Below are 280988 nucleotides of genomic sequence, written 5' to 3' on the forward strand. Positions count from 1 at the left end.
GTGATTGATTGATCGTCCATTAGAGATCGCCCCAACAGCTGGCTGAGATGGGCTGCGATTTATTTATTAGGCTGGCGTTGTTCAATTGGGTTATATGTTGAAAATGTAGGTTGTTAGGTGTAAGGCAGTGGAGCAACTCAGACGACAATGAATGCTGTGTTGTGTGGGACTTCTTGGGAATCGGATGGATGAATTCATCGAGTGCAGTGAGAAATTCAGTTGTCTTGTGGCATCTCTACTCGTTTTGTTTAAAACAGAACAAGTGCAGCTTCAACAATGATTCATTATTTAGTACACTAACCAGCTATTAATGTAAAAGATGATGTTTCAACAAAAGGATGGCCAACCGTCGAGCTATTGATTTATTGTGTTACCCCTTTGACCCAAATGCTATCAGCATTGACTTTCCTTACTTCCGGTTGCTAACATCCTTAAGTATCTCACCATTAGCTCTCACTTTCAGTTGCCCTGAGGAACACGAAAAGGAACCACTCGCCGCGCTCTAATTGTGCGAATTCCCACAAAAAGTATTTTTCGCTTGAAGCTAAGCAACTGCGGAAATTTTCTTTTATTTTCCATCCACTTTCCTTCGGTTCGGTGTAGTTTTCTTGGACAAAAGGATTTGGGCTCTTGGCTGAACGCATTTTTTCCCAGCTTCCCAGCAAAAGGGTTGCGCACATTCTTCGTTGGACAATGAATGAAAGGGAAAATCTATTTTCCTCGGGCCGCCAAAGAAAAGCTAAGCAAACAAACAAACAAAAACACAACAAAAACTGGTGAAAACCGAAAAAGTAGAAAAGTTCCCCCTTCACGATTTAGTTGCAACTTTCCTCCTGCGGTGCAGCATTGTTCTATCCTGAATTTCTGCCTCGGACTTGGGACTTTGCCCTAGTTTTTTTCCAAGTGGAGCACTGTTAGAGGAGAGGGAACTAAAACAGCGTGAAATCAATTTGCGGCAGCTACTTAAGTGCAACAAGGAAGCATTCGACCCACTCCATTTTCATTCCACACACCACTCGGCGATCGGAAATCGTTTGGCATTAATCGAACACGATTTGCCTATTAGCAATCAACGGCAAAAAACCAAAAAAATTGGTCATAAAAAAACGGATATACCAAAAGCAATGCGACTGCGAAATACCCTTACACCACCTTTTTTAAAGGATCTCGATCCGTAAAAATGTTAATTGGACTCTTACATTTATGGATCAATGGAAACAATAGCAATTGCTTAAAGTAAAGTTGACTACTTTAATGATCAATTATCTTATTCACCTATTAGAAAATATTTCAATAATTACTATAATAAATTATTACTAAGATATATGTTATTAAAAATTGAAATGAAAATACGTGGTATTCAATAAAGTTAAAATTTTATACAGCGCATATTTTATATTTTAATCTTTCCTACACATTTCCAAAACTAATATATCCTTACGTAGGGTGCATAAAAACAAACATAAAAAATGGGAAAAACGTGCGTGTTTGGTCCGTACACTTTAATTACCTCATCAGGGTTGACAGAAATTTGCATGCCACCCCCCGAAGTGCAGTCATCCCCTCACTCCACCCCGCTCAATAGGATGCTCATTCCTCCCCGCCATAATTTTTGCATTTTGCACATTTTGGCATTTCGGAACACATTTCTTTGCCCAAGCCCATAAATTTTAATGGCAAAAAGTGCATTTCCCGATTTAATCAGCGGGGTTTGGCGGGTGCGCGGCTTGATGTTTGTCACTTTAACGAGTGGGCATGCATAATTTCGATTCCCAAATGGCTTCAAGGACATTTGCCTCATAAATTTGCATTCGCCATCGATTCTTGTCCGCTTTTTAAATTGCAATTTGCATTTTGAGGGGCTGATCGATAATTAAAGATGGCTTGATACCAGTGGTGGATCAGAATGTGCCAAGGGGGATATTTGGTCTAATACATTCGAGCACAACTTGCCAAATTCAGAAAAGTAGGGTGCGCGATCTAGTTGTTACCATTGGCTTAATTTTTTAAATTGAGTTGTTTTCTGAAAAGTTTTTTTGTAAATTATGCCCACATCAAGTGCCCAACTATGGCGAATTTTGCCCAGGACTGAAAAAGTTTTGTTCCCTTCTGCGCGACATTCGCTTATCGAGGAAACAATCAATACGCTTTTCACAGTTTTACGGGCCAAAAATTTCCACCCACGATTGTTCTTTATTGCACTAGAAATGCTTTTCAAAAGGAAAAGGGAGAGTTGCGGAAAAACCGCAACTAGTTGCGCTTGCTAGCTGGAAAAACTAAAAGCCAGACAAATGTAGCATCCAGAAAATCGATATTCGGTGGAGTTGGGTCAGCGAAAACGAGGGAGAAAATCTAGAGCGTTCCTTTTGTTAGAGAAGTGAAGCCAATGAATAACAATCGGGAAGTGGAAAGCCAGAGAAATTGGGGAAAACCCAAGGAGGAACTACCAGCTACAGCTACAGATACTTTGGCGACGCGTCATTCCGTCGCATGTTGGCGCCACTTTGTTTTATTTATGAATCCTGGGCAGACAGTCGGGCAGGGTCCACCCTCGTGTCCCCCTATGACCCAAAAGCCGTCAAGATTTTCCCCATTTTCCGACCCCACACACAACTGGTTCCTTCTATTTGCTCAACTGATTTGAGGCACTTGCAGATGCTGGCTCACATTAAAAATATATTAACAACTTATGAAGTCCAAAAAGGGAGCCTTTATTAATTATGAAAGTATTGTGCTTTGAAATCAATTCAATATTCAGTTTGTATTATAAACTAAAATTGTTATACTACACAAATTTCGATTAATTTCGACATTAAGTGGGTAATTTTCTTCCAGTGTTCAAACTGGACTTTTATGGCTGCTTTTAGTTGTATTTTTGCATTTTTATTTGATATTCTCCATTCCCGTTTTCTGCGGATTTGGGTCACCCTGCCTCCACCCACGCACTCCATTCCTCGAAGACATTCACAGTTATGTGCTCTGGTTTTTCCACGGGAAATTGAATTGTTTTCCTTTGACAGAACATTCAGTTCGTCTTTCCAACTTTGTCTTGTAAACAAGTTGTTTGAATGAGGAGTGAAAGCGGTGGAATTGGCGACTGGTTAGGTGACACAATTTTCTCGTTGAAGTATTAATAGGACGAAACTTTTGCGATGAAGGGCCTGAATTTGTTTTATTTTATTAGTCACATTTGACTTTTATCAGGATAAGAAAACTTATTCCTCTGATCCACTTGGTATTCATTTGATTAAGCTACATGAGTACATACGAAATAAACTTCTTACTGCGGTTGGTTTGACAAAAAAAGGACAAGTTTAAGGATAAGCTGAATGATAGTATTAAAGTTTTCACTCGCAAATGTGGCAAAGCTGTTAAACCTACAATACTCTCACGTTTTCAGTCTATCAGATGCCTTACTTTAACCCCATTTTATCCCCCCTTCAAAAACGAGTTCAGCACGTGACAATGGCCAGGAAACTTGACTTCCTCCTCCAGTTTCAGCTATTTTATAAACGGGGTCAACTATTTGGCTCTGCCCTCGTTGACATCCCCTCTTCGTTTTCTATGAACAAACAAAAAAAAAAAGCGGAACTCATGACGAAGTAGCCCCCACTCATTCAGGTGAGCTTCCATTTGGCAGGTGTCTCTCTGCTAATTGCCGTCATTTCGTGTGCAAATTGTGCGCAAGTAATTGATGCCCCCTTGGCCACTCGCCACTTGCCCCCTCCTCATGGTCAAGGCATTCGTGTTCACTGACTGCATTTTCACTTTTTACTCGACTTTTGTATATTGATTTTCAATGAGTTTTGAATTAAACATGCTATGAGTGTAGACCTGACAGCTGGCGCATTTCTAAAGTTAGCAAGGTCACGGGTTTTCCGAAACCTAATCGATTTCTTCAATGGGAAAATTTTAGCATTGAACTGTCTGGTCGTTCCTTAAAGGCCAAAATATTTAAAAGCAATCGTAGAAAACCGTAAACACAATTCAGTCACAATTAAATTGAGAATGTGTTTGACTTGTGACAGAACAAGTAGACAGTAGTCTTCAAGGGAACGGCGTCACAAACGGTTTGATCTCCTTTAAGTTTTCCATCACGAAGTGTTTTCTATTAACTTCAGTTCCTGGTAATCGGTTACCTAAAACCCACTCATTTTCGTACCTCTATGACACTCCCTCGCAATCCACTTTCCTTCCACTCACAACTCAATTTCCTGCGCATCCTGGCACGCTTCAACTGGTAGGAGGCCACATTTCCAAAGGATCTCATTCAAATGCTCGGCATAAGTGTCAAGAGATGTGTTTGAAAACACGCTCTTGTTCTTCTGTGCCGACAACTCAATTAAGGTTAAGATAGAGTCACAAATGGATTATCTTTCCTGGCGATCCATCGGATGCAACATTTGGAAATCTCTAGAGGGCAGGTAGACAAAAAGATCGGCAAAGGCAAGGAGGGGTGAAAAGTGTGCCCCGAAGGCACCGCACTTAGTTACGCAACATTTGCGACGATCCCGAGATAAGGATATCAAAAAGGTCCTTAAAAAACACGTAGGCGTTGGGCAGGCGTTTGACAATTTTTTATTATTTGTAAATTTAAATGCGTTTCCTTTGAACACAGCTGTTGCTTTTGATAGACAGATAGAACCCCGAACCGTCGACAGTTTGTTAATTGTTTCAGCCCAAACCGAGTGCATTTCCTTAATTTCTTCGTGTTTAAATTAAGTTGTTGCCACATTTGTCTAGCGTTGTCCTTTACTTGGCGTTGAAAGTGCCTCATGTGGCAGCTCATTAATCCTGCGGCCGCTTCTTCTTCCACTGCCACTTGTGGCACGTGTGTGTTTGGGGTGTGCCGTGGTGTGCGGGAGTGTCCTTGTACACGAGCTTTTGTGTCTTCCATATTCTTAATTAGTTGCGCACTTGTAAGCAAATCGTTTAGCTAAGCAATTTGCTAACTGCATGGATACTCCTCTAATTTTCGTCTCTAACCATCCTTAAAGTTTTCTTTCCTTTTCAGGCCTCGCCACTCCCAAATTAGATGGCGAAAAAGTTTTGTTTTTCTCTTTATTGGTTTATCGCAAGCTTTGCATAATCAACAGACTTAGCCATCAGTTGGCTGTACACCTCAGACCCTAAAGCCAATAGTTAAATATAAAATATATAGTATTGTTGATATAGTTAATTATTTATAGCATTGTAACTTTTTCGATATTCTCTTCGGTAGTATTTTTGTATTTTTTTAAGGTCTTACATTCGTAGAAAATGATTTTGAAGATTCCTTTGATGAAGCACCCCGTTTCTATTCCGAAATCCAACCTGTCTCAATACAATTCCAAAGGGGGAAAGTCAGAAGTTTGCTGAGCAAAGTTTCCATAGCCACTGGCATTTCTAAGCGGAGAGAACCGAAGAAAACAGCTCCTGGCTTCACTTCCGGTGTCCTTCTTTATCCAGCCGTATTCCTTGTAACCAAAAAGGAAAGCGCAAAAATTAAATTTAAGCTGATAGTGGATTTACCAAGATTCTGGAAGGGAAAACTCTGGCAGGGATTAAGAGCCGGGAAACGAGAACTGAAAATCCAACTGACAGACATGACCCGTCTAATTTGTCGCGTGTCCAGCGAAATACAGCGGAATTTTCACATATATATACTCGCAATTTGCTACTTTTTCTTTCCAGAACAACAGAGTTAACAATTTTTTAATTAAAACTTTTTGGCTTGGCTTAAAATGATGACGCTGCTTGGCAACTTGGTCCGCGACCTTTTCCCTGGCTGAATCGTCGAATAATTTTATTGCCCAAATATTGGTCATAATTAAGGCGATAAAAAACGACAGTGATAATAATTTGCCCGCCTATCCAACCTTCAACACAGTACATTCCCTTTTTTTTCTTAGTACAATTAGATGTTTCTATCTCGTTCTGCCGTCTTTTAATTTGCATTTTAATTTATGGGCGCCTATAACTTTTATCGACGTCGTTGTCTTTGCCTTTTTCGCTAAGGCCAAAAGGTCAAACAGCTGTGTTGGTCGGACTCCTCGGACGTCATTCCCTTGGCTGTCGTCGAAGGCCAATTAGCAGTTATATCGAGTGGAGGATAAGGCAAAAGGTTAAGCCCATCTGACCGGGCACACATGGTTCCAAAAGAAAACCTAGAAAATTTTCAATCGGTGGAAAGGGGAAATCTGTACGCTTATTCTGATTGCGGCATCTTCACATCTTTTAGATAAGTATATAAACCCTGAATTTCATCATCAGTTGGCTGCCCTTTCTAGTTTTAAAATTAAAAATGTAAGTCAGAAAATAAAATAGTTTAATTTAATATAGTACAATTCTGCTGGCATTTGATTACCACTGTGGTTCAACGATGTGACCCTGGAAGTAAATGGCATCGCGGTCATGAATTACGTAGGAAAAGGGATGATCAGCTACGAACTCCATTGGTGGCGGTTTCAAGTTGTCAATCGACTTCTTTCGACGAATTAGCACTCCTGAAAGATATGCAAATTACTAGAGGACGCTTATCTGCGGCTATTAACAAAGTACCTGTTGCCGCAGAAGCCTTTGTTCCTCTTTCATCGACCTTCAGAAAGGCTTTTTGCACTATTTTATCGATTTTAGCACCTGAGTCTAGCACTAGCCCATTCAAGTCAGCTGAGGGCTTAAATACGTCTCGAATGCCTAACTGAGAAAAGTTATAAAAGATAGGTATCATTTATATTTACGAATATACAAACTTTTTCGAAAATCCCCCTTAGTTGTGCGCTAGATTCGATTTTGAACTTGGGCAGCTTAACATTTACGTCATTTTTTTGCAGACGATAGTTTAGAAGCCCAGTTTTCTCTTCCACTTTTCTTAGACCTCCAATTCGGTTGGGCAGAAAGATGCGCATTGAAAGAGTTGAGTTCAAGTAGTTTAGCTCGATAACCTTTGCATCCAAGTCTGCCAGGTATGCGCAGAATAGGGAGGCTGACAAGGTCATCATCTCCACTTGTATGATTTTGTCTTCCGATACATGGAAGTCGGCCAGATGAGTTTGATCGGCCGCAAAGTCATGCTGCCACTGGCCCTTGAAGTAAATCGCATTCACCAGAAAGGCACTGATATCTGGATCCAAGTCGTTAGGTGAAACTATGTGCCGGATGACGCCTCGCGTTCGTTTTGAGATCCAGCTATTGACCATCAAAGACGCTCTGACAGGATCGTCTAAGTAGATCAACTTGGCCTTGGCCTTAAAGCCCTTTTGTACCACCTGATTAAACTCAGGTACAAGGCGATATTTGTGGTTGACATATATCCGGTTTACCATTTGCAGGATATGTACCTTTGGGCGGCTTCTAAGGCCGGCAAAAACCGGACGATAGCTTTCTACCACATGACTTTTGTTCTCTGGTAATTTGAAAACGTTTCTAAATTCTTGGGCCGTTTTTCCGCCTGCTGCCATGTAAACCAGGCCCATCATTAACTCAATGGATACCGGCGAGTAAATGAGGTTTCTTTTTGCATTCTCCGCTGCCAAAGTTCGATAAAAATCCTGCCAAAACAGACTAGCCACTGGGGAGGCCAGCAAAAGGAGATCTGAGGATTACAATACTGAATTGTTGCGGAACAATGTTCGACTTCTTTGACCGCTTACACAAGTATTTCATTCTGAACGAGGCTTCAGACTGAACGGATATTAGCAGAGCGTAAGAACACAGACTTCATGCTAATTTAGTTAAAAACAGCGATTTTTCATGGCCATTAGCATATAAGTTCATTTAAATGAATAGGAAAATGAATACGATAGTATTTTTTCAGTCATCTTAGATTTTCAGTATTAATCTTAGATGAATGTTATCTACTCTTCATTTCTTGATCTAAGATGATTATCAGCATATAGAGTGTGCAACTGTAGTATATTTTTTTGAATCTAACCCACTTTTAACAGCTTCACATGAGCCCCAATACAAACTTCCGAACCCTCACAAACCCGATTCCTCTGTTTCTTCTAATGAACACATGTCAATTAAAGCCGCGGTCTCGTGTCTCATGTCCGTGGAATGAAATATGTTCGCTAGTCTCAGTCTTCAACTCAGTCTGATACTCCTTCTCCAACTTGAACGTCAGACACAGCTCAAATATGCACTGATAAAATAGGAGATAAATAAACAAGATTTTAGTTTTTAATATTAGTCATAAAGGAAGTTGGATTGCAGTCATACCAAAAATATTTCGCGCTTTTCAGAACTTTTAGCTTTAAATAATCCCATGATAACACGAGTTTGAACAAATTTCGTAGGCCTTTGAAGAATAGAGAAAAGAAGTTCTTTTTTACAAAAATTGGTGTCATGTTGAAATGGAATGGATTTCCTTCCGTGTAGACCCAAGTTTGCGTGCTTCGCGGCTGCCTGTGTTACGTTTCTCTCAGTTACGCACATTTTCGCGTATTGGGGGAGTCGAAGGGGTGCTGAATATGTTTGTGGCGAATGGGGGGCCGATAGAGAGGGGCATACAAGCGACAGCTTGGACATGTTTGCCTCAAGCCCCTCAAAAAACGACGAACCAAAATGCAAGTGTCTCGCCTTTCAGTCGCCCCCAACTCTTTCACTAGGTTTTTCTTTGAGCCTGATTTATGTCGTCGAGTGTCGCGGGTGTTGCGTGCCGGCACCCGGCATACAGGAAAAAATCATTTCCAATAAATATGTAAGTATTTGGTTTAAATTTGGTTCACAAAAGGCGCAAGTGCTTCTATACTATAAGATTGTATAGAATTATCTTGTAAAAGTCAAATCAAATATTTATAAATGTATTCATACTAACCTGCATTCATTTATATTGCTATCTGTATATATTTTTAATATATTATGAAAATATTTTATAACTGCTTCTATGCTATAATTGTCTTGTTTAAGTCTAATAAAATATTTATAAATATATATAACTGTAGTATCTGCATCTACTTATAATACAATTTTAATCTTTTTATCTTTCTATCTGTATCTATTTATAATACTATCTGTATCTATTTAAGATCTATTTCAACAATTGTCATAAACATCTTGAGCAGAATTTTAAGAACACATAGAAAAGCAAAGAGTTTCGTTCAGTGCAGTTATCCGAGACTGCGGGCAGTGCAGTTTGAGTTTGAGTTTTTTCTGCTCTGCGGTCAGTTTGCTGTCTTCTTTCGATTGGCACTGAAGCGAAGCATGCGATTTCCGCTTTAATGTAATAATGACAACGCACACACGGAGCTTGAGTGTTCAGGGGGTGGTGGGTGCTGGGGGGATGTTGCGATTGAGTATCGTCATCAAGGAAATGTCATGATAAATCTTACTCGGCTTTCCCGTGGCCGAAACCGTTACAGTAGCGACTGTGAATTCGGTTTCGATTTGGGTTTTCGATTTCATTTTAAATCTGTTTTGATACTCTCTAATTAGCAGCTTGCGATTTGGAAAGTCTCATAATAAAAACATTCATTTTTTAAATGTATCAAAAAGTTGTACAACAGATAACAACTAATTCAAAAAGTAATTTATTTTAGCATTACCTATGCAATTAATGCTTTAATTTCAAATCGCACATACATTTTATTAGAAAGAGTATAAGCAAGCTACAACTACTTGCTTTCATTTTAATAATTTTCATATTTGCAGCTCTCTTATCGTGCGATTTGTTTTGCATGTTCCATTTATCTGATTTGCTGGATATTCGATTACCTGATAACTCGATTGCAGTGGCATTTAGCAGTTGTGGAACCGCTTTTCGCCGCCACTGTCTCCATCCCCCCTCGCCCTTTATACGCGTAATGCACTTATTCTCCGTCCGTTTTTGTGCATATTGCGACGCCCTGAAGTCTGTTTCCTTATCACCCTCTTTTCAAAAGCCATTAAAGTTCTTGGCGGTGACCCGCAGAATCGTAAACCCAGCTTGACTCATTGATGCATCGATGAGACATTTATATTTTCCATTTGCCCCTACACTACTCTTTCCCATTGCAAGTGGCAAGGAAATGGGGGAAATCTGCGTAAAATCATCTCTTGCTATGGGCATTTCAATTTCCCAGCACCTGATAATGTCAATCGAAGGTGCAAGAAACTGATAAGAATTAATCTTGATGGATTGTTTAATTAATTCACCAAAGTTTGAGTGCTGATTGATTGGAGCATTGAACTAGACAATGGTTTCTATTCATGGGGCGTTTTAATCCCTGAGATAACCGATAGCTGGAAACGATAAATGAAAGTAAATAAAGACGTCGCTATATGCACAAATTACACTTAATTTTTATATCTGCAGCAATAAAATATAAATAAGCTGACTTAGCGGAATCACAGCTCGTTCATTTATCGCCAGCAAAGTAAAACTGAAATACAATGCAAATCTAGTAAAAACGTTTAATTTGCGCTCGAGAATTGAAAGATACCTAGTATTCGTACAAAATATAACAAATTTTTATAACAACATTTTGTAGTGGTATATTTTTGAAACTTAGAAGGAAGTTTATACAAATTCTTGAAGTTTACCGCGTTTTAAACCATTATAATATCTCGTTTTCAAACATTTTCTGCTGGTTACATTTTGAATCGATGTTATTTTGCTTAATATGATCGCTCTATATATACCCAAATAAGATCAAAAGCACCCGGTATGTTTAAAATAATGGAATTGCAAGAAATACAAGTAAATTCAGAAAAAACTTTGCAATAAAACGTGCGAAGTTATAAAAACAATGGAAATGGAAAAACAAAGAGAAAGAGAGCAAAAACGAGCGAGGGAGAACGCTCCAGATAATGGAGCTCGGTTCTAAAAAGTCGCTTCTGGGGCCTCTGGTCCGATTCTTTGTTGCGGTCAGTCGGAAAATCGAAGGCGGCGCGACGCGACTTCATATCGAAACCCCAACGAAACGCTATTATGCAGCGAACGAATTTTGAATTATGCAAAGAATACCAATTTATATTAAACTAATAGTCATAGTTACGCTGTGTAATGAGTGGATATAATAAACCTAAGTGTAAGCCCGGATTATAAATGATAAGAGCCGCAGTTCTACATTTGCAATCAAGCACAATATAATTTCAAAATATAATATATTCTGCCATGTATACGGAAAGTAATAAAAAAATTATATATTTTAATTAAGTAAATAAATGCATTGTAGTATAACAAAATAATTAAACAGTACAAAGATTAACTAATAACCAAAGAACTAAATTAAAGCAATAAAAAGTTAGTAGTGAATGAATAAAACTAAGTGATAGCTGTTGTAAGAACTTTTTAGTAGAACTTTTAGATAGATATTAGCGATAAGAATGAGTTCCTACAGGACATTGGTAGATCACGGCCATCCGATTATTATGGGAGGCTGTGAAGTATCGCTGGCCTCGAGTTCGGCAACCAGTTCACCCAAGCCACTACACCGGATGATCAAGTACTGGCGCAATAGTTCCGGAAAAATTCCGGGTCTCCGCAAGAGCGAGAGTTTCGCCGAGTACCGTCGCCATTCATCCAACTCGGCCACAATCTCGGGAGGATCAGGGGGCAGATCGAGCACTTCGAGTGCCAGGCAATTGCAATACCAGCGACTGGAGATGGAAAGCTGCGAGAATATTGATTTGCTGACAGAACCACTAAGGTAAGTGCACTTGCTCGTAAAAACAAGTTTTTGTTCAAATTGATTCATTAATAAAATACGCCTTTTTATGGACTCCGAGATATTACTATGAGGTTAATCTTTCAATGATATTTTTTCTAGGGGTTTTAAAATCAGAGCATCAAGAGGTCAAGAATTTAAAATTGTTTGTGGTTAGAATTTTAAAGGTTTTAGAATGTTTTTAACCATTTATTACCCACGCATCGTAACCAAATCAATTTTATAGCTCTCTCTTCTGAATCACTTGAATGGAGACCAAGATATTTGTTGAATGTCCAAATATATGCATGCATTCCACACCTGTTTACATAGAAACTACCAAAGAAGTGGCATCCATTGTCTTGCGGTTCACTTTGATGTGTAACCCCAAAAATGTGGGGCATGCAACAGTTGGTTATCTGTTTTCTGGTTTTCGAAACGCCCCTCGCAGCTGCGGTTTATCGTGTGGTTATCAGCTGTTCGTTATCAGCCGCCAACAACATTCGCCAGCATGTGGATGATAATGATGAGGGAACAAGTGCAACACGCCGCCGCAATAGCCGACGTCATTTTGTGGATTGTGGACGCAATTCGTGGGAGAACTGCATTGCTGGCCATTACAAAAACAAGAAGCATATGGCCCAGTCGAAAGTTCGTGAAAGCGTTCCAAAGTGCTTCTTTTTCCACAACTCGTTTCATTTGGCGTACAAGACGAAACAGTATTTTGCCAACAACTTTTGAAATACAATTTTGTTTTCGAATTATTTTAATAATTTATTATGGAGTTCACAAACTTATTTTAAATTATTATTTTAGAATAATCATATACTACTTTTAACTCAAGAACCGCTGAATCGATTTAGCGTTCTGCATAAATTTCTTGAAAAATAGTCTTACAAGGAAAGCTTACAGATGTCTTGAGCCAAAAAGGTTGATTGCAAAATAATTATTCTTCAGAGTCTCATGCTCAGCAAAATGGATTGGCCAAATACAAACTTCAAAAGTTCTTTCCTCCCGAAAAATAATTATAAAAGAACATATTCTGGAATAAATTCTCTGCAGACTGAGGGAACGCCGACAGTTTTTGACTCGTGCCTCTGTTTACTCGTGTATTTGTGTCCCACGCCGGTTCCGGTTATTCGGTTTGTTTTGGTTATCTCTCCGTGGTGGGAAATCATTGCCTTCTGCATACTTTTGGGGTACACTGTGCAAATAATTAACTGGCAACTGCATTGCCGGCTTCTTTGAATTGCATTGTTTTCCAAACTGTTTACTTTGGCTAATGCGGGCTGCTCCCCTCCCCCCTGCAGCAACTCTTTATGTTTGCCCAAACTGCGCGCATTTGGAATGTAAATAAATGTAAATAAACAAGAATTTCGCCCCCATGAAAGCAACAAAAGCAGAGAGAGCAGAACAACAATAAACTCGCTCTCCTGCTTTAACAGAAATGCAAAGTGCAAGTACAGTTGGGGTCACACCAATAGCCCTTTAATTTGAAAAATCAAAATTGCTAAAAGGATGCCTATCTGAAGCAGCTGAAACATAAAGTTTTATATTTGTATTTTTGTTTATATACCCTCTAAGATTTATGAAAGATTTAATAAATTTTTTAACACTGTTATTTTACCCGCGTTGCTTTAAAATAGTTAAATAGTTTAAGTATCTGCGTTTAGTCGCACATATAAATATATAAATAAACACTCTATTGGCAGAGCCACACAGCTACTACTATTTTGGCTCCCATGGTGGAGTTTGTGGATCGCGTTCGCCAGTGGAACCTGAAATCTGAGCTTCGTGCGCAACGATGTTGCTCGTCGCTCGCACTCGTATTCGTTTGGGGCCAGACCCGCAGCTTTTCTGCTTTGCGACTCAGTGTCGATTTGTGATTCAACTCGTGTGGGCGTGCAGCGAGTGTCCGACTGTGTGTGTGCGAGTGCGAGGACGACCGGGCGTGTATGTGTGCGTTGTCGCGCGTCTGCGTCGCGAAATCCTGAAATCGGGAATCGGAACAGGAATCGTGATATATTTCGGGTTTCCGGTCTAGCCGCTGCTGCGCCTTCTTCATTAGCTGGTCGAAAAGTAACGGTAGAACGCAAAGGAGTTGCCAATCGACAGCAACAGTTGACGGCAAGAAGAGCAGTGCGAAAGGGAAAACCAAAACAAACAAGAAAATTGTTAAAAAAGAAGAGCAAACAATAACAAACGAATACTCGAATATGTGAAAGTGCTAGGTAATCAATCAAACAAATTATAAATTTAATTAAGGCAATAATGATTTATGGTTTTAAGTCTTAAAACAAGTGAACAAAAAGTAAATCACGCAAACTTTCTTCAACAATTAATGTGCAATTGATACCACCGAATCGGTTTCCTAAACAAAAGCCTAAACAAAAGAAAGAAAACGAAAGCGATAAATAAACAAAGTGTTTGACGAACTTTTAATTGAATCTGTGTGCTTGAGTAACAACAAAATGAAATCGCATTTGTTGCCCTTATCAAAAAAATTAGAAGCGAAAGTGGCAAAGGTGTCAAATGGGCAAGACCAATAGAAATCAAAATAAGTCTGCCAAAAAACGGCTGCATAAATACGCGCACGTAGCTAAAAGTGAAATTTTTTAAACAAAAATCGTTGGCTGAAATTGAAATTTAACGAGCAAAGAATCCAAAAGCAGCAGCGAAGAAAGTGTTGAATGCAAGTGAAACTGTGTGCGTAATATTTTGTGCAATTCAATTACGAAAATGCCATCCAATAACAAGTGCAAGAAATGACGGAATAACATAATCAGCACAGACAAATGTCAAACCCCTGGAAAGACACAACAAATGAGAAATATTTATAAAAAGAAATAACCACAAAAACGCTCCGTTTTTGTCTCATTCTCCTCTACCTCTTTCTTCATCTCGTTTTTGCCGGTTCCCAAGTTTTTTTTTCGTGTCTTCTGTGTTTTTGGAGTTCGATTAAAATGCGTCACGCATGATTATTACGTGTATTTTTGGTTTTTATAACCATTTTATCTTCCTGCGATCAGCTTAAAATTGTGTTTCTTTATTTGTTGTGATTTATGTGCAAGTTGTGTGAGGTGATTCCTGTTATGAGTTACCTCAACTGGTAATGGTAATGTGAATTCCGAATTTTTACCAGGTGGTGAAAACACTTGAAGATCATGAACGTCCACAGCTTTGGATTCGAAAAGGAACGCCCATAAGGATTTTGATCTTTTATCAAAGAACTTTTTTCTCGAAAGCTAACCAAGGAATTTCTACGTTTCTGATAACATTTCTCGTCCTAATGCTTCAATTAATATTTAAATTTATGAGAGATGTTATGTGATGTGAAAGTGGAACAGTTTCCAGCGAACTCCATCGGGAAAAGCGCATTTTTTCTCGTTTCCGACTCACAAAAATGCAAATTAAAATCCACGCATTTTCCAGCTCTTTTTGCGCCCTGTTCGCTTGTCCCGTTAAATGACAATGTTGCATCTTCTTCTCCTGCTCCTTCTTCTACTACTCCTCCCATTCTTTGCTACTGCTTGTTATCAAGCTGGTTGTTGTTGTTGTTGTTGTTTTGCTGTTAATATGCATAGCCAGCGGTCAAAAAGTAAAAAGGAAAAAATAAGTATAGCAAATTCGCAGAGCACGTGAATTTCTTTTTGGCTTTTGAAACGGGTTTGGCCTGAAATGATTTCAGTTTGTGTTGCCGTGTTTTCTGCTGTTGACTTTTCATTTTCGTTAAATTTTTTCTCGATTTTTGTCTCGCTGCTGCTGCAGCTTGCAAAAATATTTATTGGCATGTGTGTGCGAGTTTTGCGACTGCTGTTTTGGTTGTTTGCTGTTTTCACTGCTTTGCCAGCTGCAGTTTTCTGGAATTTCAGTTGCTCTTTCGAGAAAACGGGGTAACACGAGCTGCTCGAGTAGCTCCATCATAAAAATCATATTTTTTATTAACACCAGGTGGCCATACTTAGGCATAGAAAAGTTTCTTAAATTTTGTACTCTGATTTAATTGGAAACGTTATATATATATATAATTTGGAAACTTTACATGTTAATGTTAATATAAAGCAACTGAATTTTTCAATTAGTCTGAATAATATTATAGTCGTAGATCTAAAATAAAATTGAAGATATTCAAGAGTATCCATGTGTCGAAAGGTAAATAGTGTCACTCCCATCTCCTCCATTGCATCTCCCGCTTTTGGCAATCTGCTCCCATTCCGAGTTCACCTGGATACCCTGCTCTTTTTCCTTTGTTTGCTTTTGCCTGTTGCATTTTTGGGGCTCCGAATATTTGTTGCAGTTTGTTCCGAGAGCGAAAAAGGTAAACGACAGCTCATCAAATATTCATGCCATTCGTGAAGAGATTCTCGCCGCCCAAATCGGATGTTTGCCTTTTGACAGATATTTTTTTGCTTTTATTATTTTTTGGGGCGGAGGAGTTGGTTGAAGAGCTGGCCCCCATTCAATCTCTTTGGGATGTAAAGTAAACCTCACTGATGCGGAATGTAAATGAACTCGGGAAGCAAATTGGCCTTGTCGCTCGGTGTGAAGATACGGACAATAACAGAAAGCTGTGAAAAACAATCCCAAGAAAACAGCTGCTTTTTGGCCACATCTCTACTTGCTATCTGCTTCTGCTGCTCCTCCTCCGCCGTCTTCTCCGCTTCTCAGATTCTCGTATTCTCGGACTCTTCACCTCCACCTCCGCTTCTCGGATTCTCCGGCTGTCCATTCATCGTTCTGCGTCTGTCTGGCCCATCAATTGTCTTGTCATCCCTCTCACTTTTCGCCACCCCCCTCTTTTCTCGCCACCACTCGAGAGTTCAAGTTGAAGTGCAGCCAGCACAAAAGCTTGGCTCAGAAAGCGATGGCGACAGGGGGGAAGGGCGCAGGAGGGGGATAAGCCTCGCAGTGTCATTCGCCTGCATTGATTTTGGATTCCCTTTCATGACCAGTGCTCAGAAAGCCAAGGGTATGTTGGGACTTTGGATACAGTGCGCATTGTGGTTCAGCTGATTAATGTTTTCTGTATATCAGCTCTACATGTTTACATGTTTTCAAAGGATTGTAAAAATAAAATTTGTTATTACGCACCACAGTTAGAGATGATTATGTTTAAAAAATGAATATGAAAGTGCATTCTTTAAAGTTAAATCATATTTGTGATAAAACCTAAAAAGGAAGTAGTGGGTACTTCAAAGTCTACTCTCGACTGGCTCAGTTCGCCTTTGTAGGCTGCTGCAAAATTTACCGTTTTGCCAATGCGTTGTGTGTTGGCCCCTTGCTTATCTCAACTGCCGCAGATCCCCCCGCACCTCCTCTTCTTTATTCGTGGAAAAACACACGCGAATTTAATTTATGGGGCGTGTGCCGCCGCTTCTCCTATAACATGGCCCAGTGCCAAATGGCTGGCATCCGAATTGGAAATGGAAAAGTCGGACGGTCGGATGGTCGGCGGGGAGTGTCTGCCTCTACGTTTAGTGCCCACTTTAATTGCCTTTGCCTCGGTTTTTCTATATTTTCCCCCTTTGTTTACGACCTGTTCGCACCTGTGCCAAAAATAATAAAGCACACAGTTTAGTGTCCGAGTTTCTATCGAATACATGATGAAACTTATAATTTTTCAAAATTTGGTTATTGACCCATTACAAGTCAAGGTCGTTGTGAAAAATGATGCTTTGAAGTTTTTTGTTTATTCGGGATTCAAGGGTTAAGGGGTTGTAAATCAAAAATTAATGGCGGGATGGCCATACTATGTTTAGAAGGCTTTTTTTGTAATATATTATAAACTATTTGGGAATTGGTATTGTGTGTCATAGCCGTTGAGTCCCCAAAGTTCTAGTGTAATTATCTTCCTTAAAAGCATTACAACTTGTATCGTACCCCCGAAATGTCAAAAAAATTAAGCCATGTGTAAACGCTGTACCTTCAAACCGTTTTAGTATCTGGAACTCCTAAGCAGCTACATCAGTTTCCCATTAGAGTTCACTTACAAGCACAAATATCTACCATTTTCCGTGTTCCGACATAAAGTAACTCCCCCGTTGAATTTGGAAAGGAGGTTTTGGTGGGTGTAGTCAAGGTTGCGCCCATCCAAAAGCTGATTATTCAGCCAAATTGGCAGCCGATAAGATAAGATACCTATGGCAGCACACAACCGACACAAATCGATACCAAACCAGAAACAAAAACAGAACAGAAGTCGCAATCAACTAGAATTGCTCTCACAGAAGTTGTTGCCCCACAAAAAAAAAAAAAAAAAAAAAAAAAGTAAAATAGAAAACCGGAGCAACTCGGTCTGCCAACAGCTGTTGATGTTTGTTAGCCAGGCTACGAGAAAAACAACACAAGACCCAATATGAAACCAAGCCGGAGAGCATAAGACAAATTTGTTTACAGAATTTGTCAAGGCATAAATATTTAAACACGTGTAGCAAAGTAACGAGCAACCAATTTTTCAGTCCTCAATTCTCCCACTTAACAGGAAAATGTGTAGGAAGCGTACACACGGAAGGAAACCAAACTTTGAACTTGCAAAACTGAAAACTGTGGAGTAGAAAAATGGGAGGAACCGGATGTTGTAGGAGTGTATTCAGCGGCTTAAAATATTCCAAAAATTTGCCCCTTGGAATATCATTCACTTTGGAGATTGATAAGAACCCGCCTATTTATTTCCGATAAGACAATATCAATATACCACTTGGTGACTCAATAGTCGGTTTGATCTAGTGGCCCGCAACTCAAATACTATGTTTATGACGTATCGACACACAGTTATAACCATAAAGTACTAACTGAAATCTGATGGCGAAACGTTGACGCAATTATTTGGGCGGGGTGTTGGGGAAAATTTTAAGTAAATGGGGTTGCTGAAAGTTAAGCATGTCAAGCTCTTGACACACTTATTATTGCGATAAGTTGATAATGAAAATAAAAGTAAGAAAGTAAACTTTGGTTAAAAAAATAATACCTGGAAACTTGTGATTCAAGGATATAATTAAAACACAATTATTTGTTAATGTATAATGCGAAAATCTATACTCGGTAAATAAAAACAGAACGATTCCAATCCTAACAAATAAAATAGAAAAGTTTATGCTGTCGGTTCAAATCAACAAATACGAAAAGATACTTTGATAATATTTACAAAGTTGTAATCGAATTATGCAGTTCAATTGTGCGCATCTACTCGATAGACTTCACATTACTTTGTTCTTTTCAACCACATATCGTCTTCAAAGTATTGCGTAAACAACTGAGACTCTGAAAATTGAAGTCTCGACTTCATTAACCCAATCAAAATAAGCAAGAGAAAAACAAAAATAGGAGTCGAGAAGAAATCCGCACAATTTCATTTGCAACTCGGATCACAACACATCAATAAAAATGCCAAATTGAATGAGCAACAATAAAAAAATTATCATTGTTTGGGTGACACACTTGCCTTCTATTCGTCCGCATTCTCGTCGTTCATCCCATATTTTTATCCATGATAAAGGCCACCCACTGGGTGGTTTTCTCAGAGACTGGAATCAACTATTAGCCCAGCAGCCCACACGATTCGCCAGATTTTGCCCCCTGCGATCCCCAGTTCTGTTGACATTAATTTGTCCACAGCCAACAAGCGCAACAACAAATGAATGAATATAAAATTTTTATAGATTTTTTCTCTTTTTACTTTTGCATGACACCATAAAAGGTTGTCGTCGCCGACTTGGGGGCGGTTGCTGAGCCTGATTTAAATAAATTATTCTATATGCGTTTTGTATAATGCAGCCGACAGTGGCCCAAAGAATTATTTAGCACTCGCGCTTGCAAATTGTTTTCTATGCTACGTAATTCAATTTTACTTTGAGTTGAGTTTATTATGATGTTTTTTAGCCATTATTGTTATTATTATTTTTTTTTTTATCATTCTCACCTGAGTGCCTGTTGCCGTTTTTGCGGAAATGACGAATTTGCAACAACGGAAGTTGCGTGTTGAGGCTGAAAGAGATGGCCGCATAAATTTTGATTGCTCTTAATGCGATTTGAGTCGAAACAAATTATATATATGTACACATATATATGTATATATTTTATTTTACATTGGGTAATTGCATTACAGTGAGAGCGAGGTATCTCAATCTGGACAAGTGATTTGCCAAATGTTGCCGAGAAGATTTAGAGATTTGCCAATTTAGGTCAACGGCAATGATGGCTCATTTGGCCCAAAGTGAAGTAATCATATCAGTTGGGTAATATTTGGATTTTGGTTGGATGCGTGCTGGCTAAATCCAATCAATTAAATGGAGCTAAAGATAAGGTACTTATGTACACAAGCAATTAGGCATTCCTTTGAGTAATTTAACGCAGAGGTTTGATTTTGGGTAGGAAATGATCAAATTTAATTTGCGGATTTTGTATGCTTATTACCACATTTCATTTGCTTGCACATTTATTTTTCTAAAATAAATCCACATGCAATGTAAAAGTATAGTATCAGTATAGTAAAAGCAACGAGCATGAGCTCCTTTAATTTCTCCGAACAGTAAGCCAAGCCATAAGTGGCTTAAAGCAAGTGCATCTCATCTCCTGTCGGTCGTAACTGGCTCACTTTCATCAAATTCTAGCTTGTCTACCTTTGACTAACCCTCTTATCACCACCCCCAACCCGAAAATCTGCCATAATACCATTCACAACACTCGTTATGTACGCACATTACCACATAAGCGAGGTGCCTGTCCTTGGAAAGGAAAATCCGGGAATTGCAGGAGTAACTCCATGGTTTTCCAACGGCCAGATGCCTTGAGTCAATGCCGTAAATCATAAATCATCTCGCCCGTTTTCTGTGGGGGCGGCACTTGGACACGTGCGCCATCGCATTACCTTTTTGGGGGGTTTTTCTTGACGCAGTCATTCAGGAAATTTTCACATTTTCCTCGGCTTGTTTTAGACCTAAGCCAATTGTCAGTGGGGCAGGTTCAAGACGAAGTTTTCTTGCCGCTTTATGAGGGCTTATTGAAGGTTTTCAAACGGTGGTGGGGACATGGAGCCTAAGTGACTGCCCTGGCAAGTGGTTATGCTTCGGGGTTTTTCCCTTCGTGAAAAACATATGCGGGTTGTTTGTTGTCTCCTCTCTGTTTTGCACGCATTTTCACGCGCTTTTCCTCGCTCTGCTGGGCAGAGTTTTCAGTACCCGGCATTACTTTTTAATAATGTGCACTTAAGCCTCACCCAGAATCCACAGTCATTTGCCTTTGAGTGATTTTCTTTGTTTTTGAAGACAAGATTTTTTTTACTGAGTTTTACGACCATAACGTCGGGCAGAATAAACTTATTAAATTTCCATTCTTTTATTGCTGGCCACATAAAATTCGGTTTCACAGCGGTTGTAAAACATGCGTAAGGAAAATTCGGCTCAAGTGACCGCAACCTGAACTTTAATTAATAATCGGGAAAAGATAAAAACCGAGCAAGCGAGAAAGGAAAAAAGAAAGAAGGAAAGAGAAAAACACATGCCGAAAAGTGTTTGGCTATAAATTTAACTTCATTTTTATTTCCCCCCCCTGTGCAGCAGCAAAATGAAAAGAGTGAAGTGAATCCATGTGAAAAACTAAAACCATTTAAAGGGTAAAACCAAAAGCAAACAAAAACACAAAACCAAAAATACTTCAAAACCAAAAATACGAAACCAAAATCAAAACAACGTCAGTCAATCAAATCCATCAATCATGCTGAAGATACACATGCTGGAGCAGGTCGTCAACACGGAAAATGTCTGCGAGAATGCCCAGGAGCTATCACCAAAGCGCAAATTGGCGGGTCAGGGGCAAGTGGGTGGTGGCAGCTCCACCTCCAACGGGGGCACGCCCCCCGTCTCGGCCACCTCGTCGCCCCACCACCAGCCCACGCCCCCCCAGCGCCACATTCACACGGGCGGTGGCAAGAGCGCCAGCCAAGGATCATCTCCAGCTGGGTAGGTACACAATTAAAAGCGGGGCTGTCCCTTTGAAGCATTATAAAAAACTTAATAACCATTCACTAATATCGACTGTAAATAATTTAGAACGGCAACTAAAGGAATATTTTGAACGCCAACGAATTTCGCATTTGATTTAAATTACTTAAAATTGTAAATAGAAAGTAGGAGAATCGGATAAGGAAACTTTATAAGCCTTTCCGAAAAGGAATTCCTTGATTGAATTGAAATTTCTCAGCAACAATGCACAGTTTCCTGGTTTTCGTTTTCGCCTAATTGTGACAGCTGGCTCACAGACAGTACGAGTATTTTTGAAGCTCTTGTGCAATCTGTCGAATGATAGATGCGTTTTTGATGAGTGCGCCCTTTGGCTATTTTCCCCCAAAGCAAGTGCACTCTCTTTTTTTGTATGCCATTTTCCTGTTGTCACATTCCTTTGGTCGGTGCGGTTGACTGACGTTGTCATAATGGGTGCATCGTCCAGCGGCTTTCCAGTTTTCCCTTCTCATTGCCAACTTTTGTTGGCCAGTTAACAAATTTCACCGCAAATGCAGTTATTTTCTTTATGTTTGCCTTGATGAGTTGAGGTTTTTGCGTTGAGGTGTGGCTAAATGGAAAATGGTTAATGCGTTTGCCAGACATGAATTGGGTGTAAATTGGGTGGAGAAATGAAGCTCCTGGAATTTTTAAGTATTCATACATATATATTTATTAAGCAAATGGCAATTCATTCCTAAGTATTTAAATCACATTCGTGAAGTGTAGCACTTCTTGATAGTTGACTAAGACACTTTCCGTCTTATCTGAAACTTAAGTTTTCAATGGCATCAACGTGTCCATTAGCACCACATTTTGGTTCGACAAGTTTGCACACAATAGTATCTGTTTGAGAGCTTTGATTGACAGTATACTATTGAAATTATGGAAAACTTTGTTGCACAAGTTCTCGTTCTAGTACTTTCTATCTCCCACCCACCACTCTTAATTTCATTAACTTTTTGCTTCTTTTTTTTTGACAACCTGTCCATTCACTGCATTTCATTTCACGCTTGCGTTTCACGGTTGTCTTTCTATTGTTGGTCAGCTCTCTTACGAGGTATACAGCGTAGATAGCACCCAGTTTTCCCCCCGTTTTTCTTGCCTTTATCTGAAATTTTCTTGGCCATTCCTTTGCGGCTTGTTATTTTCACATTAGAGTCTGGTAATTGATACCTTGCGGATGGTTATGGCTTTATGGCTGTGAGAGCGACACATCAAGGCAATGGTGGGGAAAATCTTGGCAAACAATGGACTGGGGTCCCTGTCTAGGGGCGTGGCCGGGGGCACAGTTTTGTTAATAATAATTATCCACAAGCTGCATTGTCACATTGTCGGTGGATGGAGTGAAAGATGAAAAAAAAAAACTGAAAGCCGAAACAGAAACAATTTTCATTTTCATTTCTCTCGTCTCCTGAACTTGACAATCAAAGGGGATTTTCATATCTTTTGTTTTCCGCACCCTCCACATCCACCTCCACCCACACAAGACAATTTTCTTTCTATGCTCCTCTTTTTACTTTGGGATTTTCTCTGTTAAAAACATAATATTCAAAACATAAACACTTCCGTTGGCGCCCTGCATTACCCCAACAATCCTTGTTTTTCCCCTTCGGCGGACTTAGCATTTTCTTCCATACAGAGAACAAAATGAAAGTAGTTTGCAAGAAAACTATTGGATTCTTTACCATTTCTTAAAATTGTTTGTTATATTAAAGTACCTACCGGAATGTTATACACAACTGTGTTTAATTATTAGTGCTCTTTGAAATAGATCTTTAGAAATTGAACTAAAAACAGTGGAGAACCTAATGATATTTTTTTCGTGTGCAATGCCTTTGACTTTTGGCTATTTTTGACTTAATTACTTGGGGCTTATGGGCTTGCCTTGGTTTCTTCATTGTCCCTTGCTGCATTATTTATGCCTAACATTAGTCGGTATTTTTCGTAACACCCCTGCCTCTATTGCCTTTCCAACAATTTTTGATTTATCTCGCAGTTGTCTGAGACTCGTGTCTTTTGCCGCTGCTCCCATTATGCCACCATTTCCATTTCCATCCTCATCTGCAACTTCGTGTTCATCTCCATTTCGTTGGGGAGCTACAGCTACAGCTAGTTGACCCCGAAACGCTTATTCTTCTGCCTCCGAAAAGGAGGGCAACGCAGTTAGCCCAGTTAAAAATCAACTTGGCCGCCTGTCTGTCAGTCAAATGCGAAACCAAATTGGAGTTCTGTTTCGGGTTCTGTTCTATTCGGTTTCTTTGGCTTCGAGTTCTCTTCGCCCATTTGAAAAGGCATTTTCTGGCTAATTTATATGCAAAGATTGCGCCAAATAGCTGAACAAAAGCAACAAACATGACAACAACAATTATGTGGCCAGCTGACCAGGCCAAACCATTTATCACTTTCCAATTTTTTCAACATTTATTCGGTTTTATATTTCTGTGGGTATTTTTTCCTTGCCTTCGTTCGTGGTGTTTGTCTTTAATTTGGAAAGATAATTTGGCATGTCAGCAGCTTTAATATCGTAGCACGAGATGTTATCTGTCCCTGTCTAGTTTTACGCCCAGTGTTTTTGATATTTTTGTGGGTGAGTTTTGAGCTAGGAAGTATCTAACAATGGTGTCTAGGAATATTGGGAAGTGCACGAAAAAAAAATGTTGGTAAATAAGACGCAAATATAACTTAAAATATGTGCATATTTATATATTATATTTCTAAAAAAAACTGTTTGGGTCCAAGTGTTTATCTTCCATTCCAACTGACTCTTACAAGAAAGTAGCGTAAATTGGGTCAACGAATTGAAGGACTTGCAGTGACATCCATCATCATAAGACAGGGTAGAGTTGTAGAAAAAAGGACAGCCAACGCGAAGGACTTGCACGTGACTTTTCCGCGACTTCAGTTTACTTCACTTGAGGCCTACCCCGATTTGACTTCGGACTCAACTTCGTTATGCCAGAACACGAGGCCCCCGACATACGTGATTTTCAACCAAAAAGAGACAATTGACTGGAGAAAAAATGAACAAGTATTCTGAATCTTGATAAAAAAGACCAAAAAAACCCCTGAGGAAACTTATAACGGGTAAAAAAAGATACTTGTCATTGGGCCAAGTACGATTCGGCAATGCCAAGTTCACGATTGCCGATTCAATTGTGATTTCATACCATTTCAGTTACGAACTTTGAGCAGGAAACTAGTTTGGTCGGCAGAGATCAATTGGAGCTTTGGACTGTTCGGGCCCATAATCGCTCTAAATTTTTTAATTTATTACCACGCTCTGACAGCTGACACATGAGTGGGAGGAGAGTTCAAAAGATGCTGACAACAATTAAATTAATGTCAAGGCAGCAAACGCCCCAAGGAAAATCGATAAAAAAGAAACAAGAATGGGGCGAAACGAAGGAACAACCTGAGGGAGAAGTGCACCGGAAACAATTGTGTCCATTTTTTTTTTATTTTTTACAAACAACTAGTATTTCTAACCGTTTTAACTTATGTAGCTCGGATACAATTTAGAGAAAGACTATTTCGCTAAAAGTTTTCAGGATGCGCTCTCAGTGCCTATTTATTTCAGTGTAGCAAAGGAAATAGGGACCGGAGCATAGGCCTGTGGTGATTTTCCGTGCCGGTGAACCTGGCTGACTGACTTCGTCTGGGTGTTTGCTTTGATGCCTCCACTAATTGGGCAAAACTTCTGGGCAACGTTCCATTTCGATTCTGCTAAAAGAGGTGAGATGTGTCCTCCTCATTCACAGTACCGTCTGTAGTACCGTCTCCCTCTTTCTTTGCAGCTTGACGCTAATTTATGCCCACAAACCTCAGACAAACTGATGTAACTTTTGTTTTCTATTTACCATTTTTACTCTCATACAAAAGTCACCTTTGTTTGTTATGCAAAAAGAAACGAGTACATAAAATCAAACAGAAATCGCTTCTGTCTTTGTCTGAAACTGTCTTTCTTATGACTTATGCATGAGGTATTTGTGGTTAAATTCGCTGGGTTTGTGGAGCAACAACAAACCCTGTATTTGAAGATTTATCTATGCATCTGTGCCATTTGGCTACCGTGGAACATCATTTTGGGAAATTAAGCAAATGGAAAATGGGCTGGTTAGTGCTGAATACGAATTGGCATCTGACTAAACATTAAATAAATTAAATTCTCCTGGTCATGATAACGTGTAATCCAGAGGAGCTTGAATACTCCAAAATAAGGTCTAGAATTTGCTACTCAAAGCTAGCAACATTTTCATTTTTAATATGAGGTAGATGAAACGGATCTAATTTTGTGATCTGAAACACTTGTTATTTTATCCGTTTATATTTGTAATAATTAATTATTATAGTGTGATTTTAAAACCTATTTAACGCTTTTCCGCTTTCTTTTTCATGAGCTTTGTGCCATATCTCTCCATTTGCAAGAAATTCTTTGCAGTCTAGAAAATCTGCAGCCAAATCCCATTTAAACCGAAAATATTCATGGCCATTAAAAACGTAATCATGTGAATAAATCAAATGGTGTCTCGTAAAAGAGCAAGCATAAAAAATGTGTGAGAAATCAGCCAAATCTGCTGCTCATCCAATTTCTACTAATGAAGTGGAAGAGCTGACAGCGAATAAAAAACTTCTCTGCTCGAGGCAATTTACTGCACTTGGTGAAATTTGTATCTTATAGATGCGCCGCTGCATCTGACGGATGCAAGTCAACGTCATCAGCGTGGCTCCTTCGCAGCTAACCCAATTACCATGCAGCATAAACAAATTTCCTCTCGCTGCGCTATCTCTTTCCCGATTTTATGGAGCTTTTTCCATGGAGCTCGCAGACAAATTGCCAAGTAAAACACTCTGAACAACAAGTGTTGGCAATTCCACAAGACGGGGATCGACTTGGAGGTTTCACGGGCCTGCAACAACATTGAAGAAGCTGAAATCTTTATGAATTATTAATTGGAAATTGTAAACGGAGACACAAGTGGCAAAGGGGGGGGAGTAAAAAGACAAAGTTATAAAAGTTAAAATCACTTGCACAAACTTTTACATTCTGGGGCGTCTTGCGGGCACAGCTAAACATTCTTGTTGATGGATGCAAATATCAAATTGATGTGACATACAATTTTCATAAATGGGTGAAGCGTCCCAAAAAAACAAATAAACGACAGCGAAAACTTTGACGAGCTCCAAAAATTCAAGTGGGAATTGTCATTGAACTGTGGCTTGTTGTTATTTTCGTTGTTGCGCAGAGTGGGTAATGGAAAAGTTGTTGGGTAAAGTTGAGTAAAAACTTTTTTATTATCCTAGATGGCTATCAATTTTCTAAAAAGAGTTATGAAAACAAGGCTAGATTTTAATATTGAAATATTTCATTTTGTACTGACGCGTTTTTTAAATGTTAAAATTTATATTGCAAGTTAGCTTTAACATTCAGTTTTGTTACATTTTATATGTTTTTTAAAGAAGACTAAATTAATAAATATATTATTTTATTTCCCCAATCGAAATGAGGTTGAATGGGGCAACAGCGGAGCAAAGAACATAACTATTCGAAAAGCATACAGTTGGCTTAAAAAGGCACTTGAAACAGAGTAATTTTATTTTCCGGACAAGTTAATTACATTTGGCAACAAAAAGTAAGAAACTTTAGCAATATATTTTTTGCAGATACTTGTAGCGATAGGCAATGTTTACATATCTCAGTCAGTGGGTCAGAAAAAAGCCGCCGCCGACGCCACTTGGAGCGTTTTTGGCATGCTTTTGTAGCCACTTGGCAGCGAACCAAAAACAGTTGGCTCACATTTGATTGAGCCAGCTCCAAGAAACAGATGCTCGAGCTCCGGCTACCGTGGACAAGACACTCGCGGACGGCTATTTAGGAACGCCCAACCGGTTTGCTTTATGCTCCATGTGTGTGGCTAGCAAATGAGCGGCAGTTAAATTGATTAGTGAGCATTAGTTCAGGAATTAAATAAGCGGAATCGGACAAAAGAAAGTCATCGACGGCCAAGTTCATTGTAGAGTTGGCCAAAGAAGAGGGGCGCCAAACGGGGTGGCAGGTGGGCTAGATGAAGGTCATCGCATCACATCACATCATATCACATCACACCGCATCGGATCGCATCGCATCAATGGAAAATTATGCAATTTATTCGATGCCAGAGAAAGAAGATGCTTTTCTGTTGTTTATCAAAGTTGATCAATCGCTGATATGCACACGTAACCGAGCGGTACAATCATAATTTATCAAAGATATCTGAGGTAATAACGCCATTATTAATGATTTGATTGAAAGAAAAGATACTTGAAATTACTTTAGACTAGAGAAGGGCATGCTTAAGTGTAGAATTTTCATTATGACCAGCGTATGAAATTAATAATTCCGGTTTAGGAAAGTAAGTGAAATTCAGCTCTAATTGTGTTGGGTTTTAAATTAAGTGACGAATCGCAAAGATAACTTGCATTTGGCAGTAGATATAAGCTTGGGAATTTATAGATTTTTGTTAAAAATTTCGAAACGCTTATGCATAAAGGATCTTTACTCATCGATTCCATGCAAATCGTTTTGTAACCTGCCAAATTACCAATTCGTGCTCAGCGACAATTTACACCTTTTTTATCGTCTAAAGCAGCTCCCCAAAAAAAGAAGGCAAAAGTATATAGCTATATTTCTTGGCGTGCCACATGCAATCGGCCATTAAAAACAAAACTTTCGTTTTCGAAACTAAGACAAGTAAAATGCGAGAAATCAGCTCAAGCTCAAGATTCTTTTTGTGGGCACAATTAAAAGCACCTGCTCAAAGTGGAGTTAAATTTTTGGGCAGCTCTTGAGTTAATTGGAGAGACTAATTAACACGCAATTAAAATCGAAAAGTAATTCTGAATTCGATTTGGCCGCAATTAAACGAAATATAAATGGGCTTTCAAATTCACTTTCGATTAAGGCTTGATGGGGTACTGTCCCCCCATCCCCCCGTAACTGCCTTTGTACTCAAGTTGTTGGCTAATTACGTGTCTGTTGCTGTCTCTTTCAATTTTCGTCTGGGGCAATTTTTGTATTGCTGCATTCATTTGTCGGCCATAAAAGTCGCCGTCAAACACCAAAAAGTCGCGCGTTTCAAAGCTGCTTTACCATAATTTCAATTTTTATTTTTGCTCTACGTAAAACGACCATTTTGCGCCACCTTCTTCTCGTTGCCAATCTAGAGGCATTCCACTCGAGCTACAGTCGAAATTTTCTAAGTGGAAACCTTCTCTTGTAACTAAATAGGCTAAAACTAGTATTTAAGGTAATAAGTACCTATGAGACAAATACTATCTCAAGTGCTAGGTAAACTGTCAAGCTATTTTACTTACGTTTTTATTACTTGATAACATATACTTCTAATATAATATGAGAAGTTCAATTTCTATAATTATGACTGTACTGCATTTTAGTCTGGTCTGGATTTTCCAAAGTGGGCGTGTCCTCTGATTGTTGAAAGCAACAAGTAAATCGTATGCGCATTACAGATGACGTCAATCTAAATATATATAAGTAAATACATGAAGATATTGAAAATTCAAATTGAACGAGTGCCGAGGGAGCTTTTTAGATTACCAAAGAGGAAGTGTGAAGTTTCGGTATGGGGTTAAATACAAAAAAAAAGGGAGGAGATGGGGAGATAGGGATACTATGGGAGATGGAGCCTCATTTGGGAGATCGGCACATCATTTCGTATGCTATTATTGTATCGCCTGCGGTTGCATTTAAAATTCAAACGAGTCGCAGGAGGCGCCGAAAGCTCATCAGCAATTCAATTGCCCTTGGAATGGGTGGGCGCAACCACGCCCCGTTTTCACATATTTCGTATGCTGCATCTGTGCGATTATCGACCTGAAGTTTACTTTGCCTCGGGGACTGTGGTTCTCTTCTCCTTATTTTTTCCTGCATTTTTGAACGATTCGATCTTTAAACAGATGCCGTAGAACTATCTGTCATGGCATCAAAAACTCCCTTGGGGTCTCCGCCTAATTGGGGCCTGTCGTACCCCCATCAGTGCTCCAACACCACAACACCATTGTGCCGATGAGAGAAATGTGTGCTTAGAGTTGTGCAATGACAACAATGTGGTCACAAAGGCGCTGGAGAAACTCCCACCACTTAGTGGCTTTTTTGGACCTCCATTTTCGTTAACATTTGGAAAAGTAAAGAGACTGTGTCACATATAATTTGTTTGGGAAAAATATAACTATGCTAAAAAGAGTTTTTACTTCTTTACTTGTAAAACTAAAGTAAAGGTTAGTCAGACAAGTTTGCAAAATAAAACCGTATAAAATTGTATAATTCGTATAAAAGGTCACCGAATAAAGTGAGAAGCGCATAGAGAGGCTTTTAGGTGATACATTGCAGCAGTCTGTGACATAAACTTTTTGCCCCAATGTTGCCAAAGTACTAAGCTCCTTGCATTTTCTTTCACAAATGCCGCACCCTTCCCAACTTGGCTACCAAATTTGTTGAGCTTTCTCCCAGCACGGAAGTTATTACATAGATTTTGTAGCATTTTGTGCCCAAAATGTATGGCATCCACATGAGATACATGATATAGACTTTGCCGACGACATATTTATGACTCGCTGGTCGCCCTTTCGCCTCGAATTCTCCCACTTTGCAGTAAACTATTTATAGGAAGAACCAAAATTTGTGGTAAAGAGAGAGGGGGCACAACTCCAAAAGTGCAACTATGAAATATTTTTGGCAGAGCCCATAAAAAAAAGGGAAAAACGGAGATTATTACATGATGGCAAAATATAATTTCCTCACTAGGAAAAAACTTTGCAGTTGTCTGGCGGCGGTTTCGGCGGTTGGGAAAATGCCTCAAGAATTATGAAAAATGTGTTGCAAAAAATAGAGAGCAACGCTATTTGGCCAGCAGGGGGGTATCGCATGAAAATGGCGTGTGGCACGAAATTGCGAGAAAAAAAAAACAAAAAACAAAAAATTGAAAGCAAAAATGTGAAAAAAGGCGAACAAGTGAAGCTGCTGCCTCGGGTTAAATTTGGCAGGCGAGACAACACTGCAAATTGTCTGACCAATGTGCGCGTGGTGTGCGAAATGGGGTTTCTTTTTTGGAGGGTGCAATAAACGGAGAAGTGTCTGAATGCCGGAATCGCTGGGGCGAGCACTTTTGCCAGCCACTGTTTGTGTGCTCCATTCCGCATTGTTTACTGGACGTATGGACGTATCACTCGTGTTTTATTTTACAAATGCATATATTTAATTCACATTTTACTTGCATGCTGCATACCCTTTTCGAATAGAATGATTACTGGCACTTGCAAAGAATTTCGTAGGTTGTAAGTCTTTTAAATGTTTGTATCATTCAAAATTTATTGTATAACTGTTATCGTTAATTAAATAAAAGTCAGCTTGTAAAGTATATACCGTATTTAAGGCATTTATAGTGATTTCTCTCTCCTAAAAAACTTAACTTGTTTAACTACTGGTTTCATTTCATTTCGTGCTGTGCAAAACTTTAGTTGCTTCGACTTGCATTCGGCGAACAAAAGTGTAATTTAAAGCATAATAAAGTATTTTTTTTCATGTATGGAGGAAGGCTTTTAAATGACAGACCAGAACAGAATGAATAGGCCACAATGCGAGTTAAAGCGTTATTTATGCGCATTTTGGTTTTGAATTTGTCAACTGCACACGCATCACACTCGTGCGTGCAAAGGAGATCGGCGACAATTGCAAATTGCATTTTTCAATTGCATTTGCAATGCAATTTGTGCGGCACAAAAAAAAATAACTCTGCAATTCAATCGGATAAAGAACGGCTGAATGAAAACAATGCCGATGCAATTAAAAGGCGTTTTTGCCAAACAAACTCCCCGTGGTGCTTTTAAAAACTTGGTGGCAGGAACGGAGTGTTGCGCTCAAATAGATTGTTATTTTTTTTTTTAATGTATTATATATTCCAAATCTATTCAGCAATTAGATATGTTGTGGTAGATCATTTGGTTATATCAAATATCTGTTTCGTATTGAACTTAATAAACCACGAACGTACCGAAATCGCAGTGACTTATGGCTAATTTGCATTTACATTTGCCCCCGTTTGACAACTTGGCTGGGGGCCCCAGCGGATTTAAGCCACTTCCAAGCCGCAACTACCGATACCGCAACTCTCCCTTCGCCTACAAGCTCTTAATGTGACAGAAGGCCAATTTTTGCCGGCTTATTTATTTCCAAAGTGGGACCGACCGACTGGGCCAGCGGCGAATTTCGCACTGATTAATGGGCCCGTGTTTCACATGAAGTTGAGTGTTGTACAGTGCAGAGCGACCTGATGCAGATTGAAGCCAAAGCTTCGGCTTTGCCTAGTTAATAACTGCCCATAAATATCGCTGGCAGTGCAAGTGTTTGCCAATTAGCGAGCAAATTGCATACGACTGTGAAAGGGGCTCGAAATCTGACGAAAAATCTTGCTGTCCAGACCCGAAATGCGATCCATAAATTAGAGGGTGCATACGAAAACAGACGTCGAATGAAATAAAACCCAATGAAATGACTGGTCCTCGATTTGTGGGCATTTTCAATTGGCTTTTAATAGGGTGATAAGTGGCTGCCTGAATGGAAGTCATAAAGTACCTCAGGGTCTCATGGGGAAGGGAATAAACCTTTATCCTTCACTTAAAGTCACTTAAATGTTTGCATCCCACACTAAACATGCATTAAAATGTAATTTTTTGTTTCTAATTTTAAACGAGTTATTTGCATTCCTAATACTGTTTGGTAATCCTTAATGGGATGACGCTTGGCAAATATTTAAGCGATTTTATATACATTTCTAGTGCATGACGTGGATAATTCATATTTTCAGTCATGCATGTAAATTCTTTGCAGCGAAACAAGTGAAAAATATTTTTCGGCACTTCATCAACAATTAACTAACTGAACCCCACACGAATTGTTTATAAATCCCAACACACAAATTTAAAGCCAATGTATCTGTTAATTATATAAGCAAACTGACAGTCACATAAACAAACTCATGTACAATAAACCCATGGATAAACAAACACCAAAAATATTTGCACAAAATGAAAAATGTCATTTGTGGTTGAGTAAATAAAACACCAAATATTTTCGGGCATGCAAAAGCAAGGAAGAAAATGTTCTGTTTTTTTTTTGCCTTTTTTGTCGGTCGGTTGGATAAATAAATTTAATTATATGCAAAACTACAACACGGCAATCATGAACATTATAAAACTAATAAAAGCAACAGCGTTTCGCTGCCCACAACTTGTTAATAATTTAAGCGATAAATCTTTAAGCCCAGAAACTTTGAACATCGATCCGTTAGCAGTTGAAAGATTCTGCTCCTGGGTTGGGGATTATTCCAGAGCCAGAAATTGAATTATGCCCAGACACACGCAGTCGGGAAGTTGAATGCTGGTCCAATGGGAAATTATGTAGACGAAGTGGACCAGACAAAAAAAAAAATGAGGATAAAAAAACTGCAAAACGGGCTACCGAAGAAATGAGTGAATAAAAAGCTGGCGAAGGCGAGGTTCTGAAGTTTAAGTAATAATTAGTAATTGTTATGCTCTTTTTTCATATCACAAGACTATTAAAGTTTAATAGCAAAGATAGGGGTGTTTGAACAGATAAAACTTAATTTTCCAAAAGTTTCCTAAATGTTTGCAAAATCCTTTTATTAATTAAATAATAAAAAGGCTTTTACACAATTCCCTTGGTTTTGGTATAATTGGATAATTTATGTGGTGTAACAGCGGTCTTTTGGGGATCCAATACAATCCGCATGAACTTCTCCGCCCATTGTAAACAATTTTAATTCGAATTATACAATTGTTTAATCGGAAGCGGGAAAAGGTCATAAACCAACACTGAAATGCCGACGAAGATTACTGTCAAAAGCAAAAATAAAAATGTAATTCGGCTAATTTAAGTTAATATCAAAACTACAACCGAAATGCAGCCAGCCGCAGACGCAAAAGGGAAAAGACCTTAAAAGCGTGTAATTTAATTTAATGCAGTGGCAGCCGAAATAGCAACAACATTTACAGAAAACAACAAGCCCAAAAGCAACAACAAAGCGTGGCGCGTGAATAAATGTGGAAAATGTTGCAACATTTCGACCATTTTGGCTTAAATGCGATATATGCGATGCAATCGCCGCCAAATCGCTCAACCATTCAGCAGGTGGGGAATGTTGTGGGGGGGAGGGGGTACATTTAACTTATATCACCGACAACAAAACAAAAATTTGTTACTGCTAATAAAGTTGTTGGTAACAGCAGCAAAGTGGCTCCAAAAACTGATGCCAAAAATCAACTGAGCAGTGCCGAAAACACAACAATAAAATATTGCTTAACGAAAAACGCAAGAGAAGAAACTCCCGGCGAATAAAAGAAAATTAATAGGCGTCTTTGACTGTTTCGTTGTTTAGTTTTGTTTTGTTTTTATTTTATATTTGCTTTTTGTTGCTGCTTTGGAGCTCTGGGCCAACAATCGGAAGTGCAAAATTAAAACCAAGACGAAGAGCGGCCAAGAAGTGGCCGAAAGGCAGACAAACAAAGGAAGTTGTAGTGCTGGAGCGGAAGTAATCGGAAAAATGGGAGTGATGAGGAGAGGAAGTGGGTTTAGTCTGCCTGAAGTCTGAAGGTTTGAACCCTTAGAAGTTCACTTGGTAATTAGTTGCCATTGCCCCACAGTCTGTTTTCCAAAAGTCAACTATTTCCAACGAATAAGTCTTAAGGTTTCTTGGCTTCAAAATGAATGTTGCAAAAGTACCAACCACTCAGCCAGCTTCTTTTTCTTTTTTTAGAAATTTTCATAAGAAATCTTTTCATCGTAATAACCCAATCAAGAAGTTTCATCGTTCTGTTTTTAAACAATCCAAACTAATTGTGTTTTTCTATTTTTGTTACTTTCAGGTAAGCAAATGATTTCACATTCCCGGAAACTGATTGCTTTGGAACCATCGATGTGTAATAAGTTTGCACCGAAGCCAATAATTTTCCCATGAAGCGAATAATAACTAGCTGTACCGCCTTGTTTTTCCCCCCCAAACCGTTCGTTCCCACAAAACTATGCCAAACTCGGAAAGCGTCAGGCGAAACACTCTCGGAATCACGGCGACAGCTTCCGTAATTCAATAAATATTTTATTGTGTTCAATATTTGGTTGCTGATATGCAATGTTCAGTCGGCGGTGACGTTGAGTTCAAGGGTATGTTCGCTATCGACACACGTTTGAGGTATTACCAATGAAAACTACCCTACAGTATCCCTAACTAAGCTTAGTGAGAATCGCGGAGAAGGGCGATAATTCGCTTGCTAAGTGATTGCCAATGCGGAGTTAAGCATTTGCTTTAAATTTAAGTTTATTGAATTCCCATGAGAGTTTTAAATCTTTTGCGGATAGCGTATTTCGAATTTCACTTAAGTTTTTTCGAATCCATCTCATTTTTGCCCGTTGGCAGTTCGCACTGTCCCGCATTCCTTCACACTTTTCCGAATATTATTTATGTTGTTGACAGGCGGCAAACGATGAAGCTGCGACCAAAACCGAAACATAAAACCGCCCACTGTCAAACAGCAGCAGCAGCAGCAAGCAGATAACGGGATATTGTGCGAGTTGCGAGTTGCAAACTGCAGAGCTGCCACAGGCAGTGTCGGAAAGAGATGGCACGCCCCCATCCATTACCACGCTACCCATCTCCCTCTGGCTGGGATCTGCTCTTCATCGGTTTGAACCTCGAAGTTGCAATATTGCGAGCACTTTATTGATAAATGTGGTAATGTGGCAAAGATGCTGCGTGCCTCAGATATATATTTATGAAAGGAGGCATCGGGGAGGTGGATGCTGAAAGGTGGAAAGAGATGGCCACACGATGATAGAAAGAGGTGGATGTATATGTATGCCACAGAGCAATATCAAGTGGTTCGCACAAGTGTTGTGGGTTTGCCTGTCAGACAGGCGACAACAAATAATACAAGATATATGTATATGGAGGACGATGGAAAACTTTTGCTGCCTTCGCAAACGGAAAAAAAGATTCCCGATAAAACGTGAGAAACTTGTCGCCAGCCAGGCTCTTTGATAAGAAAGTCATGGGACTGGGAACTTCAATTGCAATATGTGTATATTTTACAACGTGCGAGTACGAGCATATTTTATCGCTTCCAGTGAACCCTTACTTCGTCGGTCATGCGTTTATCCCTTCACAAAGGGCGATGCTTCATGGCCTCCTGGGAAGAGATCTTTGAGTCTGGGGCTCTTTGGAGCCTAAGGATTGCCATGGAATATCAGGTTCAGTTCGGGGAGCCTTGCTATTTTAGTAAATATTTCTTATATGATTAAATATGCTTCAAATTTATGTCTTTCAGCGAAGAAGTTCAGTGTCAATTTATTATGGCGAAAAACCTAATGTGCCAGTTATGCGTCAAGCAACATTTTGATTAAGTTTGTTTGTATGAAACCTTCACAATTTTATTTAATTGCTTTAAACAGGTGTAGTTACAATTACAATTAAAAATTGGGCACGATGTTTTCTATTATTTATTACATTTTTAACTAAGTTGAACTAAGTTACTACTATTTATTGCATTTTTAAACTTTCTTAAACAGTGCAACAAAGTTAATACTTTTGATATTATTTTTTCTTTATTGCAAGCCTTGGGGGGATCTTGTAATTTGGTTTAAACATAGGTTATTATTTTATTGAGGGAATTTTGAAACGAGTTGTACCGAAAGCCTGCCCCTTAATCACTTATTTTGTATCCTCTTTTCTTTGCAACCTTTCTCTTTCAGAGAGAGAGTTTTATTAAATGGCCTGTTCCATATGCCCAGGAGGCGATAAATATTGCAATAAAATAAATTGAAGTTTAATTAAAATGGGCAGACCGCTGTCCAAGTTCTTCCCCACCACCTGTCACACTCCCACGCTGAGCAGAATATTTGCCAGGGATAAAGAATGCGTAATAGTCGAAATGAGAAATGACCAGTCAAAGTGGAATGACAAGGCAGAAAGCCGCAGAAGAAAGAGGGCGGAACCACTGGCCTCTGGGGTCAACAAAGAAAAGGAAAACTCGGTGAGGGAAAACTCCACAGAGCCTATATCGTCTTCTTCCTCTTCTTAGCCACAGGTGTGCCCATGACCAAAGAAACAGCTTTTCATGTTGCGGAGGCGGAAAGTAAAACATTTCCATAAATTTGGCACAAATTGAAGTCTATTTTGGGATGCAGGAGCCCACGAGGCTGTGTGTCTCTGACAGAGCAAATATTTGGAATAATTTCATCCACAAAAACATGGCAATCAAATTACGAGTGAAGCACGCACACACTTAAAACTCATTAATATTTAAGCTTAATTCAATCACTGTAGCAGTGCAAAATGCAGGCTATAAGCCGTAGGCGCAGATACGGCAAAAGCAATTTTAATTAATAGTGATCAAGTGGCACTCGGATGACACCTGAAGAGCTGCTCTAAATGGAGCACTCCCATTTCTCAGACACCTTTTGAGGCCACCCATGTGGAAGAGACATAAAAACCAGCCACAAAAGGTGGCTTTAATAATGAGCCAAGGAGCACGGCCATAAAACGCGGCCTGAATGGTATCTGCTATGCAAAAAAATAACAGGAGAAGTAGGATGGCCATAAAGGCTCTTGCCTATCCATTGAAATTAATTAAAATATTTTTGTTTGCCATCAATTATTGCAATTTTCCCGCCGCTAACGAGCCAAAATGTCAGGCAATTAAAATTCAGCTTGTGACGGGGCAAAAATAAAAGTAGGGCGGTGGGCGTGGCTAGCGTGTGTGGTCGCCATGTGGAATCCGCTAAAAAGGACAGTGCATTTTTACACCTGACCCCTGGCATGAGTCGGGCAAATTAAAAACACATTTTGTGACACGTTCCCCAATGTGTGTCTGTGTCTGTGTTCTGTTTCTGTTCTCATTTCGGTTCTGCTTTTATCGGAAAATGGTTTGCACATGTTCAAGGGTGTTAAGGATAACACATCCTGGTCACGGCTCGTTAGGCTTGGGAAGAAATTCATTATCATAAAACTATAATGTTGAATGCATATAAAACTTCCATTTTCAATAAGCACTAACAGAATTCAAGGCTACATTACCCACAAAATTTTCATTTATCATCATTTCGATTTATTTTCAATAACATTTCAAAACGCAACCCTTTCAAAACAGTATATGTTCTTGTTTTTAAAAAGTATATATGAAAAATAACAAGATGTATCTTTTATACATTGGAATACCCATTTTAATCGGAACCAACTTTTCCTTAAGACGCATCTGTCTTTGCAGAACTCGGTGCATTTCCTTCTCCAAAAACTTTTCCATTTCGGCCTTGGGTGAGCTCGTTTCTCTTCTCTCATCTTCTCCGGGAAATATTGCTAATATAATTTTATTATTGGCTTTCCTGGCAGCCGGTTGAAAGTCCAAGAGCTGAATTTCCCCAGCATCATCGGAATACATTCTGAAGAAGCTTTTCCACTTGTGACTTTTGACTGTTGGATGGATGACTTTTTGGGTGATGGGCGGCGGGGGCTTGGGAAATAGCTGGAGTCCCATTCAGACCTATAAATAGCTTAAGCTTCTCAAAACTTTCTGGGGGAAACTTTTTGCTATTTTGCATTTAGCCAGTGCAGAGCAATTAAATTGGAAAGACCAACGCATAGAGAGGGAACACAGCAGGACACGAGCTCACTTAATTGAAAAAATTAGCTCCGGACAACAGGCAAATACAAGTAGGCAAGCAGACGAGACAGAGGTTCCTTGAAATTGGCTTTAAAGGCGTGTGCCAGCAAATTTGCATGAAGTTCGCAGTCACAGGACATTCGTTCAGGACACACAAAACACCCAGGACATCCAGCTTTGAAAGCGTCCGACTTCGCTGAACGATGAGTTGGTTAACGTTGATGAAAGAATGCTACCGCTGTGAGTAACTGCCTGTCTTCTGGTATTCTCTATATGCTTAAAGGATATGTTACTATCTCAATTACACCATTTTTTAATACCAAATTTAGAACTAATTTTATTTTATATTTTAAGATTCAAAGGAGACATATTTTAAATGGTAAAGGACCTTGTAGAGTATCTAAACTGCGTTGAAATGAAAATGACTTAAATTTTCCCTTTTAACCAGCCAGTCTGCGTACTTGTAAGGACTCTCTACGGTCTCCTTCTCCTTAAAGCCCACGCTCCTTTACTCCTTTTCTGGCAGCGTGTTCACAATACATTGTAGGGACAGTGCACTGTTCATGTGCATGAGAGCATTTTCTGTGTGTGCCCACTGTCTGCGATTTGCTCCGGGGCCCGCATGTTGAATTTTTACTCCTCTTTTGGCACAGGCTCAACTTTGCCATCGTTTTGGCTCTTTAACCCCTCAACTCGACCTCATCGCTTTTATTGGATTCTCATTTTTCAATGCTATCTGAACGATGCGATCGAAACCAGTTTGCCTCGACATTCGATGCCCAATATGCAAATTTGGCGAGCAAATTAGTTTATTCGAGAACTGGTGAAATTTGCCGAACGATTGCCTGAATTTCCTGATGCACAACCCAAACATGATGCATTCTAATTATGCAAGAGCTCAGCCTTTTTGAATTGTTAATTCCCCGCCAGCAGTATTCTTCCACTGCGTTTTCTTTGCTCCACTCCTTGGCAAAAAGTTGAAAAGTGTTTGATGCACTGAGCGAAAAGAAATGCTGAATGGGCTTGCTCATAAACTCGAAGCGACTGAAGAGGTTGTAATTTGGTAGGGGGCTGCTTAAATTTCATTAAATGAGGAAATTGTAAGGGTGAATTATAGCGGGGGAGTGGAAAAGGTAGTCGTGTGAACCTGTTCAAGTGCTTCGCTTGTTGTTAACGTAGCTATATCAAATGGATCTTTCTTGTCTGAATCGAAGACATAATACCCTCTCTCTGTATATTATGTAATTTTTTATAACAATCAAATGGTGAAGACACTAACTTTAGCATTCGCTATTTCTTTTAACTACGTGTCATTGGCACCTGCACGAATATACATACATACATATATCCTGTCGTTTCTGTCAGTAATACCCATTTATAACCTCACGTTGGCTCACGAAGCTTCTCGCAGGCAAAGTTGATATAATATAATATCCTTTACCCCGAGGAGCGGACAAAAAGCGCTGACTACTATGCCAACAACAGCAACAGCAACAACAAATACGACAGCGACGATGACGTTTTAATTATGTGTGCCTAGAGGAAAAGCGGAAAAGTGGAAAAGCGGGGGTTGATTTAGGGGAAAAGCCGAGACACTCGCGAGACAGTTTCAGCAGCATTTTGCTTTTGCCATTTGCAATTCGCAGCTCCTGAACTCGGGACGAGGCTCAACTCGGTTTGTTAATTTGCAAAGGGTTTGGGGAAATCGGGCTAAAATAGGGGTAAAATGTAGGGGGTGGCTAGGAGAAGACGATGGGCGTGGGACACGCGGGGAATGAAAAGTGAATTCAAAACGGAAACATTGCAAAAATGCGCCAATGCAGCAAATTCTTAAGTTCGGGGAGATGAGAAACTGCTGTAGAAGGGGTCAGTGGGGAGCACACACATACTTGCACTAATATAACTGAAAATAAAAATGTGGGTTTATATAATTTAAATGTGCTTAAATATAAACGCTTTTTTTTATGCATTTCATGATTTTTTATAACATTTTTTTTTTTCAATTTTTTGATAAAAAATAATCCGTTTTTTTTTTATAGCAGTAAATATAGTTGTCCAAATGTGGAATGCCATATCTCGTCGAATTCGTGACAAAATTCCCTATCCACATGTGCTCAAAATAGGAAAATGTAATTTTTTGCCATTTTTCGCAAATTTTGATGATGGTACGTACCCCTTATCGAAAATGCAAAAATTTGTAAATTTTTTTTTTTCCGAAAATCGAAAAAATTGGGATAGACATAGTTAGTTATGTTTATTAGCAGCACAAAACAGTCTATATTTTAGCTGTGCGGCCATTTTTGGCCAAGTTATGGCCAAAACGCCGACTGAAAATATCAATTTTTTTTACAATAATTTTTTTTACCGATTTTTTTATAAAAAATATTCCGTTTTTTTTTTTTTTTTCGATAGCAGTAAAAATAGTTGTCCAAATGTGGAATGCCATATCTCGTTGAATTCGTAACAAAATTTCCTATCGATCCATGTACATACATTGAAATGCTAATTTTTCGCCATTTTTCGCAAATTTTGATCAAAAATTAAAAAATTTGTAACATTTTTTTTTCCGAAAATCGAAAAAGTAGGGATAGGCATAGTTAGTTATGTTTATTAGCAGCACAATTTTATCTTGTCTTTATTCTAGCTGTGCGGTCATTTGTGGCCAAGTTATGGCGAAAACGCCGCTTGAAAATATCCGATTATTTTACAACAATTTTTTTTTCGTCGGGTTCCAGCAAAATCCGTGGCCTGCAGCTTTAACCTCTCTCTGCTCCATATTTTATTTTTTCTAAACATTTAAGGCAATTTAACAAGCGTAGCAAAAACGCGCAGTTCTACATATGTATGTACAGAACTAACTTACATGAATATCTGCATAGAGCACACTCGCAAGCAAATTAACAGAAGCACGACTAAAAAAAAAATAATAATAAATATTTAAGAAAATAATTTTTTGATTAGTATGAAATATGTATAAAAATCTTTTTTTTTCTAAATCACTTTTTAGAATTATATCGTGGCATATGTATTATGCTGGCCTCAACTGTGGACATCCCATATACAATCAGCAGTAGAAATGTTTCCAAAGGGTGTCGTTGTCGCTCCCGTTTTGTGGCTGTTTCTCTAACCCCCTTCCCTCATCCCCCCCTTGAGTGGCCTTTGGGGCTGGTGAAAGGGGTGTGCAGAGGCGGGAAAGGGGGGTGGTTGGGCGACGGCCTTCCCCAAGCAATTCCCATTCGAGTGAGGCCTCCACAACGTGGGTTAATGTACTTTACTGCAGCGGCGTCTGCTTGACTGACAGCCTCCCTTAACAGCCTCTCCACGTTGCCACCCCAACCCCCCTTTTATAAACCACCAAGCAAACCCCACAGAGTCCAACTGGATGGGAAAAAATATACAGAGCCGTTGAGCATTTCTAACATTTAATTTCGTTCTGCAATTGCGGAAATTTTCATTGAAATGAATTAGCTATTTCGTTTTTTTGTTTGACCTGGGAATTTATTTGCAAAAGGGGGCGAACAACGTTAGTTAGTCATGGGTTAATGTCTGCTATCAATGTCATGGTCAAATGGGGAAAGATTTCTGGATAATTTAAAGAATTTTATGTTTTCCTCCTAAAAATTATTATTTTAATAATATGTTGCCATTAATCACATTTAGCTGTCAATTATTTATATTATTTTTTTAACATATTTTTGACATTCAGAGAGTGCCCATACAATATATTATATCTGCCATACTCATTGTTCTTTCAAACCAAAGTTACCACCACCTTCACAACCATAAAATGCATCTCCTAATTTTATGCACAGAATCACATTTGTAACCCAATTTTATAGTTTATTTTGTCCAATTTTCTATGGTTTGTTTCTGGCAATTGCAACACATTAAAATTCATAAAATTATGTAAATTTTTTATTACAAATTCACATTTCTGGCCAGAAAAAAAAGGTTACAAATCAAACTCTACCAATTGAGCGAACAAATCAAAATGAACAAGACTGAGAGGCACAAAATATTGGACCAGAAATTATAAATTCAAACTAAAAAAGTGTTTTTTTTTATACTCACCCCTAAAGGCCAGAAACTGTGAGTGCTTTTTTGTTTTTTACGGTTGAAAGGGTGAGGTGTGTCCCTTGGATTCCCTATTCCACTTTTTTTCACTTTCTGGGGTGAGAAACGCGTGCGCAGGCGCCTTTGACACCTGAGATGACAATTAGAATAAAATAACACAGAGAGAGCCCAGAGAACCTCACTTTCAAGTGAGCTGCAAATTAAAAAACCATAAAAAAAAACTACAGAAAAAAATTCTTTGGAGAGCGAAAAGAAAAAAATCTGGGTGGAGTGCGTCGTCGACTGGCGACATAATTTGCATAATTCGAAAAAAAAGAAAAGAAATGAGAAAAATAAACTAGCCAAGAAGAAGAAGAAGTAGCGGTAGCAGAAAGTGAAGTTAACGAGGGGAGGAAGCCTAGAAGCGAGCCCAAAGACGCTGATTATCATGATTATGTATGCAAACTCACACTCGGCACAAGAAACCAACTCGGGACAGGTCGAAAGACAATAGAATTATGAGGTGTTGAGCGTTGAGTGACTAGCGGAACGACCATTAAACCTCAGTCGGGGCAACAAACCGGGGAAAAGGGGGAGATATGTACAGGGAAGTCGCGTATCTAAGGCCCTAGAAACAATAGATAGAAAGTTATGGCCAACATTGAAAACTCGAAGATGAAGAGTTGCACTCCAGAAAGAAAAGAAAAAACAGAAAAGGAAAACTAAACGAAAACACGGTTAATAAAGCGTTGCAAATGGGAGCAGATCCGAAAAAGGTTCAGGTAAAATTTGAAGATAGAGAGTAACGCCAGAGGAAGTGAAGCGACGTCTTGTCTTTAAGAAATCGAATTGAATTTTAATGATATGGTTGAGGAGTTACTTATTAGTCTGATCGTGAGCATTAGGTCAGCTGTTGCTTGGGCTCCCAAGGAGGTGTATGAAATGGGTGTTGCCTGTTGAGGCAACAGATGAACAGGTCGAGCAGAAGAGGCTATTAAGTCAACTTTAATTATTGCCTAGAGTAGGGGTTAAATTGGGATAGGACATTAGGGCATAGTTAAAGAAAACGTCATCATGTTTTATTAAGGTATTTCTCTAATATACCAAACATATATGAAAGCAACCTAAGAGTTAAAAAAAAGAAGAAATCTTTAAATGTAAAGTAGTATCAATATTTATAAATATTTTATATAAATATAAATAAATATACATTTGAAGCTGTGATCTAATAAAAAAATATTAGCTGAATTGACAAATCAATTTTAGTTTTACCTAAGCTGTGACAGCAGGATACACTTTTATTTCCTTCTAACTCGCAATCCTTTTGTTGATACCACACCCCTTGGCACCCGATATCCCTGTAATTTTGATATCTGATCTGTCAGTTCAGTGAGCCTGCGCCCAGTTCAGGTGTTAATGACTTATTCTACTGCTCACAAAGAGATGGTCAGACCCATTGTCTTGCGTGTTTGGCGTGTTTTGCATGTGCGACCAAGTTGGGTATGAAATTATAGAAGAGAACTCCCCGAACGGGATCGGAATCGCAACCATAGGCCTATTGTTCGGAGCTGGAAATGGACAGGGGCCAACCCCAAACCGAGAATAAAACATAAAGCCAGCCCGAGAGCCTTTTCTGACATGCACGTATCCGGTACCGGCACCGCTACCGGTATCAAATAATGATAAAGCCAGTGGCTTGATAACTACGGTTCAGGTTCACATCGAGCATGCGACTAAGTTGCAAAAACCATATAGAAGAGCATAGCATTTATTATTACGTTAAAAAGTAAAAAGTAAAGTATTCTTGCTAGCATACAAACCGAATACAACTTTTAAAGTATGATGATACCATATCAGATGTTGCCGATCGAACATGTTCGTTTTCACAAGCCCACTGTGCGGCGCGATCGAACTTGCCTCAAAGCGGGGGTTGAAACTACAACTCCGAAGACCTACAACCAACCACTTTTGCCAACGCACAGAATTCAGTTTGAAAACATTCTTCGTGCGGTTAGGTTGTACATATAATCGGGTTCCGTGTCGATTCAGTGGGTCAAGTTCGCTGGGAAAATTACGAAAGATTTAACTGCGAAGCGAACATAGCGAATGTATCTCGAAGATAACGAACATAGCGAATGTATCTCAAAGATAACGAACATAGACATTGAAAGTCAACAAAGTTTAGTTGATCGTATTTAGTGTTAACACAACTGTGCAATATCCACGGATAAATCCAAACGAATAGTAGACCAAAAACTCGAAACTACCTGCTCTTGGAAAGAAGAAGAGAGCAAATCTTGACCTAAGCAAACAAAAAGAAAAGTGAATTAAACCTAACCAAAGGAAGAGAACACATCTACCTGTTCGAAAATCTCACAACTGATCTCAAACAAAATGAAATATCTAACGAATACACACAAGGAGTCCTACACACTGGTGGCACGCAAACGCTACATGAAAAATCTGCTGTACGTATACATTCTTTACAAGGATATACCAAATTTTCCAAGTTCCTTAAACTGACAATTGGATTTTAGTCCTTTGAGTTGCGTCTTCACACAATTGAACTACATAGTTTCATTCATTTAAAACAATTCAACATTGATCTCGTTTCTAGTAATTTATGTTCGCTTTCATGGGCCAAACAAACCCCATTGATTACGCGTCAATATCTAGGCATAAATGTCATGTAAGCAAATATTGACAAAATTCCCTCTGTCTCCTATTATGTCTCTTTATGTCGCTCTGTGACATATGCAAAAATTATGCAAATTGTTTGATTCGCCATTTGTATGCGGAATGGGCCTTAATTAGCCCCGTCTGCCTGCCAATAATGCACTCGACAGGATTTGGATTGCAATTGGGAGGAAGTTGGGAGTGCGTCCTAAATAAGCATAATGCATTATATATGCAAATATCCCTCACACCACTCGTGTTTTTAATTATTCGCAAACTGCCAAATGTCATTTGTTTTTCGGGGTTTGTTTGCTCGGCGTGAAACACAAACCGCAAAAATCGCGAATGAGTTATGGATTATCGGGATATCTAAGACTCCGCAAAGATTTCGTTTTCCAGCACCCTTAAGGGTAAAGGAAAACCTTTTTGTCAGTTTCTTAGGCTGTTTTGTTAATTAAATTTATGATTAATGAATGATGGTGTTGCTGCTGCTGATGATGATGATGATGATTTTCCCATTTCCTTACCCTAACAGCTGGTGTGAGAGGGGTAACGAAAAAATTGCAGGGAAAAAGGTAATGTGTAAGGTGATATGGCTTAACCCTTTTGTGAGTTGGTTTTTTATTTTCGCACCCTCGTTAGGCGTTCCTTTTGCGTTTTTGCGGATTTATTTTTTGCAAGTCAGCTAAGTCAACAGTGGAACTTCTGTGACTATCAATTGGCTGCGATCGGGCACAAAATCTATAAATAAGAAGAAACCCGTTAAGCCAATCCCACACATGCATATCCGCCTGGCCAAAACTGGGTATTCCCCTCAGGGTCCAAGATCTCGCAGTGGAGTTCAAACAGTGCGCAGACGTGCAATCATAATTTGCCCAACTACAACTTCAACTCCTAATTTTTGTGCCCGCACCCAGACAACTGTTTACCAGGGCCAGCGGGGGAGGGTGAAGGGTGATTCGGGCCTAAACCGCCGGTAGTGAATGGTCAAAAGACATGCAAGCAACAGCAGCCAACATAATTAGAAGTCTGCAGTTGTGGAGGAAGTTGCATTAGCAGGCAATCAAAATAAATCGAGGCGTTTAATTGGACGATGAATGTGGAAAAACGCGCGCAAATCGCGGGCAACAATTATGTATGTACACAACTTACCTCGTGCATCATCTTCCTGCTCCTTTTGATCTTCTAAATAATCAATATAATTTTAATGAAAATACCAAATTTTATTTCATAAAAAATAGTAAATAAGCAGAGATACTTTGAGAGCTCATAAATTTTTCAAGAAACTTGGTTCAATTCGGAAAGTCCGCATAAAACGCGTGCAATTCGCTTTGGAAAACGCTATGACCTTTTCGTTGTTAGAGCTCGCGTTAAATTCTACGTTATTATGCCTGTTAAAAGTGTAATAAATACAAACCCACAAAATGCAAAGCCAGCATAAGTAGGAGTACTAAAAATATATTGCTTCGGCAGAAGTCGCGTGCGCGTCGCTAGCTAGCACTTCCAGCGGTTTTAAACGCGCTACCAGCGTGTTTATCCCCGAGTGCGGTAATTATTACTCGTCGACGTTTAACCCACTAACACAGACTTGCCTCACATTGGCAATTAAGTATTTAATTAAATCAGCCCAATGCGGCCATCCATCAATCGCGTCAAGCTGGATAGCAGTCAATCCAGCAATCCCTCAATGTCGCCTCTTTGTCAGATTTTAGATTTTCGGCTGTGGCGGAAATGTGTTGCGAATTTCCACCGGGGCGATTACAATGGATAATGTTTATTTTTAGTTGGCCGACATGAGGCAATCCCGCTATGACAACCCACATCGTTCAAACCGCTCGGCAATAATTGGAAATTAACGAGACCCCGAGGCGAAGATTTGACACCAAAGATTGCAAGTCGCGACCTTCCCGTTGTCGCCCACATCTAATATTCGGGGAGTTGGGAACGTAGTAGCGAAGGAGGGGAAGTTGTATGCCGACCTATTAGCCAAAGTCATAATGCCATAAAGCCATGACTAAAGCGTGCGAACGCGACACCTGGCCAAAAGGAAAAGCGCGCCAAAAATTTTGGTCAACGATTTTGGGTAAGGTGACAAAATGGGGATGTATGGAAATACTATAAGGAGCTATGTTTCGGCACGAGCAAAATGAAGAAGCGCGTGCCTTGCTCGCATGAATTCCAAGCCAAGGAACTCCGCTGCACTGAAAGAAAACGAAGTTTAAATTAAGAAAACATATAATGAAAAAGCTTCAAGCTGCTTTTGTTAGTTTTTAAAAGTACACAAACATATATGTATGTATAGCTTCTATTTAGCTTAGAAATTTTAGTTTTAAAAATGTACAAGTGGATGAATTATTTTTTCGAGTGCAAGATAAAGGGAAGAAGGCCAAGACACAGAAAGAGCCTTCCGTGGCCTTATAAATAGCCATGCTAACTGACTGACTGACGCGCTTCATTAATATGCAAAGTGGCTCAGCTGGAATCGCACCCCCCCTCCACACCGCCGGCCAGCCCCCTTTTGCTATCTATATGTAGTAACCCACCTGTAAGAGGCATTAAAAGTATAAACGTTTAAACGGTTATTACCAGCATTTTTATGCTGCATTTGCACTGGCCAAAACGGGTGGAAAACATGGCCAACAACAGGTTGTTCTGAGCCCCCTTTTCTGTAGTTCTCCAACGACAGCAATTGCGTGTCAAATTGAACTTGACTGGCGAACTAAGTGGAGGAATCGAGCGAGGCATATTCAAGTGTGGGGAGGAGGAAAGTGTGCTTTGGGGAAAGGTGGCCGGAATAAATGGGTTGTTTGGCGGTGTTCAGTCGCCTTTTTCGAATATTTCCATATATATGTATGCGCTGCATATTCATCAAGACTTTAGCGTAAAGCTCACGAAGTGGGGGAATTATGCAATGACTTTGTTGGTTATAGGGGAAATCAACATGGTTCCTTTTAATTGAAATAATTAGTTGGGCAGTAATGGTATTGAGTAATAAGAATAGCTAACAGTGAGCTTGAAGATGAACTTAACTTTAAGCTGTCTTAATAAAACCATTACCATTATACATAAAACCAGAGGTTACAGCATCAGTTGAACCCTTCACTAAGTCTGTCAAAAGTCATTTCTAAATGTCCCATTTGAAAGTCATCCCAAGTAAAGCATTGACCTCTGCCGTTATGATCGTTTTATTGCCGAGTTTTGCTGGCCTACAAGAAAATTTTAGACCCTTTTTCCTTTACCCTTTTCCCTTCGAAAATTTCAGCAATTTGGGTCTACTTAGTCCCATAATCCCAATTTAATTTTATAGGGATTCTGGGAAAATCTTTTCCACTGACCGCACACACAGCTGTTCCCGGTAATTTTCTAATAAATATTCCTCATCCTTGGCTACACTTTCACTCCAACTTTCTTTTCTGCGATCGAGCAGCCATAAATTTCCTAAAGCTGTCAGCAAATAAGATGAAAAACAAGTTCTGCCAAGAAAATGCCTAGGAAATTGTGTAATTTTTACCCCAAAAAAAAAGTTAAATTAAATGCGATGGACGATTAAAAATATGTAAATCAGGCAAGGAACCAGAATCGACCGATAAAACTTTTTATTTTTTTCTAAGGCGTCGGAGAAAAGTTTTCCGGCAAATTTGTGGCTAATTTATGAGACCAACACAGGTAGCAAGGAATAAGGGAAATGAGCTGAATCCAAAAAGGTTCGGCTGTACCAGGATAAGAAAAGGATATCATCTTTGCAGGACTTCGAGTGTCTGGAACGTGTTGCATTTATGAGGTTGAACGAAAGGGGAAACGGGTTCTTTTTATGTGACTGTGCGATTGCACAACCCTCTTATAAGGATTTTCCCTCTGCAACAGACAAAGGAAAAACTGGGCAGAGGCAAGTTTTCCACCCGGCAGCGGAAATGAGAAAAACTTGTGCGCGAATCCTTTTCGCTTGCATCTCAGCGGCTGTCTTGGAACTAATTTTAATGACAATTCACGAGGCGCGGAAGTCGCGACATTCGGGATAATGTGAAAATGGGCAGAGGGAGGAACGACTGGCCAGGCAAAGAAACGGGGTGTGGCCATCCGTGGAAATGCAGATTTTCCATTTCCCTAAAATCCCCCTTCCGCCACTCATTTCCGTGGCTACTTTCCCAGCGGTTACTTCGCAATGTTTGGCAGCCATTAATCATAAATTCAGAATTGAGAAAACACTGACTAGAATGGAAAATAGAATCCTAACAGCTAACTATACACTGCATTGTAAACAATAAAGTTGTTAGAATTAATCATTCACTTTTCCAGGTGCTTACCCTTTTGCACAAATTAAATGTTAATTTATTGCCTTTTCCACTTGGTTTTTAGTTTAATTTCCAGGGGACATTTTCGGGATAGTATTAATTACAGGGTGCTGCCCTTATTCTCCGCCTGACCGGTACAACGACCCTTGCAGGACCTAACTTTGACTTTTTGGTGCCATGCGAGTATGCGAGTGTGCGAGTATCCTTTGATATGTCGCCTGTCCGCTTATCGGAGCGAGTGCATCGCTCCCAGCCTTTCTCCTTTTCTCCCTTTCTCCCGGCCATTTCCCCGCTTTTCTCCAACTGCGATGCTATCTGTGAGTGCTCTAGTTTCCAGTTTGCCTGACCCATTATTAGCTGTGAAATGCATGAATGTCCCTGTGTGTCCTTTTGTCCTTTGGGACTTGATTTCCTTGACGTTGGACATTTCCTGTAATTTCTCACTGGGAAATATGCCAAACACACACACACACACACACATCGAGTTGAGAGAAAAGTCTTTGGAAAAACGTTTCAAATTAGCGCCTGGGGAATGGCCAAAAAACAATGTTAAAAAGAACTTGACTTGCCACAGAATGACATTTCCCACTGCGCACTGCAAGGTGTTCTTTTCGATTCTCTTCCTGTGTTTTTTTTTCTGGATTTTTTTTCCAGCTCGGTAAAGTGTTTTTCCCACGTAGCATAACCGCCACTCTTTGGGAATATATTAACCCAAAACTTTTGTGAAAATGACTCTATGTACTGCTAGCCATAGTACCCTTTCTTCTTGGATTTTTGAAGCCATCTATCTTTTGGCTGTCAACACTGCATGGCTTTGTTCTTTGCTCTTCTCTGGGTCTCCGTCTCTGTCTCAGTCTCAGTCTCGTCGTGGTAATTGTTTTTCTTTACTCAACCACCCAAAACCCCTGCCCATTTTTCCACATCTTGCGGCTAAACTTTAAACACGCGCAATGCGCTGCGCATGCCAAATGAGTGGAGAATCTGAAAATAGGGGGGTTTCGGTGGGTGGTGCCCATAAATTTGCATTTAATGAACGTTTTCGAAAAGCCCTAGAAGATGCCGCCCCTCCAGAATTAACGCTTTTTGTATGTCTGTAATGGGTTTTAATTATGGGTGGGTGGTTGCATATAATGAGGTAGCTAAATGAAAAGGTTTTTTCAGCGCAGGCGTCACCGCAGTACAGGAAACGTCGGTTTGGTGGGTGTTTTTCTTCCTCTACTGTTTTTTGTCCAGAATGAAAGAAAGAAAACCTATGCAGTTGCATCAGATTTCAGTATAACTGTAGGTTAAAACCCTGTTCGCATCACATCATCACCGGCCCATTGTTGGGCCATTTTTGCAGTTGACTTCTGCAGTCCGCATCCTCGGTTTTTACCCTCCCTCTTTGCAGTCAACGATTTGATTTCATTGCCATTTGTCGAACAATTCATGTGAAAAATTGTCATAAAATTGCTATAAAAATGTTTTCGTACCGTAATTTGAGCGAGCTACTACAAAAATAGTTGTAAAATCTGTGAATGCATGTTGCACAGCTTGTAAAGCTTTAGAAATATGAGGAAAACAAATCATTTGATTTATGAAATGGACGAAAAGCAGTAAAAACCATTGATGGATTGGATTTTATTACCATGGAAAATGGGTTAAGTTCGGTGGGAAATTGGGTGAAGGTTAAGTGCGTTTTATATTTGATATGATACCGTAAAATAATATTTTTCAGCTATAGTTGGCCCAAAAAGAAAGTAAAAACTGTGCGCTTTATTATGTGAGTTCATAGTAAATTTAATGTGTCTCTTTTTTCATTACATTTCTGGCCCCACATAATTTCTGCACTCATATTCAATTACCCCGAAATATCACTTTCACCGCCACTTTGCTCGCAACACCCTTGAAAACTATCCACACGCAGTCACATTTGGAGGAGTCGAGCCCTCCAACTTCAATCAGGCTCATCACAGTCGTGTTTTTGATATCCTTTTCCCATAACTGTCATCATTTCATATGCGAGCTCCATTTGGTTGGCAAAGGGAATGGGTAGGTGTTAATTTACGAGTGACAGCCAACAGCCAGCGAGCTCCTCCTGTTAAAAATAAACAGAGATGCGAGCGAGCGAAGAGATTCTCCTCGGCTATTTCGGAAATTGTGGAGCAGAGGAGCAGCTGCAATAGCAGCGACGTCAAAGGACATTGCACAACATCAGGGTAAACATCCTCCTTTAAGTTTTATGTGTTCATTTCGAGGCGTTCGTCGTGTGTATGTCAACATTAACTTCTCAAAAAAAAAAAAAAATAATAAAGCAAGAGTCAGCAGCTCACAAAAAACATGCGCTAGTGACAATAAACTCGAGAAAAATATGAAGTCACTCGCAGCTGAACAGGAGAAATATGTTCAAGTGGCCACTCATAATTCTGAAAGAGTGCGTGAGAGCTGCTCGAGATGTTCGAAGAGTCAAAGAAAAGGATTCAGGATATGCAGAGAGCTCTTGACATTCAGACGAGCGAGTCTCACAAGAAAGTGGGAAATGTGTTCAGTGAAAGTTGTAATAATGCATACGCTCGATGTTGACTATATTCCTTAATCTCAGTTCCCTAGAAATGCCGAAAAGGAATTGTAAGCAAATTTTCCCAACACACTGTAAAGTGAACTTCATTCATCGTCTAAACGTTCTTTTTACGAAACCATCGATGGTTCTTTGAGAATACCTCCATGAGCTCTCAAAGTCAGGAAGTCTTGAGCACTGTAGTGGCACTTTCGATCGTGTTTTATGGGAATAGCATAAGTTGTCGGGTAGACCAAACCCAATCTTAACCCCTCGCAGTGGCCGAGGTTAACCCCTGTGTGCTACTTGAGTGTTTGCTCAGTGAATCGAACGAAGGAGGTCTCCTGTCTCCGAAGCATGAAGAGATTGCGTGCTTCGCGAATCTGAAGCTCAGCTGTGCCAACTCCAACTGCTGCTCCAGTGATTGACTCTTTGCGTGCCTGGTTATTAACCCGTTTCCTGTTTTTCTTTTCCCATTGCAGACGTCAGCATGCCTTTATGGCCAACACACAGAAGCAGCAACCGGCGGGCGGAGGAAGTGGCTCGGGCAGCGTCACCCACAGTCCGGAACGCCTGCGCGGAGCCGGAGCCACCACAGCCACCCAGGATCTCTTCGAGCTGCTCGAGCGTGTGCAGTGCTCGCGACTCGACGACCAGCGCTGCGTCCTGCCCGCTTACTTCTCTCAGGTGCGTAAAATGAAAAGAAAGTCCCTCGAGCGGAACCCTTAATTGTTTGCATTGGCTTCTTAAGGGGTTTTCGAAAATAACTAAGTTGATCATAGCTTTAGCAACTAAATTGGCAGTGCATAAAATTGGTTGCTTTAAGATCCTTCAGCGATAGACCACTCCTGCAGGTTATCTAGATAGACCACCTCTTGACCTAAGACAATGGGCTGGCAATTGTTCAACGTTGGTCATCGGCCCTTTCGGACTCGCCTTGTCCCCGGGCATATGCTCCACTAATCTAAGTGTGTGTGTGTGTGATGGACTGACCCATAAAAGTCCAACTTGCAGTTGCCCATATATAGTACGTGTATATACCTCATTTTCCCCACCCTATAGTAGTAAAAATTTCATTTTACTGCCGCCAAGCCATAAAAATTGCCAATGGGACAATGCATGGTGTATGGGACGAAGGCAGCGAAATGGTGGGCGAACCTACATTGATCGAAACAAAGAGCCAGCAACAACAATACCTCATATGAGGAGTCCTATACCACCATCCCCCTCAAAGACACACAAAACCAAAAAAAAAAAAAAAACCTTCAACGACTTTACCTTTCCAAAACATCTGTATAATTTGACATAATCTGCGCTTTGTTGTGGTCTTTTTGGGGTTCCGTCTCCTGGTTTAATAGGCAAATTGTTCGGCAGTCATGGGTTAATACTTATGGGTGCGGGTGTGTGCTGCCAGGGATTAAGTGGTTGGTGGGTTTGCTTGGTTAGTTCGTTCGGCTGGTTGGTTTGATGTCAATTTTTACGATTCAGTTGCGGTCTTTGAAGTTTTTGGCAGCTGTCAGGTGTGGCTCGGTCACTTCATAGCAAAATTTATTAGCAGAGTCTTGAGGAATAGCTCAATAATCTGTTGAAGGAGGGAGTCCAAAAACTTTAAAATCGAAAATGTAATTAAATTTTTGATTTAATTTAATTTTATAAATTGCACAAAATTTGGAAATTCATTTAGTAAGACTGCAATCCAGGTATACTTAAAACATTAAATATTTTTATATGAAAATGAAGGATTCTAGTTGGAGTTTTGCAAAAAGTATCCTTTGATTAATAATCTATTAAACCTTTTAATTTTATAATAAATGTAGCATACTTTCATTGGTTTGTTTCGTTTGAATCGCTGCGAAGTTTAGTGGCGCCATTTGCACAAGCGTCGGCTATTTTGTGAACTGCAATTTCAAGTTGCGACTTATAACCGCTGGTGGCGTTATTCAGCGCCATCTATCGCAAGTTATGCAAACCTTTGTGTGATGCAGCGCCTTGAAAATTTCAAAGCTCCTAAAAGTATGCACCAGTATTTGAATGCATTTTTTACAATCCTTAAAAAAGGATATTACAAGAACACTTCAAAATGCTTTACTTAAAGCATATTTCTACAAAAAGAAGTGAACCTTACTTTTATTAAAAAGCAACATAGGGCGACGCCTTAACATATAAATCACATGAATCTAAATAAGCAACACATACTATGTATTTGTTTTATAACTTAATCCGTCTGTCCGTTTCAGAAACCCCATTTAAGCACCTTCACCATAAAGTTCCAATTTCATTCTCCGTCGAGTTTCTAGAGCATAATCCACTTGGCCTTTTTTTTAAGAATTATATCGTTTCCTGTTTGGCCTTTTCTCAATCTTTTGCTTTTTTTTTGCAGCCCACCCGTTTGCTAGGCAAGTCTTTTCAGATTTTAATTTAGTTTTCGCAACAATTTCGGAGGCAAACTTTTCTATATCAAAAGGCAAAACAGCCACGACCCCTCGCCCCCTATCCACAAGTGGTTTTTAGCAGTGCAGCAAAGTGCAATCCGCAACCCGCAGCCCGCATCCCTTATCCCACATCTCCGCCTCGAAAGCCAAGCCTATGCTATATTTTCTCAAGATGCAGCCTTCTCATCCACATTCGAGTGCCTTTTATGCAGGCTCTCCTCCGCTAAAAGTAAAATAAAAGGGGAAAAAAAGCAAAGGGGAGTCTGGCAGAAAGTCTCGTCTAGCATCTTGAGGCAAAACTGGGTTGACTCGCAGACCGTGTTTGAAAATTATGTTTGCTCAAGTTGGTAAAATTGAATTTGGGCTCAGGCCAGTGGCTGTCAAACTGTGGCGTTTGGCCACGTGCCGTGTGGAAAATCATTCCTGAGTGCGAGAGCGAGTGACTATTCCTCCGGAGTTTTCCACACTCTGCATGCCGTTGTGTACGGAATTCCAGTTAAGCTCCTCGCAACCTTTTCTATTTATTTTTCTCCTTTTTTTTTATTCCCTGCGTATCTACGCTCCCTATTGTATAGTTTCTCGCACGTTTTTTCCCTTGCATAGTTTGGGGCTAATAAAGGTTTGCCTGGGAATGTTTAAATTCCGTCCGGCACCCTTAACCCCCCTTTTTTCATACCCTATCCTCAGCGGCTAATTAAGCTGCCCAAATATCAGTTGTTACGGGTTAGTATTTTCCTACACAGGAAATAATTGAGGGATATTTTATGATTATGTTATGAGTTATTTTAAATGGACACAGTGCTAAGATATTTTTACGTAATAACTTGACTTAGTTCTTAGTATATTTCTATCATTTATTGTTTACTGGCAAATGTGCATTTTTAAAAAACAAATTGTTTTCCGGTTGATATGATTAATACATTCTTATTCATTATTCATACTCTGAAAAATATTTAGAAATCCTAGGCATGGAGTTTTCGTAAGTTTTAAGACTTTTTTAGGGAAACGAAATACAAATTTTTGGTACATACATTTTTGCTAGTCTTTTGTAAGCGGCTTTTTCCACCTTTTGCTGCATTCCCATGAAGCCGGAAATCTGGGGCCCTTTGTTTTATGGAGGAGAACCTTCCGACATCTAAGATTCGCTGGAAATTTATGCGCGACTCCCGCTTTTGCCGCTTCTCTCGCTTTTCTCCCCAATTCCCTTCCATTCCCATTATAAAAATATACTTTGGCCATTTCATTTGGGTTGCTTTGGACTTTTTCTTGCATATTTTTCACGGACTGTGGCTTCGGTGTTTGCACCATTCCCCCTCGTCTTTAGCCGCACACACATTAGAAGTCTCTTATGTCTTTGTCTCAGTTTGTGGTGCTCGCCGAGTGCAATTTGTCTGCCCGCCTCTTCTCACTCATCCCTTTCCCTTCTCATTACCCCGCCGATTCCACTCGCCTCCTCCACTTCTCCACTCCCCTACTCACAGTTGAGCAGTCACTGGCGAGCGCTGTGGACTTGACTCCCGGCAAATGCAACGAACGTTGAAGTTGTTAATTGCGATGGTCGTCAGCCGCAACGACAAAGTCTCCATCTCCGTCCGTGCAACCGCCTCTTTCTAATACTCCGTCGCTGTCTCTTTCGCCGGCTGGAGGTGCCTGAAAACCTGGCCGAAAACAGAGGAAAGGCCCGGAGTCCGCAGACCGGAGCAACCTACTCCCACAGTCAGCGCCATGAAAATGAGCTGCATTCACAGTCGGCGAAACGGCGATGGGAAGAGCGGTGCACTGGCCACAACTCACATATACAATAATATTTAATTACTCATAATGTAAACGAAAATAAATGAATAAAATTGTATGTTTATGGAAAAATATGCACATTCGAGTGATTTTAGGACATACGACTTTTACTTTTACTTTAAAACAATTTCTAGAATCAAACGTAGTTTAGAGAAACCTTTATTACCAAACTATTCTTCAAGTGTAGAAACAGACAGAGAGGGCGACACACTCACTCACGTATGGATTCTAAGTCAGAAATGTGCGATGTTTATCACCATCATCTACCTACACGTACACGTATCCGTACCGCGGCCAGTAAATTATCCCAAAAAAAAAAATGCAAGCAATCCGAAAAGATACCCTGAATACGTCTATGTATCTCTATCCCTCCTGCACTGTGGCACTTAAAATTTATAATTATTTTCCGCTTGTTGCATGCGGCCGCTCTATCTTTCCCCGTTTACTACACACGAGTATCTCCTTCTGCCACTCTTCAACTTTGCCATGTGGAAATCTTTCCGTTACTCATTCGTGGCTTTTTAATTTCCTCTTCTATGGTCTTCCCTGCATTGCGAACAATGCAACTTTAAAATGCTTTCCTTCGGCTTGCCTCATTTTTTGGCGAATCTCTGACATTAACCTAGGGCCGTGTCATCCACCCACAGGAACCCCCCTCCGCTCCTCCCATGGATACCCTTGGGTATCCCCACTCCTTACCCCCGTTTTCGCTGTCTCTGATGTTTACCTTGTTGCTGCCTCGCTGACTTCGTTGTTGATTGCCAGCTGACAGCGGCAGCAGCCACAGAAATAAAGTAAAAAAAAATACAAAAAATACAAAAAAAAATATAGTAAAACCGGGCAAACCTCAACTTAAAACTCTTTCACATGGAATTTAAAGCTCTGCGGCAGATTTCAGATGCGGGCTCAGCATAACCAATTAACCATGAGAAGCGCTCTGGAAGCCAGCGAAATCCATCTTTCTGTCTATCCATCTTTCAAAGCTTATATCCATCTACTTGGGCAGATATGTGTTTATTAGGCGACTCATCTATGTGCACTACACAAGTGATTGCAGCTTCTGACAACAAAATGTTCATTTCAATGGACATTGCTACTTTAACCAATAAATATCGTTTAATTGAAGCTTCCATCTATGATTTACTTTTATTTTATAACTTGAAAGTTTTATAATTAGAATTTAACAACTAGTTTTGTGAAGATTCTCACAATATACATATATGCACCTCTCAGAACCTAAACAAAAATAGTTTTTACTTCTCTTTCGCTTCTTTTTGGTCACATTTTGTTTATAAACAGACGTGTTGATTGGCCGCCCCTCCATGGACTTAATGCCATATCAAACTAAATTTAGTATATAGCACGATAGATTTAAAGTCTCGAATGCCAAGGTCAGGCTAGTAGCAATCATAAATTGGATATGTTTATAGAGGGGCTAAGAAAAGGAGGAAACAGCGAATGATTTGGAGCTTTAGTTAATATCAGTTATGGCGTGACTTATGTTTTTGGCACTTATTCTGATAACATTTTGAAATGTTTCTATAACTTGTATTCATTTAGTGAGTTGTTTGTTTATTTTATTTGATATAAGATGAACACAATTTGAAGTATTCTACAATCTTATGTGTGAGTAAATACTTCAAAAATTTGATGATTGCATTCGAATTGCTTAGTAATGATTGTACATGCACTTTTTATTTCTGAGAAATAATTAAGATATTTAACTAATTATTCACTATTTTAAGGGGAAATAAAAAACCTACAAAATAATTTAATAATAAATTTTACAACTTTAAAATATTATTTTTTTTATCTTTATAATTTATTGACTTATTTCAGCTACATGATGAATAATTTATTTATCACAAACAATTAAATAAACACTCCATTCAAAGTTGGCGCCCTCTCAGCTCCCACGCATGCTCTTTCTCTTTTCTCCCCCTTGGCGTCGTTCTCTTTCTGCGGTCATATAGCGTACTCGCTCTGACACACACAGCTCCAACTGAACGCCAGGCTTGGTATTTTTTAGTGCATTTCGTGAGCTGGCAACGTTGCACAGTGGGCACAAATACAGGCTTTTTAATGAATATGATATATTTAAATTGTGATAAAGTTTTTCAATATTAAATAGAACTAATTATTTATATCATTAACATATATATAAAAATTAAGATTAATAGTGAAAGTAAATTTCTTAGTACAAGAATATTTCATATGATATAAAATTGTAGGTAAAATATATAAAAGCGTTGTACACAGAACCATTGATACAATACACTGAATTTATTACTTACAAAAGTTATATTAATTACACACGCAAAATGGCTTTTCTTGGTTATTAATTGTCATGTCTGCCCCACTGTGCGTTGGCAGAGCAGCGCGACAGAGGCATCGGCAGAGGCAGCAAACAACATTGGATATTTTTCAGTTGCCGTTTCTCATTTGCCGCAAGCAGACGTTTGTTTGAGTTTGAGCCGGTTTGAATTCAAAAATCTCGCTCTCCTGTTCGCGTTCGTGTTTTTGTTCGTTACGAATTCAAAACAAAAACAACTACCGAGGGGCAAACGCATTTTGAGTTATTTTTAAAAGAAGAAGCGGCAGAATCTGCTCTTTTTTCTCGGTTTCTCCATGCTGAAACCGAAATAAAACCCAACAACAACCGAAAACCGATGTTGTGAGTGCAATAAACCAAACTGCATCGGTGTAAATATGCGTGTTTCGGTGTGTGTTAGTGCGGTGCATCTACGAAAATAAATCACGCATCAAAAATCTTACAATCTTATATCTATATATATATATACACTCTCATCTATATGCATGAGCCGATCCAAGTGAAATTATTTGCCTAGAAATTGGTTGGCCGAAAATTTGAAAGCCCCAATATTTGCATATAAGCCGCAGTTTGACAGTCACCCAGCAAGAGCGCAAAAAAACCCGTCAAACGGGTTAAAAACCTCGTAAAAAAGAGATATTTATGGAAAAAAAATTGTTACTGTTTGGTGCGAGCAAAACAGCCGAAAGCAAAAGGTTAACAAAAATTATAGCAATTACCAGAGAATATATTTTTAAGCCCGAAACCGCCCACTAAGGAAAACCCTTTCAGAGCTACGGACATTGCTAAGTCGAGTTTGTGAAGTAACGAAGCAGCAACTGCAATTTCAGCATCAGCAGCATCTGGGAAAATAGTAATTTGATCTAAGCACGCCCACAATAGAAGCAGAAACCCTTCAAGAAGTTAACTGAAAAAGCCACAGCATCAACAGCGCCAGAAGAACAAAGTAATAAAAAAAAGCTAGAGGAGATAGGAGATATAATACCCACAGCAGTAACTTTTAGAACTTAAATAATAAGCACTTTGGCGAATAGAAGTAACCAAGTTGAAGAAACGGAAACTGCAACTTCAAAGGATTATATCTATACTGTGGCCTAGAAGATCCGGAGCAGAAGCTTAAGATTGACCCGGAACCAATGCAGTGGTAGGACGAACTTTCTGAAGCAGCAGCAGCAAACGCAGCAACAGCAGCCGCAGCAGTACTTACTGCAGCAGCAGCAGCAGCAACAACGAGCAGCAACAAACAACAGTGGCATTTTACAGCGAAGGTGCCGAAAGACGTTGGGTGCGTCAGGCAGTCATGGGGGTATTGAGATGGCGCGACTCCCCCGGATCGCGTATATCGGGCTCAATTGGCAATAGCAGCAGCAGCAACAGCAACAGCAACAACAATCACCATCACGGCAACAGCAGCAGCAGCGGACACAACAACAACGCTCATCAGCAGCAACACAACAACAACCACATCAACAATAATATGAACAACAACAACAATCGCGAGGTATGTGTGGGCATATACAATATCTCTTAACCCGATCCCATTTCCAATTCCAATTCCGATACTGTTTTGACAACAACAACAAGAACAGGGCATTACGTTTGGGATACATTTCCATTAATTAAATGCAATTTGGGCGTTTGTAATTGATGTTGTTCGCTGTCCGTTGTTGTTTTTCTCTTTGGGCATTGTTTGCGGTTAGTCACAAACACGTTGTTGCACATTTTGAGAGCAATCGCACTGTGTGGGTGTCAAAGTGCAGCTAAAATGCGAGTTTTGAGAGCAATTGGAAGTCAACAAAAACTCATTATTGTACTTCAAATCGTTTTTTATATTTGTGATTAAATAGCAAGATTATATCAATCGTTTGCCCTTCTGCACACAAGCGTGTAATTGTTAATTGATTTTGTACACACAACATTTAAGGGACATACTTGCCTACTTTGAGTTTGCTTATATCTTATATCTAAAGTTTGAATCGATTGTACACACTTTACATTTGCGATAATAAATTTCAACGTAATACTACAGAACCTTTATAAAAGGGAATTACTTGAATTATTTATATAGTTTTTATCTTAAGCTATCGATTAGGGGAACAATTTTAAACTCCATGTAAGGGGTTCACTGCCTTATATTTTGTACACAGTTTGTGAGCCATTGCCAGACTCAACTTGCACTTTAAATCCCCCCTTTTTAATGCCCCAGATAATGGCTTTTGAAACTGCTCCATGAAACCATTGTGGGGTCTGTTCCCGGATCGTTCTCGATGGCTTATCAACCGCCACCGAATATGGCCCGCTTTAATACCAAAAAAATGAATGAAAAACGGTCGTTTTATTGTAATTTCCATTAAAATGTTACTCAGCGTCTGTTCACACATGACTTGGTCTCAGTGCGAGTGTGTTGTTGTGTGCTTTTAAGTTGCTTAATTTAAATAAAGTCAGAGTCAACAACTCCATGAACGCCTCACTGATAACACAACATGTGTGTTGAATGATGCTTTGTAATTTTTATGTCGCAAGACAGTGCCCACAATTTGTTGGCGTTACTACCTAGAAAGTCAAGAATCTTCGGAGGCAATTTGTTGGTCGATTGGAAAATCAACTAGAAAACGAAGAGAAGCAGAGAAGGAGAGACATACAAAAGACAGCCAGAGTTGACACATTTCGTATAAATCACTCAACGGCCGTCGCCGCAGCGAAAGCGGAATCAAGTTTTTGGTACGAGGTCTAGGGACTCATCATTATGATGACGATGATTGGGTTGTTGATTGTGATTGAGATTGAGATTGAGATTGTGATTGCATTCATCATCATTATGCCCATTAGCCGCATTCTCCGCTCGAAGCTTTTACCTACGCACTTTTACTTCTACACCAAGCTACTCTTCCCCTACTCTGTGTATCAGCAAATGTATCTCTAAGATACTTTTGACTTGCACAACTTTCGCCAACACACACACACAGATAGATCGCACGCTCCAATTGAGGTTTTTAGCCTCGTTCTCCATTCGAATTCCCCAATTCCCAAAATTGTTATCGCCACCTTGTACATTTCTTTGTGTCTTGCAATTTTATCCGCATTTAATTCACTTTATTTGTGGCTCTTCGTTTTGGAATTTCGATACACTAAACAAAATGCAGTTTAGTTGTTACCGTATCTAAGATTTTCAATTGTTACTGTAATTACAAATGCATGACCCAAGTTAATCAGTATTCAGCATTTAAATTCTTACTCGAGAACTGAATATTTCAGAGATAGATAGCGACAGCTTTGCTTTCTGTGCGCATATATTTGAGCAAATATAATCTTTAGGCCCCATTCAGTCTGCTGATGATACAGATGATGATGTTGAATACAAAACGCCACAAACTTTCGCTGCTTGCTTAGCAGATACATTCGGTATCTCCCTCATTCGATTTCGTAAGCATTCCACATGTGCTATCCCTTTGTGTATCTGCCAGATACTTTCGATGCCTACGTATCAGCTGGGGAAATTTCTCGCTGCGTTTGATGTCAAGGTTTCCCCCGGCTAATTCTGAATAAAGGGTACACCACTTGAAATGTTTAGAGACCTGCGTTTTTCTCCCACTCGTAATCTCCTGCTGTGTGTGCACTTCAAGATACTCTCGTACAGAGATACTGCACAGGAGAAGGGGGTTGGACAATTCTGAAACCGAGAACGAGTTGAAGAAACCGCCTCAAGGTCTCTCGGAAACGCTTTCGCTTTTTGTCGCCACTCGAAGACTGCCTGCCCTTAAATGGCCAGCATGTAACTAACGATCGGTGCTGAGGTGCAGGCGACTCCTATACCTCGAAAATCCCCCTCTACCCCCGATATGTACTATATACCTAGTGCATATATATAATGCATATGGATTGCAGTTGGGCTGGAGGCGCGTGTCTTGCATAATGGCCCACGATTAATGGGTAAAAAAAGGAGCATGCACGAGAGGGGAACAGAACTGCTAATGAAAAGACTCCTTTTCTGTCTGCTCGGTTATTTATTTTTTTTGTACTTCTCCGTTGTGATTCATGGCCCGTGGTTCTGCGTCATTTAGTCAATCGTTCAGTTAGTCAATTGCTAAAGCCACCGCGCACTTCCTTCTGGGAACGACCAGCACCGGATATCCATTTTGCATTTACCATTTAGCAAAAAAAAATAAATGAGGCAAAATATGAAAAAATTATGTCTGCTCTTTGACAACAATGATGATGTTGGCAGGAGAACGATGATGATGATTATGCCATGCCTGAGACTGCAACTGCGACTGCGACTGATTAAAAGCAGACAACAATGCCCACACAAGAGGGCGAAAAGCAGGAAGAAGGCGGTAAAATCGAGTAGGGGAACTCCAGACAGAGGATAACCCACACGCTACTGCAAATGCCCTACAATGTAGGAGCAAGAGAGACACCGATAAGAGCAGGTAGTGCCCGAGATCCTATATACCAGATAAGACTCGGCTGCCGATGGATCAATGGTAAACTGAATGGTAAACAAACCCACGAGGAGCAGAGAAAGTAGCCATCGATAGGGCCTTCCAGGAAATGTTTTCGGGCTAGGTTAGGTATCAGTTGAGGATCTTGTTATGGCAAGACAACTATACAGAAATAGATTGCTTGCTGTTTACTGTCGGGTATAATTGGGAAATCGGTGTTCAATGTGTGATAAATAGAGAATAGATTAGGTAACTTATATGCGATTAGGAAAATGTAATTCAAAGTAAAGCAAGTGAAGTTATAACTATTGAGTGTCATTTATTAATAAACTATTGTCGCCTATAGATAAAGACCCTTACCTATTACTATAATTTGGCATAACATTTTGCCTTAAAGCGTTACCAGTTCCATTTGTATATGAAGCTCCCCATTTCTATCGCCCGTGTTCTGCAATGCCCCCCACTTTTAACCCATTCGCAGTGGCAGCAATTGTTGGCACCGCATATACAATGGCTTATATGGAGGCCCGTATGTACATATGCATATATCTAAGTAATGGCAACAAATGTGATGACAATGCGGCATTAAAAAGCATGAAAAACCTAGCCAGCAATTGTTGTTTTGGTTTCTGTTGCTGTTGCTGTTGCTGTTATTGTGTAATGTTAAAAGTTATGTTGACGACATTGACTTGCCAGCATTGTTTTTGTTGTACCTGCTGCTGATGGCAGCGGTAAAAGCAATCACAAGAAAAAAAAATTGTAAATAAAAATGAAAATATGTATGAAATTGCGTTGAGGGGGAGACAATGAAGTCAATTCTGTGCATTTGCGGTTACTGAAATGGAAGCTTGGGCCAAACATTGACACTAGCTTATGAGCTACCTTAACACAGTTTTCAGTGGGCTATCTTAGCCACACATTTCCACAGTGTATATCTCTATCTGCTGTTGTGTTGTAAGATAAGATATCATTTTGGAGGTCTTCGTCTGCCTTTATTTGCCAGAAATAAAGAAGAAACACATTCTTATCATACGGCTTTATTTAGATATACCAATTTAAACCAAAGATAAGGTCGCACATTATTTGTGTATCTTTTCTTTAATGATTAAACAGTTTTCGTGTTTGGACGCGAAAAATACTTTTCGGCAGCTGCTTGGTTTGTTTTTCTTTTTCGAGTGCCATCAGAGACACACTTGCACCTTCTAAAAAAGAATCTTGACAAATTGAAAGCTGACAAAGTTGCGACAGTCGATGTCAACTGTTGACAAATAAAGTGGTTATATGACGAAATCGGTTCTGAACGATATATATTTACTATGCCAACCGCACACCTTTAAACAGCTCGAAATTATGAAATTTTTCACCCAAAAGTTTCACTCAAAAGAATCTGTCAGTCTTTGTGCCGCTATAGCTTTTGTTTGCCCACCCCAAAGCAAAAGTAAAAGTTGTTTCACTTTTCATTATGGACGGTCATAAATAAGCCCAGATATTCGTATTAAATATTCTGTTAATACTTTTATTATGTCGCCCAGATTTTCACTTTGTTTTCTATATGCAAACTATTTCGATATATGAATCTATATATATATGTATACACACGCAGTGATTTTAATCGCTTTCGCTTTATTTGTTTCACAGACTAAACAAAACAAATCGTTTCTATAGAAGCGGCTCAGCTCAAACGAAAAACGATTTTTTTAATGGCATATTTGTGAAAATTGCTTGGCGCTCATTTCAATTTGAAATTAATGAAAAATAGTTGCCATTGTTGCGATTTTATTGCAATTAACTTTGGCAACAACCATTGTATGTTCGTTTTGGCCTCCGATCGGCGAACTTGGCGCCTTTTTTCTCGCCGTTTCTTGTCCGCGACGCACTGAAGTTGCCAAATGTTATTGACCCAAATTGAAAACGTATAAAAACAAGAATAATACACGAGGCAGCCATTCGAAATAGAACCAAGCAAACAGAAAAACCGAATTAAAAAGTACACACAGTGGAGCTTGGCACAGTGGACCAGGCAGGCAGGCATGCTAGATGACTCGATTTATGACCACATGGTACTCCGTGAACTGGAGGCCATTTATTTTGCCTGACATTTTGACACGACTCTGCCAGTGAGTGAAAAACGCAAGTAGAACTCAAATTATATGAGGGAAATCATTTTTGTGGCCAACGGCTGCGGTTTTTGTGGCTGAAAAATTGCCTTGAAAACTATATAAATTAAAATTGGGCTAAAACAGAAGTAGAAACTTATTTGTCTCCTAAAATATAATGACTTCTATAGAGTGAACATTGTTTAATAATAGATTCTTTTGAAGAAGCCCCTTTTCGCACATGCAAATTACAGCATTGCATGCAGAAAATATTATCTTATCAGCGTCTATCGATTACCTAATTTGCCAGCCATTGAGGGACATTTGATTGGGTAAGGATACAATTATCTCCTACAGTAAATACGAACTTTTCTAACTACATACGAGTTCCTGTGTTTGTATATCTCTTGTTTGGATTCGTTTATTTTATTTTACTTTTATTTATACGCATTCCTTGTGTCTCCGTTTATGGTATTTGCATATCTGTTATCTGACTCTAAGTTTTGTTTAAACATTGGCAAATTTAGCACATGCCGCAGCACTCCCCTTCCCCTCTTTTGGCCTAAATTGCAGCAGCTGAGCCAACAGACGCCAGTAGGCTCGGATTTTCCAAAAGTGCGGGCTAAAACGAAACGAAACGAAACGAAATTCCGCGGCCCGAAGTGGAAACCTTGTCGCGTCTGTGTTTGTTGACAAACTAATTGCAACATTTTGCATTTGGAGTTCGCTTTTAATTAGCTGCAGATACAGATGCGAACACCATCTGAGCTCGAGACCGAGACCGAGACTTGAGACATGAGATCGCAACTTGACTTTTACTATCAATTAACATAATTGGCGGCGCCTGCTCCGTTCGCCGTCTCCCGATTTTATTTGCACAATGTAATTTGTCATGATTAGATACATTTGGCTAACTGCAACTGTTTCGTTAATTGGCGGCAGAGTCTAAAAAGCAATTTGGGTCACACACACCACACACCACACACACACACGTAGATCAGACGACCGAGGAATTTCAATTTTTAAAGCAACGGCGTTTTGGCCGAAGAGAACTCTGCGATGAAATCTATTAGCCAACTGGCGGTCTTTGAACTCTCCACACGTTCTCCATTTCCCTGCATCTCTCTATGAGCCGGAGATTTATGTATATCATAATCACAGCAGGCACAGCTTCGGAGTAGAACCTCCAAGGCATTGCACGCTCAAGTTTGCCATTTTGTTGATACCTCTCTTTAAGTGAAGGGTATTTGCACTTGCAAATATGCACTTCAAGATGTTTCAGTTTCTTGTCATTAATACGGTAAACCAATGAAGAAATTATATCCTTATGAGAGAGGATATCCGCATGAGAGCAGCAAAAAGGGTATCCCATCTTCGTGGTTCCTACGTTGCGTCCGCTTTGTGGGCCATATTGCGCATACGCCATGTGCGCCGGGCCTAGATGGCAAAGCCGAGATATGCGGGCCCATGCTGCATTTGATGCCTGCCGTGGAGCCAAAGCGAGATGCTTATCCCCAACTGGCCGAGATGAGATGAAGGCTGGAGAATCATTTTGCGCCGTTGTCTTCTTGCCACGCTTTGTTGTCTTTGTTTTGCCGGGCAAGAGAAGTGAAAAGTTGCCATAACCAGCAGCGTTTGTTTTGCCCCTCTCTCCTTTTTTTGTTCGTTTTCGATGCGTTGGTGACCCAGAAAAACTTTCATACCAGCTGCTAACTGACGGCTCTGGTGGTTCTGATGGTTGTTCTGGTGGTGCCAGTGCGGCCAGCGGTGCCAGCGGTGCCAGTGGTGCTGTAAAGTACCCGAATGCGACCGCAGTGGATCGGGAACAGCTGCAAGTGTTTTGCTCCAGGTCGCTTCATTTTACTGCCACTCCCCCAAACTTCGAATTCTGAGGCCCTCTCGAGTCGTCGTCTGTCGTCGCAGTTGAAGTGCAAGTGGGAATAGGAATTGGTTCAGCATATGGTCATGACGTTTGCTGTACATGGGCCAACTGATTTATATGCTGTATACATGGGGTAATTCCCAGTTTCAAATATCTATCTCTTGTTTATTCTGATCTATACAAAGTAAACTAATTAACTTTCAACTCTTTTTCTTACACAATTTGTATAAAATGTATCTATATATATATGTACATGCCATCAACACTTTAAGCATGCCAAGCAATTATATTTTTTTTACATTACCTCACCATTTAAAAAGTAGATGTGTGTTTAATGAAAAACTTGTGCCATTAAAAATTTACATGCCAGCTAAGTACAGGTTTCTTTGCCTTTTTTTTTTATTTTTTTGATTCGTTTTTGCCGTGGTAAACGAGTTTTATTTACAAACAATTTTTAGCCGTAGTTGATTTCACAGTTCTCGTGTTAAACGAACAAGTTTATTTGGCTTTACTTCGGTATTTGCCGTTCAAACGAGCTGTTGACGGAGTCCGCTTATGTAATCATAATTCACCCAGTGGCTGTCAAACTGTAGACAGCTGAGCTTGACTCGAACAATACAGCAACAAATGTGTGTAATTACTGCCAATATATGGCATATATACACAATTGTAGTTTAAGCATTGATTTGCCTTGCCATTAGTCAGGATATAATTATAGAAATATGCACAAGCAATCGTGAATCTAGAAGTTTTTAATCTTTGTTTATAAATGTAAGCTGTGTCATTGCAGGCTTTACAAACTGAAAAGCGTTTTAAAACGCTTGAACATAATCTAAAATTCTTTTCGCTCGGAGAATTTTAAAGGCACTTTCTTTGGCCGACTTTTATCACTTTCAAATTCCTTAATTGGTTCTCAGCTAGATTTCTTCTGATACGTTTTTTTCAGATTCGCTTCGGGAAATTTATCTCACTCTGCGTTGGCAATTATTTCAATTTGCCTGTCCACTCGCGCTGACTGACTCGAATGCTTTCTATGACAATTTGCAATTGCTGGAATTGCAATGCCAATTGGCTCGGATATTTTCTGAATCAATCATTCAAGTCACTGCCACTCTATTATACTTTTTGCAACAATTTCACTTTGCCTCGCAAAACTTTCATTTTAATTAGGAGCGGAGCGGAGCGAAACAAAATCAAAATCAATTTCAGATAACTAGCCGAGAGATTGGATTGGAAAACCAACCGCAGAGATTCAATTTTCAGAGGTCAATTAGCACAACTCTTGATGGACATGTGGCTGGGGCAAAAAAAGAAAACCGGTTTCGGATCAATTTTACAATCTTTATTCACTTACCATTTGAAAGGCAAAAAAATAAATATTTTTCTGCTGCTTTACTTTGCATTGTTTGTTGCTCAACGAAAAGTCAAACGTGGCTAATTACCAGGCATTGCTGGCGTCATTGTTGGTGGCAAATTCGTGTGCAAGGTGTGTCTGAGCAGCAGTTTTGCGGACTCGTCACAATAATACAATAACACTCGCAAAGTCACCCGATCGCGATTGAAACCACCCACCCGAATGGCCTTTGGCTGCACTAAGGTTTTAAATTGCGCAAATCACTGGAAAAAATTGGATTGTCAAATGAAATACCGTCAATGTAGCGACAGTTTATCCTTCCATCATAATTTTTTAGGAAGATCAAAGTATCCAATGATTAAATTGTATTTATTGGCAAGTTATTTATTAAAATATATTTTTTTTTCTAGTGCAACACTAAAATAGCTTAGAAAATGGACTGTAAATTGAAACCTTAGTTATCCTTCATGCTCGGTCTGGCAGTCTAGACATTGTGTTTTACCTAATCGAAACGGACAGAGTCGTGAGTTGAGTCACTTGGAAAACTATCAAAAAATGTAGGAAATTCAAAGAGCAAGAGCCGCTTCTTGAGTCATTCACCCAAGAACCAATAAATTGCCCAGCAATGTCCCATAAATTCGAAGTCAATACTATAGATACAAACTAACCATTCACATTCCTGGTTCTCAGTATTGTATTTGACTAATTTCAATAAATCTTTTGTGATTTCTGCTGCTATTTCTATTCACACACTCTCTTTGGTCTATTTTAATCAGAGCCACACAAGTTCAAATGTCAATGGCAAGTAAATTGAGTAAAATAACACAAAATCAACGTTTTGCTAATGGACAGCCAATTTTGCGTTCGCACACGCCGTCGCACAGATGCACAGATACATAGATACGAATGTATCTTTAATTGCCGCAAATTGCCTTTGAGCTGACTTTGCTATGGATTTTCCCTCTTGCCTCTTCGCAATTTTTCCTCTTTTCTTCTTTTTTGCGCTGCAGTCAAGTCAATTTACATCCTGCGGAGGAGGACTCGTGTGGGCGCTGTGGGCGTGGCAGCAGCGCGTAGGTGGCACTAATTCAGTTTCCTGTCCCTGGCGCCTGCCACTTAATGACAGGCGTCTCTCGTCTCGTTGCCTCCCTCCAGAATGTTTAGCCGTCCGCAGCCTTCCACGAATTGGGCACCACCGAGGTTTTTATTCTCCTACCTGAATTTTCCCGGGGGTTTCAAGCCCGAGAGCGAGCCATGTGCTGATGTCACGTTCGGGATCGCGATCCAAGCCCTATGGTCACCACCTTTCGTAAATCCTCATTACTGCATGCCACACGCTTCGGTTTCTTCTCACTCTTACTCGGTACGGTTTTGGTTTTACTTTATTTTTAGTTAATTGTTTATGCTTGACTCTTTTTGTTTGGCTCGTAAAAAGAATATTTTCTGAAATGTTTATGGGGGACATCTGAAAACCAGCGCCAGGTACGACAATTCCAATTTATTTACGATCATTTGTTTGTATACATACATGTGTGTATATATTTTTAAGAATGTGAGGCTGGTCACGTCGAAATGGCGTTGCAAACAGTTTTGCAAATTAATGAGGCAGCTATGTACAGATGGCGAAAATGTTACTATTTGAAAAGACATTTATAAAATGACTAAAACAATATAAAGTAGTATAATAAACAAACTTTACACTTTTGCCCTACACTTAATTTTTTTGACGAAGCCTTGCTCTATTTAATAAATACATATGAAACATTCTGCTGGTCTTATCATTTATTTACGTTCAGTGTTATTTTATGGCTGCTGATTTGGAACTCCGTTTGAATGCATTTAACCCACAATATAATCAATGCAATGCTCCAGAAAATTTTCCACGTCACCGCTCGTAAATAAATATTAGAATTTCAGACATTAGATAAGCGAAAAGCTGGGCGCAAATTGCTTTTGTTCGTCTATTTGCATATGATAAAAGTATTGATTTTTGTTGCCGACAAAGTGGAGACACACCTCCCGAAATCAGATTATTTTGCGGGTAATAACGTAACTAGTGTCACTTCATTTGACAATATTATTAGCCGCAGCGCAGCCAAATAAAAACAGAAAAAGAACAAGGCCCGAAAGCGTAAAACAAATGATATGTTTTTGTTTGCTCGACGCTTTAACACTTAACGACTTCAGACGGCAACAAGAACCAAAGGTCAAATGGGCTGTAAACATAAAGCAAATGAGGCAGTTGTAAAAACGAGGAAAGTGTAATGCTGGTTGGAGGAGCTCTCCTCTTCCTCTGCAGATTGCGCAATTCCGAATCCCGAACCACAGCAGCCAACCAAAAAAAAAAAGAAAGAAGGAAAACCAATCCGTAAATGGCCAAACTCAGAAACTCAGGAGCTCGCCAGGTGAAAGCCCTCGCTTCCTTGGCCATTCTGTCAGCTGTCAGATGACATTTATTATAAAACATTTAAATGTCAAACGATGTCGATCGTTTGGTGGCCAATTGTTTTCCCTGTCGCTGCCTATAAATTTCCAACAGCTGCCGATGCTGATGATGATGATGATGATGATGATTTGTGGCGGGGGAAATGCGGAGCTCCTGCGGCCAACTCAAACGAGCCGTCAAATGGTCAGTCTTCTGTTTTTGGTCTTTTTATATTTACTTTGCCCTGTCTTTGTCTCCTTCCATTTGTTGAGCCAAATCAACAGATCGCCGCCTGAGTTAAGCTGAGCTGGCATGATGTCATATCGGATAGACAAAGGCCGGATCGGTTGCCAAGTCGGTTCTGTTCGGGGTTGTGCCCTAACGGAAATGTTAAGAGGAGCTCTTTAAATTAGTTGTTTATAAAAAGGGGAAATGGTGGTATGTATACCTTTTAAATGATAAATATGGGATTGTTTGCGGTTGATTTATGAGCAGATATCCAGGTGGAAAATGTTTTTAAGGCCTGCGTAATCTTCGGATTAAATATATATGTTTTTTATTAAGGACGTGCTTTTTATCCAGACTTAAGAGCATCCAAAGCCGCAGTTAACTTTTAACTCGCATAATGTGTAGTCATTTCTGAATGTCTCTTGCTGGTTTTTCTGTCTTAACATGGCTAATTCTGGTTGTTGTCGCTGCTATTTTTGCATTTGGGCGTTTCGACATGAGCTTATTGTAATTTCCAGCCGGCGCCTGTCCCCAAAAGAGGGGTTACCAAATGGGTTACCAAACGGAGAATGATATGGGCACTGCCCACCATCGTACCTCCAACTCAACCCTTTTGCTGTTTCGCTGTTTTGCTGTTTTCGGTTTTTGCCGGTGCTCTATGATGATTTAATATGTAGGCAACTCGCTTATGACATGGAAACAAGCCACAATCCACAAGCCGCAAAATGAGGCGAAACAAGAACTGTGTGAATGGCATGAATGGGTGGGGATGTTGGTTGCTGGTTGGTGGATAGATGTTGGCTATAACCAGGGGGGCCTATATGCTATATGCTATATGCTGACTGTATAGTTGTATAGTGGTAAATGGGCGGCAGCAGCAAAAAAAGGTGCGCCTTTGGCAGCTCCAGGGAAAACGAGGCACTGGCGAATATTTTTCGTTGCCTGACTTGTTTTTTTGGCCAAAGTTCAGAGCACTAATGGGATGGCGGGGGGAGGGGCAAGGAGTCGAGCGGGAGGCTGACTCCTCCGGTTTGGTTGACTCATGGAAGTCACGTATGTGTATGCCCAGCAAAAAAGCTGTGCTCGCATTTGGGACGCGGCATTCGGCGCTCTCAGCCTGGCACGCCATGTTTATTAATATTTAAATGCAACGAGCCATTCGCCATGCGAACAATTTCAGGCTTGAATGCGGCAGAAGGCAGACAGGGGCGTCTGCAGGGGGCTCCGAGAAGGGGTCTCCAGGGATCTCCAGAGGGGAGCGAGGTGCCGTTTTGCGTAATCCTTTGCCAATGCTCCAAATGCCGAGAATGCCGAGAATGGAGAACAGAACGGTGAGGTGGGGGCCCTGGGTGCCTCTACACATGTTACATTTCCAATGAAGCATGTTGTCCAAACACGAACATTGCCCTATCTACATGCAGCTACCACTACCACACTACCACACCCACTTTATCGCACATTTGGCAGCGTTTGCAAATGATCATCATCATTTGTTGAGGGGATTTCCAATGGTTTACTTGTACACGAGCTTGGGTTAGGTCATGGGTTGGCTTAGGTCATCCTTTGCTGGCCAATGGATGTGATACTTATCCCAAGCCAAGAAGTAGGAATGGAATTTTCAATAGAAACGAACCTTAGTTTTGCACAGTGCAAGGAGTTACCGTGATACGCCGTTTTCCCATCATTACCGCAGTTTATTATCCTTGGTTTTGTGAGCTTGACCACCTCATTAGCTGCACTTCCTGAACGAAGTTTCGCTGTGGCTTGTAAATGTTGCTCCTTTGCCAACGGCCAAGTGAAGCCGTTTAGCTGACCAGATCCGTTTCTAAAACTCACTTTGTATCCATATCTCCTTCCACTCGTGAGTCCTACACGCATCCCACATCCGCTTGCAATTCGTTATGCTGTGTTTTCCGGTACGTTCCCGTATTTTCTCTGCGTTTTTTTCGGTTTTTATTTTTTTGTTCGGTTTCTGGTGAGGCAAAGCCACTCGAGTTCGTCTGCAGTATCTCATACCCTGGACAGCTGGCTGCTTATTATGTTGGCTTCTCCCCCCGCTTTTGTGCAGTGTTCTCGGCTGCACCTGCTCCTCTTCACGACGCAATTGTTTCCCATGAAGTGTACTCTGCGTTTTTCTCCTTCTGCGTACGCCTTCTCACATTTAGGTCCTTGTTTTTTCTTTGCCCGCACAAGGATGTTTATCCTTTTGGACTAGTTACCCACCGAGTTTGCCTCATTTGCATTACAAATCAGTAGCAGTTGAGCAGCAAGTGAAAAATCCTTGCGGCGACCCAGTTTTCCTATCTACGAGTATCTAAGTATCTCCTTTTAACAGTGCCTGCCAGCAGTTTGCGCATCAAAGATTCATTTCGCATAAATCGCTGACCGTTTTTAGCCTCGATTTTTTGACTCCATTCCCACGCTGTAATAAAAACCAACCACTGGCAGTGCAGTTTTATTCAGGGAGTGAAAGAAAAAAATATTTTTTTTTCAGAATTTAGTAAGGGGCGTTTTCAGCTGCCCTTTTCAAATGTTTTTTGCTCACATTCAAAAAACCTAACCCAAAATTTTACCCTCTTCTTTCTTTGCAGGTTAGTACCGAAAAAAAGACGCACAAGATGAATGGGCTCGCGGAAAAAAAGAAGGAGGAGATGGTTTAAAAACAGCGGTCTTCGCAATTTTAATGCTCATGAATTATGAGCTCAATCCGATTAGTAAGAGAATGATAAAGCAATAGAGCGTGTGGTTTGGGTTTTTTAATATCTCGGCATATTTTTAATTCGCCAAATGTAATTGGCGAGGCATTTATGGTATTTTGTGGCACGTTCCCTTTCCCTGCGAGGGATTTATAGTTGGCAGCTTAGCCGCTCTGGTCAGGCTTAGGCAGGTTTCACTGTACACAGCGAGAAACTTAAGTAACACAAAATTTATTCCTATTAAAACATTGATTAATTGACATCATTTATTTGCTCGTCGCTATTTCCAACTTCTTTACAAACAAAAACAGAGCAACAAGGCATTATTAAAAGACACAATTGTTTTTTCCAATGTGTACAACGAAATCTCTTAAGCGGCTTAGGCCATCAGCTCACTCTTAGGAAGCAAAGGCAGCGAATAATCGCTCACCTGGCGGCTTTGGGCTGAGACAGGTGTAGTGCTCAATTAGCCATAAGTCCCAGAGTCTCTCTCTTTCCCCTCTTCCCCGCCGCTCTTTTCTCTGAAACCCAAACTTTTGGTTACTTTCACTAGCGGCAAAAACTGTGGGAGAACTTTTCCGAGACAGAATCGATTTCTGCCTCAGCTGACAAGTTTTCGACTTTATTTCCCCAGATGAATGCCGATGGTAAATGCCAAGAAAATGGTATGACAGGAATGGCCATAACCCTTGGGCATCCGCATCCGCATTGACATCCGCAGCGTGTGGGAAAAACTCACAAACTCACAGACTAACCAACTCACAACTCAAACTCACAAATGGAGCTCAACTCTCGTGACAAGTTTTAATTACATGCGACATCCGTTGACATTTCCATTGATCGGGCCAAAACGGAAATTACTTTTGGGCCATCCATCTAGCGTTTGGGCCATTTTGAGAATGTTTGCCCACACATTAGGGCATTTGTTTGCTCTCCGCGGCTCAAATGCTCATACTCATCCGTCTCAGTTTCAGTTTCATTTTCATGCTCAGCGTTTAGAGCTCGCAATTAAGCAATCAAGCAAATGTTGATTAATTAGTCAGCGAGTTAATGGAGCTGGGGGAAATCGCTTGATTTACATGTCAAGCGATTAAGATTTAATATCAATGTAAATCCATAGGCCAAGACTTACAAGGTCAATTTGATTGCTGAGGCAAAGATATAAGAAACTATCTGTGGCTTATTTCCTGACTTACTTTGAAATATAGTTTTAAATTTGATATATGACTTATTAAGCTGGTAGATCTCTGAGTTTTACAACATTTTGAGACAAAAGCAAGCGAGTTTCGCCAAATCGCCCGACACTATGGGTAATGTCTTCATCTCACGCAGCTTTCGTTAGATATCATCATCAAGGTATCATCACAATGATTTCTTTATGAGACAAGTTTAATGAACTCCCCTGGCAAAATGTTTCATTAGCTTACAGTTGGGGCTTCAAGGGGTTAAAGGGGATGTGATGTGATTGCTCGAGAAAAACTCGCACATTTGATGTGGAGCTTGGGTAATTAAGCGGTGTGGCAACCCTGTCCGCCGCCATGGGTTCCCATAATTTATGGGCCTGGCAAATAATTATAATAGTAACACAATGTCTGAGAGGGGTGTCTCCCTCCTCACCCCTTACCACTCTTCACTACACAATTCTCTGGCATTGTACAAAAGAGCCTTAAATTTTATTGCATTAGACGCAACTTTGTTACTCTTTGATTATGGGAAAATGCTGGAAAAGCCTCTGCGGCGGCTACTGCAGTAATTTCGTTGTTTTTCCCTCTCGACTCGACTTGGCCGGGCTAACGGTAAGCCCCGGCTAACTGCAACGGCCACTTTTTGTTGTTACTCTTGCTGTGTCTCTGCCTGCATTTGCAATTATGCAAGTTGGGTTCTAGAGGCTGCAATTGAGATTGAGACGACGACTGCCACCAGACAAGACAACAAATCTAGTCGAGAGGAGGAAATGCAAGGGAATAGAGCGGCACTGTGAAAAATAACGTAAAGTAGAACTTCAAGTAGCCTAGAATCGCGAATAATATTTTCGGAAATGAATAACTTTGAATACTAAGTATATTTAATTAGCAATCATTTGCATAACTACACATATTAAACATTTCAGTTTTATTTCAAAATAAACAATATAAATGTGCCAACTTTTCTAGCTGTGCATAAGGAAATCCAGTCTTTGGCCACTTGCCACTTGTTTGCATAAGACTGGAATTCTGCGTTGCGTTGCGTCATTAATAAAAATGTCTGGCAATGGCTTAAAATTTATGGCAAGCTCTTGGCCTGGCCAGCACTTTAGCCGAGAGAGCGGGACGGCATGATGCCGGTTGACAGTAAGCGGGTTTCCACTGTCCCCAGCCTGCAGCACTGAACTAAAACTGTAGTTGCTCTACGCTTGTGCTTGTCAAACTGTAATGAATTTTAAATCTCCTCAAGTGAAGATTTACGATTACTCGCACGCAATTTGTTTGCTCCACTTTTGGGATACCAACTGTCCTGGAAATTGTGACACGTGGCTGTGTCACGCCTTCTCCTCCACCTTTTTGCCCACATAGTCCTGGCTTATTTCAGTTGACTTTAGCCCGTCATTGTCATAAAATAATAAATGCCGCTTATAAACACACATTGTCATCTTCAGGGGATGGGTAAATAAATAATAGTTGGGTGGGTAGCTGGGGAACATAGCCAATCATTAATTCGATTGCGGCACAACTCTGTCTTTAGGGTTGCCCCACCATGCGACTGGCTAAAATGTCAATAAAACTATTGTTGTCCGTGTCGGGGAGTGACCCAGAAAATGAGTTTGTTGACGTCATGCCGAGAGCCAATGAATGCCCATTCGTGCACTGCGAAAAATTGTATCTAAATTCTTTATCAGAATAACCTAAAAGTGGAATAAGAATCCCATGAATAAGAATAAGAAATCCCATGAATAGTTGCTTGTGCTCACATAGGCAATGAAGAAAACCATCAGGTTACACACCTTTTTCGCACTGTGTAAAGGAAACGCGGTGAGCTCAATCATCCCTGTCAGCTGGACAGGAAGAGAAGCCACGGGTACCGGGAGGAAGTTGAAAGGAAGCCAAGACGGAAGGATGCATTATGCTCGCCTTTCGGCTTTTGCTGTGGTTTCGCTTCATTCTCGGATTCGCTGGAACTTCCGGTCCAAATGGATTTATTTCTCTTTTTCTACTTCCTCCGCTTCGCTACATTGGCTTTGGTTTATTTTTTATTAATTATTGCCTTTTTGCCTGTTTTGGTGGCCTAAATTTAGGTGTCAGCTGCTGCTGGCGGCGGCTGCTGCCAATTTGAAATTTTATACTTTGCGGTCAAACTTCTGTATCTGCGTCTTTCTTCCTTTCACTTGGCACGCGTTGGCACAAAGCAGGTGCAAAGTCAGGTAAATAATGCGAAAGAAAGAGAAAAAAGCCGTTTTAATGGGTTTTCCATTACACGCTGAGGTCATCGCTGCACTCACTGTAATCAAATTATTTCCAGCAGGAAAAATCCCCCCCAATACCCCTCTATGAACTTGGCTAATTGTGATGACCTAAGCGCTGTGAGCCATTAATGGGTTAATAATGTGCCAAAGCAAATAAAAACCTTCTTAGCCTAATTAAGTGTCGTTTCTAGCTGTTGATAATTGTAATTGCACCCCCAAAAAAGTTTAGCATTCCAGCTACCTCCGAATTTGGCCATTATCGAAATGCTTCTGGCCAAAAGCGGGACAATCATCGAAATTGTGGTTAAGCAAATTAGGGTCAAGTTGGCGAAGAGAGTGGGATTAATTGGGGTTTTGGGTGCCCGGTAAAGGGGAGGCCAGCCTTTTGTTTAACCCAAAAAATTAAAACACTTCCAAGATGGAGTATTGGTTTTTATTCCGTTTAATAATAACTTTAAAAATAGTAGTTTGGTAACTATAACAATTGAACGCAAATTCATTGAAGGAATCATCTATGTTTATATTCAAATTCCATCTTGTTGTGTACTTGACAGACTTTTGTAGAACTCGAATTGCACTCATTATACATCTGCTTAAAGCTCTTCGCCTTGGCTTACTTTCTGTGCACTTTTGATCATTTGATACCCTGACGGGCAGAATTTTTCGCAGAACTCGCTTGGGACCTTCTAGAGTTGCAGTGAGTGAGTGTTTGGACTTAAACAAAGCCTCTAATTCGAGCCAAAGTTAGATCCCAAGCCTAGGCTTCGATAGTTGGCTATCGGCTTACCTTATAAATGGAGGGGGAACTGGCTTAAAACAAATGCCGAGCTTTGTTTAGCCAGTTTTTAAAGTCAAACCAGTTAGCTGGTTTGGCCAGCTCAACTTTCAGTTTTTGTGCCCCTCAAAAAAAAAACAAAAACAAAACAACAACTTTGGAGGAAAAATGACAAGCGGAAAACATTGTTTACATTGATTGCGCCGCAGAGGAAGAAGGCGAAAAGTTAAAATTACTGTGCAAGAATTATGAGAATTAGCAGCAAATTATTTATGAATGGGGCGTGTTTAAATAAAGTGACTTGAGATCGAAGAACATTAGCATGCCAACAAGAAAAAAAGGAAGAACAAAAGAGAACAAGATCAGGGAACAGAGGTAAATTGGCTGACAGGTAACTGGGAGTGATATAAGACTTTGTTTCCCACCTTGATCCATCGATTCCGTCTGGTTTTTATTGCTCCATCCGAGGAGATCTGTTGGCGATTAACTTCTATGTGTGATGTGTAAATTATGTGCTGGCATTGTGTTCTTAACTGCTTTTGTGCCGTTTGACTGTCTAACTGTTGTTTTGTTGTTTTCAACAGGCCAAGCAACGACCTTAGGCTTAATTTATGCCAAAAAACACGTAGAAAACCCTCGCAACAGCCTTGTAATAGTTCCGTTCCTACTACTCCTCCAATAGAAACTCTTTTTTTCGTGAATAAATTCGCACATGCAGTCAACTATAATCTCAATTAAAGTGCTCAATTCTGTGCTGAATTTTAAGACTGATTAGGTACACTTAAGCCAGGTCTGAGTCGCCGTCAAGAGTTTTTCACCATTTTGTTCAAAGACACAACTAGTTTGGTTTCATACTTTCTTAGCGTGTGTATCCATCCATCTCTCTCTGCTGCCAGCTGTCAATCTATGGCTATCTCTTTTGCTACTGGCATGCCGGAAAAGCATTGTTATTGCCAACTTTCGCTGGCAAGAAAAGTTAAAAATCTGACTGCATGGGTGTGTGAAAAGCGTTTGTTCAGTGTGCCCATGTAAATGTTATGTGTGTTTGTTATTTGTTATTTCAACCAACAATGCCATGGAAATTAGCTGACACAGAAATTGAAAAAATACAAAAAAAAAAAAAGAAAACGCAGACAGCTGATAAAGCTCACTCGAGCATTGCAGATTCAGATACAAAGATACTCAGATACCCAGATACTCATATACTTAGATATATTCATAGCCAAGGCTTTTCATAAGCGGATCAGTCATTTGACATATTCGTGCGGCTTAAAAACAAGTTTTTCTTTATCATTTTTCGCACACCGAGATCGCTGGCTTTGGCCATTAGCCTTATTGGACATTTGCAATTCACTTAGCGCTGCATACGAGTACCCTCCTCATTTCTCGGGTCACGCGAGCCAAAAATCCATGTCAGAGTTCACAACAGTTACAGCAGAATAAAGTCTGCCACATGAACTCGGGGCACGCCACTGAAAGATACAAAAAAAAAACAAGCCAACACATAAGAAATTAATGGCCATCAAGTGCGAAAAAGTTCATTTCTCTTCGCTTTTTTCTGTGCTTGTTTTTTTATATTTTTTGTTTGTTTTATGACGCCTTGTAAACTGTCACAGAAGATGGTAAAAGGGTGAGGTGTGTGGCAGATTGGTGGGCGGCCTAGTCACCAGGTTTACCCCAGAGGCAACCGACAGCCAGAGATGACAAATGGGATTGTCGCATTGCCGTAGGTTTTACTTTATTTGGTTCAATGAACCGATGACTGGAGTAAGATAAATGCGGAGGTGTGCTTAGAAATGATTTAAAAAGGTGTGAATATTAAACTCCTCTTGCGTGCCAAGTAATGTAATTAGAACATTTTACGTTTTTAAGGGCGGTTTATTAATAATTATAGAAGATTTAAAAACGGTTTAGCAGGGTTTGTAAGTAAAGTCGAGTATGATATAGGAAATATTTAATGGAAGTCCAAAGTACCTATCATATTGATAAGGCAGCATTTGAAGAGCTTTGAAGTTGAATGAGATATCATGGTCCTCTTCAGTTTCGAAAATATCCCCAACAAATCCACAACCTTGTTCTTTTGTTTACACAACTCTCAAGAGCATTTCCCCCACTAAAAATCACCATTTGCCAGCAGACACCCGCACTTCTTGTCCACACGCCTCAGATTGATTTGCTGCCAAAAATTATAATCATCTGACGGATCAGCCCACTTGGCCTCATTCGCCATATAAACAAAAGCTAGATATTCATGTATTTCGATGCCTCTGTATGTAAATTACGCGGCGCAGAGAAACCTTGACTCTGGTTCAATTAATAATTAAATCTCATTTGTTTTTCCGTCACTTTTTTATGGCTTTTGTTAATTGAATTTCAGGCGTAAGAGACGGAGACTCGTTGTTTTCTGGTTCTTTTTTGCCGGCCAAAGAAACAAAGAAACCAAATCAATTCAAATTCGGCCAAGACGGGACAGAAACAAATAACCCAAAGACTTAGCCAAGGTTTTAGACAGCGTCGCGTGCGTGTCAAACTTGAGAAAAACTTAAAAATAAATAATAATAAAGTAATAATAACAATAAACAGCATTCGCCAGAGAGATAGATGCCAACAAACAAACAGTTGATATGCCCTGAAGATAATTCCGAGATTTTGTTCCGGTTTTTTGTCTGCCTGATGATGATGTTGCTCCGCGGCTGTGGCTGCCGTTGCTGGGAAAGAAAGTTTCTAAATGAAATTGCTCGCAATGTTGGTGTGTTAAAAAATAAAGAGGAAAAGATAAATTCATTAGGCAGAGACCGAAATCCCGTTGCCCCCGGGCAATGAGCTGGGAAAGGGCTCTAAAAGTGGTTAACACGCCCACAAACGAGCGTTCGTCTCAACCGCCCCCCACACTTGTTTTTATTATCTGTATTTCTGTATTTTCTGTTTTTCTCGCTGTGTGAATTTCTTCATAAATATTTCGTAAAAAGAAAGTTTCACAGTGGCTGACAAACTGTAACGCACCCAAAAAAAAAAAAAAAAAAAAAAAACAGAAAAAGAGTAAATAAATAAACAAAGCATAAACAAAAACCTGACGCCGAATGAATCACCAAAGTGATTGTGGCTGTGTGTTGAAAGTGTTAAATGCATTGCATATGTACTATACATGGGGATTTGGATGTGGATTTGGTTTGGGTTTTGCTTTTGCTTTCGGATTTGGCCAACTCTTTGGCTTCACTCGAATCTGCTGACCAATGGTCACTGCTCGTTGTTTTTCTTTTGTTACCGATCATTGCTCAACTCTGAGTTTGAGGCCTGGCTTTTATTTTCGTTTTGCATTTCACTTTGCGGCCAATTTAGCCGCTTGCATGACTCCCCATTGTTGTTGTTTTCTAGCCGCCGTTGGCCATTTCGGAATTTTTTTTAATTGGCGCCCAACATGCAATTGGCCAATGATTCTCCAACTTGGAATTGCACTCTGCAGGATGTCAATGATTGATTACAAAAGTGGAGTGTCTCGTCTCCGTCGCACTTCTCACACATTTATATCTCATTTTTTATGAATTTCGTCTGCATTGCGTGCCCAACTTTTGTTATGCCAATGGTTTTGTTATTTATCTGGCTTATTAAGTTTATGGACTGCTAATTTATTGATTTATATGCCAGACTGCAGTTGGAGTTTTGTTTTCGACTTGTGAGCTATGCCAGACACGTTGTTAAACAAAAAAGTAAGGTGATTGAATTGGCAATGAGCATAAAGAAATCAAGGGAGTTCAGTTAAATCTGGCAGTTGCATAAAATATGTATTCTTGAATCCGTAAATTGGTGAAATTGAATAAATATGATGAAATGATTCGTGTAGTTGAGACTCGGTTGCAATCATTTTTTAATTCAAAAAAAAGGTTTATGTTGGAATACTATTTATCTAGGTTTTCATCTGCAACTGCACTCTGAAAATGGCTGATGCAGCAATGGAAAACACAGATGATTCAGGCTTTTGCATTACTCCTTAGTCAGCCATTAAGTCGCGTTGACTCTTTCAGGGTAAACAATCAACGGAGTCGAGTACTGAGAATAGTTTTATGGGCCTTTCGCTGATTTCCATCTGGCGTCTGCTATTTAAATTTCATCAAAAAAAAAAAGAGAAAGAAATCCCCGACGATTCAAGTCTCGTGTGCGATCATAAATAAGTCAACGAATGTTTGCAGACGGGCGGCAAATGGGATTGGACTCATAAGCAAGTGGATGGCAAGGGGGTCGAAGGGGTTGGTGAATGCACTTGTGGGCACTCACTTGGCGTCAAAAGATTTGCTATAAATAAGCAACAGCAGCTGAGGAAGCAATTTGCGGCAATTGCCACTTACTGCAAGCAGTTACAGTTTGAGAGCCAGGCTGCGAGTTCCGAATAATGAATAATGAACCACGAATGCAGTGCAGCACATGCAAATGAATGAAGATTAACGATGAGCGAGTGTTAAATCGGGCTGGCGACATACGTTGACCCAGTTTTTGGGCAGTATTTCCCTCCCAAAATATAAAACGAAATAAAAACCAAAGATACATATGCATATGTAGATCCAGATATGCCAAGTAAAAAGTGAATGTTGCCGATGCCAAAAAAACGCCAACGCATTGGCTTCGATGGTCAGGCAACTTTTTTCGAGTAAAATACAAGCAGCGAAATGTCAGACCCCCCCAGCTGAAGCCACTGTCATAAATCATTTAGAAACCCGCTGACAAATACACCAAAAGTATGTAACTCGAGAGTGGCTCAACCTAGATAACTTCACAGTAAATATATATCTAGTTAACCAAATTAAAAACTAGTCAGCTGTATATTTATATTCAGTTGGAATAACTATTAAAACTTCTGATGAGCCCTGTTAAATTGACAGCCCTTCCTTTACGTATTCCGAATGAAAAGCCTTTCCACTTGTTTTCCACAGAGCTCCAAGCCTTTTCCACTTTATTTTCCCTGTCATGTTCCAACTGCAGCTGACATTTTGAACCACAACCAATCGAAATTGACTTACAAATTCAATATGCACGTTCAATTTGTTAGCCTCGTCGTCGTCGTTGGTCGCATGTTTTGGCCAAGTAAACAATGCGTTATGCTCCAGTTTGGCTTGTTTAATCAATATTTGATATGAGGCAGGGCATTGAGTTTACCTACGGCTTGGATAACACACATTTTCCCACTAATTATGGGCAGGAAACGCTCATATCGTGTTCGCTCTTTGGAGCTTTGACAACTGTCTGAAAACATGCAGAAAACTTCCTAGGAAGCCAAAATGGGAGTACAACTTTGGGGCCTGGTAATTTATAGCATTGGAGCAGATTCTAGGAAGGGTTCGCCAAGAACATCATCAGGTTGAACATATTCTTTCATGTTTCACGCTTGACTGCCAAAATTCTCGTGAGACAAAAGAACCTCTCTTCGTTCACTTCACAAGTCTCCACGGGGAGGAGTTGGTAACTCAAGTTGAAAGGCAACGAGTCTCGATCACACGAGCAATTATTTTATGAGAAAAGCTAGCCAAGCGGAGGAAAATAATAAAAAAAAGGGGGAAGACTTTTTGTGAAGAGTGGCTTGGCCAACTACTTGGGATATGGGCTGGCGGCAAAACTTTTGTCAGCTGTTTGTAATTTAAATGTGCAAAGTTACACAAAGTCTTGGGCATTCGAGTGGAAACGGAGCAGCTTCAATGCGCATGCGCGAAAGGGTTAAATGGGGAGATGAAGGTTGGGCAAGCTCACGAAAGTCAAAGAAAGGTTTGAGAGGCACTGCACAGTTGAGGGCAAGTGAGTAGTGAACAAGAGAAAATATATATCATTAAATTGACCTAAGTTATTAGGCATAATTTAATTGGAGACAGCAGAGAAGTTTAGAGAAGTACTAATATCTTCACAGGGACTTGGAGTTGAATAGCGATGTTGTCTTCTGGCTTGTGAACCCCGCCCAAAAATCACTTGATGACACCCACTATTATGTTCAGTACGGATGTGCCTTAGCTTGTGTGAATCGCAGAATATCTTATTACACCAACCCCTTACGACTTCTCCCCATCTTTTTTGCTGCTCATAAAGCCGTGACATGGAGTCATGCTCCTCATACCTTATACCTCTACCTTTCGAGTTACCTCAGATCGAGGGAAATTGCTTCCCGTGGGCGTGTGGGAATGGAATGGAGTGGAGTTGCTTTGGCTTTAGCTTTGGCTTTGGCTTCAACTTCTCGGCCCTCTTGATTCTGCCTTGGAATTGTCGCAGCTAATTTTATGCTGCATGGGTACTGGCAGCTAAAGGGGAATATTCGAAGCGGGTGTTGGGTTCACTGCGCACAAATTGGGTCACACACACCGTGACTTCACATGCAACTCGAATCCGAATCCCAACTGCGAACTGCGACTCCCAACTGCGAGCTGCAATTAAAAATCTATTTTTAAGCGAGCGTCGAAACCGCAAATAATGTATGTTATTTTATATTAATTAGTGGATCTTAAAAATCAATCAGGTAGCTTGCATAATTTACGGCAATCGTGAATCCATTTTTGGCTGCCTTTCGCTTTCTGCTACAAAATTTTTACGTTTTTGCTTTGTTCCGCTAATGAAAATGTCGCCAAATCGCAGCAACAACACTCAATGATTGCCTTATTTAGGCCGTGTTTGGTGTTCAATAATCGTTGAACAAAACACGAATATCAATGAACCAGTTACCAATGCGATTTTGGCCAAACAAAAACGCCCCCAAACCGTTTGTGTGAGCTCACTTTATACACTTCTTACAAACTCGCGACATGATCTCATTCCGATTGCAGCCCGTAAAACTTCTACGAATGTTTTGATATTATTTTATGATATGTGAAGTCTTTTCATATCCATTTCAACACTTATTTGGTTCTGCTCACCGCAGAGCGATAAGAACGACTATGAGTCTATGTTAATTAAGTTTGTGAAAGCGTTTCAAACATAACAATCGTGCTCAGCTCGAATCACTAATACGTGTGGAGAATCCCAAGTTGAAAGATCGCCTTTCAATGGCTTCCAAAGTGCGTCGCAGCTGGAGCTGAACCCATTAGGCCTTTTTGTCTTTATAGTATAGCGGTATTGTTCAAGTTCTGCTATAAGAAAATAATAGCATCTGATCTTTGTTGCTACTCGTTTAAGAACTACTAGCTGGTAATTCTTTATGATCTTAATACCGTAAACTGTCCAACCTCAAAGTCTCAAATCCTCAAACCGCCATGCACAGTTTGACACTCACTCTTGACTTGTGACATTTGTGATTTATGCGATTTTGATTTAAGCACTTCAATCTCGAGTTTGGCTTGTGTTTTTTGCATCGCCCCCTTTGGAGACTGGAATAAATCATGTGGCGAGTGGGTTGCACTGGGGGGATTGGGATTTGTAGTCGTATATACATATATCTCCTGCTCTCCCGACATTTGTCTCACGTGCGTAGACAGCACACATATATCAATCACTTGGGGAACTCGTATGTGTCACACTTTCTGAGCTGCGCAATGTGAACCGCATAAGATATTCACAAAGGCTAAAACAGAAATAATATTACAATATTAGCAGTTTGGAAAGCACTGCCGCGATTGACAGACATCCCCTTCCCAACTCGCTGTGTTTTTTAAGCCTTTTTTAGGGGCCTGCTTCCTGTGCTTTTGTTAAATTTTGTTTTCATTTATTCGCTTTTTGGGGTGTGAGAAGTACGAGAGGTAGGAGAAATACGAGGGCGTTGAATGCAAAATGCACATTTTTAATGACGCCCGCCTGCACTTGAGCAGCAACAATAAAAACAACAAGGAAGCCTTGTTGACTCTGCGCAACGTCGCAGGATTTTGTTGCACATATGGAGGTGTCCAAAGGAGGCAGGAGGAACCGCTGCCCTTCGCCTTATGCAAATCGCTTGTTCAATGCAGGAGATGACTTTGCCAGGGTCTGCCCTTTCCACTCGTCGCAAGTGTCCCTCTTCACATGCCACTACCCCATTAACCTCGAAACGATGACACTCGACAGTGAGAGAAAATGTTTAACCGAATGTTGTTGTCTGTAGATGGAAACTCCAGAGCCGAGCACTAAGTTGAATTAATACTTTTGGGTAATAGCTATCTTGTTGGCCTTTAAAGATGAAGTCCAGATATAACATCATTTGACACAACTTTAATTCTCTGTGCAATTCGTGTTCCTCTTCAGGTTGCCATATGGCTGTAGTTCCTCCTCCCCAGCTTCCCCCACTTTGGTTCCATTTCTGTTCGCTGTTCGGTGTTCAGTGTTCAGTGGTGTTCTATATGTTCTTTTCTGCTCTGAGCTCGTAACACTTTTCCACATCTTGTGGCTCGTGTACTCGTACTGGCTGTATGTAGTATGTAATCCGCTTAAGTTCCTCGGAATCGGCACATAAACATCATCATCGGCGTTATGATTGTCATTATTGTTCGGCGGGAAGCGGAATGATCATTTGTCAGAAGCGAGTTTCTTGTTCTGCACAAGTTCTACATTCGTCATGCTTTCCACTTTATTACATTTAACTTTGGCATTTTCCGGTTTCGGTTTGTGTAGTTGTCTGCTTGTGCTTAATACTTCTCTGGCAGCCTCCGCACAAATGGTTTCCTAATTAGATCTCATAAAACAAGCCAAACTGAAACCAAAACCAATTCCCAAAGTGGAAATCTTCACAAATTAACTAAAGGGAAAACTCGAAGCGATAGGGAGAGACTGCCATATTCCTTATTAGATGAGTCACTTGTCCGCTGACTTCTTTTGTTTACCCAACCACAGACAGCTTATCCAACTAACTATCTATTTTCGGGGTGGGGTTTCCCCTCAGCCGTTTACCAGTTTTCCCATTTCCCATTGCCCATTTAGGCAAACATTAAAAGGCCAACCGCCCTTGGCAAATGAAGCCAACTAAGCGTGTGACGTGACCGACTCTATAAGCAATATCTGCAATCGTCCCATAGCTCCAGTTTCCATTTAATTCCGAATGAACGTCTAGGGTTACAACAAAATTTATTAATTTTCCTCAATTGCCACATTCGTTTTGTTTGCCTGCAAAGAGGGAGTTACAGTAGGAAACTGCATTTGCATATTTCGTTTTAGACCATAGTTTGGTTCACACGATACAGATACCAACAGATACAGATAAAGATACATATACAAATGCAGATACATATGAATAGTAGAGCGATGGATGTCAAAATGCATTGGATATGCACCCAAATGACTGACAATGCAATTCATTAGCGGTGCAGTCAACTGGCTGGAAACTCAACTTGAATGGCACACAACGCGAATTTGAATAATCGAATCGGTTAACCTTCAATCGATTGCAGAAGTGAGTGGCGGTGACCGCACAGTGCTTGCCAAACTGTATTGCTTTTTTTAGATGCATCCACATTTCCACATCTGCCATCCTTTCTCGGCTCATTATTTCCATCTATCAAGTGGGTGCCTGCCATTTTCCAACTTCCTTTGGCTCATTATTTCCAGCCATCAGCTGCAGTTGCAATTGGCAGCCGGCAGACTATTAAATCAAGGCACGAACTATCGATGAACCCTTGTCCGCTCCCTTTAACCCCTTGGGTACGTGCCACATTTGGCTGCAGGCCAGCGCCTGGCAAGTGCAACAAAAGAATCCCAGAAACGGAAAAACTGTTTGCAAATAAAAGAAAACTTTTTAATATGCTTGCTTGTTTAGGAGGCATCGGGTTCAGAGGCAAGGTGGTTGGGGTCGACCAGACAAAAGCTTCGAGTGGCGCCAGGAATTGTAAAGGCAATGGGAGCAGGAGCCCCGTTTATGTCAAATGAAAATGTTGGCTTAATGTTATCAAAAATTCAAAGCCATTGGTAGCGGAGGTAGGTTTTCCTCTCTGCAAATCCATCACGTAATCCACGACCACGCCCCTTCCACCCACTGCCACATTTGTTTGGTGCCTTTGCAAATAGTTTGTGCCAACAAAATAGCAAAGCCATCGACAGTCTCCGCACCACTCCGGCGAACCAACTGCACCACCCTGCACCACCCTGCACCACTCTGCCATTATCCAATCCATCCACATGGCTCGAGGCCGGCCCATTTGCATATGAAGCTGGGGCGCGGACTGCGGGTTTCGGGCTACGGGCGGGTTTCACTGACGATAATTGCATGAAATTATAATGCAGCAGTGCTGCAGAGCCTCTAATTCCGCCCGTCGGCGTGTGGGAGGCTCCACTGTGGCACCCACTCACTCACACATAATCAGGCCCCAGTTGTGTGCAGGGTGCTAGAGCCAGTGGTAGTGCCACACATGGATCTCTGACACACTATCCCGCTGAACAATCAAGCCAGCTTCGTACTCGCAGAGAATGGCTAGGGAAAATTATATTTATTTCCGCCAAGGATTAGGCGGCATTGTCTGCAATGCTTGGATTTATGGTGGCACAAGATTGGGATTTTTGAAAGGTAGTTTCTTGGGACCGTCTTTGGCATCCAATTACACTACACTACAAATAACATAGTTATACTTTCCAAAAAATCATTTAACGAATTAAACTAATTTAGAATCGATTTCCTCTCTACTTGCAGAACCACCATCGCGGCAGTAATGCGAGTGAGGAGCGCGTGCCACAGCCACACTCGCCCCACGACAGCCACGCCCATCCGCACAACGGTGGGCTGCAGCACTCGGGATCGCGGGCAACACTGCGCCACTCGATGAACCACTCGAGCAGCTCCACAGTCTCGGGCTCCGCCTGCAGCTCCACGCCCGCCTCCCCGCAACTGAGCGGTGTGGTCAGCGCCTCCGGATGCCAGCTGCTGTCCAACGGACACCACTACCAATCTCAGTCGTCGGTGAGCTCCAACTCATCGATCGTCTCGGCCATTCCCGCCTCGCAGAGATTGCTGGAGGAGGCGCTGGCCAAACAGGCACCGTACCCCATGATCTTGCTGCCCCTGCACGGTGGCTACTGGATGGATGGCACCGAACATGAGTGCGGCTACGATGCGAGGGGAAATCCAGTGCTACCACAGACCACCTGGATGGCAAAATTCGAGACGGACGATACGGCCAAGTGCTACAGGAGATTCTATGCCGCCAGGGAGCACTCGAATTTAATTGGGTTGGATGAGCAGTTGGGACCGATTTTGCTTTCCATTAAAACGGAGAATGTAGCCAACCAGGAGCACATGCGTATCCTGATGCGATTGAGAACTGGTACGATGCACGAACTTCTGCCAGTTTCATGCCTATTGCCACAGCCAAGCCCGGCAAAAATGGCGCATACACTGAACGAAAATATCACGGTCGAGCATTTCATGCCGATTCTGTGCCCCAAGGCCTCGCAACTCATCAGCGTATACGACGAGCATGTACTCGTTTCGCACTTCAAGTTCGGAGTGCTCTACCAAAGATATGGACAGACCACCGAGGAGGAGCTCTTCGGTAACCAGCAGACATCACCAGCTTTCGACGAGTTCTTGGATGTCCTGGGCCAAAGGATACGCCTAAAGGATCACAAGGGCTACAGGGGTGGACTTGACATACAGAATGGTCACACGGGCGACACAGCTGTCTATGAGGTCTTTAAGGAGCGTGAGATCATGTTCCATGTGTCCACGCTATTGCCACACACAGAGGGCGATCCACAGCAGCTCCAGAGGAAGCGACACATTGGCAACGACATTGTGGCCATCGTTTTCCAGGAGACCAACACTCCCTTCTCACCGGACATGATCGCCAGTCACTTTCTGCACGCCTTCATTGTGGTCCAGCCCATTGAGCCGAACACTCCACATACCCGCTACAAGGTCAGTGTGACCGCCAGGGATGATGTGCCCTTCTTCGGTCCCACTCTGCCGAATCCCGCTGTGTTCCGCAAGGGGCAGGAGTTCAAGGAGTTCATATTGACCAAGCTGATCAATGCCGAGAACGCGTGCTACAAAGCTGAGAAGTTTGCAAAGCTGGAACAGCGCACCAGAACCTCTCTGCTCCAGAATTTGTGCGATGAACTGCGGGAGAAGACTCGCGACTTTCTGGGTACCGATCTGTCCCAGACGTCGGCAGGAAGTCCCACACCCGAGACCCCGAAGGCAGAAAGTGGTAGTGGCAATGCCGGCTCCCGATTCATCGATACGGTGAAGAAGGCTTTAATCATGAGGGTGCGGTCGCAGAGCGTGGACACCGGCAATGGTCATGGACCTGGACAAACGGACAAATTCAGCGTGAACACCAAGCTGGGCACATTGAATTCCAAGAAGGAGGCACATCCCGAAATGCAGACACCCAACCTGAATGTAAGTTATTACCAACATTTAACAATTGAAAAATGAAGGCTAATTTCTTGCTCTTTCCACAGACCTGCAGTCGCACGGCCTCCAAGTCCTCATCCAAGTCCAAGTCCTCGAACGAGTCGACTTCCTCGTCCCCGGACATTACCTCTCGCCAGGCGAACAACAACAATACCAACTCCAACGGCGGTCTCCTGCCCCAAAACGGATCCGGCGGAGGCGTGGTAGCAGCGGCTGTGAGTGCCGCCCAAAACGGAGTGGTAGCCGTGGCTACCATGTCGGAAACGAGCGATGATTCCAGCCTGAATAGCGTAGATCTCGATCCGATGATGGCGCACTTGGACGGCGGAACCACCTACATTGACAGTGATACTGGGCTAGAAAGCATGAGTTCGGCAGAGGCCACCACCAAGGCGTGCTCCCTGTGCTTGGATGGAGTCCAGTCCACCATAATGGGCAGTTCCCCCAGCAACGAGACGATCGTGAAGATCGAGAACTTGCGCCAGGAGGTCACACGATTGAAGTGCGACAAGCTGGATCTACTCAGACAGAATGTGGTAGGTGTTCAAATGAAAACTAAACTGAATGACTGAATAAATACTAATTATATATTTTATTTTTTCAGACCTGTCAGCGCGACATCAAGCGACTTCGGGAGCGGGAACTTTCCCTTCAAGGCGACCTATCGGCGGCAGGCAGGGAGATCCTGCGACTGCGGGATCTCCTCAAGGAATACATGCCCGATACGGCCTCAGCACCACTCTCCATATCGCCCATCTAAGCGTTAAACGCAAATCCTTGATAACCGAATGGATGAGGCAGGAAGGCAGGAAAAGGAGTAACCACTGTGCCGTGTATAACACTTTGGAGAAAGGGATCGCAGAGTCGTTTGGAGAGTTAAATAGCAGACAGTTGGCGTAGCCCTCTAAACCCCAAACCCAAAGCCCCAAGAAAAACCCCAAACAAAAATAAAAACAAAAACTGTATTATATTTAGTTAACGTAGCTGTAGATGTAGATCCCCGCAGATCGGACAGGTAGCAGCAGGCATGCCCATGGACAAGTTATTATATATAAACTACATACAAACAGTTACAAACTAAACAAAAACAATGCGATAAAACAGCAAATGAAAACAGAACACAAAACTCAAAAAAGTACACCAAATATATAATATAAGTCTTTAAGCATATTTAACGCAAGAATAACACAAACCCTAACCGTAAATCATAAACCCCAAAAACCAATTCCAGAACCCATCCCAACTTAAACCTAAGTAGAAAGCGATCAATCACAAAGCATCACACACAGATCGATATCGATATATTATAATAATAATAATCACAAATGAAAGAAAACAAAAACCAATGTAGCAAAGTTTTGAGGTTTACAAAACCGTTACTCGTTCGTTAATCGCACTCGTAAACTGTTACTGTTGCCGTGACTGCTACTGTGACTCTCGCTTCACATTTCATCCCACATAATGGAAGAAAACTAAATTATGATCGATATATGATTTTACATTTAAACACTTTACAAAAATCACTCCGCGAAATAAACAAGAAAGAGAGTTAACTCTTAACCTTAAGTTTAAGTTGCTTTAAATACTTTTACCTAAACTGTATGTTAATTAATTATGACTTAAGTTTAACCAAACGCAGAAATCACAACATCAATGAATTGATGACTCACGAAAAGAATTTGCATGCCGCATTCAATGTATATATGTGTAGGAGCGATGTATAATTCTCGATCCATATACGGATCTATCGAAATTATGAAAATTATGACTATTTTATGTTCTAATCGATTACTGAAATACCAATAACCGACAAATGAAAGCCACGCAATTTAAAACCAAGCAAGTAGTATTTGGGAAATGAATTCCAAAAGCAAAAGTTACACGCAAGCATGAATTTTGTCTTTGAAATCTATTCGATAAGTACCGCGAATAATTGTTTTTGTTGAGATGCATTATCATTTTTATTGTGTAAAGTATAAAAAACCAACAAATATATGCAAAATATATGGAATATATAAAAAAAGTATTGTGTTTTAAGTGGATTTCGAATGGGAAATCGGGTTCCTTGCTTGCATTCAATCTTATCAATGGTTTGGAAATAATGAGTACTAACTCTATTCTCTAGATAATATCTGTAACTGTATGGAAATGGAAAGCTTTTCCATACATTTATCTAACTTTTACCTTTCTTACGCTTTAATATTTGCAATTTTGGTACCTATGACTCGCAAAAACGAATATGCCAGTCATTGTCATGGCGCTGAAGCACTTTTTTAATCACTTGCACATTTTCTGGGGACGTGCGTGTCTTATGGGGGCGGTCAGCACTTATTGGTCGACCGGCTACATTTTGTTAGCTGATCCATTAGCAGCAAACCCCTCATAACGATCGCGATTCGGCCAATTAAGCGACCATTGTAAAGATTGTTAAACGATGTACTATATTATTTCACAGCCGAGCGAGTCACCGATTTAGCTATAAAAGCACGAGTCCCATCACCACAGACAAGTTCAGTTCAGACACACCGACCCAACCCAACAGCATGCAGTCTACTCCAATCGTTCTGGTGGCCATCGTCCTTCTCGGCGTCGCCATGGTGCGAGCCTTTGACGAGAAGGAAGCAATGGCCAAGCTGATGGAGGCAGCCGAGAGCTGCCTTGCGGAGGTGGGTGCCAGCGACGCCGATCTGCAGGACTTGATCAAGAAGCAGCCGGCCAGCACATATGCCGGCAAGTGCCTGCGCGCCTGCGTGATGAAGAACTTCGGGCTGCTGGGCGCCAACGGCAAACTGGACACGGAGGCGGCTCACGAGAAGGCCAAGCAGTACACGGGCAACGATCCGGCCAAGCTAAAGGTTGCCCTGGAGATCGGTGACACCTGCAGCGCCATCACCGTGCCCGACGATCACTGCGAGGCCGCCGAAGCCTACGGCGCGTGCTTCAAGAGCGAGGCCAAGAAACACGGACTTATGTAAACGCTTCCACAGCTCCACCACATGGACACGCCGACAATGTTCCCTGGAATTTGTTAAAATTTGTATCTATAAGTTTTGAATTATCAAAGTCGAGTAAAATAAATGCATTAAAAAAGGAATTGGGAAGTGTCTGAATTTTATGTTTAAATTTCTGAGTGCATCAATTTTTTGAAACCTTTTTAATGGCTTTAAGTGTTACTGGTCTTATTAGATAACCAAAGTAAATGAGAGATCAGTAATAGTTTATAGATTTTGTAAAAGTTAAATTCAAAACTAAAGAATCTAAGAAAACCGTTACTTTTTATCTCATACATCCCGATTATACAATGTATCTACATATCGTTTCGAACTGGTTTGAAAAATAACAGTTTTTTGCTGCCTGGCCACACTACTGTACGCTCGCTTAACAGAGCCTCTGTTATTGAAGCCAACGGGTTTGAGTCGCTGCTATCTCATCACATTCCCAAACCAAGGTTTGTTTCTCCGATGGCTGCATTTTGCCACACTCGCAAGTATTTTTTAGTGAATCGAGGTGCTGCAAAATTGTTATTGCTGCTCCAACATTTCGCGTCCCCCAAAAGTCGGTGGATCTCGTTCGCGTGTGGAGCTCAGCGCTCCGTTAGCGGCAATTCGAAAAGATAAACTCCACGCCAAAAACGGTACGTTCAAATCGCCGCTGCAAACGCACAAACACCTCAAACGCCAAACGCACGTAAATTGCGAGTAATCAAGCAGATAATAAAAAATGTGTAAACAGCTGTGTGTTGCCCGTTAAAATATATTGTTTATATTCTTAATCGGGATGCCAGAAGCCGGAGGCTGCTAAAAATATTTACCGTGGGTGTTTGTGTTTTTTTTCGCACAAGACCCCCCGTCATTTTTGCCAAAAGGGGCGTGAGAATTTCTGCGTGCGTGTATTGGTGTTTTGTGTATAACATGGATATTCAAGAATTTCGCACATGAATCCTTTTTACAACAATTATAGTGTTTCCTTTAATGCACTCTTGAGTTTTCAAATAGTGAGGTGGAAATAAGTGAAGAAAAAGTGAACCGAGCAAGGATAACGTATTAGTCATCGCTGGCAGCGACGTCGACTGCGCAGTCGGCAGCGCATCCTGGCTGCTCGTGTGTATGTGCGTGCGTGTGTGTGTCTCTCTATTTTTGAATTTCCGCCGGTTTCCGCACAACAACAACAACTACGAAGGCAACAGAGCGAAGAATAAAACAACAACTTGTTTGTTTGATCCCTGAAAGAGAGCAAGGAAAAGAGCAGGATGGAGCGAAAGTTTACGCGCGGCTTAAACAAGCTCGGCTCAGCGGTGCAAATGCGAGAGAATGTCTCTCAGCTGGTGCGCGAGAGCGCGATTTTGGTAAGCTCACAAATTCCCTTATTACACCTGCTTATTGCCATCTCGCTCACTCGCCCTAGACTATTTTTGACTTTCAGAACTGCAGTTGTTGTTTTTCGTACATCTGCATGCTAGTGTGGGTGTGTCTCCAGCAATGCATGTCACCTTTTGTTTTGTTTACCTTCCTATTTACATACATATATGTATATGTATGTACACATATACGCAAGCATTATAAATAAAAGAAATTATATAGAATTTGTCGGAATGCAAATGACTTTCTGTGTTGGCTGTGTGCGACAGAATTTCCCATATAGAAACGAACATTTTCCTACATTGCAACACATTCATAAACATACAGCTGTGGTCAAAATGGTAATATCATTTTAGACAAAATATATTGTTTATCGATATTTATTATGAAATTAAACAAATTTACATTTCAAAGTGTTTTATAATATTTGTTGGCTTGCAAAGTATTTTGTAGGTTATTTCGTAATTAATAAAATATCGAAACTATTGCTTTTGTGTTTTAACTATCTTTTTTTGATAAGATAGTTTAAACAATTTATTTTAAATGGGTTCATTTGCATGTAGTACATATATTATTCCAATCAACCTATCAGACTTGGTCATGTTTTCATTTCGTTTGGCACATGTCCAAATGCTTTGAGTTTTAATAATGTTTTCTTTTCACTTAGCACACATCATCGAGATCATAATGTTTTATAAGGCAAAGCATTTCCATCCATCCACCCATCAGATGTTGCATAAGAAAAGTCAACATTGGAAATGTGCTAAGGAAAGGGAAAACTTGTTCTTTATCTCATCGTAGTTCTATGCATAGTTGTTGGAGAAGAGAGACTCAAAAGACTCGATTTCTGTTCCCGAAGATTGTGGAAGAGAGGCCCCAAGAGCGAAGAATCCGTCAAGGTCGTGAGATTTGTAAAATTCCGCCGCAGCTTCTACTTTTGTTTGTTTATATTCATGCTGAACGATAATGATGTTCGCCGCACAGTGGTAATTCGCTAAGGAAGCTGTGCTGAAAATTGTAGTTTGTAAAGGATCTGTTAAGGAAATGTTATATGATATATTAGTATGGTAATTATTGCAATAATATTAAACAGAAACTGTTTAGCATTGTTAGGTTAACAGCACAATTTATCGAGGTTCCTCTGTACTTACGGACATAACTAAGACCAGCTTGAGCATTGGGTGTGACTTCACTTTGTGGGGACTCCACCCACGTGTTGCGCCTCAACAGCTATGTGTTCCTTCCCACTCCACCTGATGATAGTACCACTAATTGAATTATTACTGTCCCAAACGAAAATCATATTAGGGCGCCATTAGCCGCGCTTCCAATGTCAATTAGATGGTGGGTTTGTGTGTGGTTCTCATTCTCCTCCGCGGGACTCCTAATTCAATTAGTGCGTAGAGTGAGAGTCGAAGCCAAAATGATAAGCAATTGCCGACTTGCAGCTGCAATCAACCGGATTGCCGACAGGCAATCAAACCATAATAAGCAACTGTCGACAGATAGATGGCTCCACGCCAATAAAAAGAAAAGTGCTTCGGCGGTTGAGTGGGTTGCAATGAGTGGTACTCCCCATTTTCCACCTGTCATGGGCTTTTGCACATCCCAAACGGCAGACTTAATAGAAAAATGTCTCCCCCTTCAAACGTATTAATTAAATATTTCGTTGTCTAGTTAAGCTAATGTTGTATTTTCTAGTTCACCGGGTCAAAATAATGGAGTTCCATTCCCAAAAACATCATTCCATTACTTAACCATAAGTTACATTGAGTTTGGGTTAATTTTTATGGCTCGCTTTCGGTTCACTTATGGAATTTTGTTTATGTGTTTCCGCCTTGTTTGTTTAAATACTTGTTAACTTATTGCTGCGCACATGTGCCGCATTTTGTTATCCGATATCAGGGCAAATATGAAATGTGTGGTTTCGGTTAAATAAGTTGTGGGGGGTTTCAGATAATTGAAAAGGCCTGGATAAGCTGGAATGTCTTGACATCAGCGAATTGCGACTTTGGAATGTACTTGGTATATCAATTAAAGAAACGGTCGAACAACTGCCTTTTTTAATATCATTAGGAAGATTTTAAAAAAACTGAACAGCCTTGATATTTTATTTGTACATCCGGTTTATGAAAACAACTGAAATGCTTGCGTTCTCTAGCACAATTTTCGCACAATATGATCCTACAAAAAATCCCGGATGATTTATGAGAATGAATTAGCCTTTTTTATGTTCCATTTCGGGAATATCAAGGCACCATTTACCTTTTTCATGACCTCATCTCCAAACTGCGTTAAGCACCACTATAAAAAAACTAACAATAAACTGAAGAGGTTCCTTATAAGTCAAAGAAAACGAACTCAAATCAAAACATGCTCAAAAGAATTACCAGTAGTTGAGATGTAGGAGAATCTACCGTTCAAGTCCATTATTAAGCTGATTAATAAATCTAAATGTAATTAATGTGCCTATTTAGTCTAATACCATATGGTAGTTTAATGGCTTAAACCTTCTGGGAACTTCCACTTTTAAAAGTTTTTTTTTATTGCTTTTGAAAGCTGCACGTTTAAAGTGTCCAAAAAGGGTAAGAGGAAAATTTGAAGTCGGAAGTGGAGTGGGTAAAATGGTCATGGCTCAAGTGCTCGTACTTTCCTACTGACATTACCCATTACGTTTTTCGAAGGTGGGGTATGCACAGTACCTAACTTGTTAAATATACATACGTTATGTTCTAAAACAAAAAAGACTGAAACACTATGCATAAAATGCATATTTTAATTATATATTTCTCAACTATGCCTTATTATTCAATTTAAGTGTGCTTTGCTTAACTGTTTAAATACTTAGACCTTGTGCATTGCTTTTGTGATAAATAGTTTAAAACATATTCATTATATATTTTCAATTCCAGGTCATGGCATATTCGTATCCAATATATGTATATCATATATTTTGTTGTGCTTTTATTGTTAGTAGCTTGCTCTTTTTGCGCATCTCCGCTTTATTGTTTATTTTATGTACGAGTATTCCGTGATTCTATTCTGAGTGTCGGTCACCGTGTTTTTTTTTCCCAGCCCCCGCCGGAAATATCGTTTCGCAACTTTTATTTTTTGTATCTTTTTGTTTGAGCTTTTCCCCGAGTTGACGTGAGTTGTCTGCGATTTAATGACCGCCACTCTGCTCCGATTCAGTTTTGTTTGGCGGGCGTGCTCGCCGTATCATGGTCATCTAACCATTCCCCCATCCGATCAACCTTTGGCTATTAATAACAGAGCTTGTAATACTGACCCAAACATTTCCCCCCTTCTTTTTCTGTATCATTTTAGATGAACTGCACTGGCCGCTATCAGCGTAGCCTCTCCATTGCGGTAAAAATATACTACACTGAAAATATAGCTAGTTAATGGGAAGCCTTTCTATACTTTCTATAATGCTAGTATATAATAAACTTTGAATAGGTCATATATATCGTATACTATAGTGTATCTAGTGTATTATTGATTATAAAAGTTCATAAGTGCTTAAATAAGATTGGATAGTACATATTTCTCTGAGCATTGTTAATATCTGGAGCAATGTCAGTTCATTTATATGCGTGACTTAGCCCCGCCATCAACAACAATAACAATAATCAGTGACCTCAATGTGTCCTTATTCGTTTTCCTACAGATTTTCCGAGCCTGGTGGCGACAAACTTTTATCGATTTCTCCAACTGACCTTGACTCTCTTCTCCCGAGTTTCCACCCCACCACCCATTGCATCTGCTCGACTTTTCACACTCTCATTATTTCTGATGACGCTCCTTTTTCGGGCCGGCTGCGTGATTAATTTGAATATGTCACGGTTCTTTTAATTTGATTTTGCTTAAGAGATAAACTTTCTTTTATGGATATTTTCTCCAACCGGCCAAACTAGGAAGATGCTGCCGCGAAGCAATTAAAACAGCAATGAACGACGACGATGATGCTAACTTTTTATGTTTATCGGTGCGGCAGTCGTGTAAATATTGACATTGAAATCGTGCCTCCCCACCAGAACCGAACCTGAACCTGTAGCTCTACCTGTACCTGTAGCTAGTATCTGAAACCGAATACCGAACACGAACTAGTATCTCAAAAATAAAGTATCGCCATCAAACAGGTCTCGAGTGGGAATGAGTCGCATTTTCCAGTTTTCCAATCGCATCGGCAGGTGCAATCAAGCAAGGCGTCGAATGCATTCTACAGATTGACTCATTGACAAACCCCATTAAATTTCGAACTGCTAGGACGTGCAATAAACAAAGATTTGCGTACAATGGAGTTTGGAAGACTCATCATCACTAAAAGCTATCGAAAGTACCGTTAGAACTATCGGTGCAGTGCCAGCTCTGACATTCAAAAAACGTATCTAATAGGTAGCTTCCTCTCAATGAGTTGGCAATTTGTTGCAGAATAAAGCTTCAATTTGCGTTGCTTAAATTGAGTTGTTTAAATTTCTTGCTCAATGGACCGAAAAAAAAGCAAAAACCATACAAATAAATAAATATATTTTAGGTGAGCTGCGCTTAATCATTTTTTAAATTTATTTTTGTCTGTTTTATTGTTCACTGCAGATTTATGAAGAATTTCCAAGCTTTTATTTACGGCTGACCAAAATAAACAATTGTTTATTTGTCGAGAGCTCAGGCTAGATTTCAAACAAATTGGTGGCATTTTAATGTGCCAGATTTTTATGCACTGATAAATTGCAAACGAACACGAGTATAAACTGCGAAAACAAAGTTGCAGAAAACAGTGAATGAAGTACAAATGTGAAAGAACCCAGAAAGGTGCCAAATGAAGTGAAGTGCTGATCATGAATCGCTTGTAAATTCGTAGGAGAAACTCTGCTCGGTGGAAGTGAAAGGTGTAAAGTATTGTCGAGATTTTCGTTGGTCGCGCGGTGTAAGCTTATCAAAATACGAAAAAAAGGGAACTTCGAATGCTGTCACATGGGTTTTGAAGGGTCTTTTGTCTCTGCTCATGCGGTTTCTCTTTCTACAACGAAAGTTTAAGAGGTTTTCCAAATACTACTTATACTTATACTTACCTGTTAGGAGGTAATAATGATTATAAGTTGAAGTTTGTTGACCACTCGCTGGTCCGCAATCTAGTTTTATCAGAGATGTAAATATTTTACCAATAAACATTTGGTATTTTATAAAGTTTTTTCCTTCCAGACTGGTCTATTTAACTACGTGCTATCATAAAATAAACAACTTTCCTGTTAAGTTAATCGCTTTAGTAAACGTTTTAGATAACAATCCTAACAAGTGTTTTTCTGGAGATGCTGCGATACGCTTTTGTAGAATGCATTATGTTGCCCAACTGCGAATTAAAAGCCATTGCTAACATTTTTCTACCCACCATATGGAGTTCGATGAAATCATTGAGTAATTGACAAATATATTTAACCACGCCCACCCACACATACATACATAGCTACTTCTACCCACACTGAAGTTCAAACATCTAGTCGTGATAAACGTTCCACTCTAGACAACTTTTGTGTTTATTTGCGACAATTATTGTTGACAATTGTTTTCGTTTCTGTTGGAGTTGGTGCTGTTGCACTTTGCTCTATTGCATAATGAACACAATTGGCGGGGAGCTCCGTTTGGTCCTCCCACTTCGCATTCAACTCTTCGCCTTTTGATTCAACTTTGCTGTCGAGTTTTACTTGTTTGCAGCAAATTCATTTGCACATCGGACCAACCCTTACTATTCCTACATGGGCTCTTCCATGTTTACGGAGAAACTAAATTTGCATAAGTAGAAAATGGCAAGGTCTGCGAAGAAGAAACAAATATGCATGCGAATCGTCTGTTAATGTTCAATTAGGTATTCATTTTATTCATATTTACAAGTGGCCATGACAAGGGTCTTAAAAATATTTTTACTTAGAAATTAGGAAGTAGTGCTTAGATAATAACATTTCCTGACCAAAGCATTACAAAACTATTTAAATTTTAACTTAGCTTGTTCTATTGGCGCTCAGTGTATTGTAGTTTTCCCTCAGACAATATGCATATAATAGATTTCCCTGTGCGCGTTCTGATGCCATTGATTCTGCCAGCAATTCCATAGCCACGGCAAATATTTTGTGCAAATGTCATTCACTTTTGGCCAGAACTACCAAATAAGTAGGAGAATGGGTAAAAGGCTGAAAGGCTGGAAGGGGTGTGAGTAAGCAGTTAGCACTTGCTACAGCTGACACACTTACTAACTGCAAAATAAAACAAGGCAAAAACACACTAACTCACTTCCGTTTCGCAATCACAATGTGCGAGCTTTGTGTTTAAAGTTTAAAGTTCTAAGCAAATATCCATCCAGTCGGAGTTTTGCGTCAGTCAGTACCACTGTATCTCATTCCCATTCTGTAAATGTGCTAAACTGGGTAAAAGGGCTACTGGCATAGACAGAGATACTCATTTGACATGTCAGTAACCTTTATTTCAATCCGCATGTGTCATTTGTTCTCTGTTGTTTGCAACTTTTGTAAGCGGAGGCTTTTGTTTTTCCGCAAAATGAAAGTTGCTATTGGGCATCGCTTCTAATGCCCTCAAAAAGACAGCACGATCTGCTGTTTCTGCGGACTTCAGTTTACCGAAAGTGAGTACTGGCCGTCAGTGTTTTGTCATCTTGCGGCGGATTTTCTCTTTGGGGTAAGAATTAAAATGTGTGGCAACAAGATAATCACTCTTTTAATAAACTTCAAACAGGCGGATTGTTTTGCATATCAAAACAGAAAATGAACACATACATTTTCATTTGATTTAAACTCATATTCGCGTGCCTGAATTTATAGCGCAGCTAGTGGATCTTAAGGTTTATTAATTAAGCAGATTGCTTTTTGATTTGATACTTAAAATCGAATTAAAGCATTTGGCGAATTAAAAATGCGAAACAAATCAGCTTAATTTTATTGGGCTCTTTAAAAAGATACATATCTCACAAAAGATACATATCTCACAAAAGATACATATCTCACAAAAGATAGATATTTGTCACATGTAAAGATATACTTGGATAAATATGAAGATACTTCTTAAGCCCAGAGGCTTAAACTAAGACATTGCCAAATCATATTGCAGCAACCTTTTTGAAACCTTTATAAATTAGATACTTCTTTAGTACACTCCCACCAACTGCGTTCTTTGAAAACTGGTTTTCCAGCTTAACTGCTCGATTGGGATTTAAATGGCAAGCCGAAGATTATGAAATGGGTGTGTCGTGTGGCACTTCAACTTTTGGCCAATTGCGAGTCTGTCGACCCCAAAGAGATTTGTTTGGATCTCTCCACAATTGAGCAATTAATGAGAGACACTTGAATTTTACGATGACCATTCGCCGCCGTGTAATTAACACATATTTCACACTCTCCCATTGCACTCACAATGGAAAACCGACGCGACCATAAATGTAATTAGTTTGCCAGATTCTCGCTGCCGTATTTTTTTTTTTTTTTTTTTTTTTTGTAACCGGCCTCTTGGCGTCGCCGACACATTGTACAATTGTAATTGAAAGTGCTAAGTACTTTTTAGAAAGTTGCCCCGGCCACAGATGGCAGAATCCATCAGATCTGCTCGCCGACACCCAATTTTCCACTGAAAACTGAAAACTGAAACTGCACTGAAACTGTCAACTTTCCAAGGCATCTGTAAATGCGAAGATATCGGGGCTACGACGGCTACTGATGTCGGCAATTAATGCGTCTGCCGCAATATTCTTGCAGCAAATGTTTGTCGTTCGATTGTTTGCTCACTTACTGGCTTACTCCAAAAATGTGTGTGCGCTTTTCTTGGCTTTTCATTACTTTTCTTTTACTTTCTTTCGGCTCCGTTCGATGGCTAATTATTCGCTGCACAACGAGAGCTGACCAAGAACTGGATATTGGATGAGTTTCCTATGTAATTATTAAGCTGCCTCTTTTTCCCCACTTTTAAATACTTTTTTCTGCGTGGGAACTTTTTGTGTCTTTGGTCTTTGTCTCTTGCCTTGGATTTTCCACTGTTTGTTATTTTTTTTTCAACTTTTGCTGCACTTGCTTTTCCTGCTTTTAGGGCAATTATTTTCCTTTGCTGCCGCAGTCTTCATTTAGTTCCCCCCCATATTGTCATCAAGGTTGCTTCTGGTTATTCTCGTACTTCTGCTCGAGTTGGCCAACACGAGCTGCCGACCAGTTAGCTTTTGACCTTGACAGGTTAAAACCATTATGGGTCTCAACACTCTCCATTAGAAAAACAAGTGTTTTTTTATGTAGAGTAAGTGCTTTTATTTAGATTTTTATAAAGTTCACAGTAAGTGTTGGATTCGCAATTACAGATTTTGCACAGTTCAAGTGGCTCAGAAAATGTTTCAATTCGGAAAAACAAATGAGTTTTTATCGTCTTCTACCTAAGCTAAAATTGTAAAAGAAATGAAAGTGTTGGCGGAACTTTTATCCATACCGATCAATGGCTTATTTAAATGGGTCTGCAACGGCGTAAGAAATCATGACTTATATAACTCTGATCAGCGGGCGATTAGTGCATAAATATCTTATAGTTATGCTATAGTTGTGTCGCTCTTATGATTTAAATGCCGCTTATGCAGCCGACATTTCTCTGCCACATTTCCCTCATTGTGCGGACAACAAAAAGTCATCTAATGAATGCCGCTGCCAAAGTATTTACTTTGAATTGAACGGAGCTAATGATAAGCTTCCTCATTTGTCCGCACATGTAAATTTGCCTACGAATCGCGGACTTGGAACTGGGTGAAATTCGTTGCCCATTTTTGAATAGAATATCTTGCTTGGAAAGTTCAACTTTTGCCCAGGCGGGCCATAAATTATTTAGTTGTATAACTAAATGCGAGAAATTTGTTGACTTTGGTTTTTTGTGTTGCTCACTTGTGTTTTCAGTTTTCATTTATTTCTTTTAGGCAACGCGTTTGAGTGGCATGTCTGGAATGGTTGAGGAAAAGCGCTGACTTGTCGCCACCTTTATGGGTGGGCCAGTTACAGATTTGCACTTGGCTTGGACTTGGGTTTTTAATATTACTTAAACATGCTGTTCGGTTCGTTGAACTCAGCGACAGTGAAACCCACCGAAGATGGCCAAAACATATAACTCACTGGGCTGAAACCAGTTTTAGAGTTGCAAATCCGATGACTGGACAAACCTCTCCTTTAGTCAAACAACTGATAATGACCACTTTGCCTTATAATAATTTATACATACAATAATATATATACATATATATATATATATGCTTTTTAGTTGCATTTTATCAGTAGAATTCTTCTGCTTCCCTTTCGCGGATCATGTTTGCTGGGGGAGCAGGAAATCCCTGCATGGGCATAAATTTATGGAATTTGTATGCCGCATTCCTCTATCGCAGAACGGATGCCAGCTGCCTTATTCCCATTGACCATACACTGCAAATAAACAAATCATAACATTTGTATACTCTTTGCTCCACATACACATGTTTACATATTAATAGTATTAATGCCCAGAAATGCCGCAAGAAACTGGTAGCAAAACGTAAAATACTTGGCGATCCATTTTGGCAATGTAAATAAAACAAATTTGAAAATCAGAAATCTAACCCAAAGCTCCGCCAATCCAAACTTCCTGCACTCACCCTATCTTTTCCAAACTTCCTGCACTCACACTATCTTTGGCAAAGCTTTTAAAAATTTGAACAATTTTCGAAAAACCCCTTGAATTGTTTTTTACGTTAGATATCCACTTACCCAGCCCCCAAATACATTATTCGTGCGGGTCAAAAGTTCGACAGACGCAGACACAACAAATCATATGCAATAAGTTAAGCTAAATTTAGTCACAATAATTCCGTGGCCAGAAAATGCAAATCAGGAAGGGAAAAGTCTACAAGTATAGACATAGACCACTTGAACGGTTTCCACTTCAAAGTGAATTCGGAATGAGCCGATCCAACTTTTCGTGACCCTTTCCCGCATTTCTCTATATATACCAGATATAAATGAAGGCATCTGCCGCCTTGTTGCAATTTCAATTGATAAGCGAGGAAAATGAAGGGACACCAACTCGAGTGACATTCAAGACATGCCAGGGCCAATTGCCATGCTTAAATCAATGAAAGTCAAGCCTTGTTTAGAAGGGGGCATTGTATGAAGACTGCCACTGCCACTGCCACTTGCCACTTGCCACTTGAGGCCTGGTCAATGTTTCACTGAAATATGCATAAATCGTCACGTTTTGCCTCAAACCGCTGGCTTTAAATTGAAACTGGCTGCTGGCAGAGATAATCATCAGTGATGCCGGAACCTAAAAGCCAAATAAGTACCTATAAATTTGAAACTAACAAGTTGCGAGAAATGGCTAAATGAATTATTGGCTGTAGGGAAATCTTAAATCTTTAGTTGCTGAAATATTATTTATCTATGATTTTCAGGTTCACAGTACTTAGTTATTAGTACTTACGAATGATACTTTTCAAAACGAAATAAGTTAGCTAAAACTGCCTTTAATGTTTGATTTCAAGCGCCTAATGGCTTCAGATCATGATTGCCGAGCACTGGCATGTGGTCGTTGGTGGATCTTTGAGGTCTTCACGCCTTGCTGGAGACCTGGACCAGTTGTGCCTCATGGAATCTTTTACCGCGAATTTGCGTGTCTACAGGGCAATGCATTTTGAAGACTTGCGCTTGGCGCACACCCCTAAAAAGTAAAAATCGAAAAATTAGCCACCGAAAATGTTTGCCCAACTTTCTCGCGGCCAATCGATTTGGTAATTGCCCATTTGCCAGCCGATCGCTGATGAGTTTGCCTTTTTTTACGCAATGCCCATGCACTTGTCGCATTGCCGTAGGTGTACTTTTTACCTGTAGCTCTTTTCTTTTTTTTTGTTATTAGTTGAGCTTGTCGCCGGTTTGTGGTTTTAATTACGCAAGCGGCGACGTCTGCCAATTTGCATGCGGTGCGTGCCAAGAGGCGAAATGGAAAACGGAGGAGCCCCAGGAAAAGGCCCGAACCTGAGCTCACAATGGAAAATGCTTTCCCCCAATGCTCCAGCCCAAAAGTGGCCAAGTGGGCGAGTGCAATGACATTGCAGTCGAAAAGGGGGTGGAGTGGCCATATACTTTTGTGGGCGTGGCTGAGCATGAAGTACATGGCGATTGGAATCCGGGCCAAAGCCAAGGTTTGCCAATGGAACTGGCTGACAGCTGATATAGATGGATTGCCTGCCAATATCTTATGGATTTCTATTGGGTATAACCTTTAAAACTAAAAAACTCGACCTTTAAATGTCTGACTTTGCAAACTGCAGTGCTTTCAATTTAAGCTACCTGCAACTTAAAAAGGTTTCATAATGACTTTTTGCTTTTAAATTACTAAACTGTTGTTTGGAAGCATTTGTACTAATAACCCCACCCAAACAGCTCTCCCTTATAAACGATCCCAACCTAAGACAATCCTTTTTCCAATGTCGCAGTTAAACGTTGTTCTAAATGAACTTTTCCCATGGCCTGAGTTGACCCGTGTCTTCCTGAAATAAACCAAGCCCAAGAATAAAACACACAACAAGCCCACACACACCTCGAGTTTCGAGAAGACAATAAAATGACAGCATATCCGAAAGCAAGATAGCCCGAAATGGATATGCGAAAACGGAAGTGGCACTTTAACCCACTATGGACATGTCATGTATATAGTATATGTGGGGTGGGGTCACAGGTTGGGTCACACACCTTGTGGCACAGATATTATTGTATCCTCATCATCGTCTTGCGAAATCCAAGACGCAAAAACCACAACAGGCCTGCGAGAAATGCAAAATGCTAGAATCTTGCAATGTTTAGAGTTAAAGCGAAATGAATTTGTTTATGCCGAGTGGCAGACATGGAAAATATCATTACACTAGGGGTAGCAGTAGTGGCATCCGCTCTGTAATGCGGCCAAGGTCTTTACTGTGTGGGGTAGTGAAGCTAAGAGCCAACCTCGCACATCACCAAGTGGCCATAAATTTATGACGTGCGTTGTATCTATAAATCTCTCGAAATCCGTCTGCATTCCGGCATTGGGAATGGATAACATTTGGGCATTACTTTTTTTTCTTGAGGGGAGTGCTATTAATAGGAACGCTCTGCTTTTACAAGTGGCCCGCATAAATTAGCATACAAACATTTGGAAAATAAAAACATATACTTCTTATTTCAGACCAAGCCACTCGTGGTGGAGCCGATCGACTTTGAAGCCTTTATAGCCAAAAATAAAACTGTTATCCAAAATGATCCGCAGCGGGAGCTACTCATCTATCCCGTGGATGATGTCTCGGTGAGTGAAGCAATCTACTTTATAGTTGATTAGCTTTACACATATTTATGTATTTATTTATTTATGTATAATATAATGTCATCTTATACTTTGTGCCCCAATAGGAGATCATCATGCCCCGCAAACAGCGCACCAATGCCAAATCAGTGGCGGACAGATTCGATCCTCCCAATGAGGCGATTGTTTGTCCCCTCCATGGTCCTGCCATGATAACGAACGGGAATGGACACAGTCAAGTGAGTCGCCAGGGTAGCATACAGTCGAATGGCAGCCACCACAATGGGAATGGCAATGGCAATGGCAATGGGCACACAAGCAGCAGCAGTAGCAGCAGTTTGAACAACTCCAATGGACATGGGCAACTCTCCAGGAAGAGTTCACAGTGCTCGAATGGCTCGTCCAGTCACAAGGACTCCTCATATGAGTCAGCCCTGTCGTCGATTACACTTCGCTCGAATCTGGCCCAGCCGGAGGAGTTGGATGAGTTTGCGGATGATGGCCAGGGCGAGGACTTGTTCGATGGCCAACCTCACGGATCCAGGGCAGAGTGCACCAGATTCACAAGGCAGGCTCTGTACACGTACAGGGCAAAGAATCACTTGATTCACTATAAATACAATGCCTACGGTGGCAACTGTCACGATCTGCCCAGGTATATATTCCAACTGATAGTTCTGTAGCAAAAACACAATTAATTGGATCATTCTATCTTAGCATATCACCTGCCGAGGAACTGGTGGAAGAGGTCTATGAAATCGATGCGGATCAGGATCGCATTGACGAGCAGATGACTCGCTCCCAGGCGGACACCATAACCAAGCAGGGATATCTCCTAAAGGGACCCGATTCGGCCTCAGATCGGATGTTTGCCAATATTGGCAATAAGTCGTTTAAGCGACGCTACTGCTATCTGCGACAGGAGATAGATGGCACATATATCTTAGAACTGCACAAGGACGAGAAGCAGGGCGAAGCCAAAGCCACAATCGTGATGGACTTTTGCACAGATGTGGTTCAGGTGGGTGGCTACATTCAGAGTTAATTTATAGAGCCACAAATAATCATATTTAATACATTTTAGAATCCGAAACGCGGTCGCTTTTGCTTTGAGCTCCGCATGACGACGGGCCATAAGTCCTTCACGCTGGCTGCCGAAAACGAACAGGACTTTAAGGACTGGCTCAGCAAAATTTCATCGGTTTTGGCCCAGAATCGCGCACAAGAGGAGAAGCGAAATGCTTCACTGGAACGGCAGCCATCTATAGGCTCGAATCCAAGTCCCCAGCTGCAGCCACCCGCAATGGAGCCGCCCACCTTTGGCACTTTGAAGGGCTTGGATCAATCACTGCATCCGCAATTGATGAAGTATGGACGGGAAACGGATCACTCGATTGCTCTGGCGAGAAGGGAACAGCGCCGCCGGCTATTTGCCTGCTATCAATCGCCAGTCAAGGGCAGCGGTAGCGATAATGTGGAGCAGTATCGCGAGCACTTTGGCACACGCTTACTGCTCAACTGCCACAACCTGCGCTTCCGGCTGCAGTGCATCCCACAGGACGAGGGCTCTGCGAGCGGAGTCGAACAGCAGGTGGAACCCTATATCACTAGCCTGGCCTTGTTCGATGCCAAGGCAAACCGAAAGCTGAGCGAGAACTTTTACTTCAACGTTAATGAGCAGTGGGCTGCACAGCTATTGCCAAATATGCCAGTACCTTCGTCGGTTGCTGGTTGTGGCGTTCCGCGAAAGTCAGCGGAGGGCGATGAAAGGAGTTCCGCTTGCCAGGCACCTCATTCCCTATTCGATGGAGTTTCTGCCGAGCTTTTGCGATCGAATCGACAGCAATTCCAGCAACTGCGACAATGTCTGCTTTCCGTGACAGCTCCACATGCAGATATATATCTGGTTAGTAATTAATAACTATAATCTAATTAGCATATTGGTTAAAGGTCATCTCTTACAGGTGGTGCGAATAGAGAAAATACTGCAATCAGGCATAGCCCAGGTTGCCGAACCGTATCTCAAAGCTGGCAAGGATCCAAAGCTGGGCCAAAAGGTCTATAAAGCGGCGAAGAGCTATGCTCAACATATTGGACATTACCGGCAGCCTTTTGCCTGGGCAGCCAGACCGCTCTTCAAGCAATACAGCCACGAATTGGATGTAGATCCGAAGAGAGAGTTCGAGTTCAGTCCCATTTATCGCCAGGAGATACCCAAACTGAAGGATGAGGAACTACTCAAGCTATTGGTCGATTATCGCAAGCCTGAAAAACTGAGCAAACTAACTATTATTCCTGGCAGCCTTAAGATGCAGATGCAGTTCCTGGACCAAACCACACCTTGCGGCTTGAGCAAATCCCTGGCGCCCTTGTCCACATTTAGTCCATCTTCCAAGCAACCACCCACTGTGGAAGTGGCTGAATTTCAAAGCCAAAGTGAACGGGATGCCCACCCCTATACGAGTTTCTGTAACCACCTGTATGTGTATCCACTGAGTCTGCAATTCGACAGCCAGAAACTGTTCTCGAGAGCCAGGAATATCACGGTGGTGGTGGAGCTACGTGATGGCGACGGGGAGTACAGCAAACCCTTAAAGGTACAGCTTATAAAATTCACCAAAACAATGAGTATATAAATGAATTTTGATTGCAGTGCATATATGGCCGTCCTGGCCAGGATCTTTTAGTGTCGCAGATTGCCTGCCCGGTGCTGCATCACAATGTAACGCCCACCTGGTACGAGGAAATCAAGCTACGTCTTCCGCTGGGTCTGTTTCCGGAACACCACCTTCTGTTTTCCTTTTACCACGTGTCCTGTAACCTCAGCAAGAAAAGGGATGCGCATGCGGCGTTTGAAACACCTATTGGTTACGCCTGGTTGCCATTGCTCCAGAAGAATCGGATATGTCTGGAGGAACAGCAACTTCCGGTGGCTGCCACTCTGCCAGTCGGCTATCTTTCCATACAACCCTTGGGTTGGGGCAAAGGGGTAAGTTGTGTGTACGTTGTGTGCTGCGCAAAGTCGTTCATCAACTCATGAAATGTTTGTATTGTCTCTTACCCAATATTCGTCGTACCCATACACTCATTCCCTGGCTTGCCAACTAACCTGTGCTCTTTTTCTGTGTTCTCTTTCTCCGCACTGATCTGCATGCTAACTGCACCACCAAACACCAACCACCAACCACCAACCACCCACTATCCACCCCACCCATGGCTGCCTACAAACCCTTCCAATTTCTCAGCAGAACTGTGGTCCGGATATTCAGTGGATCGACAATCAGAGGAATTTATATACGGTGGGATTGCGTCTGGATTCCACGGTTCTGACTGCCGACCAGCACTTGCACAACTTCTTTGGACACTGTGAACGATTGCTGGAGGGGGGCAAAACTGGAGCGGTGCCAGCGGAAACGGAAACCTGCAAGATCTTGAAAGCGGCCCACGCCATTGATATGAAATCCTTGATTAACTACTTGCCCACGGTCCTCAATGAGCTGTTCACTCTGCTAGTTCACACGCAGTCCGAAGAAATCGGTTTGAATGTCATCCGCTTGATAACAAACATCATCCATTTGATCAGTGATCAGGCGAAGAGATCTGATCTATTGGGTGCCTATGTGAAATACGTATTTCACGCACCCTACTACAGCCAACAAACGGCTAGGCAAAGGACTGTGCATGGAGAACTCTGCAGGCATTTGCCCTATCTCCTTAATCCTAGCAATCCCGATTTCCTCATAGTCAACAAATTCATGAGATACTCGTCGATATTCTTCGATCTGATTATCAAAAGTATGGCTCAGCACTTGCTGGCCACCGGTAGGATTCGAATGCTGCGCAACGAGCGATTTCCCAAGGAATATGGGGATCGTGTGGAACAATTGATAAAGGCACTTATGCCCTACATAACCACTCGATTTGAGGACTTAAGTGAGGAAACTCATTTGCTGAATCGATCTTTGGCCAAGTTCGTGCGCCAGTGTCTGAGTTACATGGACAGAGGATTTGTATTCCGTTTGATTCGTTGTTATATGGCAGAATTTTCACCTGGTAATCCGCGGATACTTCACGAATACAAGTTCAACTTTCTGCAGGAGATCTGCCAGCATGAGCACTATGTGCCACTCAATCTGCCATTCGTTTTGAATCCAAAGAACAGACCACCTGAGATGATGCAGCACTTCACTCTCTCCGAACAATTCTGTAGACAACATTTTCTATCCGGACTCCTGCTTCAGGAATTGAAGAGCAGCCTAAATGAAGTGGGCCATGTGAGGCGACACGCGTTGGGCATTTTCAAAGATCTCTTGGCCAAACACGAGTTGGATAACCGATATCAGCAGAAGGGTCAGCTCTCAAGGATTGCCCTGCTCTATGTTCCGTGGTTGGGCGTGGTGATGGACAACATCCATCGGATTGATGATTTATCGGAGTCTGGAGCTTGTACGCCCAACGGACACGTTTATGCGGACTCCGCTTCCTATACCAAGCGCTTGAGTTGTTCCAGTAGCTATGTGTTCAGCAAGGACTCCTCCACATTTGGCTCTCTGACGTCCACGCCGCGTTCAAAGAATCGCCTGACTATGCACTGCGATCAAGCGAGTCCATACCGCACCTCGGTGCACATGAAGGAGCACAACTATCTGGCCGCTATCGCTGGACAACCCATTAGCAACGGGATCTCTAATCTCTCACTGAACTCGAATACGGACTCGGGGGTAAGTTGTTGTCTAGTTAAGTCCAGTCAAGCTTTGCTAACATGCATCCTATTTTCAGCACTCTCAGGACACCACCACAATTGGAGCGTATACGAATGGAGACACAGATGTGGCCCTACGAAATGGACACAATCGCTCAGTGAGCGTTACCCACGCACAGATTCTCTCCCGTTGCGATAAGTTTAGTTCTGTGGAAAGCAAGGACCTTCTTCTGGGCTTCCTTTTCATCATCAAACACCTGTCACAAGAACAGATGGTTGCTTGGTGGCAAAACTGCAATGAATCCGAGACACTACAGTTTCTCTCCATTCTGGATCTCTGCCTGCTGCAGTTCCGATATGTGGGCAAGAAAAGTGTAGTGATATCTACAGAAACCCGTCAGGGTCGTTTGGCCAAGGCCAACACTCTTCCAGCTAGAACGCAACCACCCACAGGCTTGGAAAACGGCAGTCAGGAACAGCAGCCATCCAGTGGAACTTTGAATCAAACCCGGGAACATCTACTAGAGGATATCGATACTCTGGCTAGAAGTCAGTTGGCGCTTTATGAATCGAATTTGGCCACCGAAGTGGGCATGATTATTTTGGACTGCTTGGGCCTGTATGTCCTGCAGTTTAGACAGCTCTTGGCCGATAGCTTAGTCCTGCCCAAGGTGGCCAGAGTTTACCTCAGATTCCTGCAGTTGGGTCAATCAGAAAGGCTCTCCAAACACGTCTTTGCAGCACTGAGAGCTTTTATAAACAACTATGCAATGGCTCTTTTCAAAGGAAATGCCATGTTGTGTGGTCAGATGGTTTATGAGCTTCTCAAGGCCTGCGATAGTCGCCTAGTGGAGATTCGCCACGAATCTTGTGCTGTTTTATATCTTCTCATGCGCAGTAACTTTGAATTCAGTGGCCGAAAAGCCCTAACCCGCGTACACCTGCAAGTTATTATATCAGTATCCCAGATGATTGGAAACGTAATTGGACTGAACAATGCTAGATTCCAAGAAAGTTTGTCAATCATCAATAGCTATGCGAATAGCGATAAGGCGATGAAGGGCACCGGTTTTCCCATGGAGGTCAAGGACTTAACGCGTCGAGTGCGCACTGTACTTATGGCCACCGCCCAAATGCAGGCCCATCATATGGATCCTGAAAGATTGCTGGAACTACAGTATTCCCTAGCCAATTCGTATGCCTCCACGCCAGAGCTTCGCCACACTTGGCTGGTGACCATGGCCAGAAATCACGAGCAGAATGGAAATCTGTCGGAGGCTGCATGCTGCCATCTCCACATTGCTGCACTGATGTGCGAATATCTTCGACTAAGAGGAGGTTGCACTCTCAGTTGGTCATCCACTGCATTCGGCAAGATATCTACGAATATACCCCTAGATGAGCAAGGTCTCAAACTGGATGCTGGTGCCCAGGATTCCCAGTACACAGAACAAATGCTTTTGGAGCAGCTCAAGCTCTGTGCCGATTTCTTGGACCGCGCTGAAAGATTTGAGTGCCTTGGAGAGCTCTACAAACTCATCCTGCCCATGTACGAAAGGGATCGTAGTTACCAGGAACTGGCACACTGCTATGAACACCTCACACAGGCCTACAACAAAATAGGCGAGGTGAATCGGTCAGGAAAGAGAATGCTGGGCCGCTTTTACAGGGTGGTATTCTATGGATTGGTGAGTAATCTATAAATGTATTACCCTTTTAAATAAAACTAAGCTTAATTGTATTCTTAGATGTACTTTGAAGAAGATCATGCCATTGAGTATGTGTACAAGGAGCCCAAGCTAACATCGCTCAGCGAAATCTCTGAGCGACTGGCCAAACAGTACAAGGAGAAGTTTGGAGCCGATGTAGTCAAGATGATCATGGACTCGTCACCGGTAAGTAAAGGGTATATATTTGTGATTGGTTTGGAAAAACTAATATATTTGAAAGGCAAGCAACGAATCCATATAACGCATTTGTAAATCATTTGAAGAGATATTCGTTATAGAGCAGATCCAAATCACTGTCGCCGCGCATCAAACTCATGCGCTACAATGGAGTACAGGGCATTATATTAATGTATAAACTATTAGACTTGCTAGAGGTTTACCCGCTTGACCTCGGATTGACGCATCATGGAGGCGTTTGTGCTTCTTGGCATCATTCGCTGCGAGTTGCCATTGGTTTGCTTTTGATTAGTTATGGCAATCCTACTGGCCGTAGAATTTTTACCCGGCTTGCAACTGAAAAATAACGAATAGAAAAATAAATTTTGAAGGCATGGTCAAATCCGGTTTTCCTGCCTCCAAGGTACTTTGGCGTGGATTGAAGATCACAAAGTATAACTCACATATGATTTGACTGCGGTTTTTGTACGTTTGTAACAGCTTTTCCTTGTTTTGTGACGCGACCTGTTGCAACTCCTTGCATACTGCCAGATGGCTGGTAAACACATCCTGATTTTGCCTGAGTCAATCTATTCTGCTTGCCGGCAACCCCGGTTGGACACGAATCCATTGGGAGCTTTCGGGGAGCAGCCGATCCAGCTTGTTGGTGGCCACCAACTGCAATAGTCCGACAATGTGAAGCCGTGGGCGACCCCTTGGCCGGCTGCATCATTGAACGGACTGCTCTGTTACCGTAGCCACTCTGTTGACCACTAGATCCTGCCCCGCGAGCCGAGCACTTGGCCTTGGCCGTCTTGTACACCCGTGGAAAGGTGGCCGGCACACTAGTGGTTGCCACGGTCTTGGGCGGCGTGGTTGGTGGTAAGTCCAACTGGAAGTCATCCACCATCATGGGCTCAATATGTTGTTGATTCTCACTCATTTCGTTGACCACCTGCGATCCGTCAGAGTCCTCGTATCTGAAATTAAATAAAAATTATGATTTATAAGAAACCCCCTACATACGCTGAATATTAGACCCACCTGTAAAGCTTTCCCCTCACATATTCATTCGAAATCGATTGGTGTTGACCTCCATTCGCGGCCAGCTCACTGCCGTTGGAATGAGAGTCGTCATCTCCGCTATAAGCCTTGGCTTCCACATTCGGTGCCATCTCGTTCTTGGACATGCAAACGGTGACACTGGAGGACTGTGCCGTGGGTGGAGGCACCACTGTGCAAGCTCGATTAACGTGGATCTGATCTCGGCTCACGATCAAGCCCAGCCGGTGGCACAGCTCTTTGAAGGCGTTGTGAGAAACCAAGTCTTGGTAGAGTGTTGATTCCGAGAAGGTGAAAAATTTCTCAAATGCCTTTATGCAATCGATTTGGTTCTCGATTTCCAGCTCCGTATAGCTGCGATTGGAGCACAGCGTGCACCTGGGACACACGGATGCATCGCCACCGTACTCATACTTCTCGTTCAAAAGGTCGTTGACCCGGATGAGAAACTGGGCGACTAGGACGGTCTCAGGTCTGTTGGCCAGCTTCTCCTGATCGCCCACAGCCAGCAGGAGGCACTGCCGACCGTGGTTTACTGGAGTAGTGCGATCCAAAGACTGCAGCTTGTCGTGCTGTTTGGTGTTGAAAGTCATACTAAGACCATGTCCTCCTGGTAACACACCCACCGCGATCTCATCCAGAGGCATTTGCTCATCGCCCAGTTGACTAAGTAGCTCAAAGATCTGGCGCTTGGGAAAAAACCCATTTTCCACACGATTCACAGCATCCCCAACGACCTCGGTGCGCTGCAATGTTGTAGTTGAGGTCGACTCGGTTTTGGTCACTGGGCTTGGAGGCTCGGATTTCTGGCGAAAAGATGGCACGAATTCCACTGCATTTGGATTTAGAGAGTATTCCCTCCTGCATGGGATTGGTATCTGCATCTGCGGCATCTGGACCAATCCCAGACCCATCGCACGAGCCGGGAACTCAAAGAGCTGCTCCATAGGGGCAACAGCCAATGTACTGGGGATTAGTTACCGTATGTCCGACAATCTGATGAACTTGTGGTTAGCGCCAAAAGAAGGAACGCGAACTGTATACAAAATTTGGATACTTTTGCGGCTCTAGTGTACGGACTGTGGTAGTTGTATAAAAATAACAAACAATTTACTAGTACCTAGTAAAGTTGTTGAGCTGTTTGAACCAAATCGGTTGAAGGTGGGAAGTGGATAGGTATTCTGAAACAAACTCCATTTTGATATTTGCTGGAGTGACGACTTGATCTCGAAGTTACTTGTGCAGGTCCACCATTGATTGCATTCCAAAGAAATAAAGGTCTAATGTAAATCAACCGAATGATAGTTATAGTAATTATTCTTAACAGACTATTTCTTAGGACAAACAATGTGCTATAATTTAATTTTACTTCGTGTTTTTCAGGTTAAAGTAGACGAACTAGATGCCAAGCTTGCGTACATACAGGTCACCCATGTGATTCCTTTCTTCTCCAAAGACGAACTCGACCAAAGGCTAAATGAATTCGAGCAGAATCACGATGTGGACACATTCATGTACGAGACTCCGTTCACCAAATCGGGAGCAGCCCGTGGCAGCGTAGAAGAGCAATGGAAACGCAAGACGGTTATAAAAAGTAAGAAAACTTGCACCTCATTTTAGTTGCTCTATATTAAAATATTCTATTGTTACAGCTCAATACTCCTTCCCATATGTTCTCAAACGTATACCGGTCAAGTCCCGTGAAATCATAGAACTGAGCCCCATCGAGGTGGCCATCGATGAAATGCAATCCAAGGTTTCAGAGCTGGAGGAGATCATTCTCCCACCAGCCGATGTGAAGAAGTTGCAGCTGCGTCTGCAGGGAAGTGTGGCGGTGACTGTGAATGCTGGTCCTTTGGCCTACGCTCATGCCTTTCTCGACGCCAAGGTGGTTAACAACTTCTCAATGGATCGCGTCGGAGATCTTAAGGATGTTTTTCGGTATGCATTTATAGTAACTGGCCTTTTTAGCTTCATATAAATCATATGTTACGTTCACCTCCTTGCAGCGACTTCATTGTGGTGTGCCAGAAGGCCCTGTTCCTCAACGAGCGGATCATCAGCGCCGACCAGAAGGAGTACCATCATGTGCTGAAGGAGAACTACGAGAAGCTGTGCCAGGCGCTCAGTGAGTTGCTGGACGACGAGTCCTTCCAGCCGCTCGGCGACGATGCCGACAGCATAAACCAGCGCAATAGCATGGCTTTGTTCAATGCGATCAGTGGCGCCTCCCATAACTCAAGTACTGCTTAAGTCCAACAAAAATCATAATAAGATATCAAATATCAAAATTCTGAAACTCAGTCAGTTACCCACACGCACGGCTAACCAGAAACCAAACCAAACCGAATGTTGAAGTATTCAAATAACACGAGCTCGATACGTGGGCGTAGAGATTGTAATGCGTTAGCGTAACCACACGTAACCATGTAGTCGTAACATAGACTCTTTTGGTGTTCCTTTGTTTGAAGTTGTCGTTGATTTTCAAATTGTCTTGCGGCAGGTAAAGCTCGATTTTGGGCTTAATGGTTTGCGCCTCGGCTGAGGGAATCCGCATGTGACTAACACCACAAAAAAACATAATAACAATCCAAAATTTGGTGGCTTTTAATCCGAACCGAAACTAACCGTAAGCGCTTTCTGACAAAATTCGGCTAATCTAACTAAATGTTCCGTGATCCTATCCCTAGCTTTTCCATTTTGTATTAACGAATTTGTAATTCTCCCTTTTTTAGGACCGTATTTTGTTGATCAAAGTACCAGCAACAGCACCCAACACCACAGTTCCCACATAAACACACAGAACTCCACACACCATTCATAACCGAAAACCGAATAATATATTATGTGTGCTAAACGACCAGTTCCATAAGTTCCAGTTAACCGATATTACATGTTAATTTGACTATACTTAAGCGACTATTTTTTAAATTCCCAATTTATTGTTGTTAGATTTTTATGTTGGACGATTCGATACTTACAATTACATCAAATATTTGTATATTTTAGCATAGCATGCATGATATCACGTGCAGCCCGAATATAGTTTTAAACTTGTATATTATTATTATTATTTGAATTCGAGTCTTTGATTTGATTTTATTACGCCATCGGCTAATGATGCACTTAACGCAACCTGTACCAGTTACTTTATTAGATGAAATCTGCTAACTTTGTGTCTTCTTCAAAACTCGAAATGGCTAAGGAATCGTTTGATAATTGAATTATTCCTAAACGTAAATGAAATTAATGTTAGTGTTAGTTAAACTAGTGAAATAAGTTCCCGCAAGCAACAGAACTTACCAAAGTATTCAGATAATGGAAAAACCTATTTAACAGATCTACGGATATATATTTACATACATGCATTTTCTAGTGAAATCGTATAATGAACTAATTACAAATATACGCATTACATGTTAAATCGAAAGTCTTTCATTTATGGGTTCAATTTGTATTTATTAACAATTTTTTTTAAAATTATTTAACAATTTTGTTTATGATGCGCGGATCGACACAGAAATGTTATTACAAATTTTGCTTATAGAACTTTTGCTGCGAACTAAACCGAACAAACGAATGTTACGCGTTTTGGAAGCCATCAATATTGGATTGAACAGTCAATGCATTTGAATCAAACAATCAATCAATCAATCAATCAACCAATCAATGTTCCGTTTAAGGCTACATAAATATGTAAATTTTAATCATCTCCCTCAGGCTTAGGCTATCTAGAATTACAAGCGAACATTGGGATTCCGGGAGCGGACGAAGTTCAGCAGCTCGTCGGAGTCCTCGCACACGAATGGCTTGATGTGATGGCAGGCCACGTCGTGCCACTTGATGCCATCGTTGTAGAAGTTGTTCAGAATGGACAGGCAGCTCTCGTCGTTGCCCTGCGCTGCCTCCCGGTTATCGGGCTGCGGCTGTTGGTAACCGCCCGTTGCCGACCAATCGCCGGTGTTCCGCTGCGAAGTGGGTCCAATCTTGGCGCCCGATCCCGACCAGAACCAACCGTTCTCATTCGGTGGCTGCAGATCGGGCCTGTCGCAGCCGGCAAAGTTACACTTCCTGCCCGATGTCCAGATGTAACGCACATTGCCCCGGGCAATCCGCTGCTTCACAAAGTCATTCTCTTGCGGCGTCTCCAGGGAAACGGCATCCATGCAGTGCCTGCGACAGATGTTCCTCGCATCCAGCCAATCCACCTCCAAGCTGCGGGTGGGTGCATGCTCCCAGCTGAAGAAGTACGAGTGGGACACGCCCCTGGCATCCCGGTAGCTGGCATGGCGCACCCGGTTGGCGCAACTCCTCGGATCGGGAAGAGCCAGGCGACGTTGAGCCAGCGCCACGGTGGCACCAAAGACCAGCAGCATCAGTGCGCGCAGCACAGACATATTTGGATAGCTAAAGAAAGTGCGAAATATGACATTAGTTATATTCCATTTCCACATTCCGTATTTAGAGTTATAGAAGTATGCTCTTTAAGGTGCATCATATACAAAAATGTTATCTTAATTTCAATTTACCACCACATTGCTGTCTTTAAAACTACTCAGACGAATCTAGAGTAGCCTAGCGCCCAAAGTTCAGCCCAAAACTGATTTAGAATTTGAGTCTGACTAGGCTGGGATCTGATTTGCCCCACCCGTTTCATTTCCGCTTGGATGAGTCGATGGGTTTTATGCGAAATCAGTGATTGGAAATGCTTTGCATTGATTTTGATCAATTTTGACTGTATTTTGTATATGGAATTTGTCGCTTACAATTGTCATTTTGCACAATTTGTTTCCATTTCGTCTAATTAAGTAGTTTTCCATTTCGGCCAGGGGCCTTCAACCTGGTTTCTATTTCGTAACGTGAGAACAAGTGAATTTTATTTTACCCAGCCACAGTATATGCAAATGAGCTTATTGTTTAATAACCATACATACATAAAAACTATGAAAATTGTATGCAAATTTTTTATTGGTTTATTGATGTGCAAGTGGTAGTGATTATGAGCCACTTGGCAACTACTCGAAATTACATCTTATATAAACTCGCCTGCTTTTAGATCCGTATTTAAATAAGCTGGCTAAGCTGAAATGGCTAGAACGCGTGCTAAACGTTGTCTGCTCTTCACAAAAACCTTAATTAGAGAAAACTAATCCAAATTGACTGATAATTAGTTGAAATAAATTGGAATTGCTTGAAAGCGCTCAAATAAAGAGCTCAAAATTGGAAATGCGCTTAGTTTTATGTACTGAACGGTTAACGCTGTAAATAATCCTTAGATTTATTTCTATATAAAAACACTTTTGTTTAACCAAACAAACAGTAATGACATTTTCAAAAAGTGAACTTATTTGGAAGTGGAGTAACCTTAAACCAAACTACCGAAGCGTAACTGACCTAGCCCAAAAAACTGACCTATCCAAAGTCAAGAAACTGTCCATACAGTCAGGAACGTAGCTACATGGTCATTAGTCAGTGACATTCCAGTACTCCAGCATTTCTGGCTCAACTGAAGCCCAGAGTTTGTCCCATGCATACCAAACCAATAAATACTCGCAGTTAATGGAGAAAGTTGCCCGAGTTCGAGGCTTGAGGCTCGAGGCCCATCCATGGTCATGCATTACACATATGCCTGTATTGCTGGGTCTTTTTCGGTGCCTGGTCAAAAATTCGAAAACTCTTCCGCCTGATAAGACTGCTGTTTTGGCCTTTTGTCTTGGCCACGCGCAATTGCATGTTTCTTTCCGCCTTTTCACGGCTTGTAAAATTTTGTAATTTAAATTTCCGTTGCCTCATTTGCTCTTCCTATTTGAAGCACTGCCGATGGGTTTGGCTTATTCGGTATATGACAGGTTGTTTCTGCGGCTAATTGCCGTGGGTAAGGGCATTGGCAGCTGCTGAAATATTTCCGAACCGATTGTCTTCACCTCTCTTTTTTTTTTTTTTTGGGCACTTGCTCCCAAGTAGCTCTTATTTTGCCTCACTTTTGTTTGGCTTTTAATTTGTTCGACCTGGCTTTTGTATTTTGAGACGTGTTTTCTTTTCTTATGCAATACTCGCTTTATTGAACTTTTCAATGAAGGCACTTGTAAACCAAAATTGTGGGAGAAAGGCAAGTATTTTTTGTTGTTTTTTTTTCTCTATGCGGCCTAATGACTAATGATGATTTTAGGCTCTTCAAATGGTTATTTATTTATATAATTCAGCTGTGCGGCGTGCAAAAAGCAACCTTCAAAACGTGCTCAATAACCAAATAAATATTACAAAATACAAATCTTTGAAAGATGTTTTCCTAAGCACATCTGTGCAACATTCAGCATCCGAATTGTTAGATAATTAATTCCAAAACACTTGTGCTGACTTCGTGGTTGCATCTTCCAAACATTTTAGTTGTTTCTTGAGGTTTTTTTTTTGCCAAAACCCCAACCACCTGCTGTAGTCACCACCCCCCAAACATGGCAATTAATCTTCGGCTTATACATTACATTTTACAACAGTCTCTGCGTGGCTGGAAGCAACTGGTTTCTTACTGGGTTTTTCTCTTCAGATGGCAAGCAAATTTTATTTATGTATCACGCGCCTTAAGCATTTTCTTAGGCGGAGTATGAATTCGTAAAAAATGTCATTAGTTTATAATACCGAAACAGGTGTCTATGTTACAAGTTGCACAGGTATGTATGTATACATATAGTAAACTGTTGAAAAACTATTTAAAAGTTATGTGCAAGTAAATGTGATTGCAGGATTTCCTATAAACTCCAAATAATTGAAAAATCTTTATGTAAGTTTACATAAGCTATTTATTTGTTTTGAAATTTTTAATGAAAAAGTATATAATCGTTTTCTTTGCCATCTGAAAACCCCTTCAACTTAATTTAAACTGCCACGATCTGACTCTGCCATTTCCTGTTAATTAGAAATCAATCGACAAGAAGACGTTTCTCCAGAGAAAACTTCGAGAAACTTGCACTTGCAGCTTGTTTGTAGAACGAAGCCAAAGACGAAGACAAGACGAGTTTCAGCTTTTTAAGCACCACCTTGTCGCGATGCGATGACAGTAATTATAAAGAAGACGGATTTTCCACCTGCAAAACCCACTTGATGGCTTGTTGCAACAACATCCCACCTTTGTGTATCTAGATAACTCGCCGCTTTTGATGGCGTCGAGGTCTCTTTTTTTTTAGTGCTAATTAGAATGTTTGCGTCGTCTGCTGTTGCGCCACCTGTGCCCCACCATAGGTCAACCACTTTGACCTCTTTTTCACGGAGTTACCGCAGCAAAAGGGAGCAGGATGCTGCCGTTATGAAAGTTGCAGGCGGATGCGACCACTTAATTGCCCGGTCTCGGGTCTGGTCTTGGCCAGATCTGGCTGCTCTCGTCTTGGCCCGAAGAAGCAGCAGCCGCTGGCCAACAGTAAACAATATGCAGAAAAACTGGACAGACTGTAGAAGAAAGTCTGTCAACTGCGGCCAGTTTCGGACCACCAGACCAACAGACAGTCAGACAGGCTGAAGGAGCGTTACTTTTACTGGTCAAGAGGCGACAGCACCTGCAGCTTACTGGTTTTCGCGAATGATGAGCAAAACACTAAAATTCCACAGACAGTGCACTGTGCCATGCAGTGCTCAAAACAATAACAATGAAGCGAAATGATAGTGAAAATGTTCATGTTTCTTCTTTCAGTTTTTGGTCATCACATAAAATCGTATTTATATGTGCAAGCCATATCCATAGATACTGACAGCGCGTCAGCTTAAATTGGGTGCAGGGTATGGCGGTGATTGGTGAGAGGTTCAAGTGGAATCTTCTCAATTGTCAGCGACCATCTTCACTTTCATCTTCGGAGCAGGCGCTAATGAGTAGCTCAAACTTTGGCCATGGTCAGGTAAATAAACAAGCAAGTGAAGGCACTGAAAGCCACTAAAATGGGAGAAAGACTCTTACAGAATCCAAGACCTAGTAAAACTTGTACTTCCTCAACTTTATTTTGGATGTATACTTTGCTTGTGCAAACAAAATAGTTTAATAGAATGGTATTAAAAGGTAATGTAAAGCATTCCCCTGGTCTTCAAAAATATGTTTCTCGAATGGCAGACTTTTAACAATTTCTGATTTGAATTGTGGATATCCAAGCCCAAATGACGGCAATAATAACACATCATTTATTTCTACAGTCCTTTTATTAAGTACGCAAATTGAGACCCATTGAAAGCAGCAAAAATGGTCATTCCTTTTGAAGGCCCGTAAAATTTGCATGCGAAAAACCGGAAAAGAGGCGGGAAAGAAACGCCCACTGCCGAAAAACTTTCCTTTGAGCAGAATCCATTCCACAGATTGACACAGAGGAGCACAGGGAGATCTTTTGCAAAGACTTTCCCGCATTCCGCGCAGATGAATTATTTCATTTGTCAATCGGAGACGATGGAATCGTGACTGCAGATTTCTACTGTGGAATTTTCGGAGATTGCAGACCAAAAGCGGACAGCTGTGACTACTCCTCCGCAATTGCGATGGGAAAATGCACGGCATTGAAATTGTTAAATCGTTGACCTGTCAAAGTCGACTTTAAATAGCTATACAAGTGAGGTCATCTCCAGTTGCAGCTGTAAAAATGTCAAAGCGCCTCTTATCAAGTCTCAGTTATTGCTAGCCATAAAATATTATTGGCATGTTGGATGTTGGCTTTAAACTTTACGACCCCCATACTCACTGCAGTGGCAGCAGTAGCTCACAGCTGGCGCAGCCTGACATTTTGGCAATTACTGCCCGAATTTTTGCATGCTGCTGGAAAATTAGATTTTCCACTCATTTGCACTGCCGACATATTGCGTAATCTTCTGCTTCACTGCATGGCCCTGGTAGTGGGTGGTTGTCAGATGAACACAGCCCGTAATGGGGCCAAAAATGAAGAAAAACAACTCACTCATTGTTGGCTTAACTAACAGCCGTTTTCACACTATTTGCAATGTTCTTTAAGCTGACAGAATTTGTTGCGGTAGGTCGGCACAGAACTTAGTCAAATTTTGATTTATCATCGTCAGTTCTAATTGATGTGTTCTTCCATTCACTTTCAAACTCATTTCTCATTATCTAACAAGCAGTAATTATATATTTATTAAAAACTATGATTAAAAACCAAAAAATGTACGCTACATTAATCCCAAACTCAATGTAAAGTTTAGAGTAAGCTTCTTGCATTTCTAATTTTCCTCTGTAATCTAAATCTCCATTTGTCCTGCAAACTAACAGCTAATATCGAAAACACAAGTCTTTCAAATAAGATAACACTTCTCTGACGTCACTTGTGCTTAAAGGATATGTCCTGCGATGAGTGATAATCACCTTTTGATTGAAACGAACGACACAAAACTCGATAGGCGAAGAGCACAGAAATCCAAGTTGAAAATGTTTTTGTGGGAACAACCGCACGCAACGATTCGCTTTTACCAACTGAACGCTGTGACGATCTTGCCAGGGTTTATAGCTTGGCCCCAAAAAGCCAAACAAACCAAAAAGTGCAAAAACGGTCAGCGGTGGTTCGATGCTCGAACGTGCTTCAAACCGGGCTGGAGGCTTGGCTTAAACGAGTGATCGAGTGATCGAGTGCTCCGTGGGGGCAAAAAAACATACATATACCAACAAAATTGGCCTAAACAGACAAACAGTATTTTCAAGCTGGAGACGAGCTTGGAATGCATTCGATGGCTAATTGAGTTAGTGGCAGCTACTGCTGCCATAAATGTGTCAGTGTGCTACTGGTTTTTGGGTCTATAACTTGGAGTGTCGAGTGCATCTGGTTGCTTCGAACATGTTGCAGCACAGCAAGTTCGCTGCTTGAGTCTTTTGTTTTTCATAGTTTGCAAATTTAATAAGTGCGAAAAAGGCGAATCGCATTGATGACCGTTACAAGCTTTGTTTACCGAGATGATTATGCATATATGTTTGATTTTATTTTAATTATCTGCCTTTAAGCCGAATTGCCCTCGGGTAACATTTTTGTAAGCATTTTGTTTTTTTTTTTACATTTATGTAACAATTGTATATTTTTTTACGCTTCGATACAAAGCAAAACGGTGTCAATAAAATCAATAGAGCTTAAATTGCTTCCGGCACAATTTGCTCATCATTAGCCAAAAGGTGTTGAAGAAGCGAGCATAAAGGGCAGCGCAAAGATAACAAAAAATGGAAAAAATGGAAAAATAAATACAAGCTAAAATATGTTTAAATTGTTAAAAACTAATTTCAGCTGCCTTTGTGGGCCTACTCGATTTGATTAATGGCGTTTCTTGATTTCCCTAATGAGAGCATACGAAAACAATTCATTAATTTTCATTCTGCTCGGCCCAAAAATATTGCTTAATAACGTTGGTATTTATCGCAGTAAGCAATGCTGCTCCAATGCTGCAGCTGCTCAAGTTCACCCCTACAAGGCGAATCAGCTTCTGATTTGTTTCAAGTGTCCTCTCACGCACCTCGAGCTCATCTTCGAAATGCACTTCGAGCATACTTTTACATTAAACATGAAAATGTACCCGATGTGAGGTCGCTCGGTAAATTAAATTTAATTGCATTTTCAGCGGTTGCGAAGTGCGGTGGAGTGCCAGCCAACAACTTCAAATCGATTCGGAATCGCTTCAAATTTGTTAAGACTCGCTTGCATCTTTTTTGTATACTCTAAAAGGCGATTTAGTGGACAACGGATTAATTGAATTCATTATAGAAATCATTAATTTGAAGCCAGTAAATAAAGTTGAAATATAGATACCATAAAATTAAGAGGAAATGCCAGCTTGCCCATCGCCTTTAAGAATATCAAAATGTCAACTTTAACACATCTTTAGACATTCAAGGAATGATTCTGTCACTGTCACAATAACTAAAACTGGCTATGGGAAGTTAAAATGTTATTTTAATATAGCACTACAAATTAGCTCATTTATTCACAAATACTTCTTTAATGAATAAGAATAGATTATATCATAAAGTGTGAGACGAACTTATAAACTTTATAGACTGACAATATGAAATATCCCGATAAGAGTATTGTGAGGCTCATAACTTCGCACTTAGCCTGCAGTTCTTGTTATTGGCTGTGACTTTGAACGCATTTGCCTAAGTGATTTATGCATCCGAACAGCCGATCTCGAAATGAGTCGAAGCAGCAGATGTGTGAAATCATTAAGTGTGAACAGCTCCAAACTTTGATCGTCATAATGATGGAGCCCCGAACTTGAACTTGAAGACCGCTGACTTGCAAAAGGCCGCCACACACAAAAACATCAAAACAAAACAAATCTGTTTCCAAAATATATACCAGTATACAATCAAAAAGGCATATCCATGGCTGCGGCTGCAATTAGATCTGCACTCCACTCCAAATGGGTTACCCCGAGGCGAGCAACAATTAAAAAATGGGTCTTGGCTGTGGAGCAACAATCAAAATTGAAACTCCGCTTACCATGAAGTTAAGTACGAGAGACCTTAGGCGTCATGGATGGATATATCGTACCTCTATACCTATATATAATATTTTATGGCCCTCGGCTGATGATCACGACTATTGTGGGCTTGAGGTGCTCCAATGCTCCATTGCCTGCAATTCCACTTTCCTTTGCCAAATATTGTAACAAAATTGGCAAAATCCCACGCAGCCTCAGTGCCACATACTCATAATTGGGTCGCTTAATCTATCATTTGACATCTCTGATCCCCGCCGCCCTCAGACAACTTTTTAATTACAATTGGGCTCATTGTTTGAGCAGCGATTTCTGGCTTACATTTTGCGGTTACGCAACTTTCGGATTGCGTGGCGATTGCCAGAGGAAAGTCATCATTAGATTGACATAAAAACTCTTTATCTCGCTGATTGCGAGTTGGTAAACCTTAAAACGTTAGGCCTTACAAAATAGGCTTATTTATTTAAAAGTTATATGTACTTTTTTTCGCCGACAAGTGCATGTTTTTGCGCAATTAACAATAAAGGTAAAAGGAAGCTGATTAGTTGGTAGGTAAGTACTGGCACCTTTTTTTCTACAAATATTTACTGAAACTTACTAATGAAGTTTATACAATTTTAGGTGGTTTGTTAGAGAGAGACATAGTCAGATTTTAAACCTTTTTCCCAATGAGTAAGGGTATGAAAACATATGGTGTAGATACTTTAATAAAGAGATATTAATTCTTTTAATTAATTCATTCATTGAAATGTTCTGGACAGTAACTAAATTTTATCATGGACAGGTGGAGCAGTCTAAACAATTATATGCCATTTAAAAAGAAGAGCGGGCACAAAGCGTGAACAATGATAAATTACAATAACACAACATAATTAACTTTGAGCCGGGGCGATGATGCTAATTAACTTCTTCTTCTCCCTTGGCGAACTTAGATGTCTATAGGTTACCACGTTTGCATACAAGAAGTATATATATATAACATATATTCAAGCATATATCTGAGGTTGCCATAACCCAGTGACTGACTTCCACTGTTTACCGCATCACGTGGCGTCGGCACCTTGGGTTCTGTAACTCACCGCATCTTCATAGCCAAAAACCAACATCCAACATCTATTTCGTCACTTTTTGGTGGCGAAAATGTCAGAGGTTTCTGCGCAGCTCGTGGATTTGGTCAGCTGGCGATTATCCAAACCATTTTCCGCCATTCAACAATTATTTTATTTTATTTATGGCGGTTTATAAGTATATTTTTTATTCGCTTTTTTTTTGTCAATTGAGAAAAACCTTCAGCGTATTTGGCCGTGAAACAAATTGGCATCAAACCGCTTGGTATCTTAAATTGCTCAAATAATTGTTTGCTTCAGTTCGGTTTTGGCCAAGGAAAACATTTACCCCACTTTGTTTGTTATACTTAATTTTTTTTCACTATTTATTTGGGCTTTGTTTTCTTTAAATTGAATAAATAATTACATTTTATTAAACGGTTTAAAGCGGAAAGGAGAAAAAAATACATATTGGTAAGGGTTACACTTTAAAACATTATCGGATTTGCAATTCACTTAAGACCTTCTTCTTTCTTTTCACTACACTCGATTTGAGTATCTCACTTGCAAATTCTTACTTTCGTATATCATTTTGTGTCATATAGTTAGCGATACATTGCGTTGCACGTGTGAAAAATAAACAAAAAAGTTGAAATGCATTTCATTTAATGCTGGCGCCATTGTCACAGAAAAGCTAAAAACAAAAACGCAGAATTTCGGGGGAGTCTCTGTTATTGTTTCGACTGGCTTGTGGGGATGTGTTGTTGTCAGCCAAATTGTGCGACAAAAATTCTGAGCCAGCCACATGATTTGTTGCATTGCAGCACGACGTTGGAGTCGAGTGCTCCAAACTGGGAGCTCATTAGACTGGGGGAGGGGGATCCATTACGCAATCTCGTTTGCATTGTCGACTCCACTGGCAGCAGCTGAAGATGATGGCAGCACTGGGGCCAAGTAGTGTTGGTTTGGATTTACTTGCTTGGATTTGTTTTTGCGGCGTTTCGTTAATGTGGACTTTTGTCTTTCGCTTTAGCTGCATTCTAACATCAAAACAAGAGAGAACGCTATAGTCGAGTTCCCCGACTATCTGATACCCGTTACTCAGCTAGTGTAAGTGCGAAGAACAGTTTTTGGCGGTTTGTGGGCGTTAGAGTGGGCGTGGCCAAAAGTTTTTTGGCGAATAGATAGAAATTTACAAGACTAATACAAAAATGAAAAAATATCAAAACATTTTTCTAAAGTGTGGGCGTAGCAGCTTTGGGCGGTTTGTGGGCGTTAGAGTGGGCGTGGCAAAAAGTTTTTTGGCAAATCGATAGAAATTTACAAGACCAATACAAAAATGAAAAAATTTCAAAACATTTTTCTAAAGTGTGGGCGTAGCAGCTTTGGGCGGTTTGTGGGCGTTAGAGTGGGCGTGGCAAAAAGTTTTTTTGCAAATCGATAGAAATTTACAAGACCAATACAAAAATGAAAAAATATCAAAACATTTTTCAAAAATGTGGGCGTGGCAGTTTTGGGCGGTTTGTGGGCGTTAGAGTGGGCGTGGCAACATGAATCGACAAACTTGCGCTGCGTCTATGTCCCTGGAGTCTGTATACTTAATCTCAACTTTCTAGCTTTTGTAGTTCCTGAGATCTCGACGTTCATACGGACAGACGGACAGACGGACAGACGGACAGACGGACGGACAGACGGACATGGCCAAATCGACTCGGCTATTGATCCTGATCAAGAATATATATACTTTATATGGTCGGAAACGCTTCCTTCTGCCTGTTACATACTTTTCAACGAATCTAGTATACCCTTTTACTCTACGAGTAACGGGTATAATTATGCTAAACTTGGTTTTTAAAACAGCGTTTCGAAACGCAATTATCACTTGGTCACTTGACTTTGGTTCTATATAGATTCTTTGACCTTTCTTCTCAGAATATACATGTTTAAGCCCAGCAAATGCGTGTTTTAATGGCTCTAACCACAAAGCTTATTTGCGTGGTAATTAATTGAACGAATGTAGATAAGGTTAGATAACAACTGATGAAATTCAAATGAGACCTATTGCCATAGCTGCCAAGCATACAACAGCAATTACCATATCTGCGCAATTTAATCTGCGATAAGCAGTGCACTCCATTGAAATGAATTCAACTCAATTTGACCAGGAATCCAACTCAATTTGCCGAGGAAGCCGCATTTATTCGGATTCGAGCAATGATCCGCTACGGAGTGGACACTTTTCGCGGCTTTCGAGGACGATTGCGCTACTGGCTCAGTGCCAGGGATTGCTATGACTCCATCTCGCTGATGGTGACCATTGCCTTTGCTCTGGGCATCACGCCGTTTCTGGTGAGGCGCAATGCGCGGGGCGAGACATCCTTGGAGCAGTCCTGGTATGGTTTCCTGAATGCCATTCTGCGCTGGCTGCTGCTCGCCTACTGCTACAGCTACATCAACCTGAGCAACGAGAGCCTCATTGGCTACTTCATGCGCAACCACGTGTCCCAGATTAGCACACGTGTCCACGACGTTGGCGGCATTATAGCAGCGGTATTTACCTTCATATTGCCACTGCTGCTGCGTAAACACTTCCTCAAATCGGTCAAGAATATGGTGCAGGCCGATGAGCAACTGGACCGGCTACGAAGTCCCGTCAACTTCAACACGGTTGTGGGCCAAGTGGTGCTGGTCATTTCGGCGGTCGTGCTCCTGGACACCGTGCTGCTGACCACCGGCTTGGTTTGCCTGGCCAAAATGGAGGTGTACGCTTCGTGGCAGCTCACCTTCATTTTTGTGTACGAGCTCATGGCCATTTCCATCACCATCTGCATGTTCTGCCTGATGACCAGGACGGTGCAGCGCAGAATCAACTGCCTGCACAAGGTGAGCAATAGGTTTAGTATTTACCATGTGTCATATTTAATTAAAACATCTCGGCTCAACGCAGTCTTGCGAGTAAACTCAGTTCCTCCTCTGTAGCCATCCAATCATCATATATCACCTGTCAATCGCAGTAATCCCTGTACACCAGAAGCAAGTTGAGTGGAGAAATCGGATCTGCTTATGGCTGGAGCAATGGCCAGGAACGATTCCCCATCGATATCCTGCACCTTCCCTTCATTTCCATATCCACCCAGTCAACGAGTGTGGCCAGATATGCGATTACTCTCGAGTGTCTCCTTGATAATGAAGACAATGAATTGCCCGTCACGAAGCAAACTCGCATGGATGCTCGTCCACTTGACGGCGAATATCCTTAAAGTCTAGCGACTGAGTTCAGCTCAAGTGGTTTCCGTTTTCAAGGACACGCTGGTGCTGATTCGGTATATGGTGCACATAAACAATTACTTGCCAACTTTCTATCCTAACATACTTGCACCCGAAATCGGTTTGATTTTCTTTCCATGTACCCCCCCAAGGATAGAAACATTACTCACTTATTCCCCTATTTTGTCTTTTTTATTAACATAATTTATATCCATTTTATTTGTTTGTGTGCATAAAATCATCACTGGCAGCTCGAAAGAGAGTGAGAAAACGATAACACTTGTTGCTATTGCCTGCCACTTGTTGTTGCTGCGAGTCCTAGACAACATAATAATGAGCTTTCGCCAGCCAGCCGGCATTTCGTTTTTATATCCCCTCTTCACTCACTTCGGGGGGGTCCTTCTATTATCCTTTGGCCCACTTCGTTTGCATCCGTCGCGTGGCAATCGCCATTTTTCCTATTCACCAGTCAGTTCAGCCAGTTCGCGTTGACACTTTCACCCGAACGGTTGTGCGATTCGCCGTGCTCTGTTCTCACTTCCGTTTCCGGTGTGCATTAGCTTCGATTTCGCCACCATGTCCGCCCTGCGTCGGGTGCGCAAATACTTTATATCCTCGCAGGTCTACGAGGCACTGCGTCCGCTGTTCTTCCTAACCTTTCTCTACGGACTGACGCCGTTTCATGTGGTCAGGCGCAAGATGGGCGAGTCCTACTTGAAGATGTCCTGTTTCGGCGTCTTCAACATCTTCATTTACATCTGCCTCTGCGGCTTCTGCTACATCTCATCCCTGAGGCAGGGTGAATCCATTGTGGGCTACTTCTTCCGCACCGAAATCTCCACAATCGGCGATCGTCTGCAGATCTTCAATGGCTTGATAGCTGGTGCTGTGATTTACACCTCGGCAATTCTTAAACGCTGCAAACTTCTGGGCACCTTGACTATTTTGCACAGCTTGGATACGAACTTCTCGAACATTGGCATACGCGTGAAATACTCGAGAATTTTCCGATACTCGTTGCTGGTGCTGATCTTCAAGCTGCTGATCCTGGGTGTTTATTTCGTGGGTGTTTTCCGGCTGCTCGTCTCCTTGGACGTCACACCTTCGTTCTGCGTTTGCATGACATTTTTTCTGCAACATTCGGTTGTCTCCATAGCGATTTGTTTGTTCTGCGTGATTGCCTTCAGTTTCGAGCGGCGCCTCAGTATCATCAATCAGGTGAGTGGGGGTAATGGTTATCAGGACGACCAGCAAGTACAGGTAAATATTTACCTGCAGCTGGTGGAGATGCGTGACGGGAAAGGGGATTCCAGTGGGAGATTCACTGTAATTGCTTTTATTACTCAACCACAAAGCAAGTGTGAAAATTAATTTATGTAAAGCCTTGGTTACACACACACCAAACTAGATTATTTGCCATGATTCCACTAGACGTGTTTAGTAATTACGTTTGCTTTTTGGCTGTAGATGGTCAGCAAAGAGCACAGCCTAGACTATTTAACCAACAAGGTCTGCCAGGTAATGGATTAAGATACTCTATTGGGCAGCTGACCTAGTGAGTTAGATAAGATCGATTAAAATGCGATGCCTACTTTGGGGCATTCGAATAAATTGCTGCCTTTCATTTACATAATCAATTTATTATTTAATAATAAATACACATCATCAGTTTAACTTGAAAGTGTGACAAAAAGAAAGACGCGCTTTCTCATTTCTATTCCCACTTTGCTGTTCCGAATACGAAAGTATTAAATTTCAAGGCTTCTGGGAACTGTGCTTATCATAAATTTGCAACCATATTTCGCAAACCAACTGAAAATGGCAATGACCCCTTATAAAGTAATATCCGATGTCTTTATGGCCATAATTCCAACGTAACTAAGCAAATCTCATCTACGGCAGGACACGAAATACAAAAGCTCTTCTATTCCGCCGAACAATTGACATAAATTCATTCACGCTCTACATGGAAACCATGGAATTAATTTGGCTTAAGAGGGTCTCTGGTCACTCATTGATCTAGATAAATAGGGATATAGACACGGAAAACTTCCCTTAACGTGGGCAAATCGTTGGTTTGCCCTGGGGAAATGATTCCCCAGCGAGTTGCGCCATTAATTAAAATGCAACAGCTAGAGCTAATAGGTTAATGGTCGAAACATAAGCGGACAGCAGCTTGTCTAGACCCGCGTTACACATTAAAATGGGAAAGTTATTTACTTGTCCAAGCCCACCCACCAACGACTTCTGCTAAAATGCAAATCATTTGGGGTCCCTGGCGTCAGTCGCCGGTTGAAGCTCAAGCGAAGCGGTCATGGACATTGAAAGGGCCAAGGAGCCGGTGGATCCGACGGATACTCCGGACATTGAAATGGCTTCTGGACTATGCCAGTCGTGGCATCGTAGATTTCGGCGTTTCTTTACCGCCAAACAGCTGTACGAGTGCCTGCGTCCAGTGTTCCATGTGACCTACATTCACGGCCTCACCTCCTTCTACATCAGCTGCGATAGCAAAACCGGCAAGAGGACCATCAAGAAGACCATCTTTGGCTACATCAATGGCATCATGCACATTGCCATGTTTGTCTTTGCCTACAGTTTAACGATCTGCAACAATTGCGAGTCGGTGGCCAGCTACTTCTTTCGATCCCGCATCACCTATTTCGGGGATATGATGCAGATAGTGAGTGGTTGCATTGGCGTCACTGTCATCTACCTGACCGCCTTTGTGCCCAACCATCGACTGGAGCGCTGCCTGCAGAAGTTCCACACCATGGACCTGCAACTGCAGACGGTGGGCGTGAAGATCATGTACAGCAAGGTGCTGCGTTTTAGCTACATGCTCCTCATCTCCATGTTCCTGGTGAACGTCCTTTTTACCGGCGGCACCTTCTCGGTGCTTTACTCATCCCAGGTGGCGCCCACCTTGGCGCTGCACTTCACCTTCCTCATCCAGCACACGGTCATCGCCATTGCCATTGCGCTCTTCAGCTGCTTCACGTATCTGGTGGAGATGCGTCTGGTGATGGTCAACAAGGTAAGGAACACTTGACCAGGGGCGAGACTTAGAGATTAGTGGAAAGGTTGTTTGAACACCTTGTATGGTTTTCCACAGAATGACAAATTACTCTGCCTAGAAAAAAACAAGTTTTGCATATTTATTATTTAACTTATGTGGGTTGCCAAACAAAGTATTTCGACAGGCCTTTTAAATATTAGTTAAATATATTTCTAATCAAAACAATTACAATCAATTGCCTATCGCTTAGCATCTATTTAACTAGTTAGCTGCTTTAATTGGGCATTTCCCATGAGGACACTAAAATGGTAACGATCTAATATTTTTCCATTTAACACAGCAGTGTTTTTAATTTCATTCAGCTGATTCAATTAAATTAATTAGCACACACAAACACAAACAACGACCATGAACCACTGAACGCCAACCGGAGGACATGAACCACCTCTTTATAATTTCATAACGCTGGAAAAACGCAGAAAGTGCCATTAAATGAGAACTTTGTCGGTGGCTGATGGACGGGTTTACATTACCTGACCTGTCAACGGCGAAAAGTAGACAATATTAAACTGCCATGACGTTCATTGCGTTCAAGGTGTGGATCATAAATACTTTAAAGGCCAATCACAATCGTGGCTATAAAAGCAACTTGCACTGGACTCTAAAAAAATACTTTCATTTTCGGCCACAATGCTATGCATTGAGTAGATAGTACTTGTATTTTGAAAAATTCGTCTAAGAAATGTCAAATACCTTTTGCGAACTATTCAAACCTCGGGATGCTTTCGGAGCCGAGCAAACCTTACTCTTCTACACCTATCTACTAGGCTTGACCCCATTTCGCTTGAGGGGTCAAGCTGGCGGTAGGCAGTTTCAGCTAAGTAAACTCGGCTATCTGAATGCCCTTCTTCAGCTGAGCTTCTTCAGCTACTGCTTTCTGGCCGCTCTCATCGAACAGCAGAGCATTGTGGGCTACTTCTTCAAGTCGGAGATATCGCAAATCGGAGACTCACTGCAAAAGTTTATAGGAATGACTGGAATGTCAATACTCTTTCTCTGCAGCAGCATTCGCGTTAGATTGCTGATTCGCATCTGGGATCGCATATCCTGTGTGGATGATCGGTTTCTTAACGTCGGAGTATGCTTCAATTATCCCGCCATTATGCGTTTGAGACATCTGCAGATCTTGCTCATCAATGGCGTGCAATTGAGCTACTTGATTAGCTCCAACTGGATGCTGTTGGGAAATGATGTGAGGCCCATTTACACGGCAATTGTCGCCTTCTATGTGCCCCAAATATTTCTACTCAGCATTGTTATGCTGTTTCATGCCACTTTGCATCGCCTCTGGCAGCATTTCACTGTACTGAATCAGGTGGGTCGAGCTGAAGTGCAAGTAATTCTTAAAAAACAGAAACTACCTAATTGTTGAAAGCCCAATTCCCCACCTTAGCTCACTAAGCAACTAGCTCTTTGGATAATTAGATGTATATCCCACTAATTTACATATATATTGTTGTATGAGCCTAACAATTCATTAGCGTTGTGAGATTGATATCCCATTTTGCGTATTCGACGGACCCAATGGCTTTGCAGAGCAGCCATACATCATGTGGCTCCTTGGACGATTGGTCAGGAAATCGGGTAACCGACCACACGACGTATACACCTGCTATCGCCTGACCATATTCATGGCCCTCTGCCTTGGGATTGTGCCCTACAACGTGACCATATCTTCAGAAGGCAGAGGAGTACTAACATCCTCCTACTTGGGCTACATCAACATCCTCATACGAATGGCCATCTATATGGGCAACTCATTCTACGGCGCCGTCCATCGGGATGCCTTGATGTCCAACTTTTTCCTTACGGGCATATCCAATGTGATCGATGGACTGCAGAAGATCAACGGAATGCTGGGCATCTCTGCCATATTGCTTCTATCGCTGCTGCATCGCAGGGAATTGCTGCAACTGCTGGCCATTTTCGATGCACTCGAGACGGAGGCGTTTCCACGGGTGGGCGTGGCAATGCATCAGGTGGCGGCTAAGAAGAAAATGAATCGATTGGTGGCATTGCTGGTGGGCAGTATGGCGGCTTATATAACGTGCAGTTTTCTGATGATCGGCCTGAGAGACGCGACCACATTTTCCATCTCATCGGTGATTAGTTACTTTTCACCACATTGTATCGTGTGCGCGGTTTCTTTTCTGGTCGGAAATGTAATGATCAAGTTACGCATTTACCTGGGTGCTCTTAACGAGGTTAAGTTTGGTTTAAGATTGGGCATATTTAATACTTCAACTGATATTTCCTACGTAATTCTACTTGCAGGTGTTGAAAAACCTAGCCCATCAATGGGACACCCGTACTCTGAAGGCAGTGACTCAGAAACAGCGCTCTCTGCAGTGTCTGGATTCATTCTCCATGTACACCATTGTAACCAAGGATCCTGCCGAGATCATACAGGAGTCCATGGAGATACATCATCTGATTTGCGAGGCCGCCGCCACGGCCAACAAATATTTCACCTACCAACTGCTGACCATTATTTCCATAGCATTTCTGATCATCGTTTTCGATGCGTACTATGTACTGGAAACGCTGCTGGGCAAATCGAAGCGTGAAAGCAAATTCAAAACTGTGGAATTCGTCACGTTTTTCTCCTGCCAAATGATCCTGTATCTGATTGCCATCATTTCGATTGTCGAAGGAAGCAATCGGGCTATTAAAAAGAGCGAGAAAACGGGTGGAATAGTGCACTCACTACTCAATAAAACCAAAAGTGCTGAGGTCAAGGAGAAACTGCAGCAATTCTCCATGCAGCTGATGCATCTGAAAATTAACTTCACCGCAGCTGGACTGTTCAACATCGACCGCACTTTGTACTTCACAGTTAGTTGCTAGACTCTATATATATTTCTGTAATTTTCCTAATGAAACATTCATGTACAACAGATCAGCGGCGCCCTGACCACTTATCTCATCATCTTGCTGCAGTTCACATCCAATTCCCCCAACAATGGCTATGGAAATGGCAGCTCCTGCTGCGAGACCTTCAATAATATGACGAATCATACGCTTTAGATGTGCTATCGATGTCACTACAATATGGGGAATTGGAATATACGAGTAGAATGGAAATCGAGTCGAGTCGAGTCGATGGAGCCATGGTGAAATGGTATTGAATACGTCCAGCAGAATGTGTATTTTTTGTAAATGTTATTGTTGTTGCTAAAAAAGTGTTTTCTGTCAATATGAAGCAGCGATTGGAAATAAATTTTTAATCGGTTATACAGTTTGTCTTTTAAATTGGTAATTAGAAACTTTGATGCAGCATTCAAATAAGCACTCAAATTGGATTGATTTTATTTGAAACTTTTAGGTAATAGAGACTGTGAGTTTGAACATATTTTTCTTGTATAAGTTCAACTGCATACGCAAATAGCTGCTGGTAAGTTAAGCATATAACCAAGTATTGCTGTCCATCAACTAATTAGTAGCAAGTACCTTCCAAAATGTCAGGCCTATTAGTCACTTTGCGTGGTCGTTGGATGGGCGTCGTAAATTGTTTGCCAATTGTAATGAATAGCCATTGGCGCAGAACATTGTCATTCCTTTGGCAAAAAATGGACATGTCACGAATTCCTTTGAACTCGTTGAACCTGCGTGTAAATGACCTTGACCACCCGCACCCCTCCAACCGCGTTTAATGTTAAATTAATATTTGCTACTATTGATATTGGTCTATTAGGAGTGCGAAGGTGTGTGTGTGAGCGCTTTAACGATTTTGATATATGATACATCGGTGCTGTCTCCAGTTGACACAATGGTAATCATCATCATCAGCCGGCGAAGACTTCCGTTGTCAGTTGGCGCAAAATACGCGAGTCGAGCAGACGTTACACCTTCGGTGGAATTATAATAAACAATATTCAATGGCCTTTAAGTTGTGGGAGCGCTTTTCGCAGGCGGACAATGTGTTCCAGGCACTGCGACCGCTAACATTCATATCGCTTTTGGGCCTGGCTCCATTTCGATTGAACTTGAATCCCCGGAAGGAGGTGCAAACATCCAAGTTCTCCTTTTTCGCCGCCATTGTGCACTTCCTGTTCTTCGTCCTGTGCTTCGGGATCTCCGTGAAGGAGGGCGACTCCATAATAGGCTACTTCTTTCAGACCAACATCACCAGATTCAGCGATGGTACGCTTCGCCTCACTGGTATCCTGGCCATGTCCACGATCTTTGGCTTTGCCATGTTCAAGCGCCAGCGTTTGGTCAGCATCATACAGAACATCATTGTGGTGGACGAGATATTCGTGAGGCTGGGCATGAAGTTGAACTACCGCAGGATACTGCTGTCCAGCTCCCTCATATCCTTGGGCATGCTGCTCTTCAATGTGATTTACTTGTGTGTGAGCTACAGCCTGCTGGTCAGCGCCACCATATCGCCCTCGTTTGTGACTTTCACAACCTTCGCCCTGCCGCACATCAATATCAGCCTGATGGTCTTCAAGTTTCTCTGCACCACGGACTTGGCCAGGGGACGGATTGGCATGTTGAACGAAGTGAGTGTCCTGGGACTTTATTGCTCCTGCAGTGGGGTTATATGTGCAGAAAATGCGGCGGAATTAAATCAGAAGCTATCTTTAAACGAAATGCATACTTTGAACTGAAGAAGGCTTGTTTTTATAGCATACTTTTTGCATAATAGAGTGGTCATAAAGCAACCAGTTGAATGTTTGGAACTTTGTGCAGAATAACTTTAATTGTTCATGATAACCATTTTCTACTTAATATGGCTTCCTTGACAGATCCTGCAGGACATTTTGGATGCGCACATAGAGCAGCTGAGCGCCTTGGAACTCTCACCCATGCACTCGGTCGTCAATCACAGGCGCTACTCACATCGCCTGCGAAACCTGATCAGCACGCCGATGAAGCGGTACAGTGTTACCTCCGTCATTCGCCTCAATCCGGAGTATGCCATCAAACAGGTGTCCAACATTCACAACTTGCTCTGCGACATTTGCCAGACCATCGAGGAGTACTTCACATATCCGCTGCTTGGCATCATTGCCATATCCTTCCTATTCATTCTCTTCGATGACTTTTACATTCTGGAGGCCATTCTGAATCCCAAGCGATTGGATGTCTTTGAGGCCGACGAGTTCTTTGCCTTCTTCCTGATGCAGCTCATCTGGTATATAGTGATCATAGTGCTGATCGTGGAGGGCAGCAGTCGTACTATTTTGCACAGCAGCTATACGGCCGCCATAGTTCACAAGATCCTCAATATCACCGATGATCCAGAGCTCAGGGATCGCCTCTTTCGGCTGTCCTTGCAACTGTCGCATCGGAAGGTCCTTTTCACAGCCGCAGGACTCTTTCGTCTGGATCGCACGCTGATTTTTACGGTGGATTATCTTGTTAAATAGTTGATTATTTTATGAATGCATGCTTTTACAGATTACTGGTGCGGCCACTTGCTACCTCATCATCCTCATTCAGTTTCGATTCACACATCACATGGAAGACACCAGCTCCAATGCAACAAATCAATCACATTCCATACATCTTTGCGATTGATTAAAATAATTTATATTCATCTTTCTTTACTGAGTTCAAAAAAGTATCAACAACTCACAAAAATGTTTAAAATCTTACAAAACAGTCTCACGTTCTATGCTTCTATGGTGCGTACCTTATACGACTTCGCTGTTTTATTACTTTTACTATTACTAATTTAAAAAAATTTTTGTCCTTACCGCTATTTTGACTCATATCTTAATTCAATTTTAAACCAAAGTGAAAACCAAAATGAAAATTAATTAAACCAAATGAAAATTAAATAAAAGTTTTTAGCTTGCAGTAAAATGAGTTATTATGCGTTTTTTTTTAAGTAATAGAAAATATTCAAGCAAAAAAAGGAAATTCAATTGTTTTCAAACTGTGTACGTATGGTAAGCCTATTCACTACAGCAAGCTGGTTGCTACACCACTGACCACGCTGCTGACTGACATAAGCTGCTTGAATTTGACTAATGAATTCAAATGGAAAACGTTGCCCGAGACCCATTTCGAAGTTAAGGGATGGCTTGACCCACTTCCGCTTGCTCCAATTCCCAACATTGCAACATAATCTGCAGCGGTAACTGACTTCTGGCCCCAACTGATAGCTAATCCCAGTTAGCACGCCATGTGAAAGGAGGCAAAAAAACACTAATCCAATAAGGAAACCAGCCTGAATACGCACTGAAGCAACGACATTTGATTGTTTTATTGCCTCAGCCTGCCAGCCATTGTTGATTTCTATGCCATTTGCTGGGGAGTTCTGCCCCTATGATAGCGAACTAGAGAGCAGTTGAAACTTGCTCTAATCGCTTGTCGATTTTCGCAGTTTACAAGGGTGTGGTGTTAGTCGTGAATGTGCCGTGTTCACCTATGTTAGTGCTAATCATCACGATTAGCCGCATTGATAAGGCTTCGACAATTTGTTATCAATTCGGATTTCTACTTTACGATTTGTTTACTTTTCCAAACGCCAAGCGTTTCGTATGCGAAAATCAGTACATGAATTTTTATGGAAGTCCAAGTGCATTGGATTTTCCTTCGCAGATTGTGATTTTGTGAAATGTGACCTAGTTATATTTGCTATTCTACTGAGCACTAGAAAATATGTTGACCCCTCAAGGTTCAAAACATTTCAATTTCATTGCAATTTTATACTTAAATAAACAATATATATGTATAGATACATACATATGTATATGAGAAATTAATTTGTAAGCTTTAAGATATTTATTTCATTTAAATCTTTATTTTTCACAATAAATGCCCTTCACATAAGCAAAGCTGTAAATTTTCTTAAGAAACTCAATAAGATGTCATTAAAATTCAAAGAAAATTGTTTAATGTTGTCAGTATGCCAAAATTTAAATAAAGTTGGTGACACTGTTCTTCCTTCACTTTGATGCATTTTACAGTTGTAGAGTCGCACTCGGGTTTCAGATTATATATTGTTTAATTCAAAATTCAATGGCACAACTATGAAAAGCCCAAAGCGCAAATTAACCCAAACACCCACCCGCACACACACACACCCATACACACTCGCAAACACACACACAAATAATCATACACACAGTTGCTGAGATACGCAGAGCTCTTCTCAAGCCCAATTCCAATTCCATTTTCATTTCCATTTCCATGTGCCGCACTTGACTGACATTCATCGGCCGCCGAGACCGCTCCGCTTCCCTCCGCTCCTCTCCGCGCCGCACTGCTCCGTTCTGCTCGCGGTCCGTTCGGCGAGAGTCCGCCGCACAGTCGCATCGAAGCCGCCGGGCGAAGCGGTACCAGTTTACGGCATTTCCTTGGCACTCGCGTCCACTTTTCCGGCTATCCTATCTGTGCAAAGAAATCCTCCACGTGCTCAAGCGTTCTGTCCACATCCTTATCGAATTTCAATTTCCTCGCCAGGAAAACCAAAGAAAAACATAAACGAAAAAAAAATTGAAGAGCCTGTGATTTGTTTCTATTTAGCAAATAAAAGTCAAGTGAGTGCGCCTCTAAAAGAAAAACAAAGAAAACTCCTTTCGTAATATCACGCAATTTGTTCGCACTTTATGCCTGGTTAACGTTAACACATTCAGTTTTGGCTTGATTTGGCTTAATCGCCGGCAGACTTATTAAGATTACAGGCCATTAAATGAAATCAACGCGACAAGAGTGAAAAATTGTCGCCAGACAGAAGTCCAAATATACGTGTATAAGTATGTACAGTGACAACCTATGTATATTATACATTCTTTTTGTGTTTATACTGGCTTTGTGTATCGCTTTCCTTTGAGGAAATAAGAGTGCCGGAATGCAAAACAAAGGGCTTTCAGCTTGGGCAGCGCGGCGACCTGTTGATTGTGAGATTATTGGTCTAAAATTAGTCTGGGTATCAACAGTTTCCAGTGGAAACAGCTGCTCAGGAAAATATTAAGCATACGCCCCGTTGACGATTTATGACTGGTAGCTTTTTCTTTTAAATCAAAGCAGAAGTGGGAGTTGGTAAATTATGATGTTAAATACACAAGAATATAAATTTATGATATTTAGTGTAAATTTGGATTTAAAAACAATTACCCATACATGAGCAAATTATATATTTTATGTTTTAAATACATTGCAAAACAGCCGCAGGTGATCTCATTTATATCCCAAAAAGAACTGTGGTGTTAAAAAAACATTGCGTATGCGACCTGTTGCCCATTTAAAGTTCAAGTTAATTAAATATCTTGATGCTATCTAATTGCAGTTGCGTGTGCTTTTATAAAACAATAAATATCTGTAAAACAAATGTAAATACACTTAATGAAAACGGACTGTTAAAAATTTAAAGAGCTTAGCAAATTCGTGTTTTCACACTGGAAACGCAACTGTTTAAGACCCTATTACAATATTTATTTAAATTTTCGTATTGTTTGCTATTCATTAAACCTTTAAGCCAAAGAAACTTCCCATTCATTTTCTAGCTAATTGAATAATCAATGCACAGATTGGCGAATCATCAATAAAAACAGCTGTTCGTTGGCAAATTAATCGTGGGACCCGTTTAAGAATAGTTCAAGTTAAGGGAAACTAGTCCCTAATAGCATTTTCATTTAGGTTTTGTTTAAGCACTTAACTCATGCTGGCCAATTAAAATCAAATCAATTAATCTATTTACAATGAATTAATTAAGACTCCCAAAGGGCTCAAATAACTTTAGTGAACAATAAGTTCTTGGATAGCGGTAAATAAATTTAGACCAAACTTAAAGTTTAATTTAAAGAAAGAAAATAACTCTCTGCAGTTCAAGGACCTTTGAAAATACTAAGACGACACTTTGTTTGCAAAACCAAATCTCTATTTTTAGGTTTTGGCATAGTTTAAAAGCGTTGTGAGTATTTCCGTACTCGAAGGCTGCGAAAACTCAATTACATGCCGATAGCTCATTATTAAAAAACTCGACAATTACATGACTGTTGACTCTAGTTTCAGTTTGCAAACTGCGTAAAATCTGTGAGTTGCGGTTTATCTCAATGGCAGACTTTGTGGTCGAATGGGGCTGGAATATGTCAGGAAAAACTGAGAAGGTGTCGACTTGGCTCACAGTATCGGGTTTACTGTGTCTTAACTTAGAACTTGGAATTTCCGTTTCATATCAAGTGCACTTGCACTAATGAAATGTACGAAAAAGCTGCAGTTCCCTTTCGATGTGACTTCACTTCTGATTTCAGAGTTCAGTGTACTCGGTGCATTTGCATAGAATATGAATAAAGCGTTCGGGGCATTCATAAAAATGTTAATATAAAAGATCAAGATCCAGAGAGAAAGATACGAGAACGCCCAATTTAATAATGAATCAAATAACGCGGTCAGCAAAAATTAAAGCTTAATTAAACGCAATTATTCGGTGTTGAGGTTTCGAGCTTCAAGAGCGAATATCAAAGCACTGTAAGAAACGAAACATAAAATAAATGCAGTTTTTGTATACTTCTAAATAAAAATATTCTTGCCAAAAACTTGTGGATTTCCAATTAAAATCTATCTTCGTTGCGTGCGGGATTGATCTTGATCTAATTGAATGATGTGAAAAATGCGGGATGAACTCTACATGATGCACCTGTCCAATGTCCATTTCAATTAAAACCCACTTCTGTATAATTGTGAAGACAATAAAAAGGCGCCGACAAATGCTCGACAGCTATTCATCATTCAAAAGACATAATCATATCAATTTACCAGACACCAGAACACAACTGACACGCTCCCAAATAATCATATATATATGGGTATATATATAGATTGCTACTCGTATTCATGTGCAATAACGCAAAGTGTCAAAGACCCAACCATAGCTCACTGCGGGGTCAATTGATAGACTCAATTATGACGATATATCACAGAGATGCGAACCTGTGCCATATGAATGTACAATATGTACATGCTCGTATGCAATATTTATGCTGAAGTGATGGGAACTCTGTTCAGATTGGTCAAATACGGGTAATTGCCAGGGGATGGGTTCCCGATAAGCGATAAGTGCAGTGCAGTTCAATTTCCTCAATTGTCTGTGGCTCGGCTTCCTCATGGGTCCGTTTACCTAGGAGTTCAGCATCCGCTTATCGGAGTACAGTGAATGCCTGCTATAGGCATCCTATCATATAATATCATCCATATTCATGCACGTTAGTTGTGAAATGATACTGATAATTACACGTAATTCTTACAGCGTAGCTTCAAACTATCATAGCTAATTAAAACACATCATCGTAGAGTGTCGGTGGATGCTTTGTAATTATCACCACTGATAGGGGATTCGACTATAGTTGTGTACGGGTATATACATATGTACTAACCGGACTTAGTGTTAGTCTACATGAGTGTAAACAGCAATTGAGAGTCACGCTTTGCTTAAATTGATTCAATTATATTGATAAAAATAGACGCTATGGGAATTCGTCACTCAATAAAGTGCTGCGCTTTTTGCATTTTATTTGTATTCAATTCTTTGTTGGGCATTTCTTTGTTCGCCATACTTGTATGTACCAATATTAATAAGGGACTTGATGCATCTGTTAATAAGAAATTTAATTTTACATGTTTATTGTTTAAACTTTTACTAGCGCTGCCCGAAAGTAGGCAACACCAATTTAAGAACATGTAACTAAATAAACCTCATTTTGTTCATGAGTATAAGTTTCAATATACATTAAAAGTAATGTTATAAACATACTTATATATAGGCTTTTAAATATAATTAAATAACACAAAATAAATCTTATTTTACGCTATACAAAAATCAGTATAAAGTTATATTATAATTTATTTTTCTAAAAATGTTTTAAATGATTTTATTATTGAAAACCCATCAGAATATTCTTAGTCTGCACTACATTTATGAGTGCGCCCATTCGATATATTTTTACTTGTTTGCCAACGTCTATTAGCCTGTCAATTTATCCATTTCCATTGGTGTCTCAATGACTTGCATATCATTACAGGCCCCATTAGGTATCCACACTGCCGCCCAGCGTGAGCCATGCCAACAACACAGAACAGCGCCATGTGGGGCCAAAAAAGTAATCGCAAATTAATTATCGGCATTTTCGGCTTCTGCCTGGGACTATTTGGCATATTGTGCGGCATGTTCTGGTTGGATCTCTTCGATTGGATCATGCAAAAGGTAATCCCACTCCATATTGACAAGGACTCAGTTCAGTTCAGTTAAGTTCCGTTCAGTTCAGTGCAATTCAATTCATTTGACTTGAGTGTTAGCCCGGCCAGCTGCATTTGATTAGTGGCTAAAGCCAATTGAGAGGCAAAGGAAAACAGCCGCCTCTCAATTGCTGCGAGTCAGAGATCGAGGAAAACTCGTTGAGATTTTCAATTAATACCAATTGCGGCTTCTGCTCCACGGCAGGAAATGGCACTGGCCCCGGACACACGTGTCTACGACAACTGGAAGAGTCCGCCCATGGATCTCAGCTTGGACATTTACCTGTACAACTGGACGAATCCGGAGGAGTTTGGCAATCTCTCCACCAAGCCCATTCTGGAGCAGGTGGGTCCCTATCGCTTCACCGAGCGACCCGATAAGGTGGACATCCACTGGCATCCGGAAAACGCATCTGTGAGCTATCGCAGGCGCAGCTTGTTCTACTTCGATGCGGCGGGCAGTAACGGCAGTCTGGACGATGAGATAACCACCCTCAATGCTGTGGCCCTGGTGAGTATCCAACGTATACATACCCTGTACTTTCATAATCCTATAATCAGTCTGCAGCCGCCACTGCCAAACATTGGCCCGCAGTCAAGCGCTCCTTTGTCGACGTAGGTCTAAAGATGTACGGTGCCGAAATGTCCGTTCAAAAGTCGATCGACGAACTGCTTTTTACCGGATATAATGACGCCATGATCGACGTGGCCATAGCCATGCCCATTTTCGGTGATGAGGTGAAGGTGCCATTCGACAAGTTCGGTTGGTTCTACACGCGCAATGGAAGCGCCGATCTCACTGGAGTTTTCAATGTCTTCACGGGCGCCGATCAGCTGGCCAAACTGGGTCAGATGCACTCGTGGAATTACCAGGAAAACACTGGCTTCTTTGACTCCTATTGCGGGATGACGAATGGCTCCGCCGGGGAGTTCCAGCCACAGCATCTGAAACCCGGCGATAGTGTCGGTCTATTTACACCCGATATGTGCCGAACGATTCCGCTGGATTATGTGGAAACCATGGATGTTGAAGGACTGGAGGGTTACAAGTTCTCAGGCGGACCTCGTTCCGTAGATAATGGTGAGTCTTGATAGGACTAGTGCAATTCGCGAGTGCCTATTATATGATAGATGTATATTTCAGGCACCCAGTATCCTGAGAACCTTTGTTATTGCGGTGGAGAGTGTGTTCCCTCGGGAGTGATGAACATCAGTTCCTGTCGCTTTGGATCGCCTGTGTTCATGTCCTATCCGCACTTCTTCAACGGCGATCCCTACTTCGTTGATCAGGTGGAGGGCTTGAGGCCCAACCAGCAGGATCACGAGTTCTATATGGTTGTCCAGCCCAGCACTGGTATTCCCCTGGAGGTGGCTGCCAGATTTCAAGTCAATATGCTCGTGGAGCCCATCCAAGGCATCAGTTTGTACACTGACATACCCAGGATCTTTTTCCCACTCATCTGGTTTGAGCAGAAAGTAAGAATCACTCCAGAGATGGCGGACCAACTGAAGGTGCTGCCCATCGTCATGTTGTCCGGACAAATCTTCGCCGGAATTTGCTTGCTGGTGGGCATAACTCTACTCTGCTGGACTCCGGTGCAGAGTCTATTGGCCACGTGTCGGCATCGTAGATACGATCTGAGCACCAAAACCAAAACGAATGGCCAGTACAAGAGTCGCTCCCAGTTCTCCAGTGCTGAGGAACTCAAGTCCAAGGCCTCCACTCTGGTCTGCGAGAAGAGTGCCAAAGGATCTCCGGACAGTTCGCCGCTGCTCGAAAAAGGCCGAAAGCCAACGATCATCAAATCGCAGACGGGTGAAAGTGTGGCCACTGCATCCACAGGGATCAGCGACAATAAGCAGGATTGAAACAGCAGGACCATCACACATCAATGCCATCTAGATAGTTAAGCCGTCCTAGTGCTTTAGTCGTAGTTCATAGTTTAGTGACACTGTAACACTGTAAAACACCCAACTGAAAATTGCTAGCATTCCCGTGCCTATGCCAAAGATTAGATAGCCTCCGAAGTCGATCCTTTTGGCGGTCTTCGCTTAGCTAACGAATACTCTTTTTACATTCCTTAGTTATTAGATATGTTTTGTATTAAAAGGAATTCAATGACCAATGGCTTTCGTGTCAAATAAAATCTCCAACTAAAAAGAAATGGGTATTTTAGTGGATTAAGTGGGTAAGACCTCTCCAAATTTTCTTTTCTTCTTTACTGTTTTCATTTCATTAAAGTTCCAAAAATCTTTTGCTCTTTACCATGTTCATTTAATGGAAGTTCCCAGCGTTTATTTTGATTTTAACAATTTTTTCATCTTTATTAGTTGAATAACAATTATACAAAATATATAGTACACATGGCATCAACTTTAATGCCTAACTCATGAGCTTGAATCGTGACCACTTTAATTATTGTGTATAAATTTCTTAACCTTACATTTTAAGGGCAAAGATACTATTACTTAACGTACGACAATATTTGCAATATCACAAATGACCCAACTTAAGTGACTAAAATACAAATCGAAAGGGAAGAGTGAGGATTGTGGTGTGGATTGTGCGGATTTTGGAGTTTCCCTTGTACTATTACTTCTTCATCTTATACCCCTCAGTATAGCCATAGCTGTCAGCAACTGAAAATAAGTTAAAGTTATTAGACCACAAAACTTGGTTCGGATGGTGTAGAATGTCTTACGTTCGTAGTCCTTGGAGTAGCACTCAAAGAATTCGCCCAGGAGTTTGCCGGGTGGCAGTTCCCATGTGGCAGATCCGCCGTATTTCGGAGGCAAGGCACTCGCCTCAATGTGCGAGATCAGCGACTTGTAGTCCTTGCCATGGAAGAAGATCTACAAAATATCAATTAATTATAAATAAATTGCATAATTTCATATTTTTCTTGTTTGAACTCACCCTCTTGCGCAGCTTTTCGCGAATGAACGGCTTGAATATGGCAAAGAGCATATTGAATATGTATGAATTATTCACGATGTGAACGGCTTTCAAACGCATGCAGATGCATTCTTGAATGTAATCCAGCAACATGGCCGCAAACGACGGGGTGAATTGTGTAATGTGGCTAAGTGGCAGCCCTGCAAAATGATTAATATTAATTAATTAATTGTACAATTGGTATTTAATGTCTAGAATTAATTACCCTCCATATCGATGATCACAACTGCGCCGCAAATTTGTGAGTAGGGCTCCACCATGGAACCCAGTACGGTCAATTGAATGCCGCGGAACAGATCCACCAAAGGCACTTGCGATGGCTTCCATTTTTCTAAGGTTAATAATTTATTTAGAGACATTTTAAAGTTGTTTAAGCAGACAAACTTACTGCCAGCTTCCAGCACCAAAAGACGACGGCCGTGTTGATCTCTTTGGGGCAGCAAATTCAGAATATTTGCCTCAAAAACGTTTCTCAACTTGCTGGGGATTATGTTCTCGCAAGCGATGCCGTACTTCAGTTTCATGTGATAAAAGTTCTTCAGCTGTAAGTATAATAAGAGATAATATTAAAATAAATAAACAAATTTTAAGCAGACAACAAGTTGCTTACCCTTTTCAAGGCACTGTCTGGATAGTAATGTGTGGGACGCAGGAACATCATCATATACTCATCATCCAGCGGCAGGTTCAGGTACTTTTCATCTATTAATATGTAAGTTACCTATTAACATTTAGCACAGAGTATTAATAGTGATAAACCCACTTTGAATTAGTTCCCTGAGGTCCTTGATGGCCTGCTCCTTGACGCCGGGCACTTCACGCAGCTCGTCCTGTGCCTTCTTGAGTGCCCATTCCGGAGCTGCCTCCTTCTCCATGCGGATCTGTGCCGATCCCAGATCGATGTAGGGCAACTGCTGCTCATCGTAGCTAATGCACTCTGCCTTGCCCATGGTGTGGATGTGGTCTGAGATCGGAGATCTATGATCTGAATGCCGTGATCTGCCGCTGGTTGTTCACCGGTTCAGGCTGCGAACGAGAATGAAGTTGTTTTGGTCTCGGCTCAAACATTTTGAGTGGTTTGGCAACCATTTCCTCAACGCGATTGGCACAACTGGGTTACTTCCGCAGCTGGGCCAAAACGCCAAAGCAAAAACAAATGCAAAAGCAAAAGCGGCAACAGTTCAATGCCTCGCTCCAATGAAAACTGTTTTTAGATATATATACATATACACCTCGATGTTTATGTATGACTCAAAGCTGAACTTCATAGGCAAAAGTCGCCGAAAAACGCCACAACGGAAGAAGAGTCCGCCGGACAAACGGGTACATATATCTATAGATATAGAAACAGATACGACTGATAGACTGATAGACAATAGCGCCCAAAACTGGTCGCAAAACGTGCGTCGAACGGCTAAATTCGTTGTATACCCTCACCGCAAAGGTTATAGAAATTCGGTCAGGGCGTTTGCTGCACTTCTTGGGTCATTTATCATGATTTCTCAAAGCCTGACATATATTCATAATTTAATTTAATAATTTTAACAAAGCCTGACATATCCTAATAATTTAATTTAATGAAGGGAAAATTTTAGTAAGAGCTCTAATTATGCACAATTATGTTAGGCCTTTGAACCACCAGCAAATAGGAGTTTTAGTACGTAAATTTACGTTTTTTTTAATAAGTCATTAACAGCTTCATAAAGCTAACATATTTTAGTTAATGTTTGTTTCTTAGAACAAATTAAAATATGACTATTTTTTTGTGGGATTTTCTCAGCTCCTCTTATTAGTTAATTATTTTTTAGAACAAATAAAAACATTACTACTTTCTGGGATTTTCCTAGCGTCTTGTAGTAGTTAATATATTTTTTAGAACAAATAAAAACATGACTATTTTTTCCTGGATTTTCTTAGCATCTTGTAGTATTTAATGCATATTTTAAAAAATATAAAAACATGATTACTTTTTCTTGGATTTTCTTAGCGTCTACAGTATTTGAACACTCGCATAAAGCGCTATATGCCTGATACATATCAAGAAGTACGTGTCTCGACTGCTTGGCTCGCAGACGACTTGGCAACACCTTGGCTAGCAAAAAGCAAAATTGGTCAAAATCGGCTCGATGACGTAGCACTTGTGGTCTATGTGCCCTGTCATGAAGGACTTGACAATGGCACAGAAAAGTCGGACTCGAAGTTGAGAAGTAAAAGAACTTGGTCGGTGGCGTGAGCCGCAGAGTAGTGCAAATCGGTGTTGGCCATTGAATCTGATTTACTGCTGCTCTTATGATTCAAAGCAATTAGTACGTTTTTTGATATTGACTTTTTTGTTCGGTCAACGCGAATGAAGGTAAAAGTCAAGGTCAAGAGCAGCGATTGTTTGATATTATTATTAGTTAGTAGATTGAAGTCGAAAACTTGAAATATTCGGAGTCCACATAGGCATTTGTCATTTGGTTTTTTGATTTTCTTGGCTTCCAGAAATTTCGTCAATGAATCTTGGGTAATTTATGCTTTTATTTATTTTGTGCCTGTGTGTTTGACTTGGTCTTTGCCGTGGAGTTCAACAGCCCATAAAGTTATGCGCATACTAATTTGTTGGTCAATCTTGTTTTCTCATGTTGTAAAATCCAATTAAAGTGGGAAAACGAGTGACAAAAGTTTGGGTGTGACATGCAAAAAATAAAAAATAAATTGCGCCAAATAATCGTAATCTTGGTTTTTGACATTTCCTTGGCACAGGTTTCGTGAGTAAAATAATTCACAATTAACCGCACGCAAAATGTCAAGTAAATTGCGCAAACTACAGAAAAAAGGGCTAATATCATGTAGTTATGTCTCGAAAAATAACACATTCGTAGGTGCAATTTACTCAAGTTTCAACTCAATTTAGGATAATTTGTTTATCACAGCAAAACTAAATAGCAAAGTTCTATTTAGTCTTTGCCACATTAACTGACAAATAGCGAATTGGTGTTAATTGCGAGGAAATGAACTCTGATCGGTGACTTAATACCATTCTGTTTGCGCCTTTTGCATTTAGGAAAAAATGTTAATTTAGTCACCTATTTTGGGTAGAGTCAGTGTTCAGAAAAAAGTCAAAATCATAGTGACTCAGCTTTAATCGTTCTCTTTGTTTTAAGATATGTAGGTTGAGTAGGGAGCAATCAAGTTAAACGAAGTTCATTCTTTGAAGTGATCTTGAGCTTCAGGGACACGTTTTCAAAACGAATGTATGTTTTTCCACTGATAATTATTGAGAATATCCCGAATAAAAGCAACACAACACTTAATCGAAATAAAAAAAATTCGATCTCTATAAAAAACGAGTTTTTATGGACCTTGAAGTTAAGTTCTACCACAAGTCATCGAACGCATCCTTGAAACTTATTCCCTGTTTTTATGCCTTTTGAACTAGTTTAACTCGTTTTAATTAGTACTCCTTAAAGGGGAAGTTGAAACAGAAAACCTTTGTTTTAAATGGAACTTTTTGCTTTTGGTTTAACTATAAAGCTTTACACAATGTAGTTCTCAAACTCTACAACTTTACATATTACTACTTAATCTATAAATAGCTTTTAGACTTCAACCAAGGGAAATTTTGTACTTCTCATTTTAATTAAAATCGGGAAACACAATACCTCAACCAAACCCGTTTTCAGCTAGTTTAATTGTGAACCCTGTTTATTTTTTATGACCCACAACAGTGTACTGCGTACTGCAAACCCAACCTCCCGGATGCACTTTTGGCAGAATCTGATGTTTCCATGGAAGGAAAACTTCCAACAGTCGATCAACGTCTGATGCAAACAAATAATTACCGGCGTGCAACGTGCGATACCCATTTAATAGCTGGCATTATGTGCCCCAACTTCACCTGCCTCAACAATTGTGCTCCACTGGGTATTATTTCACTTTATCTGCTTGAACTTATGTGGCCTTTCACTGGCCCAGCCCCAACCGAATCGAACTGAGGCGTTTCACTTACTGTCACTGGCAAGCGGAAATTGTGGCCCCAAGTAACGATGTGCAATTGGGTATAAATCCAGTAGTAGTCGGTCGTTTAAATAAGCTATAAGCTGATAACTGGTATCGCAGCCCATAAGAAAAGAGAACAAAGGAACATTCAAATTCAGTTTGAACGTCTAATCGGGTTATGTACACTCATATAAGCGAGCTATTATTGTATACAGATTAGCAAACAATTGAAGTAATCCCGAAAACTCAGGGCTGTCTAATCAATACCAACTTAACTGCCGGGCATTCAAGTATTAGAAAAAAGAAACAAAACAATGCTGCCTTTATAATAATAAGAAGAAAAACAAAATGCACTCAATACTCCAAGCCAACATGATATGCATAAATAAACAAGTCATATGAAAAATGATCAATTCCCTCAACTAGCCGGCTATTAGATGCAATTTGCATTTTTCTTTATGCATTTTAACATTGTGCAGCGCCGCAGATGACGAAGCATTTGCTACGCTGAAGTCACTGAAAAATAGAAAAAGAAAATCCGAAGTTTAAAATACACTTGGGGTAATTATCTTACAACTTTGTTTTCATGACAATAGTATATCGTTTTTTGCAAGTAAGATTTGCGATAAGACGTAAACATGCCAAAAGAAATATAAAACATGGTTTATTATATATCACAAAGCCAATCTTTTCGATATACTGCTCAATTAAATTGTATCCACAAACAACTATACTTAATAAAGTGAAAAGTATACGTACACTGGCTAAACTGCACGATTAATCAATCAAACTCTTAGCTTTAATGTACAGTTTATTAAAACCGAATCACCTGTGCTATAAACTAGATGATCGAGCTAATAAATTGATTACAAACCACTTTGCTATCGGCTTAGACTCGCCCCTGACTTCTAAATGGGTCAATCCAGTTTGTGAATACGGTATATATAGTACAATGTCAGCTCTGATCAAAAGTCAAATGTACGAGTATTTCTCGTGCCTTGCATATCAATCTATTTGGGCTAAGTGGAGGACTTCGTTTTTTATTGTAACGAGATAAGCATGTGTGATTTCATAGCAATTAGCCGGCTATAAGCCAATCAATGAAAGCGATCAAAACATTAAATGCAAATCGGGCTCAAATTAGCTGAAGGCGAGGGAATATCCAGAATTACCTGTTTAGGGTAGTAACTGACTTTTGAACTTTCAACAACCCTAACGATAGATAGTTAGAAGAACTAAATATGTAAGAATGTTATTTAATGAAAATTAAATGCTTGTGCATGCTGGTATTTCAACTTTAATATATTTGTATCATAAGTACAGGCATTTTTATTCAATTACTAAAGGAAACTATAAACTTTGTGTATACTAGACTCAGGCTATAAGTTCTTGCACAATGCATTTCCTAGCTCTTTTTCGGAGAACATGAACTGGGCCACCAGTAAGCAAATGACTTTAGTAGTCAGCACCTGCACTTTTTGGCTCACCCACTGAACCGACTAGCCAAAAGATAAATAAACACGCGACTCGAATGATTCTCGAGGAGCAGGAATAGCCGGTTTCGATTTCTTTCACAATGCCAAAATCAACAGACTTGATCGTGCGAGCGCGGCCATAAAAATTCGCCTTCGGTTTCAAGCGGTTCGCAGCCAATAGAGAAGTATTCGGAGATATGTAAATTTTCAGTTTCAATAACCGCTCATTGTATATATTTTCGCAAGTCTCTGGTGTATCCTTCACTTGACAAAATGTTAACAATTTGGGTAAATCTCAGGCCCACACACCAGACGATCGGCCCAAAGATGTTTAACTGGTTTTGAGTTCACTTATTTTTTCGGCGACTGAGAACCACAAGGTCGTTATATGTGGTTAATGGTATATTTGGTTATATGTGGTTATAGAATTAAGCGGAGTTTGTAATGGTTAAATAGAAGGTCCAAATAAGTTGACCAAATGGCTATGTTAATGGGTGCAAATCATTTTAAACTCAGCCAATGTTTTAGTGTCAATAGAGCGAATGTTTTCATTGCCCACTGAATCGGCTGATTGGGGTCTGAAATATTTATAAACTGCGACCAACGATCCCGTGAATCAACAGAAATTAAAGCCAGTTGGAGTGGGACGGAAGATCGTCGCTATGCTGGGTGCGAAAGGGACAGGAGTACAATGCGCCAATTTGCATTTCAATTGTGTTACATTTGCATGCATTATGAAGGTGACAGTAGAACCACGCTAAAAGGAACAGGTTTGCACAAGTTGCAGTTAGACCTGTATCTTTTTTTTACAAACTACTTTTAAAAAGTACTTTAAAATTTAGTCCTAGTTTTAGTACCAAATATCTGCATAAAAAGAGTCAGCTTTCTCTCTTTCAAATGATTTAAGTGAAACAAACACGTGAATATTGCTTTGTAATATCATTTTCAACGGCTTAATTTAGCAATTACAAATTCAACTACAGCACTGTGCATACCGTTACAAATAATGCCAAATGGTTCATTAAGTTGTGCCCCCACATGAACTATGCACAATTAAAATAGTTTTAAATTGCCACAGCTCTAACGCCGCTGCAACAAAATGCTGAACAAAAAACGCCAAAGTAACAATTTAGCACCATTATTGTGCGCCATTCAAAACAACATCACTTGCCACAGCGTAGCAGCTGTTAAATAATTTGGAAGCACACATTTTCACACAATACACAACTACTACTCATCTGCCTTAGGCAATTGCCACTTTACTAAGCCGCCACACAGATATTATCGGCTACCGACAGATCGGCGATTGGAGTGCCAAAGTGGTGAGCTAGCGGAGATTATGAATGGTAATACCCTGGGATTCAGATGACCATCGCAACGGGAGGGCGGGCATCGAGTTCGGTTTGGTGGCGCACGCGCTGACGAAATGCAGCCGAGTGGTAATTGTTTTTATGGCCAAATGCAAGAGAGCCATAAGTTGCTGGTGGGGCAGGCTGGTGGCCAGGTAAACCAGGTGCGGTTGGTTTGGGGGCAGAAAGTGTGTCAACGGAGCTGCGCATGCGCACATTGCCCAAAGGCAAAAGTAAACTACAAAATCCACGAACTCAATGCCCAAAATGCGCTTTCTATGGAGCATAATGTGGTTAACGCAACTTACCGACTTACCGCAAAAATACACACAAAATTACACGCCTCGAACGGCACGGAGATATTCAATTTTTTGTTTTGTTTTTCGTTTCTTTTTGTTTTTTTTTTTTTGCAAAGGTAAATTCGGAGATTTCACGTTTCACTGTTGGCAAACTTTGGCAATTGGCCAAAAAAAGGCAGCGGAAGAGGAGGAGGCGGTGGAGTTAGTGGGGGTTGATTTCGATTTTCCTAAGCGCACAGGACGCGAAATTTCAGCTGCGATTTTTGGCGGCACAAAAGCGTTAAATGCGACGACGTCCAAATGACAACGCGGTCGAAACAACTCTGAGATTGAAAAACGCTCTCGAGCTCTTGTTATTAATTAACTGGCCAACTCAAGCTTGACAATAAAACGGCTACGGCGAATGCTGAACAAAATGTGAGAGTCGAATGAAAGCTGTCTCTTTTTTGGGGGGCATTTTCCAGCACTGCGAAAGCTTTTTCAAGACTCCCCACAAGATTTTCATACGGAAAGCTTTTCAAATATGTAACCGCCACTTGATATAGGAAACTATACAATATAAAATAGAAAACATTCCGCAGGACTTATAAAAATGTAAATTTACAAAAAAAAAATTATTTTCTTTCATCTAATCTTCTATCTGTAATTTTTAAATTCAAAAATCACTTTTAAAGAATATAATATATTAGAGAATGTTTTGTTGATGTCCGTATTAAATAAAATTCATATACCTTTATTTATTCATCTAAAATCTATGAGCTATCTTAATCGTTCCAAATCGTGTTCCTGTGTCACATTTTTTGTAATTTTGACCAAAAATAAGTTTGTTGTATTTCTATTTCTATTTAAAAGCAGTCATGCCGGAACTAGAAATAACACAAAATATTATTCAGAAATATAAAAGCATTGAGCTCTAATATAAGTATTAAGAAAAGTCAACTTGATTCGGAGTGCACTTTTGGTAAAATTGATGTAGAAACCTTTTATTTAAAACCTTTTGTCGTAAACTCTATTAATCCCTTTCGACTTTTTCTAACACTGGCTGACAGCTTGCAGCCCAACTCGTTCAACCAAGGAACCGAACCTCGAAACTTTTTTAAGCTCCTACTTGTTGACTTTGAAGTAGTAAACAAGTTTTTATCAGCCAATATCAGATCGTGTCAATCTATCAATTAGCCAAGGTGGAACCCCTGGGGGCGAGCATTAACCACGCTTGAATAACTGCAATTATTTTTACCTCTTTGAGTGCTTCACACAATTTGCTGATGGCAGCACTCGTAGCTGATATACTCAACTTTCTTTGGCCAGTTTCAGGGCCACCGGGTGAAGTTCATAGCATTTGTTCTTGGCCAATTCTTGTGCTTCATTTTGGCCATGCTTGCAGTTTTCTTTTTTAGCCAAACAACAGTTTCGTTATCATCGCTACCTCTTGGGGCTGATTTTTCGCAGGTTGAGTTATCTAAATTATGGCCGTATGTGGGGAAAAAAACGGTTTGCCATAAAGATAATGACCACGTATTGAGAGCCAAATAGCTTGTTGATTAATTACTTAACTTTGTTATATAAACAAGGCAAGCTATGAAGATATGAACGCAGGAACATTCAAAAAAACGTAAAAGCTACTTCCGACTTTGTAAATTGAAACCCGCTGAAGTTTATTCTATTAAATGATGGACACTTAAAAATTAAGTATACGCAGCAAATTACGTATACGCAATGTGTAAGCATGTGTAAGTTTTGAGAAGCAATTATAATATTTAACAACATGTAGGTCCACCTAAAAACGTTTTTTAATTATTTTAAATTATATATTTAAAGCAGATAGACTCGCATTAAACTATTCTAGTACTATACTATACTAGTACTTTTTTATCATAGGTGAAAGTTCCAGCAAGCTTGTCTGCCGTCCAGCCAAAATATTTTTAAATGCTCGTAAATCACCATACCTCAGAATAGTTATATTATGTTAACTAAAAATGTTTTATCCATTTTGAAAAAGCACTTGGGGATTATTCATCTGTGGTTTTCCCTCGTAAATATTTTCTCAATGCCAGTATTTCATCACAGATGACACACATTTGTTGGTTTTGGCTGCACTTTGTCGTTATGGCACTTCCGACGTCAGTTTGTATTACTGGAGGATCAAAGTCGAACTGGGGAATCAGCTCGACATACGCCTGATTGGTAAACTTCGTCCGGTTCAGTGCATGAGTTCTGGTAAGACATCGATCAGTCGTATGCTCTTTTAATTTATTGCACTTTGAGCAGGTTGTTTTGTAATTATTAAAGGTATCTGGTTACAGTTGCTCACCAGCCAAACTAGCCGACTTTCTTCAGATGTTTAAAGTTCAACCTGAACCTTCTTACCCTCATTATTTAAACATGTGTCCATAATAGGTATACATTATCTGGAACTTATCGCCTAAGGTATTAAGCATTCTCCGCTGGGGACTTTCAGTTATCAACGGATGGCTCATGCATTGGCATTCAAAAGTTATCGCGATTAGCAATCCCCTATCACTGAATCTCAAAGATAAAGGTCTTGGATTATGAACTTGCTATTTAAACGAGTTACGATCGGCATGCCTAATCTTTCTAGGGTTCGATATAACCCCATAAATCTTTAATTTTAAATTCAAACTTATGCCTTGTTATTTAAGACTCATGACTGAAAAATTAGGGCTTAATAAAAGGAAATTTACGGTTCACTAAATCTGTTTAATTTTAAATTAAGTTATGGGTTATATTCCAAAGTATATACATATATTAATTTATATTTTATACTCTTTACATAAAAAAGTACAAAGTCACTGTGAGAATTTAGCTACAAGCAATTTCCTAACAGCTGTGCGACTCGAGATAAGTTTGTTGATCGAATCTTTTGAATGTTTTTCGTGGGCAAATAAAAGTGTCAATCGAACCTGCACACTACAAACAAGTATCTCAATCTTTTCAACGCATTTAAATGCTCATCAACAAAAGCAAAACAGAAGCTCAATAAACCAGCTGATGCAGCACCAATGGCAGTATCAATAACACCCTGAAAGAATGAACTAAGGAGCTCGGCAACTTAGTAACAAATAAGTGAAAACAATAACAAAAAAACGTCGAACACATGGGCAAAATCAAAAACAAAGAAACAACAGCAAAATAGTAGCTGGTTGACGACTACAATGAGCTTCGACAACAAATCGTATCAAAAGTGAAGACTTTGCCCTATGACTACACCTTATGGGAAGTTGTCGAATACAGTGCTCTTTCTTATAGATACACTGTTTTAGTGAAAACATGAACTAGTGACAGCGAAGCGGTTTTATAATTTTTACAATTTTTGTTTTCATTTGATTGATATTAATATTTTCCGATAAAAATAATCACATATGGTAAACTTGCTTTTAATTTCAATACGTAGTTGCTATCGAGCGTTCACTGTACTTGAATGTGTAAGAACACGTATAAGTCGATATTGCCAAAGGCGTTTTTGTGTGTTAGGAACATGAATTTCAAAATAAAGAGCCGATCACGTACCAATAATAACAATATGAAATGCAGCAACAAAAGCGGCTAACAATGATAACGGGTCGCTATTCACGATCCTCCAACCGATTCAATGCCCCGAAGGTGTGAAACGGCGAAGATCCAACGCCCAACCCCCACCACCCACCTACCACCCACCGCCCACCACCCAGCGTGGATTTGGCAATAAAAACCGTGAAATAGGTAAAAGAAACCGAAAGAGATAGACTATCGACGCTGGCAGCGCTGCCGCTGATAAGGATTATGAGCTGTGATTAGAATGGTTGGCACTTCTTTTTCCAGTAGAACATGAAACATTCGATAATAGCCCTGGAAGTAGAATACTTTCTGGGAGCTGTTATCACTCAAGAATTCCGCGTTGGACTTTAGTCGCAAGTAGTTCGCATACCCTGTAAAAAGAGTACACTTAAGGGTTAATGTGGTTATTGTCTCGACGTCTTAATATTATATCTAACAATATTTTAAACATTTATTGCCTAGCTTAGTACTAAATACTTAACTTTAAAAGGGCAGAAAACATTGTATTCACTGTATTCTAAGCTGACTTTACTTTCCAGCTGGTGTACTAGTCATAGGGTACAGGGTAAGCATTATTATCCGCATTATCTTAATGCCTTACGGGTATTATGAGAGGTACTATAAAACAGAGCGCTGTTTCCGCTGTCAATAGGCTGGTTCAACCGTTTTTTTTTTTCGTTGCTAATTGATATTTATGATTTTTTTGTACAAATTTGTCTTTTTTATTACGTGCCCCAGACGCTGAGCATGCTGAGTGTGCGAAGTGGAGTGTAGCAAGGGTAAGTTCGAGGTAAAGGTAATTTGAACTGAGGTTCATGACGCCGGGCGCGTGTAAACATCACGATCAATGACGAAACTACCAAAAAAATACTTGGAACGCAGTCGAAAGTCGGATTTCAGGCCTAGACGTCCGGGGGTTCAATGGAGATGCCGTAGGGTTAAAGGCGTAAGGTGATTGACAGCCGGAATGGTGACCTTTTTTTTTTCTGATTACTGTTGTTGTTACTGCACTGTATTTCGCTGAGCGCCATTAGTCTAATAGATAAGGAATGAAAATGGAAGTCGCGTCAAGACGACTGCGATCGCCTCTGCCACGGCGTACTTTATCATCGACGTCGACGTCGAAGTCGAAGCTGTCGTTCGGCTGATATATAATATAGAAGTTAACTCACAAGGGTTTCCAAAGGCGAACCGAATTTCAGTTGACTCGAATCGCACGAGTCGCGAGGAAGCAAAACTAAAGAACGCTGACCAAAAACCCTCAATACGTGAATATCGTTTGACTTCGCCTTAGGTAAATACAAATAGGAAATACAAAATACAACAAAACGAGTACCAACATTACTAACCTGAATGTTCGGGCAAGATTGTTCAAACAAATCGATCCGAAAGAGCTGGTGCCAAATTAGCCCCCAAATTGAGTTGCAATTTTCGCTGGCAATCAGAGTGATCAGAGAAACTAACACACAACACACGCATTTCTCGAATCCAAACACGCAGGCCCCGACACATAAAAACAAAACACCCAACCGACATAATGGCTGCCACCGATATCGCCGAGGAGGCCTTCCACTTGCGTCTGGGCTATCTAAAGCCGGAGACCCTGGAAATCGCCCGGGTGGAACTCCGGGAAACCGAGGAGGTCAAAGCGGAGGCCATCCTCAAGCTCCGGGAGCTGCTCAAGGCCACGCCCGAGCTGAACTACAAGGACGACGACGCCTTCCTCACAGTCTTCCTGCGCGCCTGCCACTTCTACCCCGAAGGAGCCCTCGAAAAGGTGCGTATCATGAATGCATTTTGTGATCCACGGATAGTGCTAAACTTAGTCGGGAATGCAGTCAGTTCAGCTTCAGATTATTGTACCTGAAATTCACACTTTAACTTCTTAACTTCACCATCCATGTAAATTAATGATTAAGTTAACATTTTCCTATGCTTCTAACTATTTTTATAGACAATCATTGATTTTTAATCATTTTGATGCCTAAGACATAATGCAATACACGCTAGGTTTATTAAAGACTTAGGCAAACTTTCAGTTCTATAGTTCTTGATATCAATTATAAATAGGAACTGACATTCAAAGTCGTTAATAATTCTTAAAAAAACAGAGACCTTAAAAAGGAAAGAATTTAGAGAATATCCAAAATTGTAAAGCTGTACCCAATTAACATTTAAAACAATCGCTTTACACCTCATTTTAACATGCATCTGAACATTTAATCAAATCGCAGGCATATACTATGTATATTATGAATTGAACGCCTTAGAAACACAATTCAATGGCTTTTGCTTATCAACGCCGGCAGCACAAGTGTCTCCGTATTTGTTTCAACACTGGAGGGATTATCAAATGTATAGAGCTATTCGAACAGGTCTTATCGCCAGCAAACATCACTCATCCAGAGCTATTGAAATGGGGTCTATAACCGAAGTTCAAACAAGTGCACTAGATAGTAGGGGAATAGAATATATGCATACGAGCTCAAAGAAATTCCATTCGGGTCCAACTACAAGATCCAGATTGCAACAGCTAATAAGTAAAAAAGAACCTAAATATCTAACATCATAGTTAAGCGGTTGCATAAAACCTGTTCCAGAAAGTGGCCAGCTCATTTATGGTCTAGTTAAAATAATATATGGGATATTGTAAAAGAAGCAACATGCGATCTGAAATAAAACCCAACAACAAGATCGTTTTCCGTAACCGTCTGCTGATAACTTTTTGCTTTTGAACTCGCTGACCGGCAAAGAAATCCCTGATAAGCGATTTCGATCCGATCGGATCCTCTTTATGCATGTAGAGTGTTCAATGACTTGTATAGTAGGAGAATGACTGAATCAGGCCATAAAAATCGAATGTTCGCCATTTTAAATTTATCATCATAGAAAGCCGCATAACTTATATGGACTTTTTATAGTTACGGCCAATGGTCAAAACCTTATCAGTTATGGGTTCTAATCTAGCCATGTCACACTTGCCAATAGATGTAGCTATGGTACTACTTCCGTGAGAAGTAAGCGTCATCGGTTCAAAGATTTATAGAGGCAATTGCTCTGCTTATAATAGTTACTCTGGAAAATCTCAATATCAAAGTTTTTCCTTAGCTTATAAAGTGTACCCTATAAAATCTCAATATCAAAGTTTTTCTTAGCTTATAAAGTGTACCCTATAAAATACCAATATCAAAGTTTTCCAGTAGCATCCCAAGCACAATTAAGTTGACTAATTTGAACATAAATTTCAGATGAAGACCACAGCCACCTTCCGCAAGGAGTACGCCTCCCTGGTCCGAGGACTCCTGGTGGAGCAAGTGAAGGAGAAATTCGTGAAGGGCAGTGTGATCAACGTGCTGAAGAACTGCGACCAGAAGGGTCGCCGTGTGCTGATCGTGAACTGTGGCAAACTCTGGGATCCCAGCGACATTACCAGCGATGAGATGTTCCGCATGCTCTACATGGTGCATCTGGCCGCCCAGCTGGAGGAGGAGACTCAGGTGAGGGGCGTGGTGTGCATCATGGACTTCGAGGGACTGTCGATGAAGCAGGTGAAGGCCCTGTCGCCGAGCTTCTCCAAGCGACTGCTCACATTCATCCAGGAGGCGATGCCCCTGCGCATGAAGGAGGTGCACTTCGTGAAGCAGCCCTTCATCTTCAACATGGTCTGGTCGCTCTTCAAGCCCTTCGTCAAACAGAAGCTGAACAGCAGGGTAAGTAAAAAAGAAGACTACCTTTAATGGGGGAGCACTTTGTCCTTCTGCCCGCAAAAGTAGGCTACATTTTCTCTTCACTGGAAAGTTGCTTATGCATCTTACGTGTGGTTCTTAATATCAGATCACAGCCTTTTCAAAGAAGATAAGCAAGGGAAATTAACAACTCATACAAACTACTTATAATATAATATATAATATATTCTTATAATATGCTTACTCATCGTATATTATCTCTACTCCTTCGACAGATGCACTTCCACGGCAGCGACATGAAGTCCTTGCAGAAGTTCCTCGACCCCTCCGTCCTGCCCGCCAACTACAAGGGTACTCTGCCCGCGATCGACTACGGCGGCGTCGAGTGGTTCCCCGCCCTGGAGAAGCAGGCCCAGTATGTGGCCGAGTGGAGCCAGTTGGGCCCCGCCCAGTGGTGATTGCCCCATTTCGATACACCCCACTGACATTCGCATCCTACTGACATTAGCTTAACTTTATGCTTGTAAATACTTTCAACATGTGTTTGCTTAGTTCGTAACATTTTGGCAATAAAAACTAGTTACATAATACCATAAACCACGGAAAAAATGTCTAAAATCTTATGGCTGGGTGTTGAGAACCATAAATTCGAGTTGACCTCATGGGATGATAAACGTTAAATGGAATTTTGTTAGTTGTAAAATGGTTAGGTTCTAGAAAGCTTAACAACTAAAGCTCTAGAAATATAAAAGCTAGAAATTTTAAATTAACACAAAATTGTAGGCAGCCTACAAAATTTTCTACTGCCACCTATCAGATAACAAACTGAATGCCTCTTATCGTCGTTAAATTTAGACTGGACACTCCCCCCACTATAGTGAAAATAAAAGTCAATTTATTTAAGAATTGGCTAGTTCATGTGAGTGTTTTGGGTTTATTCAACGCGTCTTTGGACTTTCAACTACTTCCATTTTCATACTCCATCATGATCAACATATGCGAACAAAGCATACAAAACGTTTTGCATATCAAACGGAAATTTACAGTTCGGTGAGTGGGTTAATTCGAATATCATTCAAGTATTTTGTGTACTCTTTCTACAATCATGGCAAAAAATGTGTCCATCAGCATCACAACTACATCAAATATTACACAATTTAATTTCTATATATATATATAAGTGATAAAATGATGAGTTAAATCCAATTTTAAACTTTACATATGTAACACCGATTAGAATCCACACATCTACATATTGCATGACGACTGAAACTCCTCGCTTAAAGAGAGGATGCTAACATTGTTATCCTTTTTTTTGTTTTCGTTGGAGTCTCTAAATGTGATGGGTCGTGCCTGTCCGCTTACAATACCATATTGGAAGGATCCTCCATGTAGTCGCGGAAGTGCTGCAGCCACCTGGCAGCAACAGCACCATCCACAACACGATGATCAGCGCTCAGGGTGACGGTCAGCACGTTCACCTCCTTGAAACTGCAACACAAAGATAGAATTAGCGTTGCTTTTACTTCTTCTCATTTGGAACTTACCCCTTGAGACTGTCCGGGTCCGCAACCAATTGTTTCGTTGTGGTGCCAATGGCAAGGATGCACGATTGAGGAGGGTTGATGACAGCGGCAAACTGGTTCACACCTGTGAAAAGATAAAATATCTATTAGCAGGTTCGTCCCAGATTTGAGATATATATATCTCTTACCGAACATGCCCAGATTGGACACCGAGATGGTGCCGCCCTGGAATTCGTGGGGCTGCAGTTTGTTGTCGCGTGCCTTGGCTGCCAGCGCCTTGACATCCTTAGAGATCTCGAGGACTCCCTTGCGATCGGCATTGAAGACAATCGGGGTAATCAGACCCTTATCTGTGGAGACGGCCACCGAGACATCGACGTCGTCGTACTGCCGGATAACTGTGTCCATCCAGGCGGAGTTCGCTTCGGGAACTTTAAGACTGGCGATGGCCACCGCCTTGATGATGAAGTCGTTCACAGAGACGCGGGCACCCTGCTTCTCGTACTTCTTGTTTACCTTCGCGCGGAACTTCAGGAGCTGCAATCATTTAATTAAAATATGATTATATCGATTTTGAAGGGAATTTTTTTCGTGATTACTAACCTTATCGACTTGGCACTGCACGGTGACGTAGTAGTGAGGCAGTTGGGTCTTGGACTCCAGCAGGCGTTTGGCAATCACTGCGCGCATGTTGGTCACCGGGATGTCCTCGTAGCGGGCTCCAGCTGCCTTAGGGGCCTTAGCAGGTGCAGCAGCAGCTGGCTTGGCTGCCGCTTTCTGGCCTGCAAGATCACCAGATTTAATTGAGCCATGGACTCCACTGCCCTTGCCTGCACACAAAAGCCGCGTATTAGTAATGTAACAATTGGACAAAGGGCGCTATGTGGAAGGTGGTATGTTTGGATAATGTAATTGGGTGTGATTGTCATCTGTAACGAATGATTATGATGATGGTTTTTAGTCAGGTGACGCATGCAGAGCGAAATGGGACAGGATGTGTGTAAGAGTGGCATTAGTTGGGATTAAACAACCTTGTAGACGCAGCTGTTGTGCCTCGGCTAGTCGCTTGGCCATGGGACTGGCATACACACGGCCTGTACCTGCTGCAGCTGGAGCAGCGGCGGGAGCTGGTGGGGGTGCAGCGGCAGCTGGAGCTGGAGCTGCGGCGGGCGGTGGTGGTGGTGGGGCTGCTGCTGCGGGCGCTGGAGCTGCTGCCGGAGCAGCTGGTGGTGCGCCGGCCGCGTCGTCCTTGAAGTTTGCGAATGCAGCTACGCTGCCTTGGTCTGGCACGATAATGCACAGCAGCTGGCCAACGGGAACGTCCTTGGTGCCGCCCTGGATGAGAATCTTGGCCAGATAGCCCTCCTCGGGTGTCTCGAAGCCCATGGTTGCCTTGTCCGTCTCAATCTCGCACAGCAGGTCACCTAAAATCGAGGGTACCATAAAATTCATCCTGGGACTCGGGTATTTAGGTATTGAGCATACGCACCTTCGTTGAGCTTGTCGCCCTCCTTCTTCTCCCAGCTGACAATCGATCCGCGCTCCATGGTGGGTGAAAGAGCAGGCAGTGGCACCCTAATGTGTTCCGGAAGGTTGGAATAGGCACGGGCGAAGTTGTAGCTCCATGCCACCGGAGACTGGCTAGTGGTAAGTTTCGACCTGGAAAGAAAACTGGTTTAGTTTCAAGTTTAATTTTAAAAGTAGGTTGCACTGGCAATGCATAAGTATGCATTCATTGTGAAGCATCATTAAAGCGAATATCGCTCTTGGAAACTACATTTACTTCTTATTCTGATGACCTGTTGTATGACCTGTTATATTTAATGAAAGCATTTAGCATGGGTTAATTTATGGCCGCTCGATCAGCTGTTAGTTTGTTGTTGTTTACCTACCCACACTCGGGTACTATCTACACATTTAAGCGTTCAATCGACCACTTGTCAGATGTAAACAATAGCCTCCGAAAAGAGTGACCCATTAAATCATTAAACGGAATTTTCCAGCTTATCAGCCAGCCGAAACACTATCACGCATCATGCGATATAGGAAAGCGTGTATTCGACCTTGGCCATAAACCAAATCAGCAGTGGAGCACGCACCACACACGCAAATCGCATGAGTATGCGTGTGTGCTTGTGTTTTTTTGGGGAATACGCAATGGATGCTAAATAGTTGGACACGGGACTGTCAATCATCGACGGCCCCACCAGTTTGCCCCACAAAATCCCGCTGCAGTGGTACGCATTTTGCAATATTACACAACCATTTCTAACCTCAACGAAAGCGGGAAGATATGTCGGAAGATTGGGGGATTTTTACCTGATGCTCTGGAGATTCCGGGAGTTGATCAGCTGGGAGCTGAGGGCGCGCACCACCACATTTCCTGCAGATCGGCGGACATAGGTGGCGTTATTCGATCGCAGGAGCACGGAGCGAAGGGCTCCGAGTTCGTTTCGTGTTGTTGCAAGGGAGCGCAGCATATTCGTCCTTTATCGTTGATCAGCCCGGTTAATTCTAATCCCAATCCTGATGTGGCAACGCGCGTGGGTGTAATGGATCTAATGGCGGCGCGTCTTTCGGAATTTTGACGAACGAATCGAGTAGAAAAACGGCAAAGTCGAGTATTCACAAAATTATGCCGATAACCTTACGGAGGTCAGTGTGAACGCAGATGGAACGCCAAAAAATGCCCAATCGGTATTCAAAATACCGAAACATACTTTTGGAGCCTAATGGATTTATTTTTAAAAATGTGTTTACCAAAATTATTGACAGAGGTATCAAAACGTTTTGAATGGATATTCCCTTCTGATATTTTTCCACATGAACAACCAATTTAGTAATTTGAAGTTTCCTTGTACTTTTTTGCTGAAGTCGTATTCCATTTCCAATTCATATTTTTTGTCTTCAATGGATTATATTAATAAGTAACGGTTTTAAAAAGTGGTTTTAATTTTCCAATTGGATAGTTGGATTCTATGGAAAAAATGGGTATGACTGATGGTTGCGTTGCGTTTGGTCACACTTTTTTTCGTGAGAGACAGCTTTTCGATAGTTTTTATGCACCTTGCACACTAGGCCAAATCTCCGAAAAAGCTTCCAAATAAGAGAATATTAATATACAAAATATTCTTCCATGTAGCATATAATTCATAAATGGTTTTGTTGAAATACAATAAATTAAGAAATTAATTATGTAGAACTGTCATCATTCTCACCGATTATATGCGCAAAGTTAAATGTCATTATAGATGATGGACGGTTTGTTATTATTTATTTCGGAGCACAAACAATCTATTTTTATACGAAAGCCCCACAACCTGTTTGGAAATTTGAGGAGGTTGTATTCAAAAGAATATAAAACTGGACGGATAAATAAATCCCACAATATATTGTATGGTGTATTTCCTTAATTAAATTAAATAACAATTTTTTGTTCCCTTTCCAATTAAAGTAAAGTAAAACATACATACATATTGCCAGAAGCCAAATTTTTATTTGTAATAAACAGCTTATTACGTACGCTTTTTTTAAAATAACCGGACGAAAAATAATACTTATATATTTTACTAATCTTTAATTTAGGTAATCGGTAAACACTTGTATTGGTCGCTTTCGTATGCAAATCGCCTCATATTGAGTGTACTTCAACATGTGCCGGGTTACGGGCCACACCAGAGCACCTGATGAAGTACAATAGACATGGGAGACAGTTGATACACATGGGGTTTCTTTGGAGGACTCGCCTGCGAGCTTTTGGCTTATTTATATATCGTGGAGTTGGAGATATATGTCTGGCACCACGCGCGCTACTTCAGGTACCTGACTGTATATAAAAAACCAGCCCCGGTCACTGATTAGCGCGCAAGGTAGGAGACTCTGTTCAGTCGGGGGAACATCATCGCATATAACGAGTAGGAGCTGTGGCTGGAGTTGAAGATGTAGATATAAAGCCAGGCCAAGCCCAGTCAGGTTTCTTTTTCACCATTTGCAGTTCTGAGACAGATGTTTAGCCGCCGCCTGGCAACAAAACTGCATCAACGAATGGCGACCCCCTTCTGGGGAGGGGGGTCATGGGAGGCGACCTTGTGCCTGGTATTAGGTCTCCGCTTTGGGGTTAACGATCTCTGCGAGCTTTGTAGTTGTACGCGTTGATGATGATGACGCCATGCGAATTTTATGCAATAACAATGCCAAAATTAGTCATATGAGAGCAGAAAACTGGAACCAGGGGCGTATCTATAGTTATCTTTAAGGGGTTTTCCAATCTGTAGTCTTGTTCCACTCTTCAAAGTTCTGAAATTTGTGTGTTAATTTTGTTCGATTGTCAAGCGTTTTACCAACTCATTCAGGGGGTAGAATTGGCACCCCGTTGCGCCTCTGGAGTGCTAATGACCACATAGGACGTGACGTCATCCGTCGGCGAATTATTACATTTCATTCAGCAAATTCTCTTTTTCTTGCGCTTCGTCCGGCAGACCCTTGATATTCTATATTTGAAACGCTGTAAAGAGACAAGCAAAGGAAATGAAATCCAAAGAAGACGCAATAAAAGTGAGCATAAAAATGAAAAAAAAAAAAAAAAAAAAAAAAAGAACCGGCGTTTTAAGCTCTCTCTCTCTCTCTCGTTCTCTTTCTCTGTTACTAACCGCAGCTACGTGCGTGATCGCTCACACACACACTCTCGCACATAGGCACACAATTCAGCTGAGACACACACGTGCCTTCCATACATTCGCGAATTCTCTCAAAGCTGTGTGGGTATTTAAATTTTTGCAAAAGTATTTTTTAACTACCTTTGCGCGACTGGCTTCTTTTTTTTTTACAACACGCCTCATAAACCTGCGATCGCGAACAGCTTTGGACTGTGAATAATGGCGAATTTCTGCGCTACAGACGGTTTTATATATGTACATATATTTTCGTATATATGTGCAGTACATAAATGAGCAGCCATTGCTTGGGTGGGGCATTCCTAACCTCAAAAAACCGACTGTCTTCGCTTGTGTATGTGTGTGTATGTCTGTGTGGGTGTCTCCTCGCTCCTCTCTATTTTTTTGCAGCAGCAAAAATGCAGCACATGCTTTTTCCTAGCCGAGCCATCGTTTTTTGTTGTTGCCCTTAACCCTGAGCAATGAAAAAAGAAAAGAAATGGAAGTTTCTACTCAAAATTCGATCATACACCAACACACTTGCACAATGAGCTTTGTCTGGGTAAAAAAAAATCTAAAATTAATATTTGAGCGACAAAAAGTTCCCCAAAAAAGCTACGTCTGTATGGGTCGGTTATATGGAAATATGTAGAATCATGTGGTCACCGTTTGCGTCATTTTTTTCTCGTAGTGTAGCGAAAAAAAAGCTGCCTTGTGATATCAAAATGCTAAAAATAAACCTCGCTCTTCTTTCTACCCATCTCTTTTCTGCGTTCTTTCACGTTCTTTAATTCCTGGTGGTAGAAAAACCCAGAAGCTCCAGAAACCACGTTGATGTATCGCTTTCTCTGTCGCTCGAATTTCACAATATGTTTCAGTTCCGTTTTGCGATTTTTCGTCTTTTTTTTTGCGACTGAAAACTTCCGTTGCATTTTTCCTTGGCTTTGCCTCTCACACACGCACGCACCACACACACACACACGCACACCAACACGCGCGTTAACTATTTTTCTTTGAATATTTATTTTTCTCTAGTGGCTCGCTCTCTTTTCTCCCACGTTGTTGTCTCCTATTTGGTGCGAAACGAACGACTGTGCCAAAGCCCAGAAACTGTCTGGCCTTTTATTTTATATGGCCGGGCCGGGCCGATTCGATTCCGATTTTCCTGCCCACAGAGATAGAGATAAACCGAAAATCGGCAAAAGGCCAGAGTGGCGAATGCCAGGAAAGCTGCGAAGTGAGCGAACCGCGTTTGCCGGTTGTTGGCGATCAAATGCTCAATGTCTGCGGCAAATCAAGAGCCAAATGCGCGAATTTTATTCGCAGACGTCGGCGTCGGACGTCGCCGTCGGCAGTGGCAGCGACAGCGGCAGCAGTTTTTGTTGCCGTTTCTCTCGCACAGTGGCGCCGCCGCCGAAAAGGGGGCACTAAAAGGGGGCGACACTCCGCCGAGACGCTGCTGCTGCTGCTTCCTGCTTCCTCTTCCTCACCCACATGCACATGCACTCACACAGCCACGCGCAGGGGAAGTGCATTGGAGGCTACAGTGGGCACGTGGTACATTGTATTTATACCTAAAATGGTACTGCAATATACAAATTGTTATTAAAATTGTTAAAAATTGTGGTATGCGAAATGCTTTATATGTATATTCTTTAATAAATTCTATTTGCGAGTTTTAATAGGACTTTTAAATGTTTATAGGATTTTCGATTGCAGAAGCCAACTAATATCGAATATACACTGTATATACATTCCCCAGCTTTCATTCGAGTTCCTTTGTTATAAAACTGCACCACCATAAAACATACTGCAACAGAAAGCTGGGTACAGTGGGCTGGCAATTAAAAAAGTTATAAAATAATTTAAGGTGATCATAACCGAAATGATCAGATTTACTAGAAATTGACTTAATGGTCATTGTCCCGTTCGAAGAGTTCTTGGAAATCTAAATATTACTTTACCTCATGCTTTTATACTAATATGTTATCAACAACGACTAAGTAGGAATATTCATAGGTCTGACAAACTATTGTTTTGGTCACTCGTTGGATCCTAATCTTTCTCTTCTAGGAATTACATTACAGTTAGATTAGCTGGAAACAAAATTAGCTGTAGCAAAATTGTCTATAAATATGTACATGGATTGCGAAAAAGTTATTGATCTAATTTAAAGTCAGTATCACTTTTACGTTGTCTTCTTAATCTTTCTCTAATATGTACATCAACTTACTAAATAAATAACTGACCAATAATGCTTAAAAAGTTTAGTTTGTTTTCATAAGTTTATTTAAAATCAACATACATATAAATATGTATGTAGTCTTGAAATTTATTTCTGTGGAGTCCGGATTACAGTAAGCATGTTTTTTAAAGAAATGATTAATTGATTTGGTTTTGTGTAGCTGTGAACATAACTGCCCACTGTACTCCCCATCTCACTCTCTGGCTGCTGCTCTCTGCTCGACGCTCTGCAGCGCTGTTCCCGGTGCATGTGTATGCTTTTTGGGTGCACCCCACCAACCCCGCGCCCAAAACCAACCCGTCTGGTCTGCACACCTCTCGCCCCTCTCACCTGTCTTTCCCGGCAAAGCGACAATGTCAATGCGCTCGTCTCCTTTGTGTGTGTGTACATTTTGCGCTGCTACACACACACACACACACACACAGTCCACTCCTTGACTCACCTCTCTTCCTTTCCTCTTCCTCTCCCACCTTTGGTCTTCGGTTTCTCCATGATTCATCTAAATCTCAAGGCAAGTCTTTGATCGTAAACCGAGTATATTTTTCTTATCTTTTTTAGCTTTTTTTTCGTTTTGAGAATTTCACTATGTAACTTAAGAGTCTAATTACTACAATTCTTTGCTACCAACAAGTACAGACACATACACGTACATATGTTTACAATAGGCTGGCCTTAAGATCTACCAACAAATATTAAAAAGTTGAGATAAAACCTCCCTAAAAAACCGTTCTCCAATTGTTGTAAGCCTTGATACAAAAAGTATTTTACATTAAGGCATATATCGACTGAGATAAATGCAAATAATTATGATTTTAACAAGGTAATCAAGCCAAGATTGACGAGGAACGGAGATGTGGTTCTTCAGGAGTCCACCCAAAAATAAAATCGTTGAAATCAGGAATTCGGAGCCAAGGATTCGTCATCGTCGTCGGCGTCCGCAAAGCATGCCCGGGCATGCTTCCAACCACGTGGTTATGGAGATGAGCTCGGCTGGATATTGATAAAGGGCTGCCATCTCAAGCAGGAGTCGTCGATCTTGGGGAAGGTTCCTCTTCGCTTCACCCTCTCCTCGTACTCATCCAGCACATCCTGTAAGAAGAAGCATAGATCAGTTTTGGGTATTCCTTGGTGTTCACTTTAATGACTTACCTGCTTTTTGAGCACTATATGCTTGCCCTTCCAGTACTTCATCATGCCCAGAGCTTGAAGAGTGCTCACAATGTCGTATGAGTATATCGCAGTTTCCTAAACAGGCATTATATTACATTTTGTATTTATAAAAATGTTTATTAATGAAACTCACCTGCGAAACATCTTTGATGGCGATCGTGTTTCCCGATCGATTGCACAGGTAGTCCAGGAGCACATCCTTCCAGTATGAGCGGTACGAGATCAGGCCCAGATCGGATAGAGGTTTCTCAGGCGAGCCGATTTTTCCCTCCACGCGGGTCAGCAGATAGCCTGTAAGTAAGCCGGAAAGGATGCGGATGCGGGTTAAAAATAGACCCCAAGAAGTATGCTACAGATAGAGGCGAAACGGAGTTCCTAGAGTTCCGGCGTATTATTTATGGTGACCAACTTTGGGCCCGCCCTCTGCCTCGCAAGTGTGTGTGTGTGCGTTGGTGTGTGGGTGCTTAAGTGTGTTCGTGTTGTGTCTAGACAGGATTCCGTAAAGTATTCAAGGGGATCCGCGGGCAGGGGATCCACATTTAAGCAACGTTCTGGCGTACGTTCAACCCAACGACAGTGTCACCCCCGAAGGACCCACCCCAAGAAATTACACTCTGCTGCCGTCTGGCAGCAACAATTCCCGTCTCTAGATAACAACAACAACAACACGGTGGAGAGTGGAGTGACGGCGGGGAGAAGCAGCAGCAGCAACAGCAACAATAAGTGCAAGCTAAGTAAATTGAAGAGGACGAGAGAGCGAGGACACAACATAAAATCCACTGAGGCAGGCTCGGGAAAAAAACAGTTAGCAGAAGAAGAGGAGGCAAATAGGAGCAGAGCGAGAGAGGAGCACAGCACTACGCATGGGCGTAGTTAGCGTCAATTAATAATTCGCCTAAAGGCAGGCAATAGTTTGATCCGAAAGGTATATACAAAACTAAATTATTTTGTATTTGTTGCAGTCAAGGCTATTTTCATTTTCAGGATAACTGATATTTTTGGAAATGTTCCCCCTTGCTGCACCCATGGCGCCAGCTGTGAAGCAACGGGAGAGAAAAATGGAAGAGCAGGACTCACTCAATGGTAGACGGCAGACACAGCTGAGAAGGCAGACGGAGAAGGCAGACGGAAAAGGCGGGAATGATGGCAAAAGCATGGGGCAGGGGGAAGAATTCTGCTGACTGACTGGACGAGCGCAGGGTTGAACGCACACAAGCAAAAGTAAACGCAGCGCTTTTTGCACGACCGAGCACAGTGGAACCAAAGTATCAAAATAAGATGGATTTAGACTGTTTTGCAACTCTACTTATAAACGGAAGGACCTCTAGATAGCCACATGATGCGTTTCATTTTAATTGCACGACTTGCATATATAAAATATTAGGCTTAACATAAAAAAGTTTGGATTAAGTACCTCGGCGTAAAGTACGTATAACTTTAGTCCATAAAATAAAAAGACATTAAGTTGATCGTTTAAAAAGTATTCTTTTGGTCTCGGACCACTGTGCGCAGTATTTTATGCAGTTCTAGGGGCAGCCCCCTCGTCCTGCTCCTGATGCGACTTTTGGCCAGAAGAGGGCGTTTTCGGGTGGCACTTTGATTTCTTTGTGCCGCACTTCGTCTCGCTTCTTGCCCCCCTGCCCCTACTCCTTGCCATGATAAATCCTGGCGCAGCGAGAGGGGAAAGCGGTGTTGGTGCGAACGAAAGGGGGAGTGTGGGTGAGAACGTCGAGACGACTTTATCGATCCATTCTGAATCGCACAGTCGAGCTCTTGCTCTCGCTCTTGCTCGCACTTGCACACTCGCCGCTGACGCAGCAACATTGTTGTTGCATAGCCACAGGCGCTGCGAACGAGCAGTAATGAGTTAAAGAATGAAAATTTACGCTAAATGTGCAAAAGGGGACGGCGACTTCAACTTTAACTCAAATTAGCAAGGCTCTAATTATTATTTCTATGCGTTTTTCTTGTTTTTTTATGCATCTAACAGAGTGTGGAAAGCAGTGAGTAATGAGCAGCGAGAGAGCGAAACAAAGAGAGAGAGTAACCGTTACTCGCTCTTTTGTGCTCGCCAAAGAGGACGACGCCCTTTCATTGTGACCTGTCCTGACCTTTGTTGTCTGCCGCCAACAGTTGTTGTTTTTGTTACTCTTCTGGTGTTGTTGTGTCTGCTAAAATTCATTACAGTCAAGCTTCTAAAAACAGACAGACAATATCGAATAGAACTCATTTTAGAACTTCCTGTTTCTCAAAAAGTTTGGATTTTATAATACTTTTAGGCAACTAATCAGCTTAAAATGGATTTTTAGGTTCTTCACACATTTTTAAACTTCCAACGCCAAGATTAAAGAGCAATTCTCCAAGTTAATATGTGTACTAAATGTGTACTATTATCATAGAAGTTTCCCTTAAAGAATGCACACTGTAATGGTTTTTTGTGGGTATGTCGCTTATGCGGGACTCCCAAAAGATAAAAGCAAACTTTAAGCCGCACGTTTCGTATATTTTTTGGCAACTTGGGTGAATTTTGTTTGTGGGTTTTTAGAAAGTTTCGTTAATTAATGCAGTAGGTGGCAACCCTTGTTCGGCCCCTGTAAACTTGGCCCCCTCATTTGCATTTTGCGTGCTGCATTTTGTACACCTGGATATACCGAAATGGTGTACGGCCGTACCGCTCTAACACACATGGCTAGATCTGTTCGATTTTCGGGGTACTGGTGGGTTAAGTTAACCCCTGTCTGTCTGCAAGTATTCCTGCCACCTGCCATGTGCAAAATAACCAATTCCAGTTAATAATGACGAAAATGATTTGCACGCCGTCCCGAGCGGCTCATACATACAACAAAATAATTTTAATGTGAGGAAATAAATTTTTAAAAAATAATATATGTAATTGTGGGAGTAAAAAAAGTTTTCGTGCCGACTTGTCTTCTTGGTCATGGTATCCAAATTTTAATGGAATCTTTAAAAAATAGTTTGAATCAAAAACTATTTAAAATATCAAGTAAGATTAGTTTAGTTCAAAGAGCTTTTCATAATAGTTTAATAGCTACGGCTATGAAAAAGAAAAATTGTAGATATATATTTTGCAAGTGGTTAAGTTTCTAAAGATAGTGATGGATCAAGATAGATTTTAGTCTGAAGCTTTCACCACTTAAAAATGGACGAGATCACCTATTACCCTAATAAACTATCATTTTATTTCACAATAACTATAACTAGCTACCAAAGTAAGCCCCACAGTATAAACAATAAAACAATCAAGACGAGCTCTGAAACAAAGCTCTTATTTAAAAGTAGAATTATACCAGATTTTCTTGAGATAGATTAGATTAATCAATTATTTTCCGTGCACCTCACTCGCTCTCTCCACATAACTTCCGCTCCCACCTCTCTCTCTGTCACACTGGTTGACCATTACTCTTTTTGCCGGCCGGCACTTGGCTTTGTGTCTGTGGGCCTTCGCGTGTGTCTGTGTAAGGTCAATGTCGTTTCGCTCGCTCTTTCGTTCGTTCATTACCGCCCAACCCCCCTGACCACCTCAGCAACCTTCCACGCCCGTGGCATTGCATGTATTGACTTTACATAGACACAAATGCCGCCGCCTCTGCCGGCTTCGCTGTCGGCGTCGACGCCATTGCGAATGTAAATGTATGACTCAAGACTCTCTTTGTCTTTCCCCCCTTCCACACCCTTCCGCTCTTTGATGGCTGGGTAATTCTTTTTCTCATAATTTTTTACTTAGCTACCTTTTTTTTGGGGGGCTGTGTGTGTTTTTATTGTCTAGTCTGTGGGCTTGGATTAATTTTAAACAATTTTCGTTGCAGCCGCTAAAAATTACTTATGCGATATGCAGTGCACCTGAGTGTGTGTGTGTGTGTGTGTCTACGTTTAATTGATGCAGAAATTGCATGTTCTGCACCTGGAGAAGAAGCAGAAGTGGAGGTAAAGGTGGGGGAAAACTGCAATTGGAAAGCTGAGCCAAAGTCTCCTTCATGTTTGGCTTTTCTCATGCAATGATGATTACATTTCACACACACCTGCACACCACACACACATACACACTTATGACTCAGCGGAGGAAGAAGGAGAAGGGGAACAAAGATTCAATAAAGCCAGCTAATTTTAGTGGCCAATATACTTTTCCACTAACAAGCCTCATTTAAGCCCAATTTCATTGGCATCCCAACCACTCCGTCCATCGTAATTGATATCATATGATTTTCAGGGTCACTTTGGTCTTCCAGTGAAAGAATTGCGCAGAAGAGACTACATAAGAATTCGTCGTTTGAGGTTAATTATACTGTTAATGTTTATAATACCCAAATATCACGGTGGTTTCTGAACAATATTACAACATATTTAAGAAAAATTGATTTAAGTTTTGGCCTTTCTTGTGAAAAACTTCTTGGAAATTGAAATGGAAATGGACTAAGACTAAATCAACAAGAAATTATTCAAGTTATAATAAATAAATACTAGAAACCAATAAGAACAATTATTTCTTAGCTTAAGTCTGAAGTCATAATACCACAAGATAAAGTTAGTTGTTCGTTAAGTAAGATAAATTCAATGCATTTGATTGTCTACTTGATGTAAATTTAAATGCCTTTAGGAAAGTTGGAAAAGCTAAGCGGCAGATGTTTCTAACCATTTCAAATAGATATCTAAGTAGTTCTACTATCTGATTAGTGCAACAAGTGGCATTACCTTGAAAGAAAATGCGTACTCAACTGTACCAAACTGTATAAACCATTTTTAAGATTCGAAAAAACTTACTGAAATCGATGAGCAATCTCCCATAGCCTTTTCGCTGATATGGCGGCAATGTTAAGATACAGGACACATTGTAAAACGAGTTCTTCTCCTGCAGGAAAGGAATATGCTGCAAGTATAAAAAGAATTACTAATTAACAAATCAGAAATACAAATAAACCAATTATTTATGTGCGGTAATTTAAGGATTTCACTAATCCAGTTAAAAGTAAGCAAAGGTTAGCGCACATATTATTAAAATTGAATCAATTACCAAGATTCAAGAACAATGGCAGACGCCAATGGAGTGGGGAAAATGATGCTGGGGTTTGGGAAAAATCGACGAAAAGCGGGATGGGAAAAGCTTCAGAGTTGGGGGATCAGACAGACATTTTCCAGACAAAAGATGAGGGGAAATGGGGGGACCCTTGCAAGTGGCAGAGATGATGGCAACATTTATCAGTCGCTTTTGGCTTTTTTCGGCAGTTCAATGACCAGCAAAATTAAATGAATCGATAGACAGCCAGCATCAGAGACAGTCAGACAGAGATGGCTGCAGCCGCGGGAAAGAGATGGCCAAATTGGCGAGAGAACTGTGCGTAAATACATAAACATACGCACATACATAAACATATATATATATATACATATGTAGCTGCTGCAGGAGCAGCAGGAGGACCACGAGTCTGGGGATCCGGATATATACGCAAGACAGACTGACTCGTACATATGGATGGATATAGCCATGCCCACCCAGCCTCCCCCCTTCTCACGGTCATTGCCAAAAAAACAATCCCATGGAGGCACACACAGTGCCAAAATTATTGAGATATTACAACATTTAAGTGCTTAAACAATATATATAAGCTTAATCCGAAGATTTTACAGGGAAAGTTTAGTTCTCTTCGGGAATAGAGATTTCACATAAGAAGTTACAATATTATTAATGAATATGATTTGGGTGATTGGGTGAATTACCCAATAACTTCTTAAGTTAAGAACATTGTAAAAACACCTAAAAGTCATTAAAATTTCCACAGTTTTATTGCTGTGTGCTGGATCTGGAATATGGCAACAATTCGGAAATTCGTTTATGTACACTGCGGGTTTTTCATTTTGATTTTCCCTTTGTAGTACGCCTGCTTTTTGTTTTCTGAGGTCTGTCTATTTTTTTTTCGTTTTTGCTCGTTTTTCCTTTGTCTGCCCTGATGTCTGGGAACGCAACCACATAGCAGAGGAGTCCCTGTTTTCCCAATCCGATCCACACCCCCCTCTCCGCCAACACCCCGAGATCCTTCACCCCGGATTTTCCTGGCCCAGCCCGGGCAATCGCAGCTTTGTGGAGCAGGCGCAGACGCAGAATCGGAATCGCAATCAGAAATTCCCGGACCCGGCCCAGAGGTGCACGACCTCAATCGTGTACCCAGCATCCGAGCATCGGAGCAACGGAGCAGCGGAGCAGCGTGCACTGCCTGCCAATCCAACTCCCTACTCCAGGCCGCGGTGTCTGGCTGCTGTCTGGACCCCGTTTCGGAGTCAGAGAGTTGGAGGTTAACTGCGGGACAAAGGATTGCCGAAAATTATCACTGCCAAACGGAAAGGGGTTGGATGCCACTCGAGTTTATACGCAGCCTAATTTGCAAATGCAATGTCATGATTTTAGGATAAAGTTTTAATTCTACAAGCAATTTCTACTAAGTTTGTCACAGATACGATTTTAAAATATAAATTTATAAATTGTCACCGATTCAAACGAATATCCCAAGGCAGTTATTGATAATTCTGAACATTTCTTAGATAGTATTAAAAATGTTTCAATATCTGCGCTTAATTACATTCCTTAAACATTTTCATGGATGTTTATTTCGTCGCCTGGCAGTCAAGAAATTATGAATGTCCTAGCACGAGCGTAGTAAATATATGTAAACTTGTAGTATGTGTAGAAACTGCCAAATTCTGGCTGCCTCGGGATGCTGCGCCACAACTGCGAGGGTTCACAAAAGGATTTCCAAAGAGGGGCATCATCGGGAGCAGGAGCAGGAGAAGGAGCAGGAGAATCGGGAGCAGAGCAAGAGGAGCTGCTGCAGCATTCAGCCAACGACATGCGCAATTTGTAACACAAACCCAGTCTCTGCCAGCGCCCAAAAACTTTCTGCATTCTGCAGTAAAACTGCAAACCGAAGGTGGGATCCCCAAAGCCCGTGAATGTAACGCCGGACCCGTATATTCCGTACTCCGTACTCCGTATATTCTGGGGGAGGTCAAGAAACCGTCGCTGCTTTTTAAAGCGAGGGGAAATGACTCTCTCGCTTAGCGCTTCATGCTTCTCTCTGTTTCTGTCTGTTGCTTATTTACCCGAAAACGTTGACAAAAAAAATTAAATGGAAAAATCATCTGGTTTTCGGTGGGCATGGTCAAGGCAGAGCCACTGTGTCTCTGCATCTGAATACAGCCATACAACCATATAGTCTGGCTGTCGGTACATACGAGTATGTACCGTACATGGGCTGTGGCTGCTGGTTCAGAGTCTGGGCTTCTCTACCGGCTTCTACATTCCTCGCATCTCTATTCCGTCTCCAGACAAAATGGAATCATAAAACTGTAAAATGTTATTATTCAATTTTATGCTGGGGAATAACCATAAAAGTTCGGGAAAATTCTGGCGCACGATTGAGGCGTGACTATTCAAATTATAAGCAATTAGGAATCGAAATCATTGGAGCAGTTTTAACTTTTCCGTTTATGGTTTCCATTTGCTTAAGTATAAAGCGAAGCAGTAATGTTTGTATCTAATTTCCTTAAGTCATGTATAAAGCTCCTTATTAAAAATTCTACTCATATTGCTTAAACATGTAACTCAACTTAAAATGATACTCAATTTTAAATTAATAATTCAGTTACTAGTCTTAAACGCTTTTGGGCGTTGCATATGCATGCATATGAAAGTATTAATACATTTTAAACAGGGAAGGGAAACTGGAATATCAAAGTGGACATTTATATATTTAAACTGCTGTTGTACAACGTTAGTTGTTTGTATTAGCATAATCGAATGCGTACAATTATCAAATTAAATATGAATTATAAGTAAATACTTCACTTACCTTGCTGAAATAACCCACAATATGGCATCCATCCACATCCGCCAGCGTCATGATGTAGAAAAGGAAGGGCTCCACATCATAGTAGAGGGTTTTGTGATCCAGGAAGAACTTTGCCAGCAGGCACAGATGTTGACAGTATTGCTTATAACGCTTCCCGTCCACCTGCCACACCTGTAGTTTGCCCTTGCGGTATATCTCATCGCCCGGCGGATGCCGCCAGACGCATTTCTCGGCATGTCGCTTAATGCCCGTCTCTGATTTTTGGTAGCGCAGGCAGAACTCGCAGATATACATTTTGGGCAGGCGGGCAGCATCGTCCGGATAGGGGGATTGATACCAGACCTTCATCTTGTACTTGCCCATGCTGATATATCTGCCATACGAAACAGTTGCAATTGGATTGCCTTGAGTTTGTTATATTACCAAACACTTACTTTATTCCCTTTCCCACGGGCAGGTCCTTGAGTTCGTCTTCTATCCTTTCGGAGGCTTGAGCTTGCGCTTCTCGGAACAATTGCAAATCATAGTCAGGCACCAGGCCCGACAGATTTGGTTCCCGGTCCTCATCCGTAACGTCTTTCTCCAACTTAACCTGAAGGGTGATAGAGTAATAAAGTTATTGCCAATTATCTAAGTTCATATAAGTTGTATACTTACCTTCGAGTCTAAAAAATTATTATTCGCCGGCTTGAAGTTGGCCCTTGACTCGCGAATCTTGGCCAGAAACTCGCGCTGCTCGGGCGAGAGAGTCTTGAGATTGGTGTTTTGGTTACCCGGCGCTGTCACAATGTTGACGGGCATCTTCAGTCGCTGTTCGTTCCTCATTTTTCTCTCATTGGCCCGCTCTTTGCATTCCGAGGCGGACATGTTGTGATAGATGGGACAGGCCTCGGGCAAAAAGTGCTTGTCCAAATTGCCACTTAGGTGGCCGGATGAATCGCAGCCCTCGATGGGGCACTTCTTTTCAGTCTGGGTAATAGGTGACACGGGTCGGGATTTAATGGAGCTCAGGACTCCACTGCTGATTCCCATAGGTTCCCTTTTCACCTTACTTTTGGTGGCGTTCAGATTCGAGGGCGCTGGCTTTTTGGCGGCACTTTTCGAGATCATAATTTTGTCATCTTCTAGGTCGCCATCGGATTCCGAATCGGTGTCCTGTTTGGGCTGCTGCTTTGTCCTTCGCATGCTAAGTGATCGCGTGAGTTTCCTCATGGGATTGGCCTTGTCTTTACGCTCTTCTTCGCTGTCGGAGTTTTGCATTTTTGCTGGACCGCTCCTCTTACCTGTTGCAATAGAAAGTTAAAATTAAATTGATTTACTCTGATTCTTGATTAAGCCTGCCTACCTTTAGCTCCCCCTTTTACTGGCTGCGAGCTGTAGGAGTTGCTGGAATCAGTTCCCTCAGATTCGCTTCCAGAGCTTGATTCATCGCCTGAGTTGGAACCACTTTCGGAGCCCGAACTGCCGTCACTGCTGATCACCGGTCCTCCACCGTTTTTCTTCGCCGGCGGCAGTTTTCCTCGAATTTGTTTGGGCCTAACCGTGCTGGCCATTTTGAGGGGAACCTTGCGGCCGTTCTTGACGATCTTCATTGAGTCATCCGTACTGTTGGACGAGGAGGAGAGCGAGGGTCGTTTGCCCTCGCCGTTCTCCAGTGATCGGTTGGTGTTGTTGTTTGCTGATCGCTGGGGAGGATTGCTGGATTTGTTAGCTGGATTGCTGGGCTTGTTGACGGGCGCGGGTGGTTTCCTTCTGGCTGCAGAGGAGGCTGCTGCCGCTGTTACTGTGGAACTGCCCATGGCACGAGAGTTCTTCTTGGCCGGCGGCGCCGAATCCTCATCATCGTCATCGTCGCTGGAGAGTTTACTTTTGGGAGGATTGTTTACTTTTCTGGCGGCTGGCGCTACAATCGGCTTGGATTTCTCTTCCGCCGCCGAAGAAGCAGGCTTTTTTCTCTGTGCATTTCCGGTATTCGTTTGTTGTTGCGTTTGCGTCTGGGATTTGGCGGAGGAATTCGTGGATGGCTTCTCCTCCGGCGTCGCACTGCTGGAATCCGTGTCCGAGCTGCTGCCCGTCTCCGAACTGGTGGATCCGCTGGTGGAGGAGCTGCCCGACTCCGAGCTGCTGCTGCCGGACTCCAAGGCCATTTTTGTATCGCAGAACGTTTTCTAATATTTGTACACAAAAATGCCTGTTTTCTTGTATTGTTTTGATTAGAGTGACCAGAGGAAAGCAGTGGGAACAGGACGGAACTATCGGTTGAAAAGGGGCTAGAGATGCGCAATTAGTGCAGACAGGTATCGCATTCTAACGATAGTTTAGCTAGCAAAAAGCTTAGTTCATAGTCCAATTTTATTATAATATTATATATATTTATTAGTAATACATCTACCGCTTAACATATTAATCATTTGTTTTTTATTGAAATTGGGGAAAATACAAAATGTTTTTAGAAGGAGGAAAAAACAATTTTGATTTTAGTTTTCTAAATTTTATTGCCATGTTTGATAAGAATTTTTAAAATTCAATTTGCCGTCCCAGTTTGTTTAAATAAATTTAAACATTTTTTTCTTTATTTCTAGTTTTAATGACATTTGATGTTTTAATTAATGAAGCACTGCAAATGCTTGTTGTAATAAATTAAATAATCTTAAAGGGGAAGCCATTCTAATTTACGACGTGAGGTATCCAAAAATAATAACCCAAAGTCTGATAACAGCAATCTTCGACGCATATTACTCATTTCAACAAATTTATTTACGGCGCCATAGCGATGAATATCTACGACAATTTATACGAATTTTTTTGATTGCTTCAATTCTTTGTTATTTGTTCAATATAACGATATTGCTTTAATTAATTGGTTCTGAATCAGCTTTCAAATACTTTTTTTTTAATTAAGCATTGTTCAAATTTTCAATGGTCCAATAACTGCCTTTAAAATGATATAAGTAATGACGAACTCTTAATATTTATGTCGTTATGGGATTATTTATTTATACATGTGTAAATTTGGCACTTTATAATTAGACATTACTGTCTGATTGGCAAATGAAATGCATAAGGTCAGTGGTGCAGGATAGAACAATCATTACGTTTTCGTGTCCAAAAATGTAAGCGCAGTGCTGGGTGGGATTGTTATACTTGGGTTCATTTTTGCGCCACCTGAAGTAGGTGGCTCGTTTGCCGGAGGCCAGGGATATAAACTCGCCCTGTTTGGCCAGATCGTTGACTCCCAGCCAGTAGTTCGCCTTGTTCAATTGGCCCGCTATGGCATTGTACTCCTGCTCATTTTGGAAGGCTGCGAGATGGCCGCCCAGGTCAATGCACATCTGCTCGGCGGTCCTCCAGTTGACCATTAAATTGTGTTCGATGTAGAAATACCTCGATCCTATCTGTTGGTACCTCTGCAGCACGAGTTTTCTTTCGATCTCGGAGAGAGTCTTCTGAATGGCTGTCAACTGGCTTGCCGTGCTCTTCTGTCCATCTTTCAACTGACTACTTAGCGCTGACTGGTTGCCTTCTATGCTCTTCAGTCTTTGCTCAAGTTCCTGGGGGATTGCCTTCGTAAGATTGCTCACAAGGAGTGCGTTTTGGGTTTCTATTTGGATTTGTGTCGCCGTCAACTGGTCTCCTATCTGATCCAGTTTCGCCACAGTTTCATTTAGTCTCACTTCGCAGGTTCCCCGATCCTTTTGCTCCTGCGAAAGGTGATCGATGACCGGCTGCAGTGCGGACACACAGTATGCACTGCACTGGTTCGCAGGATCGGTTAACAGACACACGTAGCCCCTGCCATTCTGGGCTTCGATCAAGGATCCGTAAGGATACAGCAAAGCAAATGCGCACAAAATAATTTTCGTAGACCCAAGCATTGTGGACATCCACTGAGGTGCGAATTTGATAATGAACTGATACGAAAATGATTGTCGGACTTTTTAAAGAACGTGGAATAGGCTTGATAAGCATATTTGATCTTCTTATTAATATTGTCACAAGAAATTTGATGTGGTATAATAAGTTATCATTATTTGTAAAGCTTTGTCAATATAAGTAGTATAATAAACTAGTAAATTAGATATGAATGTTCACCACTCCTAACTTAATGACGTATTCCATTTCCGAAATGAACGCTACAGTCGAGTAGCTCGACTATCAGATACCTGTTACTAAGAGAGTGTGGGGTCTCCACAGATTCTGGATATTAGAGTAATTTGAAGAAAATTAATACTATTTTCAAAAGAGGTCGTGACAGTTCTGGGCATTGAAATCTGGGCGTGGAAATCTTTTGAAACATTCTTGTATTGCTTAACGGACAGACGGACGGACAAGGCCTGATAGTCTAGTGATCCTGTTACAAACTTCTCCCATAGTCAAGTATACCCTTCCATACTAGTAACGTTTATAACGATTAAAAAATAATCAGCACTCTTCTATTAATATCTTATATATGGCTAATTTACCCGGTCTTCTGTACTGGAGTTCCATTTAAATTATCTTATAATTCCAGACTTTATCTATGCCCTATTTTGTATATTTTTAGATACTCGGCAGCTAGCAAAGTTAGAAGACAGCCATAGAAATCTACAATGATTCATTCACTTCAGAAGTGTGCTTCCCGGAAATGAAAAACTTTTTTATCTTGATCCACCCTACTTTACTGTCAGCAATTCAATTTGTTATTTGTGTGATACTTCTTGAATTACTAACGTGGTTTTTAATAACAAAATATATAAATTGATAATGTAATTGTTGCTTTTAACTATATTATTATTTATTCGTTCCAATAGAATCTATTCAACATCCATGTAATTAATTATGCGATGATAGATTAAGAAACCTATTTAATCTCTAATTTACTGTAAGATCTAATCCATACAATCCATAAATTAACAAATTAAATAGTAAAAAAAATTTTTTAATTTTTTTAAAAGTTGAATGGAATAGTTGGAACAGTTCAAGTGCAAGCTATGGCATTTAATGCTGTCTTAGGGGAGGTCACACTAAAGCCGCTTCAACGTCTGGCAACGCTGCTCAACGCCAAAACAAAACAAATAATTTTTTTGCACTTTCGAAAAACATTCATTCATTTCGCAATGTACAACGTGGAATGCATTCCCATCAAGGACATAAAGCCGGGTCTGAAGAACATCAATGTTATCTTCATTGTCCTGGAAGTGGGCGTGGCCACCGTTACAAAGGAAAACCGCGAAGTGCGGAACTTTAAGGTGGGTGCACTGTTGCAATAGTCGCATAAAAACAATGAATAACTATTAATAATAATAAACATTTTCAAGGTGGGCGATCCCACGGCCTGCATCAATGTCTCCATTTGGGACGAGCCAGGCAAACTGATAGCACCGGGCGATATAGTGAGACTGACTAAGGGCTACGCCTCCATCTGGAGGCACTGCTTGACCCTTTACTCCGGAAAGAACGGCGAGGTGTTCAAGATCGGCGAGTACTGCATGGTCTTCAACGAGAGCGTGAACATGAGCGAGCCGAAACGGGCGGAACAGCAGGCGGTGACCAATCCTGCTGCTCCTCCGGCGGGACTGCCGGCCGGTGGTGGTGCGCCTGGCTTGCCCGCCAAGGGTGGTGCCACTGGCATTCCACAGCCAGCGGTGGCTGCAGCAGCAGGTGCTCCCGCCACTCAAAGCGCCGTGACCACTGCTCCTGCAACAGCCGCAGCAAGCGCACCCCAAACGACAACGAAACCGGGCACCCGTGGCGGTCGTGGAGGTGGAGGACGAGGTGGACTTAAAGGGGAGCGGCGATGAAGGGTCTTGAGGCGTGGAATAGGACCAGCAACTAAGCGAACAAGAACCAAGCACTAACTGTATTGCATAGCTTAATAAGACATGTTTACACATCCCAAAAGATCAACGTTGTTCGGACTTGGATTTGGTATGTTTTATAGACTTTGGGCGTTATTATTTACGTTATAAGTCTGCATTTATGAGCATCAGATTTACCATTTATTTATACCATATGTATTTCAAATTCAATTGTATTTTTTAATAGTAAACTTCTAAAATTTCAAATTTAATTGTATTTTTTAATAGTAAACTTCTAAAACTTAATTTTATGATGTTCTATTCGAGCTATTTAAGTGTTTGGATTAATATTTCAAAGACAAATAATTAAATTAATTTGAAATACCGATTCCATGCAGCATTACTTCCTACCGATAATGAAATTTAATTTTGCAAAAAACATTTAATAAAGCTTTTGAAAGGCAGAAACTATAGAAGCTTAAAGAAAAGCACCCAAATGTTAAGTTTAAAAAATGTTGTATTTATATTTTATTTGGCAAAATCAAAGACACAAAAAAGGTTTCGAGAGCAATAGTCCAGCAAGTCTACAAGTATTGCATTGACTCTAAACCAACAGGACGAATCCTTCCGCTTTAGGTGTAATTGTGATGTGTGTTGAGTGTGTGAGTGTGCGTGGAATTTAGCTTAGGCTTAATATCCTCTGGCGTTGGGCTTAGGCCTTCTTCTTCTTCTCGTAGTAGGCCTGGACGGCTTTCAGGAGATAACCAACTTCCTCGACGGTCTTGATCTGGTAGTTGGCATAGGTCTTCAGCGTGGGCAGCTCGGACACACGGAAGGTCTTGCCGATACCGTGCAGCACCTTGATGGCATCCTCATCGGTGGTATCGTCGCCCACGTAGACGATCTTCAGGTTCTTGGCCCAGTCGGCGTCGAACTGCTTCTCCAGGATCATCTTGGCACCCTCTCCTGTAAAGGTTAAACAAAGTTCGTTAGAAGCCATTCATTTACCATCTCAATCTCTTATGGAAGTCTAAACCAATCTTAAGCTAATCTTATTTTTGCATAAATGCAAGCTGTGACCACTTGAATGTTTCGTTTCCTGTGGAAGCCATGTGGAGTGTATACAAACGGCTATGCACTGCTGGAACTCATCCAAAATCGCTCAATAAACAAGCGAGAACAATATTTTCAAATGTCTAATGTCTGAAATTCTTCTCGGCACACATCTTAGATCATATAAATCGCATGCAGCAGCTAAGAAACAGAACCGAATTCTTCCCCAACTTGTGTGAATTATTTTTAGGTGTCTACGTGGGCGGATCTTCTCTATTTTTCGTTTCGTAATTTTGGTTTGGCCAAGTAAGTGAGTGTTATTTGAATAGATGAAATTCTATCGAATCATTTGGCTGCCCCCTTGGTGTGCAGTAAAAATCGGAACGTTTGTGTACATCAATTTAGAGCATTTGAACTGAATATTAATCTACCTCATTTAATTATTTTAATTACTCGGCTTTCATTTTCCGTTGCTAGCGTTTAACGCCACATTTTTGTTTAATTGGTGACGCAGTCTATTCACCGATTTTCCACCTCCTTCTACCTCCGATCTGCTGCAGTTTTCTCTTATTTTTCAGACGGCACCAACAATTCTTCTTCTCTTTTGTATGCGCCCCTCGAAAATTGAATATATTTTTCGAATTTCTGTCGGCTTTTACTTTTTGCAATCATTTTCATTCTGGCCCCTATAAATTTATTGCCTTTGGAGGCGTACACCATCATAATTAATTTTTGATTTTCACGCATTTCATACACGAATATATCTGCATAAATATGTTTCATGTATTTTGTAGCCACGGCTCATTGGCCTGAGCGACATTTTGCTTGGGAATGGGTTTCTGGTCTTCTAGAGGACAGAGGTGACAAGTGGCGTCCATAAATCTCCTCAAGGGGGTACGAATTTGTTATAAGTATTTTTTCGGGAATTTCGGAAATATTTATCGTTTTTTGCTCGGATTAAAGTAGATCAATAATTCGTATTATGTTTAAATGTCGAATATTTTTTGGATATTCTGATTGGCGGACAAAGAACTTTGGAAACATTAATACTTAGGTTTTTAATTTAACAAGCTTAAGTTATTTCAACCATATTTTACAGGTTCTTAAAAAGAGTTTCTCTTTTCTTTTTAGTATTTTTGAAAAATTAAATTATTAAATGGAACCCAATCAGCTTTCATTGCTGTTTAGAAATACTGTAATTTCTTAAGTAATGGCATTTTGAATTAAAGCCATATGTGCCATATATACATATGTCTTACTTAAATAAAACTATGAGTATTTAAAAGCACGCATCGTTAGTGAAAAACGTCATCAAATTAAATTGGTTTCGCCTGACTTTGGCTTCATTCATCTTTAGAAAAGCTAAAATTACAAACACCCCCATACGGAATCGAAAAGTGTGTGTTTTCAATTGGAACAGAAAAACTTTCCGCAAATATTGTGACTAGCGGCAAAAACAAGTGATGAAAAATTCGTGAAACGAAAGCGAAATCTTGTGTCTATGAGAAATTACACAGATATGTTAATTTATCATAAGGAATCGGGCGAGTGACCATATGAATATATAGAAGACGACAAGTATATATAGTTTTAGGCGCGCTTTTGACATCAGTTGGCTGCGGGATGTTTTGTCTACCGCCGCCTTCTGTATATATGTATATTTTTCTCAGACATTTTAAATTTGTCTGATTTTTGTGAGTGAACTTTCGAGCGCTGTGTGTGTTAAATTTTTCGTAGAAAATATATTTTTTTGTGAAAGACGCCCACGTTGGCATCCCATCGGGGTATAGAGAAAATAGAGAAATTTTAGCAATAATTAAATCATCGAAGCGTCGAGTCAAAAATCGAATTCTTCGAGCAGGTGCCGAAGTGCGGAAAGCTGAAAGGAATGCCATGGGGACAGCTTGCAAATGGATGGCAACAGTTGGCAAATTGTTTAACAATGACGGGTGTATTAATAGCTCTCTTTGGAGCATCTTGTGGACGCCACTAACCTTTGTCCCAGTTGACGCGGGGCTTGCCCTCCAGGGCGTAGGGCGTCTCGATCAGCTGGAATCCATGGGCCTGGATCAAGCCCTTGGCCTCGGCGATCAGCTTGGCCTTCAACTTGTCGGTGACGCCCTTGTAGTGATAGGTCACGGAGATCTTCTTGTCCTCCACCCAGGCACCGGAGCACACGACCTGAAATAGATGATGGTGGTTCAATAAATGAAAGTTTCATCTCTTAACTCACTAATTGGCATCTCATTCAACTTAACTACAATGTAACTCTTGTATGAATGTGTCAACTAACATCTACATCAGATTGTATCTTTTAAATATCACAAATAACTCAAAAATAATTCAAGATAGAACCCTAGTTGAATACTGGATACATTTCTATACCTAATCAATATCTATCTATGCACTCAAAGTATTTAACTTACCTTCTCCTTGAGCTCAGAAACCAGCTTGTTGTGCTTCTCCAGCAACTCCTCGGGCATTTCGATCTTGAACTTCTTGCCGGAAGGATACTCGACCTCCAGGCCATGGTTGCCGGCATAGGTGACATTGGGGAACTTCAGGTGGTTCTTGATCTCGCTCAGTTCGCGACCGGAGAAGACGACCATGAAGATTTTCTCGTTGGCTGCCAGTTTCTTGATGTTGATCTCCGTATCCTTGGGCATGACGGACAGCTCCTCGGTGAGTGGGGCCAGGGTGCCATCGTAGTCCAGCAACAGGACCACCTGATCGGTTTCAGGGTTAATGAATCTGTCGAAGGAACGAAGCACTTTAGATCCTTGAAGCTACAGCGCGGCTGATCCTGCGAAACTCACCCCTCGAGGGCCTTCACGTAGTCCTCCTCCTTCTTCAGCAGTGGTGCCTTTTTCTGTTCAGCCATTTTGTGATTTGTATCTTTGTTTCAGATTCTTTTGTATCTCACGGATATTGCGCGTCGTGCTGGACGTTCCTCGACCGATTTAATACTAATGACCAGCTATCCCCAGCAGCCATATATCGCCTGCGATCTATAAGTATCCGCGATCCCATCTCTTCTCTTGCTGCTTTTCGCCTCTCTCTCCAAACGGATGGTGGCAACTCTGGCCCCGAACGTTGGCCAAGTAATTCCCACAATATTTATGAGGCATATGCGCATAAAAAAGCACATTCTATAATGGATCTTCGACTGTATGTGAGGCCTCTATATACTATACTTGTATAATGAAAGACTACACACACGGGCGTCTATCTATATATACAGCAAATTTCGATTTGTGGTGATGAAGGGGGGTGGCTATATAGTGTATACAGATATATATTTTGATGATGTCTTTCATGCACCTTTGTTTGAGGTTGTTTGTCTCTTGGAAGTGTTTCTTTTTTTATGACAACATGACACACTTTGGGGTATCTAAGTTTATCGGAGTTTCTTGGGATTATTTCAACAAGTTCGAACATTCTTATTAGAATTTCGGAATTTTTCCGCAGCGGAAGAGTCATTTCCCTGGATCAATGTTCAGTTCGCAAAACATTTCTATTCAATGATTTATTTATTTTCTTTTGATCTTCAAACGCAGAGTGACTGTTGGGCTTGCTTTGAGATTAATGAACAATTTTGTATCGGATTATCGTGAATACAACAAATACATATTTTCAATCGGCGTTTTCGCCATAACTTGGCCTAAAATGACCGCACAGCTGAAACAAAGACTGTTTTGTGCTGCTAATAAACATAGCTAACTATGTCTATCTATACTTTTTTAATTTTCAAGAAAAAAAAATTTTACAAATTTTTGCATTTTTTATACCATCATCAAAATTTGCGCAAAATGGCAAAAAATTAGCATTTCAATGTATGTACATGGATCGATAGGGAATTTTGTTACGAATTCAACGAGGTATGGCATTCCACATTTGGACAACTATTTTTACCAATATCGAAAAAAAACGGATAATTTTTTATCAAAAAATCTAAAAAAAAAAAATGTAAAAAATCTGATATTTTCATAGGCGTTTTCGCCATAACTTGGCCAAAAATGGACGCAGAGCTAACATAAAGACTGTTTTGTGCTGCTAATAAACATAGCTAACTATGTCTATCTATACTTTTTCAGTTTTAGAAAAAAAAAAATTTTTTAAATTTTTTAATTTTCGATAAGGGGTACCATCATCAAAATTTGCGAAAAATGGCAAAAAATTAGCATTTCAATGTATGTACATGGATCGATAGGAAATTTTGTTACGAATTCAATGAGATATGGCATTCCACTTTTGGACAACTACTTTTACTGCTATCGAAAAAAACGCATTTTTTTTATTAAAACATCGAGAAAAAAAGTGTAAAAAATCGGATATTTTCAATCGGCGTTTTCGCCATATTTCTAGTTTTTTCAGTTATTCTTGTGAAAAACCCATGTTATTAACATAAGTTGATAAAATTTTTTGTTTGATTAAAAAATTAATTTGTTTTATGTTACAACATATTATAAACATGGCAATCATAAAATAAATAAACAAGTTTTTCCAACTTTCTGTTAGTGCGTCTTCCGGGTAGAACGACGTAAAATCGTCGGTCCTTTGAAAGTCGCTAAAACCGGATTCTACTGTATTTACTTGCCGCTGTTTGAAGGTTGGTAAGAGTTTAATTTCAATTTCAAACAAAATCATGAGTAGATTAAAAACAGGCATTTTATTCTAATTCCACTAACTAGTCACATACATAAATTGCATATCAAATTTAAATATTGCTTATGCAGAAACGGAATTTCAATTTGTAATATATGTAAAAAATCAACAAATTACATTAAGAACTTTTGAGCATTTCTAAATTCGATTACATCTAGGAAACATACACATTGGCTATCCATTTGAGAAGATCGGTCATCACAGCCTGCTTGGGCAATCGGAAATCCGCATAAGTTTGAATCTGCGCATCTGCCGAAATTCTAAAAGAGCGACCCAAGCCTCTGAGCACCTAAAAATATTTGAGAAACATATATAAAGTTAAGGATTTAAAAATAAAAGGCATATTTCAACTCACTCTCATGGCATCTTCGTCGGTGGTGTCATCGCCAGCGAAGATCACACTGACTTCCTGCGGCCAATTATCGCCGAACTTCTGCTTTAGAATATACAGGGCAGCCTCTCCCTTGTTCCAATTTACTGGTGGCTTCGCCTCGATGGCTTCATGTGCCTGATTCGCACGGAAGCCAAACTTCTTGCAGATCTCCGAGGCCAGCTGCTTTTGCTGATCCTTCAGCTCTACGGGCGTATCTCGGTAGTGATAGGTAAGCGATACCTTCTTATCCTCAACCCAGGCGCCATTCTTCTCCACCTTTTCCTTGAGCTCCTCAACCATAGCGATGTAGTTCTTCTGTATCTCTGTGGGCAGCTCGTAGTCGTGTCTGGAGCCATCGGGATACTCGATTTCCAGTCCGTGATTGCCAGCATAGGTGATGCCATCGATGTTCACTTGTTTTTGCACATCTTTGAGGCCGCGACCCGAGATCACTGCGAGAAAAACTTTCGGATGCTTGGCTATCTTGTGCAGTATGGCCTCCAGTTCCACGGGCATTTTGGTCTTCGCCGGATTATCCGCAATGGGAGCTAGGGTGCCATCGTAATCCAGGAGTACGGCAACTGGCGTTTCAGCACTTAGATACCTGAAAACGATTGTGTAGAATTAAGTGAATTAGCACTGTTGATAATATGATCTTTTTAAGAGTGCTTTGATCTAAGTTTAGTAACTTTGAAGGGGAATTAAGCACCTTGATGATATGAAAATTTAAAGGGAGTTTTGATTTTAACTTAGTAACTTTGAAAGGGAATTAAGCACCTTGATAATATGAAAATTTAAAGACAGTTTTGATTTAAGTTTGTAACTTTGAAGGGGAATTAAGCACCTTGATAATATGAAAATTTTAAGAGCATTTTGATTTTAACTTAGTAACTTTGAAAGGGAATTAAGCACCTTGATAATATGAAAATTTAAAGGGAGTTTTGATTTTAACTTAGTAACTTTTAAATGGAATTAAGCACCTTGATAATATGAAAATTTAAAGAGCGTTTTGATTTTAACTTAGTAACTTTGAAAGGGAATTAAGCACCTTGATAATATGAAAATTAAAAGACAGTTTTGATTTAAGTTTTGGTAACTTTGAAGGGGAATTAAGCACCTTGATAATATGAAAATTTAAAGGGAGTTTTGATTTTAACTTAGTAACTTTTAAATGGAATTAAGCACCTTGATAATATGAAAATTTAAAGACAGTTTTGATTTAAGTTTAGTAACTTTGAAGGGGAATTAAGCACCTTGATAATATGAAAATTTAAAGAGAGTTTTGATTTAAGTTTAGTAACTTTGAAGGGGAATTAAGCGCCTTGATAATATGAAAATTTTAAAAGCATTTTGATTTTAACTTAGTAACTTTGAAAGGGAATTAAGCACCTAGATAATATGAAAATTTAAAGAGTGTTTTGATTTTAGCTTAGTAACTTTAAAAGGGAATTAAGCAGTGTTGTGATGAAATTAAGCGAATTTCTTATCAGTAATCTGCTCGTTACATGACATGCACAAGGTCACACTTCCGTTGTTAATTATCACATAATTCGCACTCACCCAGGTAAATTATGCGCAAAATCCTCCAGATTGCCGATTGCAGGTGCCACTTGTTTCTCAGGCATGATCTCAGTTTTCTGAAAACTCCTTGTTGCGTTTAGAAGGAATGCGAATAGCAATACGATGGATTTCACTGAAATAGTTGTATGAGGAGATTAGTTCCGCGTTTGAATTTTTCTTATCAGCGTGTTGATGTCTCAGTGCTTCGTTTTGAACTGAGAGATTTTCTGGCTGAGACTCGTTTTTATAACCGCTTTGATAGTTCTCATCACAGTTCTCGCTGGAGATAAGAAACCCAAATCGATGGGAATTCTCCGCCACAGATTTTTCCTCTCAGCGTGCAATTATCACCCAAGTACAATCAGCGCTGAAGATCAAGTCACCTTAAGGCAGCCGGATACTTGGAACTTCTCGAGTGGCTATTGACACCTATGTCTGATGGATCTGCGAGGCGCTTTGACTTGCTGCTTCTCGGGCAGCTGCAGTTTTATAACGATCCGTCCGTTGGTGATTTCCTCAAACATTGTCACCGGGTTTTTGTGCTATAGAACAAAGGCTGTGCGCCACCCACCGCCCTCCAATTTACCGATTCTCCGATTCAGTGCATCATGCGTTGCCTTCGTGTACGGTGCGTGCATTGCCTCCTTCTCCCCGGGTCGTAAAGTTCACATTCGAGGGCAATAAAACAGCAGCCGAAATTCATAAATTCCACCCACTAACCATCTCCACCCAATTCCCCCCCATCGTTAATTAGCAGTGAGCATGCAAATCTGGTTATGTACTCGCGTTTGTCCTTGCCAAATCCCTTTGACGTGCCGATAAGCGTGTCCCTGCAGGAGGTGACCTAAGGACGATTTCCTGGTAGTGGGGAAATATCCCCATTCACCATACCCACTGTTATCCCTCGCCACGATGTCAACGCGATTTGGGGGCACAAATATTTGTTACATGCAGTGGCATTGATTAGGCGACAACAGTGACTCTAAAAATAGGCACAGCATGGACGCGACACGCGAAATCTGTGGAAATGGGAGTGGGAAAATGGGGGGAAAATCTCGCAGTCTCTATGGGGTTAACAAGTATAGGCCTCAGGCAGTAAGCTTCAGGGTATTTAAGGACTTGCCACCGCTTTGTTAGGTAGATTTGTACAAATTCCAAAATTTTTAAATGATATTTGTCAAATCTGCAGAGTCAGGTAGCTTTGATAATTTCTGGGTTAGTGTAACTTTCAGGGGGTTAAAGTCAAAGTGAATCACGCTGTCTGGGAACCGCAGCATGCTCCAAAAGCATGCTCAGACAAACACCGATACCGGCCAAACCCAAAGCCCAAAACAAACAGACCTGACCAGGCCAAACTGTTTACTCTCGATATTAGCACAGCGAAAACTCAATATAACGAACCGAAAATAAATTTTAAAATGTATAAAAATATTTAAGTGTAAATAGGGAACCTTCTTTTATAACTTATATATGAGCTAAACAGGCAAATGTTTGTTTTAAATATTTTAGCTTTAAAAAAGTATCTACTATGTTTATAAGTTGGTAGCTTGTAAAAGTGCATTTCTTGTTATAGATAGTTATCTGTTTTATATTCGGATAGCTAGACAGACCAAATTCAAGTGGGTTTGGCAGCAGACAGCCCTCTCATAATAAACATAAACAAATTCGATGGAGTTGAAGCCCCTCAATGGAGAGCCATCGGCAGCTGTCGATTAAATCTGGTTGCTAATTTCGATTTAATTGGGAGACCACAAATTTTCACTTGGTAAACAAGTGTGTGGGAAACCTCCTGTCTTATTTCCTCTTGAAAAGTGGATAAGAAACATATTTTTACATTTTCGTTTAGTTTTCCCACTCACTTTTTCACTTTTCCAAAGAAACGCTTTTCTTGATCAGTCACAAGCTTAATTTGGCTTATTTTTCAACTGAAAACTGTCAATTGGCTTTGATTGCCAGTTTTTGGTAAATATTTTGCAAGCGATAGAATTAATTTTGTTTTCTTCGTTTCAAAATGTTGTTTTGTTTGGCTAGAAAAGCTTTCGCAGAAGCTCTACGATCAAGTTTGCTGAATCAACTCATAAGGTGGCTAATATTGACGGGGTGGGGAAGATATATGGGCCTACAGAAATAGATTTTTGAAAAAAGTTGCGAAAGGGGAAAGGAAATTGAATTAGCTGAAAGTAGGCACAGTGTGCTTCTGCTTAACGAAAAGTAGTTAAAAATAAACTGAAATGTAAAATGTAATTTTTCCAAGATATTTATAAGTTTTATTTAATTCCAGATTTCGTTACTTTAAAACTCCTTTTCTTGAGTATAAAAACTTTGCAGTCGAAAATCTTCAAGATTCGTTACCAACAAAAAAATCATACATTATAATATTGTTTTCTCTACATTTCAAAAGTTGTTTATTGTAAATAACTAGCAACTTTATTTAAAATTGTAATTAGATGATTTTAACTGGAGACAGCTGATCGGAAAATATTCCGTCTGCTTTCCACGCGGTTTCACAGTAAATACGCTTTTGGTAAACACGAATTAACATAATCAAGATAAACTATACCTTCACCTTTAAAGCTATTTACCTGCCTAAGTTAGTTGTAGATAGAAATTGGTAGGGGTATGATAAGCAACAACACCTTTTCGTCCTTAACCCGTAAACAACGAGAATGCAAAGTGACAGGTAGGCTCGACGTGCGGATGGGGTTAAGGTTGAAAGGTCGCGGGGCAAAGAGTTTTAGGGTGGACACATAAATCAGCCTAAAATGGGTGTTGGGGGTCAAAGGGCGTGGGCATTGGAGCCCGGGGCAGTCGAGCGTATGGCGCTTACGTTGGTCAAAATTAATGTTCAGCTCGGCTGGCTAAACTCAACCTGTTGCCTCTGTCAGAAGCAATTAGTGGACGTGCCACGCGGCGTTTCGATGTCAACAGGTTGCCACATGCCCCATGCACACCGATAAGAAGGTGGGGATTTGGGGATGCCCGGGGGAGGGGGGGTGGTGTAATGATGGGGGTTCCTCCGCTTGGCAAGGCGTGTAAACATTTTCAGCACCGCTTGTGTGTGGGCGTTGTGTTTGGCGTAGCATTAGGGCATGGTCTATTGCCAATTACATGGAAAGTGTTTGCATACTTGTCTGCTTTTTTTGTGTTTCTGTTTGTTTGGTTCCTCGTTCATAATGTTAAGTGAAGGTCAGCTGGCCAGAAAACAAAATTCAATTGGGAGTGGGAGTGTGGCAACAGGAATAGGCCTCCTTGTGGGAGGCCACATATATTCGTTATTTTCATTTAGATTTTGGACTGCTTGCATATATAAAGTGATTTATGTTTTTTAATGTGATTTACTGCTAATAAAATTGTTGACTAACTTTTCAATAGCCTTGGGTTTGAAATTCTTTTACTGGAGTTACCAGAAGTAGTAAGGCAAAATGCACTGCTGAGACTTCGAGGACTTTCGAAGGATATTTGCAGTCTTTGAAACAATGCACACAACATATGTCATAATTATACAGCTTGTTTTAATGAAAAAAGTATTTTTAATTCCATTTGTTAGTTTTCCAAGGAGGAATGTCGTTCCAGCTTTGAGCTTTGAAGGTTGGTTGATGGATTATTATTAAATTGAGAGTAAACTGCAAAGCGCAATGTAAAATGCGGACTGACACTGACATCTGAAATCTAATAAACCGCTGGTAAGTAAGCATTTGTGATGCGTTTGATAAAAATACATTATTGCCAACGAAAAGTCAGGTGAAATTATTTTAAAAATACAATTTACAGCTTATGAAACCATCCGGTTGGCAAATAATTGCGTCTTTGACACTTCCGGCTTTGAATTGGCTCTTTGAAATCTCCGGCTCCAGTGGCAAATGCTGCCAAAAGCAAGAGCAAAGAAAATTGAACTCACTTTTGAGTGCTTATTTCTGAGTTAATTATTAAAATGTACCATTACCCATAAGTTTTTTTATTGACTTGCAATTTGTTTGCGCTAGCAACATGGCTGCTGGCAACATATGTGTCTGGCATCACACAGCAAGTTGTGGCAACATTTGTGTGTTTGGCGCGCGCCACAAGATTCATTCATTCACGGAAAAGCAAAAGCTTCGGTCGAGGATTGTGCCGCACATGGGGATACCGGTCTGGAAACGCGCGGCGGTGGGTGGACGTGGATATTGGATGTAGTGGACCTCCTTTGCGAACTCTTTTGCATTTTACATTGGTCCACACATCGCCAGCACTTTGACGACACTGCCGCGAAGGTGGCAAGGCGGCGGAAAAGTGGAAAAGTGGGTGGTGGTGTTGTTTTTTTGATTGCCTTACAATGGCAACGCATCGGTCGGCACTGCGTCGCAATAAAGCCACTTCGATGGCATCGGCATCGTTGGATATATAAAAGCATAATTGCTGCGAGCCAGCGGCTTAATCGCAATCAGGAAGCTGAAGTGTCAACAACTCGCCAAAATAACAAATCGAATAACATGAAACAATATTTTTCAAGTATGCTACAAATGCCAAAATAAAATATTACGACTGTATAAAAATGATAACAATAAACGCAAATAAATAATATAATAAAGTAATTATATAATAAAGTAGACTTAAAAATAAATGGACTTGTAACAAATTATCCAAAGTTGTTTTTAAATATTTAAACTATTAAAAAATCCTCAAAAAGTACAAAGGATAAACCAGCTAACATTCGTCAAATATACATGTTTACAACGTAAAGATTTCGAATTTTTTTTGAGTAATTAATAATAAATTTTACAAATTATTTAAATCAGTGTGTATACTTAATGTTCCTAACATAAAAGAATAAATATATTTAAAAATTATTATAAGCAAATTTAAAGCGGTGCGTGTCGTGAAATACATTTGAATACAACATGAAAATCTAGCACAACAAAACAATACAGTTTTGAGGAAAACAAAAACTTGTTTCGCCCAACGGTGCGTATACTTAATAGCTTTTACAACTAAATAAAAATACCAAATTTATGGCAATCAAAACGATGAAAACTTTGTTTCAAAAATGTTCCATACGGAGCATTTTAAAAATACACAATAAATTAAATCAAAAGTAAAAATGTTTGGTTTATTTCTAGTTCATGTTGAATTTATAAACATAAATGTGTGGCGCAGAGGCGTAGAAAAGTTTGTTTTTGTGGGGACTATTTAAAAAACTTTTGTGTTAATTTGAATAAGAAACTAGAATTAAATTAAATTTTAAACATATTATGGTTTATTTGAAAGACACTTTGGTTCCGCCCATGCTCGATTATATTTTTGCTGCTCCAGTCGACCTTGACTTGATATAAACTCGGAATAAACGATAACTTTTCACCTGATGGCTTTCTGCACGTATATTTCTCGATTCTCTTGATTTGTAAATCATTTTAATTGGATTTGCTTGCTGCTACTTCCGCCAAAAAAAAATCAGAGTCTTGTGCAAAACTGTTTGACTTTGAAATGGTTTTTCGAAATAAAACAAATTGCGGTGCGCCTCTCCATCTTGCACATGTCTGTTTTTGATTTGCTTGTTTGATATGTTTTAAATTTGGCGGCAAGGTCGCCAGCGTGTCTGTGCAAAAGTGAAATGCAAATGCTGTTCTATTCGAACGTCCACCATGCGTTATCTGAAATCTCATTTGGGCGTCGGGTCAGGAAGAGCTGTTTACGGCGCAGCAAGATTTATTATATCAACAAAACATAATCAGTGGTCTTAGCACCTAGCCCCGCCAACTGCCACACCAGCCACACCTACTACACCTTCCACACCTGCCACACCTCCCATCCTCACAAAGTGAATAGTTAATAGCGCCCGATATCTGCCCCTTACTTTGTGGTAATGTGTGGGGGAAGGGGCATAGAGCCACAAACAAAAGCGTTTTATTGCCAGAAGACCGCAGACTCGAGCGACTCGAGAGACAGTAGCAAACGATGACAAACGCCATGGCCGCAAAATAATATAATCGGGGAATTATTGCTCAGTGGAACGAGCTATCAGATACCCTGCGTATATCATAATATGTTTACAGGAGTTTTGGGTGGCTTTTTTTTTTGGAAGACAATTTTTTTCCCGTTGAGTTTAGTTGAATTTGGAAATGATTGTTTTACAACATTTTTAAAGCTATTGGTCTTTTTATATAGTTGGTGAGAAGATACCTTACATTATTTGGAAAATATTTGGTATACCTTAATAAAATCGTACTTTACCTTCAAAGAGTAGGCTACTCAACCTAATATAATCTAGTCCAACTTGAACTTAGTTGTGGCAACCCATTCCCAGTACCAATAGCGCCATCTACATCTAGGGTATCGCTTGTAATTCATCGTTCCGAACAACTGGCACAATGAGTGGGTACGACAAGTGCATGGGAATTTTATGAGGATGGGATGGGGATCATAAAGACCAGAAAGCTGGAATCAAGTTGCTGGATGGGAGATGGGGAATGGGAGATGGGTTATATGGGATGGGTTATAACATGTTATGGGGCGCCCTGAGTTATTGATATTTTGCATCTCAGCCTACGACAAGTGGCAAATGTGGCAAGGAATGTCTGAGACTGAGGCGACTTTTTCAATTTGTGGGCTCGTCGTGCGTCCTCATAAATTCCATTGATATTTATGAGGAAACCCAATTTATATTGGAATGGAAATAAGCAGATAAAAGCCAGTCATATTTGATATTAATTCTGTGCAGTGGGTATAAATATAATATAATATAATATAAATATATATAATATAATATATATATAAATATAAGAGGTTACTTTAATGGACCAGCTTGAAGATACATTTACCACCACTTTTAGAAATAGCAATTATTTTGTTAAAATTTAGCTTGGCTTGCTCATTAAATTGCGATTAAAGTTTTAGCTCTTTCGAAACTCGTACCGACTTTACCAGCATCTCATATATCAAACGGCCTTAAAGAGTTTAGTATTTGTCCTTCATCCCATTTCCCTGTTATCCTTTTACCCTTTTTTAGCTTGTTGGTTTGCCCCTTTTTCTTGGTAAAAACGAACCGTGTCTATGTTTATTTAAGTGGTGCTTAGTGCTTAGTCAACAAAAAATCAGGCGTGTGCGCCTAACTAAAATAACATTTATGACGCTTGACTTGTATTTATGAGGCTGATTTGCCAATGTCTGTGACTATGGCTGCCTAAGAAAAGAGAGAAATGAATTTCTTTTCGTAGATTTATTTTTATACACATTTAAGCTCCACTCAAGGTGAATACTTATGTGGGGAAGTTGACCGCCAACTTCGAAAATTTTACGCATTTTCAATTTCAGGGCCGCGCAGCCAAACAAACTGAGTGAGAGAAAAACCAATGGCAACATTCGCTGTTATTGCACAGTGAAAGAAAATTGCTCAGCAAAGTAACAACAAGTTGGAATTGATTGAGATATTTTTTGGGAGTTGAGTAATTCTAGTTAAACAATTTGTAATTATCAGTTCACACATTTCTACTGTTCTTTGTATTCAAATAATTATCATTCACTAAATAACCCAACATAGTCTCTTAAAAATACATTTCATACCAAAAGTTTATCTGTTTGAATTATTATTATTAATTTTCCATCTTTTACTTTTAATAAATTTTCTTCCTGTGCACATTTTGTTAATGTTAACTGGCTGCTCGATACCGAAATGAAATGACAAGCAAAAAACACGGAAAAAGTGGTTTGGGCAGGGGCATCGAGACGACGTGGAGTGGAGTGGGCAACTCCAGTCATCATCAACAATGGGTAGGATGGCAAGTGGCGCACTTCCCATGACCTTAGCCTTAGCTGAAAGTGGACTGGTGGTGGGCACTATGACAACCCACTCGACACCACCGCCCAACCACCTTATTTCCTGAACAACCACTTGTTGGCTGGGCAGCTTGATTTGTTTTCTGTGGAACTCCAAGCGGCATAATCATCCTCATCAACCAAATCAACATGAACTTTCGGTTGATGACAACTACAACTGCCTAACACGTGCCCCCAAATAATGGGGTACAAGGGCGGTCAAGGGGGGGAGGGTGTTGAAAATCGGGTGGAAAACTATAGAGTCTGGCTGTGGAATTACGTATGGGTTTTAGGTGCGCAATAGCGAGCGGCATGTGTTGGTAAACATAACAACCAGGTCAACAGCCCCAGCCCCAACTCATCTCGTCTCTCTGCCGGTGGGGTTTTCATTTTCAATGCCTTTGCCAAGGTCCGGTCGACGTCCTGGCAATTCAGACCTGCGAGTCCTGTCATTACCTGACATATGGGGCACTCGTCGATGGGTTTTGGTGCGGCTTTTCTGGGCGATCAAAGATAAGCTTCCACATATATTGTCCCTTTGTTGCGTGAAAATAACTACGCAAGTGTCAGATTCATTTTGGCAGCTAAGAAATATGTCACATTATCCAACAGATTTATCTGTTGTTGCTTTATTAATTAAGCCGAGTTTTTGTATTTATTGGTTTATTTTTATATTTTAATTGCTTTCCTTAAATAATCTATAATCTAGAAGATATGCTAAAATCGCATTAAAGGGTCAGTATATTTTCAGTTATTTTATTTCATATAGAAAATGAACTACGGTCTTTATCCAGACTATTTTCACAGATTTCATTTAAGCTCTTATGATGAATTTTAAGATTTAAATACAGATTTTTAACAAGCTTTTTTCACAGATTAATTTGAAACCTTAAAATCTAAATACTATTTTCTTAGATTAAATTTAACCTTTTAATATGTAATTTTAAGATCTTAATGCAGTTTTTGTCCAGGCTATTTTCACAGATTCAACTTAAACCTCTTATCATGTAATTTTATGATTTAAATATAGTTTCAAAAATAGTCCCAACTTCACACAGCGACCGTACACTTAATTATCCGACTAATAAAAAGCACTTGTTGCTTGTGCGACTGCCAACACTTCTTTATTTATTTTGATCAGAGCGCAGCTTTTGAAAACATTGCTTTGGAAACCAATCGTTTCCGTTTGATTTGATTTATTGGGCACCGCTGATGTAACAAAGCGAATACCCTTAAGCACTTCTTGTGAAAATTCCTGGAAACTCATTAGTGTTCGCTTGGGCAGCTTACACCTTACACCTTACATCTTGCTCCATTCCACAATTCATCTCCTGTTCAAGGACCTCGCCAGCGTCCCTTACAGTTTCGCAAGATTTCCTGCGCAATAAAAAGTGAATAGAAAATGTGGCATAATAATACAAATTCTTGCTTGCCATCGCATACTTTCGGGCGTGTGAAAACCAAAACATGACGGCGAGACAGCCTTTTGTGTGAACTTCACCGGAAATGTATAATTAAATACGAATTAGCAGGGAGCCAAAAAAGTTTCGTTCTGCTGCGAATTAAAACCGTCTGGCTACAGACAAAACTTTTCGTCTTTCTTTCATCGGCTTATGTCTGCACCCAAAAACCACTTGATGCTGGGTATTACGTATACGCCATGATGGTTGTTGGTGATGCGGCATCTGGCTGAAGGAAACGGTAGACTCAGCTCGAGCCAGGAAAACAGGAAAGCGGGAAAACGCTTCATTAGGCGCGCACCGTAGAGTGTTTGAGTTTTAAATCCAACTAATTAAAATCTATGCAGCACATCTTGCAGCATTGGAAGTGGGTTGGTTTTCCGATGAGGTGAGGTAAGCTGGACTTAGTTCACAGCCAACATCCTGGCTGTGCCGTCGAGCACATTTGTTTCACTTTGCCCAAGAATGTGCTACAATTCAATGGCTCGATGGGGAAATCCTAACACTTGTGCCTTTGCTCTTTAAACGAAAATTAGTTTGAATTTCAGAATGTAATTAAGCTGGCAAATGAAGTCAATAGAAGACATTCATTGAAGCTTGAAGTTCTCAGAACTCATTTCATTCCGAACTTTGCGTTTGAAGTAAATTGATTAATTATAATATTCAGTATTTTTGCAAATTACTTCTATCCCTAAACAGGCTATGCTTCATTATATAAGATAGCTAATCAAACACTCATACGAATGCCATTCGTTTTTAATCAGCAACTATTTATCTGCAGCAATTCATTAACGCGCGATGAAATATTTCACTAAATAACACATATGCTCACACGTGGCATCGAACTGAGTCAGAAACTTTTCTACGTATGTGGCCACAATAGAAGGACACATTGATATCCGGAATTGAAGGATAGAAGGATACAAAATGAACAAGAGATAATTGATATTTGATTGTCGTCACTTGTTGCGCGCGTCCTTCGGCAAATGTTTTTTATTTTGCTAGTTGTGCCATATTTCGATATCCTTTGACATCCTGCGCTAATCGGCTGACGGGGCGTGTCCTTATCATTCGTAATAATGACCATGACAATGCCCAAGGACATCGCCTTCTCCTGCTTCTTTCCATTTCGTCTGCGTCTGCAACTGCGACTGCTGCTGGAGGACAACGCAGAAAGTGTCCAATAAATGTTTCATAGTTGTCGGTAGTCTGACATTGTTGACCTTATCAAAAGCACAAATGCCCCAACACCGCAACACCCACAACACCCACATATGTATATATGTATGTGTAAGTCCATGGGTGGCCGTAAAAAACACACAAGTCGAGCATCTTTTGTTGAGTGTTCCTGCTGGGTTTCGGGAATGCAACACTTTGCCAAACCTTTGGATACAACTAGTAGCTATAATAGTTTTGGCACAGAACAGACTAAAAATTTATTGAGTTTGCCCCCATTTTTTTTAGTGTGCTTAAATTTAACCGCAAAGTGCATTCGAAGTGAGCCAAAAATAAAGCAAAACATTTTCGTATAAAATTAGAATGTGCGTTCAATGCGAACAAAAGTAGTTCATAACCCCCTATCAGAAAGAAGCTTAATGTGTTTTTATTCTCATTTGAGCTTTATTTATTATGCTGTTATTTTTAAAATATTTTCTAATTTAATTTCCAAGTGTGAGTAGGGGTGTCCGTCTCTGGTTTTATGCGACAAAGCTTTGCAATTTGGCTGGAAATCGCTGGTCGAAATTAGATAACGACGTGGTAAAGTTCCTTTCCTAAGTGTCTGGATATTTTGATGCGGGTAAAAGAGAACTTGGAGCTAGCCACAACAGCATCAGGAATCCGGGGGCAACAAAGGTCGTGTCACTCATTCCCAGCAGACATATTGTCTCGGAAATACGAGACCTTAACATCCAAAAACAGGAGATGCATATACCCTAGGATATGTAAAAAGGATATTAGTTTTTCCTGTTACTTTGTGTAATTTGAATTTCTTAAAATAAGCACAAATACTCACCATTAAACAGGCACAAAGTTCTGAAAGATATTGTTATATTTAAAAATGTTTTTACAGATTTTAGAAATTGTCTAGTTCTTGAAAATCCTTTAGCCCAAATCAATTTATGAGTATACGTAATTATTAGCACAAGAATTATTAGTGTAAGTAATTAGATGGGTATGTGTAAGTCTAATTAGAGACCACGTTTCCCAGTTACTAAAGATTTATATTACATTTTCAGACAATTGCTCCTGGTATCTGCCATGAATGCCACCTCGCCAAAGTCATCGCTGGTCAAGTTGGGTCTGCATACCAATAAACAAAAGACTCTGAAGGTTATGGTCCTGGGCCAAAGTGGTGTGGGAAAAACGGGTGAGTTGTCCGCCCGAAGCCCAGAAAATGGGAATCCAAACTAAAGGGACTTCACCCATTTCTCCCACTTAGCCATGGTGGTGCGTTTTATTACCCGTCGCTTCATTGGCGAGTATGATCCCAACCTGGAGAAGATTTACACCTGCCAAACCACGCTGGACAAGGAGCAGATTCAGTTTGACATTCTGGACGCCACCGGTCAGCTGCAAGTGGGTTTTTTTTAATTGAATGTACAATTTTGGAAGACTTTAAGGACCTGTTGTTGTAGGAACTAGATGGAGTCAGTCTGGAGTCCAATATCCGCTGGGCCGACGCATTTATCCTCATGTACTCCATCACAGACAAGTGTTCCTTCGATGAGTGCAGTCGCCTGAAGTTCCTCATCAACTACAACAAACGCAGACGCAAACTGGGCTCGTCCAGCAAAGTGAGTGAATCCCTTTGTTTTCAACCACCTAAACCACCTAATACATCTTATATACATTTATATCATTTACTTTGCAGGAATACACACTGGATATTCCTGTCATTTTGGTGGGCAACAAGACGGATCAGCCGGGCGACCGAATGGTCAGCTTGGAGGAGGGTCAGCGGCGATTCAGGGAGTTATCCTGCGCCTGTTTCCACGAGATTTCCGTCAGGGAGAGCGTGGATCAAGTAAGAAGAAAAGTACACTAAAATAAAATAAATTTAACTTGAAACTGGCCACAGTACAGCGTTACTTAGTTACAAGTTCCACAAAGACAAGGTTGCTTTATTCATGCACTAAAATGTATAATTTGTTCTTTAAGCTAAGGCTAAAATGAACTATCCTTTAACCTAAAACTAAAATTAACTTCTGTCTGAGTTAAAGCTAAAATTAAAATAACTTTTGTCTGATAAATTTGAGTTCCCCTTTCCATCACATGGCACCTCATAAACTCATAAACAATTTGCTTATTCACTTATCCCAACCAGGTGCAGAATGTTTTTCGCGACGTCTTTCGCTTTTGGCGAGTCTTCAGCAAATTTCCCAAGCTCAAGCGCTCCACCAGCGACGTGGCCAACACGGATGGCATCCTCACACCCGATTCGGGCTCCTGTTCCTTCTACGATGCCTCCTCGCTGGGCGTGGGTCGACATTCCTTTCTGGTCATCGGTAGCGCCTGCTTGGAGGAGAGCAATGGCGATCACACGGAGTCCACGGATGAGATTGCCAGCAGCAGTTTGAGCAGCTCGCGCAGCGACATCGATGCCCCCTTCCGGAGTAGAGCTTCCACGGATGGAACCCTATTGTCCCGACCACGGAGATGGCGCTATCCACCGCCGGGCTGTCTACTGCCGCACACGAATCGCGTGGAGCGACGGATGAGCATTTCCACCAGGGGCAGCAACGCCAGTTACTAGATGGGTCCGAGCTTAGTTAGCCAAATTATGTAGCGACAAGTATGAGTATATAGCTAGGTGTTATCGTCATGGAAAATAATAAAGCTTTTCCTGGTATCAAATTTCCCTTTTTTAATTGCTAGTTTGGATTCTAATTGGTAGCATCATACTCGTATATTTTGTCAAATCCAATTAACTAACTTAACACAGAAAAAAACAGGAAGCTAGTCATCGTCGATTTTAAGCAGATACTCCTCGGCGCGCAAGGCCAGTTCTCGGATATTCCTCAGGCATCCAGCGGCGGCCAGCTGCAGCTCCTTGTTGGTGGACCCAATGCACTCCAGCAGGAAGGGCACCACTCCACTCTGAAGTGAGATAAAAGTGAGATAAGTGACTTTGTATGATTAGTAAGAGAAGAGAAACGCACCTGGTGCATGGTAATGCAGTTCTGCGGATCCATCGATAGCTTCTCCAGCGCCATGGCCGTGCTGCGGTGCACCAAGGGATTGTCGCTGGTCATGTAGGTGACAATCGGAGTCACTGTGCGCAATCGTCCCAGCTCCTCCGTATTATTGCCAAAGCAGGCACAGGCGGCCACGGCAGCGGCCAAATTCATGCGAAGTAGATCATCGGTGGTCTGGACGAGATCGGCCAGCTTGTAGATGACCTTCAGGTCGGTTAGAATGGCTAGATTGGTTTGATCCTGCGCAATCGTTGCAATGGCAGCACAGACGGCGGACAAAACCATGATGTCCTTGGACTTCAGCAGACCCACCACCAGTTCCATGGCGCCAACCAAGCTCCTGACCAGTTCAGCGGAATCGTTGGCATTCCGCACACAGGGACATATGGCATAGGCGGCATGGGCCTGAACTCTGGTGGTGGGGTTCTTTAGTAGCGACCATATCAGCCTGACCGCGTCCAGATCCTCCAGGATCCTCATGCTCTCCGGATCCTCGGCGCACTCCTTCAAGCCCTTGGCCAGATTTTCGAGGAGCGGGGCGTGGGAGCTGTTGAGCAGGGAAACCATTGCTGGTAATCCGCCAGCTTGACGCAAGTGCTCCCTATTGCTCTGGAACCTCACGCACTCGGACAAAGCGCCAGTCACATTGGTCAGCACCTCGTCACACTCATCATTCAGCAGGGCCACCAGGTGATTGACCGTCCGCAGTTGGTCCAGAACCTTGACATTCGCATCGGTGACGGCACACATCCAAATCGCACCAGTGGCGCCTCGGAGTAAAGGCTTGTTGTCCCTAATGTTCTTGTCCTTGATGATGGTCACCAGGGGCTCCAGGCCGCCAGCTTCTCTCACCAGCTCCCTGGTGTTGCCATCGAAGGCGCACTTGTAGATCGCTGTGCTGCCCTCCATCTTGAGCTCGGTATTTTCGGAACTCAGATGGCTCACAATGTCGGGAATCATGCCCTCGGTGGTGATGGCCAGTTGGAACTTGGGCTCCGACGAGCACTTGCGAACGGTGCCCATGATGGGAATGACCACATCGATGTGGCAGGACTTAAGCAGCTGTGCCATCAAAGGAACGATGCCACTCTTGCGCATCTGCTCCATGTTGTGCTTGGAATCGGCCAAGCTGAAGAGGGCTCGGGCTCCAGCGCGTGTCATGTCCAGCGATTCCAGATCATCTGCACTCAGTTGGTCACGAGGCGTCTTTAAAATGCTATAAAGTATTCAAAGTGTTTTCAAGGATTAAAATCAACAACGTGCATTGCAAACCCACCTCAACTTGATGTCAATGAGATCCACCAGCTTGGGGATTCCGCCGCAGGTGCGCACATACTTCCTGGCCAGGCGCACCTTGCACACATTGGCCAGCGTTTCGGCGGCCATGGTCTTCAGGTCCTTCATGGACGAGTTCAGGATGTCCACAATCAGCGGTATGCCATCCAAGTCGACGATGGTCTTTCGAATGTCAATGTTCAGTGTGATATCGGAGAGAACGGTGAGGGCGCCCAAACAGCACTTGGTGTCGCTGCACTCCAGGATGTTCACCAGGACATCGAGGCCGCCGATGTCCGAGATGGCGAACTGATTGATCTGGGTGCTCAGATCGTAGTCCTTCAGGCAGCACAACGATACTATAGTGGCTGTCTGATTGCCCGCCTTGATGTACTTCACCAGTTTCTGGATATTATAATAGTCAGCCGGAATTTCAGCAGCTCGCGCCACTTCCTTCCAGCGCTCCTCCTCGTCCGTGGACGACTCCACCTCCGTGGTGTCCGAGTCCTCGGCGGCTGCCTGGCGCTTATCCTTGGAGAATCTATTGGGACAGGAGCCGCACTGCTCCTTGGGCTTTCGACTCCGATTGTGGGACGTTCCGCTGCTGGTGGCCATCATCCTGACACGGATTTCAATCGTATGCGTATGCCGGAAATATCTGTCGGTATGCCAGCTTTCTTCGGTTTTGTATCGGAATTTATGGTGTTTTTGTGTGGGAGAACTTTATTGGGCCAGTCAATCGATTTAATACGACGTGTTGCTAGGGTAACCGAGATGATTTTGAAACGAGGCTTTGCCGTCATAAGTTCAAACTTAAATGAATCTTTTTATTTAAAAGGAAAAACAGCTTTTTAAGACTTCAAATCTTTTAAATTCTTTTAATTCGCTTGGCTGTGTTGGAATTCGCTTAGCGGTTAACATTAACCGTTTAGCGCATACATTGACTTGCCTTAGCAAAGACAACAACCGCGCATGGTGCGTGAAATTTACCCGTTATGAAAACTATCGATGGCAGTCAATCGAGTGCAGTTCCATCAACAGCTTGTGTTGTTTGTTTTTTATTTTCAATTAAAATCCGCGATCAACCGCAGCAGCAGCTGCACCGTTTGTTTACCAGCCATCGTAGCCATCAGCCAACTGAATTTCGCCACCGGAGATGGGGAATGCGAGTGGCAAGCGGGATACGGACAATCTCTACAATTCGGAGGAGCTCCGCATGCTGGAGTCCGCATACAAAAACGCTTCTGGCGGAGCACTCGAGAAGTTGACCCAAGACCGATTGGTGGTAAGTCCAGTGTATCCAGTTGCTGGCTGTGCCACGTGTGCAAGTGTGAAAATCAATGGCCAACTGCATTCCGCCAATGCGGAAGGGTCGAAGGGTCAGGGTCGCAAGTTCAAGGACGCGCGGAGTGAACTTTCCGCGGCGAAAGAAGAGAAATCGCATCGCTACTTTCGGAGTGCATGACATATCCACCTGCTGCGATTGCTATCCTCTACGAGGAAGGGTATATCCTTTAGTGCATTGATTCGATTTTGTCCCTAACTTCGTTTATAGGGATTAAACATGAAAGGAAACATTGGTACTGGGCTGCGTAAAACAAAACTTACTTATATAAGTACGTAAGTTTCAACTTAATTCCGGTTTTGTTACATAAAAGTTGAATACTTTTGGACTCCATTTTAACGCAGCTTTATGCGCTTTGCAGAGCTAAGCTAGACTTTTTTCGAGTTATACAGAAAGCTGATATAATTAAATATTTAAAAAAATAGAAATATTTTTTAGCCTGGTTTCCAAGTAGAGTGTCAAGTAATATGATCCATCTACTTAACTATTTCAATGAAGATTAAATGACTAGCTTTTCAAAATGGAAACAATCTGATCACACACATTTTGTGTTGTAATTTTTCCGATGCGGGTTCAAGGCCCCAGATTTGTGTTTTATTTATTTATTATAATAGATAGATTTGTGTTTTATTTTTATCGCAGCGCAGCACAGATGACGGAAATGCAAGCACTCAAAAAATGTTTGTTTGTAACCAGATGATTTCCTATGTTATTAACATCTATTAATAGCTCCTGTTTGATTATCACCATCAGTGCATACCCTAGGGTATGCCGAAGTGCGATATCTTTACCTCGTGCGTTATCAGTTTCGAATTGATAATTCCTGGGACAGTGCGAACGTGTCCATAATTTGTCTAATTTGTTTGCTGCCGCATTTCGTTGTTTGTCTTTTGCTTTGTTGCATTTGCTTGCTAACGAATTAGTCGTGATTTCAATGACTGGGTTCGTCAATTAGGGCCGCGTCCAATTGAATTAAAAATAAACCATATGCTTAACCCGTTTGCAGCATAGCATGTGAAAATAGGTGACTTTTGGTATGAGGAAATCATGAGACTTGCATTCATTTGAACTAATTTAAACTCTCTGATTGGGGAAACTTTAACTACGTGTTAGCTTTACTTATTTGTACACTACTCGAAAGAAGACTTTGTTTTGAATCGAGCACATAATTATGATTCTCAATGGGTTAATCTGTGTCAGCGCTTCCCAGACCTTCGCTCCCTGCAAGAATTTGCTGACAGCAGCGGGAAAATTATGTTTACGTATCCGGTGCGCACTTTGTGTATGTACATACAATATATTTGTTGTTTGGTTTTGTTTTGTTTTGAAAACAGGAAACTTGGTCGCAAACCATCGAACGATCGCTGGCCGAAAGTACGGCTCAGTATCTATTTACGCCCACGAAGCCAGGTCAGCAATGTGTCAACATTCAGCTGAAGAAATTCGGGGAGCCCTACTACATCATGGAACGCGGCACTATTGATCAGAAAATGCAAATGCTCTTGGGCTCGATGGAGAGAAGTGGGAATGACACCTTCAACAGCAAGCAATTGGAGCAGGTGAGTCTATAAATAATTGTACACACATCAAACAATATCGCGGAAATAATATTTATGACTTCTGTCAGCCGAGCCACATTAATATTCCTACCATGTTTGTTATTGAATTGGGTTTAGCATCAAATTTGTGTTTATCCTAAAAGAGCTTCTACACATTCCTGAAAACTTAGCTGTCATATGAACAATTTGTTAATTTAATTTGCATTTCTATTGCTCGCAAACTAATGCATTTAATTATCCCCCAGTATATCTACTCGGTGATCAAGAGCTACGTGCACTTGGAGAGCACAGCGAAGAACTCTGGCATCAAGGAGTGGCATGAGCTGGGCTTCAACACCACGGAGAGATCCGCCGCCACCTTTGCCAAGGGTCTGATGAGAAATCTGGGCAAGGAGCTGGAGCACACCATGCCGAATGATGCCCTGGAACGCTGGCTGCACGTCACTCCGCAGTTTCTGCAGATTTGGCGCGAGGTCTTCAGCCAGCTGTATTGTCGCCATGGTGGCAGCAAACGCAACATAATCAAGGAAATGGAAATTCCAATCCTGCCAGCATTGTGTGGTAGGACTAGCAGTAATTCTTAAAGGAAAATCCATTAAAATTGGTTCCTTCTTTTCCAGATGCTCCGCAAAATAGTCATTATCGCCCAATCATCGAACTACCTCACGTGTTGTACATTAATGCTCAGTTGCCCCGCGAACATCGGCACAAATGGCGCTTTCTGTTCTCATCGAAAATCAACGGAGAAAGCTTCTCGACGATGCTGGGAAAAGTCCTGGACAAAGGACCCACGTTGTTCTTTATTGAGGACGAGGATCAGTACATATTTGGCGGCTACGCGTCCGAATCCTGGTCAGTGAAACCACAATTTGGCGGCGATGACAGCTCATTGCTGTACACCTTAAGCCCTGCCATGCGGTGCTTTTCGGCCACAACTTATAACAATCACTATCAGTATTTGAATTTGAATCAGCAGACCATGCCGAATGGCCTGGTGAGTAATGTTTATGGATAATTGATTGATTGCTCCGCTAAATGTTTATATTTTGTATACAGGGCATGGGCGGTCAGTTTGATTTTTGGGGCCTTTGGATTGACTGCAGTTTCGGCGATGGACAGAGCGTTGAAAGCTGCACTACATATCGAGACTACGTGCAATTGAGGTGAGTGTGAATTTAAGCTTAGTCATCTTTTTATACGAGAGGGAGGAATGTGGGCTGGGACTTTATGTTAGTTGGACCCATAAGTGTCTCACCCTACAGACCTCTGCCCTCTGCATTTCAACCTAACATTATTTTAAAACATTATTTATCTCACCAAAGTAAACGAAAGCAATTCAAAATACGAAACATGGAAGTTTGGGCCGTGGGAGATTTACCAGTTAAAGATGAAGACGAAGAAGGCGAGGGTCAGGTATGTGAAATGTAACTCTATATGTTAGAATAAATATTTAATCATAATATCTTTAACCTTCAGAAACGTTCGGTGCTGGATGGCAATTTGGAAGATCGAGCAATGTTGGAAATCGCGGGCAAGAAAATGCATTCGGATGGCTTGCGTGAGCCCAGCATGGATGATTGATATTATATGAAACTTTTTGAGGAAATAGCTTGGTTATATCTTAGAGAATTTGTGAGACCATGCCTATTTTGGGTGTGCAGCTAATAATTCAATTCAGTTTCCTTAGCTTTTTGCAATCCCTATCGAACACACAGAAAAAGTCCTGCGAACAAAGGAGTATTTGTTCAATCCATTCCTATAAACGTTTTTGTTTAGCTATTAATGTTTATATATACAATGTATAATGGATATAGTTTATGTAATACTGAGAGTATTGTTGTTGCGTTTTAGATCTTAAAGTGTGAAAATGAAATCATTTAAATGATGTAACAGAGAAGCAAACATAATAAGCAATGTTAGTTCGTCGAATTTTTCCCATTTTTATCCTACGTAAATAAAATGCAAAATAATTGCTGAATTTATATCCAAGTCTTTAAAGTTAAGTGAAGGTAAAGCTGTTAATTGCTTTGATTTAATGCACATTTAAAGTTGTACAATGCAAGTTTAAATGCAATGCCCCAAAATGCTTTCAAGTCAGTTAACGATTTATACCAAGATATTTTATTTATTCCATTGTGTGAAACATTTTTGAGAAAGTGATGAAGAAAACTTCAGTCATTACTATAATTTCATTATTTTGGAATTTTAGGTGGGTTTTTAGCTAAGTTGTCTTATGGTTTGCATAACATTTAATTATAATATTTTTCCTTTCAATCACTAGTTTTAGATATCGACGGCATAGCCCGAAAGTGTGATCCCAGGTGCAATCTCCTCCTCTACATAGGATCCTGCCTCCTCGAAGGACCTGGCATTGCTGTCCTCGAAGCTGCGACCCACGCTGGCTGGAGATTGTCTCAAAGTTGGAGCCCTCTGCTGCTGGCCAAAGTTCCTGGACACACCATAGTTGCCCGATGATGAGTTATAGCCCTCGTCGTCCTGGTAGCGGCGACCCGTCGATCGTAGCTTGGGCGCCTGGAACGTGTGCTGCTCACCACTGTCCGATCCCCGCCGATTGTTGAAGTCATAGGTGTTGGACTCGGATCCTCGCGGATAGTTCGTCTTGCGCAGCATGGCCTTGAAGTTGAATGGTGGATCCTCAGAGTTCTGCAAATTGAATTTGTGAAGAATTTCCATAAGAAATTGACATGCACTTACATCTCCCTCGTTGCGAGCCATGTTCTGAAGCTCCCTGACTGGATCCGATGGTGGATACGACGATCTTTGCTGATAGTTGCGTTGCTGCTGGCTCGGATTATTGCGATAATAGTTGGACGAGGGCATTGGTGGCGGCGGCGGTGGCGCCGCATAGCCCTTCAGGGAGTTGCGCCTGGAACCAGATCGTTGGACGCCCCAGTTCTGGTTGTTATAGTTGCTGTTGTAGCTGTTGTAGGCATTGTTATAGGCATTCATGTTCATCTGCATTTGATTTCTGCAAAAAAAACCCCAGGGTAAACACAAGTTCTAGCTTTGAGTACCTTTGCAAACCTCCTCAGCTGTTGGGGATCTCGGAAGTAGCCCTGATTGTAGATATTGTCGCTCTCGCCCATGCGATCCCAGTTGGTCTGGCAAGCCTGCTCCTTCTTATAGGCATTGTAGGTCAGGGCACACGAGGTCATCGAGGGATTGCGCTGCAGTGGGCTGTCCCACGGCTCGTCGTCCTCCATGTGCTGGGTTAGTAGCTGATTGGGGAAGGTTTGGCGGGAAATCGAGTTGGCCGGGTCCACCATGTACTGGGTGTCGTAGAAGGGTATCTGGTCCAGGCGGAATGGCATCTTCTTGATGGGCACTGGCAGTGGTCCCAGCTGCGAGGAGTTCACCTCGCGCATGTTGATCCTCTCGAAGGGCACAGCCCGAGTGCATTTATTCAAGCCAGCCACCATTCGCTGGTTGTAGATGTGCACCTGAGTTGTGTTAATCAAAAAACCACCATTAAATATGTATATCTAAGAAGGAAAGAAATTTGAACCCACCTGCTGTGAGAGATTGACAAAGTCCTGGAAGCGAGCCGCGCGGTAGTGGAGCAGCACCTGGAAGATGGACTTCTCGCGCCACTTCTTGGCAAACGGGCGGATGAAGTCGGCGGTGTTCTCGTTCAGTTGGCCGGACTTCTCGTTGACCAGCGGTGGGAGGCGGACGCGGTCGCGGAATCCCCTGAAGGCTGTGGGAAAATGGAAACGATGCAAAGCCGTTAGAGTAACCCATTTGAAAAGCGGTCGCGCCGGTGGACGAGAGGGGGGGTGGTGGAGGGTGCATGAGAGGGAAGTCACCTTAATTTAATTAAATTTTCATTTCTTTTCTACGCAGCACTTATAATTCATCTCTTCTATCGCAAAGGCCGTCGATGTTAAGTGTTATGTCTCAGACAGCTATAAGCCGATTGGTTGCTTGCATCACATGCAGAAGGCGGTGGCATCGCCGCCCAGCGGGGTGGCATCCACACACGGGACACCACTAAGCGGCTTAAGTGGTTTTTGCCGAGACCCTAGACTAGATGATTGCTGCTTGTTTGCGTTTTTCTACACTTTATTTGGTATTGGTTGTTATACGTATTATTGCTTGTAGTATCGATCGATATAGTGATATAGTGTGTATAAATGGTATATAGTTTGGGGGGCCTATTCCTCGCCGGAGGCCTGCTCGATTTTGGCTATTCGCACCGCTGCCAGAGCCTCATCCATTCTGGCCTCGAGGAACAGCTCCTCCGCCTCCGAGGGCGTCTCGCTTATGTCGATGTGCTCCTCGTCGTACTCTCTTAGCCTATCCACCTGCGTTTTTTTACCTTTTTGTATTTTGGACGCGGCCACATCATGATGCTCCTGCCCCTTTTTGCCCACTAGTAGATAATTCAATATTAGATTATATACCTTATATATGTATTTTATGTACTATATCTTACATTTGAACACTTTGCCGCCCTTCACTCGTTTTCGTGCCAGCAAAGCTCGCATCATGGACTGCACTTTGATGACCTTCTTCACCTGCAGCTCATATAATCTGAAAGCAGTTGCTTGTACTACCTTTTTTTTAAAGTGTATGAACTGGTTGCTCACCTGGCCAAGAACTCATCGTTATAGTAGCGCAAAAACACCTTGGTCTTGCCCAACACCCAGCCTTCCATCTTGAGGCGCAGGAATAACAGACGACAGTTATCCTTGGTCATTTCCACGGGCTCATCGAAGTCAAAGGCAAGGAATTGGTAACTAAATAAAAGTATATAATAAATATATATAAATAAATGTGGAAAATTGCAATCGCATTAACTACCCACCGCCTAAGGAACTCCTCGAATGGCAGCCGTGAGCTGAATCCCTTCTGGCGAGCAATGACCGTGTCCAGGACACCCAAGGCCTTCATCTGCTGCTGGACGACATCCGAGTGGAAGGACCTGGGCCTGTACTCCAGATCAGCGCGAATGCAGCGGACGAAGTGCACGCCGAGATTGGCATTCTGGCTGAGCATTTTGAGCAGGGTCAGGCAGGTGAAGCGGAAGTTGGCCGCCAGGGTGCGCAGATTGTTCACCTGGGAGATGCATCCGGCACTTAGGGTATTCAACGCCTAGAAGGTAATACAATTATATAACTTAGTTGAACTTAAAACAAACCTTTATACTTACATATGACCTGCGTTCAGTTTCATCCTTATGCTGCACTGCCTCGAATGGCATTGTGAGATTGCCAGCCTTGGTCAGCTGGTTGGTGAACATGAGCATGATGCTCTCATCCAGCGAGGAGCGGAAGGTCTCGATCATTTCCGGCGGCACAAAGTCGCGGTTGATGTCGGTGAAGGCGCGCGTATCATAGATGATGCGTCCCGTGTAATGGGCCACGGATATCTCAGTGGCAGTGTGCTTCTTCACAAACTGGCTGTGCTTCTCCGAAACGCGATCTGTGAATGGGAATGGGAATGTGGTCGAATCACATATGCAAAGTGGTGTCAGAATGTTGTTGGCTGTATACCCATAATTAAATCCTGATCTTGGCAGGAGCGTGAGGCATCGTCAATGATGTAGAACAAGCCATCCGGTTTGGTTAGCAGATTATCCAGCGCTGTCTTGTTGTCGTAGAAATTCAAGTTGATGGTGTCGATGTCTTCAGCCTCCATTTCCAGCATTTCGCTGATGAAAATGCGCTGATTGTAGTGATATTGCATTTGCTCGTTTAGAGTGTTGATCATTAGCTGCTCGAGACCGTTTCGATTGAAGCACTCGAAGCCAAACATGTCGTGGATAATGATGGCATTTGTGTCGCCGCTTAAAGAATTATTCCAAATGCATTGTTAAGCTTTTGAATTAGTAACTTAGTAGAAGTATAACTTACAACACAGCCCGTGGGAAGGACATGTTCATGTTGATCCTGTTGATGATGAAGTCCACCAATCGGGAGTAGAGTGTGCTGGCCACCGCATCGCGTGCATCCCTGGCCTCCTCAGTGGTGTACTGTCGCCTCTCGGCGATGCCGCCCTTGACCATGATGAAGTTGGTCAGCGACCACATGAACTTCTTCTCATCCACACGGAGGAGCTCTGAGATTCGGGACACAATGTCCGTGTTCTCCACCTCGGCAAACTTTCCGTTCTGCCGGAAACGGATGTTGCCAATGTTCAAAATGGCCGACAGCACCTTGCGAATGGTCTCCAGTTGTTTGTGATTGAAGTCAATGTCCTGCAGTATGGTCTCGAACTCCCTGTACTTCTCCACATTGCCCTCGGGATCATCGCGTCGATACTTGAGTTTCGATGGCGGAACTTCTGGCGGCACTCGCAAATAGCGATAATTGCGATCAGCCTTCAGATTGTAATCCTTGAGCTGATTCTGCTGATTGATAAAGTCGTAGAAGTAGTAGAAGATATGAAAGTTGTGCTGGCTTCCATCCGTCGTGGCCACTCGCAGTTTCTCCAGCATGTACATATTGAAAACGGCACCACTCATTTTGCCGGTTTTGCCAAAGGTCAAGCAGTATTGCAGAACACATCTGGTGGAGTCGTTGTTCACCGGAGTTCCTGCATTCACCAACATCAGGATGGCCTTGATGGAGCTCTCCACGCGTCCGGTGGCACCGCGATTTCCATCGCCCAGGTAGCACAGGTGCTTGATCAGCAAACGGGCATTCGTGGACTTGCCCGAGTAACTCTCCCCGGAGAGCACAATGTGCTGCGGCTCCTTGTGGTGCAGCATGTCCTGGTAGGCGATGTCGGCCACCGAGAAGATATGCGGCTGGTTCTCGGAACGCGACTTGAAGCGATACTTGGCATGGAACTACAGAGAAGATATATACAATATATTATAACTTAGGTTTCAGCTTTTTTCAACTTACCTCTGGCGGGAATTCCTGCTTGATTTCATTGGAGTTCAAGGATAAGAGAATATCGCCAATGAAACTATAGGATTCGCCCATCAAAATGCGATGACGCAGCGACTCGATTATGTTCTCATCCACGGGATTTTCCAAGGCAGCCAAATCCTCCGGATACATCCTCTCCGGCTTCTCATCGAACCTCTTCACATAGCCGCGATCCACAAACAATTCCGGCTCCTTGTACAACGTCTTTACGTCCCTGGAGAGTTCCAACATTTCCGCGATGTCCGAACGCATCTCGTCCTCGTTTTCAATGAGCTCGGTGAGGAATGGATGCTCCACCATCTCCACCATCATGGGACGATTCTCGGCATTCTTCTCCAGACTCTCGGATATGAAATCATTAATCTGCTGCGACCAATTGGTGGGTCGCATTAATGTCGGCGGTGGATTGCGTATAATCTGGAACATGGCCCTTGTGGGATGCATGTCAGCGAACGGTGGCTTTCCATCGGCCAACTCGATGGTGGTGATGCCCAGGGCCCAGACATCGGCGCGAACGGTGATGTCCGGTTCGCGTGATTCCATGGCGGACACCACCTCGGGTGCCATCCAGCAGGGTGATCCAATGCAGGTGCCCCTCTTGCCCAGCGTGGAATCCACCTGGCGGGACAAGCCAAAATCGCACAGTTTGACGCGTCCATTTTTGGTCAACAGGATGTTGTCTCCCCGAATGTCCCGGTGCAGGACATGATTACGGTTCAGCTCGATGGCCGCACGGCACGTCTCCCGGATGATGTAGGCTATGTGCTCCTCGCGCATTCGACGATCCAGTTTCAGAAGCTTGTTAACCATGTCCACTGCTGTTCCTCCCGCGCAATACTGATATATATTCAAAGGATATATATATTTAAAGAAAAAAGTTTTATAAAATATAGCACCGATTTTGGGGGTGCATATGGACCCACCTCCATGACGAACCAGATCTCATCGGGTCCGTTTGGCTTGGACAGCTTGTAGACGCCATAGAACTCGGGCAGATTGGGATGATCGCAGTAGTCCCGCAGAGTGCGGTACTCCTCCTCAATGGATACCTGGTGCTCCTCATCGTAGTGCTGAATCTTCAGCGCGACAATACGATCATTGTCGAGCTCCTTGGCCCGAAAAACTTTCGCATTAACGCCTTGAGCTATCTCCTCGTAGATCTCGAATTTATCCGTGGGATCCGGCAATTGCGGGTACGGCAAATACATCCTGACTTAGCTGCTTATTCTGAATATTCGAAGAACATTTGGGTTAAACTTGTGTAATGGGTTCTACCTGTTCTTGTTTGATTTTCCTTCATGTAAATCGCATTATGCTAGAGTTTATTGTTGCATTTTGCATAACACTTGGAAAAGGGCATTCTAGGGGTTTCATTTGAATCTTTTGGTTGTCATAACAATTTGTTCTTTTTCAAATAGTTGAAAACTTAGCTACTTCGCTTTTACGTATAGCAAGGATATTTGGGAAAGGTTTATACTAGCTGCTTGCTTGTAAGGACGAACTACTTCAAGGAACTTTAATAAAAATGAAATATAAAATTAAAATATGCAAAGTTTTTATAAACAATCTAAATCACTTGTATGAAAATGGAACAGTACAATTAGTCCTTGGTGATTAATCCTTCTGAGGTAAATCTTTTGAAACTGCAACTTTGTTTTAGTAAATCCACTTCACAGGGCTTGCAGCACTTAGTCCTTCAGGACACACACCTTCGCTGCTGCAATTAGGCACACTTATCCTGCAGTTGAGTTTCTTTTTTGTGATTTCAAGGAAGTACTTCTGTGTGGAATTTTGAACCGACCGCACGCATGCAGCACGTACCGCTGCCGTAAGCCAACTAAATGATGGGCCAATGCAATCGGAGGCTTTTCACTGGCAAGGAAGGAAGCCATTCAATGGGCAGTAGTGCCTGGGTGCACACCTTGGACAACTATTTAGCTGGCTAATTCAATTAGCGGCGGCGACATTCACGTGCAAGTGCAACAAAGCACACAGTTGGGTACAAAAATGCCAGGTGAAAGGGGGGTAACTGGCGAAAATGCGAGTGAAAGTCAGCTGATTGACAGACTAATTATGCATCTTATTTCGTTTGTATTTACAAAATATATTTATACGTATTTCCAAATGTCTGTAGATTGCTAAACTAGGCATTGCATTTACACACGTTGTTTATTGATGGTCTGCCCTATTGCGTACGTTATGTTTCTTTTTTTTTTTGCTGTAATACTGATTTCTTTGTGTGTTAAGTTCTGTTAGAATGAAGAAAAGTCTTTTCTTAAGCATGTGGCTGAGGCTCCTTCGCTTCATCGATGCGTTGTCCTGCGTCCTTCGTCCTGCGTCCGTTTCCATTGTCCTCAATTGCATATGCTAATCCACTCCTCCACGTGGCACTCCTCGCACTCCACATTACAGCACCATTGAAATTTACAGCGACACCGCTCCGCCCTCCGCTGGATGACCTGGCTATGGCCACGCCCACAGCAGAGGGAGGTGCATCCGTCGCTGGTCGTGGTGTTCCGGTTGCACTTTCGTCCCACTGTGCCTGTGCAGAAATGATCTAAGATTAGTGAACTCTTCCTTTTCTCAAACATATGTTTTTCGCAAAAATAAATAATAGACATATGTTTTTCACAAAAATAAATAATAGACATATGTTTTTCACAAAAATAAATAATATTAAGTTATACATTCAATGAAAATAAATATGAAAATGAGTATACATTTATTATGTACTAATAAAACATCAAAATAATAAATTCAAGTTCTTATGTATTAATAAAACATCAAAATAATAAGTTCAAGTTCTTATGTATTAATAAAACATCAAAATAATAAGTTCAAGTTCTTAGTGGAGTAGGATTCGATCAATCAATGCATTAATTGATTAAGCGATTTCATTGAATGCAATCCATTGACACATGGCAGTATATCCCTCCCACCGCATGACAAGCAATTAAAAGCCCATAAATAAACTATTAAACTAAAGCACAAACAAAGTATCATAATTGTTTGGCCGGCGATAATTGCCAACGTTAATTGCCACCATTTGAATAGACACGACACCGGACACGGGCACATGAATCAAAACTCTGCTCCCCAGTTTACCAGCAGTTGGAGCTGGAGCTTTACTTGGAGCTGGAGCTGAAGCTGGAGCTACCGGGCTAAGCCGGCGATTAATTATAAATTTGCGTCGTAATTAACACTTTTAAACTGCTGGCAGTTGGCGGGGCAGCAGCGACGCTTGATAATTTGCAAATGTGTCAACAGCCGAATGGCCAACGAAAATTGCAAGTGGCAGTTAGACGTCGATTTCGATATGAACGTGCCGCAGCTTCAACCGATCCCCCAAGCCAGAGTACAATCAAGGGGGGTACCTCAAAAACATTTTTAAACCAATTATTATCAAACTTGTATTGTGTTTACTATAGGTATTTAGCTTTAGTATCAAACTTGTAACGTGTTTACTATGGGTTTTTAGCTTTAGTATCAAACTTGTAATGTGTTTACTATGGGTATTTAGCTTTAGCTTACAATAACTGCCTGTTAAGTATTAGCAAGTTATAAAACATCTTTTTTTCAAGAAAATAAAATAGCAACCCCCCTTAAATATGTAGTCCCCGCCACTGCTTTCTACCATCCAAGCTGAGTGGAGCTGAGCCGATCCAATCCAATCCGATCCAATCCGATCCGATCCAAAGTGAGCTAAGCTAAACTGAGCTGCTGTGCGCATGCGTCGCTGTCGCATTTTTTTTTCGTGAATTATGTGGCAGGTTTGGTAGCCCGTTTAAATGCAACAAAAACCAAAAATACAAAAAAAAGAAAACATTTTTGCTGCATTTGCGGTTGCTGCCGTTGTTCATTTGCATTTGTGATTTATTTATTAGAGGCCAATCAAATTTATCGCTCGGTTCGTATCGGTAAATCATTTTTAATTAGTTGCAACGAATTTCTTAACGACAAAATAGTAAATTAACTTGTTAAGTATTGCTTGAACTGTATTTAAGCTGTTAATGATTGCAAAATAAAAATGTCATAGTACATACATGGACTATGGACTTACCCTGTATATCAGCACCCAGATCCCGCTCACAAAAGTTGGGCGAGCGCTGATAGTAGAACAGCGATGTCTCCAGTTTGCGGGCCATTCGTGCGGCATTCTTATCGGTGTTTGGTTGCCGCGTGCCCCGCTCCACACCGAGCTCATCATGCCGCCGCGTCTCCGGGTCACCAGCTCCTCCATCGTCGTGGCCACCGGATGCATCTGCGCCGTCCAGATCGGTGGACGTGGAGCCGGAGTTGCTGCCTCCGTTTGATTTCTTATTGCGCGCCCGTTTCAAAACGACCACGGGCTCGCCGTTGCCCAGATTCGATTGATCCACGAGAATGGCCTTGCGGAACTGATGCTTCAGCACCTTGCCCACAATGTGAAAGTCGGGTGCGGATTTCCAGCAGGTCTTCAGCTGGCAGCTGCCGGACATGCCATGGCACTTGCACCGGAACTCCATGTTGTTGGACACGGCCTAGAAATGTTATCAGCAAATGTTTTCTTGTTACTAAGCCCATTTTATAAAGTTCAAATAGGTAATAGGAGGGAAAATAATAAATCTACTTGGTTTGCAAGGAAGAGCTGAACTCACTATCCGGCCGGCGTGATTGTTGTGCAGATTGATCTTCGACTGAATGTCGCCGGCCTTCTCGCGGCAGTCGAGGAACAGCTTGGAGTACTCGACACCAAAGTCCATGTTGTGGGAGCAGCCGCCCCACTTCCAGCGGCTGGCGATCTTGGAGCGCTCATACTTCTTCTCCTCCTCGGGCGTTAGTATCTGGTTGGTCTCCAAGTACTGCAGAAACTGCTTCTTCTCCTTGTCCAGCGACTGGCGCAGGTTCTTGTTCAGCGTCTTCCGATTGATGGTGGGGTCGCAGCCGCAGGACATCAAACGACCTTGGCTGCAGGCGCGGGCCACGCTGTGTGCCACCCCGGCAGCGGAGATGGCAAAGGCGAACGCACTCTCCCGGTAGCCTAAAACGGCAAGCAGAAGTGCAATGAGGAGTTGGGATCTTTGGAATGGTAGCAATAAGACTGCGAGCAGGTCCTGCCCCTGGGAATCATTGGCCACTCTTGCAATTTATGCGGTGTTATTTTTAACGCTGCATTCGACGCAGTCGCCGCCCTGGGAATTCAGCGGCATTTCAGCTTTGACAACAGCCCAAAGCAAGCGGACTGTGTGGCAAGATCACTTTTAATGATGCAGTCCACACCCACCCAAGGCTGGCATGCACTGGGCAAAAAATACTTAAGTGTAAGAGCTCAGAAAATTGCCCAAAACTAGCACTAACGTTGAAAAATAATGATTTAAGTTTACACATTTATATAAAGGTTGATGTTACAAATATTGTGATTCTTATTCATATATTCATAATAAAGCTAAAAGGTTATATAAGTATTATCATAAATATTCGATCAGGAAGAGCCTTGAAAAATGTTCAAGTGCATTTTTTGAAATGCCTTATGCAGCGCTGACAGCTGTCAAATGGCTGTCAAAAAAGCTGACGTTAATCACGGTCGACATGGCCGTGAGTGGCCCAAAGTTGGCAGCATTTGTCAATCGATTGACATGCAAATGGCCAGCGCCACTTTGCATAATGCCAAATTGAGCCAAAGCGAGATAGAGACAGAGATCTCCAAATTGGCGACAGTACGAGTACATATGTCAGCGTGACAGGCTTGCATCATTCTGGGGTCGCGGTGCCGATCCCGGTGCCGATCCCCTCCAGCTCCTGTCAAGCAATCAGTCAGCCAGTCATCCAGTCATCCAGTCAAGCTGGCCAGTCCGTCACTCAGGATGCGCACGAATGCAAATGTCAATGTTGTGACAAGTTGTCGTACAGATCGCGGGGCTCCACCAGCCCCATCGATCGATTGGAGTGCAAGTGCAATGGAAAATTGTGTGTGTAGCGCGCATTTGATTGACGATTAAGACGCCATCAATCAAGGCATCAGCGAACAGTAGCCCCAGCAGCAGTCCCACTTGGTATGCTCCACTCCCGCTTTTCACTGATCACTGATGATCGCCCCCTTCGCCGTTCACCGATCACCGATCACCGATTGCCAATGGCTGATCAATGATCGCTGATCAGCGATCGCGGACTTGATTTATGCACGCTTTGTTTGTCTGCTTGTCCCCTCTCGGGCCATTTGCAAATCCAAATCACATCATTGGCAACAGTTACATTTGACAATGCCTTGGGGTCTCTCGATCTGCCGATCTACCGATCTACCGATCTCGCGATCTCTCACCGCCTTGCGCATAAATTGGCCACAAACCCAGGATTGGCGACCTGTCTCGATCTCCGCCAGAGTCTGCAGCTCCCGATCCCGTTCCCTGTTCCCTGTGTGTCGCAATCCCAAGTAATTGTTTGCGACATACGTCGCTCGCTTGTTGTCACAAGTCCAGAGAAACCCAAGAGGACCCAGAGGTCCTCACACAGAGGTCGATCTTAAGTCACACACTAAGAAATATATTTTAGAAAAATATCAATCTATTATTCCTGCATTTTGTATGTTTCATGCGAGGTTTGTAGAAAGTACAAAACTAATGTAAAAAGTAAAGAAAGGAAGAAGCGAAGTACACACTTAGCAGCAAATTATTATTTTAAAAAGTGTTTCTTTGTCTTTGTGGCTTTCGTTTCAAGTGTAGGTAATCCTTTTACTACTTTTGTGGTGCAGCCCCTCCACTGCTCCACTTGATTGACAATAATGCATGGTAGCAGCAGCAGCAGCAGCAATCGAAGCAGCCAAAGCAGCAACCCAATCCAAGATCAGCGATCTGCAACGACGACGTTGCGACGATCAACGATCGACGATCGACGAGCTCCATAAGTTATAGTAGATGTATGCAAAATAGTTGACCTGTCCGTGCGCCGTTTCGATTGTCAGTCATTGTGCGACTCGGCGACCGGGCGACTTGATTTGTTTCGTTTCACTTGGTCGCCCCATCGTTGAGGTTCCATGTCCACCATCCGCTGTCCATGCTCCGCTGTCCACCGTCCAACGTCCACCTTCCACCGTCCCCCGTTCAGTGTCCACTGTTCACTGTCCATCGAATGAATCCCTGACTTTGTGGCTGCCTTTCTGCCCTTATAAGTCGTCTTCGCTGGCCGCGATCGTTGCACGCGTTGCTGTTGGCCTGTCAATATTGACTCTCGTTATGTGCAGTTCCTTCCTTATTTAATGGACGCACGAACGGACCAAGTTGACAAACGGACGGACAGCCATACGGACGGACGGACGGACGGACGGACGGACGGACGGACAGGCAGACGGACGATCCTCAGACATGTCAGTGACATAAGCTTGGGTTTACCATATTGGCTGAAGGCTAGTCGAGAGTTACTTGGAAGTGCTGCTGCTGCTGCTGCTGGTGTGGCATGCATTTGGAGATTTATGGTTCGGCATTGTCTTTTCGGCAATGTTGTTAACTTTAACCCGCCGGTTTGGTATTTGCCTCAATCGGCTGTCATGCCCCCGAATGCAAATAGCATGCACATTTTGTGTAATGGAGTGATTTGGTCACAGATACATTAATTTTCTAAGGCACCGATACTATTTCCATTTCTAAAAAACATCAAATTTATTTTCGGTTTTTGATTCTGATTAAAATTGTAATTATTCAAAGCGTTAGCTGTTGCTGTTTCGCGGAATTCAGGCAGATTAGGAAGCGGTAACGATGCTGATAATCACGTCAGTGGAATGACAATGACAATGTTGGGGACTCTGTCCGAGCACATCCACATCCCATATCCCATATCCCATGTCCAGTTCCACATCGCATATTCCATATCCCGCAGTCCACAGCCCACAGCCCATATCCCCATGTCCATTCCCAGGACTGTCCTGTCCTGTCTTCTGCCCTCCAAAAAGCATTCGTTTGTCTGGGCTGTTTGTTGTCAGTGGATGCGGCAGCATCCGTCAACGGAGATAACAATTTTTTAAATTGAAATTGAATGAAGTGGTTTGCTTACAATATAATTTATACGATGAATGCAAATAAATTACGCCGTACGAAAGACGAAAACGAGATGAGGCCCCTGGCCTTTCCCTTTTACCTCTTTTAACTCTTGAGCTCTTGAGATCTTGAGCTTTTCAGCTTCTGTTGTCGTTGTTGTCGCCTGTCGCATTGAAATTTGTGAGAAATCTCCCGAACATCTCCGGCTATATATCGTTTGCATCTGGATTGCAGTGCCGCCATTTTAGCCATTTTGGCCATATCCATTGTGTTTTCCTTGAATCCTCCAAGGCTCCAAGTCCCCTTTCCTTCTTTTTGGCATTTTTACAGCAATCGTATGATGCATAATTTAACTAATGAAGCATTCTGCTCGATGCAGTGGGCTCATTCCCATAGGACGGCTCAAGTGTTTGGCCAAATTAGTGGGCAATTGAGTCCGGATTTATTTCCCCGAATTGCGTTTACATTTTAATGAGTTGCCTGCTTTTATTTTAAGGATTTAAAATGGTTGCATATCTATATAATTGAAATGATTTCTTTTACGCACCATAAGCACAAGTCTTTTGGTATTTAGAAAGGCCTAGTGGTTAAGTCACACCATGACTCATAACAGTAGTCAGGGGGATAATAGGAGAACACGAGATCGGCGCCTGTGATCAGAGTTACCGCTACTTGTTGGCCCGGCCAACAAAAGGGGCTTAGAATGCGGCGCCCCTTTGTTGCATTTAGATGTATCCGTCATAAGGCACACGTCGCGTGGGTAACACAATGCCCCGCGGACAGATTAAGATATCAAAGTCAAAGTTCGCATAGCCGCCGTTTTCGCGATGCGAGATGCACCGGTCTGTGACAAAACGGTGGGTCCCGGTCCTCAAAACCAGGTCCACTCGACACTCTAACTCGGCCGCATAGAAATTCGATCTAGTCCGGTTGGGAGTAGTGCACAGAAAAAAATAACTGGCAATTTAAAGTAAGTATTTATAAAATTAAACTATGAATTTTGGTTTACTTCAAAGATTACATTTCAATAGATACTATTTGGAAACTACACTTTCGCTTATGAAAATGATCGGTTCTTTGCATGCTTTTCTTAAAATTGAAATTATTATTAAGTTTCTGGGTAAACATTTTCCGAGTGTAGAGCATTAGAAGCTGGGATTTTGTTGCTGCTGTGGCTTTTGCGCCATGTCGTGTCTAATAATGCGACAGTTAATAGCTTCGGACATTGTCTGCTTGACCAAACGTCTCCGCCATGGGCAATTTTAATTAGACTCTTTTTCCTAGCGGTTTGCGTGTGGGCCGTTCATGTTTTCCCCCCTCGTTCCTCTCCCTGTCCAGCCCAGTAAAATGCATAGCCCTGTATTTTCCGAACCGCAAAACTCGTTGACAATCTGAACAGTTGGCGGACTTTAGTTGGAAGACTCGGTCCGGTCATAAAGCGATTTTGTTTGCGTGAAAGCTGAGCCACGCTTACTGCACATTTTAGTGTCAGCTTAATGGCTTTGGGCCACGGCTACCTTGGCGGCAACCTGAACCTGGGAAACTCTCGGCCAACTCACCTTTCTTCAGCAAACTGGAGGCATGCGGATTGCGGCTCTTTGTGCTCAGCGACGAACAGTTCCAGCGATGCCATTGAAACTGTTGGGTGAATGCAGTCAAAATAGGGGAATTTAAATGGTAAGGAGTTCATTTAGATATAGGTAAAATGTGCTATCAAACTATATCTCATTAAAACAACTTTCACTATGGTGTCTTAAGCACCATAGCACTCTTTTCTTCTGTACAAATCTACATATTTTTTGTAAAAGTTTGATGACTCTTTTCTTCTGTACAAATCTACATATTTTTTGTAAAAGTTTGATGACTCTTTTCTTCTGTACAAATCTACATATTTTTTGTAAAAGTTTGATGATCACTTATGGGTAATTTCCCACCTGAATCTGGCATTCCCGTATGGCCATGTCGAGTCCTTCGAGAGCTGCCGCCGTCACATCACTGGCCTTGTAGCAGAGCTCCACTTGATCCTTGGTCAATCCAGGCACTGAACGGCAGGTGGCACGGCCATCCGGCAAGCCATAGAGCCTGCAACAAAATAGGGTATAGTATTAGGAAAGGGTATTAATTAAATGCTCACATAGACGATGGGAAAAATGTTGATTAGCACACCGCTTGACTTTGCACTCAGAACTTTAAATCCAATTAAATTTTGATTATGGCTACCAACCGCAGTTGGCAATAAATGCCCCGAAAAAGTGAACCCAACAATTCGAAAACCGTAATTAACCTTGAGTGGCTGGGCACAAACCGCAGAAGAGACCACAAAAAACACAAGACTAAACTAATTAAATTTCGTTTTGTTTTCGTTTCTCTAGATGTGAAATTAAATTTGCCTGCTTTTTTTTTTTCAGCTGAGATTTAATCGAGTTATTCACAGCGTAGGGGGTTCGAGGCAGTAGCTAAATATAATTTTTGTTACCAAGTTTGTCGTAAATCTTGTTGTCAAATTCTTGGGCGATGAATCACTTGGCTTCGCAGCAGCTGAAAAAGATAATGGTTAACTAGATCTAGCGATTCTTAACCCCAAAGAGCTGACTTAGCTTCAGTACTTAGAAAGAGTATTAATTTCCAGAAAGCTTAGCTACACTGCGATAAATATTTTGTTGGGGTGGAAAACTGAAACTGTGTAAGCTCAGGTCATTTACTGGTGATTCTAATGTGCTAAACGTTGAAAGCCCATTATTTCCCATGTACATGAAGCGGGTTAACCATTTCGCTCCCGACTGAACCCATTTCAGATCGGGCCGTAGCGTTCAAGGTCAGCCAAGTTGAGTTAAGCCAAGTCGAGGTGTTCAGATCTTGGGCCAGAGATACAGATACGAGTTTTTTTTTTTTTTCCAATTTTTTTCCAGCGGTAGTAAGCGGTGAGTGAGTGCCAGTTGACGTTGAACAACTTCATCTGAGTTTAGCTATAGGTCTAACTTCAGCTGATGTTGGGGTAAAGTTGTTGCCACATCGCGACTTGCATCGCTGTTGAATCGCGTCGAAATCGCGTTGATCTACGACACGCAGCGAGGAATACCGGGCGTATACGTGATGTGCGTCTGGCGTCTGCAGCTTAAAATCGTTGGTAAATATATTTATTTTCTTAATGCCCAGCTCAGACTCTGCTGCTTCTTGCTCGCGGGGTTAATTGTGGCACGTCGCGTGTAGGAAAAACGAACAAAAATGCCTCAAATGTATAAACGTGCCATTTTCACACACGTCTCTCTCTGTTGCAAAGAGCCAAGATTTCGAGATCCTCATCGCCGCATTGCGCCTCATTTGTATGCCACTCGCGTTCCGGCGTAACTGCAGTCGTTGATTTGGCCAACAGATCACCAGATGGCCAGATCCGCACAGCAGGTTCAAATAATTTACGAAATTTGTCATTTTAAATGGTGAATTTTGCATATGAAATTAGTGCAACAGCGACCATTTGGCTCTAGAGCTTTATGGTTGCATTTTTAAAATTCTGTTACACTTTAAAAGTCCACTAGAATTATCGTCTAACTGATGAGCATTCCAATTTCGCATATCTTAATTGCAAACAAACAAAATTAGAATCTAATAAAAGAAGCATCCCAACACAGTTATGTGTGTTTCCCCAACAAGTCGTATCATTATTTGCCAATCGAAGCAACAAAGCTGCGATTTAAAAGAGTAAAAGATATATCGAGCTTGGGAAACGAGGATTAAAGAACCTGAACGACTTATTGGGCAAAATGCATTTTAATTGGCTGACGTTTCTGCGATACGAATGCGAATACGCAATGCAAGCCAGACATCTCGCCAGATAAAGAATTTAAACTGATGCACATTTTGTTAACAGCTTTATAAAGCATATGGCTTTTAGTTACCATTGCCGATGCCATTTGCCGACTTCAATAAAACTGATAAGCGAACGCGAAGAGAGAATGAGCAGTACACTTGGAAAACTGGATGTTAAACTGAACTGAGTTTCTATACAATAAACTGTATTATTGTGGATATTTTAGCAAAATAGATATGCTCCTAATGAAAATACTTATCTATGCCATTAAGTAATCTAAGTCAGTTAAGATAAGCTATATTATATTAAATTAAATTTAAACTAAATGAAAAATAATTGCTGTGCACTGAACGTGGCTGAATCGCCAGTTTCAGGAGTCTGAGTCATGCTTTCCAAGCCAGTTCAGTTCCCAGACTGCTCGTTTGCGTATTTCACGCGATGCGATAGCAATGCAATTGATTCGCTTATAAAATTTATCGATCGTTGTTGCCTCGAAAAGGAGCGAAGACGTTTGCTTATCAGCCACGAAGAGTGTTGGGGCCAAGATAAAAGCCGGCAACTGGCAAGCTCTAAATTTAATTTCGATTTTCATAACCGCTACAGTCCTTTCTCACGCTCCACGATTCTCGCAGTTCTATTGAAATGCCATAAAAAGATTGAGGCTTTAATAGGCGCCGCCACAGCCAGACTTTTTCCCCCGTTTTTTGCTATATATATATGTATATATATAAATTGTTGTATATTTTTGCCTGGTCTGTCAAACGGTAGCCCATGCATAAATCAAGGATTTCAGCCGCTTTCGGCTTATGCCTTCAACGAACTATATATACAATCTTTGTTATTCGGCTAGCCTAAGTTTGGTTTGCCAGTTAGGCAAAACAATGTTTCCCTCACAGAGATACGAGTAGATGAATACAGACGGATAGCCGGAGATTGAAGCATTTCAGACGGGGCAGATAACTTTGGTGGAGACATTCCTGAACAGTTTGTTGCGACTGAAGGAAGGAGGGGGGGCTTGAATTCGGGCGACCACAGCCACAGCTAGGAATGTCTTTGATCCAATCCGTTCGTACAGGGTGATCCGGCATGAAAGTATTTCATTTCCATATACCACGAATGATTTGGGCTATTAAATGCGATTATCGCATATTTTTGATGCTTTGCTCAGGCTAGATGGCTCAGCAGGAAAGCACAAGGTTCCTTGGGACTTTAAACGTTACTTAACTTCACTTGTGCTTAACTATAAATATATTTTAAATACATTTTGTATTATGTTTGCCTAAATATTGCTTGGTGAATAGTTTCAAGATTATCTCCATTACTCTTGAGTAAACTAAAACTAACGCAGTGTAATCATGCACAACATTGATTTGCCCATAATAATATTATGCTGGCTGGCGGAAGCGACTGGCAAATTGGCAGATTTTGGCTCATAAATAAATGCACTTGAGCTCGGAGCTGCTGATGCGAGAAGAAAACACCTGAAGAGCCCTTGAACGTGTGAAATCCGCTGCAGTGCCGCCTCACCTGTGCGCAGGTGTGCAGTGGGTGTGTGTGTGTGTGTTGTGTGTGCACCCAATTAAGCTGCAAACTGCAACACTGGCGACCCGGAGGCGTGGCACTTCGCCAATTCATTTGCATTTCAAACGGGCCAAATTGTGGCTCACCACTGCGCTGGATGTGGGTGTGTGTGTGTGTGCGCCTCATTATGCGTTGCAATTATGACGTTGCAACTACAAGGATGACGAAGCCAGCGCCGAGAAGAGCAGCAGCATCGCCAGCGAATTGCAGGCTGCACTTCAGTTGCAACATCGCTGCACTGCCGCACTGCTGCAGTCTCAACGAGCCGAGCAAAAAGTATGTTGACAACCCCAAGGAACAAGAAAAGCTGGCAGTTCATTTGCGACTCGAAGATGGTAATACCCTTGCAAATCAATTTTACAGCAGCTTTTGGCAACAAGTTTAATAAAAAAAGAGAAATTAATAAAAAAGAATTTAATAAAAAAAAATTAAAACCCTTTCTTAATAACCATTAACAATTTGTATTAATTTCCCTAATTTTAAAGCCGATAAAATAAAAGGGAGTAACTGAATTATTTTGTTTTTAATATTTGTATTTGTTCTTAGTTAAATGCCAAGTGTATTTTAACATTCATTCTCTAATTTATTTTTTTAATTTGTGGAACCAAGACCACCCCATCTAAAGTACCCTTTGGAAGGGTATGACAACAACGAGAGTAACGAGATTAACAAGCTGCAACTACTAGGCGAGGCAACCAGTCAGGCAAGGCGCAGTAATGCAACCAACAACCAACATCCAGTATCCAGCATCCATCCATCCCAGCTCCCTGATCCCTGCTCCCTGCCTCCCTGCTCCCTGCTCCATGCATCCAGATCCATGTACCCTGTGCCCGGCTCCGCCTCACTGCGCACATGGAAAACCGAGAGCCTGGCCAGAAGACTCGGATTGACAAGCGACCCAGGCGCATTAAAAAGCTTGAGTGCCGGGGACCACCCTGCAATTGGAATAGGCTCAATTGTGTGTAGGCCCCCGTCGTTCAGCAACATTGCGAACATTGGAGGGGATTCCGATTTCGATTTCGATTCCGACAGCCAGCAATCCCAGCTCCCAGCTCCAATCATCCACTGGCGATGCGGCTGGCGACCATGGGCTCCCGTTGGCAATTTCATTTGAGGCAAGCAGAGCGGCCTTCTAAAATGGCGGACGTTGTTTGGAATGGTCTAACATGCAAGTTGCCATTTTTGTGGCATGGCCGCCAAATAGGTTTGTTTGTAAAAAATGGATTAGCTTAATCAATGCAGCCATTGTGTGGCTGCTGATCTTCAACATAATTATTAAATTTTGAGCTATGAAAAAGGATATATTACTTTGTAATTTTGCAAATATTAATTTCCGTTGTGATAATCAAACTTTTTATTATAGCAAATTATAAACTTAGTTGTAATAAACTAACTTTTGAATATTGCAAATTATAATCTTAGTTGTAATAATTAAACTTTTGAATATGCGAAAATATAATCTTAGTTGTGATAAACAAACTTAGTAATTTTGATAATACCAAATAATAAACCTAAAGTGATTAAAAACGGTGGTCTCACATCATAACGAAGACATATAGTTTTATTACATTTGGGTGATATTTTAGTGATGGATCACCTTTTTTGTGCGGCTGAACAACTCCTTATCTCACCATTCAAATAGTGCCCATTACATTTTCAATGCTCTTCCAACCCAAAACAATAATCCAAGCATGAAGGTGAACCCAGTCCGATTTCCACAACCGCGAACAATCTTGAGTTAATAGGGCACAATTAGGTTGGCTTAATTTCGCTGGCCTATCACTAGATCGATATTAATTATGCCAACACCTTCGGCGGACAGCTGTTTCTCGGGCTCACTGTGGCGATTGATTAATCTGTTGTCGCTGTGGCCGCTTGTCGTTTAATTAATTAACCCGCCAACAGGCCAACAAGCATCAACTAACACGGCGTAATGAGCCCGACTGGGGAGTTAATATGTCGACAGGCTTTTTTACACCAGTAAGCACCGAGTTTTGCTCTACAAGCGCGCGAATGGTGATGGATTCGTTTTTAGGTCTTAGGATACTCTATGCTCTAGATGGAGTTACTCACCAGCGTGTGCAGCAGGCCAAGATAATCACAACAATTAAATGCAAATTGCAATGGCGCGATGTGGCTGTTGTGGCCGTTGTGGCAACTAGGCTGTTGTTGCTGCCGCTTCCTGCTTCTTGCTGCTGCTTCTGCTGCTGCGGCAGTTGCTGCTGCCTGTGGCCTTTTGATGTGGCTCGCCACGCAGTCATCGCTCGGCTTTGATTTGCATAAATTTTCATACAATTGGGGCCAAATGTTTAATTGCACAGCATTTTCGTTAATCAATTTATCACTTGGCACTGTGGTTCTGGTCGTTGCAGCAGCGGCTTTTGAACTCGTTTGCTGGGGCCAAGGAGCAGGAAACATTTTGTAGAGCTCATTTGAACTGAAATAAACTGTTTTTCTTTGGTCTTTCACATTTTTCGTTTAACTTTTGCTTATTTGCCGCTGCACACCAATTTTTTTGTTATATTTTCACATTTTTTTGTTCGCTTTAGAAGTGCTGAATTTTGTGTTTCTAAAATATAATATTAAGTAGACAAATAAAAGTATTTTATAAAAGTTAAAATAGGAACAATAAGGGTAAATATCTAAGATGGAATTGCACAGATAGTAGGTTTTCGAAATTTTCAAAGAAATTGCACATTTGAATATTTTTTGTCCATGCGAAAACGTTTTTTGTTTTTTAAAAGCTTTTTTCTTGAATACTTTTTTAATACTTTATTATTGCTGCAGCTTCACTATTAAAAATTATTTCTATATTAGAGCACTTCAAACTTTCAGTTTGTTAAAATCGTTCCTTGTGACTTTTTCACCCGGTTTCATTCAGATGCATTTAATTTTTCACTTGACCAGAGGCCAAAGACCGACCATTCTGCGATCTACTCGGACTTTCAACTTTGAGCTCAACTCCGTGGCTACTGGCTGACCAGCGAAAATGGTTTTCTCGTAATGTTTGTCGTTACGATCGTTATTTTTTATTTTTTCCCATTTACAATCGTTTTTTGTGCCTCGCACCAGGAGGAGACTGGGCTTGTCCGATTGGTCTGCAATATAAGTTTTGGATTCTTGTAGTTTTGCATAAGGTATTTTTTATTTTTTTTGGTTTTGCTTCTGTTTCTGGGTGGTTTGCGTACTTGGATTTGATTCGCTTTGCGGTTTTAGGAAGGTTTTAACTTATTCTGTGGTAATTGAGTTCACAATGGCGATTATTATTTAGTTAATTTTTTAATGCAATGTTTGGTAAACATTTGTCATGAAAGTAAAATGTTTTTGCAATAACGTGCTTTTAGCTTAGAGAAGTAATTTAATTTCCAGCAAGGAATTTAAAATGATTAAATCAAATATTATTAAATAAAATATTATTAAATAAAATATTATTAAATGAAATATTATTAAATTAAAAATTATTAAATAAAATATTATTAAATAAAATATTATTAAATGAAATATTATTATGAAATATTTTTAAATAAAATAGACAACTTAAATTGCTTTACTGGTTTGTTTTTCATATTGTCGCGATATTTGATCTTCTTTATTGCTTTAAAGTTTAGAAGATTATTTTAAGTTTTATGTGAAAACATAATTTTATTTATAATTTATATGCTTTGTTCTTACTTTATCAATTTTTATAATATTACATGAAGAATTTCGATTTGATTACTAATTTATTGTTGAAATGCAGGACAGATATTTGTCAAAAAGAGCACATCAAATCTTGTTTCAACTATAATTATTTATTGCAAATTTGATTGCGGACATTTATTTTCAATTGATTTGAATGCGGTTTTTAGATTAGGCATTTTTCTATTTTAACTTCATCTAATTGGTGTTTGCTTTGGGATTATTTTATTTATTGCACGGAAGACGCAGGACACGAACGTCCTGCCAGCCAAGCGAGTCGCGCGACTATGAGACGAGAGCCGAGCTCGCCAGCCTCTAAATGCAAATTAAAATTGAAATATTTGAAACGGAGGCTGGCTTCGTTGTTATCGCCATTGCCATCGACATCGTCGTTCGTACTCGTTGTCCTCGCATCGTGTTCGTTCATCAGGCTCGTTGTCCTGTGCGTGTTATCCTGGGAATTACGGTGTGGGACTGGGACTTTCGCTGGGCGGTGGATGTGGATGTGAATGTGGAATGTGCGCGTGCCTTTCCGTTGGAGGGTGAATCCTGGCGATTCCTGGCTCAGCGACTGGCTGGCGAAAGTACAAATACATCAAAGGATGCAAGCAACAACAAACACCATCGAACATACAGGACACATTGAGGCAGGGCTGCTCATTCTGGTTGCATTTATCGCATGCGATAATGCGAGAGAATGTCTTTGTTATTCCCGATTTGAGGTTCAATCATTGTCGAATTTAAATAGAGTTTAAATAGTTATGGCAATCAAAGGGAAACCATTAAATTGTTTAGGATTTAACTAGTACAAATTCCGGCAAATCGACGAGTTCTGGGAACATTTAACGCATTTAATACTTAACCCCTGACGGCCACTTGACACCTGACTGCCTGTCTGGCCTTTAAAGACTGATTAAGCAGCATCCTTGTGTTTTTGTTGCTGTGCCACAAGGACACACGACCGAGTGCCACTTCTGCTGAACATCAAAGGGTTAACAACAAAAGTGAAACTGGTGCAGTGTCCTCCTCTCCACACCCATGTCATTGTTGTCCTGTCAAGGACTCCAATTATTGCAATTTCATTCCTTTGTTGTTGTTGCCGGCCTTTGAAATATGCTAATTTACATACTACTCGAGGCGGCGAAAAACAAAGGGCGCGGCAATTGATTCGCGTCTGCTTCCTTAGTTAGTTCAAGGGGTTAAGTGTGGGGCTTTTTTTTTGTATGTGTGTGTGTGTGGGGACAGCAGGACAAGGACAGCAGGATGGAGCAATGCAAAATATGGGTCGTTTAGGCGGGCGGCTTTTCTTTTATTTTCATTTGGACCGTGTGTGCATGTGAACTTAACCCTCTTTGACTTTTCACTCGCTACTTGTTACACTTCAAAGGGAATTTCTCGGCGTGCTGAATGAACACTTGTTGCCAGCTGTTCCTGAATGCAATATGTTCCGCCTCAGCCTATTTAAAGGAAAACAAAGTGGAAATTAATGCAACTAAGTTTAATTATGTCAATTGCGGAAAAACGTCACAAATAAGGCAATTTTTTGATTGAGAGCCATCAATTAGTTGACTATCTTTTGTAATAAATATATAGAGACATGTGAGTATATAGGTATATAAATATTTGTTCTACATACTGCCCTGTACTAGTCTAAACTTAAGTATTTAGTAACTCTGGCGTGAAAATTCCTATACTTTTAGCTGGCCACAATGTTAATGTTTAAGCTCATTAAAAATTATCCGTTAACAGCTTCGAGCACTGCATCTCTTATTCAGCTGACCCCTCCATCCATTCCCAATCCATTTTGCAGCCACTCAAACCGCAAAGAAACCACAAATAAAAAGCGAAAAAAAAAGCGGAGACAAACAACCGCAGCGGGCATTTGACCATCACCACCTACCGCATACAATTGCCATGAATCACCATCACCTGGCGGTGGCTTCAACTGCCTTTTGGAGCGGGCCCAGTCGCTTCTGCTGCTGCCGGAGGAGAGGAACATCCATCAATGTGCCGTTGACATTTGCTTGGGCCGCTGACAAGAATTGTCACAATAAACAATACAACCACGACGACAACAAGAACAATGTTGCCAATGAGGAGGACACGTGACGTGATCAGGAGCAGGGGCAGAAGCAGGAGTTGCACTCGGAATTGGAATCGGAATCAGCCTGATGATGATTAGTTCGGTAAGTGGCAGCTTCTTTTTGTGGATGAGGGCGCATAAATTACCAAAAGGATTAACCAACCAGACGGAGACAGCTGAGGACCGGAGGGTAGTATCATTGTTTTTCCCGCTGTTCAGTGAACCGTAAGGGATTCCACAGGAACAGGAACCAGGAACACCCGAAGCTGAGGGGGTTAACGCTCAGACGTGGAAGGGTTTTGTGTAAGCATGATGTTAAAATTACAATCAGATCAATTTCACAGATATTATGTTAACATGAGTATTTGGGCCAGGGCAAGTGTTGATGGGATTCCCCTGCCGGCGAGGGGTGGCTTTCTGATTGAATTTTCAAATCTGGAATAGAGAAATATGTCTAATGAGTGTACATGGTCATTACATGGAAAGTGGGCATGATTGCGCCCTGAAGTTGGTGTGTTTTTGAATAAAGGTTATATTTTGCTACCTAAAAAATAGATTCCAAATTAGTTGCTACCCAAAAGAACAGATTCAAAATTAGTTAAAAGTTAACTTTTGCTACCTAAAAGAAGAGATTCTAAATAAGTTAAAACGTATCATTTAATAAAGTGATTATAAGTTAATGTTACATTGGTTTTAGTAACGGCTAGCAATTGACTAGTTATTATTCGCGTATTTACGCGCTTCCAAGTATTTTTATTTAGTTAAATATTATTTTGTTTATTTTGTGGGTCCTACCAAATCAAAAACCATATTTAGATAATTATTTTCGAATGCCTCTAATAAGACCAATCCCCCGGAAAAACACCCGCGATATTTTCCATTGATTGGATAGGTGTGCCCTCGCCAAAGGTCCAAACAATTTGCGCTCATTAAAAAGGAAAAATCCATGAAAAATTCATGATAATGACGTAGCCCAGGGTTACCGAAAAACAAGCCACCATAATTTAGTTAATTTTCTGGTTTTGCTTTATTTGCTTTTTGCTTTACCTGCCCGCCATTGAGGTCGATTTTTAGTTTTAATTAACTGGAAACGATGGCGCGTTCATAAATCCTGACAAAAATCTGACAAAATGACGCAAATTTTCGCGTTCAAAAAAAAAAAAAAATATCTCTTCGACGGAGTAAGAAATAAAAATGAAAATAAAAATTAAGCGAAAATTAATCGAAGTAATTTCGAGAGCAGCTTCTGCGGCAACTGCAACTGCACAACCCCAGTCCGCAAAATCGGGCGACATTGCGAACATATCTGGTGGAATTCTTGGGGCCAAAGTGGCACAAGGTAAAAAGGGTTTGGGGCTGGGGATGAGGATGGGGATGTGGATGGGGGCTCTTTGGGGTCTGCTCTTTCGTATGGGAAAAATTCCGCTGGCCTCCAATCAGTGCACACAGTTTGCATTGCCCTGACATGAAAAAGAAATCAGTGCAGGGCTTGCTCTTCCTTCTTTCCCCTCTCTTTTTTTTTTTTGTACACCCGTCTCTTTTTATTTTTGTATTTTTTATTCACAATTTTCGGTTGCAGATGTGTGGGAAAATTTTTCAATTTTAATTGCACGTTGCGCGTTGTCGTCCCAAAAATTGAAACAGTCGATATACGCGGGCCCACCTACATGCTCGTGTACCGCCCGGCGGTAAAGGTTACGGGATCAAGGGGGTTGTGTGGGTTAAGCGGTGCTTCAGGGGGAGGGGGCGCGGTGGAAGGGGAAGGACTCACAAAGTTCGTGCAGCTCGCGTCTGCATACCGGGAGCGCCTTTCTATGAAAATTCCTGGCAGCATCTCGTCGCAGCCGCGACTGGCATGCCAGCAATGTTTTGGCTCTCAACTATGCAAGCGGAGCTTCCGAAGTCTGTCCCCCCTTTCCCCGGGGGGAAATACACCACCCCCCCCTCCCTTGCCACCCATGCTGGGGGTTCCGCCCCAGTCTTGGTGCGCGGTCATGTCAAGTTTAGCAACCACGATCCTGGGGAGTTGGCGGAAAGGCGTAGCTTTGCGCAAATTACAATTAAAAATTGTTTCAAGTGGTTTACAAACCACAGCACGCACACAACTCCGCAACGAGCTGGTGTAAAACAGTGCTCAGATGGCCAGGGATGGATGTCAAGTAATACGGGTAATGTATCCTATCTATATATTCTAGTATTAAGGGTTTTAATCTACACATTAAATATTTCTTTAAGTAATGTCTGTCTTTCTATGAAGTACCATTTTTATTGTTATATTTTTCATTTATTTAGATAATTTACTTCACTTTACTTTCTTACTTTTAAATCTTTCATTATTTAAGATACTTTTTCTTAAGTATCATATCTCAGTCGACGTTTCATTGCAGCCCCCTGGAAAGAAAGGTGGTTAGCCGGACTTGAACTGTCCAGCGCCCATTCACATTTTCGTCGACGTTGTGGTCATCATCATCATCAAAATGAAAGTTCAAGTGCATAGCACTCCACTCGTCGGGTGCAGCGGCCATCTTGGCTTTTAGTGACTGCCAGCCAACCAGAAGAAGTGGCGGGCGAACGGAATGGAGATGGACGATGGATGATATGGAGGCACCTATGGGCAGATGAGGGATCGGAATGGACAGCCGGCCGAAGACTCCATTGTTGCTGGGCTTTATGACGTTGATGTGGCGCTGAACGTCGACTGCATTCGTCATCCAACAAGTTGCAGCAACAGTTGGCCGAAAACCCGATGAGGGTAAAAAAAAAAAGAGCCGGAGGTCGTGGAATTTGCAGTTGCATTCCCATTGGAGGCTGGAGGGGAAAAAAAACATAACATTTGGCCATAGCTGCCGCTTACTTTGATTTGCTGCTGTCATGTGGCCGTCTTGCGCTATATGTGCACTGCACTGGCATCCTGGCAACTTCATTTTGTTTGCCGTCTGGCGAACGGAGTGCATCCAATCCACATCCAACCCCCTGGCTTCCACTGCGCATGTCCGCAATTCCCCGACAAAATGAACGCCCTGTGTGGGTGGAGCCAAAGCGGAATGAACTACGGCCGGAGCTTTGGGAGCTTTCCACTTTGGGGATTCACCGTGGGTAGCTTTAAGCTTGCGGCACAGGATGCCACACAGCGTTGCCAGATGGTAGTGTAAATGAATTTGAAATCCAAGGATTTATTGGGTTCATTTTACCCATTGGATGTGAGCTCTATTTGGAATGTCAACTAAGTGTCGCTGGCAATATTTACTGATTTTGTTTGAAAAACTGAGTGTAAGCTGTAGATTCTGATTCGCTTTACTTATGCTTAAAAAAATAAACTATATAAAATGAATATATAGTTCGATTTAAGGTATCTGCTGGTCGTATGGCCTTTAAGCATTCCTTCAATTCTTATTTCTTCATTTTTCAGCATCGAGCACGCGCACGGCTTATGAAAATTATGAAAGATTTACATTAATAATTCTTACAAAAGCCACACATAAATAGCCGACTGGGCAATCTGCAGCGATCTTCCACCCCCCCAACTGCATTCCCCTGCTCCACGCGGATGAGAGGCAAAAAAAAAAAGAAAAGTAAAACACAATAACCATTTTTATTAAGCGACAATCAGCGCGCGCTGCGCGAAGTCCAGCTCAGTGAATCCCCGACTCCAGCTTGAAGTCCAGATCCCCAGGCTCCTCATCCTCCAGTTCCATCTTTAAACACCCAGCCCCAGGGTCCAGTGTGCACTGTAAGAAATAAGATGAGTTCATCAATATTACCTTTTAAAGAATACTCAAATACTTTTGTCGATCTAAGTCTTAAAATAAGTAATAGATGCCTATGTATTTCTTAGGATCTTACTCTGGTCTTCTCTTTAAGTTTGCCTTATTAAAAAGGTTCATGATGTATTGGTTTTATTTAAATTTGCAACTATAGCAACTGGATTTCTTTCAGTGCACTGAGTAAGTTGTTGCAGTCGGGGTCCGGCTTGAGGTCCACTTCCAGATCGGGACTCTGGACTGAGGACTGCCCGCTGCGCATGCGTGCGGGGCTCTTGCATGCAAATGGAATCACTTTATTAAACAGCTTACATAATTCATGTGCTGCACATTTAATTTAAGGTCATCAGGCCCGGGCAATGGGCATCATGGGGTCCGCACATCCCGCACATCCCGGGCATAATGAAAAAGACTGTGTAATAATTTTTAAATGTTTGTAAAAATAGGTGTAGACAAGTTGAAATTTATTATGGCGACGTCGAGGGAAACGTGGCCACGAGTGCAGCGGAATGGGGAAAGATGGCCAAGAGAAGTGGACGGAAGTATTTTGGGTTAGTTGTTATTGGCAACGGCGGTGTAATTCATTTTATTATAGGTTTTAAGCACAGTTTGCATAACGGGTGAGCGGAAATGGAAGAGGAACTATTTTTAAATTCATTTATTGGGACTTAAAGAATTATAGTATAAAGATACTAAATTTGACAGAAATTTGTTAGGGATATTTGTATTAGCTTACAGCTTACAGTTCTTATTAAAGCTTTTAATCAGAATTATTCATAAAAAATAGGTCGTTAAATTGGATTTTTAAGATTTAGAGAACTGCCTATAAAAGCAACAAATTGTTCAGAATAAACCACTCCCCAGTTTTATAATCTTTGACGAATGTTGTTTCGTTAAAAAACGACATGCCAAAATTAAAAACAAAATATGTTTTTTGCCAAGGCATAACTTTTGAATTGCATCCATGTAAATCAAGTGAGGGAGACAGGAACTGGAATGAAAACGAAAGAAAGAAAGAAAGACGGGCAGAGACCCACCTGGCTTGACTACCCACCATGGCTGCATTAAAAATCAACTTAATTTCACTGCCCATGGGGTCAGTTTTATGGAAACACAAAGACCAAGATCAACACAAGCACGGCAACTGGCAACCAGCAACCGGCAACTGGTAACCAACAGCAACATTCAACAACCAACATGCAGCAGCGGCAACAATAACCGAGAGCAACGATGAAAAAATGATGAAGACCTCCAAAGTGGCAAAACACGAAATGGCAACAAAAATCATAGGCGCTTGGCGTTTGCGCAGAACTTCGCACTTGATCGGCCGATGGGATGTGGATGTGGATGGTACGGAACTCCGTGGAGAGACCCAAAAACATACGCAATTATGTGTTTTTTATTAACTCTGAGCTGTGGGGCCTTCGGGAGGAGAACTCACTCCGTCTGCAGTTCAGTTGAGTCCATCGCCATTAGGGGGGTCCACTCGTACGGTCCACACACGCACTCTCTATATAATTTTAACACATGCTGCGTTTCGGGCTTTTCGCTTCTCAGCCCGCGTCTTTCCTCCATCTGCTCTCCTCATTTTTTCCTTTTTTTTTTGGCACTGCAACATTTCCCTGTTGGCTTCAAGGCTTAATAACTTTATTTAGCTTAGATGGAGATGAAGATGGCGATCGTGAGCCGTGTGTGGCTTAAGCCCAAGAGTTGTGGCACGAACGGATCGGGATCTGGCTTTCGGTCTGGTATTAATTAGCGCGGTAGTCCTTTGTGGAGTTTGGGCACAGAAAACGGCCACAACAATAGCCCAACACAAAGGTTGGCCAGAAGGTTCAACTTTGGTGTTGCATTATTTAGACATCAGGATGTTGATTGATGATTCTTCTGCCATTGGCGTTGTATTGCCCGGGTGTTAATGCCTCACTAATAGCATTACGAATTGTAAAAACACTTAAATTGATTGCATTTTTATGGATGCAAACTCATAAGCTACCAGGGAAGTTTTTAAAAATATTTATTGCAAATTAGATATAGTATCCCATTTTCAGAAGAATCTTCATGTCTCTTCATATCCGATGATAATTTTAATAAAAATAAAAATTAATTTAGGCTGATCTTCCAATTAGAGTTATAATCAATTAACTCATATATATTCTTAGTCCAAACTTTCTTTTATATTCTTAGTTAGATACTTGGGTTATTGATCTCGTTTTGCATATTTATACTGATGATTTAATATCTTTTCCCCAGTATAAGCCAGTTAAACTTAAAACGCCTTACATCATTTTTCACATTACAAGTCAAATTAGCTGGGCGCAAAACCACACAAAATCCTGCGCCACATGGAACAATTAAACAATTCATTTATCTTAATTTGTCTGCAATTTCGTTGGATCACCTTGGGTCCCGGTTCCAGCCATCCAGCTATCCAGCTGCCTTCTGCTGCCATGAGGATGGGAAAAAAAAAGAAAAAAATTTGAAATTAATTGCTGCCAGCGACTTTCGCTTGGAAACGTTTTCGTTTCGTTTTGGTTCCGCCGCCTGCCATTTCTGCTGTGTCATAATCTTCACACCCGAAAAAGGATTCGCATTCACGATCGCAGACAGATCGTTCGGGGTGATGATCTTTTTCCGCATCTCCGCCTCCGGCTCCTTTTTCTCTCCCGATTGGAGGTTGTAATCTTTAAATAATTTAAGCCAATTCGCCGTAAACCGTTAAGGGTACGGAGCAGTTTGGGCCACAGGGCGTTGCCCATCCATCTGCGATCCTACCGATCCGATCTGTGTTAATATTTGCTCACGATCATCGGCTTTTAAGGATCTGCGGCGGCAACGAAAGGAATTGGTGGGGATGGGAGGTATGGGAGGGAAGGGGTAAAACCCTAATTACCACATTAAGGTGTCAAAATGATGAGCATCATCTGCTTTGTCTGGCGTTTCTTTGCCGGCAACAATGTGGCAAATTTAATGAATATGTCAAGTAGTCAGCGCTCCATAGTGTCCAGTGATAAATCTGCCTTAACGTCTTAGAACGCTGGGAACCCAGTCGCAATTGACAGCAGTCCAGAGACTGCAATGGAGGACCATGGATCTTATGTGCTGATCTGTGGAGAATCTCTGGGCTTTCTTATGGAGCGTGTCTGATCACCAGATGGCCATATTTTGCCTTTGTGCCTGGGAACTGGCCGCAGGAAGCCCCCTGTAACTTTGGGGCAGAGTTTTGAGTTGGTAAATGTTGTAAGTTTTCTGTGGAGGCTAAGAAGTTATAGTTTTAGATAATAACATTTAAAAAGAAATCATAATTTCAGTGGTTGCTAGTTTTCAAAAGCTTTTGAATACTCCATGATAGTCCTTAAATTTTCATTTAAGTCCGACTTATACTTTCCCATTTTCCCACTTCAGAATGGCCACTTTCGAAGTGAACTTCAGGAGTTGACCAACCCAAACCGAAGAAGGTTTTTTGTGGAGGATCGACCCTTTTTTGCGTTACCCTTTTTCCCTTCCCTTTTTTTGCCACATTCCTTTACGCTTGCCTTCTTCTCGGCCCATTCTTCGGGTTGTCTTTCGGGACTTCTTGGGCTGTGTAGGTTTCATCTCCAGGTCCAAGTCCAGGTTGCAGGTCCAGGTCCAGGTTGCAGGTTCTCCAGGTTGCAGGTTCCAGGTTTCAGGTCCATCGCTTGGTCGGTCGTTCGTTCCATTTTAATAACATTAATTAAGGTGTTGCCTTCGTTGGTGTTCTTCACGCCTTTCCTTACAAATTACGCAGGAATTTCATGTTTCAGGTTTTGTTTCTGTAGTTTTTCGTTGTTGTTACTGTTGTTGTTGGTGTTATTTGGATCCCGGACAGGCGTTCAAGCGGTCTTAATAGTTGTTCTTCTTTATTGTTGTAGCGCCCCGTCTGCCGTTGTTTGTTGTTGCTTCTTTCCCTTTTGAGAGTTTTGCCGGCCAAGAACTGCAATTTGGCTAAAATGGTTCCTGCTGCCTGATCATTGAGGATCGATATGTACACCTCCGAATTAAGCCATTAGTTGGTGTCTATATGGGCACATTTATATATCCCCCATATATATCAGATTGATATGGGGCGCCATTTTAGGCGCCACTTGAAAGAGAATAGCCGCTATTACAAAATTTAGTTACAGATGAAGAAAATAATTTAAAGCAAGCATTTACATAAATTAAATAATACTGAGTACTTTAAAATACTTTATTTGAATCATCAAGCAGTTTGTAACATATTTACATTGTATAATCTATTAGATTGTTTACTATTTGTTCGTATAATAATAATAATAAAAAATCTATATATTTGGTAGCACCAGTATTCAAGTGTTTAGTTACCAAAATAAGTGACAAATTTTCCCCTGTGTAAGGATGAAATAAAATTGAAATTTTATTAACACAGCTGAATGGAGGGCCCTCTGCAACCACCGCAGCCAAGGTCAGTCGGAGGTCAATGGCACTCTAGAGTAAAAGAATGGAGCAGGAGTGAGGTTGAGAGATTGAGATTGAGGTAGCGCCAGCCGCGTGTTTAGTTTGTTAGATGGATGACTAATAAGCGTCGCCACAATTAATTGAAATCCACTGATATGCATCTGCCGAATGGCTTCAGATACAAGCAAATCTCATTAACGCGCCCAAGATAAAGCCACTGGAATCTGGAAAAACAACGCGCGGCGGTGGAGAAGAGATGCGATACCAAGGCACATACACATACCAGTATATCTCGGCGTACATTTTGTTCAGTCAAGTGAACCAAAGCCAGAGCAGCGGCCAAGAAGATTCCGATCCCAATCCCAATCCGAATCCAATCTGGAGCCCAATTCCGTATCCACATCGCCGAGGCTTTATAAATGCATGGAGATACAGTTTTCGTCTTTTGAATCTTCTTTTTTTTGTTTTTTGGAAGTCAAGCGGTTTGCATTTGTACGATAAATAAAATGAATGCGATTGTTAATTAGTTGTTGCTTTTGGAGAGCTGCTGCCGCTGATGTTGCCGGGATTGGGAGTATCTTATCGCTGGCATGGGCTTGTCTCCTCGGCATCCCCAAAATAATAAACCAAATAAGAGAGCCACAATCAGCTCCAAGTAGGCAAATGGATCGGAATTCGGTCTGTTGCTTTGGATAATTCCCTGGCCTCCTTACTTCGATGCTTGAAGGCTTGTTTGGGCAGAGAATGTATTCCTTAATTATTTAATTAATTTAGTGCATTATCTAAGTATTTTAGAAAAGTAAATAATTTGTGCTTAAATGCTATAGAAGTGATTCCAGGCATATTAATTCAGTCATTCAAATCATTTTAGCTCGTTCATCACCAACTTTGTAGCATCCAATATAAGATTCCAATGAATAGCCACATCTATAATGCATGTTTGCTTGCTTCTGTTTCTCATAATGGAACTATATGATATTCATTTAATAACATGCATTTAGCGAAATCGATTTGATTTCCTAATTTATGCATCCAAAGATTGATGGCGCTCAATCGATCTGTCTGTGAATGGTAATTTATGCACAATGGGCAAATCAATTTTCATTCTGTTCAAAATGCGTTTTGCATTTATTCCGTTGTCATCGAACTTTTGTTTGCTGTTTAGGCAAATTTCTATAGATTTTTTATCTCGTGTCGACAACAATAAAATTGTGTTAATTTATGGGAAAGTCAACGGAATGACTATAGCCAAAAGATAGATAGATACACTTGAATGAAACTGGGAACTCGTTTTCGCTGCCCGTCTGTTCAATCGATTTGTGTGTTGTTGTATTGCGTTGTGTTGTCTTCATTAATTTACGTTTAATCATTTATGCAGATTTCAATCAATGGGCGAATCGTTTTGAAATACATTTCCGTTTAGCATATCATTTTGTTGTAGGCAATCATAAAATACAATTTGTTTGCAATTAATTAGATGACAAGCGGATGGAGTTGTAATCCAGAATGGGCTGAGCTAAGTAAATTAGCTATAAGTAAATATTACTCTTAGAAAATAAATTTTATTTAAAAATAAGAACTAGTAGTCTGGTTTAGTTTTTCTTTCGTTTTTATTGCGACTATTTACAGGGCTTACATGAGCTGCATATGAATGATATAACGTAGGCATGTTTATGTGGCTTTTATTTCGTATTTACAACTAGCTAAAAGATTAGAGATACTCATTACATGTTACTTGTTAGTTAATACTTAAAACGTTTTCTCTGTAAGTGTGTGTGTTTTCTATCACGCGAAATGGAAAGCTTTCAAAATTCTATTCCTGACTAAACCGAAGAAAGTAATACAGATGTATGTATGTATGCATCTATAGAGTGAGTAAACTACACTCAGAGGCAGGTGTTCACTGCCCGGTGCTCCAGGCACTTTTCGCAGGTCACCTCGCAGCACCACTTGAAGACGCACTTGCAGTTGGTCTGCTCCTCCACAATACGGCGAGTGTGTCCCCGATTGCAGCACATGCGATCGCAGCGATCCGGTCCGGAACTGGTCACATTGCACTCCCTGCCCTGGGTGCCCAGTGCACCCGTCTTGGAGTTGGGTGTGCAAAAGTCGGGCGATTCGTCTGCGAAGACCAGCTGGTACTTGTTCGCCGGCCTCGTGTGCGGATTATCCGGCATGAAGCTGTTGCCATCGTTGCGCAACGTCACCTTCCTGGCACTGTCGTACCGGTCACGCAGTCGTTCTGCCACTTCCCGAAACGGAGGCATCTTCAGCCAGCAGGTCTTCACCGTGCAGGAGCCGGACAGCCCGTGGCACTTGCACTCCAGCCGCATGGCATCGCGAATGGCCTGAAAGGATGCCAGGTTCCAGGGTGCAATTGTTATTAATATAGTTAATTGCACGTATTTGTATCTAATCAGATGTAATAGTTGTTGATTACTTACCAATCGACCTGCGTTGTTGTTGTGGAACTTAACCAGCGTGCCCAGATCGCTGCGTCTTTGCCTCTGCTTGGCGTCGAGAAAAACACGCGAGTGCCGCAGACCAAACTTCACATTGTCACTGCAGCCGCCCCACTCCCACTGCCCCTCGGGAAACTTGATGTTGTCCCAGAACTTGCGACGCCCCCTCCTCCAGCCCGGTTTGCGATTCCGCCCGCCCCTGTGCTCCACCGCGGATATATCGGTCATGGTGCTGGCATTGCTCAAGCGACCCATCCGCTGGCTGGGATGCTGATCCAGCGGGGGCAACTGTTGCCGCAGCATCTCGGCCTGCTGCTGCCGCTCCAGTGCCGCCTGCGCGGTGGCCGCCGTCACCATTTGGGGCTGGCCACCGTTCCTGCGCACGTGCGTCTTATCGCAGGAGCACTCCACCAGCTGGCCCATCGTGCAGGCCTTCGTCACGGCGTAGGTCACTCCCGCGGCTGTGATGGCGTTCACGAAACCCGTCTCTCGGGAATCTGGAAAGAAGGAGTTGGGATGTTTTATACTTAAAAATCATAACTACTATTTATAATATTTTCTTTAGCATTATTATATATATTTTATATATATACTTGTATAACATATTATTTTCCTTAAAGGAGCCCATCCCAAGCGTGCTCAATCAATCGTCAATCATTGGCGTTGTCAGCACGCGTCGCCTGATTGATTTTAATTTGTCAGGCTGCGCGACAAAATGATTTATTGCCCGTTCGATTGGCGATCACCAATCAGCGATTGCCGCTCTATGCAAATCACATATCACACATCGCACATCACAAATCGCATATTGCAAGTGGTGTTGGCAGTCACGTTCAACGAAAGCGAAATCGCACTCGAAAACCGAATCGCAATTGTAATCGTTGGGATATTAATTTGCATACGCTTGTAATGCGCTCAAAGTTGAAGTGCTTGTTTTCTTCTGTTTTTTTTTTCAGCGCGACAGGTGATGTGTCTTGAGCCACCCTAAAATGGAGTGTTACATGGAGAGGGACAGGTTCGCGAATATATTTTATATTTTTTTTCTTATTTTCGCTGACAGGTTGACAGGGCGAGGCTTTAATCCGAGCAGCGGAGAATTTTGGTGGTTACGCCCGTGGAATTTATGGCATATACCCCACCGTTTGGTATGTGTTTTGTTTGCGCATTGTTGTCATTAAGTGCGGCTATCGAGGATCAGAAGAGCGGTGTCCAATCCTCCTCCTGCTCCTCCTCCATTTTCCTTGTGCAATAATTTATTAAAATTGACAGCTTTGTAGGCTCATTTCAGGCGCTATTCATCAGCGCGGATCGCTGCATTTTTATTATGCAACTTGATGGATGGTGCGTTGCGCTCTGCAAGGCCTTGTCCATGACAACCCAAAAAAAAAAAAAAATATATTTACCATAAAGTTGGGGCGTGCAACGATGAGTTGTAATTAGGCAGCTAACCGCCTGGTTTCCCCCTTGTGACTCACACACTGTTGTTGTTGACAGCCAGCCTTTTGCCGTTGGCACTGCATAATAAACTATATCCCCCCTTTCCAACAGCGTATGTAACTAGTTTCCTTCGAGTCTGAAAAACTACTTACCGCGCATTAAGATTTTCCTCATGCTCTTGCGCAGCACACTGCAGTTCCATCGGCGATTGCGGAACTGAAACTCGCATTCGCGGAAGCCCAGGTTGATGCCATTGATGATGATCTCTTTGAGCAGCGCCGAATCGTGGCGGCAGATTTCGGCCAACTTGCCGCGCAGACGACGTGTCTTTTTGCACATTAGATTTGGATCGAGAAGGATGTTGGTGCCCTCGGCCCTGAAAATGCATATTAAAAAAGAAATAAACATGTAAATTAAATTGACTGTTGAAAGTCGTTGGTCACTTTGTCACTATTTCGTTCTGATTTCCAATTATTGCGTATCTTTCGCACTGACTAATCCACTTGCTATAGTTCCCATTCCCACCTAGGGCGCACCCAAATTCGATTATCTATGACCAACTTTTTGTTTTCCCTGAAGGGTTTGTCCCCAGGGCATTTATCAGGCCAAGCACTTTGTCATCGATGAATAACCTGCACGTAGCTCACATTTTGAAGTACGCCGAGGCTTGGCAGTGATTTCTTGTATTTTTAGACTGACTCAGCTGAGAGTTCGCCTGGATTTTATGGCTTCAAAAATGGCAATCGCGATTTGCTGGAAGCCATAGATGATGAACAAATCGATCAATCAGTGCTCGAGGGCTGAGCAAAACTAACAGCAGCAGGCCCTATTTAGGCGCTTTATTTACCCGGAGATCTGAAAACCGGGCAGAGCATAAACACTTTCCACTCTGAAACACTTTCCACACAACTGGCAAACGGCGCAAAGTTCAGGAACACAGGCAAAGTAAATTTCACGCGAATGTGCAATGTGAAAAAAGCGAAGAGCCGAGCGATTGAGCTATTAAAAAGTCATAAATCTGAAATGGAAAAACATAAATCAGCGCCAAAAGGCGAGCACTACTACTGCCTACTGCCCGCAAAAAAAAAAAAAAAAAAAACAATTTCCAGTGGCCGCTTCTGAATGCTGACACATAGAAGTCGATCTCGATATGAGTATATATTTCACTATAGGTATACACACGGCTATATATCGATGTGTGCTCACTGCACCCACATTGTTGGGTAATTATTAATTTTCCACCTAAATTAAATTTTAACGCCGCAGAACCAGCCGCCAAATGGCATTCAAAATGAAAACGAAAATTGCATCTATTGGGGAAATATTTGCTTGATATTGGTGGGGAGCCAGTATGTGTGAAACTTTTATTGATTGACTTCTGCCTACGCATCGCCTTTATGATAATAAACATTGAATGAGGACCTCTTTATCGTCGCCATCACGTATACGCAGCATTTGCAGGCGGAAAAATCCGGCGAAAAAACGCGCTAAAATTGAGTTCATCTTCTGGAAGTACGTACGTTTTTGCTCCTTTTTTTTTGCTCTGCAGTTTTGCCATTCTGAGCAAATTTCGGCCAAGCAGTGCAAATAAATAAATAATACTATTTTTAATGAACTTGTGTGCGGCATGGTTTACGCATTGGATGGCGCCAGACTCATAAGTGTAGTGGCTTAGCCAACAAATTACCAAATCCGCCAATTACCGGATGATATGTGCATCTGATGTGTTGTCTCAGATATATATTACCAATTTTACTAGATTTTCGTGAAACGTGCCAGTGCTGAGATGCACTTTCCTTATGGTATTTTGTAACATCATATAGGAAACATTTAATGTTTATTATTAAGAGCTACAAGTAAAGTGTTAATTTTATACAGAATAATTTGCCGTTTTCAATGATCCTTAGAAATCACTGAATTACTGAATAATTCTCGGCATTCCCGCATATCAGATAACCCAGTTCTGGTGCCCCCAATTTTCTCGGAGCAAGTAGATAAACCACTTGAACCGCTTCAGATTCCCATTATCGATGCCCACCTGGGTCGCTTTTGCCACCTGGCTGTTGCAGTGCAGCTCCCTGTGGCAATGCCACAAAAAAAACACACACCATGCCACAAAAAGTGAACAATTCCCAAACACTCGACGAGATTATGACAACTTAATAGGTACAAAAATGAAAAAAAAAAACCAAAATAACAAATAGAGCAGACACACGCACGCACAAGTGCTTAACAAAAATATTAACTCCAAAGGCAACAAAAACAATCACAGCCGCCTCTCGACCGCCAAAAACAAAAACTTCAAATGATAGACGCGCTTGGTAAACAAAGTAGAAACAATTGAAGTTCAAATCACACTGATCATCTTCATCTTCGATCGAGATCGAGATGTTGCTATTGCTGTTGCTGTTGCTGTTGCTGTTGGGAATCTAGATGTTGCTGTTGCTACTCTAAATGTTGCTGCTTTGATGATGATGACGTCTTGGCTGCGGCTGCGTTGCGTTGATGACTGGAGAGATCTAAAGAACTCAAACACCTTTCAGCCACACAAGTTGCCACCACCACCGAACACACAAATAGCAACTCGAAACATAGCAACTCAACACAAAAAACACAAAAAAAAAAAAAAAAAAAAAAAAGAAAAAGGAGATTTTTGTTAAGCGGAAAATAGCCGCACAGAGAGTGGAGCAACCGATCGTTCGACACTTTTTGGTTTTTGAAGTTGAACTGAAGTTTACTTGCCAGCGAAGTCGGCAGCGAAGTTGTCGGCGAACATGAAAAGGAGCCAGCACAACTTCAGGTCTCTCAGTTCCCTCCACCGATCCGATCCGATCCCTCTGCCCATTCCCATACCCATCCCCATACCCATCCCCATTCCCATCCATCCCATTCCCCATAAGATACCATACCATACCATCCCAACCCATCCAGTAAAGCAACACTTGGCAACGTATCTTTATTTTGCGCCCAGTATCTGTGTGCGTTTGTTTGAATGGTATGGGTGTCGTTATAGGCCTCAATGGACTTTCAGTGACTCCTTTCCCTCTCTTTTCTTTTGTATCTGCCTTTCTCTCTCCGTGGTTGGCTGCTTTGGCATTGATCAAAGTGCCCGGTTTGGTTTTTGGTAGTCCCAAACAGACAAGTGGTTGAAATTTCCCATACTATCCCATACCCCGTATCCCATACCCCATACCCCACTTGTAGTTACTTAAAGCGAGGCGACAAAAGTTGCCCCACTATTTGGGACTTTCCCGGAATGCAGGCATTTTAATTTACAGGGTATGAGGGATATTTATATCTATGTTTTACTACTTGAAATTCAGTAACATTCCTATTTCAACTCGTTTTAAATGCACAAGTATCTTAACACTAAACATAGTTTGCTTTGCTTTTATCGTCTCAATACTGTATAAATTATAGAAAACAATTACAATTCAATATTTATATAACTTGTGTTAAAAACTATAAAGTTATAAATATTTACATATATAAATAATCATTTTTTACAGCCCTCCGATTTAAACTTACACCGATTAGTCTCGACTTGACTGCAGTTCCTATAACTCGCTATCTTAAGATATCTATGTAAATAAGTGAAATTGTGTGATTGACTCATTTTTGTGAGTCAGGTTGCAGCTACCCGCGGCCATCCCCCCCCCCCCCCACACGCTCCCCCCCTTCTCCCAGGGGTCAGTGCAAACAAATCAACGACTTAAACCACTTGTCAACATGCGAGTGGCAAAGTATTTAAACAAAGCGTTGACAAGTGAATGAATGGCCATTGGATTGGTCGCCTGGCCGGTCGGCGGTGCTCTCTGGATTTTTTATTTTCTGGCTTGCTGACTTGGCTGACTTTGCTGACTTTTCTGACTGCTCTTGCTGACTGTTTGTGAGCTGGAGCTGGAGCTGGCCCGTTTGATTTTCGCCTTGGCCAACTGAAGTGCGGTTGCGGCTGGTCAGTTTCATTTACGCGCTCAAATATTTGCCTACAGAATGCCTCGGCGCAAGTGCTGATCTCTTGTGCATACGAATTTCGAGGCAGAAGCGTTTGATGTGGGCGGCAGCATTGACAATCGATTAGGTGCCCCCTTGGAGGCACAGCAACTGGCTAAGAAGTCGAGAAAATAAATAAGAAACACCGAAAAGGTGTTGACATGTCTGCGAGTTGCCAACCGATCTGATCCGTTGGGTGCGGCATCGTGTGTGGGCGCCACAAGCTGCTTTTTGGCACCTTTTTTTTTGGGGGGGGGGGGGGGGGGGGGGGGGGGGAAGGAGGGTTATTTGTCATTTAACAACTAGCATATTAACATGTTTACTGAATTCAGGACTCTTCGTCTTGGAAACCGACTTATCCTCTAATTCGTTCTAAGAGTCTAACAAACTGTTTATCACTGATTTGCATATGAATCTTGTCCCCAGCTTAAGTAAATAACATTTTTATTTCAATGATTATTTCCAACACACTGGCAGGTTTTAAACCTATTTTCAGTTAGTGCGCAGATTTAAAAAGTCAGCCTTTCTTACTGTTTCCCAGACATGTCCATGTCCAATTGGCGCAACAAAAACGCTGGCTAATAATTCAGGCATATTTACTATGAGTGCCGGGCAATGTCATTCCTTTAACAAGCCTCCTTCGGTTCCAGTGGGCAGGGCACGACTTCAACTTTAGCCCTAAGTGCCTTTAGCCAGGCTTAACTCTTTGGGCCAACAAAGGCGACATCAATCTCTGGGGCTTGGTGACTTTGAGGTGCGCAAATTGCGACAACGTTTAACTTAATTACGGCTCAAATAGGCGTAGCTCTGGGCCTAGGGAACGATCATCGGCGCACGGACATGGTCATGTTCATGTCAAGGATGTCTAAACTGTGCTTAATCACGATGATTGAGGCTGTGGGAAAGATTGGGAATTGGGCAGCGGCCAATGGACAAGGATTCCATGAAGCTTCGCATGCCAGCGCCATTAGAGATCAAAAAGTATTTTGTTATGATGTTGAAATTGCCAGGTAAATAGAATACTTATGGTCGTTATATAAATTATAAACCAGGTAAATAGAATACTATTGGTCTTTGTATAAATTATAAACCAGGTAAATAGAATACTTTTGGTCTTTCTATAAATTATAAACCAGGTAAATAGAATACTATTAGTCTTTGTATAAATTTGTAAACTAATGAATATTGTCTCAGGAAATGTGCCAAAACTCCACTGAGTTTTCACTTTGTATTTAAGGGTTAAATCCATTAATCAGCTTCCGTACTTTCTTAAGTCGCTGGTCCCAGCGCATCATCTTCCCTTCGAGATGACGAGGAGCACATCATATTCTCGGGCCACTCGGCGCAGACCGCCTGACAGACATCATGGCCAAGCCCTCTACCTGTGTGTTTCGGTGGCCACACCGTCCTCCAACTTGACCCATGTCTGTTCGCGTTCTTTGGTTCGTCATCCAATTTAATTATGATGCATCTGGCAGACAATCCGAAGACAGACACATTCGTCAATGTAACAGCGGGGAAAGCGACAAATTAACAAAATAAACAAATGGCATGACTCTTGACTAACAGATTTGCAGCGATCTAGTGAGCGTTAACTAGCTACTTTTTCTGGTTGAAGGTTTAAGGTTGGTGTAAAGAAACATGAACGTGAAACTTTCTCTAGAAACAGAGAGACACGGTATCGAAGTACTTTCGTTAATGTCGAGCGAATTGTGTCAGAGACGCTTTTTTGCTGATTTTTTGCTGCTCATAATCAACTCATCTGCATTGGATTTTGGCAATTGGCCGACTTTTCTTCTGCTCGTTAGTCGAACATAATTATTGTGTTGTTTCTGCTTTTTTGTTTTTTTTTTGTTTTGTTTTGCATTTGGGGGGTGTTTGCTGTTGTTGCTGCTGGCTCATGAAGTGTGCCAAATTCGCGGCAGAAATGATCTCGTGGTGCACGGGGCGTATGAGCAATGTTGTGTTGATGCAACCACCGACTGTGGAGCCAGCACAGCTTGAGACTAAGTGGCCACTGGGCCACTGGCCACCCACCACCCCCTGTTTGCCTTAACCCATTAATGCCACGCCTGGCATTAATTACCATTTCACATGCTGCGAGAGCCAAAAAAAAAAGGAAAATCACCAGATTGAGGGGCATTGACTGAGCGAATTTTCGATGAATGAAATTGTGTGCTGTAAATTGAATGAAAAGCAGGAAGTCGCCGGCAAATGTCAAATGATTTTCCAACGGATATGAGCTCATTTAGGGTTTCTGGGTGCAAAATCAAACTGCAGTCGAAAACTCGCAATTTGCGAGATCTTCATCATCTTCATCATCGTCTCGCGCGCTGTTTTTAATTAAATTCCAGACACATCAGCGCTAAATTTCTGCCCGATCAACGGCAATTTGATGTAAGTTTTTCTCTGTAATTGGCTGCCCCTCCCACTGCTGCCCCTCTGCTGCCTGGAATTTCCATTCATTTAACGGAACATCTACCCACAATACGAGTACGATCCACATACATACGTCTCTGGCCCATCGATTATGATCTCAATCGCTCACAGAACGACCGTTTGATTTAGTGCACTTCGCCTGCGAATTTCGCAAAATGCACACAAACAAAATGAGATACGATTTTGTGGCGTGGCGCTGTAAGCCCCCCAAATCGCCTCATTTTCGCTATTCCCGGACCCATTGCAAAATGCAAATTGCGCAGATCCGCACTTGATCGGTTATGGTAAACCCATCGATCGGTTTTGTGCGCTTAAGTAGCTGATGGATTTGAGAGATTTCATTAAATTGGGGATATGGCAAGAGTAGAGTATTATTAGCCACATTTGCGTTATACTTTCCTTTTGATCTTTTTCATGCTGCTGGCTTTGAGTTTAGCTATAGTAAAATAGATTAGAGCAATCAAAGCTGCATTCTTGTTCATAAATGAGCTCTTTTTTGGGAGCTTAAAATAGGATTATATAAACTAGATCTGCTTTGGCTTTCCATATAGAAGCTTGTTGCCCATTTTCCCCCTTTCTGAAGAAGCATTCACCATTTTAGTTGCATTTCTGGCTGCCCCAACGCCCTTGAGTGGCACAGATCAAGCGCAGAAAGTGGCACAGCCAAAAGGTTCCATTTTTGTTCTCTGTGCAACTTTCGGGTGGTGGCGACATCACATCTCGTTCAATGTGCCACATTCAGCGTTCAACGTTCGACATCAAAAGGCGGCGAAAAGAACTGACAGCGCTGAACTTGAGCTTTAATTATTTAATTAATTTATGGTGAAAAAGTGGCAATTGCATTGGATGCGGCATGGAAACACCCAGCCACTATTCATCCCGCCTCCCTTCACTTTCGCAGGTGTCCACCTTCGTTTGCTGACGCGCCCAGTTGCACAGAACACAAATTAAATAAATGAAAATAAAATGTATATATATAAATATATGTATGTATATAGTGAATAAAGCCACGTAATCGTCATGCAGTCTACGCCACGCGACGCCCACGCCGCCCCCTTTTGGCCACTCTTCATCCAACCTGCCAAATTGAAGCTTTCGACGCCGTTGACAGCCGCAATATTTCTACCTTTAGGCAAATATATATACTATAACTATATATATGAAATATAGGAGCAGACCTCTTGGGACAAATTCATTGATGCCACTTTGCTGGCAGATATTTTGGCAAAGTGCATAACTTGTGTGTTAGAAGGAAGCCCCTGCCTGCCCGTCACCATTTTTCTTTCTATTTGATGTCTGTCCTCCGCGGTTTGTTTATTTATTTATGCATCTCGTTGGACGCCTTTTCGCCTGTAATTTCGCGCATAAATTGCTCCAAGTGTCATTTGGCTTTTTGGCTTTATCCGCCTCTACACGTTTGCTATTTATTTTAGGTCCCCCCCCTCGCAAAAAAAAAAAAAAATATATATATATAAAAAGAAAAAACTAAGAGGGAGAGTAGAAAAGTTGCCATGTAATTAAATCTAAATCAAACGTCACATTTTGAAGGTCCGCCGAGTCGGTCGCCACGCTCGATTGGCTCTGATTTGGACTTGCATTTGCATTTGCATTTAGAACGCATTTATTTTTGGGGGCCTGCACTTTTTTATTTGCTGTCTCCGCAACCGGAAGCGGTTACGCCAATCTCTATCTCGTAAATTGATGCGATTTGACGTGAACACAGATGCTCTGTGGCCAAAAGGCCTTCGAGAGGGTGGTAATGGGTTTTTTGGCATTGAAACAGAACATAAATTGCATGTTGAGCCAAATCGGAGCGACTTTGTTAGCTGCGGTGCATTAGACTAAGCGAGATGCTTAAAATTAGAGACTATCTTTTATTTTTAAGAATATTCGGTTTGAATAAGCACAAAAATATTAGCCAACGCTCCCTTAAGAATAAATAATACATTGTTTAACATGATTGCCACACTAAATTAATTAAATAATGAAGAAGAAATATTTTGGTTCTACTCTTATTTGTTATTCTAATTTAAATAATCAGAAAATTGTATAATTATTATGTTTACAGCAACTCAGTTTATTTAACAGACTATAAAAATCGTGAGTGCAAATAATGGGAACGATTTACATGTTGAGCCCTTCAAATACATTAAACAATTACATTATTTTGCCACTAATCACTTGTATCGACTTTTGAGTATCTCTGAACGGATAATAGGTGTTTAAATGCCACTTACCAGCCGAATCCAGTCATTGGCATTGCGAATATTAAAATTGCAATTACCATGAGCAAACGCATATCGATTGAAGCCGCCAAATGCAGCGGCAACAAACCAAATTCTGGCCCGTTGAGCTGTTTTAATTTACTTTGTTTAGCCAGTGAGTGCTATATATTTATATATAGTATATGTATATATATAATGTTTTTGTTGTATTTGTTTTTTTTTGGCAGGTAGTAAAAGTTAACGCCGTTTTTATTGCGGCCACGATGAGTACACGAGATGCTTATTTGAATACCGTTGACGTGTGCGAATTAATCAAGCGTCTCGAGCTGAGTGGATATTTTTATGTGTGTACTTCATTTGGGGGAAGTTGGCGGTTGGTGGCGGAATCCCGGGCGACATGATCACCGATCTGATCCGAGGTGATCTGGCGGATCTGACGGATCTGGTGGATCTGGCTGATCTTTTCCGATCTTTCACTTTTTTGTTTTTTTTTTGTTTTGGGTTTTCGCTGCTGTCTGCGACTGGGGCTGCGTACGCACACGGAGAAAGCTGCCGGCGTACTGAGCCAAAAGGCCAAAAGGAATATTGGCAAGGAGTTGTCGGCCGGGTTTTCGCGATCCAGCGAACGAAACAAACAAAAAGTCCCAGGCGAAAAAAAGTTGAACAGCGAATCAAAAGCCCGGCCAAGGGTGGAGTCCAACTGGGGAATTGTGTTTTATTTTGTTGTTTGGCCCCACCGATATGGGGTATATGGGGGTATATGGGGGTATATGGGGGTATATGGGGGTATATGGCGGGTTGCAGGACGACCAGGGAGTAGCGTAAAAAATGAAATTAAACGCGCGCTTTAATCAGAATCCCAGGCCGAAGACCCAAGTCGCGCGACTCTTTTGGCTGCTTTTGTCCGCACTTTTTATTTTGCTTTTTATATTCGCTATACTCGCTGGAATCGCTTTTGGCTGAATCTTTCTTCTTTTTTTTTTTTTTTTTTTGGCTCCGGCTCCTCAGTTATGTTTTCGTTAATTTCGTTCTACGCAGAAGTTGTGGCGCATCCTTTGCGCCCGTTTTTCCCATGTTCCCAACATCACCAGACGCACATTCGAGTCGAGTCGTGTAGAGACGAGACGAGACGAGTCGAGGAGAATTCTTCTCGCGATCGGAACACTCACTCGCGCTGACCGTTCATATGGATCTGATCTGGCGGATCGCTAGCCGATCATTTCGAGTACGTAAACGCGTAACAACCGTGGGATTTTCCACCTCCTCCGCGCTCGCGAAAAACTCACTCGCGAATTGTAACGAATACCGAATACCGATCGGCTACGGACTCTTGACTGATTTTGCGGATCGTTTTCGGATCGCTTTCGGATCAGATCGGATACAAACGGTACGGATCGGATCGTATCGTATGGGATCGGATCGGATGGGATGGGATGGGATGGGATCGGATCGGAGAGATCTTGCGACCCCACACAAAAATATAAGTCACTCTATGAATGGACGGCGGTTGTCGGTCGGTTGTCGGATCGTTTCTGATTGTGATACGTCGCCGTCGAAAAGTCTCTTCCCACTTCAGCTGCTCTGCTGACGCTCTGTTTGGAAGCGTGAAAATTTATTTCACTCATGCGCGATCCGAGCGCTCAAAATCTGTGGCGTTCTGTTCTGTACCCCCAACGCACACTGGGCCACGTTCGACTTTTTCGGCTCAAAAGTTCAAAAAGTTTGTGAGTATGTAAGAATATGCATAATAGTCGCAACCGCTATTCCTTAAATTGGTAACTGTTTTAGGTAGATAGTGATTGTCATAGTTTATTAATTCCATTTTATTATATTGATAATCAATTTCAATAAAGGTCTTTAAGCATATAAAACTCCTAAGCTAGTTATCAAAGATACATACATATTTACTTCAATGTTAAATTATCAATTTTTAGTGAATCTTCGTTATATTTTTGTTTACAAATTTTCCAGTGGCTAAGAATTGTAAAAAACAGCCGCATTGATTACGTAAGCCTGCTTTGGCGTCTTTAAAGTTTAAGCTTATGCCAATAAAAACCTGATCTGGCCCACTGTGCAACGTCGCCAGCGCAGTTGACGTCTCAGTTGGCTGCGACGCCACCGCCCGTAGTTTTTGTGTTGATTTTTGAGATATTTCCTAATGTATCTGTAGATTGTGTTGGATGTGCTTTATTTTTTGACGGGGCATTCGGCTACTACAGTGCTTGCCATTTGTGAGCGAACTGAGTGAAAGTGGCGTGATAAAACGTACTTAGTTGTACTTTTTATAAAAATATAAATTTTTATATATAAACTACGAAAATTATTTATTTAAAAAGTTGCAGATTTAGAAAAAAAAAGAACTAAAAGCATATTTATATTGCTCACTAACTTTGGTAATATTGGGCTTGATGAGCTGTAAAAATTCCTTAAGGTCTTTGTTGCTTACAATATTAAGAACATTACAATTTTAACCATCATTGTAACCTGCTTTTCCCACTCACTGTTGTTGGCTCTTTGACTCGGTTACGGTCACCGACTCAGGCCGACATCTTTGCTCTTGATTTCCGTTTCTGTGACACTGCTCTAACTGCCAACCAGTCCGCACCTTTGAACCCTCCTCCTCCTGGAACTCCGGGAACTCATCCCCATGTGATGGCTACTCCACCCGCGCTCTGTTTTGGCCGCCGCGAATTGTTTACACGCGACAAACTTGTCATCTTTTTTTCGTGTACATCTTGAATGATAAAAAAGGTTGGTGACTTGGTCTTTGGCATGCTCTCCGCTTGTTGGGCTAGGCCACGAGCTCAGGTAACAACAAACAGAGTATAAAAACCAGAAACAATATCAACTGGTGGTCAAAAAAAACACAAAAAAAGAGAAATGGAACACACACAGAAATGAGCATCAAACCAAGTCGCATGATCATAAAAATTGTGCCACTTTGGCAACTCCATCACCATTCTAGTTACTCGGAAATCTCGCGCCCCATCCACAGAGTTTGCATAAGCTCCATCTCCATTTCCATCTCCATTATACATAGCCAGACACGTTCGCGTCATAGCGATTCGTCTTCTATTCGTATCTGGGCGGCTAATCATTTTCAAATACCATAAAAACACATTTCACAGAGCTCAGCTGATGGCCATAGTACAAGTAGGCACAAGTAGCTAAGAGCCATCTAAGCCAGAAACGGGAGCAGCCACCAAAAGCCCAGTCAGTCAACAGTCGGCACAAATCTCTATACAAATCTATAGAGCCAACTTATCTCGTGCTTCTGATTTAAGTTGCAGCTTGCTAATTATGCTGTCTGAGTGATTAATTTATATTAATTTTTTATCTTTAAATTTTAAAAAATAAACCTTGAATACTATTCTCTGGCATCTTAATTTTTTATACAAAAATGATTCACATTTATTTATGCTAGCTCAAAATATCCGCTTATTGTTAAAGAGGAAGTCTCGCTTCATACTTGTTTACCTCACCGTTCTTTCTTTTTATTTGTATGTTTAACATGGTAATTTGTTGATTTTATTTATATTTAAGTAAGCACACATACTTCAGTATGAATAAAGCAGTTAGTTAAAAGTTTTTGGAATAAATATTTTCTTGCAAATCATTTCTTGTCGTTGCCCCATTTTATCATGAATTAGCCTTGTAAGACATTCAGAACTGTTCAATCCACCCTCTCCAGTTTGCAGCTTCCAGCTTGATGATCTGATAGCTTGATAGCTCCGATCAAATATGGGCTAATCGCCGTTGGTATTATTGATGATGCTTCAGCTGCTTGGCGCTTTTCTGTTTGTTTATACTTGTATATCTCAAACTTATTTTTCTTTGCGCATCCCCAGATTTCGGCAGCTTTTTGTGATTGTTCCTTAATTGTTGGCGGGCTTTTGCGTTTATGGTTTATGATACCACCACGTTCTAGTATCGAGCAGAAGCCGAGAATGGGAGCTGGTTGGATGAAGAGGAGCGGTGGCGGGTTGTCTGTCTAAAGTTCACAAGTTGTCAAAATGTTTGCGCTAAAGTCTCAGACGCGGAGCATTTAGTGGCCCGTACTTATCTGACTGTGTTAACACATTACCAGCACTGACGTTCAACTCGAGATGTGTTTTTTTTTTCTTCCAGTTTGATGGGCTGATTCAACAAATAAACAAAAGGTGAAAATCTCACAGAGAGAAATTTTAGCCGAAACTTATTCGGGTGTGTTGCTAATTACTTCAAGCTTTTCATTTCGAATGAAAGCAGTTATCTCAAGAATGTGCAGATAAGTGTGCATAAATCGTAATTAAAGATGAACGATAACCTTCATAAGTTAGTTTGGCTAAAAGGTGGTTAGATTTTATCCATTTCTTCATGTGCACTCTTGGGAATTAAATGCGAAACGAAAGGAAAAGTCAGACATACATCCACCGCTATGACTAATGGGTGCCAAACGGATGTGAAATCCTATAAACAAATCCAAGCCACAGAGACAAAGACTTTCCAAAGGGACCTCCTGCCCACTGGTAAACTGCATTTGGCTTCGATCACCACTCAGAATCAACTGTCAAATCGGTGATGTACACCTGATCTCATCTGATCTGAACTGATCTGGCTGGCAAATCAAAGAGTGGGCGGAAAAGGCGGTGGGCAGAGGGCGCTTGGCCATTGAATTCTCTCGCACTATCATTGGGTATCATAAAAACTTTATGGCCCCCGGGGCAAAAAGAAGCTGCCTCAGCAGCAACAGCAGCAGCCACAATTCTTTTAAGTGCCCTCCGGCGTAATTACACTCGAGCCCAAAGTCAGCTGAAAAATATGCCACAACAGATCTACAAATATCACTTTGTGTATATATATAGAGCTCTTCCCGATAACCAAACATTTTCGTGGGGGAGGGCGCTACACGGATTGTTTGGTATTGTTCGGCCGAATGACCGATTCGGAGAATCAGAATCAGTTCTCCATTTGTGCCACAAAAGCTCTCGAAAACGGCTTTAAAGACTCCGAAGCGAAGAACAACAAACAAAAACGTCGTGTTATGAGCTATTAACGTAATTGGAAAATGGCATTGGGGGAATTAGAGCGGTCTTTGATGCACTACAATGAAAAATGAAAACCCGGGCTACTGCAGACGAGGGTAAATAAACAGAGAACTGGCCGAATGTCGAATTTGATGGGCGGACTTCTAATAAAGCTAAGGGAAGGCAGTTTAAGAATAATTGAAAGAAATGCTAACGATAGTGGCTTAAAAAAAATATAAGACTTTTAAATGTGTACTAAATTAGTTAAATATTATTTTGTTAACCACTCAGTGTGTTTTTTTAAGGCAGTGTAGTATTAAAAGCATTCTCATTATACATTTTGAATGTAAATCTGCAATTATGCAATATTAATTAATTTCAGCTTGTTAATAATGCCGAGAGATAAACCGAAAATTATTAAACAAAAAAGTCTCGACACTCTCTTCTTTTCTCTGTTCTCGTTTTCCTCTCGAACTGGCTCATTTGAGGTATCTGTGTCTGAGTTTTTCGGCTTGTAATTAAAAACGCATAAAATCGGAACAACAAAGTAGCCACACAACAACAGCAATAACGAGAAACAAACAGAGAAAAATGTTAATACTCTGCCTCGAATTCATTTTTACGCAATGTTCTCTTCATAATTCAATTGTTTTTATTATGTGCGCCGACACACACGGCGATCATAAAATTTTATTAATTTAATTGGATTTTTTTCTTGCTTTAGTTTTCGGTTTTAGTCGTAATTAACGTAGAAAGTGCTGAGTGCGCGGCCACAGGAAATGATTCTTCGCCGTTCAACAAATTAAAAAAATAACCGCAAAATGTATAAAAGCCAAAAAAAAAACAAAAGCGACAGCAAACAGATTTAGTTTATAAATTATTTTCAGCTTTTATTATTATTTATTTACCATTTTTACCACCCATTGTTGCTTAAACAATTAAAAAATCCACACACAAAGCCACGAGAAGAGCCCACAAAAATAATATATTTCGAGTCAACTGCTTGGCTTTTTACGAGCGATTCAGTTGATTTACTATCCAGCCCCCGAAGAAGTATCCGTGTGTCCGCGTATCTGAGTATCTGGGTATCTGGGTATCTGGCCATCCAAGTATCTGAGTATCTGTGTGAGACAGGCGTGTTGAAACGGACAGTCAGCATCGGCAGCGGCCGAGTACTAAAAGAGATTTATGCCCATTTTGTCAGCTGTTCACTCACTGCAGACATTCCGCCACTCGGTTCTCAAGTTCAGACTCTATGAAAATGGATTTCAACATGATTTTTACTGGCCGACATAAATTAAGCCACTATCGCCCCACCAATTCGAACATTTCCATTTCCATTCGCATTCCCATTCCCATTCCCGGTCACCTACCGAAAAAATAAGTGCCAAAGCTTAATTAAGCCACATCCGAGGGCTCATGCAGCTCATCATAAATTGGCCTTAGTGTTGAGCTGATGCCGAGCGGTCCGATCAAAAACAAAGAGCAGCCTTGCCGCAGGACCACCAGGGATCTTGGATGGGTTTGTATAATGGCCAAAACGGGTTTTTAGGGCCCGAACTGCTGCGTCTGCTGCGGATTAAGCGATTAAGCAAATTAAAACAAATTACGTTTTTGCACCCACCACAGCGACGATGAGCATTAAATTAATAAAAATTTACCTGTCACGGAAAGAGGCCAACCTTAAAATGTCCCAGTCGGTGTCAAAAACTCAAGGTATTTTGGATATTTCCAATGTAACAGTGTCTTATGTTGTTTTTGCTAAAAGTTCTCACTTGGAATCACTTACAAACTATAATTGTTATCCATGCAGAAATGAACTATAAATTATATAACATAAAACATAACAGAATAGAGCTTTATAGATTCGCCTCAATGAAAAGTTTCCATATTACAGGGTGTCTGATTTGGGCTATTTCCCGATTTTTCTATTCGACGCCAATTGGTGTAGCTCGGTTTGTGTTTCGGCAGCCCATTAATTTCCTTGGTCTCGACCAGATATCCAGATATCCAGAGCTCTTCCTGTCCGACGCGCCAACAAGTTATGATCGACAAAATGGGCAATTATAATTATTGTTAACGATTTGTTTAGGTAGCATTAGTTTGCCTGTTTAGTTAGTTTGGTTAGGCCAATGCCGAAATTTATTTTAATATTTATGCACCGAAGTTCATTAAAATGCAAATTTATTGGCGCTCGTGGTCTCAGCCTTGTTGCACGGCCAATTGGATTTCGATTGAACGAACAAAAAAAAATGATGTGGAAAAACCCCCAGAAATGTATAGCAATTTTTTTTCGCTTCGTAATTGTTAACACATTTACTTTATATACCTATCTGCATATAATTGAACGCACTTGTATGTTTCTCCTTGCGTATATTGCGTATGCGCCATGTGAGTTAATGGCGGACGCGTGTTTAGCTATATTGGTAAACTAAATATACTCGCATATTGCTCATACGCAGTGTTGAACGAATTGTAGAGAGATCCCGTGATTCACTCACACTAATGAGCGTTGCCCGTAAAAACTGTTGTTTCCAGGAGAAAGTCAGGGTTAACAGAAGGTTTATTTTTATGATTTTGCTGGAATTTATTGTTTTGGTAATTTTTTTTCGTGGGTTCTTCTGGATAAAGAAGATTCTTTTCTCTTCATTATTTCATGCTAACTTGACTTGTGAAATATTTTCGCAGCACAGTTTCGAACTAATTGAGATTGTCAGATCTTTTGTTTGGTATTCATAAAGTTTGAACAATATTTTTTGTGTTTTCAAAGCATTTGATTTATGAAACGCATTTATAAACGACGTAACGAAGTAGTGGGTTATTCGATACAGTAAATCCTAAGCGAAGCTGACTTTTCTATCCTAAAAATCTCATCGGAGGGATCGCATTTCGCATGTCAACCCTTCGTTTACTATGTTTTAGAGATTTGGTTACATCGGTAATTACTCAACAATTTTTAACCTGATTAAGCAGAAGCAGCAGAAAGTGCTTCACCTGGGCACAAAAGCGCTGCCTTGGGCCAGCGACATCAACTTGTCGTCGTTGTTTTTGTTTTTCTTTTTTTGTTGTTATTTAATTTTGTATATTTTTTGTTGTTGTTTTTGTTGGCTGTCAATGGCACTCAGTGCTGAATGCAGGGCATGTGCTGCATGCATTTAACTTTAACATGACAAACCGCAAACTCATAATACACAACATCGGCGACAACAGGTTTCCACAACCACAAGATAAAAGGGGGTTCAAGTACCTCCGACTCCAACTCCAACTCCAACTCCGACTCTTACTCCATCTCCAGCAACTCCTCCACTCAACTGGACTGCATCTAGATGGGGAAAAGATGGAGCAAACAGAAAAAAAAAAAACAAAATAAACAGAAAACTGTCCCAACTGTCTGAGCGGGCGATTCATAATATCATATTTCACTTCCTTCAGGATATCATAAAACTTGGTGCATTGCGTTGTGGCTCGCTGTGTTGTCAACATTTATTGAAAAGTCGTGCCGATTTTATAGCCATTTTCACTGTACACCGCACACTGGACACAGGAATACCCCAATCTCGCAATTCCAATCCCCAATCCAAAAACCAAAACCAAAACCAAACCTCATTCCAAATCGAGACCGAACCAGAAAGCCATCCCAATGCAATGCCATGCGGAATGGCGCTCCATTGCACTGACTTAGTTTATTTTGCAGCTATTTATCTCGCTTAGTTGGTACTTTTGGCGTAGATTAAGTGCACTAAATACCAAAAGCCCGGCTAGAAGAGCCAGAAACGATTTGACTCCCGCCGATCGCCAGACGCAAAGACGGAAAAAGCAGAAACGCAGACGGAGTTGCAGACAAAAACGCAAATGGCTGGACGACAGCGAACAAGGAGTCCCAGTTCGGGGTGAACTGTGGCATAAAGTTGCATTCGCTTATTTATGAGTTAATATACATGAATTATGACATCAAAGGCCCCACAGTCGGGCCAACTTGCTCTCTAGCCCTGCTGAAATCGAAAACGAAATGGAAATGAAAATGGACGCCGCCTCATAGGCAAAGTTTCTACACCCAGAGAAATTGCCAAGCATCTAATGTGTTTCAATTGCTTTCAAAATAGCATTCCTCTAAGGTATTTACATCCTTTAAAATACTTTATTTTATTTTTTCGTTATTCCATTTAGTTTACCCCTTCTTTTTTCCAATTGACTATGTTATTGAGGAAGCTCAACTTATTTTTGTAAGTGCATCGCTCTTCCCAGGCAAAAGGTTCGCTGGGAGAAAAAACGATTGTTTTGACACGCGGCGTTTTGTCTAACGGAGGCGGCTTAATTGAGTTTCATTTGATTCACCGATTCGAGATTCGACGAGTTTCGGGATCCAATCGCTGGGGCATCGGGGGCAAATTAAGAGACCACACGCAAGGTGTGCTCCGGAAACAAAATATCCATGCTCGAGCGCTCGGCAAATTGAAGGTTGTGTGAGAAATTGTTTCGCATACAGCGGTCTGAAAAAAACAGATACAAGATACGAAATAAAATGGAATATTTTATGACTAAACGTCAGCCAGCAGAGAGCAGATAGCAGATAGCAGAGAGCCCGGCAACAATAGCAGAAAGCCCAGGCAATGCCAACAACAAACTATTACCAAAAAATAAATAAAAACAGAATATATATATATTTGTTCGAGCTTCTGTTGCGGCTTTGCGGTCTGAGTTCGCTTCATCGTTTGTCGGTCTTTTGCCTTTTTTGGCAACGCTCCTTCGCAGCTGCCCCCCAGTTCACCGGATCCCCAGACCCCCAGATCTTCGGATCCCCAGAACCCCCCCACCCATTCTTCAGTCCAAGTCCAACTTCATCGCACGGTGCGTGTGGCATGTTGCCATTTGAGTTTTACATGTGTTTGCGGCCTTTTTGAATGCCGCTTTGGAAGCGTGTGCTACCAGCTCCGTATTACCTGAAATAAGTATCCCCAAACTGGGCGATCCCCAGACCCCCCACCTTCCCCCCTGAGCACCAATTAGTTACAGCTGTGAATTGTGGACTCATGGGGCTCGGCGGCGAGTTCTTCCAGCGGAAGGAAGTATTAGTCAGACTCTGAGAAATTCAAGGGCACGTGGGGCAACTATAAAATGAATTTCGTGAATTCCTGAAACTGAATCGCAGTGACTCAGCTACTGATTCTGTGACGCATCAGAAGAAAAATCATTGAAGAGATAGGAGAATCGATCTTGATGGAGGAACATGTGTATTGATAAGATGAGAAATATCATGGATATGAAAAGAAACGTGACATAGGACTAGTTGGTATACAAACCATGCATAAAAGATTCATATGAAATATACAAAAATCCGATAGAATCAAAATGAATATTATAAGAAATATATACCTTATACCATAGCCTTTGGAATCTTCATTAAACCATCTCTTTATATAATCTACATACATCTCTTGAACATCCGAATCGAGAAGAACCTCCCATAGCTCCTGTCGCAATACCTTTCTATCCGATCGCCATGCCAAATGCATTTGTCAGTGCGAATTTGGAGTGATGGGTGCGATATTGAGAGCAGTGCTGACCGCAAGATGTCAACGTTAGGACAAAATGCAATGCGAGGTTTTTGTGGTGCGCCCAAAACCGGATTGGGTTACAATAATTTCCCCATAAAAATGTCGAAAAATGCGCGCGCTCCGGAACCCTTTTTTATTATCAGTTTTTTATTCGGACAAAGATTAGATCTGCCATGCGCAAAAATATTATGATGCGGACTAACCGCAAACCAAACAAAAATAAAAGCGCAGACAAAAAGCTGAAAGAAATCAAAGCAATTTGAGGGCTGGCCGAATGGATGGAAAAGCACCACTGAATGCCTCAATGAATGCGGATGGCTGAATGTGGATGAATGGCTACCAATTTGGCTGCTGAATCATAGAAACATAAGCGCGATCATAAGCGATCGTCCGCAGATAAGCCATCAAAGTTCCCAAAAATATCATGACAATGAAATGAACAAAAAACTCATCAGTGCTGATCGAAGTGGAATATACCCTTAGAGTTATAATACATTTCAAGCTTAAAATAAATGTTCTTTTTTTGGGTTATAGAATCGACTTAGCTGCTAAGTTATAAGTCCATAAAATAGTCATGAGAACAAACCTAAAAGTATTAAAATACGTAGATAGATATACGAGTAGTTAAAAATTGTTATATTTACTTTTGTTTTATTTTGTATAAGTATTAATCAATTCAGTATATATTAAATGTTATTTAAATTATCAGAGCTTAGATATAATTGTTGCTCAAGACCCTTTCAGTATTTCAACACTCCCTTTGAAGAAGAGGTATATATAATATATAGGACTAAGTTCGGAGTATCAAAACCGGCAGTTGGACATTTTTGCTAATTTGTGCAGGGCGACTGCCAGGAGGCATTAATGTCGCTCAGCTGTCGGCGGCCGTGTGAGCGACAGAAAATAAAGGGTCTGGACCCGATTCTGGATCTGAATCAGGATCGGGATCGGGATCGGTATCGGGATCGAGGAACCCTAAACTGGGCCTGCGGCTAGGGCGATCCACTGTCAGCTTAGGCCTCGAACTACACGCGAAATCGGTTGACAAAGCGACTTTGGCGAGATGACTTCATTCGCGTTTTGTGTGCGTTTTGTCTGGAGTCGAGGATCCGATCGAATTGGATGCCAGCGATCGGATCGTGGGGATCTCTCCGCCCGATCTGTGCCAATTTATCGATCAACACGCTTAAGCGCATTTCGCATTTCGCGACGACAGCGTCGCCGACTTCTAGAGATTTGGGGACATTTAATTTGCCCCTCGATCGCCTGGCTGCTGGTTGAGCTTGATAAGCTTTATTGATGCGATTAGCGAAATGAGCTTTAGCCTGACAGCCATCAACTTCAGCTTCAATTTTCGCAGGCAGCAGGAGAAAAGCCAACCAAAACCGACAACCGACATTTCTCATTAACAGAATCTTAATTTTTTGCGGCTATCGATTTTCGCCCTTGTTGCACTTTGTCAATCGCTGGACATGCGATGAAGTCATTTTGGGCCACAGCCTTGACATAAAAGTAGTGTCTTTGGTAACAGGAAGTTGCTGACACATCGATAAAGTGACAGTGTGGGCTTAAATTGATATGTCGTGTTAATAATAATTGCTGCATTTGCCAGGATATATGCACATACTATAGCTTAGCTAAACACAAGATCTTAATAAGGTCAATCATTAATACATTTCAAATGAGCAAGATCAAATAGGCGAGATAATATATATCCATGATCGGCAAAGTGTCACTAATAAACCATCGGCCAGCTCAGCACGCAACGCCAACTGATGTTGTCCAGTATCCAAAACCCAGAGCCAGATTACTTAATTCCCAAATTGGCCCTAATTCACGCGCCAAAGTGTGTTAAATTGCCATGGCGAGGGAGCCTGGACCGCTGGTGGATCTGAAAGTCCGAGGCGCTGAGCTTTTGCATATGCGCCCACCCGTGACTGGCCGTGACTACCTGGGAGTTAAATCCGTCCAGTCCAGTTCCGTCCACTCCAGTCCGATCCAGGCCAGTCCATTTCAGTGCGAGGCTCACATTCAGAGCCATCCCTTTGGCCCCGGGCACTTTGGATATCTGCTGCTTCGACTGTCTGTCTGTGTATTTTGATGACTACTATCGGGTGCAGTCGCTTAAGCTATAAGAGAAGTGCCAGGCGCATCCGGAGGTCTCTCCTGGCTCCATGCGCTGAAAGAAACACAAATACTATATTATGATAAAATAGAAACATGACAATATAGTATACTCTTTGTAGAATATTCTTTTCTACTTTGAAATATACTTATAGCATGCAATTAACTTAAAAATCAAAGATAAAATGTTTGCATTTATGTGAGTGCGCATTTTTCGCTCAGTGTACCTGTGGCCATCCCTTTCCCGCGACCAAGGCGAATGAAGACGTTTCGTGACGATGACTGAGGTCCAGTCTTGTATCTGGCTTCATGCTTATTATTGAACTCAATTTGCCCGGCGCGTGTAATTTGACTTTGCCTTGAATTTGGCATACGGATTCGCTGCGCCTCCAATATTTGCAGAGGCCGATCCCCGGGATCGCGGCATCTCGGTATCTCGGGATGGAGATGGGGTCTTCCTCCAGAGCCTCCCTCCCTAGAAAAGAAGAAAAAAACCAGATTGGAGCACCGCCACTAACATAGCTGCATGTCGTCGGCCACTTCCTTCCTCCCATCGATCGACATGTGAGATCGAATAACCGAGTTCGAGTTCGAGTCCGAGTCCGGGCAGCCAACACACAGGCCCACAACATAATTAATAAATACCATCAACATTGATTAACTCAACTAAGCTAATAAAATCATTTGTCATCTGACTGGAGCTCGACTAGTTAGCCAGCCACCGCTCCACTGCCGACCATCCTGCTCCTCCTGCTCCTCTTGCTCCTCCTCCTGCTGCTCCTCTTGCTGCTGCTGCTCCTCCAATATCGCTGCTCCTCCCGTTTGGCGAGTACATAAAAATCGCGTGACTAATTTTACAAAATTAAAGCTGCAGCTAAAAAGCAACTGCTGCACTCGAGCACAACGGGCCAACGAGCGTGTAAATAGCGCAAAAATTAATCAGCGTTGTGGGTTGCCAAAAGGGGGATGGGGGGTTCGATAGTTGGAGCAGGTTCTCCCCAAGGTCAGAGAAGAAAGCGTGACACGAGAATAGAAATAGTCAACAGCTAAATTTCACGAGGTCCTAAGGCCCAATTAAGGATGTGTTAAAAGGCAATAAAGGTAATTAAACAATGGTAGATCTGTATCTACTAATCCTCTGATTAGTACAAAAAAGTATTTTAAAATAAATTGTAATAAATTCCTTAGCTACTTTCTTATAATTTCCAGAGTCATTTTTAATAACCAAAATTATTCGCTCACCTAATGAAAAGTTTTCATGCCATTGAGATACTTTTCTTAATCACGCTATCATCGTTATTACCGAATCGACGACAAAGAGCACACAGAGATGAAAAATCTCAGAACACGCAGTAACAAAGCAACAAATTGAAACTAAATACTTTCAGTGCGAGGCCATGGAAATGGAGATCGAGCCGCAGGATGAGATCCAGATTCGGTTCCAGCAACGGACCAGGCGGGTCCAGGAGCTCTAGCTTAGAGATATGCCTGTTGTCGAGCGCTGTTCGTTCCATTTATTTAAGCAGAAATTGTTGCAATCAGTGCGGAGTAGCTTTTAATTGCCTCCCAGGTGAAAGGGAGGAGTACTATTTACAGGGCAGGCGGGGCTGCCAGCACCAGCATCAGCACCAGTACCAGGATAGCGATAAAGCGATGTCCAAAATGCCAAAGATTCCAGCCAAAGACGTTCCATCGGAGACAAGAAGACGACTTTGGTCTCATGCGGAAATCGCCAGCTTGCAGGCGACTGGAACTGCTGGTGGACTGGACGTATCGCCAACATCCACAGATCTTCGCTTTTTCCATGGAGACAGAGAGGAAATGCCTTAAATCAATTAGTTGGGCACTAATTGCCCCAATACCTTGTGGCATAGTTCGCCATTTGCTCAGCACCTGTTCGAGGTCCCTGCCTCCACTTTGCGCCCCTCCTTAATCTCAGTTGAGGAATTCCTGCGGCCTTCTCATTGTTTGCCTGCTACACAGGGAGAAATCTTGTAGTAGCTTAGATATTTTAGGCATAAAACTGCGATTTCGCAACATGTATAAATATACTTCGAGGTACTAATATAAAAGTAAGCCATGATCAGAAGTATTTAGAGTAGAATTACTTCACAGGTTAGTCTTATATATAGGTATATGTTTCTCTCCGTGCATAGTTATATTCATGTCCCGCTGTCTCTTGTTGTTGTTATCTTTCTCACAATCAAGGTGCACGGCGAAGATGCCGCACCAAGTTCAGTCTTCTTCGCGAACACAACAAGTGCAACAAAAAAGTGTCTCAAGTGCTGCGGCAAAAAGGAAGTCCCGAGATGGATCGTATTTATATATGTATGTTAGTTATACGGCAAACATTTCGATATGCCTGCGTTTTGGTCAAGCGAAGATCTTTTGTTGCCGCAGATATGTGAAACTTCCTGTAGTCAAGTGGTTGTGAGATCAGTTGAGTTGAGTTGAGCTGAGCTGAGCTGAGCTGAGAGGGTGTGTCTCCGGCGTAAGAGTTCCTTTCATCTTCGGATAATTGGTGGTAAGGATGTCCAGCCCTGCGCTTTATAAGTATTATCAAATCGCACCCAACAAAAATGTGGCCTCACCTGGGCAAAAGCCACTTGTGGGTACCCTTTTTATAATGAAGATTACAGAAAAGTGAATGAAGAATGATAGATAACAATTTTTTTTACAATTACCTCAGTCATTTATTTATTTCATCTTAAACTATGTATACTGATAAATAAAACCTTAGTACTTTGCCACATCGCAGCACCAATTACCTGAGATCCTGGCGTCACCAAAGCCGCATGGAAATCGAAATGCCCGAGGGCTTCCTCTGCAATTTCGGCAAGGGCATCCTTAAAAAACCAACAACAGGAACAGCTCGGCCAACAAAAACAACGAGGGCAGGCAATGTGGAAAAAGAACAACAAACAATAAGCCAAGGCAAAGTTAAACAAAGTTGGCGCACACCAACTCACTCTCTTTTTCGGATCTCGGATCGGCTCGACTTGGATCGGGTGGGTTTTGGATGGGATCTGGGATCGGGAACGGGAACGGGATCGGGATCGGGCACAAGGGTCAGGCTAAAGGGCCCAGGCAAACAAAGGAGTGCGTTCATGTCGATGAAGACGGCCACAAAAGCGCCCCGATGAGATGATCGCTCCAGTCGGTGGTTCTCCTCCCTGGACTTCCTTGCCCCGATCCTCAGCGCGCACTTACACTGTGAAAAGTAACCTATTCCTTTGGTAAAAAGTACGGATTAATTAATGTCGCTAGAGCTTAAGTCCTATGTTATAGTTAGATGTTTAGATTTTATATAGTAATATCTTCTATCTATTTAAGTAAATTAATAAGCGCACAGAAATATAACCAAAATATAATATAGTAATATCTACTATCTATCTTAGCAAATTAATAAGCTTTAAAAAATATAATATTTTATAGCAATATATCCTTAATACCTATGCACTTATAAGCGCATTTGAATTACCTTCTTTGCTAATTTAACGAATATTTTTGCGCAGTGCAGGGTCTCGACCTGAATGTGCTCGCATCCGTTGACTGGGAATCGTAGTGGGCACCCAGGCGCACCACCTCCCCCCGCCCCCTCCGCTCTGCTCCACACCTGACCTTGCTCCTTTGTTCGAGCCTCACATCCATGTACACATCACATCACATGTGTGTGTTTGTGCAAACCTGACGCCCATTCGCGCGCACCTTTGGAATTCGGTGGCCGCGAACGCTGCATAATGGAAGCCAAATGATGGGAAACTTTTTTGTGGCCCCGATCCGACAGACAGGCAACTGGATGGGGAGGGGGATGGGTAGGGAAGGGTTAACGGAGGGGTGCAGAAAAACAAAACTAATTAGGCATAAAGTGCGTGTAATTATAAAATAAATTAAACTCGAGCACTGACACTCCACATCGCCCGGTGGTTCGATTGACCTTTTTGTAACTCAATTACGATCTTCAGATCGTCTTTGCCAAGTTGGCCACCCAGATGGGAATGGAATGGACTGCACGGAGAGAAAAAGAGCCTCTCTCTTTGAATAATTATGAATCATATAAATATTCAATCGATATGTTGAAGACACTTCTGTTTCCTGGCTATTTAATATGGGCTTATTGTTCTCAATTTAACGTAAGCAAAGAAAACATTTCTTAACCAAATTACACAATAATAACTTTTTTTAAATATTTCTCAGTGTACTGCGATGCAGAAAGGGTGATGTGCAGTGCAGTCCCGAAGTCCAGAGCAGCTGTCGCGTCTTTAGCCAAAAATGGCAATGTTTACATGCGTGTCGCCTTCGGCCAATGGGACACCCATATCCAATAGCTGCCTCCAGCGGAATCCCAGCACCATCCATACTCCATAAACGCATCGCAAACACTTTTTGCGTGCTGTTAATTACATGGTCGGGAGTCTGGTCTAGTCGGTCTCAGAGGGCATTACCAGTGGCCAGTTGCTCCTCTGGTGGTCTGTTGGTCTCCACTTTGTTGCTTGGTCATTGCTTCCTGGTTGCGGCAATCGCAGAACTTGTCGCCCATGTTAACAGGCCGCAACTCGATGATTGATAGCCATAGGCACTAGGCCAGCGATTTAGTCCTGGTTAGGGCATACAAATCAATGGCATGGTGGATCATATAGAGGATTGTCTTTTAAATAATCTTATATATAGGAAACAGATTAATTTGACTACTTAAAAACCCTCCTTAAACGTAGTATTAAAGCTCAATAGTAAATGCCTTTGAAGCAGAGATCTCCCAAGTTGCGATGCCATATAGGGAGACTCTTGCCCCAAATGGGAGAACACCGCTGGAACTCCAACCAAAAACCAAGTGCTGTCTGCCGTAGGTCACTTACATTTCTTTGCCTAATCCGCCAAATTCTCACGCCTCGCAACAATTGCCACTTAATTAACGCACACACACACACTTCGCTTGAGTCGAAATTTTCATTGTGGCCAAAAGGGCCGAAAGAGTGAATAAGCCATGGGCAGGGGGGAAGGGGGTGGCGGAGTGGCGGAGTGGAGGCTTGAAAGTCTTGTCATGCCAAGAAGTGCGCGTGCCGGGAATGCCAAGTCAATGAGATGCCCCCATCGCCATATATATTGCCCATTCCGAGCCGATCTGTTGCAATTTCCAAATCAAACAGCGCGCGAAACGTGTGGCGTCTGCAATTACAACACAAAAGAGGAGCAAGGCATGCGGGGGCAACGAGGGGCTTTTGGGGCACTACATGCTCCAAACATGACGAACAACAACTGTCATTGTCACATCCACATCCACATCCACATCAGCGGACCAAACAGTCGATGCATCCAACGCTCATGCGCACTGGCAAACCATCGATCCACCGATCCACCGATCCATCGATCCGCTTATCGAACCACCGAGCGATTGACGAGCCAGCGGAGGAAGATGACGATGACCGACATGGGGATCCCGATCCGCTCTTTTTTTCCTGTGGGCCGATCTTCTTTCCTTCATTTCTTTTCATCGGACTCTTCCAGTGGGTATGACACTTTGGGCCAACAGTTGAGCTCATAATATTGCAACTTGCTTCTGAGCTCATAATACTAATGTTATAGTTACAAAATAAATACAAGTTTCATATGCTTTAGATGTAGAAATTATTTAATGCAAAAATTTATAACCAAAACCTTTCAAAATGTAAAGTTTAGCTTCTGATACTTTTGTGTTATGTTTAGAGAAATTTTGAATTAGGTTTTTGTTATACGATTGGAGATAAAGCGTTGGAGGTTGGTGTTTAAAATATTTATAAAAACTTTATTAAATAAAATGCTTCATTCTAATTATTCTAGGGTACTTTAGGTTTCACTCTGTTACTTCCACTTATTTACAGATTTTTTTTTTCAATTTTGTATGCTGCACAGGCTGCTCAAAGTGGACGACGCTGGCGACTCGCAATTCATTAGGCCGCCTGACCATTTTTGGGAGGAGCGTGCGCCGCTTTTGGTCTCTCGCCTCGGCGGACGGAGTGGCAATAGCCACAATAACTGCAACAGCACTCCATGCCAACATAATCTTAATCCGCTCGTTAGTTTTATTGATTAGGAGCAATGTCTCCTCGGACCAGCGGACCAGACAGCGACAACACACCAGGACAACGACTCATTGGAGACAACAATTGTCGCCTCGCGGTGCCAACTAAATAACAACAATGGCACATCAATCTCTAACTGGGCGTACTGTGTGCCCCGAGGGGTTATGAGATGCCCAATAATGCCAATAGATTCAATAGACCCAATAGGCTGGCAAAGACCATCTCGGGGCGGCACTGAGAAAAACTTATCGATGCTGTTCAATCATAAACGGAATCCTTTTAATGTTACTAAGGCATATGTATATTTCTAAAATAATATATTAACATAGACAGACATTTTGTATATCTACAATAAAAATATGGGCCAAGTAAGAAATAACTGATTTCTCCGTGCATCGCTAAAGTCAACAGATTGTGAATCATTTGCCGGCCATTTGGAAGACATTCTCTAATTACAAGTGACATAATGGGAATGGGAATGGCTTGAGGTACATGGAAACCAAATGATGTCAGAGGAAGAAATCGATCTTGGAATTTGATGATATGTTATAATACGTGTTTCAGTAGTGCAAAGTTAAAGAACTTAGCACCTAAAATAGTGTTGGTAATGGCTGGCAATTAGATAAGGATCACTCAGCTCAAGGTCTCTGAGAGATCAACGGCTAATCAAACATCTCGCTGGAATCCCGCTTACTGGACGAAAAATTGTTTTCCCACCCGTATGAAAAAGAAAAGACGAAACGAAAACTGTCAAGCACAGTGGACACATGTAGCACGATCACTTTTTTTTTGTTGTTCCGGCGAGAGTGTGCTTATCTAGCCAGGGTCGCCAGCTCCAGCTGCAGTTCCAGCTCCAGCTACAGGTCCATCTTCATCTGAAGATCAGTAGCTGAAATCAGGATCAATGTGAGCCTCATCCAGGCTAAGGTTTATCTCCACCGCCTGCTCTCGTCTAGATCTGTCGGATGTCAGGTTGCATAGTTGGTCCGGCAATTGCATGTCGCGATCGTCCAGCGCCGAAGATCTGCCACAACCTCAAGCTGAACCTGAACCTCATCCGCGTCCACATAAACATCCACATCCACAGGCATAGCCACATCCACATCCACATCCACAGTCACAGTCACAGCCACATCCTCAATCCTGAGTCGCTAAAACTTGAAAGCCGCATTCGATGGCTGGTCGCTGACAGCGCGGAATTGTCGTTCGCATTGTCAGCTGGCATGAGCGGCGAAGGGGGGAGTGCCGGTACTGGGGGGGGTTTATCCGCCGACTTTTGCCGACGATATACAAAAGATGCAACTGTCGCTGCTTGTTGCAGCAGTTGTTTCTGCTTTCTGTAGCTGCCCAGGTTGACAGTTGCTGCAAGAGCAAAAAATGCGCTTGGGAAACTGCCACTGCCACTGCCACAGCCACCGCCACAGTGAGCTGGCTTAAATCAAATATTGAAATGCCTCAGAGCAGATCGGCGACCCTGACCCGTGCCCCTGCCCCTGCCCCTGCCCCCGCATACTCCACCTGCCGCCCGGCTAATTGCCCCACACATGAGCCAAATAATTGCGCCAGCAACAACAAAGTCCATACAAATGAATTCCACTTGGCTTTTGATTTTTTGTAATTTTTTTACTCATTGTCGTTTTGTGTGTGTTTTTTTTTTTGTTTTTATTGATTTGTTTTCGATTGCATTCGCATTTTTCTGCTCGCTTTTTTGCTTCTTGTTTTCCTTCGCATTAATACTTTACAAAATTGAATGTCTATGAGCTAGTATAAATTAATTAAATATTATATTCATATCGAGCTATTTATATACTTAGTTTAACTAGCCAGCTAAGTGCATTTAATTAGTTAGTAATACCTATGGAGGGTGGGGATTTTTAAGTTAAATGCGTTTACAAAAAAAAATATTTCGTGTGCAAAATTTCATAAATTCCAAGCAACTAAAATCTTTTTCTGTACGTACGTTGTGTTCGTGGGGTTGGTATGAATTTAAACTAAAACTAAAAGTTAATTTAAGCTTATTTATGTACACAAAAGATAATTATTTGTTTTGTATGACCATGGAAGTGGAAAAACTGTAGTGGAATTTGTAGTTTGTTGCATTCCAAATGTTTTCCAGCCCTGGTTACCGATTTTCTCGAACTATTATCCTGCCCACTTCGCACACGTTTTGGTCCTGGCCAAAGCAGTGTGCAAGCAGTTCAAGCAGTGCTCGCTAGAGAGTAGAAAGGAGCTGCGCGCTTTTTGAATTTTCAGTCTTGTTTTCAATGATTTAAAAAGATTTTAAACGACAGCATGGGGAGGGGAACTCAGCAGAAAGGGGACGCGCTTCGAAAACTTTAAGCTACACTAAATTTAATTAAATCGATGGCTATTAACTAAGGGTACAAAAATTGGGGGAGGGGGGCTTTGTAATTTACAAAATATTTTGCTTCGATTGGGAGAGCGGGCTTACATGACTAAAAACTGGGCAAACACATGTTTTATTCCTCACTTCTTCTTAAAATCTATTCGTTAATATTCCTCGTGTAATACGTAATACTGCTAAAAAAAAAGTGAGTGCTAAAAAGGATTTCAGATGGTACATTTCAGGGGCTAGTCGGCTAGTCGTATCTTTAACTAGGCTATAGTCTAGGCTCTTAAGGTGCTAATAACAAAGGCTAAGCGTAGACAAAATACATAACACATACAAAGAACGAAGAGGGGGGACTTCAGAGGGGGAGGGGTGGTGGGTTGGAGGTGGACAGTGTCCTTACAGACACGTGTAGATGACCTTCTTGGTCCGACACAGCTTGCACTTGACCTCGCAGCACCAGTGGAAGGTGCAGGCGCAGCGCTCCACCACCACGACCTCGTCCCGCCGATAGCCACGCCCACAGCACATCAGCCCACAGCCGTCGACGCCCAGCGAGGTCTCGTTGCACTGGCGCCCATGGGTGCCCAGGATGCCATGCCGCAGGTTCTTCTCGCAGAAGCTCGGCGAGGGCTCCAAATAGACGAGGTCCTTCGAGCCGGGTGGCTTGTGCTCGGGATTGTGCGGATTCAGTTGGAAGTGATATCTGCAAGGAACAACACAAGAAGGTAATGAGTAAGCATGTAATTTCAGGGAATATTATAAATGAACATTGATTATATAATGAGACTATCTAATAATAAAGTTGGGACTGGTGATCCTTACCTATTGTGCTTGCGTCCCTGACGACGTCCATTGCGTCCGCCTCTTTGGCCAGCCTGGGGCAAACTGTTGGGCGACGGCATGTTCGGATGGTGGATCTTGCTGATCGGGTGGCTGTTCTCCAGCAGGATGTCCGGGATATGATCGTTCAGCATGCGCTCCTCCTCCTCGCCGTAGACCAGACCAGACTGGGGGATAATCAGGCCGTTGGAGCCCACGGAATTGGAGCCGGCTGCATTGGGGCTAACTGGGGCCAGAGCGTTGGTGGCCCGTAGGCTGTTGGTCACTTGCACGCGGGTGGCACCATCGAAGCGGGCCTTCAGATTGTCGCCAATCACACGGAAGTTGGCCAGTCGCATCCAGCAGGTCTTCACTGTACACGAGCCGGACATGCCATGGCATTTGCACTCCTGTCGCATCTCCGCCTGGACGTGCTGCAGATCGGAAAAAAGAAGCGGGGAGAGATTGTTCATTAGTATGACTTTATTAGGCTTCTTGCGAATCGAACGACTCGCAATATGTTTTTCACTTAATTATTTTGCTGTTTTTTTTCTTGGCCTCTTGTTTTTGCCGTTTTGCTGGCTGAATGGCTGGATGGCTGGATGGCTTACTGGCTGGTTGGAAGATTGGCGGCCCGCCTGCCACGTTGTTGCAGTTATTAAAAATCAATAAATGTTGTTGCAACTTGCTGTGTGTGTGCGCGCTTGTTGCATGTCCCCCCCGAAGTTGCTGGTTGTAATTGTTGTGCGCGCGGACCAAAAGTAAGAAATCAACGCAGTTGGGGGCCTTCAGTTAGTTCGGTTAGCAGCCCGATGATGATCATCATCATCGCTGATCGCAATGATTACGGAGCTGCGGCCCATAACAAGTAATAAAATAATAACACAGGCGGTGGGCCCTGCCCCCTGCCTCCTGCCCCCCCATCCCAAAAAGTCGGAGGACTAGGCCCGGATCCGTTGGGATCGGTCGACTCTAGCTGGATGCAGTGGATGTTGGCGCAGTGTGCTACTTTCTACGCCCCACTAAAATGGACAGCAGGACTGGCGGTGCACAGTGGTTTGATTATGCCAAAAAAACGTACATGGGATTAGGCTAAAAACTAACATTGATCCTGCCATTAAAACTCAAACATTGGTGATATGTAGAAATATCTTTACATTTCTGTTTTTACCAAAATTTCCCAATTTGCGACCACTGTACAGTGGCACCAAAACTAGAGTCCTACTATTTTCTTGCATGTGGAGGGGAACTGGAAGCTGTCAACGAGTTAATATACGAGCGACACAAGCGCAAACGAGTGCAGAAATCCCCCCACATTGGCGGATGAAAGAGACAGCTGCAGGGGCAGCGAAAGAGAGGGCGCTAATCTCTACAAGCTAGGCCAATTGGCGTTCAGCTCCAATTAATTGTGGGGACGGAAATTGTCGACGCTGGTTTTTATTAGCGCTCCAGTCGTAAATCGCCCAGCCAGGCTTAAGCCGAACAATTGAACTACTTATTACGAGGTGCACTGAGCAAAAAAGGTATATAAAATAGAGCCATAAAATACCATATTTGTATAGACTCTATTTATAAACGTTTTTTCAGTGTATTTATGTTGGATAGCTGAACTTACCGCTCGACCCGCCTCGTTGTTGTGCAGATTCATCTTCTCGCGCAGATTGCGACCTCGCTCGCCGGTATCGACGAATTCCCGGGAGAACTTGAACCCGAATCCAATGTTGTCCGAGCAGCCGCCCCACTCCCAATCCCGGACGCCGGCCACACTGCCCGCCTGGTGGTTGGCTTGCGGGGATCTCGACTGGTGGCTGTAGTCGCACGTGCAGGACTCTATCGATCCTTCGCTGCAGGCCCTGGCAATTGAGTGGGTCACCGCCGCGCTGGTGATGGCGTAAATGAAGCTCGTCTCGCGGCAGCCTGAAATTATGAAAAATAAAATATTTATTAAATTGTTCATATTATAGTTCATTTAATTTAGTTATAATTTGGGCCCGCTTTTAAGGAGTATTTTAAAGCTGATTGATTTCATG

At 41.5% G+C, this 280988-nt stretch overlaps 24 protein-coding genes and 2 long non-coding RNA genes across 56 annotated transcripts in view; 10 read left to right on the forward strand and 16 right to left on the reverse strand.

Annotated features, from left to right (window-relative positions):
- Positions 1-6286: 6286 nt before the first annotated feature.
- Positions 6287-7695, reverse strand: LOC6526931 (serine protease inhibitor 42Dd). The gene is made up of 4 exons (XM_039371113.1): positions 7632-7695; positions 6732-7573; positions 6541-6679; positions 6287-6485 (listed from the first exon to the last, which is right to left on the reverse strand). Exons 1-4 carry the CDS (start codon positions 7642-7644, stop codon positions 6343-6345), a joined length of 1137 nt encoding a protein of 378 aa, XP_039227047.1. The 5' UTR covers positions 7645-7695; the 3' UTR covers positions 6287-6342.
- A 3576-nt stretch (positions 7696-11271) lies between these two features.
- LOC6526935 (rap1 GTPase-activating protein 1) lies at positions 11272-91894 on the forward strand. Of its 5 annotated transcripts, XM_015198037.3 has the most exons (6): positions 13486-13837; positions 21161-21562; positions 52366-52570; positions 88331-90040; positions 90103-90591; positions 90660-91894. In XM_015198037.3, the coding sequence occupies exons 2-6, from the start codon at positions 21318-21320 to the stop codon at positions 90813-90815; spliced, it is 2805 nt and encodes a 934-aa protein (XP_015053523.1). In that variant the 5' UTR covers positions 13486-13837; positions 21161-21317; the 3' UTR covers positions 90816-91894. The 5 variants fall into 5 exon arrangements, with proteins under 5 accessions (XP_015053520.1, XP_015053523.1, XP_015053521.1 ...); XM_015198034.3 differs by lacking the exons at positions 13486-13837; positions 21161-21562 and adding an exon at positions 11272-11609; XM_015198035.3 differs by lacking the exons at positions 13486-13837; positions 21161-21562 and adding an exon at positions 44442-44847.
- A 657-nt stretch (positions 91895-92551) lies between these two features.
- LOC6526936 (general odorant-binding protein 28a) lies at positions 92552-93178 on the forward strand. The gene has a single exon (XM_002087998.4). It carries the CDS (start codon positions 92599-92601, stop codon positions 93028-93030), a length of 432 nt encoding a protein of 143 aa, XP_002088034.1. The 5' UTR covers positions 92552-92598; the 3' UTR covers positions 93031-93178.
- Positions 93179-93595: 417 nt separating this feature from the next.
- Positions 93596-117814, forward strand: LOC6526937 (dedicator of cytokinesis protein 9). Of its 13 annotated transcripts, none has more exons than XR_005559987.2 (15): positions 93596-94400; positions 97741-97782; positions 106627-106743; positions 106848-107395; positions 107458-107761; positions 107825-108646; positions 108705-109337; positions 109394-109729; positions 109986-111461; positions 111520-113130; positions 113191-113337; positions 115774-115984; positions 116043-116331; positions 116400-116893; positions 117126-117814. XR_005559987.2 is itself a non-coding variant. In XM_015198040.2 (15 exons), exons 1-15 carry the CDS (start codon positions 94305-94307, stop codon positions 117212-117214), a joined length of 6954 nt encoding a protein of 2317 aa, XP_015053526.1. In that variant the 5' UTR covers positions 93596-94304; the 3' UTR covers positions 117215-117814. The 13 variants fall into 13 exon arrangements, 12 of the variants coding, with proteins under 12 accessions (XP_015053526.1, XP_015053527.1, XP_039226176.1 ...); XM_015198040.2 differs by having other exon boundaries at positions 116400-116632; XM_015198041.2 differs by having other exon boundaries at positions 111529-113130; positions 116400-116632.
- LOC6526938 lies at positions 113363-115581 on the reverse strand. The gene is made up of 4 exons (XM_002088000.4): positions 114373-115581; positions 113793-114308; positions 113553-113685; positions 113363-113491 (listed from the first exon to the last, which is right to left on the reverse strand). The coding sequence occupies exons 1-4, from the start codon at positions 115335-115337 to the stop codon at positions 113426-113428; spliced, it is 1680 nt and encodes a 559-aa protein (XP_002088036.2). The 5' UTR covers positions 115338-115581; the 3' UTR covers positions 113363-113425.
- Positions 116399-123834, reverse strand: LOC6526940. 2 transcript variants are annotated; one of them, XM_015197733.3, is made up of 2 exons: positions 123731-123834; positions 116399-118797 (listed from the first exon to the last, which is right to left on the reverse strand). In XM_015197733.3, exon 2 carries the CDS (start codon positions 118785-118787, stop codon positions 118128-118130), a length of 660 nt encoding a protein of 219 aa, XP_015053219.1. In that variant the 5' UTR covers positions 118788-118797; positions 123731-123834; the 3' UTR covers positions 116399-118127. The 2 variants fall into 2 exon arrangements, with proteins under 2 accessions (XP_015053219.1, XP_002088038.2); XM_002088002.4 differs by lacking the exon at positions 123731-123834 and adding an exon at positions 118920-119006.
- Positions 123835-129102: 5268 nt separating this feature from the next.
- On the forward strand, positions 129103-136470 carry LOC6526941 (putative gustatory receptor 28b). 5 transcript variants are annotated; one of them, XM_002088003.3, is made up of 3 exons: positions 129103-129773; positions 135511-136071; positions 136135-136470. In XM_002088003.3, exons 1-3 carry the CDS (start codon positions 129105-129107, stop codon positions 136261-136263), a joined length of 1359 nt encoding a protein of 452 aa, XP_002088039.2. In that variant the 5' UTR covers positions 129103-129104; the 3' UTR covers positions 136264-136470. The 5 variants fall into 5 exon arrangements, with proteins under 5 accessions (XP_002088039.2, XP_015053538.1, XP_015053536.1 ...); XM_015198052.2 differs by lacking the exon at positions 129103-129773 and adding an exon at positions 130644-131375; XM_015198050.3 differs by lacking the exon at positions 129103-129773 and adding an exon at positions 132426-133194.
- Positions 136471-137043: 573 nt separating this feature from the next.
- Positions 137044-138862, forward strand: LOC6526942 (putative gustatory receptor 28a). Its single transcript, XM_002088004.4, has 3 exons — positions 137044-137744; positions 137991-138593; positions 138646-138862. The coding sequence occupies exons 1-3, from the start codon at positions 137115-137117 to the stop codon at positions 138763-138765; spliced, it is 1353 nt and encodes a 450-aa protein (XP_002088040.1). The 5' UTR covers positions 137044-137114; the 3' UTR covers positions 138766-138862.
- Positions 138863-140490: 1628 nt separating this feature from the next.
- Positions 140491-146594, forward strand: LOC6526943 (protein peste). Of its 2 annotated transcripts, none has more exons than XM_015198053.3 (5): positions 140491-140735; positions 144216-144397; positions 144635-144940; positions 144991-145510; positions 145574-146594. In XM_015198053.3, exons 2-5 carry the CDS (start codon positions 144254-144256, stop codon positions 146296-146298), a joined length of 1695 nt encoding a protein of 564 aa, XP_015053539.1. In that variant the 5' UTR covers positions 140491-140735; positions 144216-144253; the 3' UTR covers positions 146299-146594. The 2 variants fall into 2 exon arrangements, with proteins under 2 accessions (XP_015053539.1, XP_002088041.2); XM_002088005.3 differs by lacking the exon at positions 140491-140735 and adding an exon at positions 140802-140951.
- A 105-nt stretch (positions 146595-146699) lies between these two features.
- Positions 146700-154838, reverse strand: LOC6526944 (alpha-tocopherol transfer protein-like). 3 transcript variants are annotated; one of them, XM_015197731.3, is made up of 8 exons: positions 154507-154838; positions 148149-148411; positions 147996-148087; positions 147774-147927; positions 147591-147716; positions 147347-147525; positions 147132-147282; positions 146700-147069 (listed from the first exon to the last, which is right to left on the reverse strand). In XM_015197731.3, exons 2-8 carry the CDS (start codon positions 148333-148335, stop codon positions 147023-147025), a joined length of 936 nt encoding a protein of 311 aa, XP_015053217.1. In that variant the 5' UTR covers positions 148336-148411; positions 154507-154838; the 3' UTR covers positions 146700-147022. The 3 variants fall into 3 exon arrangements, with proteins under 3 accessions (XP_015053217.1, XP_039226402.1, XP_015053218.1); XM_039370468.2 differs by having other exon boundaries at positions 154499-154838; XM_015197732.3 differs by lacking the exon at positions 154507-154838 and adding an exon at positions 151270-151347.
- A 4359-nt stretch (positions 154839-159197) lies between these two features.
- On the forward strand, positions 159198-163293 carry LOC6526945 (retinaldehyde-binding protein 1). Its single transcript, XM_002088007.4, has 4 exons — positions 159198-159338; positions 159545-159821; positions 161293-161754; positions 162006-163293. Exons 2-4 carry the CDS (start codon positions 159582-159584, stop codon positions 162186-162188), a joined length of 885 nt encoding a protein of 294 aa, XP_002088043.1. The 5' UTR covers positions 159198-159338; positions 159545-159581; the 3' UTR covers positions 162189-163293.
- Positions 162629-165992, reverse strand: LOC6526946 (dihydrolipoyllysine-residue acetyltransferase component of pyruvate dehydrogenase complex, mitochondrial). Of its 3 annotated transcripts, none has more exons than XM_039370461.1 (7): positions 165576-165992; positions 164746-164915; positions 164288-164680; positions 163860-164038; positions 163445-163793; positions 163278-163380; positions 162629-163221 (listed from the first exon to the last, which is right to left on the reverse strand). In XM_039370461.1, exons 1-7 carry the CDS (start codon positions 165734-165736, stop codon positions 163092-163094), a joined length of 1485 nt encoding a protein of 494 aa, XP_039226395.1. In that variant the 5' UTR covers positions 165737-165992; the 3' UTR covers positions 162629-163091. The 3 variants fall into 3 exon arrangements, with proteins under 3 accessions (XP_039226395.1, XP_039226396.1, XP_002088044.1); XM_039370462.1 differs by having other exon boundaries at positions 164357-164680; positions 165576-165991; XM_002088008.3 differs by having other exon boundaries at positions 163860-164086; positions 165576-165990.
- Positions 165993-166818: 826 nt separating this feature from the next.
- LOC26534509 lies at positions 166819-169708 on the reverse strand. The gene is made up of 2 exons (XR_005560079.2): positions 167906-169708; positions 166819-167760 (listed from the first exon to the last, which is right to left on the reverse strand). It is a non-coding gene; the product is annotated as an uncharacterized LOC26534509 (long non-coding RNA).
- A 963-nt stretch (positions 169709-170671) lies between these two features.
- Positions 170672-181410, reverse strand: LOC6526949 (histone acetyltransferase KAT7). The gene is made up of 8 exons (XM_002088009.4): positions 180528-181410; positions 179840-180465; positions 179617-179774; positions 179183-179555; positions 176103-176208; positions 171457-171614; positions 171303-171398; positions 170672-171242 (listed from the first exon to the last, which is right to left on the reverse strand). The coding sequence occupies exons 1-8, from the start codon at positions 181327-181329 to the stop codon at positions 171126-171128; spliced, it is 2436 nt and encodes an 811-aa protein (XP_002088045.1). The 5' UTR covers positions 181330-181410; the 3' UTR covers positions 170672-171125.
- Positions 181411-181921: 511 nt separating this feature from the next.
- Positions 181922-183095, reverse strand: LOC6526950 (accessory gland protein Acp29AB). The gene has a single exon (XM_002088010.4). The coding sequence runs from the start codon at positions 183064-183066 to the stop codon at positions 182209-182211; it is 858 nt and encodes a 285-aa protein (XP_002088046.2). The 5' UTR covers positions 183067-183095; the 3' UTR covers positions 181922-182208.
- Positions 183096-184183: 1088 nt separating this feature from the next.
- LOC6526951 (SOSS complex subunit B homolog) lies at positions 184184-185347 on the forward strand. Its single transcript, XM_002088011.4, has 2 exons — positions 184184-184410; positions 184480-185347. The coding sequence occupies exons 1-2, from the start codon at positions 184279-184281 to the stop codon at positions 184960-184962; spliced, it is 615 nt and encodes a 204-aa protein (XP_002088047.1). The 5' UTR covers positions 184184-184278; the 3' UTR covers positions 184963-185347.
- Positions 185348-185458: 111 nt separating this feature from the next.
- LOC6526952 (probable trehalose-phosphate phosphatase C) lies at positions 185459-188988 on the reverse strand. Its single transcript, XM_002088012.4, has 4 exons — positions 188829-188988; positions 188439-188763; positions 188007-188193; positions 185459-185925 (listed from the first exon to the last, which is right to left on the reverse strand). Exons 1-4 carry the CDS (start codon positions 188891-188893, stop codon positions 185672-185674), a joined length of 831 nt encoding a protein of 276 aa, XP_002088048.1. The 5' UTR covers positions 188894-188988; the 3' UTR covers positions 185459-185671.
- Positions 188989-190662: 1674 nt separating this feature from the next.
- Positions 190663-192834, reverse strand: LOC6526953 (probable trehalose-phosphate phosphatase C). The gene is made up of 3 exons (XM_002088013.4): positions 192611-192834; positions 191033-191654; positions 190663-190966 (listed from the first exon to the last, which is right to left on the reverse strand). The coding sequence occupies exons 1-3, from the start codon at positions 192673-192675 to the stop codon at positions 190832-190834; spliced, it is 822 nt and encodes a 273-aa protein (XP_002088049.1). The 5' UTR covers positions 192676-192834; the 3' UTR covers positions 190663-190831.
- A 3338-nt stretch (positions 192835-196172) lies between these two features.
- Positions 196173-205713, forward strand: LOC6526954 (ras-like protein rasS). Of its 2 annotated transcripts, none has more exons than XM_039370382.1 (6): positions 196173-196293; positions 204096-204226; positions 204299-204435; positions 204495-204653; positions 204731-204883; positions 205184-205713. In XM_039370382.1, exons 2-6 carry the CDS (start codon positions 204118-204120, stop codon positions 205610-205612), a joined length of 987 nt encoding a protein of 328 aa, XP_039226316.1. In that variant the 5' UTR covers positions 196173-196293; positions 204096-204117; the 3' UTR covers positions 205613-205713. The 2 variants fall into 2 exon arrangements, with proteins under 2 accessions (XP_039226316.1, XP_002088050.1); XM_002088014.3 differs by lacking the exon at positions 196173-196293 and adding an exon at positions 196674-197551.
- Positions 205714-205740: 27 nt separating this feature from the next.
- Positions 205741-208143, reverse strand: LOC6526955 (armadillo repeat-containing protein gudu). Its single transcript, XM_002088015.4, has 3 exons — positions 207331-208143; positions 206019-207270; positions 205741-205956 (listed from the first exon to the last, which is right to left on the reverse strand). Exons 1-3 carry the CDS (start codon positions 207945-207947, stop codon positions 205816-205818), a joined length of 2010 nt encoding a protein of 669 aa, XP_002088051.1. The 5' UTR covers positions 207948-208143; the 3' UTR covers positions 205741-205815.
- A 214-nt stretch (positions 208144-208357) lies between these two features.
- Positions 208358-212231, forward strand: LOC6526956 (MTOR-associated protein MEAK7). The gene is made up of 7 exons (XM_002088016.4): positions 208358-208614; positions 210009-210233; positions 210479-210794; positions 210854-211227; positions 211290-211396; positions 211556-211646; positions 211710-212231. The coding sequence occupies exons 1-7, from the start codon at positions 208486-208488 to the stop codon at positions 211812-211814; spliced, it is 1347 nt and encodes a 448-aa protein (XP_002088052.1). The 5' UTR covers positions 208358-208485; the 3' UTR covers positions 211815-212231.
- Positions 212232-212331: 100 nt separating this feature from the next.
- On the reverse strand, positions 212332-218971 carry LOC6526957 (neither inactivation nor afterpotential protein C). 2 transcript variants are annotated; one of them, XM_015197730.3, is made up of 14 exons: positions 218842-218971; positions 218056-218359; positions 217106-217969; positions 216110-217047; positions 215750-216042; positions 215407-215678; positions 215062-215348; positions 214844-214993; positions 214690-214787; positions 214573-214626; positions 213764-213951; positions 213279-213694; positions 212949-213222; positions 212332-212897 (listed from the first exon to the last, which is right to left on the reverse strand). In XM_015197730.3, exons 2-14 carry the CDS (start codon positions 218338-218340, stop codon positions 212517-212519), a joined length of 4500 nt encoding a protein of 1499 aa, XP_015053216.1. In that variant the 5' UTR covers positions 218341-218359; positions 218842-218971; the 3' UTR covers positions 212332-212516. The 2 variants fall into 2 exon arrangements, with proteins under 2 accessions (XP_015053216.1, XP_002088053.1); XM_002088017.4 differs by having other exon boundaries at positions 218731-218963.
- On the reverse strand, positions 218731-234504 carry LOC6526958 (protein Wnt-10b). Of its 2 annotated transcripts, none has more exons than XM_002088018.4 (7): positions 234200-234504; positions 232601-233096; positions 227073-227220; positions 226698-226776; positions 221770-222152; positions 221193-221652; positions 218731-219674 (listed from the first exon to the last, which is right to left on the reverse strand). In XM_002088018.4, the coding sequence occupies exons 2-7, from the start codon at positions 232816-232818 to the stop codon at positions 219487-219489; spliced, it is 1476 nt and encodes a 491-aa protein (XP_002088054.2). In that variant the 5' UTR covers positions 232819-233096; positions 234200-234504; the 3' UTR covers positions 218731-219486. The 2 variants fall into 2 exon arrangements, with proteins under 2 accessions (XP_002088054.2, XP_039226315.1); XM_039370381.2 differs by lacking the exon at positions 234200-234504 and adding an exon at positions 233716-233843.
- An 11573-nt stretch (positions 234505-246077) lies between these two features.
- LOC6526959 (protein Wnt-6) lies at positions 246078-258574 on the reverse strand. Of its 2 annotated transcripts, none has more exons than XM_002088019.3 (4): positions 257055-258574; positions 248538-248761; positions 246931-247445; positions 246078-246834 (listed from the first exon to the last, which is right to left on the reverse strand). In XM_002088019.3, exons 1-4 carry the CDS (start codon positions 257114-257116, stop codon positions 246373-246375), a joined length of 1263 nt encoding a protein of 420 aa, XP_002088055.2. In that variant the 5' UTR covers positions 257117-258574; the 3' UTR covers positions 246078-246372. The 2 variants fall into 2 exon arrangements, with proteins under 2 accessions (XP_002088055.2, XP_039226688.1); XM_039370754.2 differs by lacking the exon at positions 257055-258574 and adding an exon at positions 249033-249184.
- A 10633-nt stretch (positions 258575-269207) lies between these two features.
- Positions 269208-269883, reverse strand: LOC120320582. Its single transcript, XR_005560113.2, has 2 exons — positions 269841-269883; positions 269208-269782 (listed from the first exon to the last, which is right to left on the reverse strand). It is a non-coding gene; the product is annotated as an uncharacterized LOC120320582 (long non-coding RNA).
- Positions 269884-277433: 7550 nt separating this feature from the next.
- Positions 277434-280988, reverse strand: part of LOC6526961 (protein wingless) — a 9312-nt gene continuing 5757 nt past the window's right edge. Inside the window, exons 3-5 of the mRNA XM_039370801.1 lie at positions 280574-280875; positions 278962-279392; positions 277434-278842 (exon numbers count right to left, since the gene is read on the reverse strand). Of these exons, the coding sequence (XP_039226735.1) occupies positions 278536-278842; positions 278962-279392; positions 280574-280875 (1040 nt within the window). The 3' untranslated portion in view covers positions 277434-278535. The remainder of the gene's footprint in view (positions 278843-278961; positions 279393-280573; positions 280876-280988) is intronic.

Source organism: Drosophila yakuba, chromosome 2L, assembly GCF_016746365.2.
Source record: "Drosophila yakuba strain Tai18E2 chromosome 2L, Prin_Dyak_Tai18E2_2.1, whole genome shotgun sequence".
Lineage (NCBI taxonomy): Eukaryota > Metazoa > Arthropoda > Insecta > Diptera > Drosophilidae > Drosophila > Drosophila yakuba.

What these genes read in the sequence shown, in the direction of transcription:
- LOC6526949 (XM_002088009.4), bottom strand. Translation starts at nt 181,329, where the DNA reads ATGGCCTTGGAGTCCGGCAGCAGCAGCTCGGAGTCGGGCAGCTCCTCC. An exon ending in AGTAAAAGGGGGAGCTAAAG is followed by an intron (nt 180,466 to 180,527) that starts GTAGGCAGGCTT and finishes CTATTGCAACAG; the next exon opens with GTAAGAGGAGCGGTCCAGCA. An exon ending in GAGATTGCTCATCGATTTCA is followed by an intron (nt 171,615 to 176,102) that starts GTAAGTTTTTTC and finishes GCTTACTTACAG; the next exon opens with GCTATCTGCTGACCCGCGTG.
- LOC6526956 (XM_002088016.4), top strand. Translation starts at nt 208,486, where the DNA reads ATGGGGAATGCGAGTGGCAAGCGGGATACGGACAATCTCTACAATTCG. An exon ending in AATCCTGCCAGCATTGTGTG is followed by an intron (nt 210,795 to 210,853) that starts GTAGGACTAGCA and finishes CTTCTTTTCCAG; the next exon opens with ATGCTCCGCAAAATAGTCAT. An exon ending in CGAGACTACGTGCAATTGAG is followed by an intron (nt 211,397 to 211,555) that starts GTGAGTGTGAAT and finishes ATCTCACCAAAG; the next exon opens with TAAACGAAAGCAATTCAAAA.
- LOC6526954 (XM_039370382.1), top strand. Translation starts at nt 204,118, where the DNA reads ATGAATGCCACCTCGCCAAAGTCATCGCTGGTCAAGTTGGGTCTGCAT. An exon ending in ACGCCACCGGTCAGCTGCAA is followed by an intron (nt 204,436 to 204,494) that starts GTGGGTTTTTTT and finishes CTGTTGTTGTAG; the next exon opens with GAACTAGATGGAGTCAGTCT. An exon ending in TCAGGGAGAGCGTGGATCAA is followed by an intron (nt 204,884 to 205,183) that starts GTAAGAAGAAAA and finishes TATCCCAACCAG; the next exon opens with GTGCAGAATGTTTTTCGCGA.
- LOC6526945 (XM_002088007.4), top strand. Translation starts at nt 159,582, where the DNA reads ATGGCTGCCACCGATATCGCCGAGGAGGCCTTCCACTTGCGTCTGGGC. An exon ending in CCGAAGGAGCCCTCGAAAAG is followed by an intron (nt 159,822 to 161,292) that starts GTGCGTATCATG and finishes CATAAATTTCAG; the next exon opens with ATGAAGACCACAGCCACCTT. An exon ending in AACAGAAGCTGAACAGCAGG is followed by an intron (nt 161,755 to 162,005) that starts GTAAGTAAAAAA and finishes CTCCTTCGACAG; the next exon opens with ATGCACTTCCACGGCAGCGA.
- LOC6526952 (XM_002088012.4), bottom strand. Translation starts at nt 188,893, where the DNA reads ATGGCTGAACAGAAAAAGGCACCACTGCTGAAGAAGGAGGAGGACTAC. An exon ending in TACGTGAAGGCCCTCGAGGG is followed by an intron (nt 188,764 to 188,828) that starts GTGAGTTTCGCA and finishes TTCCTTCGACAG; the next exon opens with ATTCATTAACCCTGAAACCG. An exon ending in CCGCGTCAACTGGGACAAAG is followed by an intron (nt 185,926 to 188,006) that starts GTTAGTGGCGTC and finishes TAACCTTTACAG; the next exon opens with GAGAGGGTGCCAAGATGATC.
- LOC6526941 (XM_015198050.3), top strand. Translation starts at nt 132,472, where the DNA reads ATGGACATTGAAAGGGCCAAGGAGCCGGTGGATCCGACGGATACTCCG. An exon ending in GTCTGGTGATGGTCAACAAG is followed by an intron (nt 133,195 to 135,510) that starts GTAAGGAACACT and finishes TTCTACTTGCAG; the next exon opens with GTGTTGAAAAACCTAGCCCA. An exon ending in ACCGCACTTTGTACTTCACA is followed by an intron (nt 136,072 to 136,134) that starts GTTAGTTGCTAG and finishes CATGTACAACAG; the next exon opens with ATCAGCGGCGCCCTGACCAC.
- LOC6526944 (XM_015197731.3), bottom strand. Translation starts at nt 148,335, where the DNA reads ATGGGCAAGGCAGAGTGCATTAGCTACGATGAGCAGCAGTTGCCCTAC. An exon ending in TGTGATCATCGATATGGAGG is followed by an intron (nt 147,526 to 147,590) that starts GTAATTAATTCT and finishes ATCATTTTGCAG; the next exon opens with GGCTGCCACTTAGCCACATT. An exon ending in CTACTCCAAGGACTACGAAC is followed by an intron (nt 147,070 to 147,131) that starts GTAAGACATTCT and finishes ACTTATTTTCAG; the next exon opens with TTGCTGACAGCTATGGCTAT.
- LOC6526938 (XM_002088000.4), bottom strand. Translation starts at nt 115,337, where the DNA reads ATGGAGCAGCTCTTTGAGTTCCCGGCTCGTGCGATGGGTCTGGGATTG. An exon ending in GTGAGGGGAAAGCTTTACAG is followed by an intron (nt 114,309 to 114,372) that starts GTGGGTCTAATA and finishes ATTTAATTTCAG; the next exon opens with ATACGAGGACTCTGACGGAT. An exon ending in AAACCGCAGTCAAATCATAT is followed by an intron (nt 113,686 to 113,792) that starts GTGAGTTATACT and finishes GTTATTTTTCAG; the next exon opens with TTGCAAGCCGGGTAAAAATT.
- LOC6526951 (XM_002088011.4), top strand. Translation starts at nt 184,279, where the DNA reads ATGTACAACGTGGAATGCATTCCCATCAAGGACATAAAGCCGGGTCTG. An exon ending in GCGAAGTGCGGAACTTTAAG is followed by an intron (nt 184,411 to 184,479) that starts GTGGGTGCACTG and finishes AACATTTTCAAG; the next exon opens with GTGGGCGATCCCACGGCCTG.
- LOC6526936 (XM_002087998.4), top strand. Translation starts at nt 92,599, where the DNA reads ATGCAGTCTACTCCAATCGTTCTGGTGGCCATCGTCCTTCTCGGCGTC.
- LOC6526955 (XM_002088015.4), bottom strand. Translation starts at nt 207,947, where the DNA reads ATGATGGCCACCAGCAGCGGAACGTCCCACAATCGGAGTCGAAAGCCC. An exon ending in CTCATTGACATCAAGTTGAG is followed by an intron (nt 207,271 to 207,330) that starts GTGGGTTTGCAA and finishes AATACTTTATAG; the next exon opens with CATTTTAAAGACGCCTCGTG. An exon ending in ACTGCATTACCATGCACCAG is followed by an intron (nt 205,957 to 206,018) that starts GTGCGTTTCTCT and finishes ATCTCACTTCAG; the next exon opens with AGTGGAGTGGTGCCCTTCCT.
- LOC6526953 (XM_002088013.4), bottom strand. Translation starts at nt 192,675, where the DNA reads ATGCCTGAGAAACAAGTGGCACCTGCAATCGGCAATCTGGAGGATTTT. An exon ending in TTTGCGCATAATTTACCTGG is followed by an intron (nt 191,655 to 192,610) that starts GTGAGTGCGAAT and finishes AATCGTTTTCAG; the next exon opens with GTATCTAAGTGCTGAAACGC. An exon ending in CCGACGAAGATGCCATGAGA is followed by an intron (nt 190,967 to 191,032) that starts GTGAGTTGAAAT and finishes AAATATTTTTAG; the next exon opens with GTGCTCAGAGGCTTGGGTCG.
- LOC6526959 (XM_002088019.3), bottom strand. Translation starts at nt 257,116, where the DNA reads ATGCGTTTGCTCATGGTAATTGCAATTTTAATATTCGCAATGCCAATG. An exon ending in CCAATGACTGGATTCGGCTG is followed by an intron (nt 248,762 to 257,054) that starts GTAAGTGGCATT and finishes ATGCATTTTCAG; the next exon opens with GGCCGAGGGCACCAACATCC. An exon ending in ACAACAACGCAGGTCGATTG is followed by an intron (nt 246,835 to 246,930) that starts GTAAGTAATCAA and finishes GCATCCTTTCAG; the next exon opens with GCCATTCGCGATGCCATGCG.
- LOC6526937 (XM_015198040.2), top strand. Translation starts at nt 94,305, where the DNA reads ATGGAGCGAAAGTTTACGCGCGGCTTAAACAAGCTCGGCTCAGCGGTG. An exon ending in GATCTTAAGGATGTTTTTCG is followed by an intron (nt 116,332 to 116,399) that starts GTATGCATTTAT and finishes ACCTCCTTGCAG; the next exon opens with CGACTTCATTGTGGTGTGCC. An exon ending in TGGCGCCTCCCATAACTCAA is followed by an intron (nt 116,633 to 117,125) that starts GTACTGCTTAAG and finishes TCCCTTTTTTAG; the next exon opens with GACCGTATTTTGTTGATCAA.
- LOC6526950 (XM_002088010.4), bottom strand. Translation starts at nt 183,066, where the DNA reads ATGTCCACAATGCTTGGGTCTACGAAAATTATTTTGTGCGCATTTGCT.
- LOC6526957 (XM_015197730.3), bottom strand. Translation starts at nt 218,340, where the DNA reads ATGTATTTGCCGTACCCGCAATTGCCGGATCCCACGGATAAATTCGAG. An exon ending in AAACTGAACGCAGGTCATAT is followed by an intron (nt 215,349 to 215,406) that starts GTAAGTATAAAG and finishes ATTACCTTCTAG; the next exon opens with GCGTTGAATACCCTAAGTGC. An exon ending in TGGCTCGCAACGAGGGAGAT is followed by an intron (nt 212,898 to 212,948) that starts GTAAGTGCATGT and finishes TTCAATTTGCAG; the next exon opens with AACTCTGAGGATCCACCATT.
- LOC6526958 (XM_002088018.4), bottom strand. Translation starts at nt 232,818, where the DNA reads ATGAAAATTTATGCAAATCAAAGCCGAGCGATGACTGCGTGGCGAGCC. An exon ending in TTGGCCTGCTGCACACGCTG is followed by an intron (nt 227,221 to 232,600) that starts GTGAGTAACTCC and finishes ATTTTGTTGCAG; the next exon opens with GCTCTATGGCTTGCCGGATG. An exon ending in ACAATCACGCCGGCCGGATA is followed by an intron (nt 221,653 to 221,769) that starts GTGAGTTCAGCT and finishes TAACATTTCTAG; the next exon opens with GCCGTGTCCAACAACATGGA.
- LOC6526942 (XM_002088004.4), top strand. Translation starts at nt 137,115, where the DNA reads ATGGCCTTTAAGTTGTGGGAGCGCTTTTCGCAGGCGGACAATGTGTTC. An exon ending in GGATTGGCATGTTGAACGAA is followed by an intron (nt 137,745 to 137,990) that starts GTGAGTGTCCTG and finishes CTTCCTTGACAG; the next exon opens with ATCCTGCAGGACATTTTGGA. An exon ending in ATCGCACGCTGATTTTTACG is followed by an intron (nt 138,594 to 138,645) that starts GTGGATTATCTT and finishes ATGCTTTTACAG; the next exon opens with ATTACTGGTGCGGCCACTTG.
- LOC6526946 (XM_002088008.3), bottom strand. Translation starts at nt 165,736, where the DNA reads ATGCTGCGCTCCCTTGCAACAACACGAAACGAACTCGGAGCCCTTCGC. An exon ending in CGGAATCTCCAGAGCATCAG is followed by an intron (nt 164,916 to 165,575) that starts GTAAAAATCCCC and finishes TTTTCTTTCCAG; the next exon opens with GTCGAAACTTACCACTAGCC. An exon ending in TGCAGTGCCAAGTCGATAAG is followed by an intron (nt 163,794 to 163,859) that starts GTTAGTAATCAC and finishes AAATGATTGCAG; the next exon opens with CTCCTGAAGTTCCGCGCGAA.
- LOC6526935 (XM_015198034.3), top strand. Translation starts at nt 11,287, where the DNA reads ATGAGTTCCTACAGGACATTGGTAGATCACGGCCATCCGATTATTATG. An exon ending in TGCAGACACCCAACCTGAAT is followed by an intron (nt 90,041 to 90,102) that starts GTAAGTTATTAC and finishes CTCTTTCCACAG; the next exon opens with ACCTGCAGTCGCACGGCCTC. An exon ending in ATCTACTCAGACAGAATGTG is followed by an intron (nt 90,592 to 90,659) that starts GTAGGTGTTCAA and finishes TTATTTTTTCAG; the next exon opens with ACCTGTCAGCGCGACATCAA.
- LOC6526931 (XM_039371113.1), bottom strand. An exon ending in TAAGGGGGATTTTCGAAAAA is followed by an intron (nt 6,680 to 6,731) that starts GTTTGTATATTC and finishes AACTTTTCTCAG; the next exon opens with TTAGGCATTCGAGACGTATT. An exon ending in AAAGGCTTCTGCGGCAACAG is followed by an intron (nt 6,486 to 6,540) that starts GTACTTTGTTAA and finishes CATATCTTTCAG; the next exon opens with GAGTGCTAATTCGTCGAAAG.
- LOC6526943 (XM_015198053.3), top strand. Translation starts at nt 144,254, where the DNA reads ATGCCAACAACACAGAACAGCGCCATGTGGGGCCAAAAAAGTAATCGC. An exon ending in TCGATTGGATCATGCAAAAG is followed by an intron (nt 144,398 to 144,634) that starts GTAATCCCACTC and finishes GCTCCACGGCAG; the next exon opens with GAAATGGCACTGGCCCCGGA. An exon ending in CCCTCAATGCTGTGGCCCTG is followed by an intron (nt 144,941 to 144,990) that starts GTGAGTATCCAA and finishes TCCTATAATCAG; the next exon opens with TCTGCAGCCGCCACTGCCAA.